The sequence below is a fragment of the Microcaecilia unicolor genome, chromosome 3 (genome assembly GCF_901765095.1).
Source record: "Microcaecilia unicolor chromosome 3, aMicUni1.1, whole genome shotgun sequence".
NCBI lineage: Eukaryota > Metazoa > Chordata > Amphibia > Gymnophiona > Siphonopidae > Microcaecilia > Microcaecilia unicolor.
The window spans coordinates 44,803,341-45,091,698 of record NC_044033.1 but is presented as its reverse complement, the minus strand read 5'-3'; the positions used below and the strand labels follow the sequence as shown (position 1 = coordinate 45,091,698).

Below are 288,358 nucleotides of genomic sequence, written 5' to 3'. Positions count from 1 at the left end.
TTAAAAGATGCATAATCTCCTTGATCAAAATAAACCCCTAACACTCTCATTCTGGCAATTGCAGCCAGAAACCCCCCTCCCAAAGCAAATGCCAGCCCTGGTGGACCCACCCATAAACTCTGACTTTTCTGGAAATTAATCAGTGACCCCGAGGCCCGTGAGTAACTGGAAATCAACTCCTGCAACTTCTCCCCCTCCCTTGGATCCGCCACCCATACTGTGATGTCATCTGCATAGGCTACCACCCTCAAATGACACCCTGTACTCACTTCCACCCCCCGAAATCCCTCCCTCCCTGCTCTAAACGTCTAACAAAGGGATCTATTGCGAAGGTGTACAACAGAGGACTTAGGGGACACCCTTGCCGAACCCGTGCTGTGACCCCAAAACTCTTCCCTTTCCAACCATTTACCAGAGGAAAACAACTGGCCCCGGTGTAAAGTAACCGTAACTGTGCCACCCAATCCCTTGGAAATCCATAATGCTCTAACAACCTCCAAAGAAAAAACCACTGTACCCTATCAAAAGCTTTATCTTGGTCTAAAGCCACCAACAACCTCCCATTCCCCTCCCCCCAGCTGTGCTCTAGACCCTCCCTAACCCATGCAGCCGCCTCCAAAACCCCCCTCCCCTTAACCCCACACTGCTGTGAAACTGCCACCACTTCCTGTACCACTGACTTCATCCTTTTTAAGAGCATGTGTGCAAATATTTTCTTGTCCCCATTCAACAAGGCGATAGGACACCAGTTCAACAGGGACCCAGGATCTTTCCCTTTACTAAGCAAAACTAATACTGCCTCTGTCAGAGATTGGGGCAGAATCCCCTGCTGTCGCGCGGCTTCCCAGACCTGCAACAGAATCGGAGCCAGATGGACCTTAAACGTTTGGTAATATTAAGCCGTCAGGCCATCCGGCCCTGGAGTCGTTCTTTTCCGTAAGGCCCCGATGGCCTCCTCCACTTCCCCCAGTGTCCAGGGATGCGACAGGACCTGGAGATGGGGCCCTCCCTTTCCCACCCCTGGTGTCCCGTCGATATAGTGTCCCATCACCTCCTTATCCAAGTGTCCTCCCGAAAAAAACCGTGCAAAATGTTCTCCTACTACTTTCAAAATCCCCTCCTTCGAAACCTGCAGTACCCTCCTTGCGTCCCTTAACCCTCCCACTACCCTACGCTCCCTCTGCTCCTTACAGCAGACAAATGGATCAGGACTAATCAATTTCCCGAAATCACGTTCATAAAGCAAGGAGGCATATCTATTGTATTGGACCTTCTCTAACTGCGCTTGCAGTTCCAGGATATCCTCCCGCCTACCCCCTGTGGAGAGTAAATAATCCCTGCGTTTCTTAAGTGCCGTTCCTAACCTCGTCCTTTCCCGTCCTTCCCTTCTTGCCTGTTGGGTAAAAAATCTCCTCGTGTGCTTTTTGACTACCTCCCACCATTCTCCAATAGAGGGAAAAATACCCTGGATGGAGAGCTGATCCTCCAAGAAGGTCCGATACTTCTCTTGCATTCTCATATCTGTTACCCATTTAAGGTTGAGCCACCATAAACCCCTTCCTGGCCTATGCCCCGCCCAACCCCCTACCTCAATTAACACCAGCTCATGGTCCGAGAAGTCTACGTCCACTAATCTGGGGCCCCGCCCATATGCCCCTTCCCGAACCAAAAATCTATCTATCCTACTCTTACACTGACCTCGTGAAAAAGTGAAACCCTCTACCTCAGGGGAATGTTCTATGTGTACATCAACCAGCCCTGCCCCTTTCATTATCCCGGCCAAACGTACCCCATCATACCTTACCTGCACTGTCCTCCCCCCACTATTCTGCCTCCTTAAAATAGTATTAAAATCCCCCCCCCCTCCCCAAACCACCTGACGTGCTGTATAGAGATAAGGTTTAACTTTCCCAAACAACGAGGAACGTTCCTTCTTACTTTGAGGCCCGTAAATATTAATAATCCGCAATGCCACCCCGTGCCACAACACATCTACCACCAAACACCTCCCTATACCTAACTCTACCACTTTTTGAATATCTACATTATGTGTTTTAAACAGTGTTGTTTTTCTAGCAAAAAAGGTACTGGTACTCAAATGCTAGGCCACCCTTCAGGAGTGGGGTAATCACGGAGGGACCCACCCCATAAGAGCCAGGCCACCAGCCAACCAATCATAGAATCTATGACAAGACAGAATTGGTGTGTAGAGCCTGAGCTCTTTCATTAAAACTTGGGTTCTTTGGGTCAATTTTAGCAGACAATGGAAAAGGTGCCAGTACTCAGTACCCCCAAGTACCCCCTCAAAAAAAGCCCTGGTTTTAAATAAGATCCCTACCCCCCCATACCTTTCTCCTGCCAAATCCCAAACCGAAGGTCCCCATCTCCAGGCCCGTTGTGCCCGCCTAATCGCTTCTAGTGTTTGTAGCCGTGTTTCCTGAAGTAGAATACAGTCTGCCTGTATCTTAGAGAGGCCATCAAAGGCCAAACATTGCACCCTCTGGGAAGCCACACTCGCCACATTCAACATGGCAAACAAAAAAATTCCTGCCATTACCATCATTGAGTAGAAGGTATCCTCTGCTCACCTCCTTCCTGCATATCTGCCCTCTGCATCAACCCACTACCAACTCTCTGAACCCCTTCTGCAGAATCCCTTCCTTCCTCCGCCCAATCCCGAACACCAAGTTTAAAACCCTTATCCTCCCCTTCCCCCTCCCCCTCCTTTCTTCCTCCCCTTCTTCTTCTTAGAGTCATCTAGACCACCATCTCCCCTCTCACAAAAGAAGGCCCCCACCCCCCTCCCCTACTTGCTCCCTAACTCTGAGCTGCTCCCCTGCCCCCCACCCCCTTACCTCATTCCCATCACCCCTTTTACCCTGTTCCTGTCTAGATCTGATCCTATCAGACCGCCTCTTAATCCCGTCTTCCTCTCCTGTCCCCCTCTTTTCCACTCCCTCTACTTCCAACCCCCCCTCCTTCGTTCCCAACCCCTACCATCCGGACCTTCCCCCCCTTCTTCTTACACCTAACGCCCTCCCCCTGTTCCACCTCTAATTTCCTCTTCCCTTCATCCCCCCCCCCAGAACTCCGCCACCCTCCCCTCCCCCACCTTACTCGATCTCCTCCTCCCTACCTTCCTCTTCCAGAATCTGAAAACGGTTCTCCACCCTACACTCCTGTGATCCAAATCCCGAGCCACCCAACTCCTCCCTACCCTTCCCCTCAGCCCCCCTTTGTTTCTTATGAACTTGAACCTACCCCCTTCTTCCCCCCCCCCCCCATTCCCTCACCTGTTCCTCCCCCCGTACCCCTGATTCACCCTCTGATCCACTACAACAAATGGCTGAGTATGGCTGTTAATGATCCTGAAGCTAAGTAGCAAAAGACGCAACAGAGGGATAACACAATATATTGCTTGGAGACATTCACATTTCTATTTCCCCACCCGCAACAGGTCACCGTAGCAACTCCAATGCCAAACCAACCACATGTCAGAGGAGCATCTTATAAAATATTCAAAGACAAACATTACTCAGACGTTCTTTTGCTCTTAGAATTTGCTGCTCCATCTTAATCCACTTAGTATTTGTTATAATGCAGGGAAATGTGTCTCAGCCAGGACCAGAGCCAGACAATTTGTAGCCTAGCCTGGAAGCTTCTCCTTATTATCTCACTAGCCAGGCAGTATATTGTTTGTTCTCATCGGAAGCTCTTCCTCTTAACTGTAAGGAAAATGTGTTTTACAGAAACACAAATAATTCAATAGATGGTTGACTAGCAATTTCTGTGCAAGCAAAGGGGGAAGGGGAGGGAATATTCGGCCTGCGGTGGTGAGTGGCTTATAAAATGTAGGCTGACCTAAACCCTAATAGTCAATGCCAAGGTATATTCAGACTGGCTCCTGGTTAAGGGAATGCTATCTTTCTGTGGTTTTTGCAACTACATTCAAAGCAGTTTACATAGTATATATACAGGTATTTATTTGTACTAGGGGCAATGGAGGGTTAAGTGACTTGCCCAGAGTCATAGGGGGGCTACAGTGGAGCTATAGTGGGAATCAAACCCAGTTCCCCAGGATCAAAGTCCACTGCACTAACCACTAGGCTACTCCTCCACTAGCAACATTCCATGTAGAAGCCTGCCCTTGCAGATCAGCAATGCGGCCGCGCAGGCTTCTGTTTCTGTGAGTCTGACGTCCTGCACGTACGTGCAGGATGTCAGACTCACAGAAACAGAAGCATGCGCAGCCGCATTGCTGATCTGCAAGGGCAGGCTTCTACATGGAATGTTGCTAGTGGAATAGCAACATTAACATTCCATGTAGAATCTCAAATAGTAGCAACAGAATCTCAATAGTAGCAACATTCCATGTAGAATCTCAAATAGGGAAAGGGAAATGGTACTTGATATACTGCCTTTCTGAGGTTTTTGCATTTACATTCAAAGCAGTTTACATATATTCAGATACTTATTTTGTACTAGGGGCAATGGAGGGTTAAGTGACTTGCCCAGAGTCATAGGGGGGCTACAGTGGAGCTATAGTGGGAATCAAACCCAGTTCCCCAGGATTGAAGTCCACTGCACTAACCACCAGGCTACTCCTCCACTCCTAACTTAGGACAGCAAAACAGCTGTCCTAACTTTATGCACTATGGGGTCCTTTTACTAAGGTGCGCTGAAAAATGGCCTGCGGTAGTGTAGACGCATGTTTTGGGCGGAAGCATAATCATTTTTCAGCGCGCCTGCAAAACATGGCTTTTAAAACTTTTTGCCGAAAATGGATGTTTGGCAAAATGAAAATGGCTGCATGTCCATTTCGGGTCTGAGTAGACCTTACCGCCAGCCATTGACCTAGTGGTAAAATCTCAAACGGTAACCGGGCGGTAATGACCTATGTGCGTCAAATGCCACTTGGCAAGTGCCCAATATGCGCGTCCAAAAATAAAAATTATTTTTCGGACTTGCGTCAAAAATGAAATTACCGTAAGAGCCACGCAGTAGCTGGGCGGTAACTCCATTTTGGCTTGTGTTGGGCACGCGTAGACGCTTACGCAGCTTAGTAAAAGGGCCCCTTTCCTGGTTAGTGAACTGAATATCACTGCTAACCAGTTAAGTTGCCATTCTGCCTTAACTCTGCCCCTAACCTAGCCAGTTAGGGGCAGCTCTGCAGCTCTTCAGTACCTCTCCACTCTCATCTCTCCCTACATTCCTCCCCGGGAACTCCATTCACTGGGTAAATCTCTCTTTGCACCCTTCTCCTCCACTGCTAACTCCAGACTCCATTCCTTTTATCTTGCTGCACCATATGCCTGGAATAGACATCTTGAGCCGGTACGTCAAGCTCCATCTCTGACAGTCTTCAAATCTAAGCTAAAAGCCCACCTTTTTGATGCTGCTTTTAACTCTTAACCCTTGTTCACTTGTTCAGAACCCTTATTTTATCATTTTTTTGGGGGTTTTTTTTGGTTACATTTGTACCCCGCGCTTTCCCACTCATGGCAGGCTCAATGCGGCTTACATGGGGCAATGGAGGGTTAAGTGACTTGCCCAGAGTCACAAGGAGCTGCCTGTGCCTGAAGTGGGAATCAAACTCAGTTCCTCAGTTCCCCATCCTCACTTTAATATTCCCTTATCTCTTGTTTGTCCTGTTGTCTGTCCTAATTAGATTGTAAGCTCTGTCGAGCAGGAACTGTCTCTTCATGTTCAAGTGTACAGCGCTGCGTACGTCTAGCAGCGCTATAGAAATGATAAGTAGTACCCTGTTTCCCCCAAAATAAGACAGTGTCTTATATTAATTTTTGCTCCCAAAGATGCGCTAGGTCTTATTTTCAGGGGATGTCTTATTTTTTCATGAAGAAGAATTCACATTTATTGTTGAACAAAAAAAATGAACATTATATACTGTACAGTAGTTGTCATCACAAACCAGCATAACCAGACAAAACTGTGAATCCTATCAAGAATTTCTTGTTACTACCATTACCATTCAACACCACCTCCAACCAGTCCTGCTTGTTTCGAAGCTCTGCCCATGCCCCTCCCACGGAGTTGCAGTTTCCCCCATCCCTTCGATTTCAACCCCCCCCCCCCCCCCGCGTTACTGACCCCTTGCCCCCGTGAGTTTTTTTTTTTTTGAGCAGCGTGAGGAACTGAGTGACACGGTGCGAGGGGCGGGAGGGTGGAACAGCGTGAGCCCGAGGGCGGGGCTAGCAAGTGAAGGGCTCAGAGGATGGCAGGGCTCCGAGAGTGGGGCTTTGACAGCAAGGGGCAGGAGGGCGGAACAGCGCGAGCAACTTTGTTGTGATCAGCTGTGCTCCGAGGGCGGGGCTAGTGAGTAGAGGGCGGAGCTATTACAAGCCGACGAACACTTCAGGGCTTCAGGCTTCACTGCAATGCCTTCCATTTTGCCTTCCCCATTCCACCTAAATACCTCTCGCCTTCGACGCCTTCGTGGCCACACCTCTCCTACTCTCCTCCGCTCTCTTTTACTCCTTCTCTTACTCTCAGCCGGTGACATCAATCCCAATCCTGGCCCCCCTCACCAACTATTATCCCAACTCTACAGATCTCACCGTGACCTCTCTAACCTCATCTCTATTTCTCTACTCCCCTCCTCTTCTCTGCCCTTCTCTTGCGCCCTATGGAATGCCCGCTCTATCTGTAACAAACTCGCCTATATCCAGGACCTCTTTATCTCGCGTCACCTCCATCTGCTCGCCCTAACAGAAACCTGGCTCTGCCCTGATGACTCTGCTTCAGTCACAGCCCTGTGCCATAGCGGTTATCTATTTTCACATACTCCTCGCCCTGCTGGCCGTGGGGGCGGTGTTGGACTACTTCTCTCTCCCTCCTCCAGATTTCAACCCCTTCTTCCACCTCAATCTCACTGTTTTTCCTCCTTTGAAGTCCACTCTATCCGCCTTTTCTCTCCTCTGCCTCTTCGAATAGCGGTCATTTATCGTCCCCCTGATAAGTCCCTTTCATCCTTTCTCAGTGACTTTGACGCCTGGCTTGCCTTCTTCCATGATCCTTCCTCCCCCTCTCTCATCCTTGGTGACTTTAATATTCCTGCTAATGATCCTTCCAACTCTTATATTTCCAAGTTCCTCGCTTTAATGTCCTCCTTTAATTTCCAACTATGCTCCACCTCCCCCACTCATCAAAATGGTCACTGTCTTGATCTCATCTTCTCCTCCAACTGTTCACCTTCTAGTTTCCTTGCCTCTGATCTTCCCTCCTCTGATCACCATCTTATAACTTTCACACTTAAATCTCCTCCCTCCCAGTCCCGTCCTATCTTATCTAATTTATCTAGGAATCTTCACGATATTGACCCTTCATCTCTATCCTCCCATGTTTCAAACCTCCTCTCTACTGTGGCACCATCCATGTCTGTCAACGAGGCTGTTTCTTCTTACAACAATACTCTATCCTCTGCCTTAGACACTCTTGCACCTTTGATGACCCGCCCTGTAAGGCGTACAAAACCCCAACCTTGGCTGACTTCTAATATCCGCTACCTACGTTCCTGTACCCGCTCCGCCGAACACCTCTGGCGGAAATCTCGGGCCCTTGCTGATTTCTTACACTTTAAGTTCATGCTGACCTCCTTCCAATCTGCTCTCTTACGTGCCAAACAGGATTATTATATCCAACTGACCAACTCTCTTGGCTCTAATCCTCGACTTCTCTTCACCACATTGAACTCTCTCCTCAAGGTGCCCCCTCCCCCAACTCCCCCTTCATTATCTCCTCAGACCCTTGCTGAATTCTTTCACAACAAGGTTCAAAAGATAAACCTTGCTTTCTCTACCTCACCACCTCTCCCTCCACTAGTCCGTTCCCCTCTCTCTCCTTCCCCTCATTCCCTTTCCTCCTTTCCTGAAGTTACTATTGAGGAAACTACACTTCTCCTTTCTTCCTTAAAATGTACCACCTGTTCCTCTGATCCCATTCCCACCCACCTTCTTAATGCCATCTCTCCTGCTCTTATTCCTTTTATCTGTCATATTCTCAACCTCTCACTTTCCACTGTGACTGTCCCTGCTGCCTTTAAACATGCTGTGGTCACACCTCTCCTTAAGAAGCCTTCACTCGACCCTACTTGTCCCTCTAATTATCGACCCATCTCCCTCCTTCCTTTTCTCTCCAAATTACTTGAGCGTGCTGTTCACCGCTGCTGCTTTGATTTTCTCTCCTCACATGCTATTCTTGACCCACTACAATCTGGTTTTTGCCCTCTCCACTCAACCGAAACTGCGCTTACTAAAGTCTCCAATGACCTATTACTGGCTAAATCCAGAGGTCAATATTCCATCCTCATTCTTCTTGATCTTTCCGCTGCTTTTGACAATGTCGATCACAGCATACTTCTCGATACCCTGTCCTTACTTGGATTCCAGGGCTCTGTCCTTTCCTGGTTCTCTTCCTACCTCTCCCTCCGCACCTTTAGTGTTCACTCTGGTGGATCCTCTTCTACTTCTATCCCTCTGCCTGTCGGCGTACCTCAGGGTTCTGTTCTTGGTCCCCTCCTCTTTTCTATCTACACTTCTTCCCTTGGTTCATTAATCTCATCCCATGGCTTTTCCTACCATCTCTATGCTGATGACTCTCAAATCTACCTTTCTACCCCTGATATCTCACCTTGCATCCAAACCAAAGTTTCAGCGTGCTTGTCTGACATTGCTGCCTGGATGTCTCAATGCCACCTGAAATTAAATATGACCAAAACCGAGCTTCTCATTTCCCCCCCCAAACCCACCTCCCCGCTCCCCCCGTTTTCTATTTCTGTTGATGGCTGTCTCATTCTCCCTGTCTCCTCAGCTCAAAACCTTGGGGTCATCTTTGACTCTTCTCTCTCCTTCTCTGCTCATATCCAGCAGATTGCCAAGACCTGTCGTTTATTTACAACATCCGTAAAATCCGCCCCTTTCTTTCCGAGCACTCTACCAAAACCCTCATCCACACCCTTATCACCTCTCATTTAGACTACTGCAATCTGCTTCTTGCTGGCCTCCCACTTAGTCACCTCTCCCCTCTCCAGTCGGTTCAAAACTCTGCTGTCCGTCTCATCTTCCACCAGGGTCGCTTTACTCATACTACCCCTCTCCTCAAGACCCTTCACTGGCTCCCTATCCATTTTCGCATCCTGTTCAAACTTCTTCTACTAACCTATAAATGTACTCACTCTGCTGCTCCCCAGTATCTCTCCACACTCGTCCTTACCTACACCCCTTCCCGTGCACTCCGCTCCATGGATAAATCCTTCTTATCTGTTCCCTTCTCCACTACTGCCAACTCCAGACTTCGCGCCTTCTGTCTCGCTGCACCCTACGCCTGGAATAAACTTCCTGAGCCGCTACGTCTTGCCCCATCCTTGGCCACCTTTAAATCTAGACTGAAAGCCCACCTCTTTAACATTGCTTTTGACTCGTAACCACTTGTAACCACTCACCTCCACCTACCCTCCTCTCTTCCTTCCCCTTCACATTAATTGATTTGATTTGCTTACTTTATTTATTTTTTGTCTATTAGATTGTAAGCTCTTTAAGCAGGGACTTTCTTCTATGTTTGTGCAGCACTGTGTATGCCTTGTAGCGCTATAGAAATGCTAAATAGTAGTAGTAGTAGTAGGATGTGCTTTTTATTAGGTAGGATTATTTCGTCTTTGGGTTCCAGTGAAAAAAAATAAGGTTTCTGTGTCCATGTCCCATCGGGGCCAAACAAAAACTTTGCTAGGTCTTACTTTCGGGGGAGGCCTTATATTTAGCAAATCAGCAAAACCCCTACTAGGTCTTATTTTCAGGGGATGTCTTATTTTCGTGGAAACAGGGTAGTAGGCTAGTTAGCAGTGATATTGAGCAGCTCTACCCAGTTAAGTGCAGCTGAATATTGGCAGCTAGCCAGCTCAGTGCTGTTTAACTGGGCAGTAGCCTCTCCTACTCAGTTAAACCCTTTTGAATATCGACCCCAGAATACCTAAGAATGACAAGGATTCAAATCCACAACCAGGCTCTGCTGTGAGTGAAGAGTAGGGTTACCATATGGCTCCAGAAAAAGGAGGTGGAAAGCAATGGAAGTAAAACCCGGCTGGCTCAATCCGTCCTCCTTTTTCTGGAGCCATATGGTAACCCTAGTGAAGAGCCTTCGGGTTAGAAAAAGAAAGCTTGAGATCCAGCCAGCAGTTCTACCAGTGCAGGCCACTTTTCAGCACACCTTAGTAAAAAGGCCCCTCTCTGCAGTATATCCACGGTAACGGTAACCTGAAAACCGCACCAGTCTATGGCCTCAAAGAGAATAGAATATCACCACATTATTGTGGCGTTCAATAAAGTAGGCCAGCCAGGGCAAGAATCACCCACTGAGGGCCTTAACCAAACAAGCACATTAGGCCTCTTCTCTTCAAAGTATAAATACATTTTAAAACTAGGGTTGCATTTCTGAAGTAGGCTGTGAAAATTGTAAGGTTATTTATAGCTATCCTGTGTGCTGTTTTGGCTTCTTTTTTTTTTTCTTTTCTTTTCTTTTTTTTAGATTCTTTAATATGTAATTTGTCAATTTGTGTTTCTTATCTTTTCATTACTTTTTATTCTTTAATTTTTTTTAGGGCTGCATTTTGCTTAAAATTTGTAATCGTGATTAAACATGCGATTAATCACGCAATTCAAGGTATGTTATTTATTTACTTTTGTTCCCACTGCAGCTCCTTGTGACTCTGGGCAATGGAGGGTTAAGTGACTTGTTCACTTGTTCAGAACCCTTATTTTATCATCCTCACTTTAATATTCCCTTATCTCTTGTTTGTCCTGTTTGTATGTCCTAATTAGATTGCAAGCTCTGTCGAGCAGGGACTGTCTCTTCATGTTCAAGTGTACAGCGCTGTGTACGTCTAGTAGCGCTATAGAAATGATAAGTAGTAGTAGATTTGCCCAGAGTCACAAATAGCTGCAGTAGGAAAAAAGATATATAACATACCTTTAACTGCGATTACAATTTTAATTGAAATGCAGACCTATTTAAAACTCCTACACATGTGGCCCTGTGTGGTTCCTACTTGTTTGTGCAGCGCTGCGTACGCCTTGTAGCGCTATAGAAATGCTAAATAGTAGTAGTAGTAGTAGTAAAAGAAAACAGGCAGAGGAAGAAGCAACAAGTCAGAAGCGCTGCTCATTGACTTCTGTTGACTTAAAGGGGTTGGGAAGACCAGACTGACCTGTGAACGGTGCTGGTTCTTTTCTCTCCAGCCCCACTCTTCTTTCTGCCAGCAGCTGACTTACTAGAGCAAAAATCTGCCTTAGATCCACTAAATTAAATCTGACACATCTCCTCTTAAACAACTGGAGAAATTTAGGAATTCTATTTTTTTTTACATTAAAGGTCTTCAATTGTGGAATGCACTTGTAGGCAAAATTCGATCACTTCGAGATATAAAGGAGTTTAAAACTATGTTAAAGACCCTGTTATTTCAAGAGGCCTATAGCATCAACTCAATTTAATCTGATGACTGTGCTTTCTAGCTTGCTGCAATTACCAGAACTGTAAATCCTGTATAATGTTTATTTCGCTCAGGTAGAGGTCAGACTGTCTTACGTAGTAATGGTGGATAATTGTGTGGTTATTTTGCTTTTGTACTATGTTGTTGTTTTCTTTTATTATTTTATTTGAGGCATGTACTGTTGTAATCCACCTAGAATTGATAACTAAACTGAGTCCAAAGCATATGCTAGTTTGCCTATGCCTTGATCCTGCCCTGAGGCCAGCCCTACTCAGGCCATAGCAATACAGTATAGCAGACTCAGATTTGAGCCTGCTGTCCAGGGTTGGCAGGGCTTCAGTGTGCTATATAAGTGTTCGAGCCCAGTGCTGAAGGAAGGGAAAGATGACTGCTGATACGATGACAGTACTACAGGTCATTCAGTGATAGTGGACAGCCATAAAAGAGATTTACCTCCAGCACTTTCAGCTGTCAGAGTTCAAGAGTTGTCTACACATGTTGTGTCTGGAATGAATATGTAGCTATATCTATATCTATCTATAGATAGATAGATAGATAGATAGATAGATAGATAGATAGATAGATAGATAGGAGGTCCCATTTTCAGTTATAACCAGAAGACCTTGATAGAACACTCTTAATGCGAAATTGAGTTTTCCAGTTATTAACTGATAAACCCTGAAATTCCTGGCATTCTGATGATGACACTCTGACTTCATTTGCAGTCTTGTTTGTGGAGAGAAAAAAAAAATATATCTAAAAAAGCTAAGAATGTCTATAATGCAGATGGCCTGGGCAACATTTCCTACTGTTTGAAGGCAACAGTATTTTTGGTATTATGTTCCAAGATTGCATGTATTTATTTATTTTTAAAATTTCTATACCACCTATAACTAGGTGGTTTACAAGAAAAATACACAGTATTCATATCACAAAGACTAAAAACAAATCAAACCATAATAACAGTTCAAAGTTCATAATTTAAAAAAAAAGCCGAGACAATGTTGTCTTCAACAATTTCTTAAACTGTGGTACACTACTACAGTTCCAAAGCCGGCCTGGCAATGCATTCCACAGTATTATCCCTGCGGGAACAAAAGCCGTAGCTCGTGTTTCTGCATACTGAAGATGCATTCACATCAGTTGATAGTCTCATAGCAGCCTCTGGCCACAATTCGCATCTTGGATGGCAAACAGTCAACATGTGTCTCAAATACAGTGGAGCAGCAACAGAAAGTACCTGATGTATAACCATCAGTACTTTGAATTGAATCCTTTAAGGAACAGGCAGCCAATGTCGTTTTTTAAGCATTGGCGTTACATGGAATACGCTTCAGTTTCCAACAGACATCTTGGCACGATATATAGAATCCCGGGCTAAATGCTGAAATTGGTGTTTAACGTGCATTGCTGCATTATCGTGACTCAGTAAAGAGGCTCCTATATTTGGGTAACCAACATCTGACATAAAGGAATGGAGAGTATCAGAAAAATGGATTAGTAACAGGATTCTTTGAAAGCAGATCCTGATCATTTTAGAGGCAGAATGTGCAAGTCACAATACTTAATGTGATCTTTATGACATGACTGAAATTCTATCCATTGTGTGCTCAGTGTCTTATTTTCAGATGGCATTTGAAATTCCCTTCGTCCCCCATCTCACTGACAGAACTAGTGATTCTGCTGGTATTTTTGGAACCAGCCTGAGCCTATACATGGATCCTACGGTCATGAGGTCATGACCATGAAAGCATGCATGTCTATAGCAAAAAAAAAAGCGAGCTACATCCACAGCTGATTTAAGGAGGTTTAAAGTTATTATCATCAGCTTTCTCATCCCTGTATTGCATAAATTGTCTTCTCTCACTAAAACTGCTGAGCACCTGACAATTATGTATTTAAAATATTTATAATCCGCATATCTAAAAATATATGCAGCTTTAAAAAAAAAAAACATATATAACTAAAAGCATAAAAAAATACACAAAACCCATCCAGGATCATATATTTACATTAAAAAAAAATCTGCTTCTTACCCCAAAAGCTCTGTTATTCATAGCAGGAGGCAAAAGCCTGTTGAAACAAATAAGTTTTCACTTTTTCCAGAATGACATAACCTCACTCAGTCTATGGGGCTCATTTTCAAAGCACTTAGACTTACAAAGTTCCATAGGTTACTATCCACCTTATAATCGAAAGAGAAAAACGCCTAGATTTCAACCTAAATCGGGAGATAGACGTTTATCTCACAAAAACGAATAAATCGGTATAATCGAAAGCCGATTTTGGACGTTTTCAACTGCACTCCGTCGCGGATGCGGACAAAGCTGATGGGGGCGTGTCAGAGGTGTGGCGAAGGTGGAACTGGGGCGTGGTTATTGGCCGAGGAGAGATGTACGCGTTAGGGCGATAATCGAAAAAATAAAGGCGTTTTTAGCGAACATTTAGGACACTTTTGTTGGACCCTTTTTTCACACGAACAGGTCCCAAAAAAGTGCTCTAAATGACCAGATGACCATCGGAGGGAATCGGGGACGACCTCCCCTGACTCCCCCAGTGGTCACTAACCCCCTCCCACCACAAAAAAAATGATGTTTCACAACTTTTTATTTTCACCATCAAATGTCATACCCACCTCCCTGGCAGCAGTATGCAGGTCCCTGGAGCAGTTGTTAGGGGGTGCAGTGGACTTCAGGCAGGTGGACCCAGGCCCATCCCCCCCACCTGTTACAATTGTGCTGCTTAATGCTTATTAGTCGTCCAACCCCCCCAAACCCACTGTACCCACATGTAGGTGCCCCCCTTCACCCCTTAGGGCTATAATAATAGTGTAGACTTGTGGGCAGTGGGTTTTGAGGGGGATTTGGGGGGCTCAACACACAAGGGAAGGGTGCTATGCACCTGGGAGCTCTTTTACCTTTTTTGTTTTTGTAAAAGTGCCCCCTAGGGTGGCCGGTTGGTGTCCTGGCATGTGACGGGGACCAGTGCACTAAGAATCATGGCCCCTCCCACGAACAAATGCCTTGGATTTATTCGTTTTTGAGCTGGGCGCTTTCATTTTCCATTATCGCTGAAAAACAAAAACGCCCAGCTCACAAATTGTCGAATAAAACATGGAAGTCTATTTTTTGCGAAAATACGGTTCGGTCCGCCCCTTCACGGACCCGTTCTTGGAGATAAACGCCCATGGAGATAGACATTTTCGTTCGATTATGCCCCAGTCCATGGGGCTCATTTTTGAAAGATAAAAAAAATGTCCGAAAAGTGTCATAAAGCAGCATTTGGACGGATTTCTTCACAAAACATCCAAATCAGTATTTTTGAAACCTGTTTTACAGATGTTTATGCATTTACTCTCTAGTGCATCTAAATTACAAGGGGCAGTGTTGAGGGCGTTTCGAAGGTGGGAGTAGGGTGTACCTAGCACTTGGACATTTTACAGCCATAATGGAACAAAATCAAAACATCTAGGATGAAAACTTCTAGACCCGTTTTTCTAATGAATAAAGCATGAAAAGGTGCCCTAAATGACCAGGTGATCGTTGGAGGGATTCAGGGTTGACCCCCTCTTACTCCCCCAGTGGTCACTGACCCCCCTCCCACCCCCCAAAATGTGAATAAAAATAGTTCTTACCAGTCTCTATGACAGTCTCAGATGTTGTAGCCAGATCTATTAGAACAGCATGCAGGCCTCTGAAGTAGTTTAGTAGTAGGTGCAGTGCACTGTAGACAGGTGGACCCAGGCCCATACCTCCCCTACCTGTTACACTTGTGGTGGAAACTGTGAGCCCTCTAAACCTCACCAGAAACCCATTGTACCCACATATAGGTTCCCCCTTCACCCATAGAACTATTGTAGTGGTGTACAGTTGGGGGTAATGGGTTTTGGAGGTCTCAGCAGACAAGATAAGGGAGCAACGGTGAAATGTGTACCTGGGAGCATTTATATGAAGTCCACAGTAGTGTCCCATAGGGTGACTCATTGCTCTCCTGAGATGTCTGGGGGATCAGTCTACTAAAAATGCTGGACCCTCCTACATCCCAATGGCTTGATTTTGTGCATTTCCACCCCAAAAATGGCCTAAAAAGATAAACGGACAAAGCACAAACCCTTGTTTGAAATGGTATTTAAAAAAACAAAGCAAAACATTTTTTTCTTTTTTTTTGAAAATAGATATATTTCCTATTCAGATGTGGTACACTTAGCAAAAAACATCTAAAGTCTGACTTAGAAGCACTGTCGAAAATATGCTTCCATGTATAGCTAGTCCATAGAGTTGGACTAGCTATAGAAGACATACAATCCCATATCTTCATTGATCACACTATTTTGAAAGAGGGTTCTTGTAACCCAGGGGCGTAGCCAGACAGCAGATTTTAGGTGGGCCTAGGCAAGAAGTGAGTGGGCACCAAGTGTTCTCCCCACCCCCACCAAAAAAATATCTCAGCTGGTGGGCAAATGCTTCGCTCCACCTTGGCAATCTGCAGCAGGCATGTGCTGAAAACTGAGCATTCGCAGGTGCTACTATCGTGGAAAGCAGCATTTTTGTTACCATCAAGGGGAAGTCTTCAGCTACCGCTAAACGTGTACTACTGTTGGGTGGGCCTGAGCACTAAGTGGATGAGCACTGGCCCACCCAGGTCCACCTGTGGCTACGCCACTGTAATGTAACCTTCCCTGACTCTCCAATTGTAAACTCCTAGAAGGCTGATTAGGCATCAACAGATTTGACATACACCACAGGGGCGTAGCCAGACACCCAATTTTGGGTGGGCCTGGGCCCAAGATGGGTGGGCAGAAGAACCTTGCCCTGTCCCACAGGTGATTTGGTCTCTCCTTCTCTCGCCTGCATGCCATATGGTCTCTCAATCATCCCCCCTCTCCCGTATACCTTTTAAATAGCAGATTTTCACCAGCAGTGAGCAGCAACTAATACACACTGCTCATGTTGGCCCCACATCCTTCTCTCTGATGCAGCTTCCTGTTTCCGCCTAGGCAGAAATGCATCAGAGGGAGGGCTGTGGGGCCGGTGCGACCAATATGTATGCCACTGCTCACTGCAGGCGAAGATCTGCTACTTACAAGGTATGCAGGAGGGACACTTGTTGGGAGTTTTCAGCTGGTGGGGCTGTTCCAGAACAGCTATAGACGTAATCTACTTAGATTTTAGCAAAGCTTTTGACACGGTTCCCCACAGGAGGCTCTTAAATAAACTCGATGGGCTGAAGATAGGTCCCAAAGTGGTGAACTGGATTAGGAACTGGTTGACGGACAGACGACAGAGGGTGGTAGTAAATGGAGTTCGCTCGGAGGAGGGAAAGGTGAGTAGTGGAGTGCCTCAGGGATCGGTGCTGGGGCCGATTCTGTTCAATATATTTGTGAGTGACATTGCCGTAGGGTTAGAAGGTAAAGCTTGCCTATTTGCGGATGATACTAAGATTTGCAACAGAGTGGACACCCGGGAGGGAGTGGAAAGCATGACAAAGGATCTGAGGAAGCTAGAAGAATGGTCTAAGGTTTGGCAATTAAAATTCAATGCGAAGAAATGCAAAGTGATGCACTTAGGGAGTAGAAACCCAAGAGAGACTTATGTGTTAGGCGGTGAGAGTCTGATAGGTACTGAGGGGGAGAGGGATCTTGGGGTGATAGTATCCGAGGATCTGAAGGCGACGAAACAGTGTGACAAGGCGGTGGCTGTAGCGAGAAGGTTGCTAGGCTGTATAGAGAGAGGTGTGATCAGCAGAAGAAAGGAAGTGTTGATGCCCCTGTACAAGTTGTTGGTGAGGCCCCACCTGGAGTATTGTGTTCAGTTTTGGAGGCCGTACCTTGCGAAGGATGTTAAAAAAATGGAAGCGGTGCAAAGAAAAGCTACGAGAATGGTACGGGATTTGCGTACCAAGACATATGAGGAGAGACTTGCTGACCTGAACATGTATACCCTGGAGGAAAGGAGGAACAGGGGTGATATGATACAGACGTTCAAATATTTGAAAGGTATTAATCCACAAACAAATCTTTTCCGGAGATGGGAAGGCGGTAGAATGAGAGGACATGAAATGAGGTTGAAGGGGGGCAGCCTCAGGAAAGATGTCAGGAAGTATTTTTTCACGGAGAGGGTGGGGGATGCTTGGAATGCCCTCCCGCAGGAGGTGGTGGGGATGAAAACGGTAACGGAATTCAAACATGCGTGGGACATGCATAAAGGAATCCTGTGCAGAAGGAATGGATCCTCAGAAGCTTAGCCGAAATTGGGTGGCGGAGCAGGTGGGGGGAAGAGGGGTTGGTGGTTGGGAGGCGAAGATGGTGGAGGGCAGACTTGTACGGTCTGTGCCGGGGCCGGTGGTGGGAGGTGGGACTGGTGGTTGGGAGGCGGGAAGTACTGCTGCGCAGACTTGTACGGTCTGTGCCCTGAACAAGGCAGGTACAAATCAAGGTAAGGTTTACACATATGTTTGTCTTGTTGGGCAGACTGGATGGACCGTGCAGGTCTTTTTCTGCCCTCATCTACTATGTTACTATGTTATAACAGGTTACGACAGCATCAGTGATGAAATACAGTTACTAGATGGCTTCTACATTATTTTGATGAACATTGAAAAGCACAGAGAAGGCTCTGCGAAAATGTCTTTGTCCTAAACTATTTACTAGCAACATAGCTTCCATATTTTCACCATTCATAATGATTTTTTGTCCCAGCATAAAATCCAACTACAGAGAGATGCCGCTACTTCTATTCTGGCAGTCGAGGTTCCTTAGGGTGTACTTTGGAGGACTTTGGGGGTGTTTGATTTGTTTGATTGCTTGGAGCGATTAGTATGGGAGGAATTGATGTGGTGTGTGGTATGGGGCAATATAAAGCTTTAAGTTCTATGACTGGATGTAGGCTTAATTACTACTACTACTTATCATTTCTCTTTTCTTTTAATCATTTATTTATAATTTTTCATTTTACAAGGATCACTTGCAAATAGTAATACAGAGATGATTGCACAATACAATATAAGAAGAAAACAATCCCAACTAGATATATGGATTATATACAATCTTTCTCTTTCTTAGACCGCAAAGTGAAGAAAAATAGGGAGAGTGAAATAAGACAAGGAGATCAATTGAACAGTAAACAGAAAAAGGAAAACATGGTATTAACCCGATTATCCCCAGATATTACTCATCTAATACATTATTCCACATTGATCATCTGGTTGGCTTCCTCAAGACCAAATACGGCGTGTAGTCAATTCATTTAATTGAGAACATACTTATTGTCCAGGTTTTAGTTAGAAATAATAAATCTGATTACATTCTCTCTCTTTTAAAAACCAGAAATACTTATCATTTCTATAGTGCTACTAGACATATGCAGCGCTGTACACTGAACATGAAAGAGACAGTCCCTGCTCGACAGAGTTTATAATGTAACCAAGACAGAGTATCTGGGGAGAACTTCAGGTTTGAGGCAGGTTGAGGTTGTACATGGAAGAATTAGCTTTTAAGGGCGGGGTTGGTGAATGCAAGTTCGGTGCACAGTAAAACTGCTGTGATTTATGACATGTTGAGGCAGAATGATTATGATATCTTACGTGTGACCTGTCTTGGATATTAGAATTGGATTTAGTGGTAGTACAGCAATGTTGTCCATCTGATGGGAACGGGCTTGTAAGAATGATAAGAGGGGGTGGAGTTGTTGTGGTTTTTCTTTCTTTCTTTTTTTTTTTTTTAAAGTTCAAGCTTTAAAGTGTTGTGTGCTGTATCTTCTTGGTTTGGGAGAACTGTTGGTACTTGCAGATAGAAGTTTGATAGCGGGTGTGGTGCATTGTTTGCCAGGTGTGTCACAGATTGATTGTTCTTTATTATTGGAGGCATTATTAGCCCTGCTGGGGAGTTTAGATAAGTCATGGTTGCTAGGGGATTTGAATATTCCGTTTGATTCTCTATCTGCTGAATTTATGGCATGGGATCATGTTTTAGTCAAAGTTTTATTGTTCTGTTCCTTGGAACAGGTAGCGGATACTGCGAACACATAAAGGTGGACCTGTGTTGGATTTAGCTTTTTTTTTTGTCACATGAGTTAAGGGTGATTTTATGTCAGTCTCCGGTTGCAACCCACGTTGGGTGGTCTGACTATTCAATGATCTCCTTTATTTTAAATGTTGGACTGGAGGTGAATGTTGCTGGTGAAGAATTGCCGGCTTTAAAGGTGCGCCGATATTTGAGGTGAAGGATTTGGCCAGAGTGTGGCCTCATTTATTAACTGCTGGAGAGGATTTTTCCTTACATAAAGCTTTGGATGTATGGAATACTACTTTGGAGAAGGCACTGGATAGCTCCTGTGTGTGATGGGTTGGTACGGCAGTGTTATAAGCCCTGTCTGTGGAGGATGTCTGCATTGCAGTAACTGAGGCATGAGTTGAGAAAAAATTAGACAGTTTGAAGGAAAACTGGTGATAATGAGGATTATGAAAGTTATCAAATACAGTTGCAAGAATATCCTATATAATAAAACGCACCTCCAACATTCTGAAGCTGACTGCATGGCTGAGGCCTTCCTGCTCTCCGTATCCATCTCCTGAATTGACATCATGTACTTCCGGGTTCGTCACAAGCAGAAGTGACCAACCACACGAGGTTTCTCGGCTTCAGAATGTTGGAGGTGCATTCTATTAAATAGGATTGGTCAGTTCCTTGAAGCACAGCCAGAGCTCAGCGTCCTGTACAGTAACGCTCAGACACCAGAGAGAGGGAGGGAGGGGAGGGCCTGACACCAGAGAGAGGGAGGGGGGGCCTGACACCAGAGGGGGGGGAGGTATCTCTGTAACACACATACTCTCTCTCTCACACAATGTCTTTCTCTCTCTCACTCTCACACACTGTCTCTCACATACTCTATGTCTCACACTGTATCACATTCACTCTCTATGTGTCACACAGTCACTCACACACTCTCTTGGTCTCATACACTCAGTCTCAAAGAGAGTCTGTGTCTCACACACACTCTCTCTCTCGCACACACTGTATCTGTGTGAAACACACTCTCTCTCACACTGTCTCACTTGCACATACTCTCATTCTCACATACACACACTCTCTCTCTCACAGACACACTCGCACCCAGACTCACTCTCTCTCTCTCTCTCTCTCTCTCTCACACACACACACACTCTCATATACACTCTCTCAAACATACACACTCCGAGCAAAACCTTGCTAGCGCCCGTTTCATTTGTGTCAGAAACAGGCCTTTTTTTTACTAGTAATAAATATTATAGGAGCCATATGCAATATGCACTCAATAGGCCAAAAGAGTTGTTTCAGATAGTTCAGTTCTTGGTGAGTGGGTATAAGGAGTCTAATGGGTGTTTGGGCACAAATACAGATGATTTCATTGATTGTCTGGAGAGTAAGATAGAAGGTTTGGAGAGGTTGTTGGGTACTAAAACTTTGGTCAATGTGCCTGTGGAGGTTGAGTTGGTATGGTAGGAGTGGTCTATGTTTCGTTTGATGACAGCAGTGATATGACAATTGGTAGAGAGGGTGGTACCAGTGTTGATGATGATTGTCAATAAATCTTTGTGTTCAGGATATTTACCAGAATTGTGTAAATGTGCTATGGTGAAACCATTGCTAAAGCATGATAGCTTGATACCTTCATTGTTGGGGAATTACAGGCCTATTTCTATGCTCCGTATAATAGCAAAGGTTATTGAAAAGGTGGTACTGTTCCAGTTGGTGGAATTTGTTGACCGGATCCATATGGTTCTTGTTGGTATCTATAGTGAATACGTTGAGATGGGGTATGGATGAGAGGTGGAATTTTTGTTTTGTGACCTTAGGGTTGAATGGTCAGTATTCTCAATGGAGAAGGGTAGTTAGTGGGGTCCCGCAGGGGTCTGTGTTGGGACCGCTGCTTTTTAACATATTTATAAATGACTTAGAGATGGGAGTAACTAGTGAGGTAATTAAATTCGCAGATGACACAAAATTATTCAGGGTCGTCAAGTCGCAGGAGGAGTGTGAAAGATTACAGGAGGACCTCGCGAGACTGGGGGATTGGGCGTGCAAGTGGCAGATGAAGTTCAATGTTGACAAGTGCAAAGTGATGCATGTGGGTAAGAAGAACCCATATTACAACTATGTCATGCAAGGTTCCACGTTAGGAGTTACAGACCTAGAAAGGGATCTGGGAGTCATTGTTGATAAGACATTAAAAACATCTGCCCAGTGTGCTGCAGCGGCTAAGAAAGTGCACAGAATGTTGAGTATTATTAGGAAAGGGATGGAAAACAAACACAAGGATGTTATAATGCCTTTGTATCGCTCCATGGTGCGACCGCACCTCGAGTATTGTGTCCAATTCTGGTCACCGCATCTCAAAAAGATACAAAGGAATTAGAAAAGGTGCAGAGAAGGGTGACAAAAATGATAAAGGGAATGGAACGACTTCCCTATGAGGAAAGGCTGAGAAGGTTAGGGCTCTTCAGCTTGGAGAAAAGGGGGCTGAGGGGTGATATGATAGAAGTCTACAAGATAATGAGCGGAGTAGAGCGGACAGATGTGAAGCGTTTGTTTACACTTTCAAACAACAACAAAACCAGGGGACACAGGATGAAGCTAGAATATGGTAGATTTAAAACAAATAGGAGAAAGTTTTTCTTTACTCAGCGTGTAGTTAGACTCTGGAACTCATTGCCGGAGAATGTAGTGACAGCAGCTGGCCTTACGGAATTTAAAGGGGGTTTGGACAGATTCCTGAGGGAAAAGTCCATTGAACAGTATTAATTTTTTTTTTTTTTTTTTTTTTTGGGGGGGGGGGGGGGGTTGCTGGGTTCTTGAAGCCTGGATTGGCCGCTATCAGAGACAGGATGCTGGGCTTGGTCTTTTCCCAGTATGGCGGTGCTTATGTACTTATATGTACTTATGACATATTCTCTGCATTTGATACAGTTGATATTGGTTTGCTGATTTCAAAATTATATTGGTGTGGACTGCAGGATAAAGTATATGATTGTTTTTTGTATTTTTTATCAGGTTGGTCTATGCAGGTAAAAAATGGTGGAATGTTATCTCGGATAGTTTCAGTAAAATAAGGTGTTCCTCAAGGATCAGCGTTTTCTGTGCTTCTTTTCAATATTTACATGGTATCATTGGATTTGGTGTTTGAAAAATTAGATGTTCATTATTGTCTTTATGCTAATGGTGTGCTGTTTTTTTCCCCCCCATTGACAAAGGCCTAGATGGTTTGACCACTTGGTTGAATATGTATGGATGGGGTAACTGCCAGGATGAATGTTAATAGATTGGTTTTGAATATCAAGAAGACAGAGATTATTGGTGGTAGGGAAGTATGAGGAGTTTGGTTTGAATGTGTGAAATTTGGTACAGTTGAGTTGCCAGTGAAGCATGTGATTAAATCTTTAGGAGTCATGCTTGATTCTCAGTTGACCGTGTAAGATCAGGTTGTTTAGATCCTTTTTTTGCATTTGCATTTATTGAGTAAGTTGAAGCCTATGCTGTCTGGAAATGATTTCAGGATGGTTGTCCAAAGTTTGTTTTTAGCTAGGGTGGACAATTGCAATGCCCTGGGGAATCACAGTTTCTAGGTGTAGGGCATTGCAAGCCATTCAAAATGCTGCTGAACGAGTGGTTGCAGGTGTATCTATCACCCCTGTGCTGAAACATTTACATTGGCTTCCTGTTTAGTTCAGGGTACAATTTAAAGCATTGTTGTTGCTTCACCAGGCATTGTATGCAGTGGCTCCTTGGTATATATTTCAGGTTTTGGTATTTTACTGCCCACATCCGTAGTTATGATCTGAGACAACTATGCGCTTGGTGATCCAAAGCCTATAAGATGTACATTATGCTGAGACTCAGGATGCTTCATTTTCTGTGGCTGGTCCACGAATGTGGAATGTATTATCTGGGGTTTTACGATTGTGCATGGGTGCCAGCTAGTTTAAGAAATGATTGAAAACACACCTGTTTGCACAGCATATATATCTACCTTTGAGTAACTGAGGGTTGGTGATACTGGATAGCTGATGGATGGGGATTTTATGTGTTGGTTTTAAGGTTTATTGTTAATTTTAAATTATGTATGTTTTTCTTTTTTTGTAGTCTGTCTAGGTGAGGTGGAATAGATATATTTAAAATAATAAATAAATAAGAAATAAGGAGCAAAGTGAACGAATGGGAAAAGACCAAGGGTCCATCGAGCCCAGCATCCTGTCCATGACAGCGGCCAATCCAGGCCAAGGGCACCTGGCAACATACAAACATTCTATACATGTTATTCCTGGAATTGTGGATTTTTCCCAAGTCCATTTAGTAGTGGTTTATGGACTTGTTCTTTAGGAAACCATCTAACTCCTTTTTAAACTCTGCTAAGCTAACCGCCTTAACCACTTTCTCCGGCAACGAATTCCAGAGTTTAATTATGCGTTGGGTGAAGAAACATTTTCTTTGATTTGTTTTAAATTTACTACACTGTAGTTTCATCGCATGCCCCCTAGTCCTAGTATTTTTGGAAAGCGTGAACAGATGCTTCACATCCACCTGTTCCACTCCACTCATTATTTTATATACCTCTATCATGTCTCCCCCCTCAGCCGTCTCTTCTCCAAGCTGAAAAGCCCTAGACTCCTTAGTCTTTCTTCATAGGGAAGTCGTCCCATCCCCGCTGTCATTTTAGTCGCCCTTCGCTGCACCTTTTCCAATTCTACTATATCTTTCTTGAGATGCGGTGACCAGAATTGAACACAATACTCAAGGAGTAGTCGCACCATGGAGTGATACAACGGCATTATAACATCCTCACACCTGTTTTCCATACCTTTCCTAATAATACCCAACATTCTATTTGCTTTCCTAGCCACAGCAGCACACTGAGCAGAAAGTTTAAGTGTATTATCGACGACGACACCAAGATCCATTTCTTGGTCCATAACTCCTAACGTGGAACCTTGCATGACATAGCTATAATTTGGGTTTTTTCCCACATGCATCACCTTGCACTTGCTCACATTAAACATTATCTGCCATTTAGCCGCCCAGTCTCGTAAGGTCCTTCTGTAATTTTTCACAATCCTGTCGCGAGTTAAAGACTTTGAATAACTTTGTGTCATCAGCAAATTTAATTACCTCGCTAGTTACTCCCAAGTGTAGAGATAATAAATGCTATTGATGCTGAAACTTTAGACAAAACAAAATGTATTAGAACTGACATTAATCAGCTTATGATAAAGGTTTTTTTTAAATTATACTCAGATAGTTGATTATACTCAGATAGTTTACAAGTAGAAATTAATACAGCATAATTTACTACTTGCATGTTGTAACATTTATTTGCCCTTATACAAAAGAATAAGGCTCAAGATGACTAACTCTGAACACTTGTGGAGGTGAATTTCACCGGTGGGTTCCTTCCACAACCTGATTAATAATTTCAAATATTGCCTTGTGCACTGACCTCTTTTGTTCTGGGCAAATTGTGTAGTTTAATGTAACTAAGCAGAGTGTATTATTTGTAATACTGAATTTTGGTTAGTAATTAGTGGCAGCATTATTACCATTTGCCCTTGGATTATACTTCCTGTTAATTTTAGTATGTTTGTTGAAATTAGTGTTCAGTATATTATAATCTGTCTTGTTTTTTTGTTGTTGTTTTACCTGATGTAGAGTAATAACTTATGTATGGACTGTCATTCAGACAGAGTTGAAAATCAAGGACCGAATGTAATGGAAGTGAATTTTAAAGATTGTTTTTCATCTCTGTCTTGACCGACCAGTGCACTCGGGGTCTGTATTGTTGATTAGAAGTAATTCTGTTTAAAAATAATTGTTTAACTTTGATCGTGTGAAAATAAGTTGGAATGCAGAAGATAAGACACAGCTCTAACTAATTTGGTATGTGAAGGGGAGGATGGTGCTTGCTTTCCAGCTCCAGCCTGGCCACCTGGAGTTGGAGAGCATGTGACCATGTTCCCACAGTATGGCTTGTTTACCTAAACAAGAAACATTCTATAATTTTCCTTAGAAGCATTCTGTAACTTTCCCTAGTTCTGAACATGAGCTCAGAGCCTAATAAAAAGGAGGGCTTGTCACAGCAGAGTGGGAGCTCATCTGTGAGTAACGTACGTACTGCGCAGAGGATCTGTTCCTGGTCTAAAAAGCTCCTGGCTTTCGCTGTAACAGGCCCCCCCCCCAGCTGATGATAAGAGCCCGGATGATGTAAGGACCAGTGATGATTGTATGTATAGTGTATGTATTGCTTCTTTTCCTGGTCTAAGAACTCTCAGCATTGCTTAGATGTGGAGACCAGTGATGTAATGATTGTTTCTAATCATTGTGTGTATATAGTTAATCATTGTACAGTATATACCTTAATCAATGTAGAATTTAGCTCCTCTAATAAAGGATTCATTTATCTAATACGAATCCAAAAGAATCCACAGTAATTATTAAGTAGTCTGTCAGTGAAGCAGGCTCTAAACTCATAGCAGTTCAACTTCATAAAAAAAACGTCTAAAAAGAGGTTTCAAAAATACTGATTTGGACGTTTTTGTGAGAAAAACGTCCAAATGCAGACTTATGTCACTTTTTAGACATTTTTCTCTTTTGAAAAAGAGCTTTACAGTCTTTTACAGAACAGCTTCAATGCTGGTGAGAGGAACTAGGAGATACCATCTATAGACCATCAGAAAGGAGAATCACAAGAAAGTGTAAAGAAGTACTTTAAGCCCAAAGACATTGATTTTCAGGTACCCTATATATAATCTAGCCCTATATGCATAGTGGTGAAATTTAGCTGCTCTGCATATAGGAGTAAATTCTATAAATGGCACCTACAAAATCAGTGCCAAAAATGCTTAATGCCTAAAGTTCGGCGCACTTTATAGAATACACGCTTAAGTGGAGAGTCATACATAAGTTTAGGTGCAGCCATTTGCACCAATGAAAACGTGGTGCAAATGCCTGCACCTATATTTACACGTGGAGCACCATTCTGTAATTATGCATGTAACTCAAAGCTATGCCCCATTTCTGTCCCGCCCATTTCCACACCCCCTGTTTTGAACTGTGTGTAAATTTTAGGTGTAGCTCCTATGCCTACCTTTATGCATATTAGTACCAATTAAATCTAATTACTGCCAATAATTGCTTGTTAAAAAGCCCCCACACTCTGGAATGCACTGCCTGAAATGCCCCGCTTAACACAAAACTATCTCTACTTCAGGAAGCAGGTGAAAGCTTGGCTCTTCAACCAGACCTTTAATGGAAGTAGTAACTTAAGTTGTTACTCTCACTCACTCACGCACACACACACACACACACACACACACACACACACACAAGGAGTGACTTGGGCTGCACATACTGCAGCAGGACATGTTTATCCACTCCTACCCTAGCTGAGATCATATTTAACCATCTCTCTGACCTCATGTGCAACTTTCTTTAAATCAGTCACCTTACTTTCTAACTCTTCTTACTCTATTACCTATCTATATGTTCCATCTTTGCTTTACCCTTCACTATCAATTAAAATGTTCTATTACGTATTATGTTGACATTGTAAGTAGTATAACATGCCATACTTTGTATTGTTATTTGAATATTTTTACTGCTGTAATTGCCTATTGCTCATGTTTGATATATTCTTTTTTTTTTTGTTTAATTCTTTATTCAATTTAAACATATTTTACAAGAAACATCTTGATTGGAAAAGCATCATAAAGATAAGGTTAATCATATTATAGGGGGAAAAAAAAGGAAAGAATACATTTTTCCTTTAAGTAAATAATGATACTCAAGTCCATAATTTAGGATCCAAGATTTAGGAATTCTGGGAGTAAATCATGTAAATTACAAAGAGAAAAATATAACAAAGGAATATCATACTCTTACTAAGTTGAGTTAATTATAATTTAACGCTCATCCCTTGTCACCGATACTATCAGGGCTGTCACATGTGCTAGTTCTGTAAAGACATATTTCTTCTCAGCAAGTCTTATTATGCACTTGCAGGGGTATCTTAAAAAAAAGGTGCCCCCCAAGTGCAGCACTTCAGACTTAAGGAGCAAAAATTTTTTCCTTCGCCTACGTGTCTCTTTAGAGACATCAGGAAATAATAATACTTTAAAACCCAAAAAGGGTTTATATTTATTTCGGAAAAATAGACAAACGATCCAATTTTTATCGGGTAATAATGCAGTGGTTGCAACCAAGGTCGCAGCCATTGCTAATTCAGTGTCAGACGTCTTAAGCAAACGGGATACATCTAATGAATTTTCCAAAACTTGGTTCGGTTCCTTTCCTGGTATATAATATGCTAAGGTAAATGGAGGCAAATTATGTTCTGGTATATTCAAAATTTCCCACATATATCATTTTAGCATATCAAGAGGAGCAACAGTCATAATCCTGGGAAAATTGACAAATCTTAGATTATGATTTTTAGTATAATTGTCAAACATTTCAGTTTTTCTCCTAAGACTTGTCAAGTCGTTTGTCATCAACGTTTGTACTGATTCCAGTTTCATAACTCTTTGTTCCATTTTTTTCTCCTTTGTCTTCAGTAAGTTTAATCTTTTCCTCTATCTCTTGTATAGCAGTTTCTAGCGAATTTACTTTAGGTATAGTCTCATTAATTTGCTTCAAAAAAGTCTGCCCCAGATTAGAGACCAAATCCCATAAAGCGTCAAGTGTAACCTCTTTTGGCTTGACTACTAACTCGACTGGAATTGCAAACCTTTCAGAAGACTTCACAGGTGGCTTGTCCTGACCCTCAGTTCCTGCCTCCTCAGTTCGTGGTGGTCTCACAGGCTCAAGGCCCTCCATTCCTCTCTCTGTTAAAAGCGAACCTTCAGCTCGGCATTCTTCCTGGTCAATAATACCCTCGCGGGGAGACCCCGTCGAGTCATTGAGAAAGGAGCTCGCTCCAACCGGCTGAGGTGGGGTGCGCATAGCGGGGCTCAGCGTGGTCTCAAAGCCAGGGGAAGTCGATTCTCCCAAAACGCCGACGCTCCCTACTGGCAGCATTCCGCTATCCAAATTAACCCTCTGCGGTCTCAGAAATCTCTCAATAGATCCAGGTAAAGAAGGAGTCAGCGACGAGGCTCTGGCCGCTAGCTTCCCTCTGCGCTTCGGCATTGTTAATCGGAAGTGAGGATCGCAGCAACTTAGTAAGATGCGGCCATCTTGGATCCCAGCACCCCATGTTTGATATATTCTTATGGTACACCACCTTAAATGAATTCCTTCAAGAAGGCAGTAAATAAATCCTAATAAATAAATAAATAAATAAATAATTATTGGCACTAATTGGCTTGTTATTCAATTAAATTGCGTGCACAAATTGAGAACGTGCCTAAATTTGTGTGTGCAATTCTTGGCAACCTTTACAGAATCAGGGAGATAATTTATATGCATATGTTAGGCCGGCAAAACAGTGGGTCTAATTTATAAACAGAAGCAGCAATACAGTTGCCTTTCATTTATATACATATATATTATATATATATATATATTTTTTTTTCAGCTGTGCTGTTTAAACAGCCGGCACCACTCAATATACACATGAATTTAAACTCCAGCTGACACTAATTTATGTGTTACATGGTCTGACTCAATAGCAGGCCCAGAATAATTTTTGTACTGCAGCAAATGTTTGATCTTTAACCTTACTTGTAATCTATATCTGCTTGTCCACTACAATACAGGAATGCTCTCGGGACTGAAGGTACTGTGTATAGTGCACTGAGAGAGTAGTTCAGCTACAAACTAGCAAAAAGAGAGATGTGATCTCTACAACTGTAATTCAAAGTTATGATGTTTCAGGATTCAAAATTGCTACAAAAATATAATTACAAATAGCAACTACTTCTGTTTGAGGAGATTTTCCACTTTGCTGCTGTTGTCACTGAGCAAGTAGTTAAGCAGGTTTAACAGGCTTTTAGTACAGTTTAATCTTTCTTTGATACAGTAAATGTTCCTCCCATAACAAGCCCTTGCATCAGAACTCCACCGGAGACTTGGGGGGAATTTTGTTGGAGATCTGTTTATTTTGATAGAGATTCAGCTTACAGTAGATAAACTCTCAAGGGCAGAAATGCTCTAACACCAATGAACTGGAGGCTTGGAGGTTATGGGGCTCATGTTCAAAACAGAAAAACGTCCAGAAAGTGTCATTGTCATGGTCTTACCATGACTTTGCCCTGATCCCAGTAGAATCCAGCGGCACCGTCCTTGCATCCTCACATGTCCTTGCATCCGCACACGTCCTCTTCCTGGATGGTGCGTACGCCGCAGCTCACCAGACCGGGGCTGATGGCAGGATGTCGGGGAGGGGCACGCCTGGGCATGCCTGGGCGTCATCGGGGCTGAGCATGCTCAAGGAAGCTCAGCCACACTTACAGGACCTTTGCAACAAGCTTTGTTTCTGGTTCCTGCTAAGCGTTGCTCCTGGTTCCTGCCAAACATCGCTCCTGGTTCCTGCAAGCTTTGTTCCTGGTGCCAAGCGTTGCTCCTGGTTCCTGCAAGCTTCATTCCTGTTTCCTGCAAGCTTTGTTCCTGGTGCCAAGCGTTGCTCCTGGTTCCTGCAAGCTTCATTTCTGATTCCTGCAAGCTACATTCCTGGTTCCTGCCAAGCATCACTCCTGGTTCCTGCCAAGTCCTGTTCCTAGTTCCTGCTTGAGCCTTATTCCTGAGTGCCTGCCTTGTCAAGCTCCAGGGTTCCAGCTGTACTAGTTCCCTGCTTTTGCCTCTCTTTGTGGGCCTTGGAGGTGATCTCTCTGCCGCAGTTGGGCCTGCGACTGAAGTCCAAGGGCTCACTACCACAAAACACAACAGTCATAAAGCAGCATTTGGATGAATTTCTTCATAAAAAGTCCAAATTGGCATTTTCAAAACCTATTTTGCAGATATTTATCTATGTAATTCATCTGCAGTACATCCAAATCACAAGGAGGCATGTTGGGGCGGACTTAGGGCATTCCTAACACTTGGACATTTTACAGCCTTAATGGAACAAAACAAAAATGTCTAGGGCTACAACTTCAATGTTTTGGTCTAGACCTGTTTTTAGAATGAATAAGGCATAAAAAAAGGTGCCCTAAATGACCAGATGACCACTGGAGGGAATCAGTAATGATCTCAACCCCCACCCCCAAAGATGTTTGGTGTGTCCCAAGGACTGGGTTGAGAACTTCTGCACTAAGACTCCTGATGCAGGCTACCAGCCTAAACACAGTACTGTGTTGAGTCTTCACCAATAAACTATTTATGTCTCAAAGTGAAAAAAAAATTATCTTGTGCATTTTAAATCCTTCTCCCAACAGGGACTTTTTGTTTCAAAAGCTACATCAGTGGTCTCAATAGATGTTGTACCCATTCCCTGTCGCAGCTTTCGAAGTAAGGATTTCAGGAGAAGGATTTAAGATGCACCTAAGATATGGGTTGTTTTTTTTCACTTTTTGAGACAGTTTTGATTTTATGAACGTTTATTCATTGATATGTCTTATATGTATTAGAGCAGCTAAACATTGTGGATGAAGATTTATTTGAATATCTTTTGAAGCTGAGTGTTGTTTAATATGGAGTCCATTTTGGATTTTTCCCCGGTTGATGCTTTTTTTTTTTTTTTCATTTAAAAGAGATTTTGGGGTCCCAATGATTGTTTTAGTTTGATAAGTTCACCCAGTCAAGTTTGCTAGTAGGTGAATAAACGCCGAGGGACTCTTGACTAAATCTACTTTTGCTATTAACTGTAAGGCATTGTGTCCATATTTACTCATTCATTCACTTTCAAATGTAATATAGCAGTGGTATTGTATATTTTGATTATTTTCACTGCTATCCCATTTCTTGTTTGGTAATTGAAATCACCTTACAGCGTTGCCAACTTTGTTGGCTTTCCTAATTTCTATTAATATTTTATCATGGGAGCCAACTTTTCAAAATGATTTGGGGGTATTAAATCCAATGGAAATTACCCTGCTCTGGACACTGTCAAGGAGTTTGCTCAAGCACCCGCAGAGCTGGCTCCTATGCACTTTATCATGTCTGTTATTCTGCCCATGCAAATGATAGCATCTCCCCAACATAGTTCTCTTTTCTTTAACAGAATTTCTATCCATAAAGATTCCACATTGCAATCTGTTTTCTGCTGACCATTTATTCTGTTTGACACCATGCCCTCTTTCACATATAGCACCACCCATCCTCCTATCATTGCGATATAATTTGTACACTAGTATCACAATGTCCTCCTTCTACTAGATTTCTGAGACGCCTGTTATATTTACCTCTTCATTTACTGCCATATACTCTCTCTCTCTCTCCCATCTTATTTTTTAGGCTTCTATCATTTGTATACAGACATTTCAAAATGTGTCTTTTGTTTGTATCTACAAGCTGCTTAGTAATTCACAGGGATAATTTACAATCTTTTCTCTCTGTCTGCTTTTCCCTTAAAAGCACCTGGCTCACTTTTGCCTTTATTGTAACCACACTGTTGGGAGGTCCTAATTTCCTTGCTTTCATAGTATCCTTCAAATATACCTCACTCTGAACCATGCATTCCTGAGTGACTGTCAGCTTTACCCTGGGTTCTAGTTTAAAAGTAGCTCTATCTGATTTTAAATGTTAGTGCCAGCAGCATGGTTCCATCCTGGATAAGGCAGAGCCCATCTTTTCAGAACAGGCTTCCTTATAATGTTACTTCCCAAAGTAGTAGAACTTTCACCACTCAACTACGAACATTAATCCTAGTCTGAAGTGGTTAAGTATAATAATCCTGTGTAACTCCTCAAATGTATTTATTTATTTATTGCATTTATATCCCACATTTTCCCACCTCTTTGCAGGCTCAATGTGGCTTACAATACATCATGAGTAGTGGAAATATAATAAAAATAGACATTTAGTGTTACAGAAGAATCTTTGGCAATATGATAATGAACAGTCATGATAGTAGTATAACAAGCAGATATTATAAGGCAGTTCTAACTATGTGAGGAGGAGTTATGTATATTCACATTGGTTGATCTTTGTGGTATGCCTTGTTAAAGAGATGGGTCTTCAGTAGTTTGCGGAAGTTCGTTAGTTCGTAAATCGTTTTTAAGTTGCGTGGCAGTGCATTCCATAACTGTGTACTTAAGTAGGTAAAGTTTGACGCATGCATTAGTTTGTATTTTAGACCTTTGCAGTTAGGGAAGTGCAGATTAAGGAATGTGCGGGATGATCTTTTGGCATTCCTGGGTGGTAAGTCTATCAGGTCTGACATGTAAGCTGGTGCATCTCCATGAATGATTTTGTGAACTAGGGAGCAAATTTTGAACGTGATGCGTTCTTTAATTCGGAGCCAGTGTAGTTTTTCTCGTAGTGGCTTAGCACTTTCATATTTTGTTTTGCCGAATATGAGTCTAGCTGAATTATTATCTTGCAAACTAAATCCGTGTGCAAGTTATCTAGAGATGCAATTTTAAAGAGAATGAGATTTTTTCATGGGAAAATGCCTCTGAACGTCAGCAGTCTGAATGTTTTTGTCTTTGAGGAGTTACACAGGCTTATTATACTTAACCACTTTAGATTACGATTAATGTTCCTTATAATGTTGCCTAGTTCTTAACAAGACTAAATTCTCTTCCCTGCACCGTCATCATCTCATTCACGCATTGAATCTCCAGAGCTTTGCTTGCCTCTTGGGTCCTGTGTGTGGAACAGGGAGCATTTCTGAGAATGCTACCCTAGAAGTTCTGGTTTTCAGCTCTTTACCTATGAGTCTTTATTTGGTTTCCACAACCTCCCTCCCACACTTTCCTATGTCATCAGTACTCACATGTAGCAAGATAACCAGCTGCTCCTCAGCACAGTCTAAAAATATTATTTAGGTGACTCATGAGGTCTACCACCTTCACACCAAACAATACTCACACTCACCTGCCACCCAGCTATCTACTTGCCTAGTGTAATGATGGAATATCTAACTAAAGAACCCCTAAAGAGCCAGAAAATAAACATCTACATTTACAAACATATAATAGAAACCCTAATTATAGTCCAGCATGTCTTGTCACCTAAAGCAAAACAAATGGCCTTGCACATGCCTTTGTCTGAATTTTGCACAATTCTAGATTCCCTTCCAGTATGGCTGTTTCTGGAGCACCCTCAGGCTCAAAGAGAGCGAAGAGGCAAGCTTCTAAGGCGTGCTGCAAAATTATATTTAAGAAAACTCATCAAAGGTTGTTCAAGAAAAACAGTCTCCACCTTAACCCTCCCATTAGCTGAAAGTGTTGCTTAAGCATGGGCTCTAACCCACACACTGAGTCATGAACATTCCCTGTTTATACAGGGGCTAATTTTCAAAATAACATTTTGTGATGACTTGGCCAGCAACTGGAGATATAAATTCACAGAAAGTTTAACCTGAGTGCAAAAAGAATAAGGAAAAAAATGAAGATGAAATTAGAAAAGTGAGTGAGAAATAATGGTTTATGTTTATTAATAAACTTGTTATACCAACACTAGTAAAAAAGCCCCGTTTCTGATGCAAATGAAACGGGGGCTAGCAATGTTTTCTTCTGTGTGCATGTGGGAGTGTGTGTGTCCCTGCCCTCTGGCCTCTCTCCCCTCCCCCCTCTGAGTCCTTCACTGTTACAGAGCCAGCGATTTGATTTCGTGCTCTGCTGTTTTCCTTCACTGACTGTGTTACAGAGAGGGCGGGGCAGACACTCATAGGGAAACCGGATATCTCGCCCCCTTCACACTTCCGGCTGGAGGCTTCATAGAACGTTGGTGTTGCTTTTTATATAGAGAGATTACTGATATGGTAGAACACTAACCCCTCTGTTTACTAAACCATGCTAGCGGCTGCCATGCGACAATGCTGACACAGTCCATTCACAGCCCATTCCGCTAGTGTGGCTTAATAAACAGGGGGGTAAAACTCTTTCTCAAAAGCTGCAGATGCTCAAAAATATAAATTGAAAAAAAAAAAAAAAGAGAGATCAGCTTTCTGCATCGGCCCCAGAGTGTTATATGGACAGAATGAGGGGCTGTTAAGGTGGAGAGGTAGTTTATTTAGACGCTACCCTGTGTTATTCTGCCACTCTCAAAATGGTCATGGTTCTCTGTCCACTCCCAGGAGATAAATAGTTTTACATAAAATTTAAATTCATCAAGGCACAAGGATTCATGTTGAACATACTGTATGTCCTTCCCTATGACTGTTAATTTTCATAAAATTGCTTTTGATATAAACAGTTTTTTGCATCAAATTTATTCAGAATTGTTCAAGCAGAAGTATTTAATAAACACATTTATATACCATGCACTATAGCACTACCCAAATGCAAGTTCTCCTTTAATAAATTTAAGTCCAAGCTTAAAGCTCATTATTTTCAACAGGCATTTAGTTATTCTTTCTCTACAACTGGTTAGGGTGGTGTATATTGCAAATGGGGAAGAAGAGCGATGTATGTCTGTGCGAATGATTACTTTCCTATTAAATATGGCATTCTTCTCTGTTTTTAAAAAATATTTATTTTATTGTAATGAGCGAGAACAGAAACAATCAGCCTCATAAACAGCAAAATAGAACAGGAGGAACAAGACCAGCAGATCTGAGAAAAGCAAAAACAAGATCATTCCCTCCAGATACACTCTTTAAGGTACATCGGACACTATTCACTTCTGCCTCCTGCCATTGAACATTTTATTAATATGTAAGTAAACAAAACAAGCATTCCCCATTTCCATATACACAATCCACCCATAGACACACCCACCACCCCATACAAATAGGCACTTACTCATGTCCCGATCACACCCCAATCAAGCCTTCTTTTGTCTTTTTTTTAAGTAATATATTACTTTGTTGTAAACCCCTGTAACGTAGAGGGGCATAATCGAATGGTGCTGGACAAATAGATGGCCAGCCATCTATTTGGCTGGGGCTGCAAAGAGCAGTCCCGAACCGTATTATCAAAAAAGATGGCCGGCCATCTTTCATTTCGATAATACGGTTGGGGCCGGCCAAATGTCAGAGATGGCCGGCATCGGTTTTCGCAGATAATGGAAACCGAGGTCGGCGATCTCAACCCTGGCCAAATCCAAGGCATTTGGTCATGGGAGGAGCCAGCATTTGTAGTGCACTGGTCCCTCTCACATGCCAGGACACCAACCGGGCACTCTAGGGGGCACTGCTACCAGATGCATACCTCCCTTTGGGGTGCTGAGCCCCCCAAATCCCCCCCAAAACCCACTCCCCACAATTGTACACTATTACCATAGCCCTTATGGGTGAAGGGGGGCACCTGCATGTGGGTAAAGTGGGTTTTGGGGGGGGTTGGAGGGCTCCCATTTACCACCACAAGTGTAATAGGTAGGGGGGGGGATAGGCCTGGGTCCACCTGCCTGAAGTGCACTGTACCCAGTAAAAACTGCTCCAGGAACCTGCATACTACTGTCAGGGAGCTGGGTATGACATGAGGCTGGCAAAAAAGTTTTTTGTTTTTTTTGGGTGGGAAGGGGGTTGGTGACCACTGGGGGAGTAAGGGGAGGTCATCCCTGATTCCCTCCAGTAGTCATTTGGTTAGTTGGGGCACCTTTTTGAAGCTTGGACCTGAAAAAAAAGGGACGAAGTGAAGCCGGCGAAATGCTCGTCAAGGCCGGCTTTCTTTTTTCCATTTCGGGCAAAGCTGGCCATCTTGTACCACGCCCCCATCCCACCTTCGCTACCCTACCGACACGCCCTCTTGAAGTTTGGCCGGCTCCACGACGGAAAGGTGTTGGCACCGGCCAAAATCGGCTTTCGATTATACCGATTTGGCCGGGTTCAGGAGATCGCCGGCCATCTCCCGATTTGTGTCGGAAGATGGCCGGCGATCTCCTTCGAAAATGAGCTGGATAGTAACATAGTAGATGATGGCAGACAAAGACCTGTATGGTCCATCCAGTGTGCCCAACAAGATAAACTCATATGTGCTACTTTATGTGTATACCTGACCTTGATTTGTATCTGCCATTTTCAGGGCACAGACTGTAGAAGTCTGCCCAGCACTAGCCCCAACTCCCAACCACTAGCCCCGCCTCTCACCACTGGCTCTGCCACCCAATCTCCGCTAAGCTTCTGAGGATCCATTCCTTCTGAACAGGATTCCTTTATGTTTATCCCACACATTTTTGAATTCTGTTACTGTTTTCATCTCCAGCACCTCCCGCGGGAGGGCATTCCAAGTATCCACCACTCTCTCCGTGAAAAAATACTTCCTGACATTTTTCTTGAGTCTGCCCCCCTTCAATCGCATTTCATGTCCTCTAATTCTACCGTCTTCCCATCTCCGGAAAAGGTTCATTTGCGGATTAATACCTTTCAAATATTTGAACGTCTGTATCATATCACCTGTTTCTAGAATACATTTGGTTCCATTACAGAATTGTTTGTCTAGGGCAGTGGTCGGCAAACAGCGACTCACAAGACACATGCAGCTCTTTGGCCCCTTGAGTGTGGCTCTTCCACAAAATACCACGTGCGGGCGCGCACGTACAGTGCGATTGAAACTTTGTGGCCCATGCACAGAAGTCGGTTTTCGGCCTGGGCGAGTCTATTTTGAAGAAGTGGCGTTAGACGGGGGTGTAGATGAAATTGCCATTCTCTCTCGGGACTCAGACCACATGCACTCGCTGCCACCCGCACCACTTTTGCTGCTTGTGACAATGTCTTTGAAAGTGGGGGGTGGATAATGCTTCAAAGTCAGGCACTTGAGATAATTTTTAACGTGCTGAAGTTCATGCAAAATGAAGCAGTGGAAGGAATATCTATTCCGTTGAAGAGTGTGGAACTGTTTCTCGTGAAGTGTGGAAAAAAGCGTGCGATCGGGCGAAAGAAGAAGAAGATAATTATGTTAATAATGAACTAACAAGGGATCATTTGGAAATCGATTTAATAATAACCCTGAGTTCTGAGTCAGAAATAAGTGAAACAGACGATGATAGTGACAAAGAAATATAAGCTTGTGTAATATAACAAATAAAAATACTTGTAGATATGACTGGTTTTCTTATTTCTATTTTTACATACTTAGTTGTTGTATATGTGTCTTTATCTTTAGGCGAGTGCTCTGAGAAAACATTTCCAGAAAGATAAAATGTCAAAGCGTATCGTCAAGTCTTATCTTTGCATCGTGTTCTACAATGTATTACTTCCGGGCGCGTGTCCCCGCAGGAAAGACTAGAATTGTAGTTAAAATCCGTATCCCTGCGGTTGGCAATTCCACCTGCCTCTGTCTGAAGTGCTTTGCCTCCCCTCCAAGGTTCCCCCACCAGCGGCACTTTCCCCTCCACTCGCTGCCGTTTTGTGCATTTAGGGGCCACGAAGTTTCAATCGGCCTGTACGCGCGGGGGAGGTGCGCGCGATTCATGCACGAGTTGAGTGAGCCAGTCAGTCAGCAATCTCATTGTGCAGTGGTTAGTGCTAGTCACATCCGTAAATCATGCACGGGTGACAAAAGTAGCTACTCGAAGCATAAAGTTACCTGTATTTTTTCAACCAGCTGCAAATCCTACAGGTATTTTTGTCATCAATTTAAGAATTGTAATTATTTTGTGTTGGTGGCTTTATTATTATAAAATGAAACATTTTTTAGGTGCCCTGTTTGACATGGTTACAAAGAAGAAGCATAGAAAAACGGAAGACAAAAACCATGAATTTAAAGTTGAATGGACCGAGACTTCGCGTTTATTCAAAACTTAAATGGCCTTCCGACCTGTCTTATTTGTCAGGAAAAATTGGCACATAACAAGAAATCAAATTTGGAGAGACACTTTACAACTTAACATGTGTCATTTAGTAATAAATATCCTGTTGGTGATGCAAGGAAGAAAGCAATTGAGGAACTTCAGAAGAGTCAAGAAAAATCAAGTTCTGTATTTAATTACTGGATGCAATCTTCCAACAATGTTAATATTGCAAGTTTTGTGGTTAGTCAAGAGATTGCTAAGAGAGGAAAACCATATACAGACGGCGAATACATAAAAAGTTGTTTTATAAATGCATCCGAAGAGCTATTTCGGGATTTTAAGAACAAAGCAGATATTCTAAAAAAAATTAAAGAGTTACTATTGTCTGCTAAAACAGTGAAAGATAGAACAGTCAAAATGTCTTCGAATATAACCAACCAGCAAGTCGAAGATCTTAAATTGGTTTCAGCTTTATTAATAGCAGTTGACGAGTCTTGTGGCATAAATGATACAGCGCAAGTTTCACTTTTTGTACGATTTATTTCATCTACAGGTCCTAAAGAAGAACTTTTAGGATTATTGCCACTCAAAGGTCAAACACGTGGAGAGGATATAGCAAATGCTGTAATTGAGTGCATTGAAAAACATCATATTCCACTCAATAAAATCGTCTCAATTTCAACAGACGGGGCAAAAAGTATGACCGGCATAAGAAATGGGTTTGTTGCTATTTTGAAAGAAAAAATTAATCACGGTCTGTAGTTTCTTTATAAGTTGTTCTTTGCATCCTGCATAGATGCCGTTGCAGTAGTCAATGTGGCTTAGTACCATTGATTGTACCAGGTTGCGAAATGTTTCTCGCGAAAAGAATGGTTTCAGACATTTTAGTTTCCACATTGAATGGAACATTTTCTTTGTTGTAGTTTTCACTTAGTACTCTAGGGTGAGGTTTCGGTCGATTGTCACGCCGAGGATTTTCAGGCTATCTGAGATGGGGAGGGTGTGATCTGGGGTGATTATATTTATGGGTTTGTTCACGTTGTATTGGGATGAGAGGATGAGACAGTGTGTTTTTCTGTATTGAGTTTTAATTGAAATGCGCTTGCCCATGAGTCCATGATGTTCAAACTTAGATTTATTTAATTGGTGATTTCTGTCGGATCATGTGTGTAAGGAATGTATATTGTGACATCGTCGGCATAGATGAAAGAGTTGAGGCCCTGGTTGGCTAAGGATGTGGCTAGTGGCGTCATCATTAAGTTGAAGAGGATTGGTGATAATGGAGATCCTTGAGGTACTCCGCAGTCTGGTTTCCATGGTGAACATATATCTGTGTTTGATTTCACTTGATAGGTTCTGGTGGTTAGGAAACCTTTGATCCAATTTATTATGTTTCCGCTGATCCCGAAGTAATTGAGAAGTCGAATCAATATATTGTGGTCCACCATGTCGAATGCACTAGACATGTCGAATTGGAGGAGGAGTATGCTTTTTCCTGTTGATATTTCCTACTTGAATTTGGCTAGGAGAGTAATTAATACTGTTTTAGTGCTGTGGTGGGGGCGAAATCCTGATTGCGACTCATGTAGTATTGAGAATTTATTTATATAATCAGAGAGTTGTTTGGTTACCATACTTTCCATCAGTTTAACTACCAATGGGATAGATACTACTACTACTTAACATTTATAAAGCGCTACCAGGGTTACGCAGCGCTGTACAATTTAACACAGAGGACAGTCCCTGCTCGAAAGAACTTACAATCTAAAGGACAAAAAAGTGCAGTCAATCAAATTGGGGCAGTCTAGATTTCCTGAATAGATGAATAATGGTTAGGTGTCAAAAGCGACATTGAAGAGGTGGGCTTTGAGCAAGGATTTGAAGATGGGCAGGGAGGGGGCTTGGCGTATGGGCTCAGGGAGTTTATTCCAAGCATAGGGTGAGGCGAGGCAGAAAGGGCGGAGCCTGGAGTTGGCGGTGGTGGAGAAGGGTACAGAGAGGAGGGATTTGTCCTGTGAGCGGAGGTTACGGGTAGGAGCGTAAGGGGAAATGAGGGTAGAGAGGTAAGGAGGGGCTGCAGATTGAGTGCATTTGTAGCTTAATAAGAGAAGCTTGAATTGTATGCGGTACCTGATCGGAAGCCAGTGAAGTGACTTGAGGAGAGGGGTGATATGAGCATATCGGTCTAGGCAGAAGATAAGACGCGCAGCAAAGTTCTGAATGGATTGAAGGGGGGATAGATGGTTAAGTGAGAGGCCAGTGAGGAGTAGGTTGCAGTAGTCAAGGCGAGAGGTAATGAGAGAGTGGATGAGGGTACGGGTGGTGTGCTCAGATAGGAAAGGGCGAATTTTGCTGATGTTATAGAGAAAGAAGCGACAGGTCTTGGCTGTCTGCTGGATATGCACAGAGAAGGAGAGGGAGGAGTTGAAGATGACTCTGAGGTTGTGGGCAGATGAGACGGGGAGGATGAGGGTGTTATCAACTGAAATAGAGAGTGGAGGGAGAGGAAAAGTGGGTTTGGGTGGAAAGACAATGAGTTCGGTCTTGGCCATGTTCAGTTTCAGGTGGCGGTTGGACATCTATGCAGCAATGTCGGATAAGCAGGCCGATACTTTGGCCTGGGTTTCCGCAGTGATGTCAGGTATGGAGAGATAAAGCTGGCTGTCATCAGCGTAAAGATGATATTGGAAACCATGAGATGAGATCAGCGAGCCCAGGGAAGAGGTGTAGATTGAGAAAAGAAGGGGTCCAAGGACAGATCCCTGAGGAACACCAACAGAGAGCGGGATGGGGGTACAGGAAGATCCATGAGAATGTACTCTGAAGGTACGGTGGGAGAGATAAGAGGAGAACCAGGAGAGGACAGAGCCCTGGAACCCAAATGAGGATAGTGCAGCAAGAAGAAAATTATGATTGACAGTGTCCATAGGAGCCAACTTTTCAAAATGATTGGGGGGTGCTGATTTTTTTTGTTTTTTTTACAGGCAGTGTGTCTCTCCCCCCCCTCCCATCTTAAAATTCTGTCTACTGCAGTCTTCACCTGAGCAGTGGCAGCGCCACTCATAGGCTGCCTGCAACCTGCACCAGGACTTCTTCCCTGAACAGTCCCACCCCTCAGTCCCCCTGTACTCTGCAAATATAAAGAGATGCAAATTTCAAAAACTGACATATTTCAATCACTATACTATAGGTTAACAAATAAAACAAAAAATGGAAAATATGATATCATTTTTGTGGACTAAATACATTTTCAATTAGCTTTCAAAGGCCAAAACCTTTTTCCTCAGGTCAGGACAGTATACTGCTGTTATGGTATTCTGTTCTGACACAAGAAAGGAGGGTTTGGTCTCCAAACATTAGTCAAAAATGTATTAAAATTAGTCCAGTAAAGATATCACCTTACTTCCATTTTCTGTATTTATTAACACAGCTACCACACTACTTTATCCTAAACTAAAAATAAAATTCATTTTTTCCTACCTTTGTGGTCTGGCCGTTTACTGTTTCTAATTGTGTTGGTCCCAGTCTCTTGTTTCTTCTTTCCTCGATCTTTAACTTTCCCCACTTTCCATCCAGCGTCTACCCCCTCTCTCCCCCCCCTTTCCTTCCAGCATCTGCCCCCTCTCTTCCCCCTTTCCATCCAACATCTGCCCCCTCTCTTGCTCCTTTCCATCCAGCGTCTGCCCCCTCTCTTCCCTCTTTCCATCCAGCGTCTATTTTCTCTATGTGTAGTTTTTCTCCTCTTTTCCCTTTCCCTCATCTCTGTCAGTATGCATCTCCTTCCTCTTTCTTCACTCCCCTCCATCCATATGCAACTCCTTCCTCTCTCTTCCCTCTCCTCCATCCATGTCCACCATTTTCCTCTCTCTCTGCCCCTACATCCATGTTCATCTCACTTCTTCTCTTCCCTCCCCCTCCCCCTCCATCCATGTCCAGCATTTCTCCTCTCTCCCCGCCATCCATGTGCATTTCCTCCTGTCCTCCTTTCCCTCCATCCATGTCCAGCATTTCTCCTCTCCCCTCCATGTGCATCTACTTCCTGTCTTTCCTCTACTCCACGTCCAGCATTTCTCCTCTCTCCCCTCCCCTCCGTCCATGTGCATCTCCTTCCTGTCTTTCCTCTCCTCCATGTACAGCATTTCTCCTGCCCTCCCCTGCATCCATGTACATTAACTCTCCTCTCTCCCCTGCCCTCTCCCCCATCCATATCCAGTAATTCTCCTCTCTCCCCTGCCTTCCCATCCGTACTACTACTACTTATCATTTCCATAGCGCTACTAGATGTACGCAGCGCTGTACACTTTAACATGAAGAGACAATCCCTGCTCGACAGAGGTTACAAGTCACACTTTGACTTAGCCAGCTTTACTTTCTAGTGTGCTGTGACAATTTCCAGAACTTGTCAATATCAATTAGGAGACAAAATAACTTGCCAGAATTAGAAGTCAGGATTACACTCCAAGGCCCAGATGCATCAACCATACGTAAAAAAATCTAAAACATTAAAGAAGTTACCGAATGTAAAAAAACGAAGAATGCACGAAGGATAGGGAATGCAAATGAGCTGTTCGTTGCAGCTCACTTGCATTCACTAACCCTTCGGTAAAAACGTCCGTAATCGGCCCGTAAGGCTTGCGCAGAGCAGCCAAGCGTTATGCTGGCTGCTCTGCGCATGTCCCAAAACGTCAAAACAAAAACAAAACAAAAAACCCCAAAACACGTGTGTTTCGGGAGGGGGCAAAGGCGCTCATCAGGAGCGTCCTTTATGAGCGTCCTTGCCCCCCCCCCCACCTCCCAAGATCGCCACTGCTCCCCGCTGCTCCCCGCTTGCCAAAAATCCAAAGTTTAAGCTGCCCCGGCTCGCCCCTCCCTTCCTCTCTTCTCTTTCTTCCCAGTTCCGCCTCCCGCTATTCTCCGCCCCGTGCCCCGCCCCCGCCCCCCTCCCTGAAGTCGTTGCCACCGTTCCCCCCCTCCACCGGTGCCCCCTCCTTGTTACCGGGCTGTGCAGCACCTCTCACTTCTGTGTGAGGGCGCTGCACGGGGAAGAACAGCTGATCGTCTCCTCTGCAGTCTCCGACGTCCCTCCTCCCTCCTGGGCCCGAGGATGGAGTAGTGACCTTTGGATTTTGCAAGGAACGGGTCATTACAGACTTTAGTGAGTGCCGTTTCTGTCGAGTGTAGAGGGCGAAAACCGGATTGCACCGGATCGAGGATGGCATGAGAGGAGAGAAAATCAAGGCAGCGGCTGTGAACTGCGCATTCAAGTATCTTGGAGAGGAAGGGTAGGAGGGAGATGGGGCGGTAGTTGGAAGGAGAGGTAGAGTCTAGTGATGGTTTTTTCAGGAGTAGATGCTATCTATCTATCTATATATCTATATATATCTATATCTATATATATCTATAGATCTATATATCTATATAAATATATATATACACACACACACACAATCATTTAGTACTTTTTCAGTGTCTACTTGGCACTTATTGGCTTGTATTCATGAAATGAAGCATCTTTCTCAATGTCTAGCAATAGTCTGCAAGCATTAATGGGCTCCATTTGCCCTGACAGCATTTCTCTATTCCTGCAAAGTCATGGTGAAATTGCTCACCATGCTCATCGCTCACTTCTCCACCATTGGGTGGAAAAAAATCTAGATGAGAGTATAAAAAATGTATTTTAGTGACATACTGCAGCCAAGGCTTTTGTATGCCTTAAGGAGGTTTTCTACCAACTGCTTGTAGTTATTTATTTATTTAAACAAATTTATAACCCACTCATCCAGACATCTGGGCAGAGTACAATAAAACATACATAAAATCATTACACAATACATCCCCCATCCCCAACTGAAATCCAAATTCTTCAAGAATACGCCTTACAAAACAAAAAAAGTCTTTAACTGTTTTTATATAAAGGGAAAGGGAAACGGGACTTGATATACTGCCTTTCTGAGGTTTTTGCAACTATATTGAAAGCGTTTTACATATATTCAGGTACTTATTTTGTACCAGGGGCAATGGAGGGTTAAGTGACTTTCCCAGGGTCATAAGGAGCTGCAGTGGGAATTGAACTCAGTTCCCTAGGATCAAAGTCCACTGCACTAATCATTAGGCTACTCCTCCACTCCAAAGATAACAATGGGGCTTGGCACAATGCAACGGATCGTCTAGAGCTTCTACATAGTAACATAGTAAATGATGGCAGAAAAAGACCTGCATGGTCCATCCAGTCTGCCCAACAAGACAAACTCATATGTGCTACTTTTTGTGTATACCCTACTTTGATTTGTACCTGTTCTCTTCAGGGCACAGGCCGTATGTCTGTCCAGCACTATCCCCGCCTCCCAACCACCAGCCCCGCCTCCCACCACTGGCTCTGGCACAGACCGTATAAGTCTGCCCAGCACTATCCTCACCTCTCACCACCGGCTGGCTCTGCCACCCAATCTCAGCTAAGCTCCTTAGGATCCATTCCTTCTGAATAGGATTCCTTTATGTTTATCCCACGCGTGTTTGAATTCTGTTACCGTTTTCATTTCCACCACCTCCCGCAGGAGGTCATTCCAAGCATCCACTACTCTCTCCGTGAAAAAATACTTCCTGACATTTTTCTTGAATCTGCCCCCCTTCAATCTCATTTCATGTCCTCTTGTTCTACCGCCTTCGCACCTCCGGAAAAGGTTCGTTTGCGGATTAATACTTTTCAAATATTTGAACGTCTGTATCATATCACCCCTGTTTCTCCTTTCTTCCAGAGTATACATGTTCAGGTCATCAAGTCTCTCCTCATACGTCTTGTAACGCAAATCCCTTACCATTCTCGTAGCTTTTCTTTGCACCGCTTCAATTCTTTTTACATCCTTCGCAAGGTACGGCCTCCAAAACTGAACACAATACTCTAGGTGGTGCCTCACCAACGACTTATACAGGGGCATCAACACCTCCTTTCTTCTGCTGGTCACACCTCTCTCTATACAGCCTAACAACCTTCTAGCTACGGCCACCGCCTTGTCACACTGTTTTGTCGCCTTCAGATCCTCAGATACTACCACCCCAAGATTCCTCTCCTCGTCCGTACCTATCAGATTCTCCCCGCCTAACACATACATCTCCCGAGGGTTTCTATTCCCTAAGTGCATCACTTTGCATTTCTTCGCATTGAATTTTAATTGCCAAACCTTAGACCATTCTTCTAGCTTCCTCAGATCCTTTTTCATGTTTTCCACTCCCTCCCGGGTGTCCATTCTGTTGCAGATCTTAGTATCATCCGCAAATAGGCAAACTTTACCTTCTAACCAGGGGCGTATCTGGACTCGGGCGGTAGGGGGGGCCAGAGCCAGAGGGAGGGGGCACATTTTAGCCCCCCCCGGCGCCACCGATCCCCCCCCCGCCATTTCCGGACCCCCTTCTCGCCACAAGACACCCTCCCCCGCTGCTGTCACTTACCTTTGCTGGCGGGGGACCCCAACCCCCCGCCAGCCGAGGTCCTCTCTTCCATGCAGGCTGCGCCGCTGCAAGTTTCAACGCTTCCTGTTCTTCTGAGTCTGACGTCCTGCACGTACAACGCGCAGGACGTCAGACTGAATTCCAAATTCTGAGTCTGACGTCCTGCACGTTGTACGTGCAGGACGTCAGACTCAGAAGAACAGGAAGCGTTGAAACTTGCATCCTGCACGGAAGAGAGGACTTCGGCTGGCGGGGGCTTGGGGTCCCCCGCCAGCAAAGATCGGCGACGGGTTGGTGGCGGGCAGGAGGGGGAGGTGGAGAGGGTCTGTGGTAGGGGGGTCCAGGGCGAAATCTGCGGGGGCCCAGGCCCCTGTGGCCCCACGCAGATACGCCCCTGCTTCTAACCCTTCGGCAATGTCACTCACAAATATATTGAACAGAATCGGTCCCAGCACCGATCCCTGAGGCACACCACTACTCACCTTTCCCTCCTCCGAGCGAATTCCATTCACCACCACCCTCTGGCTTCTGTCCGTCAACCAGTTCCTAATCCAGTTCACCACTTCGGGTCCTATCTTCAGCCCATCCAGTTTATTTAAGAGCCTCCTGTGGGGAACCGTGTCAAAAGCTTTGCTGAAATCTAAGTAGATTACGTCCATAGCTCGTCCCTGATTCAATTCTCCTGTCACCCAATCAAAGAACTCAATGAGATTCGTTTGGCACGATTTCCCTTTGGTAAAACCATGTTGTCTCGGATCTTGCAACTTATTGGCTTCCAGGAAATTCACTATCCTTTCCTTCAGCATCGCTTCCATTATTTTTCCAATAATCGAAGTGAGGCTTACCGGCCTGTAGTTTCCAGCTTCTTCCCTATCACCACTCTTGTGAAGAGGGACCACCTCCGCCGTTCTCTAATCCTTCGGAACCTCTCCCGTCTGCAAGGATATGTTAAACAAATCTTTAAGAGGACCCGCCAGAACCTCTCTGAGCTCCCTCAATATCCTGGGGTGGATCCCATCCGGTCCCATGGCTTTATCCACCTTTAGCTTTTCAAGCTGTTCATACACACTCTCTTCCGTGAACAGTGCTCTATCCACTTCAATCTCATTTATACTTTTTGCAGTCCATCGCGGTCCTTCTCCAGGATTTTCTTCTGTGAAAACAGAACAAAAGTATCTATTTAGCAAATTTGCTTTTTCTTCATCATTATCCACATAGCGGTTCGCAGTATCTTTTAGTCTCACAATTCCCTTTTTAGTCATTCTCCTTTCACTTACTGTATATACCTGAAGAAATTTTTGTCACCCCTCCTTACATTTCTAGCCATTTGTTCTTCCACTTGCGCTTTCGCCAGACGTATCTCTCTCTTGGCTTCTTTCAGTTTCATCCTGTATTCCTCCTCGTGTTCCTTTTCTTTAGTTTTTGTGTATTTCTGGAACGCCAACTCTTTAGCCTTTATTTTCTCATCCACTTGCTTGGAGAACCATATCAGTTTCCTTTTTCTCTTGCTTTTATTTACTTTCCTTACATAAAGGTTCGTGGCCTTATTTATAGCTTCTTTCAGCCTGGACCACTGTCCTTCCACTTCTCGTATTTCCTCCCAGCCCATCATCTCCTTCCTCAGGTATTCCCCCATTTTACTAAAGTCAGCACGCTTGAAATCCAGAACTTTGAGTTTTGAGTGGCCGCTCTCCACTTTAGCTGTAATATCAAACCAAACCGTTTGATGGTCACTGCTGCCCAGGTGGGCACCCACTCGGATATTTGACACGCTATCCCCATTTGTGAGCACCAGATCCAGCGTCGCTCCCTCCCTCGTGGGTTCCGTCACCATTTGTCTGAGCAAACCACTTTGTAAAGCATCCACGATCTCTCTACTTCTTTCCGATTCCGCAGACGGAACCTTCCAATCTACATCCGGCAGATTGAAATCTCCCAGCAACAGCACCTCTCTCGTTTCCCAACTTTTGAATATCTGCGATCAGGTCTTTATCTAGTTCCTCCAATTGTTTTGGAGGTCTGTAGACAACACCCACGTGTATAGGGGTTCTATCCTCTCTTTTTAAGCTTCTAGCAGCTAGTTGCAGCACTGCCCTCTGCTTCAATTCCAGCTACCAGTTCCACTGCATCTTCGGTTTCAGCTTCAGAATGTCTTCAGTTCCAGCTTCCAGCTTCAGTATTCCATCCTCCAGTTCCAATACATATTCAGTTCCAGCTTCAGTAAGTCTTCAGTTCCCGCTTTCAGCTTCCAGATCCAGTACATCTTCATTTCCAGATTCAGTAGTCCAGTCATTATCTTCCAGCTCCAGTATGTCTTTAGTTCCAGCTTCCAGTTTCTAGCTTCAGTATTCCAGCCTCCAGCTTCAGTTCATCTTCAGTTCCAGCTCCAGTACGTCTTCAGTTCCAGTTTCCAGCTTCCATATTCCAATCTCCACCTTCCAGCTCCAGTACATCTTCAGTTCCAGCTTCCAACTCCAGTATATCTTCAGTTCCAGCTTTCAGCTCCAGTATATCTTCAGTTCCAGCTTCCAGTTTCCAGCTTCAGTATTCCAGCTTCCAGCTCCAGTATGTCTTTAGCTCCAGCTTCCAGTTTCCAGCCTCCGGCTTCCAGCTCCAGTACATCTTCAGTTCCAGCTTCCAGCTCCAGTAAGTCTTCAGTTGCAGCTTTAATACGTCTTCAGTTTCAGCTTCAGTATTCCAGCCTGTAGCTTCCAGCTCCAGTACATCTTCAGTTCCATCTTCAGTCCCAGCTTCCAGCTCCAGTACATCTTCAGTTCCAGCTTCCAGTTTCAGTATGGCTTTAGTTCCAGCTCCCTCCAGCTTCAGTACATTTCCAGTTCCAGCTCCAACCAGCCTCCAGCTTCAGCAGGTCCTTCAATTCCAGCTTCCTTCCACCTCCAATGCCTGTATGCCTTCCAGACTCTAGTTTGGCTCCCTCTTGTCTCCAGCTTCAGTACTCCATCCAGCCTTCAGCTCATACTCCCTTCAGTCTATAGTCCCTACACCTCTTCCAGTCTTCTGTCCAATCCCTCTTAGCCAGGGCTCAACTCGCCTGTGGGTTGGGTGGGTGGCATAAATCCGACGGCAGCTCAAGGACTCACCAACCCTGTGGCAAGACTCATAAGGGCTATTGTAGTGGTATACAGTAGGTTTTTGGTGGGTTTTGGAGGACTCATCATATAATATAATGGGGTAACTCTAAGATGTATATCTGGGACCTTTTATTTTCAATGCATTTTGCTGGTTTAATTAATTTTCTTTGGTATTTATTTAAATGTGTCTGCGCTTTGCATTAATGTGTATATAATGTTATATTACAGTAACATTTATTATAGGAGTAACTGTAATAGCGTGCCAGTTTAGCTTACTGTTTTAATGGTGTGTCTTGATATTTATTTAAGGGTCTTCTGCTGATTAGCCCTTTGGGGGGTCCTTTTACTAAGGTGTGCTGAAAAAATGGCCTGTGCTGGTGTAGACGCAGTTATTGGACGTGCTCATAGGTCCATTTTTCAGCGCACCTGCAAAAAGGGCCCTTTTTATTTTGCAGAACATGGACATGTGGCGAAATGAAAATTGGCATGCGTCCATTTTGAGTCTGAGACCTTACTGCCACCCATTGACTTAGTGATAAGGTCTCACACATTAACTGGACGGTAATTGTCAGTGTGTGTACAATGCCGATTACCACCCGGTTAGCGCTACGCGCCAGAAGCAGGTGCACATAAAAAATGAAATCACAGCCCGGGCCACACTGTAGTTCAAAATTGACACACGTAGGTGCACGTACGCGCCTACAAGGCTTAGTAAAAGGGCCCCTGGATGTAAACTTACATCACTCTTTTCTGCAGAAATATCTGCTACCAGTTTAAACCACCTGTTACCTGAGCCACACTAGTGGCTGCTGTGCGCTAATGCCAACACAGCCCATTCATTTTGAATGGGCTGTCAGAATTGTTGTGAGGCTTACATAAGTTCATAAGTATTGCCATACTGGGACAGACCATCAAGTCCAACATCCTGTTTCCAACAGTGGCCAATCCAGATCACAAATACCTGGCAAGATCCCAAAAACCTACAAAACATTTTATGATGCTTATCCCAGAAATAAGCAATGGATTTTCCCTGTCCATTTTAATAATGGTCTATGGACTTTTCTTTAGGAAACCATCCAAACCTTTTATAAACCCCGCTAAGCTAAACGCCTTTACCACATTCTCTGGCAATGAATTCCAGAGTTTAATTATACGTTGAGTGAAGAAACAATTTCTCCAATTCATTTTAAATTTACTACATTATAGCTTCATAGCATGCCCCCTAGTCCTAGTATTTTTGGAAAGAGTAAACAGACGCTTCATCTACCCGTTCCACTCCACTCATTATTTTATAGACCTCTATCATATCTCCCCTCAGCCATCTTTTCTCCAAGCTGAAGAGCCCTAGTCATCCCATCTTCTTTATCATTTTCTTTACCCTTCTCTGCACCTTTTCTAATTCCACTATATCTTTTTTGAGATGCGGTGACCAGAACTAAACACAATATTCATAGTAACATAGTAACATAGTAGATGACGGCAGAAAAAGACCTGCATGGTCCATCCAGTCTGCCCAAGACAAACTCATATGTGTATACCTTACCTTGAATTGAATTTGTACCTGTCCTTTTCAGGGCACAGACCATATAAGTCTGCCCAGCAGTATTTCCTGCCTCCCAACCACCAGTCCCGCCTCCCAGCACCGGCTCTGGTACAGACCGTATAAGTCTGCCCTCCCCTATCCTCGCTTCCCAACCACCACCCCCTCTTTCCCCCACCTGCTCCGCCACCCAATTTCAGCTATTCGAGGTGCGGTTGCACCATGGAGCGATACAAAGGCATTATAACATCCTCATTTTTGTTTTCCATTCCTTTCCTAATAATACCTAACATTCTATTTGCTTTCTTAGCCGACGCAGCACACTGAGCAGAAGTATCATCAACGACAACACCTAGATCCCTTTCTTGGTCAGTGACTTCTAACGTGCAACCTTGCATTACGTAGCTATAATTCGGGTTCCTCTTTCCCACATGCATCACTTTCCACTTGCTCACATTAAACATCATCTGCCATTTAGATGCCCAGTCTCCCAGTCTCATAAGGTAATTTTTCACAATCCTCTTGCAATTTAACAACTTTGAATAACTTTGTGTTGTCAGCAAATTTAATTACCTCACTAGTTACTCCCATCTCCACATCATTTATAAATATGTAAAACGCAGCGGTACCAGCACAGACCCCTGGGGAACCCCACTAACTACCCTTCTCGATTGAGAATACTGACCATTTAACCCTACTCTCTGTTTTCTATCTTTTAGCCAGTTTTTAATCCACAATAGGACACTACCTCTTATCCCATGACTCTCCAATTTCCTCTGGAGTCTTTCATGAGGTACTTTGTCAAATGTTTTTTGAAAATCCAGATACACAATATCAATCGGCTCACCTTTATCCACATGTTTGTTCACCCCTTCAAAGAAATGTACTAGATTGGTGAGGCAAGATTTCCCTTCACTAAATCCATGTTGGCTTTGTGTCATTAATCCATGCTTTTGAATATGCTGTGTAATTTTGTTCTTTATAATAGTCTCAACCATTTTGCCTGGCACTGACGTCAGGCTTACCAGTCTATAATTTCCCGAATCTCCTCTGGAACCTTAAAATCCTCCAATCTTCCGGTAGCACGCTCAATTTTAAAGATAAATTACATATTACTAACAATAGTTCCACAAGTTCCTTTTTCAATTCTATCAGTACTCTTGGATGAATACCATCCAGTCCAGGAGATTTGCTACTCTTCCATTTGTCAAATTGCGCCATTACATCCTCCAGGTTTATAGAGATTTCATTTAGTTTCTCCGACTTGTCAGCTTTGAATACCATTTCTGTCACCGATATCTCTCTCAAATCTTCCTTGGTGAAGACCGAAGCAGAGAATTTATTGAATCTCTCAACTATGGCTTTGTCTTCCCAGATTGCCCCTTTTACCCCTCGGTCATCTAGTGGTCCAACCGATTCTTTTGCCGGCTTCCTGCTTTTAATATACACAATCTTTTTTTCAAAGTCCCTCTTTGCCTTCTTTATCAGCGCTTGCATTTGACTTAACATTCCTTATGCTGTTTCTTATTATTTTCAGTCAGTTCCTTTTTCCATTTTCTGAAGGATTTTCTTTTAGCTCTAATAACTTCCTTCACCTCACTTTTTAACCATGCCAGCTGTATTTGGTCTTTCGTCCTTTTTTAATACACGGAATATATTTGGCCTGGGCTTCCAGGATGGTATTTTTGAACAGCATCTATGTCTGATGTAAATTTTTGACCCTCACAGCCGCTTCTCTACGTTTTTTTTCACCGTTCTTCTCATGTTATCATAGACTCCTTTTTGAAAGTTAAATGCTAATGTATTGGATTTCCTGAGTATACTTACTACAAAACTAATATCAAATCTGATCATATTATGATCACTGTTATTAAGCTGCCCCAGCACCATTATCTCTTGCACCAAATTGTGTGCTCCACTAAGGACTAGGTCTAGAAGTTTTCCTTCTCTCGTTGGCTCCTGTACCAGCTGCTCCATAAAGCAGTCCTTGATTTCTTCAAGGAATTTTACCTGCCTAGCATGCCCTGAAGTTATATTTACCCAGTCAATATCAGGGTAATTGAAATCACCCATTATTGTGTTGCCCAGTTTATAAGCCTCCCTAATTTCCTTTAATATTTCTACATCCGTGTATTCATCCTGGCCAGGCTGACGGTAGTACACTCCTATCACTATCCTTTTCCCCTTTACATATAGAATTTCAATCCATAGGGATTTCAAGATGTTTTGTTTCCTGCAGAATTTTCAATTTATTTGATTCAAGGCCCTCCTTAACATACAATGCTACCCCGCCACCAATTCGATCTACCCTATCACTACGATATAATTTGTACCCCAGTATGACAGTGTCCCACTGGTTATCCTCCTTCCACCAGGTCTCAGAGATGCCTATTATATTTAATTTTTAATTTAGTGCAATATATTCTAAATCTCCCATCTTATTTCTTAGGCTTCTGGCACTCGCATATATAAGTACATAAGTATTTGCCATACTGGGAAAGACCAAAGGTCCATCAAGCCCAGCATCCTGTTTCCAACAGTGGCCAATCCAGATCACAAATACCTGGCAAGATCCCAAAGAGTCCAAAACATTTTATACTGCTTATCACAGAAATAGTGGATTTTCCCCAAGTCCATTTAATAACGGTCTATGGACTTTTCCTTTAGGAAGCCATCCAAACCTTTTTTAAACTCTGCTAAGTTAACCGCCTTTACCACATTCTCTGGCAACGAATTCCCGAGTTTAATTACATGTTAAGTGAAGAAAATTTTTCTCCGATTCGTTTTAAATTTACTACATTGTAGCTTCATCACATGCCCCCTAGTCCTAGTATTTTTGGAAAGCGTGAACAGACGCTTCACATCTACCCGTTCAACTCCACTCATTATTTTACAGACCTCTATCATATCTCCCCTCAGCCGCCTTTTCTCCAAGCTGAAGAGCCCTAGCCGCTTTAGCCTTTCCTCATAGGGAAGTCATCCCATCCCCTTTATCATTTTCGTCTCCCTTCTATGCACCTTTTCTAATTCTACTATATCTTTTTTGAGATACGGCGACCAGAATTGAATATAATATTCGAGGTGAGTTCGCACCATGGACCGATACAAAGGCATTATAACATCCTTATTTTTGTTTTCCATTTCTTTCCTAATAATACCTAACATTCTATTTGCTTTCTTAGCCGCAGCAGCACACTGAGCAGAAGGTTTCAACGTATCATCGACGACAACACCTAGATCCCTTTCTTGGTCCGTGACTCCTAACGTGGAGCCCTGCATGACTTAGCTATAATTCGGGTTCCTCTTTCCCACATGCATCATATAGACATTTCAAACTATGTTTGTTGTTCCTATTTACATCATGCTCGGTACTTGACAGTATTAATTTGCAATCTTTTGTCTGATTTTTATTTAAGGACTAAGCTAGGTCCTGCAGTGCCTGATAGAGGCTATCTGTTAATGCTGTGCTACAAAGTTCAAGATTTAAAATTAGGGGGAAAAGAGTATGGAGATTAGTTGATGTTTGCTTTTTTTAAATAGTTTTATTCTGCCTATCACTAACCCACTATTCCTCCTTTAAACCCCAATCTTTACGTTCCCAAAGCACAAAGCAAAAGAGTGTTCACTTACCAGAGGAATGTCCTCTTCTACCAGAACTTCTCAGAAAGAAAGTAAACAGTGGGGGGAGGGGTTAGTACATTACCAGCAGCAATATACAGAGGAGTGATTAAAAAGGTAAGTTTAAAAAATATATTAATTATAATTTCTTTGGGTCTCTGACCCTTAAAGATCTATCAGATATGTATTTATTTATTCTATCAGTTTGCATTACTTTTATCATTTTATATCTTGTTTAAGCTTGTTTTTGTACCCTATCAATTTCCTCATTTGCATTTATTCTTATAGATTCCACCACTAGTCATGTATATTTTCGTTCTGTTAGATATTATTCCTTTTTTAAAATTTAATTTACACTGTTTATATATATAGATATATTGCAGGTATCCCATGCCAAAACATGGCTCCATGTGAGTCTTTGTCCAATTTGATGCTTGAATAAAGTTTGACCTCTGTTTTTCATCTTTGGAGTCTCTTGGACTTTTTTTTAGAAGGCTAATAATTGGGCAGTTCCAGTCTCTGTCTAGTCTCCTTTTGTTGGTCTTCTCCTAAATCTTTTTCTAAGGTTTCCATTTTTCTTCTGTCTTCTTCCTTCCCTATATCTGTTTCTGACATCAGTCTTTCTCTTTTATCCATTTCCTCCATTTCTTTCTTCTGTGCCTATCTATCCACTCATTGCTAATTTACATACCTTTTATTCCATCTCCATCTTTGAGTCCTCAATCTCCTTTTCATCCCTCACCTACTAATTTTTCATCTTTCACTCTGTCTTCCACCATTAATCCATTTCTTCATTTGCCTCTCACTCCTTCCCAAGCTTTTTTAACTCCTCTGTTTTTTACTCAATCCCTGGAACCCCACTTCCAACCTGCTGAACTCAACCACCTCCCCAGTCCTCATATGCCTTTCTCTTCACCATCCCTAGCTCCTTTTCTGTCATTCATTCCTCCTCCACAACTTCCAGCCCTTTCTGTCTCTTATCCTCTAGCTAGCTTCTCATGCTCCCATTCATCTCTTCGCCAGCTCCTCTATTTCTATCTTCTGTCGACCCTCTCCCTAGCACCTCCACATCCTTCAGTTTTGCACCATCTCTCTACCCCGCTCCACTTTTATATGATTTGTCTCAATCACTCCAGCCTAACACACACCCTGGCACATATCCCCCACTCAGTTGCCTTGCCCTTACTTGGTATAATCCCTAAATCCCTGTTTTATCTCTCAGTACCTGCTCCCACCATACCCGTTTCCATGCACACGTCTCCATGCTCTTGCCTAGCCCCTCGAGTCTCCACCTGATCCCCGAGTTCTCTGTTCTACCTTCATCTCCACCTAATTTGTCTTGAAAGTCATTTTTCAGAGTGGGGGAAGCATTGTCAACACTGGGGTTCCCCTCCAGTTTGATTCCTTCTAAGCTAGGCATATGTATGAACACATTTTCATATGACATTAGGACTGCTATTATTCCTTCTCATCCTTTCCTGCTGTGTGCTACTGCTGTGGCAGGAAAGCTGCAGCGGCTCACAGCTCATCTCTATGCCTGTGTGAGAAGCTTGCCGAGTCCCCACATACTCTAATGCTAACTTTGTTATGGAATGGGTGGGGACACAACAGGCCTCCTGTGCAGGCATCGAAATGAACTCCAAGTTCAGTTGCCCCCCATTGTACTGATGACAAACAGCAGTAAAGGACACTGTATTGACTGCCACAGGGAAAACCGGGGAAGGAAAAGGTGATATCAAGGACTTGGGGGGGGGGGGGGGAGACAGGGGATGCTGGATTATAGTATGGCTTGAGTTAAAAAAACTTGTGGTGGTTGCCGGCAACGACTAGATCAGGCCTTCCTCTGGCCAGCCCTAGGGCCCTTCCCTCTGTTGCAATTTCCTTTTGCCATGTGGCAGGACATGGCAGGGGAACACCTCAAGGTGGCTAGGGGAATATCTGATTTAATCGCTGCCAGCAATCGTAACAAGTTTTTCAACTTGCAGCTCAGGGGAGAGAGGCTGGACCCAAGGGGTGAGGAGGAAGCAGATTAGAGCCACAGGAACTGGGTGGTAAGGAGTAAAAACAGTACCCAGAGAGGGAGAGACACAGCATGTGGAGAGAAGAGAGGGTGAAATTCTGCACAAAAAGTAAAAGATGGGAAGGGGGAATGATGTACATGAAGAGAAAGGATGGGAAGAGGGGAAGAAGGCTGCACATGAAGGGAAAGGATGGGAAGAGGGGAGAAATGCTGCATATTAAGGGAAGGGATGGGAAGGGAAGGGAAGGGGGAAGGCTGCATATGAAGGGAAGGGATGGGAAGAGGGGATAAACGCTGCAATGAGAAAAGAGCGTGAAATGCTCCACATGAAGGGAAAGGATGGAAAGGGGGGTTGATGAACATGAAGGAAAGGGATGGGAAGAGGGGATTGCTGCACCTGAAGGGAAGAGAGGGTGCAATGCTGCAGATGGAGGGGAAGAAAAATGGAAACTATTATAGATTTGAGAAGGATGCAGAAAAATGGAAGAAAGCTAAATGTGACAGATCAGTGCCAAATATAGACATAGAGCAGGAAATGAAGAAGTGAGGTGAGAAAAGAAATAACAAATGGACAGGAGGCCCTGGAAACAAAGTTATGAGGGAATTAGAACCAGATACTGGGAATAAAATAATTAGAAAAATAAAATCACCAGAGAACAAGGGCAGAAAAAATGATTTTATTTTCAGTATAGTGACTGAATTATGTCAATGTTGAGAATTTACACCTGTTGGATTTTGCACTGTACAGGACATACAGTCTGGTATCTCTGGTTTCAGTTTTTGTTTTGCAATTTTTTGTGGCCCTCTATTTGTATCAGGTGAGAGTCATGTTCTGCATCTGCAATACAGGTGAAGGATTCTGCTAGCACGTAGTGTCTGCAGGAACCTGCAACAGTCCAGCTTGTTTCAGCTTCCTAGTAGCAGGTATATTGATGTTCAAGGGTCCAGTGTAATATTTATAGCACTGTCTTTCTGTAGGTGGGTTAGGGCTATTATGGTTTTAGTAAGTTTCCTATATAGAAGCCTTACTAAGGTGCGATAGAGGCATATTTTCAAAGCACTTTGGGAGGCTAAGTTCCATAGGTTTCTATGGAACTTTGGGAGGCTAAGTGCTTTGAAAATGAGCTTGATAGCGTTTTTAGCGTGTGTTAAAAATTAGCATGCGCTAACGCTAGAGACACCCACAGGAATATATTGGTGTCTCTAGTGTTAGAATGTGCTAAAAACGCTAGCAAACCTACAGCGCAACTTAGTAAACAGGGCCCTAGGGTTTGCGTTTTGCAAAGTTTTGTGTTATTTTGCAAAGTATCTGGCCTGTTTGAAAATTAAAAATGCTCAGGACTAGTGATCTCTACATCTGGTAGTCACCAAACTAAAACCCATCTGCTTTAAACAGCATCTAGCAGTGGAGGAGTGTTTGCTGTTCCTGAGGTGATAATCACAATTTGCATATTTTTTTGTGTGGCAATTAGTAAGGTGGAAAGTGTCAGGGAATGTGGAGTTTATAATACAAAAACGATAAAGGGAGTGAAACTTCTCTCATATGAGGAAAGGCTGAAGAAGTTAGGGCTCTTCAGCTTGGAAAAGAGATAGTTGAGGGGGAATATGATTGAGGTCTATAAAATCCTGAGTGGTGTAGAATGGGTAGAAGTGAATCAATTTTTTACTCTTTCAAAAAGTACAAAGACCAGGGACACTCAGTGAAATTACATGGAAATACTTTTAAAATAGGAGGAAATATTTTTTCTCTCAAAGAATAGTTAAGCTCTGCAACTTGTTGCCAGAGGATGTGGTAACAGCAGTTAGCATATCTGGGTTTAAAAAAAACAAGGTTTGGATAAATTCTTGGAGGAAAAGTCCATAGTCTGTTATTGAGATGAACATGGGGGAAGCCACTGATTGCCCCAAGATTGGTAGCATGGAATATTGCTAATTGGGTTTCTGCAGGTACTTGTGACCTGGATTGTCCACTGTTGGAAGGACACTGGACTAGATGGACCACTGGTCTGACCCAGTATGGCTATGCTTATGTTCTTAACTGGAGCTTCAGGGTTTATATTGAGATTCTGACCAATTCCATAGAGAATCTAAACTCCACAACAAATTTGTTCAATGGTGCTATCCATTATAATGGCAGTTTTACTGGGTAGCTGAAACTGGTTTGAAGGGGGGGAGAGAGGAGGGTTTCTTTTATATATAGAAGGCTGTGGTGCTTATTGCTAATTAACAAGTAGGTAAAACTAAAAGGGGGTTATGATACGTAGAAATTTTGCTTTGACTTGCCCCTCCACATGACTAGCTTGCCCTCTTGTTGTCACCCCAAAAATTTCTACTTAGAGACATCACTGTTCAGGGTGGGGAGAAGCAGAATGAAGGTGCAGTTATAGTGATTTCAAGTATTTGTTTCTGCTTTGTGCTCTCCCTAGCAAACGGGTACACATGGTTGTTGAAGAAAGCATGGGCTTGCTGTAGAGGCCAACTGAATTTCAGTTTTGATTTGGAAATCAACCTAAAATTCGGGTTTTGGCCAAAAATGCCTGAGCCTGAGACTGCCTCAGGAAGTTGCGGTCACCATTTTGGAATTGGGAAAGCATAAGCAGGAGCAAGTATCCTACTCATCCATTTTCAATCCCAAATTGGGGCAGTCTTGTGAGGCTGCCGCGGCTGCCATTTTGAACACAGAACCACAGGGGGCAGGAGGTCAGGTGGAGTTGGTGGGCAGTCTAGTGGGGTGGGGGGTCTTGCAGCTGCAAGGGACAGGCTACCTTTTTGTTTTCGGTTCTGGCCAAAACAAAGCTGCAGATTTCAATGGCAGAGTTGGTTTCAGTCGGCCTCTAGTTTGCTGTACATATTAGATTTTTGGTAACACACCGGTTGACAACCATTCTTCTTGGGCTAAGCATAGCTTGTTATCCATAGCGCGCAAGCTGTCCAAGAGAAGGTTTAGGAACAAGAAAAGTTCACCTGGGCCAGCAGCTGCATACAGGATAAGAATGAATAAGGACTGCTGGAATTAATTTACCAAATGCAGTTAATCTTTCCTTTGTCACTTTAGCAAAACCCTGAAATTTCCAGTTTTCTCCTTCTCCAAGCATAAGCCTAAAAATGAAGTTCAAATCCATCTAAATTCAAAAGTACAGTGCTCCTTGTATTTATAGTACTCGCAAGATGATTCATCCTTCTCGCGTCGTATTAACCGGGAATTTTGGAGCAGCTCGAGGAGGCCGACAACGGTGCCCTATTTATAAGGAACGCGTACGCTACGTAAAAAAAACAGAGAACATGCGAATGACTACACGTAAATAGACAAGTACTGTGACTTTTTTTCGAAAAACAATATCAAAGAAGAAAATAAGGTACATCACGAACTGTAACAACAAATCACAAGGAACACGCCTCGCCTAGTTTTTACCGGCATGTCAACTGGTGACTTCCCCCTAATACTTTTAAAGAAGAATTGCTACTACATATACTGAAAAAGGAAAAAAAAGAAAGCGCTAAAGAAACAAAAAGCACCGTCAACAAAGAGAATAAAACCCGATCGCTTTTATTTCATACTCAAACCTCCCTCCTCCTGCGCCACTGCCACCGCCCTGGCCCTGCTGCTACCCCACACTCCGTAGTTACCAAGGCAACCACGCCCGCCCGAGGACTCCACAGCTGGTCGCCGACACACTCCCATTGGTGTACAAAGCGGCGTATCTACCCAGAAACGCCCTGCTTGCCACCTTCCCATTGGTTGTCGGCGCCATCTGTCTGGACGCGTCACGCTCCGAGCAGAATTTGGCGAGGCGGCGCTATACCGTCTAGCAGCACGCAGTCTGCGCGAGTCACTTTGCGGCGTGTCTTTCTTGTCTTGTGCTGCTTAACCGCACCCTTGGTCTCTCTCTCTCACACAGACAGCCGCACCCACCTACTCTCAGCCCGGCCATGGATGCGTACAAGAGTCAATCTCCGGAGATTTCCAGCACCAGCCCGCAGGATCCGCATCGCTACCCGCGGGAGCCCGAGCAGGACGAGGAGGAGGAGGACGAAGAAGAGGAAGAGGAGGAGGAGGAAGACAAGCCGCGCTTCTGGGAGCACGATGATGATGGCGAGGTGCTGGATTTAACTGGTGGCGCTGGGGACTATTCTTCTCACCCGCCCTTCACCGTCTCGTTCCCTTCTCAGCCCAGGGCAGCCGCTGCCGCCCAGTTCCCGGGATCAGAGGGAGGGGAGAAAGTCCCCGACAGGAGCCCACAGCAGGCACCTGAAGTGCCGAGCGTGAAGCCTCCGGAGAGGAGCCCAGAACCGAGCAGAAAGTTTCCCGAGAGGAGTCCAGAGCCGCCGAGCATAAAGCTTCCCGAGAGGAGCCCAGAGCCGCCGAGCATAAAAATCCCCAAGTGGAGCCCAGAGCCCAGCATCAAACCCCCCGTGCCCAGAAGCACCTCGGAGGAGCCTGCCGAGCCGGTCCTGCCTCGCCGTAGGGGCTCATCCGGATCCGCAGGTGAGTGTAGCTCCGGCCCGGTAACGTGATGTTTTGGTTGCCTTTATTAGCAGATGGGTGTTGACAGCCGCTCCTTGTGCAGCAAGTCTTCTGGCAGAAAAATGGGAGGGACAACTGTGGGGGTGCATAGCATGAGGCGGCTCCCAGCCTGTACCACCATCCGCGCCCCCCCCCCCCACCCCAAGTCTGGGGGGATACGCCCATCGTAGGTCGCAATACAGTACATAGCCAGCGCATAGTCCTCCCCCCCCTTACTCCGTTACCGGGAGTCAGGCGGGTGTAGGCGCATTCTTCCGTCATGTCATTGCTGCATGTTCTTCATTCTTGGCAGTAGATGGATTATCGCCTGGAAGTGTAAGGGTTAAATCCCTCTGCGCTTCCTATTGTTCTCGATCTTCGGGAGCTGGTGATTGGCGGGCCTGCTGCTGACTGACAGCTGGTGTGGCCGTACAGGCGGCAGCTTTTTTTCTGGAGCCTCCGTAGCCCCTCCCCCCATATACCTGCTTTACTGTGTACTGGATACCTCGCCCGTCTGTTAAAAAATGTTTTAGTTGCCTGTGTAGGGCTTTCCGCTTTGTAATGCAGAGCTTTTGTTAGCTTATTGGATTGCCTGACAGTTCGCAGTACCTTGTGACTGAATTTTATTTCAGGCTCTGTGGAATCGGATGCTTCTGTGTACTAGTCAGTGCTGAAGCAGAAGAGGCTGAATAAGAAGTGTACCTTTTTAAAGGCATTTGTTAGTCGAGCCATTTCGTTGGATGTGCAGCTAGATTATGAAGTGAACAGTGTATACTTCAGATTAAAGTTCTAGTTTATCAGAAAAGCAGGGGTTGTTAGAATAGTTTAGAGGTCAGAACATTATACTTAAATCAAGTGCCAGAAAGTTATGCATAAAAGTAGATCAGTTATTTCGAGATCTCAGAATTACACTCAGGCTTTGATACAGCTGTTCTAATATAAGTACATAAGTATTACCATACTGGGAAAAACCAAAGGTCCATCAAGCCCAGTATCCTGTTTCCAACAGTGGCCAATCCAGGTCACAAATACTTGGCAATATCCCCCAAATGCCCTTTCTTTCTTTTTTAGTTTAGTGTTTTTATTTTATGCCCAAGCCTTCAAATATTTTTGATGTGAATGTGCTAACGAGCTAAAAGGCGGTGCATATCGTAGTTTGCCACTTTCTTCTGCATGTGTTGCTGTGAGTAATAGGAATTGTTAGAGCACCTCAGGATGGTATATGTACTGGTGGTACTTGCCTTTTAGCAAGTACTGGATACTCTCTACTGCCCACTAAACAGGCAGCTGGCCAAAGCCGTAGAAACACTGTATGGGAGGGGGAAGTACACTTGTAGAACAAGATTGGGAAAGTGTGTGTATCAGTGGCTCATCATTAATCTGTTCATGTGTCTGGTCTGTGATGATCACTTTAAGGCAAGTAATAGCAAAACATTTCTTGCTACAGAGCCCTACTTTAAGAGAAAGATTGCCTTCAACTTGCACCTCACCAGCCTATTTGGTTCAAGCTCTATTTTCTTTTTACTAAATGTGTACATTTTAAATGCTGCTTTTTTTGTTGGGGTGAGGGGTACATAGTGTTCTTATTCAATTTAAGAGCAAGCTTTATTCAGAAAAGCTATTCTTTCAGTGTAGTCATATAGTTTTAAGATTATTAGTATTCAGACCTGGCAGACTGAGGTAATGGAGTTAAAACAGCTAGATTTGGGTTTAAAAAAAAAAAAGCAATTAAGTATTTAGTCGAGTGGAAGAGTAGCCTATTAGTGCAGCAGATTTTGATCCTGTGGAACTGGGTTCAATTCCCACTGCAGCTGCTTGTGACTGGGCAAGTCACTTAAGCCTTGTTGCCCCAGGTACCTGTATATACTATGTAAACCGCTTTAGTTGCAAAAGACACAGAAATGTGGTATATCAAGTCCCATTCCTTTTTCCTAATATTAAACCTTCAGTACAGAGATTGGCAGCAGTGGTACCTCAGGTTTTGTAGATCTGATCATGGGAAAGGAGACTTTCAGGCATATAGTTTTATCCTTTTTATAAAGCTTTGATGAAAATCACCCAAGTATCCAGAGGGGGAGGGCAGAATGTGCTGTCTGACCAAATGTAGTTCAGAAATTAATTTATTTAAAAATGTATATTCCACTTTACCCAAAGTGGGTTATAAAAATGCATACATAATTGAATTAAACATAGTCAAATCATATCATATCTAGTCAGAAAATGACATCTGCAGGACATATGATCTAAAAATCTATAAAATACCCTTCTAAAAATTATCTATGGTAGTCTAGCACTTTAATATTTAAAGGGAAATTCTGAGGTATTCCCACAGGGATTCTAAACTGTGTCTTGCCACAGCCCCAGACTACTTTCTACTCTTAACTTTCTAATACTGATCTGACATGAGAGCCTTCATCATCGGTGTGTGTGTGTATATATATATATAATTTTTTTTTTTTTTTTGTTCCGCCTTGCTGCCTTCTAGGTTTCATTCATCCCTGCATTTCATGCAGTCATTCTTTTAATACTTATGTTCAGCGAATATTCAGAACTGCTGTTATAACACCAAATTTGTTCTTTGTATAAGTTCTTGCTTCACTTCCATATTTTATGATGGAGATAACGTATGCCTGCAGTAGACTTAGGTTTAAATCTAAATTCAGTTCTCAAGGGCCAGTGTCTCCAGATGGCTTAAGTTTGATGCATACAGTGACTAATGAATCTCTAATCTAAGGACAGCATGATGACACTTTTAGATTAAACTAAAAAAAAATCTTGCCTTGTATGCAGGGTACTTTCCATGTAGACTGAAAGTCTCTTTTTGCAAGCTTGGGGCACTAGTTTGCGATCTCTGTTTTTCTAAATGGCTCTTTTTGAAAAGAAAAACAAATGGTGTTTTGCCATGGGACAAAAAATTACACCATTCTGAGGCACTGATTTTATGGACCTGCGTGGAGTAATGGTTAGGGATGCCCTTCATTCTTCGCTTTGAACAGATGACTAATTGTAAGATCTGGTGTTAGAATGGAACATGAGGTTCCTGTCCTGTACTTAGGTAAGGCCTCATCCTTACATGCTCTTCATAGTACTAAGGTTTCTAAGAACTCAGAACACCGTTTTAATTGTTGAGATTGTAGGGTTTAATCTAGTTGTTAAATATTTCTATACTAAAATTTAAGATAGTCTGTATATATGAGGGACACAGTTCCAAAGAAGAGCACATTTAACCAAGGAAACTGCAGGGACAGAACATTGCTTGAGTTGATCCTATAAAAGGGAATGTGTACTAACTGCATTTTCTTTGGAAAAGAGCTCCATTGCAGCGTGCTGGATCTTTGAACCTTCCTAGTTTTGTGCAGTTGATAAACTAAAAATTGTAAAATGTTATCCATCCACCCATCCACAAAAAACTGACCAGTTTAATTTTGCCTGTAACACAATTGAGATCATCATTGGCCTTGCAAATTTAGAATTGTTATCTACAAAATTTAATCTTTAAGCTTTTCTGGCCATTTCAACACAAAATGCAGACAACTCATGTTTCATTCAGCTGTTCACCGTTAGTGGTGTGACTCATGTCTTTGCCTAGGCTCAGAAATGGAGCATGACATGTGGATGCCTACACAAAGCATCCACTGGGGATTTCCCGCAGTGAGGCCATGCCATCTGAATGCGATTCTCAGGAGCTCTTCGTGCTCAGACTGGGAGTCTAAATCTATAAATAATTCAAAAGCAGAAACACTGAGATGTGGATTTATGCTCCCTATCATCCTGCATGTAGTAGACTGGATGAGGATTTCAGCTTTCATATTAAGCATATGGAAGCTGATGTGAGGCGGTTAGTCTACCTAATTTAATCTGCACTGATTAGTACTAGATGTATCAAGGAGGTGGAGGGATTTAGATTTAGCTCAAGCTCACAACATTTTCAGTAGTAACTCAAGGGGAGTTAGGTGCAGTAATTTTCCCTGTATATTGAGGGCTTCTAGTCTATTTGTACATGAGACAATAGATAAAGTAACGACTAAGATCACAAAGAGCAACAGTGGGATTTGAATCCTGCTTTCCCTGGTGTTCTGCCTACTGCTTTAACCTGCTCCTGGGGGAATTCTGTGCAAACGTTTTGAAAATTCCACAAAATTCTGTGCTGTTCGTTTGTAGCAATTTTTTTTGCCCAAAATTTCCTTCCTGTTTCTCTCTTCAAAGCTTCAGCCTCCCCCACCCTTGTCAGTGGCACACTCGCCTTGTGTTGCTTCCCCTCCCACCCTCCTCAGTGGCACATTCACATTTCTGTGCCCCTCCCTCCTTCATTGTAGTCCTGGAAGTGGCTCTCCCACTCCCCCACAGGAGGAGGAAGTGAACTGCTGTATATAGCTTTGCTGCCTTCTCCTTCTGCGTGGTCTCTGCAGGGGGGGGGGGGGGGGCACTGAGCAGAATTGTGCACAATAATTGCAGAATTCTGTATGTTCTGTGGGGCAGGGAAATCTGCATTGCACAGAATTTGCCCAGTAGTACTTAACCATGAAATCCACTGTGCTCAAGGATAGTGCAAGTTGGTGTATAAACAATTGTGAATTGGCAGAATAAGGAATCGTAGAATGAAATTTCTTACTTCCCTTCTTTGTACAGAGACTTTAGTCCATCCTGGAGGTAAAGTACTGATTGTGGTAGTGAGGGCTTGGCCAGGTGAAGAAAGCTCTTCACTAGTACTGGCAGAGTGATCAAAGGGAGGGTCAAAGCTTTAACTCCCACTCTCTTCCCTGGAAAAGGACTGACTGCTAGGGGCAGATCTTTTAGAAGTTTCAAGATTATTTTGATATACTGTCCATTGAGAGTGCCAGCTAAGCCAGTGTTCTTCAGTGCAAGTCCCCATTGTCATTCTGTTTTTTTCTTATTCAAGCCTCTCTACCCAAGCTTGTCAGATGCAAGTTTGATACAGGGAAGAGCCCTATGCTTGAAGGACAAGGCATTTCTCAATAGAGAATACATTTGGAAACACACACCTCCTTGAGGACACACCCAATGACAAGTTTGAAGGTGGGGGGGTTGGAAGGCATGGGTGCCATCGACACTCTGAAAACAAGCAGACAATGGGTCTGCAAAATCCAGACTGGCAAAAAGGTGAGCAGACCAAAACAAATCAGAGAAGTCCCAAGAAGAATTTATTGAGCAACAACACTGGAGGTGTAAAAAAAAAAAAAAACAAACTATGCCTGATACTGAAGGAGAGAGAGAGAGAGATGTGAATCAAACTTGGATCAAGGATTATGGACTTGATATACCGCAGCCGCCTTTCTGTGGTACAACCAAAGCGGTTTACATATTAACTGCAGTTACTTTTTCTGTCCCTATTGGGCTTACAATCTAAGGGGTTTTTTTTGGGAGGGGGGGTACCTTTATTATGACATTTCTACTCCGCATTTTTCCAGGTTCAATGCGTCTTAAGAAACAAATTAAGAAGCATTACAAGAATACAACTATTAAAATCTTTCTTTTCATATTAACAGAACACATATCTAAAGAAGTTGTTTTTAAGTACGTTTCTAAACGTATCGACTGTCTGATATACTTGGGTAATGAATTCCAGCGTTTGGTACTTTTAGTAAGAAAAATTAGCATTATGGATATTTGTTTACAACTTGAGAAATGTAATGTGAGAGATTTTCTCTAGATGATGAGTTTGCATTTTGTGGTTATAACTTAATGAGGTCTGTCAATTAGAGAATGACACGGGGATAAAATGTTTCTGTCCCCAACTCCGTGGGCTCTGTTCTCATCTGCAGAAACCTCGAACACTTATGATTTTCTATTTAAATCTTTATATTAAAATATACAAAAGAACAATATGCTGTGCAACTGTTGGGTATAAATTACAAACAGAAAACAATAACAACAATGAGCAACTATAATAGACCTTCCCACCACAACCCTCTACCCTTCCAACCCTAACAGTAGCTGACTTCTACTACCCCAAGGAATGCCGATCCATCCTGTTAAAATGTCCAGGTTTACAAAATACAACTCATTCTATATGCCCTAGAGGGGAGAAATATGCCCTATAAAGTACTGTTATGATTTTTTAAATCTGTAGTTAACAATCTCAAAATTCAGTCTAGCTCTCCTGTCTTCCACAGTCCCTCCTGCAATAGACGATGTCTTCGTAGAAGATGTGCTGGTAGCAGGATATACACGATCCTCCATGGAAGTTTTGCTAGCTGTGACCAACATTTTTGCTTGTTCCAAAAAAGAAAAATATTGTCCTCTGCATCAATCAAACATAAATAACAGTCCAGCTCATTAACGGGCTTCAAAGTAGAAAGTGACATGGGGTCAAAGTTTGTCCCTATCCCCGCGGTTACCACAGGTCCCCGTGCCATTCTCTCTGTCATATGAGATGGTAAGATACCATGCTTATACTCGCATCTCGGTACTCCCAGCTTACAGGAAGTATCTTCGATTTCGTCTAGGAACGATGCACTTTCAGTACTGTATACTGCCCTTTGGTCTGGCGTCTGCTCCCAGAGTGTTTATGAAGTGCCTGACTGTAGTCGCAGCGTCGCTACGCAGACTGGGAGTGCATATCTTCCCTTATCTCAACGATTGGCTGGTGAAGAGCACATCGGAGGTGGGTGCTCTGCAGTCCATGCGGATGACTATTCAGGTGCTAGAGCTACTGGGATTCGTGCTCAATTATCCCAAGTCCCATCTCACCCCAGTTCAAAAATTGGAGTTCATTGGAGCACTGTTGAACACACAGACAGCTCGAGCTTTTCTCCCCGAGTTGAGGGCAGACAATCTCCTGTCCTTGATGTCTTCGGTTTGAGCGTCTCAACGGATCACGGCTCGGCAGATGTTGAGACTCTTGGGTCACATGGCCTCCACAGGTCACGTAACTCCCATGGCACATCTACACATGAGACCAGCGCAATGGACCCTAGCATCCCAGTGGTGTCAAGCTGCGGGAAATCTAGAGGATGTGATTCAACTGTCCACCGACTTTCAGAATTCCTTGTGGTGGGCGATTCAGACCAATTTGATATTGGGATGTCCATTCCAGATTCCTCGGCCACAAAAAGTGTTGACTATGGATGCATCCCTCCTGGGATGGGGGGCTCATGTAGATGGAATTCACACTCAAGGAGCTTGGTCCTTTCAGGAAAAAGGTCTGCAGATCAACTTCCCGGATTGAGTGATCTGGAACGCTCTAAAGGCTTTCAGAGGTTGGCTGTCCAACCAACTAATCTTAGACAGTTAATCAGGTTGTCATGTACTGCACCGGATTTCGCCCTTTGTGTCAGGAAGCCGTACAGATGTGGCTTTGGGCACGCCGTCACGGCATGTTTCTCCAAGCCACTTATCTGGCAGGTGTAAACAACAGTCTGGCCGACAGGCTGAGCAGGATAATACAACCTCATGAGTGGTCACTGAACATGGATGTAGTCCACAAGATCTTCTGAGCGTGGGGCACCCCCTCGGTGGATCTTTTTGCCACTCAGATCAATCACAAAGTCCCTCAATTCTGTTCCAGGCTTCAGGCCCACGACAGACTAGCGTCAGATGCTTTTCTCCTGCATTGGGGGGACAGGCCTTCTGTATGCATATCCTCCCATACCTCTAGTAGGGAAGACTTTGCTGAAACTCAAGCAAGACTGCGGAGCCATGATCCTGATTGTGCCCTTCTGGCCGCGTCAGATTTGTTTTCCTCTTCTTCTGGAGTTGTCCTTTGAAGAACTGTGGAGATTGGAATGTTTTCCAACCCTCATCACTCAGAACGAGGGGTCACTTCACATCCCAACCTCCAGTCTCTGGCTCTCACCGCCTGGATGTTGAGGGCTTAGAATTTGCCTCCTTGAGTCTTTCAGAGGGTGTCTTCCGAGTCTTCCTTCCAGGAAAGATTCCACTAAGAGGTGTTACTCTTTCAAATGGAGGAGGTTTGCTGTCTGGTGTGACTGCAAGGCCCTAGATCCTCTTTCTTGTCCTACACATACCCTGCTTGAATACCTTGTACACTTGTCAGAGTCTGGTGTCAAGACCAACTCCGTAAGAGTTCACCTTAGTGCGATTAGTGTAGAGGGTAAGCCTATCTCTGGACAGCCTTTAGTTGTTCGCTTCATGAGAGGTTTACTTTTGTCAAAGCCCACGGTCAAACCTCCACCAGTGTCATGGAATCTCAACATTGTTCTCACACAGCTGATGAAAGCACCTTGTGAGCCACTGAATTCCTGCCACCTGAAGTACTTGATCTCGAAGGTGATTTTCTTGGTGGCTGTTACTTCAGCTCGTAGAGTCAGTGAGCTTCAGACCTTGGTAGTTCATGCACCTTATATTAAATTTCATCACAACAGAGTAGTCCTTTGCACGCACGCACCCTAAGTTCCTTCCTAAGGTGGTGTCTGAGTTCCATCTGAACCAGTCAGTTGTCTAACATTTTTTCCCCTTCCTCATACCCGCCCTGGCGAAAGCAGTTTACATACCTTGGACTACAAGAGAGCATTGGCCTTTTACATGGAGCGGACGAAGCCCTTCAGACAGTCCGCCCCGTTGTTTGTTTCTTTCAATCCCAACAGGAGGGGAGTTGACATCGGAAAAAGCACAATCTCCAATTGGCTAGCAGATTGTATTTCTTTCACTTATGCCCAAGTTGGGCTGACCTTACAGGGTCACGTCACGGCTCATAATGTTAGAGCCATGGCTGCGTCAGTGGCCCACGTAGTCGGCCTACATTGAAGAGATATGCAAGGCTGCGACGTGGTCATCAGTCCACACATTCACATCTCACTACTGCCTTCAGCAGGATAACCCGATGCGACAGTTGGTTTGGGCAGGCGGTGCTGCAGAATCTGTTCGGGGTTTAGAATCCAACTCCACCCCCCCTAGGCCCATTTTGATTCTGTTCCAGGCTGCACTCTGTTAGTTCATTTTGGTTTCAGGTCAATCTTTGTTTTGTCCTTGCTGTTGCATGGCCCAATTGACCAATGTTCATTGTTTTGGGTGAGCCTGGATGCTAGGGATACCCCAAGTGTGAGAACAAGCAGCTTGTCCTCGGAGAAAGCTAAGATACATACCTGTAGCTGGTATTCTCCGAGGACAGCAGGCTGAGTTGTTGTTATGGTTTTCTTGTTTTATATGCTTTTTGATTAAACTAAGGAGACACGCTCGTGCGGCGGGCAGGAAGCCGTTCGCGCATGCGCAGTCCTTCCTGCTCGCTCAACGGAACGTTCCTGAAAGTCTTTATTTTTGCTTGAAAATTTTTTTTTACGGTTCTTGGGCCGCTGTGGACAACGACCCAATTGTGAGAACAATCAGCTTGCTGTCCTCGGAGAATACCAGCTACAGGTAAGTATCTTCGCTATATGTAAAATAGGAATTGAACTGTAAGTATGCTTTACCTGTTATACCAATGGTTTGAAGCCTTAAGTAATAAGGAATGGTCCGCCAGGTAAAGGGATGAGAACTCCTTTTTTTTTTTTTTTATCCCGTTCAAGGTGGATATAAATGAATGGGGTGATTTTCTATAAGAGCTGCTTGTGCTATTTATCACAAAACCTTGTTTTATACTGATGTATGAGTAAAGTAATTTCTAAGTCATAGGAACATAAGAATAGCTCTACTGGGTCAGACCAATGGTCTATCTGGCCCAGTATCCTGTTTCCAAGAGTGACCAGTCCAGGTCACAAGTACCTGGCAGAAACCCAAGTAGTAGCAACATTCCATGCTACCAATCCTAGGGCAAGCAGTGGCTTCCCCTGTCTCAATAGCAGACTATGGACTTTTCCTCCTGGAACTTGTCCAAACTTTTTTTTTTAAAACCCAGATTAACTGCTATTACCACATCCTCTGGCCATGAGTTCCAGAGCTTATTAGTTGACAAAAAAAATGTATATACAGTTTATTGGTTTTAAAAGTATTTTCATGTAATCTCATTGAGTGTCCCGTCTTGTACTTTTTGAAAGAGTAAAAAATCTATTCACTCTTACCAGTTATTCAGCATTTTGTACACCTCAATCATATCTCCTGTTAGCCGTCTGTTTTCCAAGCTAAAGAGCCCTAATGTTTTTAGCGTTTTCTCATGTGAGAGGAGTTCATCCTCTTTGTTTTGGTCATTCTTTGAACTTTTTCTAATTCCGCTATGAAAATATTTTGAGATACAGTGACCAGAATTGAATGTAATAGTTGTTGCACCATGGAGCAATACAGAGGCATTCTTGGTTTTATTTACCATCTCTTTCCTAATAATTCCTAGGATCCTGTTTGCTTTTTTTTGGCTGCCGCTGCACATGGGACAAAATATTTCACTGTATTGTCTTCAATAACACCTAGGTCTTTCTTGGCTGTTGACTTTCAAGGAGGACCCTAGCATCGGGCAGTTGCTACTGCAATTGATCTGCGTTTTATTCTCTGTCAGCTTGGATAGAAATGATTAAATTGGCAACTGCACAATAATTGGATACATCTGTTGATCCCATCTTAGCATCCTTAAGCAGTGGTGGATGGACACAGGCTAATTTCCAGCCACTAGGGATGATTCCCAATTTTAGAGATGTAGATACCATGTTCAGTAAATGAGGAAGAGTCAGATTTTCTTAAATCAATTGTGATGGCAGTGAATCGCATTGAGCTGTTGCAGTAGCGTAGCCAAGGGTGGGCTGGGGTGGGCCCAGGCCCACCAAGTAGCAGCACACATATAATGTGGCTGGCAGGGACCCCAAGCCCCACCAGCCAAAAACGCCCAACAACTTTTTGCTGACGGTGAAAATCTGCTATTTAAAAGGTATACGGGGGAGAGGGGATGTTTGAAAGACCATATGGAATGCAGGCAAGAGAGGGAGAAACCAAATCACTTGTAGGACAAAGCGGAGTGCTGCCCACCCACCTTGGGTCCTGGCCCACCCAAACTTGGGTGTCTGGCTACGCCCCTGAGCTGTTGTAGTATTGACAGTCTTTGGAACACTTGTATGACGATAGTACTGGGAGGATTGAATGCAGCTAGTGGTAAACATTAAAGCAATGCAGTTGTCTCAATATTTCAGAAGGCTGAGTAGTCCTGTCTGAATCTTAAAGCATTGAGATAACAGTTGTGTAGCTGATGCTTCCAGTTGTTCCAAGAATGGGATGATGCTAACTGGAGCAGATAAGGCTTTTGACAGCTGAAGTGCTTGTCCTTTAATTGGAAAAAAAAGGAAGCTAGAGAATCTGCTGAAGGTAAAAGACCTCCTTTTTGAAAATTCTGTTAATGACGGTGGAGTGAGGTCTGCTAGAGAGCTGTGCTTGTCCCTTTTGCCCAGTTCACAACAAAACGTCTGTGAAGCAAGGTGTACCATGCCCCACATCTGAGAATACTGCAGTGTCCTTGCAGTACAATTGGTCCTGGTAAAATCTTATTACTGTGCTAACTTTGAAATTAGCATGCATTTTTAACTGCTGATTCGCTTTCAACATACCATACGAAAGCTGATGATTTGCCAACTTCATAGGGCTTGTGTGGATGGTTCTAAAAAAACCTTTTAGCATGGATTTTTGCAATGGCATTGTTCCTCCTCCTACCTCATGTAGGAGGAGTATGTAGCATTCCTTGGTATAACTAACTGAAAAGAGTCTTTCAAAATCTACATTGCATATGGTCTTCAGCCTCAAGGTTATGCAAATCAGCATTACATAAATTTTTTTTTTTTTCCCTTAAAGTGAGAAATGTGCTAAAAGGGAAGTGAAGTAAAGAGTGGTAAACCAGAAGTAATATGCTGACTTCCAAATTAAAACTTAAGTAGTATTTACTTTGCCTTAAGTATTAAAACAAAAGCAGAGTTGAGGGTAGATAATACTTCTGCAGACTTTCCAGTCTGGCATATCTGACCTGCCCCCCCCCCCCCCCCCAACCCAACCCATGGGCAGTAATTCCTGCTTCGAGGGAAGCATCCTCCGTGTAGCCTCTTGAACTAGTGCCACTTTGGAACATTCCAGTTAGCTAATACTGGTTACATTTCTGAACGTTGCTCTTTTTCCAAGATGAGGTTTGAGGACACTTGGGATCCTTCCTTTGGACTAGGAAAGTAGCCTATTGGGGGGGGGGGGGGTACAGAGGCAGGAGCTTAGGGCTTTCTGGCCCAAAGGTTTTTTGATGGGAGGAGGGGAGGTTTGGGTAGCCTGTCCCCAGGGGTTTCTAAGTAAGGCCTATTAGTTTCTGAGGAGCTTAAACTAACCTCCGGAAGTGAAACAAACTTCAGCATTAACAGAAGTTAACATCCCAGAAAACTGTTGGCATAGTGTAGTTATGGGAAATAATTCTGTGTGAAGTTTACTAACTTGCATTTCCATGCTGACTGTACTAAGATCAGCACAGTAGTTTAGTTTATAGAGGCTGACCAAGTTTTGGTTTTGGCACCAAAAGCAGCCCAAAATCCATATTCAGTCTTGTTTCAGCTCAAACTTTCAAATGTCTCCTTGGGCCCCCCAAAGCCTTTATCTTAACTGACTAGTGGCTAGTTGTGGCAGGAGTGATCCCCGATCGCTCCTGCCCATCCTGTATCATCAGTCAAAATGGCTGGAAGTTACAGCAGCCATTTTGACTGAGGATACTGGATGGGCAGGTAAGATAGACCTCAAGGGGGGTATAGGATGATATTGTGGTGAATCTGTTACTGGGGATGAAACAATATGATCATGTGATACTACTTTTACAGGTGGAACATTAGTTCTCCGAGGACAAGCAGGCTGCTTGTTCTCACTGATGGGTTGACGTCCTCGGCAGCCCCCTCCATCGGAAAGTTTACTAGCAAAGGCCTTTGCTAGTCCTTGCGCGCCCATGCGCACCGCGCATGCGCGGCCGTCTTCCCGCCCGAAACCGGCTCGAGCCGGCCAGTCTTCTTTCGTCCGCGCTCGGTACGGTCGTGTTACGCTGTTCGTGCCCCAGAGAGTCGACCTCGCGCGTCCTTTTCGACGTGTTTTTTCCTTGTTTTCTTTTAAAAAGTTCGGGAAGCGCTCTGGAAGTGTTCCGGAAGACCCTTTCGGGTTTTCTGCCCTTCCCGTAATTTTCACAGCTTTTGCCCTGTAAGTTTTCTTTCGTTGTCGGGGTAGGCCTAGTTTGGCCTCGGTCGAGATTTTTCTCCCTTTAAATTTTGGTGCTTCAATTTTCGCGACTGCATCGAGGCATCGGACCTCTGCATCGGCGCCAAGGCATCGGGCGACTGCATCGACGTCGGTGGTACCGAGACTTCGTCTGCTGATGTCGTTGGACGGAGGTGCATCGTCAGGAGTGCAGGTGAGGGCTGTCCATTCCCCTGCTGGTGGCGGTGAGCCTTCGGGTGGGTCTCCTCCTACCCTGAGGGCTCCTGCGGTACAGCCCCCCCGGGATCGACCCTCTTCGGTCTCGGCCCCGAGGAAGCGACGGATGGATTCTACGTCCTCCTCGTCGGTGCCGGGGAGCTCCGGTGACATGCTTCGGAAGAAGTCGAAGAAGCATCGACACCGGTCTCCTCCCCGTGTCGGCACCGAGAGCTCTGGGTCGCCGAGGGATTCGGCACCCAGCAGGCATCGGCACCGAGAGGACCGCTCACCCTCTGTTCAGGAGGTGTCGATGCGCTCCACTCTGGACAGCCCGGAACAGCCTCCTCGCCCGGAACAGGTTCTGACGTCGACGCCTGCATCGACCTCTCAGCCTTTTTCTGCAGCCACTCTGAACGACAGCCTCCGGGCCGTTCTCCCAGAGATTCTGGGAGAGCTGTTGCGCCCTACCCCTCCGGTACCGGCGGTGCTTGCACCTCCGGTAACGTCGAGCGTGGCGCCGGCTGGTCCATCGCCCAGGTTGAGGTCCCCGACGTCGGTACCGCGTGCGGTGCCGACCGCGGCCACCTCCCAGGAAGGCTCCCCGACTACGTCGGCGGAGGGAGCTTCGCCGATGCGGGCGAGGGAGTCTACCTCTCGACGCCCCCATCGTGGACGTGGCTCCACGGAGTCGAGCCGGGCGAGGTTGCAGACACAGGTCCGTGAACTTGTGTCTGACACCGAGGGTGAGGCCTCGTGGGAGGACGAAGAAGACCCCAGATATTTCTCTGACGAGGAGTCTGAGGGTCTTCCTTCTGATCCCACTCCCTCTTCTGAAAGGCAGCTTTCTCCTCCTGAGAGTCTGTCTTTCGCTTCCTTTGTCCGGGAGATGTCTACGGCCATCCCCTTCCCGGTGGTTGTGGAGGACGAGCCCAGGGCTGAAATGTTTGAGCTCCTGGACTATCCTTCTCCACCTAAGGAAGCGTCCACTGTTCCCTTGCATCATGTCCTGAAAAAGACATTGCTTGCGAACTGGACCAAGCCATTAAGTAATCCCTACATTCCCAAGAAGATCGAGTCCCAGTACCGGATCCATGGGGACCCAGAGCTGATGCGCACTCAGTTGCCTCACGACTCTGGAGTTGTGGATTTGGCCCTAAAGAAGGCTAAGAGTTCTAGGGAGCATGCTTCGGCGCCCCCGGGCAAAGACCCTAGAACCTTAGACTCCTTTGGGAGGAAGGCCTACAATTCTTCTATGCTCGTGGCCAAGATCCAGTCTTACCAGCTCTACACGAGCATACACATGCGGAACAATGTGCGGCAGTTGGCGGGCTTGGTTGATGCTCTTCCCCCTGAGCAAGCCAAGCCTTTTCAGGAGGTGGTCAGGCAGCTGAAGGCGTGCAGAAAATTCCTGGCCAGAGGAGTTTATGACACTTTTGATGTTGCGTCCAGGGCCGCTGCTCAAGGTGTGGTGATGCGCAGGCTCTCATGGCTGCGTGCCGCCGACCTGGAGAATAGAATCCAGCAGCGGATTGCGGACTCGCCTTGCCGTGCGGACAACATTTTTGGGGAAAAAGTCGAGCAGGTGGTAGAGTCTCTCCACCAGCGGGACACCGCATTTGACAAGTTCTCCCGCCGGCAGCCTTCAGCATCTACCTCTACAGGTAGAAGATTTTTCGGGGGAAGGAAGACTGGTCCCTATGCTTCTGGTAAGCGTAGGTACAATCCTCCTTCCCGACAGCCTGCGGCCCAGGCTAAGCCCCAGCGCGCTCGCTCTCGTCAGCAGCGTGCGCCTCAGCAAGGCCCCGCGGCTCCCCAGCAAAAGCAAGGGGCGAGCTTTTGACTGGCTCCAGCAGAGCATAGCCGACATCCAAGTGTCAGTGCCGGGCGACCTGCCAGTCGGAGGGAGGTTGAAAGCTTTTCACCAAAGGTGGCCTCTCATAACCTCCGATCAGTGGGTTCTGCAAATAGTCCGGCAAGGATACACCCTCAATTTGGCCTCAAAACCTCCAAATTGTCCACCGGGAGCTCAGTCTTACAGCTTCCAGCACAAGCAGGTACTTGCAGAGGAACTCTCCGCCCTTCTCAGCGCCAATGCGGTCGAGCCCGTGCCATCCGGGCAGGAAGGGCTGGGATTCTATTCCAGGTACTTCCTTGTGGAAAAGAAGACAGGGGGGATGCGTCCCATCCTAGACCTAAGGGCCCTGAACAAATATCTCGTAAAAGAAAAGTTCAGGATGCTTTCCCTGGGCACCCTCCTCCCCATGATTCAGCAAAACGATTGGCTATGCTCTCTGGACTTGAAGGATGCCTACACTCACATCCCGATACTGCCAGCTCACAGACAGTATCTGCGATTTCAGCTGGGCACACGCCACTTCCAGTACTGTGTGCTACCCTTTGGGCTCGCCTCTGCGCCCAGGGTGTTCACAAAGTGCTTGGCTGTAGTAGCAGCGGCACTTCGCAGGCTGGGGGTGCACGTGTTCCCATATCTCGACGATTGGCTGGTGAAGAACACATCCGAGGCAGGAGCCCTGCAGTCCATGCAGATGACTATTCGCCTCCTGGAGCTACTGGGGTTTGTGATAAATTATCCAAAGTCCCATCTTCTCCCAGTGCAGAAACTCGAATTCATAGGAGCTCTGCTGGATTCTCGGACGGCTCGCGCCTATCTCCCAGAGACGAGGGCCAACAACTTGTTGTCCCTCGTCTCGCGGGTGCGAGCGTCCCAGCAGATCACAGCTCGGCAGATGTTGAGATTGCTGGGCCACATGGCCTCCACAGTTCATGTGACTCCCATGGCCCGCCTTCACATGAGATCTGCTCAATGGACCCTAGCCTCCCAGTGGTATCAGGCCGCCGGGGGTCTAGAGGACGTGATCCACCTGTCCACGAGTTTTCTCAAGTCCCTATATTGGTGGACGATTTGCTCCAATTTGACTCTGGGACGTCCCTTCCAAATTCCTCAGCCACAAAAGGTGCTGACCACGGATGCGTCCCTCCTGGGATGGGGAGCTCATGTCGATGGGCTTCACACCCAAGGAAGCTGGTCCCTCCAGGAACGCGATCTGCAGATCAATCTTCTGGAGTTACGAGCGATCTGGAACGCTCTGAAGGCTTTCAGAGATCGGCTGTCCCACCAAATTATCCAAATTCAGACAGACAACCAGGTTGCCATGTACTATGTCAACAAGCAGGGGGGCACCGGATCTCGCCCCCTGTGTCAGGAAGCCGTCAGCATGTGGCTCTGGGCTCGCCGTCACGGCATGGGGCTCCAAGCCACATATCTGGCAGGCGTAAACAACAGTCTGGCCGACAGGTTGAGCAGGATTATGCAACCTCACGAGTGGTCGCTCAATTCCCGTGTGGTACGACAGATCTTCCAGGTGTGGGGCACCCCCTTGGTAGATCTCTTCGCATCTCGAGTGAACCACAAAGTCCCTCAGTTCTGTTCAAGGCTTCATGCCTTCCTCCTGGACTGGGGGGAGGGTCTGCTGTATGCTTATCCTCCCATACCTCTGGTGGGGAAGACTTTGTTGAAACTCAAGCAAGACCGAGGCACCATGATTCTGATTGCTCCTTTTTGGCCGCGTCAGATCTGGTTCCCTCTTCTTTTGGAGTTGTCCTCCGAAGAACCGTGGAGATTGGAGTGTTTTCCGACTCTCATCACACAGGACGAAGGGGCACTTCTGCATCCCAGCCTCCAGTCGCTGGCTCTTACGGCCTGGATGTTGAGGGCGTAGACTTTGCCTCTTTGGGTCTGTCAGAGGGTGTCTCCCGCATCTTGCTTGCTTCCAGGAAAGATTCCACTAAGAGAAGTTACTTCTTCCATTGGAGGAGGTTTGCCGTCTGGTGTGACAGCAAGGCCCTAGATCCTCGCTCTTGTCCTACACAGACCCTGCTTGAATACCTTCTGCACTTGTCTGAGTCTGGTCTCAAGACCAACTCTGTAAGGGTTCACCTTAGTGCAATCAGTGCTTACCATTACCATGTGGAAGGTAAGCCGATCTCAGGACAGCCTTTAGTTGTTCGCTTCATGAGAGGCTTGCTGTTGTCAAAGCCCCCTGTCAAGCCTCCTACAGTGTCATGGGATCTCAATGTCGTTCTCACCCAGCTGATGAAACCTCCTTTCGAGCCACTGAATTCCTGCCATCTGAAGTACTTGACTTGGAAGGTCATTTTCTTGGTGGCAGTTACTTCAGCTCGTAGAGTCAGTGAGCTTCAGGCCCTGGTAGCCCAGGCCCCTTACACCAAATTTCATCATAACAGAGTAGTCCTCCGCACTCACCCTAAGTTCTTGCCAAAGGTCGTGTCGGAGTTCCATCTAAACCAGTCAATTGTCTTGCCAACATTCTTTCCCCGTCCTCATTCCTGCCCTGCTGAACGTCAGCTGCACACATTGGACTGCAAGAGAGCATTGGCCTTCTACCTGGAGCGGACACAGCCCCACAGACAGTCCGCCCAATTGTTTGTTTCTTTTGATCCCAATAGGAGGGGAGTGGCTGTAGGGAAATGCACCATATCCAATTGGCTAGCAGATTGCATTTCCTTCACTTACTCCCAGGCGGGGCTGGCTCTTGAGGGTCATGTCACGGCTCATAATGTTAGAGCCATGGCTGCGTCGGTAGCCCACTTGAAGTCAGCCTCTATTGAAGAAATTTGCAAAGCTGCGACGTGGTCATCTGTCCACACATTCACATCTCATTACTGCCTGCAGCAGGATACCCGACGCGACAGTCGGTTCGGGCAGTCAGTTCTTCAGAACCTGTTTGGGCTTTAGGATCCAACTCCACCCCCCGAGGGCCCTGTTTGTTCTGTTCCAGGCTGCACTCTCAGTTAGTTGGTAAATTTTTTAGGTCAATTTCAGTTATGTCCTCGCCGTTGTGAGGCCAAATTGACCATGGTTGTTGTTTTGAGTGAGCCTGGGGGCTAGGGATACCCCATCAGTGAGAACAAGCAGCCTGCTTGTCCTCGGAGAAAGCGAATGCTACATACCTGTAGAAGGTATTCTCCGAGGACAGCAGGCTGATTGTTCTCACAAACCCGCCCGCCTCCCCTTTGGAGTTGAGTCTTCCCTTGAAGTGTATTGTCTTGCTACATACTGGACTGGCCGGCTCGAGCCGGTTTCGGGCGGGAAGACGGCCGCGCATGGGCGCGCGAGGACTAGCAAAGGCCTTTGCTAGTAAACTTTCCGATGGAGGGGGCTGCCGAGGACGTCAACCCATCAGTGAGAACAATCAGCCTGCTGTCCTCGGAGAATACCTTCTACAGGTATGTAGCATTCGCTTTACCAGTTAATTTTCGCTTTTGGTGCATGGACTCCCACAATTGCTAAGTATCTGGTTCCCTGTGTTATACCATGTTTGCTTCGCTCGCCTCAACAGCATATGCTATCGGTGCCAACCTTCCACCAAGCCTTTGACAACCTATAGGAATTCAGTGTTTAACATGGAGAGTTCAGAGCTTTTGGAACCAGCTTCCAATATTTTTGCATTCTGAAACATCCTTGACTACTTTTAAGAAGTTACTTAAGACTCAGTTTTTTTTTTCCAGGAAGCTTTTTCTGCTGATCCATATTTATAAATGACCTGGAGATGGGAGTATCTCGTGAGGTAATTAAATTTGCTGACGACACAGTGATTCAAAGTAGTTAAATTGCGGGAGGATTGTGAAAAATTACAAGAGGACCTTACGAGACTGGGTGTCTAAACGGCAGATGACGTTTAATGTGAGCAAGTGCAAAGTGATGGATGTGGGAAAGAGGAACCCGAATTATAGCTATGTTATACAAGGTTCCACATTAGGAGTCACCGACCAAGAAAGGGATCTAGGTCTCGTCGTTGATAACGCTGAAACCTTCTGCTGTGTGCTGCAGTGGCTAAGAAAGTAAATAGAATGTTAGGTATTATTAGGAAAGGAATGGAAAACAAAAATGAGGATGTTATAATGCCTTTATATCACTCCATGGTGTGACCGCACCTCAAATATTGTGTTCAGTTCTGGTCGCCGCATCTCAAAAAAGATATATAATGGAATTAGAAAAGGTGCAGAGAAGGGTGACAAAAATGATAAAGGGGATGGGACGACTTCTCTATAAGGAAAGGCTAAAGTGGCTAGGGCTTTTCAGCGTGGAGAAAAGGCGGCTGAGGGGAGGTATGATAGAGGTCTATAAAATAACGAGTAGAGTTGAATGGGTAGACGTGAACAGTCTGTTTATACTTTCCAAAAATACAAGGACTAGGGGGCATGCGATGAAGCTACAATGTAGTAAATTTAAAACAATTTGGAGAAACGTTTTCTTCACTCGCATGTAATTCAACTCTGGAATTTGATACCAGAAAATGTGGTAGACAGTTAGCTTAGCAGAGTTTAAAAAAGGTTTGGATGGCTTCCTAAAGGAAAAGTTCATAGACCATTATTAAATTGGACTTTGGGAAAATCCAGTATTTCTGGGATAAGCATCATAAAATGTTTTGTACTTTTTTGGGTATCTTGCCAGGTATTTGTGACCTGGATTGGCCACTGTTGGAAACAGGATGCTGGCCTTGATGAACCCTTGGTCTGTCCCAGTATGGCAATACTTATGTATGTACTTATGGGTTAAACTGGGTTGGCTGTTGGTGGGGCTATGGGCTGGGACCTGGAGCTGTGCTAGCACTTTTTTTTTTTTTCTTCTTCTTCTATGCTAGCATGATGTTGGAGTTCTTCTCAGTTATGTATTTTTTTATTGTATGTAACTACTACACAAATCATTTCTATAGCCCCACCTTGATGGACTTTGCTTCCTTGGGCAATCAGAAGTAATAAACCTGAGTGGTGATGAAGTTGGAGGGTCAGAGTAGGAAGCTGCTCCCAGTTTGGGGGGGGGGGGGGTGTAGGCAGAAACCAAGTGGAGAATTTAGGCCACAGGTTTTGTATTCAGTTGCCCTCTAGTGGTCTATCTGGTTTAGTCATGTCTTTTTTTACGTTAGCCAATTCTGATAGTACAGAAAATAGCACCAAATTGGAAGTAAATTACTGTTAGAAAACAAACTACAGTGTATGTTTAAAGAGATTTTAGTCTAGCAGTTTTCTGAGTACACTGTCAATTTTATTTTTCCCCCTTATACATGGTTTCAGATTAGAACTGTTTCCATATAAACCAGGCCTAAATTAATTTTTATTAAAGTTGAGAGAACGGCTGAGACTTCTCGTTTCAACTCCCCCCCCCCCCACCCCTCCAGCACTGTCTGCAGTGAACTGTGGGGTTTTTTTTTTTTTGGGGGGGGGGGGGGGGGGGAAGGAGGGGGTAGGAATCTGCTCCCAGATCAGCAGTAGCTATTTTTAATAAGTAATTTACCAAGGCTTTCTTTCTATTTTGTCTGTGGACAAATTAAACTTTAGTAAATCAGTCCATTAAGATGCCTCTGGATATCACTGACAGAAGCTAGTTGTCTCCCTTCCCAAAGCAGGCTGTCAAATATGTGACAACACCCCCTCAATAGGTAAAGCAGAGAGGCAATTGCCTGTTTCACATATTTAGAAACTAAATACAATTAAGTAAATTTGCTCTAGTATTTGCTCCAACTTGGAACATACAGAAGATTTAAAAAAATTAACAAAAAGAAACCTCCTTAACCGCCTGGGTGCCCAAGACAACGGCTAACCCCCAATAACGGCTACTATCACTGGTTTCAAAAAATCCTCTGAACCCAACTGCGAGGAAAACTCACAAGGAGAAAAAAACCCCATGCAGCTAAAAAAAGAGGACCAATCAAATCTTCAAACACGTAATGTCATGAGTAAGAGTCAATATATTACTAGAAAGATCTAGTATCAAAAACTGCAAAACTACACAGAATGAAAACAGTCAAAAACTTAACTTAGCCACCCGGGTGGTAGTCGCCATATCTGAACTCTTCAGGCATCCAGCCGGGGCTCACTTCAAGGTTTTTGCTGTAACGCAGTACAATATCCAGTTATAGTAGCCGTTATTGGGGGTTAGCCATTGTCTTGGGCATCCCAGGCAGTTAAGGTTTCTTTTTGCTAATTTTTTTGGATCTTCTATATGTTCTGAGTTGGAGCCAATACTAGAGCAAATTTACTTGATTGTATTTAGTTTCTAGATATATTTTGCTCTCCAGCTTTTCTAGATTTTTGCTATTTCACATATTGCCATGCCCTGGGTGTCTTCCCCGCCCCCCCACCCCCAACCAATCCTTCACTCAGTCTTTCTCTCATATTTTTTTTTGGGGGGGGAGGAGAGACGGAGGGGTTTCCTTTTCATACCCCCCCCCCCCCCCAGCCTCCACCCACTTTCATATGTCACTCCCAGGAACTGAATGCGCTTGGGAGTCTGCCACCTATTGGTCTTACTTTGTCATTCTCAGAGCTGCGTCTCCAACTCTGCACTGTGATTCTATACTCAAACTTGAGCTGTGTTCAGGAAGTCTTGTGATTTCAAGTCCTACAAGATTTCCTAAACTTCAGCTTTGTATAAACTTGAACCACACAATGCAGAATTGTGGTGCAGAGATGGGAGACAGTTTGTGAGGTGGCTCTGCAATAAGGAAAACCATTCAGGGGCATGAAATCCTGGGCATTGGAGTGCAGTTTCTAGGCGTCCTGATGACCTGTCTCCCAGGGTTTGTTGAACCCCGAGTAAAACTGACTTTGAATGCTTAGGCCTTGTATATCAGTATGATTCAAAGTTATACTGTGATGGCTAGTCCTAGCTCTGATGGCTTCAATAGTATGTAGGTCTTGCTGCTTCTTCAGGTGTTACTAATGGTATGGAATGTGGCTGCTTAGTTACTGTCAGGAAAGTGAGCGTTACCAGTTTTATACGCTTTATGTTACTTGCCTAATTTGGTGTATTTGAATCTGAGATTGCCTATCCTCTACTTCTTGTAGTAGAATTGTCATGTATCAGCCAATATAATCATTGATCACAGGACCAAGAGCTTTTGAGCATCCCCATGCTGAGATGTGCGTAGATTAGGAACACATGGTCCTTTTCAGTGTCATGTCAGACTTCATGGAATATGCTATGCTTGGTGAAATAAGTAGGACTATCTTAAGACACAGGCAGCTAGAAAATTGTGTTATATTGTTTCCAGTGTCATTTATAGAAATCCTAATTTTTGCAGGTTTGCTCCTGTAATGTGGCGAAAATGTTAGTAAGAGGGCACACTCTTTCGCAATCAAACATGCCGCTGTTGGGCATGTGATAACGTGTGGGTTTTTTCCTGCTTTTTTTTTTTTTTTTTCATTTAACACGTAAGGACATGGGATGTCTGACACGTCCCATTTGTAGTCACTTAGACTGTAAATACTCAGAGCTAAAATCAAAATCTTAGCATATTACACCAACAGCTTCTGATAAGTGTATTGCAATATATAGTGGAGTGTTTAGGACTAGTGATGGTCACAGGTCTTTTGTTATTGACCGGATATTTTGTACTGTTGGCCTAAGGAAGAGTGGTGTATCAAATGGAATAAACCATAAACCACTGTGGTCCTTGTTCTCCACTCAATAGTGTGGTTTGTATGATTTAGAATAAATCAGGGGAATTGAATTTGCAGTTTGGCATCATAGCGAGGTTTTATATAAACAATGACAGCCCATACTTAGTAAAATATAGGTCTAGTCATCAATTTGGCAGCATTAAACTCTTTTCTAGGATGCGTCTTTTAGTTTAGGTTTTAGAATGTTTTTAAGTGGTATTTGGCCTACGTTTGTAACTGTTGACCTATTTGTTAATATTTATGTAATATTTTGTTTTTATATTTATTGGATCTTCCTAGAGCTGATAGTGATTGTGGGCTAGAAATATTTAAAATAAGTTTTTGGTGATCATTGTTAGGTTATATAATAAGCCAGAGCTGCCATTTGTTTGGTGGCCAGAGAACAGGCTTGCATGTGAAAGCTGTGATGCTGCTGAAAATGAGATGCGATCCTTACATCTGTCACTTGTACAGCTTATTTCCATTTTGTTACTCCAGTGTGTCTAAACAAAGCTCTGTAAGATTCCTGTCTATATTCTGAAAGGGAAAACTGTAGACTGTACTAATTCTATAGCGCTACTTTTCCTTTAGCCATTGAAGTGGTTTGCATGCTGTATTTTCAGTGTCATTAGTAAACGTATGCAGATACTGAAGAATTTTTAATTTTTCTTGATGCATTTGTCCTCAAGGAAAACTGAACAGGGAAAATTGTTCACAAATCCATTTGGCAAATTGATGTCTCCTTAAACTTTTGTGAAACTTTCCTAACTTTTAAGTGAAAATATGGAGTATATAAACAGACATCTGGAAACCCAGAGTTAACATGCACTTCTTGGAAACTGCCCAGCCTTGCTCGCTGCCATTAACATTGGGGTGTGGGAAGGGGCCCTGCATATGCAGTTAGCTGGGATTTTACTTCCATCTGAATTGTCATAACAGCAGTCTTCAGAAGGGCATGGACTGTGGTTTCCCCTGGGTACTGTGTCAAACGTTCTACTCTGTGGATGCAGAAAGGGGATTCTACAGCAATCCAGAGTTTGCGCTGTGCCATGGACTAAGGAAGGAAGAAAGAGAATATAATATATTCCCTGTGTAGCTGTGAATTAGTGTCATGGTTCTGAATCCTAGCACTAGGTGGCAGCACACAAAAACCTCATCTTCATAAATAGGCCAGTATTTGATTTTTGATTATAGAAAATTTGTATTTTAGTGTACAGTTAGGGCACTAGCAAGCTACTGCAAAGGAGGGGGTTGAAGTTAGGTGCTTTAAGTTTTATAGAATAGGATTGTAAGTCACATTAGTGCCCATTAGTGCTTGTTAAAGCACAAATGGAGGAGTGGCCTAATGGTTAGCGCAGTGGGTTGCGGACCTGGAGAACTGGGTTCAATTTCCACTGTTGCCGCCTAATGGTCAGCAGTGGGTTGAGATCCTGGGGAACCAGGTTCAAGTTCTCTGCAGCTTAACCCTCCATTGCCTCAGGTACAACAGTAGTACAATGTACTACTTAGATTGTGAACCTACTAGGGACAGACCCAGTACCTGTAATATGAAACTGTAAAGCGCTTAAGTCTAAGCAGTATATAAAAATTGAATTGAATGAATTTAGCCCCAGTTAACTAAGTTCTGTGCATAACTTGGTGCCCGATTGCAAGCCTTTGTGTGCCCCGTGTTGGGGGTAATGTGCATTAACAGTATCGACATTCTCTAATACAATATAGCCTTCATTTCATAGCAGGACTGGAGCTTTGGAAGGATGGGAGGGAACTGGGCCTGGGTAAATATGGTGTGGTGCTGCTGACAGACAGAAGCCCTGGGTTCGGGCAAGAGAAGGTAGGAAAAACTACTGCAGGCTAGGAATGGACAAGAAGCAGCTGGAAGGAAAGGGGGGGGGGGGGAGAAACATTTGTACCCCAGCTTGTGTGTGGACCAGTATTTTTTTTTCTTTTCACTCACATTCCAGAGATCCTCCTTTCTGTCTCTATAGTGTTCCTTTCTCTCCTGCCCAGCCTTGTAAATTCTTTTGAGCATCAAAAATACAAAACCAGATCCCAGCCTGACCTGGTGCATCCCAAAGGGTTTCCATTACTTTAAAGGATCTTTTGGCTTCTCCAGTACTGTGGTGTTTTTGTTTTATTTTTTTCCTCTTTCCTCAGACTTTTGATTTTGAGAGTAGTGGAGTGTAGAATCTCTTGACAGCCAGCTATTGTTGTGACTGTCAGCTGTCTAGCTGTTTTTGGATTGTCTGGTGTCTGGCTGCTGTTTCAAGCATGTGTTGAATAGACCTAATTTCAAATGCTATTCTTAAAGTTCCCAGATTTCTGTTTCTAGAAATCAGTGCCATGTTTAATGCCTTGCCTAGAAAGTGCACGAGCCTGATTTTTGACATGTGATTCACCAGAAAATGCACAGATTGTTCTTGAATTTTTTTGTTTTTTGATTTGCTAGACATGAATTATGCTTCCCGCCCCCCTCCCAAAAAAATACTTGTATCCTTAAGCATTTTACAGTATACAGCAGAAACATGGCGCCTGGTTCATTTGTACATACTGTTAAGGTTGCTTCTGGTAGTCCCGTACTATCCTCTGGATCAGGATGCTGCTCTTTTTGGTTCCTGCTATTGGCACTCTAGCTTCACTGTTCTAAATCCAGTTGATATTCTGCTTCTGATAACATTTTTGCCCTCTTTGCTCAGTTGTCTCAAGGGCTGGAGACACACCCTCTGCACTACTGGTAAAAGCGGCTTCTGTAGCACAGTCCTTCCCTTTGCTTAAATGATGCTACACCTATGATATATTTATTTATTACATTTGTACCCCGCGCTTTCCCACACACAGCAGGTTCAATGCGGCTTAAATAGTAAAAAAAACAAACAAACAAACAAACAAAAAAAAAACATTACAAAGTCCTGTAAGAATATTACAAACTGTAATAAACATAATAATAGGGTTTTAAGAATATATGAATTGGATATGGGAAGGTAAGGATAGGACTGGCCTATCCTATATAAGGGCCTGACTGTTCTCTGCAAACATTTGAGCCTTGATCCCTTGTGTTGCTGTAAGGTGGAGTCCTCCTGAAATTTTGAGCTGTTGACCTGATGGTTGAGTTGCAGTTTTTCACGTTGCCATGCAGAATTGCCAGGACAAGATTATTTACCCCCTATGCTAGTTGGGCATGCTATGGAGACGTGTTCAGCTTCAGGGTCAGGGGGGTTAATCGTCATTTATTCTAAATCTGTCCACTAAACACCATTGTTGCACAACAGGTTTCCAGAAGGGACCTTGATGCATGGCCACAAGCTGAAGACTAAACTGAGAGAAGAGAAAATAGTGAAGAAATCATTCCTTGGGTACTTGATTTTTCTCTCTCATGATACTGAATCCTAGTCCTGGTTCAGATTTAGCTGGAAGTCCAAATGAGTTACTGCATGATTCTTTTTGTCTTCTGGCATCTAACAGCTTCTTAATTTCAAGGATTAAACCAGGCTGGAGCATTTCTTTCCAGACACCAATTATGTACCACCTGCAATGTTATCTCTAAAAACAAAAGGAAAGTGACAAGGGCAGATTTGACTTTGAGATCCATTTAAATCACTAGTCAGTAAGATTCAGCTTCAATAAAACTGAAACTAAAAAAGTGTCTTTTTTTTTTTTTTTTTAATTGAAAATGTATTTTGGCTCGGATGTAGGATTTCAGAAGCCCACCTCAAAGCTATGACCGGGGAAGACGGCAGTCCTTGAGTATCAATAAGTGTAATACAGTATTTTTCTTATCTGACAACTGTGGGCTCAATAGGGTTTAACTGGGCAGCAGAGGTTCCTACCTGGTTAAAACTACACTGAGCAGGCCAGCTGCCAATATTCAGCAGCACTGGCAGTGCCACCTGGGTTTTCATATTCTGAACGTGTAAAGAATGTTCTAGAGCACAGTTGGTTAAGTGATATTTTCACCATTTATTAAAGTTTGAACATTTGTGTGTCTGTTTTTAAGATGGAAGGTTTTTTTTATGCCATTGGTGAGGTGTTTTTTTTTTTTTTTTTTTTTTTTTTTTTTAAGCTCTGTAGGCTATAAAATTTGGAGCTCTTTAAGGCTTTGCCTACCAGTTGTTTTACATATCCTATTCACACTTGTGCATCCTTTCTAAAATGCCATTATGTTCACTAAGGGGAAACAGTGCAAAATGTTATGCATTCAGTCTCCTTGATCATTAATCATGTTATCCTGCCTGGAAGAGGAATTCTTTCTTTCCTCCTGCTCTCAGCAGCAGCCACCATCACAGATACTGCAGTCTCACGTTTGGTGCAGATATATCTTTATTCCACTGCTGCTTCAAACTTGGTATGGCAGCATCTGTATCTGCCCAACTGTGGAGGAGGGAATAGGCTGGCCCTGCTCTGAGGGCATCCTGCCATGACAGAAGTAGATGGCATCTGGAGTACAGAAAAGTAGGGCAACTTTTTCAATTTATAACCAGTAACCCCCATCTCCCCATCAGGATGTTCCCCCCCCCCCCCCTCCATAGAATCAAAGCCTGAAATGTAATTAGAAACTACAGTTACTGCTCTTATCCATAACTTAGGTTAATTATCTTACCAGATGTTTAAATCTGCTTTATTTTTATTCATCTTGAAAATAACTCATTGAAATACCAAATTTCTTGTACTTTGTGTAGCAGTTAAGGCTATCCTTCCAAGTTGCATTTTGTGAGCAAAGAATCTGTTAGCTTCATTGTTTGGCACAAAACACTGGAAAGAACCACAGGCTGAATTTTTATGCCAATGTAATCTTGTTAGCATATGCTAATAAATAGCTAGAATCCTGTTTCAGGCAATTTGTCATCAGACTTGTCTCATTGTTAAAATGATGTACTTTTTCCTGTGGAGGGAGATATTAGCTCGGTTAGATACAGGACTTGAGCCATGTATCTGTGTAAGGGGATGGTATGGCCTATACAGGAGGGTCTAACTAAACTCCTTAGGTGCTGCAAGCTGGTCTCATTGTTTTAGGATATCCTTAACATGCATAAAACATTTATAAACATAGCAACAGAGAAAATATTAGTACTCGTCCCAGGCTTTTTTGAATTCAGATAGTTGGTCTCCACCACCTCCACAAGGAGGCTGTTCTACAAATCCACCACCCTTTCTGTGAAGAAGTATTAACTAACTAGGCCTGAAGTGCCTAGGTTTATAATATCATTAACTCCTAAAACTTAGGAGCATAAAAAATGGGTGGCAGTGAAGTCAGATTTAGGATTTTTCAGTACTAGACTTAGAAATTAGGCTCATGAAACTAAGTAAATAATGATGGGCCAAAATTTAAGCATAACTTAAGTTCCTAAATTCCAGCTGAAAATTCATCTTAAGCTCATAAGTTTAGGCTTCTAAATTTGTACCCTCTTTCTGAGAAGTTCTTGTAGGACATTTCTCTGGGTGAGTGAACATTTTGCTCTGTGCTTTGGTTTATAGATTGGGAATACATTTTAAGTTTATTGATAGTTTGAAGTAAAAAAATAGCAGACTTTTTAATGGATTAATTTCCATAGTGTAAAACTTCTTCACCCAATTTTAAACTTGAACTTTCTGCCACTGCCTACAGCATTAACAGATTGGCTTCTAGAAGGCACAGCAGGGCCTAGTTCAGTCTTCATTCCCACCCACCCCCTAGCACATCTCTTCATTTATAGTGTTAATTCCTAGTCAGTTATTCTAATTAGGATAACAAGGGAAGTTTTCATGAGTTTATATTTCATTACTTTCTGAGAAGCAAACACTAAATCACACAATATACTATATAATCTTGAGGCTCCTTTATAGTAGTCTAATATCCCTAGTACCTTAAGTTAATAAAACAGCTCAGTAATACTAGGATGCATACAGCAGTCTAGCAATGAGATGGGTGCTCTCCAGTCTCTTGCATTGAGTGTCGCATGTATGATAACCTCTTGCCAACTGGGAGATAATGTGTATGTGCTCAATGCAAAGAGCGCCTAGTTCTCAGAGAATGCATTAGTTCTTTTGAGGCAAGAATAGCAGACTTGAAGGGGCTAAGGAAGACAGCGGTACACAGAGGAGACCTACAGGGACATTGTAGAAAAGTAGAAAAAAATTACACAAAATGCAGTATAAACCAGAGTCTGCGACTTGTAGTATAATACCAAAATGTACAAAGACTCTAGAAAATGAAACTTCTAAAGAAGTGCTCTTAAGTGGAGAAAAACCCTCCAAAACCTTAGGCTTACTGACACTGAAAGTAACCTGCGCCCAGTTCTATCACTAGGCATGTAGATAGCTGGATGGCTGGTCACTTGCCTGCCTGATGTGAAGGTGGTGGACCTCATCCATCACCGAAATAGGATTTTAGATAGTTTTGGGGAGGAGCTGGTTTCTTGGTAAGTGTGGGTACCAGTGACATAGGAAGATGTGGGAGGGAAGTTCTGTAGGCCAAATTTAGGCCCTTGGGTAGTAAGCTGAAATCCAGATCCTTCAGAGTAGCATTTTCAGAAGTCTGTGTGTGGTTTGCTATGATGGTGCAGGGATGAGGGATTTAGATTTATTAAGAACTGGGCAACATTCTGGGAAAGGAAGAGCCTATTCTGAAAGGATAGACTCTACCTTAACTGGAATAGAACCAGGCTGCTGGCACTAACAGAGAGAGCGAGCAATTTTTAAATTAAAATGGGGTGGGGGGAGATGACAAGCACTCAGGGGCACATGGTTAGGTGTGGCGTATCTTGAAGGATACTGTTGAACCAAAGACACTTAGGGAATCCCAATAGAGGGGTTTTGACAATGGTGACAGTCAGGAGAGTTTAAGGGGAGGGCAGGGGAAGGATGCACATTATCTCTGTCAACTTCTAAGCAGCTTGTAGATACAAGGAAAAAGCACAATTTGAAGTGTCTGTATACAGATACTAGAAGTCTAAAAAAAATAAGATGGAAGAGCTGGAATATATAGCACTAAATGAAGAGGTAGAAGATGTAGGCATTTGAGTCCTGGTGGAAGGAGGACATCAATGGGACACTGTTAATGGGGTTCAAATTATATCTCATTGATAGTGGATCAAATTGGTGGTGGTGGGGGGGGGGGGGTTAAGCTATATGTTAAAGAGGGAGTCGAGTCAAACAAAATAAACATTCTACATGAAACTTGATAGCAGTGTAAAATTGTTATGGATAGAAATTCCATGTGTGAAGGGACGGAGTCTTGTAGGGCTGTACTACTGTCTGCCAGGACAGAACGGACACATACGAAAAAATGTTTTACAGAAATTTAGAAAAGCTGGCAAATTAGGCATAATAATGGGTGATTTCAATTACCGTTAATTCCCACAGGGATAGTAGAATAATATCAAAATATATAACCCACAAATTCCACTATTCCACTTTGGAAATAGATGAAGACTGGACAGTTCTAAGAACATTTAAGTTAAGTAGTTTTTCTTTCACCGAATGTTTTGGATTAGTTGCCTTCACCTTTGAGTATTGTGTTAGGTGTATGTGCACGCAGTATATGAATAAGAAGAGTGGAGTTTTTTTTGTGAAGACTAGTGATTGAAGAAGTGGGGTGCTCCACAGATATATGGTGGTTTCCACACAGGAGCATTCTCTAGGATTTCTGAAGTCTTTTTTTTCTCCACATTTCATATATGTTAGCGATCACACACCTCCAATACCCAGGTATATAATAGTGGAATTTGTGGGTTATATATTTTGATTTCAATTACCCCAATATTGACTGGATAAATGTTTATCATCAAGGAGTGCTAGTGAAGTAAAATTCCTAGATATAATAAACGATAGCTTCCCCTCTTGTCTGTTCCTAGACCAGTTGCTCCAAGAAGCAATTTTAGATCTTCTTGGAATATAGGGCATAGTATGAGAGGGAACATAGTAGATGACGGCAGAAAAAGACCTGCATGGTCCATCATAATGTGATCAAATCTGAACTAATATCTGGAGTGAAGGTACAAAGGAAATGACTGTAGCAGCATTTAATTTTCAAAAGGGTGACTATGATAAAATGAGGAAAATGGTTAAAAAAAAAAAAAAAAAGCAGCTAAAAGGATCAGCTGCAAAGGTTAGAACGAGGCATGGAGGTTGTTTTAAAATACTATCTTGGAAGCCTAGACAAGATGCGTTTCACATATATTTACAAAGGTGGAAAGAAGAGCACACGACAGCCAGCGTGGTTAAAAGGTGACGTGAAAGTGATTATTAAGAGCCAAAAGATCATCCTTTTAAAAAAAAAAAAAAAAAAAAAAAAGGACCTGAATGAAGAAAAATAAGAAGCAACATAAGTACCGGCAAATTAGATGTACAGGCATTGTTAAAGAAGGCTAAAAGAATATGAAGAGAAACTCAAGGTAACAGCTTTTTCAGGTACATCAGACTTAGAAAGCCTGTGAGGGAATGCGTGGGACCCTTAGATCAGAGAGGAACAAAGGGGGTGCTCAAGGAGGACACGGCCATAGCGAAGAGACTGAACTAATTCTTTGCTTTGGTCTTTATGGAAGAATGTAAGAGATCTATTTAGTTTTTTTTTCCCTTAAGATTCTAAGAAATGTTAGAGGAAAGAATGCAAAATTATGGTGGAGTCCTACAGAGCATTTCCCTATGCCCTTCAGCAGCATCTGTCAGCTGGTGCTTCCTTAAATCCCAAGCAGGTCTCCGTGTGGTATACCCAAGTGCACTGGGAATAAGGTGTCTAATCCTTTATGGCCTACATTATCTTTTTGCAAGTGCTCACATTAAATTTTATCTGCCATTTGGATGCCCAGTCTTCCAATCTCATAAAGTTCTCTTGTGATTTAATAACTTTTGAATAATAATAATCTGTCATCGGCAAATTTGATCACTCTGGGCAAGTCACTTAACCCTCCAATGCCCCAGGTACAAATAAGTACCTGTATACAATATGTAAGCCGCATTGAGCCTGCCATGAGTGGGAAAGTGCGGGGTACAAATGTAACAACAACAGCACCATTAACAAGGTGAAAAATCTGCATATTCTGAATAGGTCACCCTGAAAACCTGGTGTAGCCCCTACTTCCATAAGTAATGTTCTGTATCCCAGCCAGGCTTCATCCTGACTCCCACTATTTCTAGTCCAAATGTTTCTCATTTGCAGTACTTCAGTCTAACAAAGCTTTTCTCATGCCGAATATAGAAGTAAACACTTCATCAAGCAGTTCACCAGCACAACAAAGTGCTGCCAATATACCACGGCAAACCAATTCTGCTCCCCACAAACTGTGGCTTCCTTGGGGTGTAGAGGAAATTGCTCCCTGTTTCCCATATAGGTAAACACCTGAGGGACAGACCAACATTTGCAGCAGAGAAGTATCAAGTATCTTGTTAAACCACTAATGAAGGAGTTTATCAAAGTAGTATACAAGAATAAAATTTAAGTAAAAACAAGCTGGGAATTAATGGGTAAAAGGACAGATAACCAGGTATCTTGTGACTGTGGGCAAGTCACTTAACTTTCCATTGCCCCAACGACACCCCCCTCTTCCCCCCCCCCCCAAAAAGTTTTTGATTGTGAGCATACCGGACAGAGAGAGTACTTGTATATAACAAATGTAAGCCACTTTTGTTGTTCCACAGAAAGGTTTATACCACGGTCTCCCTTAAACTCATAGATTAAGATTTGGTGCCATGTCATTGGAAAATAAACAAGTTGAGCATGTGGAACATCTTCTTCCCATCTTCTGAGAATTGTGGGCCTCCCATGACTACAAGTTTCTGAACTGTGCTCTTGAAGCCAAAACAATACGTACTGCACTCTTAATAGATTTACTCCATTGCATTGTCCTGTGTCTTCTCCATTTCAATAAACTGCATGTTTTTTTTTCTTCTTCCAGGGGAAACCCCGGGCTCCTGAGTTCCTTTCTCTCTTCCCCCGCCCCGCTCTCAATTATACATTGGAGCTCCTTTTCCTAGCCTCTTTGGCTTTATCACATTGTTTGGTTAACCAGGGCAACTGAGCGTCATCCTTTGACCAGCACACTTCTGCTTGTTCTGAGCCTGGCAGGATATTGTAAACTTCTTCCAATGGACAGCCCAGCTTTTCTTTATTCTGGGGGGAGGGGGGGTCTAAACCTGTTCTGCCTACGACTACAGGATTTTCTATTTAGGGGTGTGGTATTGAAAGGGAATTAGTGTGGCCTTATTGCATATATACTTTCCTTTTCTCTCTGTTCATCTTGGTGTGCTTTTCTGGAACCCTGTGATTATGGATCCTTTAATTGAGCCCATAGGTGTGACTGTCCCTTCCCTTTCCTTCCCCTCCCTATGCCTACCAGGAATTGAACACTACTTGTACAGCATCCCCAGACATTGACAGGCCTGGGAACATAAGATCTGAGCTGGGAGTTGAATCTAGGTCATTCCACATTCATGACTGAGCCTATCCATGGGTGGTCTTTGTTTGAAGTTCCTTTTTTAATAGATCTCACCAAGACAAGCCATCCTGGTTTAGTAGAACCTGGCCTATGTAAACTTATAATGAGGAGTGGCTGAGACGAATTCCCTCAGGGGCTATGTAGCAACCCGAGTTTTGAAATTGAACCTTGGTATGACACACTGCTTGCTGCTAAGCTAATGGGCTGGCCCTTTATGCACAAAAAGCACTTGAATGTTTATCACCCGTTCTAAAATTGAAGAATCTTACTAGAAGTTCAACAGTGCATTGTGCAGTTTTTTTGCTTGCACAATATTTTATTGATTAAAAATTATATCCGGAAGGGGGGGGGGGGGGGAAGGTGCACAACCTTGTGTGGAATGGACTTTCAAGCTTTTATGCAGTATTTTTATCTGACACACTTTGTCCAGCGATAATAGGGCATGTTTACTGTAATGTGGTCCTTTCTCTTGCCCCATTGATAGTGCCAGATGGCATCTGAAGTTTAAAAGGGGTAGCTGTGTTTCAGTTTTGTTATAGCAGACTGCGACAGGTAGTACCTTTTTATAAACTAACCAATTTTGAGGCATGAGCTTTGGAGGACCAGAGTCCACTTCAGGTGTGCTCATGGGAGTTGGGACTGCCCCAGTGTTTTCTCCTTAAACGTTTTATCATGCATCTGATGTGTACTCTGGTCCTTGAAAGCTTGCGTGAATTGAACCTCTTTGACCAATGCTATAGGTGCACACTAAATACCTATGGGCCTTCTTAGCATTTAGCGTGTGCTAAGCTTTAGTAAAAGGATCCCTTAGTGATCAAGGTACCTGTATTTCTCCGAGGACAAGCAGGCTGGACATCATCACACATGGGTCGTCATCCGCGACAGCCCAGGAGACCGGAAGTCTAAACGCATTGTGATTGGCTAAGAGAGACCTGGAGGGGCATAATCAAAAGGGACGTCCAAATAGTTTTGATTTGGACATCTTCGCATGTCCTGATCCCCAATTCTCTCTGGCAGTGGTCATTTTGGGCACCTTAGTCGTAAGAAAAACATGACTCTTTTTTTTTTTATTTTTTTATTTGAGTGAAGGACGTCCCTGATGAGCACTTGACGTTTTTTTCCTTCTGATTTTGTGATGGGTGTCCTCCTCTTCCCACTGGTCTCCCTTTGCATGGGTCCCGCTCACAGCAGCCCCAGCCAGGCATTAACGAGAGGTACAGACCTTCCGTTAGGTTTTCCACGGTGCATGGGGTCGGAAAACGGCTGTGCATCTGCCTTGCATGCACATTATAATACTAATTAGCTCATTATAATAACTTTTAGATCATTTGCATTCCGTTTTTGTTAGCTGCTACCGTGACAGTAAAATGGCTCGGAGAACCCTTTTGTGCATGTCTTGTTTTACTACTTGCTCGCTAGACTGGCTAGAACTGGTTTAAAAACCACGTTGCTGGCTAGTTTAAGTTTAGTGCATCTGGCTCTTAGTTGTTTACTTATTGGTAATAAATAATTGGAAGTCAAGAAAAGTGAGTCTTTCTGTTGCTTTGGTTTAGCCAACTGTTTAATGCATGGAATACGTCATGAGAACAGCATAGCTGGTCTAGATTAGCCCAAGATTTCTCAACCTAATCCCTGGGACCCATCTGGCCATTCAGCTTTTCAATATTTTCATAATGAACATGCATGAGATGGCATACAGTGCCCCTCACCTGTTTGCATATCATGCATTTTCATTGTGGAGATCCTGAAAGACTGGCTACATGTTCCAGGATCTGGGTTGAGGACCTGTGGCCTAGGGTTTTAGCCAAAATGATTGTAGGGGCTTTTTCATAGCAAAACCATAATGGTATTCAAGAGACTCTTGCATCAGTAAACTGTTCTGATAGGAGGTATACTTATTATTGGTAGGATTCATTCACTTTTTGACTCTCTTTAGCCTTGGTACTAGATGAGCAGACTTCAGACTGTAAATGACATCTGTTCCTCCCTTGTAAATGTGAAATATCATTGGTTGTATTATTCTTGATTAAGACTATATTTACAGGGATACATGGCTTTGTGTGTATGGCTTAGAACCATTAGCAGGGGAGATGCTGTAAACGTGTATGTCATACTGAATGTTTTTTTTATTATTTATTTACCACCTTTTTCAAGGACTTTACTCAAGATGGTGTACAGTAAGAATAAATCAAACATAAGCAATAGACAATTGCAGTAAAAATATTCAAATAGTCACAGCATGCTACTTACAATGTCAACACAATACAGAATACATTTTAATAGTGTAGGGTATAAGCAAAGAATTGGTGAGCTACATCTGACTTGGTGCCTGAGGGAAGGTACTGATGAGGCATCTAATCTTAAGAAATGTTGAACCAAGAGATACTGATTAGCTGTCCTGTTATGTAATAAGTGGATCAAAATAGAACGGAGGCTGCTTAGAATATAACACCATCTACTGGTAGTATGTGTAATTTGTGAAACATTGAGCTTTTGTTCAGTGATTTAATGTAACATGCATTTTTCTTCATCCTCTTGTCAGCTAGAATAAAATGCTAGAACAATCACAAAAAAAAAGAAAAAAATGCTTTAAAGGCCATGACCTGAGAAATGGCCCCTTCCAGGCCATGATATTGACAACCTGTATAATGTAGGGCTTAAAACCTATCCTTCCTATCACCTAACCCCACCTGAAGGCATAAAACTGTTTGGAGTGTGGCCAGATTAGTAATTTCATATGAAAGATGCAAACGTTTAATTAGACCTAGTCATCTTATTTACTGCTCTCATTTTGCATATGGTCTGGATTGCAAACCAATGGCAAGACATGACTGAGAGAACAAATGAATTGAATTGGACTTTCTGGCCTCATCTGTGAGAAGGGAAGGGCACATGAGACCTGAGATGGGCATCACTGGACATTCTTGTATGAATATAGTTGAATACGCTGGTGCTCGGGAGGGGACAGGCAGATTAGAGAATGACACGGCGACAAAATTTGTCTCCATCCCCGCCCCATCCCAATGGGCTCTGTCCTCATCTGCAGAAGCCTCGAACAATTATTTTTATTTATTTATTTTATTTATGCATTCTTGTATCCCACTGTTATCCAAAAACAAGTTTCGGTTCGAAGTGGCTTACAATTTACATTTTAGGTGAGAATTACAATAGTGCTTTACCATTATTCTGTGGCAAGGACATAGTCTGTATTTATCTGTTGTATTTGTGTAGAATTTTAGAGAAGTAGTCTGTGTATTTATCTGTAGACTTTTCAGAGAGAGAGTTTTGGAGAGGTAGGATGTTAATTTGAGTAGTTGTCTGAATTATGATTTTATATCTAAATCTTTTTATTAAAGTATAAAAAGGAACAATGTGTCGTGCAACTATCTACTATAATAAAAAGCACCTCCTACGTTCTGAAGCTTAACTCAAGGGTTCGTGGGTTCTTAACGGTGTAGACATCTCTCTCTGCCCTGCCCTCGCATCTAAACGTGATGATGTCGAGGGTGGGTAATCAGATGCCAGGAGTCAACGAACCCTTCAGTGAAGCCATGGAGTCAGCTTCAGAACATTGCAGATGCTTTTTATTATAGTACAGATGTGTTAAAAGTTTGGCAAAGGTATGAGGAACTTATCGCTGGGTGGCTGGAGGGGGGGGGGCAGGGGAGAGACCAGAATTGCTGGGTGCCTGGAGGGGGGGGGGGCAGGGGAGAGAGCAGAATCGCTGGGTGGCTGAAGGGGGGGCAGGGGAGAGAGCACAAACGCTGGGTGGCTGGAGGGGGTCAGGGGAGACGAGAATCGCTGGGTGGCTGGAGGGGGGCAGGCGACAGAGGACAATCACACATACTCTCTCTTTCTCACAGACACACTCGCATCCAGTCTCACTCTGTCACACACGCAAACACACTCGCATGGTGCTGCCAACCACGCAGAGGGGGGGAGAGGCAGGGAGTCCTCAGACCTCAGAGGGGAGGAGGGGATCCTGAGACCACAGAGGGAGGAGGGAGGTATATCTGTCACTCACACACACACACACTCTCTCACAGTCAGTGTCTTTCTCTCACGCACTCGGTCTCATACACTCTCTCGATCTCACAGAGAGTCTGTGTATCGCACACATTCATATTCTCTCTCTCTTTCTCACTCGCACACTATCTCAAACACACACTCCCAGGAAAACCTTGCTAGCGCCCGTTTCATTTGTGTCAAAAGCGGGCCTTATTTACTAGTTTTGTATAAGTTACAAAATAGAAAACAATAATAACCCTCCTCACCACCACCCCCTACCCTTCTAACCCCAAGGAATCCTAGCCATCCTGTTAAAATGTCCAGGGGTACAAAATACAACCTGTTCTGCATGCCCTAGAGGGGAGAAATATGTCCCAATGAAGCACTGTAATGATTTGTTAATCTCAGGATTCAGTCTAGCTCTCCTGTCTTCCACAGTCCTTCTTACAATAGAAGATGCCTTCTTAGAAGATGTGCTGGTACAGGATGTGCAGGATCCCCCATGCAAATTTTGCTAGGTGTGGCCAGCATGTTTGCTTGCTTTTCCAAAAAATCAAAATATCGTCTGCATCACTCAAACATAAATAACAGTCCAGTTCATTAACAGGCTTCAAAGTAGAAAATGACACAGGGTCAAAGTTTGTCCCTGTGGACTCTGTCCTCATCCCTGTGGTTACTTAGGGTCCCCGTCCCCATGTCATTGTCTAAGGCAGACTAGCCTCTGTATAGGAGTCTAGGAGAAAAACAAGCTGCGTTAGTTATGGGCCCAGTGGATCCTGGGGAACTGAGTTTGATTCCCACTGCAGCTCCTTGTGACTCTGGGCAAGTCACTTAACCCTCCATTGCCCCTGGTACAAAATAAGCACCTGAATTGTAAACCGCTTTGAATGTAGTTGCAAAAACCTTAGGCGGTATATCAAGTCCCATTTCCCTTTCCTGTAGATGTAAAATGGGAAGTTTTTGTTTTTTTTTATTACACCAGGCCCTCTGTTAAGTGTGTTTGTTCCATTGAAACACATTGAAGATGCAGTATGGGAAGGGGGGAGGGGATTTGCTATTACCATGATGGTGATGGGGTTCCTACAGGTCTGTTATGAAAGTCACCTTTATTTCAGCTGCTTTGAAAATGTGGTGCTCGGCTATTTCAACTCGCATTGGTCCCACTGTTCAGTCCTTCAACGTCAAAATATCAAAACTAGGTTCCAGGGTTTGCTTTTATTGAGGAAAAGTGGTTGAACTGTTTTGTGACAACTAAAACCAGTATATGCTGTACATTTTAAAGGGAATTAGCTTCAAGTTGGTCAGCAAATCAGTAATTCATTTAAACCGGTTCAGAAATGCTCACCAGAGGATATCTGTAATAAAACAAATGTCACATTTGGCTGATGTGGGCATTGCATGTAGGATGTGATCATAGTTTCCTAGTAAACCTCTTAAAGCCTAATACATGTGGAAGAGGACCAATTTGGAGCAAGCTGAAAAATCTCAAGTGTTCACTCTTTGGGGCGGCAAGGACAGAGTACTAATTGACTGTTTTCAAAGGAAAGTAAAAAATCTCTCGTGGTACCTTATGCCTGGATAGTCTTCCTGGACCATACGTCTAGCTCCATCTCACCTGTTTTCAAATCCATGCAGAAAACCCACCTTTTCACTGCTGTTTTTGGCTCTTAGCCTCTATTCATTTGTCCTCCCCTTGCTCCTTCCTTCCTTCTCACCCAGTACTTCCTTCACCCTTGTCTGTCTGTATTATTTAGATTGTAAGCTCTTTTGAGCAGGGACTCTCTCTTTGTGTCAGGTGTTCAGCGCTGCATGCGTCTGGTAGCAGTATACAAATGCTAATAATAATAATGTACTTGTCACATCTATTACTTGCTGTGATGCACTCTTCATGTACAGTTTTTGCAAGCGCTCCATGCAAATTCAAGCCTATTTCAAACTACATATCTCTCTGAGTCTTAAAACACGCAGCTCCACACTTAAAAATAAAAATCAAGATGCCATCTGACAAGCTAATTTAAGGATGTGTAATATTCTTATTTTAATATCTGCCTCAAGGAGATTTATCATTGTATAATTTTACTTTGAGCTGTTTCTCCTATCTGCACTCACTATTAGATAAAAGGTGTGAAAATGATGTCGTTTTAACATTTGCGGAGATTTTGATCTAGACTTAAGAACAAAAAAAAAATGTAAATTCAAGGATGTTCAATTTCTAAGTTTTTAAAACTCAGGAAACTCTTTTTTTTTTACTGCAGGTAATATATTCCCAGTTACAATGTGTGGTGTATATGCTAAGTCTAATCCCAGAAGATTAATTAGATCCTATCCAAATAAAAATGAACATGTACAGTCTAGTCGAGTGAGCAGAAGCTGCTCAGTGTGGTAGTTTTTTTTTTTTTTTTTTTTTTAAATTCAAAACTGAAGAAAAGAATTGATCATTCATTTATAAAGATGAATTGCTAGTCATTTCAACATAGTTTAAACAATTTTGCACCCAAATCCTGTAAGTTACTAGAAAGGTAATAAGTACATAAGTATTGCCATACTGGGACAGACCAAATGTCCATCAAGCCTAGCTTCCTTGTCATCAAGCAGATGAATCCAATACGAATGGGTTGTGTCCATCAACCAGCAGGGGGAGATAGCACTGAAAAACCATAGTGCCTAATGGCCAGCTAGCTCCACCTGCCTCTTCAGTATTCTCTATCTCCCCAGCAGGGTGGTCGCAGCTTATTCAGCTCCTTCAAAAAAATCTGCCTGGGGTGGCTCCTGTGCTTTGGCCAGTGGTAGCAGGGGTGTTGGGGGCTATTGCAGCTCCACTTTGAAGGCACATAGGTTCGCCCTTTCCCCTGTCTTACCTGGCCCCAATGTGGATGTAGACACATAGCTTTGCCCTGTCCCTGTCTTTTCCCACACTCTCCTTTGTGGATGCAGGCACATTGGTTGGTCCTTTCCCTGCCTTTCCCACTCTACTGATCCTCTGGAGTTGGAAATTTGCCTCTATTGCTGTTGCTTCTAACTTTCCTCAGAGCGTTAAAAAAAAAAAAAAGTTGCGTCACGCTTTGGCGCTGCGATTTCCAGAAAAGAGGTTTTCTTCTGATTGTGCAGTGTGACCGGAGCTCTGTGGACTCGATCTGGTGAGGTAAGAGCATTTTGTAGCTCCTCCGGGGAGGGCCCGCGATCTGGACGATTTTGGTGCGAATCGGCCATTTTGAATTTTCCGCCGTTTTCGGCGATGGCTGCAGAGGTTGTTAAGCGCTGTTCCCGTTGTGGCAAGCGCAGATCCACAGCAGGGCCCTGTAAATCGTGCTCTTCAGACGTCAGGGCCGGCATGAGCATGGCGAGCGATGTTTCTTCCCGCTTAGTGGAGCTGGCAGCAGGCGCCATTTTGGATGTGCTGCATGGCGCGACCCCCGCAGAAGCGGAGGGGTTTGAATTTGGAGGGGAGCCTCGTGTGGAGGCTAATAAGGGAGCTTCTATCCCCGGACTGGAACTGGGAGGCCAGGGTGAGCCCTTCTCCCCTGAATTTGTGTTGCTGCTGCATAAAGCATTCATGTTAAAAAGAGCTCTCCCGCAGGGGTCTCATTCTGGCCTGGTATCTGTTCTCCCTCCAGTGGAGCCCGGCCTTGGATTGCTGTCAGGCGAGTTTTCCCCTGACAGCTGGCCGCAAGACAAGCACAGAAGGGTTAATTCCCCTCCAGAGAGTGGTGCACCCCCTTTCTCCCCTCCGTGGTCGGGATGTGAGGAGTCCGAGGGGTCTGGCAGGCCCTCATGGTCTGAAGAGCCAGAGGAAGGTGCAAGTTTGCCACCGGATCCAGATGATCCTTCCGTGGTGAGGATTTTCCACTGCGATGAGCTGCCAGCGCTTATTTCTGATATCTTGCAGGTCCTTTCTATTGAAGATCCTGGGAGTGGCGAAGCCTCCTCTGGTAATCCGAGGATGGCAAGTACTAAGAAGCTTGCCCGAGCCTTTCCTTTGCATGACTCCATCCAAGAGCTTATTTCGGATCAATGGGCTGACCCCAAGGGGCCTTTGAAAGTCGCCAGGGCAATGGGCCAATTATACCCTCTAAGTGAGGAGCATTTGGTGCGCCTAGCTGTGCCTAAAGTGGATGCCCTAGTCCCGGCTGTGACAAAGAGGACTACCTTCCCAGTTGAAGGAGGATTCGCCCTAAAGGACATGCAGGACTGACACCTGGAATCAGCTCTGAAACGGTCCTTTGAAATTTCAGGCCTATCCTTACCGGCGTCTGCATGCAGCTGTTATGCTGCCTGAGCCTGCTTCGCTTGGTTGCAACAGGCAGTGGAACAGCCCGGGGATGGAGCGGAGCCCCTTACTGAGGTGGCACCACGGATGGAGTCGGCCTTGTCTTTCTTGGCTGATGCCCTTTATGATCTGGTCAGAGCTTTGGCTAAACAGATGACTGTGGCGGTGGCGGCTCGCCGCCTTTTATGGCTACGGCACTGGGCGGTTGACATGGCCTCTAAACAAAGGTTGGTGAAGTTGACCTTCCAAGGCCTTCTATTTGGTGAGGAGTTGGAGAAAATTGTTAGAGGCCTGGGGGATGCTAAACCCCAGCACTTAACCCGAGGATAGGCCGAGGCCTCTCTCCAAGGGTCAGGCGGTTCCCTCTTACAGACCTCGCTTCCATGAAGCTAGAAGGTACCGCCCGAGGCGTTCTGCTGGGTTCACTTCTCGTGCCCGCTTTCAGCAGAGGAACTCCTTTCGTTTGGACAAGCGTTCCGCAGCGACCAGCTCAAGGCCTGGAGTTCAAGGACAACCCTCTCAATGATGGTGCGCTGGTCCTCTCCTCGATTCCTGCAATAGGAGGATGGCTTTCCCTCTTTCTCGAGGAGTGGGTCAAAATTTCCTCAGATCAGTGGGTTTTGGACCTGATCAGAGATGGCTACAGAATAGAATTCAATGCCCCGGTGAGAGACATGTTTGTGGAGTCCCGATGCGGTTCTGCCATCAAACAGGCGGCGGTAGAGGAGTCCTTGCAAGGCTTGATTCACCTAGGGGCCATCCTCGACTTAAAAGAAGTCAACAAGTCTCTAAAGGTGAGGCATTTTCACATGGAAACCCTGCGCTCCGTTATTAGGCGGTACAGCCAGGAGAGTTTCTCAAGTCTCTGGACCTGAAAGAAGCTTACTTGCACATTCCTATTTGGCCCCCGCACCAAAGGTTTCTTCGGTTTGCGGTGATGGGAAAACATTTCCAGTTTCGGGCCTTGCCTTTTGGCCTCACCACAGCTCCCTGAACCTTTTCCAAGGTAATGGTGGTAGTAGCTTCTTTTCTCAGGCAAGAGGGTATTCGGGTTCACCCGTACCTAGACGATTGGCTCATCAGAGCGGATTCGACAGAGGAGAGTCATCAGGTAACAGCCAGAGTGATCTCAGTACTTCAATCTCTGGGCTGGGTCGTCAATATGGCCAAAAGTCACCCGACCCCCTCTCAATCTCTAGAATATTTGGAGGTCTGGTTCGACACAGCTTCGGGGTTTGTTTTTCTTCCCAAGCAAAGGCGGTGCAAGCTTCAGAACCAGGTCCGTCTGCTCCTGAGGATGCCTCGCCCCCGTGCTTGGGACATTGTCCAGCTATTAGGGTCGATGATGGCCACCTTGGAAGTGGTGCCCTGGGCGAGAGCGCACCTGAGACCTCTGCAGCGCTCCCTGCTTCAACGATGGTCTCCAGTGTCTCAGGATTATCAGTGCAGACTCATGTGGCTCCCTGCGGCCCGGCTCAGTATGGAGTGGTGGCTCTCAGACAGCATGCTGTGGCGAGGAATGCTGCTAGCGCTCCCCGATTGGTGCCTGGTGGTAACAGATGCCAGCTTGAAAGGCTGGGGTACACATTGCCGGGGAGTCGGAGTGGTCCATCAATCGCTTGGAGTTGAAAGCGATTTTCCAGGCTCTTCTGGCTTTTCACTCGACCCTGAAAGGGTTGGCTGTCAGAGTTCTGTTGGACAACACGACAGCAGTGGCCTACATAAATCGACAAGGCGGCACTCAGTGCACAGCACTGGCTGCGCAGGCCGCGCAAATTTGCCACTGGGCCGAGCTATATCTGTAGTTTCTGTCGGCAGCTCACATTGCAGGTCAGAGCAACGTGCAAGCCGATTATCTAAGCAGGCATCAAATCGACCCAGCGGTTTGGGAACTGGCAGACGGAAGTGTTTCTTCAGATCTGTGCCAAGTGGGGGATGCCCGTAGCGGATCTTATGGCCTCAAGCGCAAATGCCAAAGTCCTGTGCTTTTACAGCAGACAGAGATCCTCGCTCGGTGGGGGTTGAATGCCTTGGCTCAACACTGGCCTCAGGGCCTCCTGTATGTTTTCCCTCCGTGGCCCTTGATAGGGCGAGTACTCCTGCGGATTCGGCTACATCAAGGAGAGGTGGTTCTCATTGGCCCAGGAGGCCGTGGTATGCAGACCTCCGGCGGATGCTGGTAGAGGCTCCCCTTTCATTGCTTCTGGTACCGAATGTGTTGTCACAGGGACCGGTGACCATGGAGGACGCCTGCCGCTTTGGTCTTACGGCATGGCTATTGAGAGGGCGCAATTGAGAGACCAGGGTTATTCCAGTAAAGTCATTTCCACTCTTCTACAGGCCCGCAAGCGTTCCACTTCTGTGGCTTATGCCAGGATTTGGCGCCAATTTGAGGCTTGGTGTGTTAAAGCGATTACACCTATGTGGGCTTCTGTCTCGCTGATACTTGACTTTTTGCAGGATGGTTTACAAAAAGGCCTTGCCTATAATTCCCTGCATGTTCAAGTGGCAGCCTTAGCATGTTTTTGAGGGAAGGTCGCTGGCCTCTCCCTGGCTGCTTATCTGGATGTGGCACAGTTTCTTAGAGGGGTGCTTCGGCTCCGTCCTTCCGTGCGGGCTCTGTGTCCGGCCTGGAACCTGGGGTTAGTTTTGAAGGCCCTTCAGTGTTCGCCCTTCAAGCCGCTAAGGCGAGCTTCAGAGAAGGATGTGACCCTAAAGACTGTCTTTTTGGTGGCCAATACTTCGGTGAGACGGGTGTCTGAGCTCCAGGCACTGTCCTGTCGAGACTCTTTTCTGCAATTTTCAGAGTCCGGAGTTATGGTACGTACGGTGCTTTCCTTCCTGCCTAAGGTGGTTTCAGCATTTCACCTAAACCAGCCTATTTTCCTGCCTTCCTTTTCCAGAGAGGAGTTTCCGGAAGCCTTTGGGCAATTACACCTCCTAGATGTGCGAAGGGCTCTGTTGCAGTATCTGCGCATGTCAAATGCTTTTATGACCTGATCATCTTTTTGTCCTGTTATCAGGTCCGCGCAGAGGGTCTCCAGCGTCTAAAGCCACTATGGCCCGTTGGCTCAAGGAGGCTATTTTTTCAGCCTATCTGCTGTCTGGCCGGCCTCCGCCTGAAGCCTTCAAGGCACATTCCATGAGAGTGATTTCCTCTTCTTGGGCTGAAACTGGAGCACTCTCTCTTCAAGAGATATGCAGTGCAGCGACATGGGTTTCTAAGCTCTCTGTTGCCCGACATTACAGGCTGGATGTGGCTGCCAGGAGAGACGCGCATTTTGGAGCACAAGTGCTGGCGTGTGGTGTGGCTTGTTCCTACCCTTTCTAGGGATTGCTTTGATACATCCCATTCGTAATGGATTCATCTGCTTGATGACAAGGCAGGGAAAATTAGGTTCTTACCTTGGTAATTTTCTTTCCTTTAGTCATAGCAGATGAATCCATGAGCCCTCCCTCAGTGATTCATTGTGTGTTTGATGTTGTTTTATGTTCAGTTTTCCCTGTAGATATGTTCCCTCATTGGGAGAAGTTGGAAAACGGTCACCTTTTTTTTTTTTTTTTTTAACCCCCTTTAAGCTAACTGCCTTTACCACATTCTCTGGCAACGAATTCCAGAGTTTAATTACGTGTTGAGTATAGAAACATTTTCTCAGATTAGTTTGTTTCAACAATTTTTATTGATGACAGAGGACAAACATGCGACTGTACATTATAATTGTATAGAATAGTATCAGTACTTAATTATACAAACATGTACAAAAAAGGGAAAACCTGTTCTTTGTAGCTTCGTCACTTGCCCCCTAGTCCTATTATTTTTGGAAGGAGTAAACGGATGCTTCACGTCTACCCGTTCCACTCCACTCATTATTTTATAGACCTCTATCATATCTCCCCTCAGCCATCTTTTCTCCAAGCTGAAGAGCCCTAGCCGCTTTAGCCTTTCCTCATAGGGAAGTCTGTCTTTAATCCCAGGACTGTGGAGTTGGAGTCAAATGTGCTGACTCCAACTGCACTTCAAAATAAAAATTTACAGCTATATTCTGTTTTGGATATAAAGTACTGATAAATTTTGAATATATCAAAACAAAATTTAAATCCTAATGTCGATAGGAGTCGGAGCTCAAAGGGTTGGGTGTATTGACTCCCTAGCCCTGCTTAATCCAAATCCTGTGTGGCTCTCCAGACATTGAACATCCCACTGGCTGTCCATCTATTTTCTGCTTACTTGACTTTGCTTGGAGACTTGATCCCTATTTTTGCTCTCAAGAGACTCTGATTTCAGATTTGGCTTTAGGAAGTTGAGATTCTCATTACGATGGCATTCACTCCATTATTTGTGTAACTTCTTTCTTCTCCCCACCCCCCAGGTAAGATGCACATTCATTAAAGGAGACATAGGTGCCAATGTATTAACATATTAAAGCTATTGCAAGACTTAACAGATGACAAAAACAGCAATGCAAGCTAATTAATGTAATAGCTTTGTGAAATGTATGCTAGTAAGATTGTAAAACTATAGACAACTTCTGCTAAGCTATCTGTTTTGACACAAGTCCTGCTGTTTGGGGTATGCCAAGAGGATGTTGGCTCTGAGGCACTAAGGAAACAAGCGTATCTGCCTACATTACCAAAGATCAGGAGATAGTCGAGCAGACTTGACAACAGACTAGATGTTGAAAGGCAGTACACTAGAAAATACTTATTGGGTGGCCATTTGTTTGAGAATAAATTTGCTGTCTATGCTTAAGTCATGGAGGCAGCTGTGCCAGATAGTATAAAGGGCAGATTATGGCTGGCTGGCTGCCTCCCACCCAGCCAAGGGAAAGCTTTTCTTCAAACCATTTTGTTCAAAGGAAGGCTTTAATTTGATAAACCTAGTTGTCTTTCTCAGAGGACAAGCAGGCCTTCTCACATATGGGCGATGTCATTCGATGGAGCCCAGTGTGGACGCTTACTAGCGAGTAATGTAGACGCTTCTAGCAGCGTCCCACTGCACATGCGCTGGTGCCTACCTACCCAACAGGCTGCCTGTTCCCCAGCTCCCATGCCTTTGCTAATATCCACCTTTGATCAGTTCTGGAACATGCTGTGCAAGGAGCTGGCGCAGTTCTGTGGCTTAATCAGTTCCAGTGCACAGATCTTTGGCGGTTGGTTACTGAAGTAACTTTTTTTTTTTGTATTTTCCACTGTATTTATGCATTTGTCACTTTGTTTTCCTTGTTTGCTGATCTAATTATTTAAAAAAAAAAAAAAAAAAAAAAAAAGGTTTGTTTCACAAGTCTTGTTTGCTTCTTTCCTATGTGCACTAGTAGGTTCTTACTCCTTCCTTGTTGGTATGCTTACCTAAGCTTGATGCAGATGGACTATGGACATTCATACTTAAGCATTTTTTTTGTGTTTTCACAATATTTAGAGGCCTACAAAACTATACAGGAATTGCTGACTCATCAATGGCTTATATTTTATTCTGTGATGATGAAGCACTTTAACTGTTGATTTTGTATCTCCTGTAATATACCTAAGGCCCCTGGTACTCCCCAGCAAAAGCAAGGGACGGGCTTTTGACTGGCTCCAGTTCAGCATAGCCTCAGTAAAAGTGTCCGTACCGGATGACTTGTTGGTAGGGGGGAGGTTGATGTTTTTTCACCAATGGTGGCCTCTCATAACCTCCGACCGGTGGGTTCTTCAAATAGTCCGGTTAGGATACACCCTCAATCTGGAATCCAAACCTCCAAATTGCCCACCAGGAGCTCATTCTTACAGCTCCCAGCACAAGCAGGCACTTGCAGAGGAACTCTCTGCCCTTCTAAAGGCCAGTGTGGTCGAACCTGTTCCACCAGGTAAAGAAGGGCTGGGATTCTATTCCAGGTACTTCCTGGTGCAAAAGAAAACGGGGGGATGCGTCCCATCCTAGACCTAAGGGCCCTGAACAAATTTCTAGTCCGAGAAATGTTCAGGATGGTTTCTCTGGGCACCCTTCTTCCCATGATTCAAGAGAATGATTGGCTATGCTCTCAGGACTTAAAGGATGCTTGCACACACATCTCGATACTTGGAAATAGCTTTGATTTCGGCTGGGAACACAGCACTATCAGTACCGTGTACTGCCCTTTGGTCTAGCGTTTCGCCCAGAGTGTTCACAAAGTGCCTGGCAGTAGTCGCAGCATCACTACGCAGACTGGGAGTGCATGTGTTCCCTTATCACGACGATTGGCTGGTGAAGAGCACCTTGGAGGCAGGTGCTCTGCAGTCCATGTGAATGACTATTTAGGTGCTAGAGCTACTGGGGTTCGTGATAAATGATTCCAAGTCCCATCTCACCCCAGTTCAGAAATTGGAATTCATTGGAGCTCTGTTGAACACAAAGACAGCTTGTGCTTATCTTCCCGAGGCAAGGGCAGACAACCTCCTGTCCCTAGTGTCCATAGTGTGAGCGTCTCAACAGATCACGGCTCGGCAGATGTTGAGACTCTTGGGTCACATGGCCTCCACAGTTCATGTAACTCCCATGGCACGTCTACACATGAGACCAACTCAATGGACCCTAGCTTCCCAGTGGTGTCAAGCTGCAGGGAATCTAGAGGATGTGATCCAACTGTCCACTGACTTTCAAAGTTCCCTTCAGTGGTGGACGATTTGATCCAATTTGACTTTGGGACGCCCATTCTAAATTCCCAGCCACAAAAAGTGCTGACGACGAATGCATCCTTCCTGGGATGGGGGGGCTCATGTACATGGGCTTCACATGCAAGGAGCTTGGTCCTTTCAGGAAAAAGGTCTTCAGATCAACCTCCTGGAATTAAGAGCGATCTGGAACGCTCTAAAGGCTTTCAAAGATCTGCTGTCCAACCAAATCATTTTGATTCAGACAATCAGGTTGCCATGTATTACACCAACAAGCAGGGGGGCACCGGATCTCGCCCTCTGTGTCAGGAAGCCGTCCAGATGTGGCTTTGGGCATGCCGTTACGGCATGTTTTTCTCCAAGCCATTTATCTGGCAGGCATAAACAGTCTGGTCGACAGGTTGAGCAGGATAATGCAACCTCACGAGTGGTCACTGAACATGGGCGTTGTCCTCCAAGATCTTCCGAGCATGGAGCACCCCTCGGTGGATCTTTTTGCCACTCGGATCAATCACAAGGTCCCTTAGTTCTGTTCCAGGCTTCAGGCCCACGACAGACTAGCGTCAGATGCTTTTCTCTTACGTTGGGGGACAGGCCTTCTGTATGCGTATCCTCCCATACCTCTAGTAGGGAAGACTTTGCTGAAACTCAAGCAAGACTGCGGAACCAGGATCCTGATTGCACCCTTCTGGCCGTGTCAGATTTGGTTCCCTCTTCTTCTGGAGTTGTCCTCCGAAGAACCGTGGAGATTGGAATGTTTTCCAACCCTCAACACTCAGAATGAGGGGTCGCTTCTACATCCCAACCTCCAGTCTCTGGCTCTCACAGTCTGGATGTTGAGAGCTTAGAATTCGCCTCCTTGGGTCTCTCAGAGGGTGTCTCCCGAGTCTTGCTTCTAGAAAAGATTCCACAAAGAGGTGTTACTCTTTCAAATGGAGGAAGTTTGCCATCTGGTGTGACAGCAAGGCCCTAGATCCTCTTTCTTGTCCTTCACAGACCCTGTGTCAGTCTCAGGCTCAAAACAAACAGTCACGGACTCTGGAACAACATGAGCCCATGGCCTACTATTGACGAGCGGCAGCAGGAGGCAAACCTAACCAGGACTGGACTGACAAGGATGGAGCTGGATGCTGGAACGGACTTGGCGTGGCCGGAACCGGATGCTGGAATGGATTTGGCTTGGCAGGCAGTGCTGGAACAGACAGGACTGGAGCTGAAGCCTTAGGCAGATAATGCTGGAAAAACAGGATTCAGGATACTCATGCAGGATTCAGGATGCTCAAACAGGCTTGGCGGAACAGGATTCAGGATGCTCAAGCAGGATTCAGGATGCTCAAACAGGCTTGGAGGAGCAGGATTCAGGATGCTCAAACAGGCTTGGCTGGAACAGGATTCAGGATTCTCAAACTGGGCGGACACAAGCAGGGTCAGAACTAAAGCTGAAGGCTTGCAGGGCAGACACAAGCAGGATGGGAACTGAAGCTAAAGACAAACAGGGCAGACACAAAGCTGACTCACATAGACAAACAGAACTGAGGCTGAAGCTGAAGGTAGAGGGGACTAGAGCAAGCAAGGCAGACTAGGCAGGACACAAAGCTGACCCACACAGACAGACAAAGAAGAAAAGAAGCAGAAGTGCAGACAGACACCCTAAACCAGAAATCAAGACAGATGTGCACACGGGCACACAGATTAGAACAAGGCAGAAGTGCTACACTGCACACGGACTAACCTGCAGACCTTTGGCATTGCAAAGGCCCTGAATGAAAGTCCACCACTTCCTTATAAACAGGACAGAGGCAGGAAACGCACAACACCAAAGTGAGGCTTGAAACACACAGGAAGTGGAAACCCTACAGGACAGAGGCAGGAAACACACAACACCAAAGTGAGGCTTGAAACACACAGGAAAGAACCAACAATGCAGACAGGAGCTAGCTCAGAAGCTGACCATGGGGGACATAAGGTGAGTCAAAGAGGGATCACAACCACAGTCGTTACACCCTGCTTGAATACCTTCTACACTTATCTGAGTCTGGCCTCAAAACCAACTCAGTAAGTGTTCATCTTAGTGCGATTAGTGCCTATCATCGCCATGTAGAGGGTATCTCTGGACAGCCTTTAGTTGTTTGCTTCATGAGAGGTTTGCTTTTGTCAAAGCCCCCTGTAAAACCTCCAACAGTATCATGGGATCTCAGTCATTTTCACTCAGCTGATGAAAGCTCCTTTTGAGTCACTGAATTCCTGCCACCTGAAGTACTTGACCTGGAAGGTCACTTTCTTGGTGGCTGTTAATTTAGCTCGTAGGGTCAGTGAGCTTCAGGCCCTGGTAGTGCATGCACCTTATCAAGTTTCATCACAACAGAGTAGTCCTCCGCACACATCCTAAATTCTGCCAAAGGTGGTGTCTGAGTTCCATCTGAACCAGTCTATTGTCTTGTCAGCATTCTTTCTCCGTCCTCATACCTGCCCTGGCGAAAGCAGTTTGCATACCTTGGACTACAAGAGAGCATTGGCCTTTTACGTGGAGTGGACGAAGCCCTTCAGACCGCCCAGTTGTTTCTCTCTTGATCCCAACAGGAGGGGAGTTGCCTTCAGAAAACGCACAATCGCCAATTGGCTAGCAGATTGCATTTCCTTTACTTATGCTGAAGCTGGGCTGACTCTTTGAGGGCCATGTCACTGCTCATAATGTTAGAGCCATAGCTGCATCAGTGGCTCATTTGAAGTCTGCTTCCATTGAAGAGAATTGCAAGGCTGCAACGTTGTCATCTGTCCACACAATCACATCTCACTACTGCCTTCAACAGGGATACTGACGCGATAGTCGGTTTGGGCAGGCGGTGCTGCAGAATCTGTTTAGGGTTTAGAATCCAACTCCACCCCCCCCAGACCCAATTTTGTTAGTTGTTTATGGTTTCAGGTCAATCTATGTTATGTCCTTGCCGTTGTGAGGTCCTATTGACCAGGGTTTATTGTTTTGGGTGAGCCTGGATGCTAGGGATACCCCACTTGTGAGAACAAGCAGCCTGCTTGTCCTCTGAGAAAGGGAAGATACTTACCTGTAGCAGGTATTCTCCGAGGGCAGCAGGCTGATTGTTCTCACAAACCCGCCCTCCTCCCCTTTGGAGTTATTTATTTCTTTATATGCTTTTTGATTTAACTGACGAGACGTGCTCACGCAACAGGCGGGAAGTCTGGCCGTGCATGTGCGGTGCGCGCTGCACGTGCACCAGAAGACTCTGGCAAAACTTTGTTTTTAATTTGCTTGCAAAATGCCGATTCGTGGGCCGACGCAGACATCAACCCACTTGTGAGAACAATCGGCCTGCTGTCCTCGGAGAATACCTGCTACAGGTAAGTATCTTCACTTTCCCTTCCCTTTAAAAAAACTTTTAAAGTGCTTTGGGTTCACATCCTTTATGAAGGAAGATTTTATGCAAATATTTACATTGAATAATGAAGGAAACTGCCAAGCTAGTCTTCACAATTACCAGTCCTTTTATTGGTACCTTTGAATCTAAACAAAATAACATAGCCAGTCCACCATCCCTGCCCTTGTCCTAAAAAACAAAACAAATCCTGTCTCTGACTCTTCAGCATGTGAGTGAAATAGTTCTTGTGTTTGACACTTGCTGTAATGTAGATTTGGGTGTCTGCTTGCTTTTTCCCTTTGCAGCTGCACAGCTTTATTTCTGCTGAGGTCACATTGTATTTCTTTTTCAGATGAGGCCCTTTTTGCTCTTCCTGCTACATCTGCACCTCTGTATTCCTCTGCAGGCAAGTCTTCTTTTTTTTTTTTTTTTTTTTCTGCTAGCCTTTTCTACTACACTGTTTTGACTTTGTATCTTGTGTTTCTTTTAATTTCCATGCCCGTAATTCCATTTTTTTCTAGAGTATAAGTTGGGCCTAAAAATCTCTAGATCTTATCTGATCAAGATGCCAGCTTTTAAAATTAATACAGTCTGGCAGTATGTAGTAAACCTAAAGCAGATGGACACCTCTTTGGTTAATACAGGCTCTAGAAAATGGTGTCTGTCTTCAACAGTGAGTCATGTCCAGTTTGGACTTCAAATAACCTGTAAAGTGAATGGTAAGGAAGGATCTGTTGCGTAATTAATACATACAGGGTAGCCAGATGTCTAAAGAACTCCAGTAACCTTCGTTTTATATAAATTGTCCAGCCATTAAAGTGTCGGCTGCAGTACCACTGCATAGGCAAAACTTCTTGTAAAAGATCCTTTAATACAAAACCTGTTGTGCAAACTTATTGACATCTCTTTAGATGTTTGTATATATCATTAAAATTAATTACAAAATTTACATTTATTCTTATAAGTGTACAGAGCTACACAATAACGATAGTAGTTTGTGTTTCAATGGTTTAACTTTTGCAGTGTGGATTAATGGTTAAAGCCTCATCTCGCAGCGTAATTTTCTTGCCCACACTTATGTTCAATAGCTGTATAAGCTCTGTATTTGTTTTAAAGCTAGAATTAAGATTGGCAGTGCCCTGATGATAGGAGGAAGTGCTTATTTTCTGTCCTAAAATATTTGCATTACACAATGTTGCTACTTTTACTGCTTTCTTTAAAAAATGTATTTATTTTATTTGTGTGTGTGTGTGGTTGGTGGTAGCTTTTCCTGCTTGCTAGGACTTTTTTTGTAATAACCTCCTGTTATGTTTGGCTGGCTGTTCCTTGATGGATGTTGGGTTGAAATGTAACTCTTGGAACATGTCTTGCAGTTTAACTTGTGTTCTAACTTTCCTTTCTGTTCATGGTCACAGACAAAATTCTGGACTTACAGGATCAGCCATGCGCGTCATCTGACCAAGAGGATAGTCCGTCTATGCTGCTTGAAACTGCTGCTTCTCTTCCTTCTCTGCCTTCTCTCTCTACTGCACCTTTTAAAGAACACGTGTTCTCTGATAAATCTCCACCTGAGCTGCCTATAAGAGCAGAGCAAGAGCACCTAACGAAGATGGATATAGATATTGCAGAGAGTGCTGAAACTTTGTCTTTATTTGGGAATACAGATAGTAGAAGAGCTGTAGAGGTGGGTCTTTCAGAGATGGAATTGCAGTTTATTTTGCCTTCTAAATTGGAGGCATCCACTGTAGATGACACAAAGGAAGAAATGGAGACTCCTGAGAAAAGAGGTGTCTTACATAAGCAAGAAATTCCTCCTGAAGTTCACAGCCCTCACTTAGTTTACTACGCTAGAGAGACTTTTACAGAGAGAGTGACATCTGATGGTTGTCCTAGTGAATATGCCCTTCAGGGAGCTGTTAAAGAGGATAGCCCTTTGGGAGAAGACTATGTAGATTTCAATCCATTTGAGCCAGTAAAGATGGTTGGCCATGAAACTAGAGAATCTATTGTAGGCAATTCAAATATTGCAAACAAGAACATAGAAGTGGGTAGTAAACAGACGGTACAAAAGGATGAATATGAATTTGGACAGGATAATGTAGACTCTTCCTCTTTTGCTTCAGAAGTTCTACAGGCAATACCAGAAACATACAGTACTGCTACATTTTATACAGATGCAGCATATGACAGGATGATTCATCCTGTTACTAGAGCAGAGGGTCAGGCTTCAGAAATGAAAACTGATGAAAAAAGAGCAGAAATTGAAGCTGAGTCTAGCAAAGTGCATAGTGATGTTAGTATTGCTGCAGCAAACCCATTCTTTGAATCTGAGAGTCACAAGCTGGATTATGTTAACACAGATAATTTGCCAGCAAGTCTAACTGTCGCAAGTATGCCTGATGGTCTGACGCCTGACTTGGTACAAGAAGCATATGAAAGTGAAATGTACGATGGAACATGTGCAAAACCTTACGAATCCAAAATGGATCTAGTCCAAATGACATCAGAATTGCTAAAAGAGCCTCCAAGTCCTGTAACACAGCTCTCCTCTTTTGAAGGATGTGGCGATCTATCGTCACCACTTTTGCCAGATATTGTCATGGAAGCTCCATTAGGTTCTGCTGCCACCAGCATAGAAAGTACTAATATACAACTAGATGCCACTTCATTAGAGGAGATTGCACCACCCCTTGTAAATGAGGAGAAGATAAAGCTAGAGTCTGAAAAGCCACCATCCTATGAAGAGGCTGTGAAGGTGCCATTATCAGATGTACAGAAAGATCTGGTTGATGTAAAATTGAAAATAATGGAAGATAATAAGGATGCAGCTTTTGAAGAAGTAGAAACTCCTTATATATCCATTGCATGTGATCTGATTAAAGAAACGAAGGGGTCAGATGTTTATGTACCATCAGCCTTCCTTGCATCAAAATCTGTGACTAAAGAATTTCCTTCTCAGCCAGAGTCTGATCTCGCACATCAGTTTGAGATGTCGTCCTCTGAATCTGATGAGGCCGACTCAATTGATACAGCCTGGCAGCCCAAAATTGCACCACATGAAATGAAACCCAACATGAGAGAGAGTCCTGTAGAATCTTCCAGTGCCCCATTAATAGAGCACGAAAGCAAGGATATAGTTGATTTACAATCTGCTTCTCAAAAAACTTGGGAATCTTTCCTACTGGATGAGACCCCTATCGCAAAACCTAAGACAGAAGAGAAGCCTCATGAAACAGAGGACTTAGGTAAGGTGGCTTTTTCTGCCACCGCATTGTCTGATACAAAGGAACCAAAAGCAGAAGATGATAAAGATGCTCGTAAATTAACAGAAGATCCGGGGACAGCACCAGTTCTATACAGAGTTGCTACTCCTACTAAACTGGGACTGAGTGTGACTGATAATAAAACGAAGCAGTCGTTTTGCCCGGAGCATCCTTCTGTGAAAATTAGTGCACCCTTGGGAAAGTCCTCTACTATAGTCCAAGACGTGCCTGAAGTATGCAGTGCTCCATTAGTCCCTAAAGTTGGCTCTTTTGAGGAAAAGTTAGAGAGTGCAATAAAGCCTCCAGGTCTTCTGAAAAAAGTAGATGACGTTTCTTCTAGCAAAGTAAAAAGTGACAAAGAGAGAGAGACTCCTCTGGCTGCTTCTAGCCTTTCAGCAGCGCTGAACAAGGCTTCAGGTAATCTGGCCATACTGTTTAATTCCTATTGTGATCTTTTTGTCGTTCAGCATTCTGCATTTCCTGTTAACATTCACTTTTCATTTCATGGCATTCTGCTTAATACCACCACATAGTGTTTGTGACATAACTGTGCAGGCCTTTTCTTTGTTTTTTCTTTATTGGATTAACCTTGTCTGCTTTTGAATGGCTCTCCCCTGCTTTGTCATTTGGCCATGCCTGTCCTCTTGTGGAGTCTTGGTACAACCTCAAAATGGTGAACTTTTTTTTTTCTTTTTTTCTTTTAAAGCTCTCCATCTGTAGTCCTTGTAAAATAGGCAGTAGGGTGCCCTGAATCCAGTTCAAGTACATCTTATCTCTAATGGTTTCCTGATGTAAGGAATGCATCTATAGTGAGTTTTCCTTGTGAAATCAGGCCGCCTGCAACAGCGCAGTTGTATATCGCAAGGCGCGTATTTTTACATTGACATGAAGTTTCAGAAAGTTAATATAGCACAAATCTTTATTTTGACAACCTGTAGCTGGACATCGGTCCATTCCAGCACCACTGTGTGTTGCAGATGGCCTGGTTTAATTCCTCCTGCCAGTTGTCTCAAGTTGACTTTCACCTCTGTGTATGTGAAAACATCTCTTCAGATGTTTGTATAAATCAGTCAAGTCAGTTGCCCCCTTGAATTTGAAACATCAGAAGGAGATCAAGTTAAAGCACCATGCCATGGTTTTCAAATCATCCACTTAAGGAGATTTGTTTTTTTTATTCCAAATAGTACCTCAAGATTTTAGATCAACTCCCTCCCCCCACACCACAAAAAAACCCAAAACAAAACAGTGGAGAACACCTATGGTTTAATTAAATCCTTAGAGCTCAGGTTTTTAATATTATTAGCGTGTTCTCTCTGATGCCAAAGTCACAGATTGCAATTGCAGAGGAAAGTCTGGTTTACCTTTATCACTGCTGGGACAGTTTTTATAGAACCAGAATATCCCCCTTTAGATTAAAGAAGGAAGGTATAATTCAGACAAACATAAGCCAACCTGCAAACCACCCAACCTGATTTTAGTACTAATGGAAATGAACTTTTGAAACTGGCCATTAACTTGGGCAATGGAAGTTATGATAAGCAGCTGTGCACCAGTTGATTTGGTTACCTGGCAGTCTTCTGCTGCTGTTTATTTCCAGCTTGGTTGGGACTGAGATCTGGTGCTATGTAACATTTGCAACTACCTCAGGGGGATGTGCCTTTTTTTTTTAAAATTAAAAAAAAATGTTTTAAATGCCTCCTGCCAAAATGTATGAGCCAGTCTAAACACCTCTGCTAGTATAACAGTGCACATGGTGCCCAGTAAAACTGGCCTCAACTCCAGAAAAACTTGAAAGTGGGTATTAGCAGAATGGAAACATTTCAGTTACTTCAGAAAGAGGAGTTGTATCACATCTCAGCAGCAGTCAAAATAAAAAGGAATGTGTTGGGCACTTCTTTTGAAAGACTGTATGTGCCTGTTAATATCCGACACTGGATAATGACTGACTTTAAAAGAGACTGTAGCAATTATCAAAATGTAACAGACCAGATCACCATTGGTTAAATTTCCCTCACCCTCCCCTGCCCCAAGCAAAATTTTAAGGGTGTGTAAAAAAAAAAGAAAAGTGCCTTAGAATCCATAAGTGTACTATTTCAGTTGTAGCTCAAGATGCGTTACATCCAGATATGGTAGGTATTCCTGTGTCTCTAGAAAGCTCATTATCTGTGAAGCAATGGAGAGTTAAGTGCCTTGCTCAAGATCACAAGGAGCTACAGTGGGATTTGAACCTTGCCTCCGTACTGTTCTATTAGGCTACTTCTTCATCCTTTAGTTGTTCTGAAACAGTGGTTCCTTCCTAGCCTGTTCCTTTAGTTGTTCTGAAACAGTGGTTCCTTCCTAGCCTGTTCCTTTAGTTGTTCTGAAACAGTGGTTCCTTCCTAGCCTGTAGTCTGAGGTTGCACCAGTGGCCCACAGGAAAAAGAAACAAATCAGCCTGTGCATGGGCATAGCTTCTCGGCAGTAAGTGTGCTGAAGGGAATATAGCAGTCGGGCAGCTCAAAGTACTAGGAACAAGGTAAAAAGCCTGTGAGCTGTTTGCCCTGCTGGAAGGAGCAGGGGTGGTGGAAACAATGATAGCAATGTGACTTGAAAAGCAGACTGACCAAAACGGAGGAAATCTCTTGCAATCAGAAGCAGCAGCAAACAGGGTGAAGGAGACAAAAGATCACACAGGATACTCAGAGGGAGAGTTCTTTGTTCACATCCACAGACTCAGCATGAGCCTGTGTTTCGGCCAAAGGGTCTGCCTCAGGAGTCTTTCAGACATAAGGGTAGTGTATAATGTTTGTCGTCTGTAATTAATTATATGTAGTTTTTGTCAATTTATGACAACACGGAACTAAAAGCTTCACAAAATATGCAGTCTCCAACTGTACTGGCAATATTTTCCTTGCAGCTGCAAGTACAAAGCCTCCACTGTTTTGAGAGTTACATCTGATAAGAGACTCCTGAGATGGGTCGTTTGGACAAAACACAGGCCTGTGTTGAGTCTGGTTGTGAACAGAGAACTCTAACTTTGAGTATTGTCTGTGCGATCTTTGTCTCCTTCACTGTTTGTGAGCTGCTGCTTGAAAAGCAGAACTGTAGAGGCTCTGGGGAATACATAGCTCAATTAGAAGATCAGTGGTGGCAGCATGGACTCGGGGCAGGAAGCAGCAGGAGAGGAGGGGTGAGGATAAGTGGGGAAAAGACTGGGTAGTGGAAGGTGTAAGACCACAGTGAGGGTTGGTTAGGAGAAGAGAATTGGTGGAAAGGGTGACAGCCCGATAGTGGATGGATGATCCACACAGGCATAAAGGTTTGGAGGCACCTTGTTTCCCAGCTCCTGCATCTGAATTTGCTGCAAACAATTTCAGCAGGTATGGTACTTTTATTGCCTCTAACAGCAAGAAATTGTTAAAAACATGGGTGGGTTGGTGTGTTGATCTAATGTTGAAAATAACTTATAATGCTGGCAGGTGAGGAGCAGTGTACTGGTTGGACTGTGCTAGTGTGGGCACGTGCCAGGCAGGAGGGTTGCTGCCAACCCCTTCTCTATATAGCAGGGGTTCTCAATGCAGTCCTTAGGACACACCAAGCCAGTCTGATATTCAAGATATCCACAGTGAATATGCATATGAGAGAGCGCATACCATGGAGGCAGTGCTGTATAGCCTTTTTGAGAACAGTTAGATCGAAATTGTGTGTTCTCCAGAAGAAATTCTCTGCCTTTGTTTCCTGGACTGCCCCATGCAGCATTTCTCCAATCATGCTTCACACTTGTCTTTTTTTTTTTTTTTTTTTTCCAATCATCATATTCTGGAACGCTGATGCTCTCTCTCTTAACTGTGGAACTGGGCACACTCATGCAGCAGCCTCAGCCCAGGGAAGACCCAGAACTTATTTTTTTTTTTTGGACTGTGGTAGGTAAACCACCTCTGTGTCCTCCACCACTAATATAGAATATTTTGCATTAAAGCTGAGGTTCTAATAAAGGATTCTAGTTTTATATTTTGTTTGATTTTTAGTCGTTTTTTTTGGGGGGGGAGGGGGGGGAGAGGGTTACTGATCTGGTCTTCAGGTTAATACATTCAGTCTTCATTAGTGGGATGATGATCAGAAGCAAGCACAGGCACTAGAGGCTGTTGGCTCCATACTAGCGCCTGTGTTTGTTACCGCCCCATGATCAGAGCCCCCGAGCGCATGAAACAATGCACTCGCAAGCTCTGAATACAACTAGCATGCAAAACAGGGCTCTTTTCGCAAGTAGCATGCAAATGCATGCTAAACCTATTCCTCCCCAATGATAGCAATCAGTGTGCCAGACATTGGTCCGCTGGCCACAGCAAACCCTACGCTAGCTCAGAGCTAGCAGGCCCTGCGGTCCCCTCCCCCCCCCCACAGGAACCGGGACCCCTAACTCCAGCAGACCTCCAGTCCCCCCCAACTCACCCCAACACAGGGTCAATGGGAGCTGGAGAACCAGTGGGTCTCCAGCCCCCCCCCCCCCCCCCTAACCTCTCCAGGCATCCCCTCCCATGAATGGAGCCCTGGTGACCCAGTGGACTGCAATTCCCTTCCCACCCCATCCCTGGTGGTCTTAGTAGCCCTTTCCCACCTATCTTCGGTGGAGGAGGGAGGTGCCCTCCCATCGGCGCTGCCTCGAAAACGGCGGCGCCCTGCCCAGTACTGGGCTGCTTTTGTGCTTTCCACTCTTCACTGCATGCCTGAGTGGGAAGTAAAAGGTGTTTGGTGTGACTCACTCAGTGTATTGAACGCATTAAACTATGTGTAACTGGAGATGATTTATCTAATAATAACTTTATTTTCAAATATTGTCATGACTAAATTCTTTTTTTGTTTTTTTTTTCCTTTTAGAGCTTGCAACAATTGTCGCTTTTTCAGTTTGCAGATAGGACATGTAGCTTATTTAACAAGTTTCATATAGTTTCTGACTTAATACCAGGTATTCATTCAAATGGTTTCCAGTCTTGTGACCTGGATTTGCCACTGTTGGAAGCAGAAAACTGGGCTAGAGGGACCATTGGTCTGATTCAGTATGGCTTTTATGTTCCAAGACAGAAAATCAGATATACAAGCAATCCTTCATGTCTCAATAGTCATCACAGCTAATTTTACCATCCTTTTTGGATAATTACTGTATGTTTGTGAGTAAAGTATGAACCACAGGGAAAAGAAATGTCTTCAGATTCTAAGAAATGAGATTAATCTAATCTTAGATTTATTGGTAGGCTGTTCAGTTTATTGAACCACCATACTAAAAGCCTTTGCACGCCAGAAAGCTTTGTCATATTGTAGCTTGGTAGTACCACTAAGCATCCATGTTGTGATTGCAAAGTTCAGTTTATTATAAATAGAGCAAGTCTTTCTTGGGTTCAGTATTGTCTGTTTAGAACCTTAAATATCGTTCCAAAAAGGGTAACCAGTGTAGCTGCTGTGATAGAGCACTGGCACTATCTTATCTATTACCTCCAGAACACAGTAGCTAGGCTGCTATTGAACAGTTTTGTGGGGTTTTTTTTTCCCAGTGTTTGGCTGAGGTCTGCATATAGAACAGTACAATAGACTATACTTGAACCTAGAATCAAAGATTGTACTACAATATGAGTGGAAGAGTGGCCTAGTGGTTAGGGTGGTGGACTTTGGTCCTGGGGAACTGAGGAACTGAGTTCGATTCCTGGCACAGGCAGCTCCTTGTGACTCTGGGCAAGTCACTTAACCCTCCATTGCCCGCCGCATAGAGCCTGCCATGAGTGGGAAAAGCGCGGGGTACAAATGTAACAAAAAAAAAAAAAAAAAAAACACCTGATTTTCTGTATCATCTTCACAATAATCATAACATGTTCTTTATTCTGCCATTTGGGGCAAACATTATAGCTGATGGTTTTTACTCCTTGAACCCAAGAAATTGATGAAATCAAAGTTTGCTCACTAGCACCCATCCATAAACTGATTACCAACCCACCAGCCCAGTGGTTTCCAAACCTGGTCTTGGAGGCACCCCAGCCAGTCTGGTTTTCAGGATATCCACAATGAAAATTCATGAGAGATTTGCATGCACTGCCTCCACTGCATGCAAATCTCTCTCTTGAATATTCATTGTGGATATCTTGAAAACCTGACTGGTAGGGGTGCCTCCAAGACCAGGTTTGGGAACCACTGCACTAGCTAGCCTGAAGTCAATTTTTACTGCCTCCAAACATAAGTTGTCTGCCTACTGCCAAATCCTTCTTCATCTAAAGGCAGCATAAGTTGTATGTGTATGTATGTATATATATATATATATATATATATATATATATATATATATCCTCTCAAGTATTGCAGGCAAATGTTAAAGAGCAGGGGTGAAAAAGGGATAGCCCCTTGATATTTATCAAGTACAATAATTAGTTGAGTTAAGAATCTTCTCCTTAAAAGAGATGGAGATTTTAAATTAACACTGTAGCTCTTATCCCTAATGATTTGTCATCTTTCAAGCAGTACATCTGCTGCTGAGAGATCTAGAGATAACAACAGCAAGGATAGACTTGATCCAATAAAGAAGCTATTATTTTGCCACAACCTGGCCAGAAACCTGTCTGGGCAGGGTCCAGCAAACCATTATCCTCCAAATAGCCTTCAAGTTGGACAACTACTTTCTCTATCAATTTAATCAAAAATGGCAAATTTTAAAATAGGTCTGAAGTTAGCATAAACTACATCTATCCCTTTCCCAAGATGGAGTTATAACTACTTCCTTTAGATGAGTGGGAATAATACTTTGATCAAGGATGCATTTTGTAATGCTTGCCACCAATTCACATACCTGAGCAAGACTTTATCAAGGATATCAGGATAGGGTCTAACATACAACAGTATAGTAATGTATAATTTTTAAAGCCAGGCCCTCAAATGTTTCCTGCTGTAGCCTATTTTAAGGGTGTACCTTGTTACTTCTGTGTCCTGTATCATATTCCCGCTTCCTTTAAACAACATCTGGATTTCTAGTCGTAATTGTCAACAGTGGTGAATGGGAGTTCTAACCTTATCTGTTCAGAAATTCCAATAAAGTGGAGAAGTAATTCTGATCGGACCACTGCTGTATTGAATCAGGATTACACTACCCCTTTTTTTCAATTACTAGAACTTAAGGTCAGTTAAAGGCTGCTATGCAAAATTGTATTTAGACTGCTCCTGCTATGGAAAGCCTTCTTCCAGCACTGTCCATTTGACAATTTTTATTTTCCTTTTGGTGCCAGCAGTTTTACACTACTGTTTCCAGCTTGATCAAAATCCACTTCTAAATGGTAATGGCATCACAAGCCTTTGAAACTACCTTTGTTTCCCTCAAAAACAGAATGCAGTCATTAGAGAGAGTTCTACATCTGGGGCTGTAAACTGGCCCTAGAGCAAATAAGAAAAGGAGGCTCCCTCCTGACGAGCTGATGAGCCACTACACCTTTTAGCAACTCCTTTGACCACTAAGCATTTCCATTTCGCATTGAAAAACTGAGGCTTCCTTCTTCCAGAGGGCTGTAAACATTGCCTCTGCAGCATCTCCAGCCAGCCTGAAAACCAGATTTACGTTCATTCCCACTATTCCAGGATGAGTGAGTACTTACGTCGATCGACCAGCAGGTGGAGATGGAGCATACAGAATTGAGAACCAGTACATTGCCTCTTGCTATCTGCCCACTTCCTCAGTATCTTCTGTCTCCAGCAGGTGGATGGACAGACTTTCCTGTCTTTTGTCCTGAGGCCCTTGCTCCTGGTCCAGTTGGTCAGCTGGTCCCCAGTTGAGTGTGGTGGTCAGTGCATCTGCAAACATACCTGGTGGTGCTGGGTCACTGTTGTGAAATTTGTGGGGGTGCTGTTTGCCTTCCTGTGTTCTCCTAGAGCCAGTTCAGCTGAAAACAAAATGTAATCTTGAGCTTGGTAAGCCGCCCTTCACAGCAGTGCTTGGAACTGCTGGTTTCTGTTGTTGAGACAAGCTGGAGTGAGCATCACTTCAGTAAATTCCCCCCCCCCCCCCCCCCCCAGGGTTCGAGTCTCGGGGCGGTGTGGTGCAGGTGTCTGATGTAGGCCGTGTGGGCGCATTCAGGAGTTCGGCAGTACAGTGCTCTCTTGTTGCCCGCAGTTTTCTTGTTTTTTTTTTTCTTGCTTCTAATTGGCTGTCTGACAGTGTTCCCATGGTAGGGGATGAGAAACTGATCTTTCCCAGAGATATCACCAGTAGAAAGGGGCTGTGCTCAGTAGAAATCTTTCTTGACTTCAGTAGATGGCAAGCTGTTCAGGCTGGTGTTCTATTCCCTGGTCTAGCTTCCAGCAGAGCAGACAAGTTTTGTATAGCTTGGTCGAACCAAGTGGCAGGTTCCCAGATGTAAGGGCATAAAGCTACTTAAGCTGCAGCCTCCTTTTAAAGCAACTTTTAAAACACAGCACACTCTGAGGAGCTAGACATGGAAGGTGATCGTTGGTATCCCAAACCGTGGTCAACCCAGAGAGTGCTGCAGGCAGTGCGGCCGGGCATGCTGGCCGGCCAACACTGCAAAGCCTTCAGGAGTTCTGTTTTCTTCCATCTCTTGTAGTAGAGGAGTGTGGTAGCCGTGTTAGTCCACTTAAGGTTATCAATAGAAATCAAACAAAATAAAACATGGAAAAGAAAATAAGATGATACCTTTTTTATTGGACATAACTTAATACATTTCTTGATTAGCTTTCGAAGGTTGCCCTTCTTCGTCAGATCGGAAATAAGCAAATGTGCTAGCTGACAGTGTATATAAGTGAAAAACATTCAAGCATTGCTATGACAGTCTGACAGGGTGGGAGGATGGGGGTGGGTAGGAAGTATGCATGGGGACATCAAAGTATATCATTGGTATTCTAACAGGGTGGGTGTGGACAGGTGAGGGGAGGGTGATCAACTTTAAAACCATACAAGAACGTAAGACCTTTGAGGTCAGAATGATTGAATATTTTAACACCCAACAGAAAGGACTTAACAAGGACCTGGGGTTCCTAGCCCATTATAAACCATAAAGCTGTATGTCTCTGTTGATCACCCTCCCCTCACCTGTCCACACCCACCCTGTTAGAATACCAATGATATGCTTTGATGTCCCCATGCATACTTCCTACCCACCCCCATCCTCCCACCCTGTCAGACTGTCATAGCAATGCTTGAATGTTTTTCACTTATATACACTGTCAGCTAGCACATTTGCTTATTTCCGATCTGACGAAGAAGGGCAACCTTCGAAAGCTAATCAAGAAATGTATTAAGTTATGTCCAATAAAAAAGGTATCATCTTATTTTCTTTTCCATGTTTTATTTTGTTTGATTTCTATTGACTTCCATCTCTTGAAAGGGGTTTAAATAAGTGTCTTTCTTTCTCACCTCGAGACAGAAGAACCCTGCAGTTTTTATTCAAAGCGACTAGACCAAGGCACCAGTCTTTTCTGCCAGCTCAGTCCACATACCTGAGGTGACATTCTGGGTACATTCTGAATGGAAGCCTCGGTGGAGGAGGTATACTTCTGGAGGCCTTGAAAGAAGGGGATAACTGAGTTGGTGATTGTCATTCTCTCTCCCCCCCCCCCCCCCCCAATCAGCCAAAGGCAAGGCTGGAGAAGTTCCCCAGATTGATTTGAGCTGTGGCCTGTATGGTATATGAGGAGTATGATCTTCACAATTCACTGTTTGTCCTACTTTCATTCATTTGTTGGTAATAGCTTTGAGTCACATATTACTTCAGGCAGTTCCATACCTTAGTGTTGTTAATTTCTTATGGTTCTGAATCCTCATAAACACTTAATTTTTGCATCATTTTCAAGTTACTTTAACAGATTTCATAAGGTTTTCAATACCAGCGGATGTATTTTCTTTATTGAATCGTCATCAGCATTTCATTGAATTTAGAAATAAAAGTACTTTAGGCAAGCAAGAAAGTAAGTGCTTATTTTCTGACAACTCACTTTTTAAAGGATTTTATAGTGTTTATATAAAACTTTCTTTAGCCATTTATTGTTACTATTACAAATTATTTTTTAAAAGAATTTTGGGAGCTGATTATAGTAGGCCCCCCCCCCCCGGCCACTTTTAACAACTGGCTCCCAAAATGTGGGCTTGGGTCCCCTTCTTAATTCTTTGACTTTGCTGGTGGGGATGCTGAGCCCTGCCAGCCAAGTAAATACTGGTGCTCTCTGCTCCTTGTTTTCAGCTCTGAGTAGCAGGCTAGGACTTTTCGTGCATGTGTGAGAAGTCCCAACATGATGCTCAGGGCCAGAAAAGAGCAGCAGGGAGTGGTGCCAGACCATTTTGACTGGTGGAGCTTGGCATCCCTGCCAGCAAAGGTATGCCTAGCATGCTGCATAAGTGGGTGGGAGAGGCATGCATTGCCCCTGCCAGTCCACCCCTGCCCCCCCCCCCCCAAAAAAAAAAAAAAATATTGCAGGGCTAAGTGAGGCCGTTGTTAGTTTATCAGCACACCCCTGAGTATGGTGCTATTTATTGTCTGTTTTTATGTGAGATTACTACTACTCATCATTTCTATAGTGCTACTAGATGTATGCAACACTGGACATAAAGCACTGTACACTGGACATAAAGAGGCAGTCCCTGCTCGAAAGAGCTTACAATCTAACTAGGACAGACAGACAGGACAAATAAGGGAGTTACAAAGGTGGGAATGATAAAGGTGGGTGCTGAACAACTGAGTAAGGGTTAGGAGTTAAAAGCGACATCAAAAAGGTGGGCTGTTAGCTTAGATTTGAAGACAGCCAGAGATGGAGCTTGATGTACAGGCTCAGGAAGTTTATTCCAGGCATATGGTGCAGCAAGAAGGAATGGAGTCTGGAGTTAGCGGTGGAGGAGAAGGGTGCAGATAAGAGATTTACCCGGTGAACGAGTTCCCGGGGAGGAGTGTAGGAGAGAGAAGGGTGGAGAGGTCCTGAGGAGCTGCAGAGTGAATGCACTTATAAGTCAGTAAGAGGAGTTCGAACTGTATGCAGAAATGGATAGGGAGCCAATGAAGTGACTTCAGGAGAGGGCTAATATGAGCATAGCGACACTGGCGGAATATAAGTTGTGCAGCTGAATTTTGAACAGATTGAAGGGGAGAGAGATGGCTTAGTGGGAGACCTGTGAGAAGCAAGTTCCCAATAATCTAAGCAAGAGGTGATAAAAGTGTGGATAAGGGTTCTGGTAGTGTGCTCAGAAAGGAAAGGACAAATTTTGGTGATAGAGAGAAAGCAATGACAGGTTTTAGCAGTCTGTTGAATACGTGCAGAGAAGGAGAGAGAGGAGTCGAAGATGACCCCAAGGTTATGAGCTGATGAGATGGGAGGATGAGACTTATCCACAGAAATGGAGAATGGGGAAAGAGGAGAGGTTGGTTTAGGGGGAAAGATGATAAGCTTGGTCATGTTTCGTTTCAGATGGTGGTGAGACATCCAGGCAACAATGTCAGACAGGCAGACTGATACTTTGGCCTGGATTCCTGCTGAGATGTCTGGTGTGGAGAGGTATATCTGAGAGTCATCAGTGTAAAGGTGACACTGAAAACCATGGGATGAGATCAGAGTACCAAGGGAAGAAGTATAGATGGAGAAAAGAAGAGGTCTCAGGACAGATCCCTGAGGTACACCAACTGATAGTGGGATAGAAGTGAAGGAGGATCCACCAAAGTATACACTAAAAGTATGATGGGAGAGAGAGGAAGAAAGCCAGGAAAGAACAGCCATGAAGTCCAAGCGAGAACAGCGTATCAAGGAGTAGGCAGTGATCAATAGTGTCAAAAGCAGCAGATCAAGAAGGATAAGGATAGAATAGAGACCAGACCTTTGGATCTGGCCAGGAACAGGTCATTGGAGACTTTAGCAAGCACTGTTTTAGTTGAATGAAGAAGGGTGAAAGCCAGATTGAAGTGGATCAAGAATAGCTTGAGATGAAAGTCAAGACAACGGCGGTGAACATGTTCAAGTATCTTGGATAGGAAAGGGAGAGGCAAATGAGGTGGTAGTTGGAAGGACAGGTAGAGTCCAATGAAGGGTTTTTGAGGAATGTTTGAAGACATCGGGAACAGTCGCAGTGAAAAGTGAAAGATTGTGGATATAACAGATAAAAGGGATGACAGTAGGAGAGAGAGTGATAAGTAGATGGGTTGGGAATAGGATCAGAAGAACAGCTAGTTAGTTTGAGGAGTAAAGAAAATGTGCAGTTTCTTCTTCAGTGATTTTCAGAAAAGGAAGAAAAGGAGGCGGTGGTTGAAGGAGGGTTGAGAGAATAGTCTAAGGGAAAGAGAGATGGAGGTGACTTGGTTGAGAATTCAAGTTTAATCTTGTGAAACTTATCATGAAAGTACTCATCCAGAGTCTGGGGAGAAAGTGAAGGGGGAGTTGGAGGTGAAGGCAGTTTGAGGAGAGAGTTCAGTATGGCAAAGGGACGTCGAGGGTTTGAGCCAAGAGAATTTGTCAACTGGATGTAGTAGTCCTGTTTGACAAGTGAAAGAGCAGACTGGAAGGCGGTCAGCAAGAATGTATGAAGTCTGCATGGGATTTCAGCCCAAGGTGTTCGGCAAAGTGGGTACAGGAACATAGGTAGCGGATTCTAGAGGTCAGCCAAGGCTGGGGTGTGGCACGCCTTACAGAATGGGGAATGGGAGGAGCGAGAGTATCCAGAGAAGAGAGTATAGGAAGAGACATCTTCATGGGCAGATTTGAATAACATGGTGGTTGAGAAGAGATTTGAAACATAGGAGGACAGAGTAGAAGGGTCAATAGCCTGAAGATTCCTAAATGTATTGGTTGAGATTGGATGGGACTAGGGGGTAGGATGTTTGTGTTAGTTATCAGATGATGGTCAGAGAGGGGAAGGACTGCGGCGCAGAAATGGGGGAGAGAGCAATTTGAGAAGAAGATAAAATCAAGCCAGTGGCCGTTCTGTTGAGTGGGGGTAGTGGAGCACAGTTGAAGATTGAAAGAGGGTGTTAAATTAAGAAACTGAGAATCATAAGAGTCAGAGGGATTATTAACATGAATGTTAAAATCCCCAAGAATGAGGGAAGGAGATGAAGGTTCAAGAAAGAAGGAAAGCCAAGTGTCAGTTGGTGAGAAAGCAAGAAAGAGACTTATCAGGGGGTCGATAAATGACTGCTACTTGGAGAGGCAGAGGAGTGAACAGACTGATGGAATGGACTTCAATGGAAGAAAAGCAGTGAGAATGAGGTGGAAGAAGAGGTTGAAATCTACAGGAGGGTGAATGCAGTAGCCTGACACCACCTCTACGGCCAACCGAGCGAGGAGTATGGGAGAAATGGTAACCTCTGTGACACAGGGCTGTGGCTGAAGCAGAGTCTTCAGGGCAAAGCCAAGCCTCAGGCCAAGCAGATGGAGAATTTGAGAGAGAAAGAGGTTATGGATGTAGGAAAGTTTGTTACAGACAGAGCGGGCATTCCACAAAGCACATGGGAGTCAGGGAAGCAGGGGGGAGGAGAGGAACAGAAATTAGTTCAGAGAAATGTATTGGTGATGAAGTCATACTTTTTTGTTTATACATCCTGCAGTTTTTTTAATCATTAAATTTTTGACTGACTCTACAGTTTTACAAGCACGATATCTCCAATTCACATTCTTAATAGAGCCTCTTCAGAGGCAGTAAAAGCACAGTGCTTTTTATTGCTTTGTTAGTATTTTTTAATCTATTGGTTTATTTCATTTTAAAGAATATTGCATTTTCCCCATTTCAGTTGTACATTTGAGTTTTTCAAATGTGCATTTTTCACTTCCCTTTAGCTGTAGTGCTCTAGCTTACAAAATTGGATCTGTATATTAATTATAAACCTTAAGGAAGTGGTCATATAGAATCTCTTCACATTGAATGGCATTTGAAAACTATATTTAGTCACTTGTATTCATACCTTTTGGATAAATTACATTACAGTAGTCCTATTTTTTTTTTTTGTATTTCTTTTCCACTGCCTTTCCAATAAAACTTTGTTAATATCGTTCAGATCATTAATTATGTGCAATCATTTTTATATGTTCTGTGCAGACCCTTGATGCAGGCAATTCACCGAAACATGGACATCGTCAGGTCTTCAGTAGAATTTGCTTACTCTACTCATTCTTCTGGCCAACTTAATCTTTTTATGTGCTGTTGAGTTGTCGTTTTATTCTCTGTTTCATGTTTTCTTTTCATTACAAAATGTCTTGATTATTCTTGTTGCGTCTCTAGAAAGCTCGGCTTTCAGAGGAGTCTGGTTATATCTAAAGTTCTCCTAGATTTCTGGTTCCTCTTGTTCCTTTGCCCCTAACAAATGATGTGAATTGCAGAGCCAGGAGTGCAGTGGATAACTTCATGTTTTTAGCTGCCGTTAGATGTATTATTCTGTATTAAATTGAGTATTAAGGGGTATCGCACAGAAAAATGATACATCTTAAAAATTTTGGAGAAAATTATAAATCCCAGTACAGGCCCTAAGAATTTCATCTGAATATTCTGTGGCGCGAACTTCTGAGAGTTCTGTCCTACCCTAGCTTTATATTCCAAATCTGCTTTACCTCTAATCGGTGAAACTATCTTGACAAACAGGATGAACTTTATAGTGGAAAGGCTCTGAAGAGCACATAAAAACAACAAAAAGAGTCCAAAATGTCCCGCAAAAAACAACAAAACGAGTGGAAGATATCCAGAAGGACCAGACTGAAGCCATTTGTGGCTTCAGTCTGGTCCTTCTGGATATCTTCCGCTCATTTTGTTGTTCTCTGAAGAGCACATAACATTCATTTCTGCTTTTTTGTCAGATTAATCTTTTCCTGTCAGATGAGGTGCTGATTGTGCAGTCGTACATACTGGAGAAACCTAGATCACATTCTGCTGTGGAATGTGATCAGCAGCCCTTTGGTGTCTTGAGAACTACAATTCCTGCACTGTTACACACAGGTTTCTGTGATGTCTAATATAATATTTTAAAGTTTTATAGTTGAAGGCCTGACATCCAGCTTTTACTGATACACTTTTGTTGATCATCCTGCACTTCTGCAAATAGTTCTTTCTGTAAGTAAATTGTTTTATTGTCCCTTTTAGTTCCCTAACCATCACTGTGTGTGATGTGACTTCAAGGTTTTCAAATTTATTTTTCACATATAGGGTTGTGAATACTGGCACAGTATGGTTTCAGGTAGTGTCACTTGTAAGCTCTAGCTTTCAAACCGCTTTGGTTGTACCACAGAAAAGTATATTGGGAAGCTAACAAATGAGGGCAATCTTAATTTTCATATAGTAATGCCTATCTGATGCTGGAACTTAGCATTTAGGAATTATTTTGTAAAGCTGACAAGCTGAATACTGTAGTTATCTAAAAGGTTTGCTTTCATATATTGAAAGCTCAAGCTGCTGTTTTTATGCAGCCATCTGTTCAGATGTACGTTCCATTATGCGCATCTTTGGGGAAGTTTCAGCAGCGCAGCGAACAGCATCCTCTCTAACTCCCTGGGAGTCCAGCAGAGAGGTGTTCACTGTCTTGAATTTACGGCACAGCCTATTGGTATGTGAAGGTAAACTGAAAATGAGGTGGATGTTTACAGCTCATTTCATGTTTCAAAATATAAGTAATATGACTTATGTTTTGCAAACTAAATGTTGCAGGGTACATGATTGAATTAAATGGCTATTATCTAGTTGTTGCATTTCATGGTACTGTACTGGATGCTCATGCACTGATAGAGGTTCAATTGGCATTTTATTTGTAGAATGTTTATGCGTGCGCAGTACCTTCACACACACACACACACACACATTCTTCACATTCTGCAGTCTAAAAAATGCATTAAGTAGGAGCTTGAAAATGTAGAATATACTGGTCAGTGAAATGTGCAAATTGTAGAAATATTAAAAAAAAAAAAAAAAAATCAGTCCTAACTGTGTAAGTCCTCAGGGTCGTGTTGGTGACAAAACTATTTCTACTTCGCAATGATGGGCCTGATGTCTCTTTGAAATAAGGAAAACTGCCTTAGTCAAAAAGTACAGATTGGGGGAAGGGTATAACTGAGTTTCCAGTAGCTCTGTTAGATATGTGTTTAGACCATTTCTCAAACATTTTTGAGCTGCTATCTCCTGACCCACAGAGATGCATTAGAATGATGCACTTGTGTAGTTGTGGATGGGTTGCAACCCCAAACGCAGCATGCCTGACCCAGTTTGGGTCACGACTTCCAGTTTGGGAAGCACTGGCTTAGACCTTTGCTTTGATACTTTATCCAGGAGTATTTGCGTCAGTTCAGCTACTGTGGCTGAACCCAAGTGGCCTCTATTGAATTTATAGGCCATGCTAAGGCAGTTGAAGAACTTAATTTGGGTTTGCTATGACAAAATGATGTCAATAGTCCAATACTGATTAGTTAACTGCTTTTTAAAAAATATTTCTATAGTTTCGTCAGGCATGAATTTGCTAAATCGAGGATGCTAGGTGGATCAATACAGCACATTTAAACATAAAAATCTTACAAACATAAATGCATAAATCCCAGTCTCCTTGCAGTATATCCAAGGGTAACACTATATAAAAAAAAAAATCTCAGTAAAACATCTTGGTAATAAGAAATGAAAGATTCAGCTGATTCTAGACTTAAGAGCTTGTGGTAAGGCATTCTATAACGTGGGCCTGCCACAGAAAAGTCCCAAGTATGGAAAGACACCAGCCTTAGATTTGAAAACACAGATGTCTGCCTGAAGAATGCAACAGATTATTACAAATCAAAATGCTTACAGTGTATGTTTAGAGAATATGGAAACTACAAGGGTGTGAAGACTTTTTTTTTTTTATATATATATATATATATATATATATATATATATATATATATATTTTTTTTTTTTTTTTTTACAAGGTATTGGTTGGTTTGATCAGGCTGCATCTCTGCCGGCATCTAAACATATATGGTGCTCTCGGAAGCTTCTTTCCCCCTCATAAAATAGATACAAATAAAATCCTGTGAAAGTAGAACTTCAAAGAGAGGTCATTATCACAAATTCAGAATAAGGTCGTTTTATGCAGACATGTTTTTTTTCATTCATTCTCAGCAATGTAATGACATATGCCTTCAATGTTTTATGCCCTTTGGCCTCATTATATGAAGCCCAGTCAAATGTTCATAGGTTTCTGCTTTTAAGTCGTCATATGGAGGACTTAAGTTGGTTAAACAGCATCAGTATAAAACTTGCCCCCAAGACTGACGTATGTTTAGATGCAGGCAGAGATGCAGCCTGATCAAACCAACCAATACCTTGTAAAAAAAAAAAATATATATATATATATATTTTAAAAAAAAAGTTTTCACACCCTTGTAGTTTCCATATTCTCTAAACATACACTGTAAGCATTTTGATTTGTAATAATCTGTTGCATTCTTCAGGCAGACATCTGTGTTTTCAAATCTAAGGCTGGTGTCTTTCCATACTTGGGACTTTTCTGTGGCAGGCCCACATTATAGAATGCCTTACCACAAGCTCTTAAGTCTAGAATCGGCTGAATCTTTCATTTCTTATTACCAAGATGTTTTACTGAGATTTTTTTTTTTATATAGTGTTACCCTTGGATATACTGCAAGGAGACTGGGATTTATGCTTCCTCCCTATGAAGATCATCGTATTGATATGGGGGGGGAGGGGTCCCCTGAAATTATTAGTAGAGTAGGTGGATGAGCCAGGATCCAGGTTTTATTTTTTGGTGGGGAGGAAGGGGGCTGTTCTCTAAAGTTGTTTTATTTTGTTTTAAATGATTTTTTTTTTCAGTGCACATCCCTATGAAAAACACATTCCCATACTTAAACCAGCACAGGTATCCTCCCCAACCCTCGAGCTAATCTCTTGACCCTGTTCCACCACTCCCTTCGTCTTAAGCATGCTCATTGATGCTTAACATTGCCCACCCTGTGCAGGTTAGTGATCCTTAAAAGCCTAGTGCAAATGTAACATGTGCATTTTGTCTTTTGTGGCCTCATAAAAATTGATATGTAGACTTTCTAGTCATTTGTGCTTGAACTCCAAGCTAGGCCTCTGGCTTGCTGATTTAAATAGTAAATATGTATTCTTTATGTATGTATGTATGTATGTATCTCAGACCATTCAGCTTCTTACATGTCTAGCTTTAAATATTAAGCCCCACTTAATTTTGAAAAAAAGTAGCCAGGGCAAATCTTTGTAACAAAGGCCTAATGTGGCTTCTCAAACAGGCATCTACAACTAGTTGTGCAGCAGAGTTCTCCATAGCCTGGATGGAACTTAAATGTTTGAGGCAAGTGTTGCAGTAAGCAGCAGAAATGTTAGGCAAAGACTCCTGCAACTAAATCTGAATTGGAAAATGGATGCAGCAGACATCCAAATATGAACATGTTTTGTAATAGTTGGAGTCTGACGTTCCAAAGACAGAATGCTATCAGTTCCTGGACTTTTCACACCATTAAGTTGCTCTGATAATGGCATCGGACATTTTTTTTGCACCCCGAGACTGCACTAAAATTAAACCTAAATGCTATAACTGTTGAAATATTTAATTTCCCCACTGCAGCTTACTGATTTTGGGATAGTGGGAGTTGGAACTGGATATCTTTTATACATATTTTATATGTGCAGAGTTCAGGTTCAATATATTTTGGTACATTGCAAATCAAGACAATGTCTAAGTGCTTTACAGAGTATTTGAGGGGTAGCTCAAAAAGAGGATTAGAGCAAAATCACCAACACAAAAAACATAGGAAGGTTAAATGGTTATAATTTTATATAACCGACAAAGGGAGGAGGATAAAACATAAGGAGTTGTGCTTCAGCCAGCCAATAGAGCACAGTCTTGGCTGAAGATAATCCAATTTGTGGAAAGGCCTGAGTAAAGAAGTCTGCTTTTAGGGTATTTTTTGCATTTGTGGTAGGAGAGTTCAGCCCTAAGGGGAGAGTGAGAGATTCTTCCAGAGTGTTTGGTGATGAAATTGAAGCAAGAGTTTCCAATATCAGTGCTTTAAGCTTTGTAGCAATTTTCTGAGACTGTGTAAGAGATAGTGGAGTCCCTCAGAGGTCTTCACTAATCTGAACCAAAAGAGATGAATGAAAGCCTAAGCACATTTTCTGAGAATTTAGTAAAATGTGAAGAGTAACAGTTTCCTGCTACTTCCCACCCTATTTGAAAAAGGCCAAATAAAACATGATCCAAAAAAATATAACACGGGCATAGCCCCTCCATCTATCAAACACTCTTCTTTATCAATAAAATATTCTTTATCAATACAAAATTTCTGGGTTAAGCAGTATAAAATGTTTTGTACATTTTTGGGATCTTGCCGGGTATTTGTGACCTGGATTGGCCACTGTTGGAAACAGGATGCTGGGCTCGATGGACCTTTGGTCTTTCCCAGTATGGAAATACTTAAATACTTATGAGATGGGCATCAATTCTCCAACGTATTAATAATTTAATGAGGCTGTAACACAGTGGGCCCTCCAACATGTGAAGGACTTCCCAGGAAAGGACAGCTGCTTGGCGGACAGACTGAACAGAGTTTTGAAATCACATGAATGGTTTCTCAATTTGGGCATAGCCAATAAGATCTTCCGAGAGCGGGGCACCCCCCTTGGTGACTCTTTTTGCTACTCATCTCAACAACAAACTCCCCAGTTTTGCTCCATGCTGAGTTCATATAGCAGACTAGCATCAAATGCCTTTCTCCTGCATTGGAGGAAGGGTCTCCTGTATGCGTATCCATTTATAGAGAAGACTTTGCTGAAACTCAAGTAGGATCAGGGAACTATGATCCTAATTGCGCCCTACTAGCTGAGACAGATATGGTTCCCTCTTCTGGAGTTATCCTCCAAAGATATCTGGATTGTTATTCTGTGAAACCCTCATCTCGCAGAATGAGTGGGTCTCGTTTGCATACCAACCTCCAATCCCTGGCCCTCATGCCTTGGAGGTTGAGAGTGTAGAATTTAAAACCTTGGGCTTGCCAAAGGGTGTCTCCCACATCTTGATGGCTTCCAGAAACAAAATTCTACTAGGTGTTAACAAGTGGAGGATGTTTGCTGTCTGGTGTGAGGGCAAGTTATTAGATCCCTTACTTGTCCTATACAAAAACTACTTGAATACCTCCTTCACCTCTCCAAGTCTGTTTTGAAAACCCAGCTCTGTAAGGACTCATTTCAGTCCAATTAGCCCATCTCTGTACAGCCTGTAGTTCACTTCATGAGAGGTTTGCTTTTGACAAAACATCCAGTCAGACTTCCATATTGTCCCATAGATCAATCCAGAGACTTGTGGATTATGTTCTTCTACCAGCAGGTGGTGCTAGAACTTCAGATGACTTATGTGGTCATGTGCAGCCAGCTCAACCTCGGTATTCTGTCTAGCAGGTGGAGGGTCAGGTGTTCAGCTCTGGATTGATCCGGCTCCTGGCATGTCATTCTGGCCTACTTGAGCCTGGATAGGAATTGAGGTTCCCTGGTTTGGGATATTGGTGTACACCTGGTGGTGCCAGGTCCCTCCCTCCCACGTTCCCTCCATCCTCCTTGGGATTGTTGCCCTAGTCTGTTTGGGTCCAGCAGTCTCTCTCCTGCCTCTACAAAAAAAAAAAAAAAAGGCATTTAAAGAGAGTGGCTCTGCTAAGGTAAGCTTGCAGGGTAAAGTTTTTATAAAAAAAAAAAAAGCCAGACGGAGGAGCGCCATGCAGTGCTAGCAGCTCGGCACGGCAGCTTGTTCAGGCAGCACCTGCCTGCTTCATGTCAGCTCTGTTGGAAGCCACAAAATGCTGCTCCCGGTATGGGAGCTGGAGAGCAGCGTCCGGGGAATGTGAGTTTTGTGTGCGGCAGGGCGCTCTGTAGAAACAACTTGCTCCAGGTACTATTCATTTGGGGCACAGTAATGAAAGGCCGAGTCCTGTTTTGGTGGGAGTCTCGGGACAGAGTGTGCAGTGTGCCGGCAGGTGCCATCTTTGCTGTCCTGCTGCATTCATCCCCGCACATGGTGCCGGTGCAGCTTCCAGCAGAGCAGACCAGCTATTTCAGACCCCAGCTGGAGAGAGGATACCTTGGGGGGGGGGGGGGGTTCTGGGGCTGAGGCTACTCCTTTCTCCCCGGCCCCAGAATTTGTGCTTCTCATGCACAAAGCCTTCCTTTTAAAACAAGCAGGGGGGCCTCAGGGTGCTGATTCTGTACCCTCCCCCCCCCGATCCTTCTTTCTTTTCTCAGTCTCTCATGCCCATATGCCCTTGGGTGGAAGGTTTGGACCTTGATGACATGTCAGACATGGAGGATGCCCTCTTTCCTAGAGGCTCTCCAATAGGGTCTGCGGAGTTTACAGAAGAAGGTGACATGCCACCCGAGGAGGGGGATGACCCCACCATGGCACGTACCCAAAAAGGGTGGCTCTCTCCGTCCTGTTCTGGACCTCAAGTACTTCAAGAAGGCTTTGTGGATTTGCCATTTTCACATAGAAACTTTGCATTCCGTGATTGCTGCAATGCAGCCAAGAGTTTTTGACTGTCTTTGATAAAAGAAGCATATCTACACATTCCTATTTGTCTCCTCATCAGCGTTTTCTTCATTTTGTTGTGCTTGGTCAACATTTTCAATTCTAGTCTATGCCCTTCAGCCTTGCTGCTATACCACGGACTTTCTCCAAGGTGTTGGTAGTAGTTGCAGCTTTCCTCCAGAAGGAAGGGGTACAGGTACATCCCTACTTGGACAATTGGCTCATTCAGGCATTGTCTCACAAGGGGAGTCTTCGGGCGATTAGACCGGATGGTCAACCTTGTTAGTCGCTTGGATGGGTGATCATTTTTCCCAAATGCCACCGCCATCCTTCATAGTCTCTGGAGTTACCTGGGCGTCTTATTCAATACTCGCGTGGGGATGGCTACAGATCTAGTTAAGCAGTTTGCTGTAGAGTCTGGTGCTACGGACCTGGGACTTTGTTCAGGTGTTGGGATCAATGTACCCTGAATGTGGTCGTGTGGGCCAGAAGTCATATGCGGCTACTTCAGCTGTACCTGCTCAGTCAGTGGTCTCCCCTCTCAGAGGAGTACATGGTCAGAGTGGCGTGGACTTGCGCCTCAAGGCAGCGATACGCTAGTGGCTCATCCAGGACAACCTACACAAGTGCGTTCACTAGTGACTCCATACTGGATGGTTGTGACAACGGATGCATTCCTGTCAGGTTGGGGGGCTCATTGCCTCAGATGGCCCAGGGGACCTGTTCCCCAGTGGAAGCAACCTGGTCCATCAACCGGCTGGCATTGCGGGCTATTCAATTGGCACTCCGGGAGTTTCTAGTTCTTCTGCGGAGTCATCCGGTGCGTGTTCTGTCAGACAGACAGTGCAATAGCGGTAGCATCTGTGAACAGGCAAGGGGGCACCAAGAGTGTGCTGCTTGCACGGGAGGCATCTCTACTCTTTCTCTAGACGCATCTGTTACTACTCTTGGCGTCGCACATTGCAGGGTCACAGAACATTCAGGCAGACTTTCTCAGTCGCCACATGTTGGATCCAGGGAAATGGGAGCTCTCGCCTCTGCCTTTTGAGCAGATAACATCTCTTTGGGGGCTTTCCGTGATGGATCTCATGGCGAACAGGCACAGTGCGAACGTTTTCCCGCTTCTTCAGCAAGGGCAGGGAGTTTGGGTCAGAAGGGATCAATACCCTTCTCCAAAGTTGGCCCTCGGGTCTGCTCTACGTTTTTCCACTGTGACCCATGGTGGGAAGAGTGATAGGCTGCATAGCCAGACATCCCGGTCAGGTGATTCTAGTCAACCCATATTGGCCACGGCATCCCGTGGTATGCAGATGTCATCCGGCTCTTGTTCGATTGCCCCCTCCGGCTGTCCACTCCAGGCGGTCTGCTGGTTCAGGGTCCCGTCTCCATGGAGGATCCCTCCCCCTTTGGTCTTATGGCCTGGTCCTTGAAAGGGTGTGCTTAAGGCGTAAAGGATATCCGGACCCAGTTATTTCCACCATGCTACAGGCAAGAAAGCAATCTACTTCTGCACCGTATGCTAAAGTATGGCGCACTTTTGAGTCTTCGTGCTCTGAGTCAGGGTTTTGGCGGCTTCAGTCTCGGTGACTGTTAGCCTCACTTTCTGCAGGATGGTCTGGAGAAGTCCCTCTGAAGGTTCAGGTGGCGACCTTGGCTTGTTTCAGGGGCCGTCTTCATGGCGTTTCTCTCGCGGCTCACCCGGATGTGGTTAATTTTCTGAGAGGTGTGAACCATCTACGATCACCGCGTTTGCTGGTGGTACCGAGCTGGGGAGGTATCCTTCCTTACCGATAAGAGCACATTCAACAAGACCACAAGCAACTTCTAATGCAGAATCGCTCTTGGTTTCTTTGGAAGACATTTGCAGAGCTGCCACATGGGCATCGGTCCATACATTTCCTAAGCATTATAGAGTTGTCACAACGGAAAGATGCTGTGTTTGGTGCATTGGTTCTCGCAGCTGGGTTGGGTTTGTCCTGCCTTGAGGACTGCTTTGGTACATCCTAAGAGTCTCTGGATTGATCTATGGGACACTATCGAAGGAAAAATTAGTTCTCACCTGATAATTTTCTTTCCATTAGTCCCAACAGATCAATCCAGAGTCCTGCCCTTTGTCTGTTGCTCCTGTTGTCTGTTATTTTCAGACTGTTGCTGCTTTTCGTGCTGTGTGGTTCCTTCATTTTGGTTTATTGAAAAAAAAAAGCAAAGTAAAATAGTACAGACAAAGCTTTGTTGATGTAGTTCCTGCTATGGCGGTTGAGATATCTAATTGCGTTTCATAGAGGCAGGAGAATGTTTGGAATTTTTCTTCCATTGCTTTGGTATTGACCATACTGAGGTTGGGCTGGCTGCACATGACCACATATAGCAAACCTCTGAAGTTCTTTCTATCGTCACCTGTTGGTAGAGGGACATAACCCACAAGTCTCTGGATTGATCTCTTGGGGCTAATGGAAAGAAAATTGTGTGGAAATTATTAATTTTTCCTTCCATGTCATGGGATCTAATGTAGTCCTCACCCAGCTGATGAAATCTAGCTATTGCCTTTTTGAAAGAATTCACTGAAGGCTTGTACGGTAAGAATAGATCAAATATGAGCAATAGGGAATTACAGCAGTAAAAATATTCAAGTAATACAAAGTATGGCATAGTATACTACTTACAATGTCAGCACAATACGTAACGGAACATTTTCATTGATAGTGAAGGGTAAAAGCAAAGATGGAACATATCTATATAAATAAAATCCCCCTCAGACATTCTGAATCCCCCTCAGACGTTCTGAAGCTCACCTCACTCCAACTGTGGCTCCTGACCTAGGCTATTTGGACTCCCGCACTCAGCCACGCCCATCTGCGCCCTAGGCCACGCCCCATCTGGACATAAAAACCACTCTCAACGTTCCATTGACCACTGACGTCAATGAAGCCAGTTCGTTTGTTCGAAGCTCTGTAGCACAGTCTGTGGGCCCCGCCCTCGCGTCAAACGTAATGACGTTGAGGGCGGAGCACATTCAAGGAGCCAATCAGTAGCCAAAAGCAGGAGAGAGGGCGAAACGACGAAGAGGAGGCGGGTTCGAAGCTCTGTAGCACACTCTGTGGGCCCCGCCCTCGCGTCAAACGTCATGACGTTGAGGGCGGAGCACATTCAAGGAGCCAATCAGTAGCCGAAAGCAGGAGAGAGGGCGGAACGACGAAGAGGAGGCGGGAGAGAGGGCGCAATGTGGAAGAGGAGGCGGCCCGGCAGCGCTTCTACACACTACGAGGAAAACCTGGCTAGCGCCCGTTTCATTTCTTTCCGAAACGGGCCTTTTTTTACTAGTAGATAGATAAAAGAGTAAGAAGAGTAAGAAAGTAAGGTCACTAGTTTAAAGAAAGTTGCACATGAGGTCAGAGAGATGGTTAAATATTATCTCAGCTAGGGTAGGAGCGGATAAACCTGTCCTGCTGCAGTATGTGCAGCCCATGCCACTTGTGTGTGTGTGAGTGAGACTAAGTTAGTTACTTCTTCATTAAAGGCCTGTTTGAAGAGCTAAGCTTTCACCTGCTTCCTGAAGTAGAGTCTTGTGTTAAGGCTCACTTGCAGGTATCAATTTGTGTAATGTCTTTTGGAGAGGGTGTGGTTGGTGATAGTCCTTGAGAGGATCTTTGTGCCCTTGGCGGTGTGTAGAGGATCATCCTATTCCTCAGGTACTCTGGGCCATTTCCTTTAAGGGCCTTGAAGATCAGAGCTAAGAATTTTAAATTTAGCCCTGTATTGTACTGGTAGGCAATGAAGTTTTTGCAAAAATGGTGTGATGTGATGTCATGTCGCTTGCAACCTTCTGCGAGTCTTGCTGCAGCATTCTGAATCAATTGGAGCTGGTGCAGGCCCTTTGTAGTCAGACTGTTGTATAGTGCATTGCGGTAATAGTCTTGATGTTTGTCATGGCATGTACAACTGGGATACGATTTACCTTCTCGAATGTAATGAGAGGCAGCGTAGCTGTCGGAAATAGTAGAAGCAGCTGTTGAAGGTTGCTTGGATTTGGGGAATCAGAATAAGTGTTGAATATAACTGTATTCCAAGGTTCCTGACTTTTGATTTGAGGGGGAGCCGTACTTCCCAAAAGAGATTTTGATATCAGGTATGTATGCACTTCTGTTAGGGACCCAGAGAACCTCGGTTTTACTTGGGTTCAGGCAAAGTTTGTTGTGTTTATGCCATTCTTGAATTGATGTTAGACAGGTAATCAGTTTATTCAAGGCTGTAGGTAAGTCAAGTTCAATGGGTATGAGCTGCATATAATCTGTGTAGATGTACAACTGAATGTCCATAGACCAAATCAGCTCAGCTAGTAGCTTGAGGTAGATATTGAGTAGAATAGGTGACAGTATTGATCCTTGTGGTATCCCACAGGTCAGTGCCCATGGTGGTGATGAGCTGCTGCCAAACATTATGGATTGTTTCCCTTCTGATAGACAGGATCTGAACCAGGCAAGTACTGTTCCATTGATACTTGTTTCTGTCAGTCGTGCTAGCATGATACCATCCACAGTGTCAAAAATTCCCGAGAAATCTAGCAGTACTAACACCAAAGCAAATCCTGTCTCGGTTTCTGTGAAGATCTAGTAGGGATACGAGGTCTGTTTCTGTTCCATAACCAGGTTCAAATCCAGATTGACATGGATCTAGCCAGTTTCTCTCTTCTAGCCAAATATTAAGTTGTACATGGACTGTTCTATAAGGTTCCCTAGAAACGGGATATTGGATACTGGCTGGTAACTTTTAAGTTTGTCCTGGTCAAGGTAGTTTTTCTTTAGCAAAGGGTGAACCACTGCTGTTTTTCATGGTGTTTGAGCCACTTGGTTCCTGTCATCTGAAGTATTTGTCCTAGAAAGTTGTGTTGCTGGTGATGGTCACTTCAGCTTTCAGGGTCAGTGAGCTTCAAGCCTTGTTTACCTTAAACTAAATTTCCACAACAGCATAGTTCTCTGCAGTCACCCTGACTGCCTTCTTAAGGTAGTGTTGGAGTTCCATCTTAATCAGTCAATCGTTTTACCAACATTTTTCCCAAAATCATTTCCACATCCTGGCAAGAGTGTACTGCATGTTTTGGACTTCAAGTAGCCTTCTATCTGGAGTGAACTAAAGCCCATACTCAGCTTTTTGTTTCTTTTGACCCAAATAGGATGGGGTAGCCATCTGCGGAAACACAGTTTCCAGTTGGCTATCAGATTGCATCTCCTTTACTTATGCCCAGGCTGGGCTGACTGGAGAGTCATGTCAAGGCTCATAATATCAGAGCCATGGCTGCATTGGTAGCCTACTTGGTCAACCTCCACAGAGGAGACTTGCAAAGCAGGATATGTGACACCTGGTTTGGTGAGATAGTCTTGCAGAATTTATTTGGTGTCTAGATCCATCTCCATCCTCCTAGACCCAGTTTTGTTCCAGGCTGCACCTCCACAACTCGTCCACAAATTACTTCAGGTTGATTGAGTACAGGCCTTGACATTTCGAGTCCCTGTTGTCCTAGCATGTCCTCCGAGAAAGCAAAGTTACTCACCTATAGCAGGTGTTTTCCAAGGACAGCAGGCCAAGTATTCTCACATACCCTCCCACTTCCCTTTGAGTTAATTTCTGTAGCCTTTTACAATTACTGAGGGGCCTGGCCTCAGCGCATGTGCAGTGGGACGCTACTAGAAATTCCTTTCAACATGTTAGCATCCACATTGGTCTCTATCGGATGACATCACCCACATGTGAGAATACTTGGCCTGCTGTTAGAGAACACCTGCTGGGAGTAACTTTGTTTTTTATTGTCAGAACATCTGCTTGGGGGAGTGGGGGGGGAGGAAGAGACAGAATTCATTCACAATTGAAAATGCAAACTGACCTACTTAGGCCAGGTAGGAGCCCACCTTGAGGGGAGGAGGGATTGGTATGCTGCTTGTTTTTAAAACTTTTAATGGCTTTTCAGAAGAACACTTATGCATGTTTAGCACCCAACCCACCTCAGTCAGTAGTATATACCCATTTGAAGGAGGCTTTGGGTAACCTGTTATGTAATCGCAGCTGGGGCGGGGCTAGTAGGTTCCCCCCCCCCCCCCCCCCCCCCTTGACAAGTAAAAACTGCGCGAGGCGCACTTTTTTTTTTTTTTCCCTGCCATTAGCTGTGAGGCGTCAGGGGAGTTCCCGCCCCCTCTCCCGCTGTTCACGTGATCCGAGCCTGCCGCAGCCGCGCGCAGCGTGCTCTGCTCTCCCGACTCAGTGCTGGGTCATGTTGCACAAGTGACGGCTGCAGCTGGAGGTGTTGGGCGCGCGAGTAGCGATGGACGGGCGGCAGAGCACTTGGAAGGAGAAGGGTAATGTTTAAATAGAGAAAAGTCTTGAGGCGTTGTGATCAAGGTTATCAATAGAAATCAAAATAAAACAGCAGATCTCAGGTAAACTGTTAGAAGCAGTGCCACCTTCTCGGGGCATTCATTGTTGTGATCAATTAACCCAGTTTATAAAGGACGCATGATCAGTTTCAAACCGCTATGAAATCTTAACTGGTACCGGGTGACTGTTGTAGTACTGCAAATACATTTTTTAAGTAATACGCTGAGCTTCGGAAAGGCTACAATTTACGTATAGGAACCGACCTTTCAAAATGACTTGGGGTGCACACAACAAATTAACCGTTTCTGGATATAGTCGAGGAGTATTCTCAATATTGGTGGTGCTCAGAGCTGGTGCCTATGATTTTCAAGTAGTATAAATCTGATTAGATCCTTGGATCCGGTTCGATTCTTTTGAGCTCGAATTCGTGTTGCCGCAAAGCCCAGTCTTTGACAGATAGCACTGGAGGTTTGATGAATGCCCCGAGAAGGTGGCACCGCTTGTAACAGTTTACCTGAGATCTGCTGTTTGGGGGATGGGACGGGAGAGAGAGCTTCTCTAAGCAAAGGAAGATGTGCCATGCTTCTTAATGCAGTATCATATTTAACAGGATTGCAGTAATTTTGTAAGCACAAAGTGCAACGACTTGGACACTGCTCGTCTGTGACCTTTGTTTCTGCTAGCTCTTGCTCATTAGGTGGCCTGATTAATCCCATCTTAAGCTTATTAATCTCTCGATCAACAGAGATACTCAGAGAATGTAAACTGTGTTTATGAATTATCACTTGGTTGTGCAGTAACTCCCCCCCCCCCCCCATTTGTTTTGAACGTCTCAAAAAGAGTTTTTATGATTTGAGTACCCTTAAGTAACTTTTTATTATATAATGTCCACATAAGAACAAGAAAATGTACAGTATTTATACAGTTTAGTTTTAAAAAGGTCTCTTTTCTTTGTTACGTTGTGTTTCTTGTGTGTTGTGGCTTTTTGGATTTGCTCCATTTGATCTTCCCGCTCTGCCGTGGTCTGGTATCTGTTGCCACTTAAAGTGAAGTTTGATGTATATAATAAGGTGGTTTGCCAAAGGTTTATTCATAAGCCTTAATACTTAAGCGCTTCTCTTTCTCTTAGAAGATAATCTTAAATTCTTTGTGGCTCCATATTAGCACAATACAGTTCACAGCACTTTTAACCTCCTGCAACAAGTGACTACTTTTTTTATTTTTTCCAAATGACCAGTTCACCCTTCAATGCACCTTTGGGTGGGTGGTTAGGAGGCACTCTAGGCAGTCACAAATGTGACACACAGCCCCATTTTGCCACCTTCACCTAGTTCACCTGACTTTGTGCCCTGCTGATCCTGCTGCCTGTTTGAATATGGATTTAAATGTTATCCCTGTACTTGTTGCTATTGCTGGACACCACTTGCAGGCCCCCACATGCACCCGGGGGAGAGGGGTATGCCCTTCAGTTATGTTAATATTGACTGCAGAAGATGCTCAGCCTCCTCCCTTTTTTTTCTTAATTGTAAGGATTTTTGTTAGTAGGGCTGGGCCATCACACTTTTAACTCATCTGTGCAAGGTGGCTTTCCTGAATTTTACCCATTACAGAACACTTTTTTTCTGTTTTTCATTTATACCCTAGATCTTGCAATGGCATATTCTGACTGAGAGCAGGATGCAGCTCCTGCAAGAGCAATTTTTAAAATGACTTAACAGGCTACAAGGTAACAGTACGTGCATTCTTCCCTACAACTTAGGGTGTGCCTGAAGGAGAGGCTGTGCTGAGAATGGCTCCCCTGATGGCCTTGTTTCAAGTGCTGCCATTATTCTGGAAGTCTTGCTAGAGCTATTCTCCTCCAGCCTGTGACTGAGCTAAAAGAACCAGCTAATGGTTCCTTAGCTGCTGTGAGGATCACTTCTGCTTCTCAGATTACCTGTAAGAGGGTGATTTCAAGGACATCTCCACCCCCCCCCCCCCCCCAGCATATTGAATCATATTTGTAGGTGGGTGTCTTGAGCTTTATCCTGCCCACATCATCCCTCAGAGTTTGGCTCATCACCAGTTTTTTTTTTTTTTTTAGGAGGGGGGGGGGGGCAGATAGTGTTTGGCCCCTACAGGTTCATGCTAGGTCTTTTCCACTCAACTACTACTACTATTTAGCATTTCTATAGCGCTACAAGGCATACGCAGCGCTGCACAAACATAGAAGAAAGACAGTCCCTGCTCAAAGAGCTTACAATCTAATATCACGAGCTCAAGAGCTCCAAAAGGTGGGATTTACATAAGCATCGCCATACTGGGACAGACCAAAGGTCCATCAAGCCCAGCATCCTGTTTCCAACAATGGCCAGCCCAGGTCGCAAGTACCTGGCAAGGTCCCAAAACAGTACAATTACATTTTATGCTGCTTATTCTAGAAATAAGCAGTGGATTTTCCCCATCCATTTTAATATTGGTGTATGGACGTTTCCTTTAGGAAGCCATCCAAACTTTTTTTTAAACCCCGCTAAGCTAACTGCTTTTAACTAACCAGGCTGTGAAACAGCTGGTACGAGGGCTTTTGTCTGGTTTCTACCCAGGAGTGTGAATTCAGACCGGAACAGTGCTGCCTTGGCGTGCACCTAGCCAGGACTACCACAATGACTATGCAAGAGATTAAGATTGGCGTATATTGCAGACCTGTTACATGTAAATCTGTCTTGCACATTCATTGTGGTAGTCCTGAAAAGCCAGCTGGCTAGGTGAGTGTGCTGGTGAAGTATGATCATTGCATGATCATTATGAACTTTGACCACATCTAAACTGAGTGCTGCCTCTTGCTGAATCTTCATAATAATTTGAGAAGACAGAATATGTAGGGGGAGAGATTTTGCATATCTACTGCTTCTACTGGATGCAAATCTCTCATACATATTAGCCTGAATACCTAACAGGTTTGCAGCCCTTGAGGACCGGAGTTTGGGACCTCAGTGCTGAATGATCAGGTTGAGTAAGGAGCCAAAGAAGGACCGGTGTGTTAAAGATCTGACCGTAGATTTGATTTAAAGGTCTCTGACGTCAGAGAACTCTTCCCATGTATCCAGTGTCACTGAGGGAAACTTTCCCTACAATGTCTGAGCAGAGTCCCAGGTGACGTGATCCCTGACTTGATGGAAAGAGGTCGGGTTTCTAGACTGCAGCAAAGTATGGCTGTGCCCTGGATTTCACGACAGCTGCGCTCCAGGTGGTTGTCTTGGCAAGGCTCACATGAGTGCTGCAACATGAGAGCACTATAGCAGTGGAAACTACACAGAGAAGTGCTTCAGGGCATCTAGTAATCTCAGGGTGGGGAAGGGGCTAACTGCTGCTACTGTCTTTACCAATGCAGTGTGAGGGGTGTGTTTTTTGGGTAACTAGATGCAAAAGCTGGTCTTTCATGTCTAAGGGCAGTTCACATAGCCTTGGTGTCCTTTCATCCTCAGATTTTCCACTGGCATACCCTACCAGGCAGGCCAGTTCCTAGTTTGATCCCGCTCCTAGGTCAGCTGGGCATGCTGCCAGGGGTAGCATTCAGTTTCAGGAGGGGGGGAGTAGTGTGATCTCCACTTAAGTGTTGCCCAGTAGGTGGATTCAGGAGTCTGGCAGGATCTCTGGTGCATGGATCCCTTGTCCCAGGCTGTTCCTCAATGACTGGACTAAATTAGGTTGGGAGGGGAATCTAAAACAGGGAGAGAAAATCGGGTAGTTCTGTTTCTCCTATTTGAATTCATGTAAACTGCCTTGAGGATACCCAAGAGACAGTATAGCAGGTTTTTTTTTTTTTGTGCAGATCCCAGCTGAGCTGGCCTCTTAAAGAAGCAGGAAGAAACTGCTAGGTCTAGAAGTGGACAGCGCTGAATTTCTATATCCATAGAATGACGGCATATAGACACCAAAATCTCTCCTGACTGTGCATTTTTCCTTGCCTGTTCCAGTGCTGAAGTACTGCCTTCTTGACTTGGGCTTTTCATGGTCTTGGCATTTGAGAAGGCTGTAATTGTTATGCTTTTGTTATAAAGAAATATTTCCTAAAATTAGCTCGTAAGCCTTGTATCTTCACTCGGTCCTAGAAATTGGCTTGTGTACTGTTAACATCAGCACTTCCCAAACACAGGGCCACATCCCCAATGGGATTGTAAAATCCACATCTGCAGTCAGGACCGTGGCAGGAAAAAAAACCCAAACCCTATGTCTGCTTGCCGAGACCATCTGCAGGCTTGACAGTAGGTAGTGGAACTTGGGCAGTGTTGCAGCTGATGCTTCATATGAGTCTGGAGTAGCAGCAAGGTAAGGCTAAGGTCATATTCTTTGCTTGCTAAAATGGGGTTGTACTAAAGGAAGAACCAATTTTAAACCCAATCATTGTGGCTGTCTGGATTGTCGTGTCCACAGCACAGTGTCTGGAATGTCAGTTTCACTTACCTGGCCAGCCACAGAAGCCTATGAGCATGTGATTTTACACCTTTGAGGGCTTGACTGTTTTTCCTATCCCCTCTCTGTAAAATTATCCATATTTAGGTCCTGAAGTCTTTATTTACAGAGTTTATGGTGCAGAGACTATTTTGATATAATACTAGTTGGTTTTCAATGCACATTGAACTTTTCAGTACAGTCAGTTGACGTGTGTGTTAAGTCTGCATGCACTAAACATTTTAAAGACACACTGAAGTATGCTTTTTTTTTTTCCTCCCCCCCCCCCCCCCCCCCCCCCCCCCCCCCCCCCCCCGCTTTTGGAGATTAACCTTCTGAATTTCACCCAGATGTCCTTTGGAACAGATTTGTACCAAAGTATCAGTTCAGTCTTTTCTTCTTTATCACTCCATCATTGTGGTAGTCTACAGCATTGGTCACCCCAAGATTAACAGTGTGTTGTGTGCGTTGACAAATTCTTAACCGCTTCTTTTAGGCTTTCTTAAATCCCCATGCCACATAAAGTGTGACCTGTTTTGCAGACTGTATACCAGAATCTGCTGACATCTCTATCTACCCTTCAAAATATCACAATGTTTGGTAATTTAAACAGAACCGGACCAAAGGCATCCCTGAGGCACTCCATTGATGACCACTTCTTTCTTTAGAGCAAACCGTTTGCCACGTAATCACTCATGGGCTGATGATTCTGAAGAACTCCAGCGCTATAAGGAAGAGCGTAGAAAAAAAAACTTACAATTTTTAGAATAGCACACAAAATATATGCACACTGCTAGTATTGAGCCAGGGGAAGTTGAGGAGGAGGAACGTGCCTGGTCCATGCATACGAGCTATGCGGTATGCACAGCTCTTGTGCACATGCCCAGTCAAACTGGGGAGCAGAGAGGCTGTTTTGTTTTCAGGTTAAACAAGGACTTAACTGTACAACACAAGAGTCAGGATGCTTGCGCTCTTCTCCATCCTATGACCCTGTATTGATCACCCCAGTTTGTGCTGGTCTATATTGTTTTTCATATTATGGATTTTGCATTGGATACAAGGGGGGATATAAATAAACATAAACACGAAACATGTATAAAGAGGGAAGGGTGGTTCAGTCCATGGTTCTTGTGACATCCCATCCCTCCCCCTGCTTCACACAGAATTGTGAGACCAGTACTGGGACCTTTTGTTTAATCTCTTCAGACTCCCTTAAACCAGCTCTGAGCAGACATTTTAATGCTACTTTCAGCCATCTTTGGTACATGTGTAGTCCACAGCGTTGATGCCCTCTGAACATTCTGCGTACACCAACGCCAGTGCTGTTCTGGCACTTATCGCCTCTAGCACTGGCATTAGGTTCTGAACATTGGCCCATTGGTAAACTACATTAACAACTTAGGCTTTGCCGCTAAACTGCTGGATCCAAGTCTCCTGTACCGAGCGGTGTCAAATGATCCTCGGTACTTCTTGCAAATTGACCTTTTCTCCGTAGATGAGGTGTTACTGATTATAGGTGATCGTATTTTTATGCTATGCGTGGGACTGAACGTGTGGGTTCAGTCTGTGCTTGCTCAATCCCCTCCTATTAGAGATTTTCCATAGGAGGAGGGGCAGTTCTTTTCTTTTCTTACATTTGTACCCCGCGCTTTCCCACTCATCGCAGGCTCAATGCGGCTTACATATTGTATACAGGTACTTATTTGTACCTGGGGCAATGGAGGGTTAAGTGACTTGGCCAGAGTCACAAGGAGCTGCCTGTGCCTGCAGTGGGAATCGAACCCAGTTCCCCAGGACCAAAGTCCACCACGGGGAACATTTTTTGGCTAGCTTTGACTTTTGACATTTTCTCCTGTTTTCTGTCTGCTTGTACACCTTTTTTTTTTTTTTTTTTAAATGCACATTGAATTTTTCATTACATGCATATAATTTTGCATGTGTTTAATTTACATTCACAAAACCTTTTAAGGCATAATAACAAATGCACGTCTGTGCTGTTTGTTGCAATTGGCATTTGAATAGAAAAAAGCACTAGCGAGCGTGAGGCCAAGGGAGGCCATAAAGAGCTTGGGTAAGCTTGCTGTGCACCTCTTAGGAGTTGGTCTTCACATCCTAATGACAACCCTGGGCTGGTCTGGTTTTTAATCTACTTGAGGGAAGTGGCTAGCTCTTAAAGGTATAGATTTGATACACTTCCTGCAGATTACGTATATTATATACAGGTACTTTTCTCTGTCCCTAGTGGGCTCACAATCTTAAGCTTTTCTACCTGGGGCAATGGACGGTTAAGTGACGTTGCCCAGGATCACAAGAAGCTGCAGTGGGAATTGAACCCAGTTTCCCAGGTTCTCAGCCTATGTGCACTAACCACTTACTTCTTGTGTTAATATTTGTGACCCAGCTTTCCAGGGCTGGAGTAATCAGATACAAGGTTGCCAGAGTGTCTGAATGTTGGGCTCTGGTGTATATGGAAAAGCCAGTGATATGCTATAAATGTTATACCTGGGTGTTCTGAAGAAAGGTAACCAAAGGGGGGAGTGTGTACTTCCTTAGTAGTTGATCATTTTTGGAGAGCAGCAGCTGTTCAAAATGTTATGACCACTTTAGGAAGAAAGCTTTGCTCAATAGTAAAGTGGAACATTTTTTCCCCTCACATTTGTACATTGCACATTTGGTAATAGCCCAAATGTAGGTACTCCTTTTTCATAAGGAGTCATCCCTAGTTGAAAATCACAGTGCCTGCCTTTTTTTCACCCTGCCCTCTGGCTTTTGGAAGAGGCTGGCTGAAGGCTGCAGTCCTTGTGCTTGAGTAGAGCAGTGTGACATGCGTATTTTGGGGTGACCTCTGCTTGCTCTAGCAGGAAGTAAAAATGCTGAGCTTGTCAGCTGTGCTAGGTCTGGGTGCATGAAGCAGGCTCAAGATGGATGCCAGAATCGGTTAGTCCTTTGTTCTCCTCGTATTTGCATGCAGATTGAGTTTCCAGGTGATATAAGGACTGATTCTTAATGTGGCTTGTGGTTTCATGTCTGTGTTTATCTTTTTTTTTGTGTGTTGCAAAAATAAGAAAAAAACGGCAATGACTATTTTAAAACTAATAAAGGTATTAAGGTCGACTAGGGTATACATGTCATCTGTTTACTGACAAAGCTGCTCTTTATGCTTAAAGAGCATCGATGATAACTTGAGAAATATTCAGTACAGCAAGTGCCTTGAGAGAGTCAGATTAAAAGGGAGCAGTAATTACGTGAGTTGTGCATGTAAGGCAAAGATGTGGTGGGTTATTTATAGCTGTGACAGATTCCAGTTTGTACTTTACCAAATGCAGGCAGCTGCACTTTGCTTTACTTACAAGCTAAGATGTTTCTTTTCAAATTGTCTTGAGCTAGGGGATTCATTTTTATATTAATGCGTTAAAAGCAACCTATTCAAGTACAGTTTCTGTCCACAGGCATGTCAGGTGCTCCTTGGAATAAGAAAATGATTTTTTTAGGAGCTTGGGGTTGATGCAAAAAGCCATGAGCAGCACATAGTTTCTACCACGTGCTTAGCAAAAATAATCTGCAGCACTGCAGTAAACTAGTAAAATACAAATTTCAAAGCATGCAGAACTTGCACGCTAATCGGCAAAAGTCTGCTGGATGCATGTTTACAGACCTTCTGCAGTAGGAGCGCTTTAACCGTGTGCATGTCCAAAAACAAATATCCCAGCACATGTCTGTTTGGAAACTGGAGTGTTCTGACAAATATTAGCCTCAAAAATTCCCGGCACATAAAATTTTTCTGAGGCTAAATATTTATGCACAGAACATGTGCAGATGTGTGCAGTTACTTTTCACAGTTAAGCCACTGTTACCTCAGTGTACAGCTGCTTCTTCTGTCTTTTATGATTGGAGGTATATGGTTACAGTAATTCCCAGTAAATCCTCTCAACTAACCCTTCTAGGCTGTCAGACCTGGGGGTGAATTTCTCATGTTATGCATGCAGTAAACTCCCTACTGCTGTCCATTGCCGCCAGTGACCTCCATTACCATTCATTTCAATATACTGCGTGCCCATTTTAGTTAATTGCCGTGGTGAACCTCTTTGTGCATAGTGCGGCCAGTAACGTGAGCATATGCCTTGTAGTAACTGCACTTCTACTTGTGGCTTTCTGCTTTGGTCCCTTTGTTAGCAGTTCTCATCTTCTGGAAGTATTTATTGTACCAAAATTGGAATTTTAGCTTGCTTTCTCTAGGAAGAAATGTAGACTTGGGTAGGTTTGGGAGAGAGATGGACAGTGATCCATTTGTTAATTCAGTCTATGGCATGTTTTCAGAACATGTTGGGTGGGGAGAGGGATAGGATACTGCCCAGGTATTTGACATCCACATATAGTTAAGGCCAAAAGATTGTGACCGTGCAGTTTTCAGCAATTGAGCCTTGTTACTTTATTGTGCTTTAGGCTGTGGTTGGGCTGTAATCTTGTATTTGTATAGTCCACTCTGTTTTTTTTTTTTTTTTTTTTGTTCGTTTTTGCAGCAGTCTTCTTGTCTCTCTTTAAAAATAGATGCATTTGCGGCACATGTAGTGCAATTTATATAATTAGGCAAAATAGAAATCTTGTGATGCAGCAAGAATGTTCTTTGACCTTGCTCCTGAGCACCCTGACCTCATCCTTTGTTATTCGGCTCTGCTTTGGGGTCTTTTCGTCTTTTCTTACCCTTTACTAGTTTATGGACATCTCTTTGGATGTCGGCATGATGGTCAAGTCCATCCACGCATTGCGACTGTTAAGATCCACAATTCTCACAAGATGGCCCTGCGTAGGAGTTAAAAATCTAAATGTGAGACTGTGCTACGAAGGTGCCAAGTACAAATTTTTCAGGACTAGCTGCTTGGTGGAGAAGAGGCATGCTTTTACATATCTGGGTGCCAAACTAGTGGAAAAGAGCAAGCATTTTATGTTGCTCTATCCTGCTATCTTGCAGGTTTTTCATAGAGGCCATTGGATCACTTTGGATACAATTGCCGTGGCTCAATTGACAACCTGGGAGATGGAGATGCTCTAGCAAACTTTGGACTGTTTTCATGGAGGTTACGATGCTAGTTTCAGCCATGGCTATCCTTTGCAACACAGTCTGATGTCTAGTAGTATTTGCTTATATAATATTTGATCCTTGAGTTTGCAGTGTCTTTCCCCTTTTGCTGTTTTCATGCTGGGGTGGCTATTGGTGCATATTTTCTATTCTTTTTTGGAGCCATTTCTATTCATTTAGCCTGGGTCAGGGGGGCTCTTCAATGTTCTCTGAGCGGCTCCTTCCTTTTCTAAGGGGATAGGTGCATTATTTTAGATGGGGTTTAGGTTCTGGGTGGGTGGAGGGAGGTGTGGTTGGAGTTGTGTGTGTTGTGGCAAGGGGATTTCAAGTGGTGTGTGTAGGAATTTTCAGGAGGGTGGGTTGGGAGGAGGATTCTGTGTTCTTTTTTTGCTTTCTGATTGGGGCTTTCTGTGGCTGCTGTTAATGGTTTTCACCAGTGGGCCTTGTACTCGTAACCCAAAAAAGCAGAAGTCAGAAAAAGTTAAGAGGAGAGATCTCTGATAGATGCTGGTCTCCCATGGGCTCTTTTTCTGTGTACCTTTTTTTCTTTTGTCTTTCTCCTGAGTACTTTAAGTAATAGACTGATATCTTGGAATTTGGAGGTATTACTTCCCCTGTAAAGTGGACTAAAATTTCCATAGCATGTCTTTAGGAGATGCGCTTAAGTGGTGCAGAGCATCTTAAGCTTCATTGTCAGTGGGTGGGTGAGGTGTGCTATTCTTTTGGGTTAGACATGTTGGGGTCACGATCCTCATACATAAATCTCTCCAGTGTTTTGCAGTTGTCCTGGCCAAATCTACTACTGGTAGATAACCCTTTTTAAAGTTAATGTTGCAAGGTAAAGATTAGTTACTGGTGGTGTATGGGCCAAATCAACCTGATCCTCTGGCTTTTAACTCACCTGACTCAGCTTTGCTCCCCCTACCTTGTTCAACCTATGACTGTTTTGGGATATTTTAACATGGCTATGGATCCTTTAATTGACAGGTCTACCACCACTGCAGTTCTCCCCGCAGCAGGGTAAGTCTTTTGCTCTCCTTTTGTAAGACCTGTGGCATCTTACATCCTCAGCTACACAATTATACCAGCTTATAATGAGCTTGTGGCTGTTTTTCTGGGCTGGACTACATCCTGTCTGCCCAAAGGTTTTCTGATGTGTTGCAAATGGAGATTGGTCCGGTGGAAATATTGGATCATTCTGTGATTTGGGTGGACCTCCAGATGGAATCCTTTTATCAACAAGCTAGGCTATGGCTGTTTCTCGCTTACCCCTACAAGGACACTGATTTTCAGACATTTTTCAATAAATGGGAAACATTGTCAGATCAATGGCCAGCATGCTACGGACACTTCTGTTTTGGGAGACTGCTAAAACTGTCTTGTGTGGCGACATTTTGGCCTACACTAGTGCCTGAAACAAACATATCAGGGCATTATTACCTTAGAACGACCCTTGCATAAGGCTAAGGAGGCGTACATCCATGCCTCTGCTAACAAGGAACATTTTTTGGCTACCCCAGTGGCTTTGAATTCTTTTACACAAGGGTTCAGAAGTATTTGCTTTATCGGAAATTCAAATTTCATAGCTTTGGGAAGCTGTTAGTGGAAGTCACCAGGGTCTGGCAAAAGACACCAAATTTTGGCCATGAAATCTAGGGATGGGGTCACCCACATCCATGTTGAGGAGATAGTGGTGGTCTTACAGGATTATTTTCAGGATATTTATCGGACAGGGTGGATTCTTCCTTCAGTCAGTTTTCCAATTTTACTTTCAAGCCTCTGGTACGCCACGCTTTTCCCGAGGCTCTAGACTTTTTTTTTTTTTTTTTTAATATAGTCCTCTTCAGGTAACGAGCTCCAGCGGGTGATTGTGGACCCAGGCCCATAAATCATCTGGCCCTGATGGTTTTTCAGATGAATTTTATAAGACATTGGGAGCGTAATAGTACTTATTGGCGTATTATAACCAGGCTTTGTCCCAGGGTACACTGCCTTGATACACGAATGAAGCTTTGGTGACTTTGTTGCTGAAGCCAGGCAAACTGAGCGACTCTCCGAAATCTTATCTGCCCATATCTCTAATCAATGTAACCTAGTAAGTGGTGGCAGATAAAAGACCTGAACGGTCCATCCAGTCTGTCCAACAGTCACGTTCGTTATCAATTCATGATTAAATCAACAATGAACGTGATATTATATACTTGACCATGGTCTTCTGTGATGTGTCTAGGACATAGACCGTAGAAGTCAGCCCAGGTCTGTCCTTATGCTCCAACTACTGGAGTTGCTGTCAAAGCCCACTCCAGCCTATCCAAATCCTTCTTGTCATTTGTGGGACACAGACCATAAAGTCTGCCCAGCACTGTCCTCGCATACCAAAATACCGGAGTTATCACCATCTAAGCACCGCTTTACATGCAAACACATATGCAACCATTTAAGCTTTTTGATTAAAAAATTTTTTTAAATACCATTCACTTTCTAATTGGAGATCCTCTGTATCCCACACCTTTTTGAATTCTGCCACCATTTTTTTTCTCCACCACCTCCCTCTGGAGGGCATTCCAGGCATCAGCTACTCTCTCTGTGAAAAAGAATTTCTTAATATTACTCTACCACCTTACAACCTCAGATCATGTTCTATAGTTTTACAGTTTTCCCGTCTCTGGAAAATATTTTTCTATATTAATACCTTTCAGGTATTACATGTCTGTATCATCTCCCCTGTCCCTCCTTTCCTCTAGGGCATACTATTCAGGCCTTCCAGTCTCTTCTCGTATGTCTTTAGCCATAAGCCCCATACTATTTTTTTTTTTGTTGTTGTTGCTTTCTTCTGGACCACTCCCAAGTCTTCTTACATCCTTAGCAAGATACGACCTCCAAAACTGAACACCATGCTCACTGGTGCCTCATCAACACCTCCTTTCTTCTGCAGGTTGCACCTCTATACAGCCTAGCATCCTTCTGGCTATAGCCACTGCCTTGTCACACTGTTTCTTTGCCTTCAGATCCTCAGATAGGATCACCTCAAGGTCCCTCTCTCCCTGTCTAGGCACATCTCTCACCGCCTAACACATATGGCTTCCTTGTATTTCTGCTCCCTAACAGACTTATTTTCGAAAGAGAAGGGCCCCCATCTTTCGACACAAATCGGGAGATGGGCGTCCTTCTCCCTGGGTCGGCCAAATCGGCATAATAGAAAGCCGATTTTGGGTGTCCTCAACTGCTTTCCATCGCGGGGACGACCAAAGTTCACGGGGGCGTGTCAAAAGCATAGTGAAGGCGGGACTGGGGCGTGCCTAACACACGGGCGTCCTTGACCGATAATGGAAAAAAGAAGGACGTCCCTGACGAGCACTTGGGCAACTTGGTCCATTGTTTTCTTACGACCAAGCCTCAAAAAAGTGTCCGAACTGACCAGATGACCACTGGAGGGAATCGGGGATCACCTCCCCTTACTCCCCCAGTGGTCACTAACCCCATCCCACCCTAAAAAAAAAACTTTTTAAATATTATTTTGCCAGCCTCAAGTGTCATACCCAGCTCCCTGACAGCAGTATGCAGGTCCCTGGATCAGTTTTAGTGGGTGCAGTGCACTTCAGGCAGGCGGACTCAGGCCCATCCCTCCCCCCTACCTACTTGTGGTGGTAAATGTGAGCCCTTCAAAACCCACCAGAAACCCACTGTACCCACATGTTGGTGTCCTGGCATGTGAGGGGGACCAGTGCACTACGAATGCTGGCTCCTCCCACAACCAAATGGCTTGGATTTGGTCATTTCTGAGATGGGTGTCCATGGTCGTCCCCGACCATATTATCGAAACGAAAGATGGACGCCCATCTTGTTTCAATAATACATGTTCCCCCGTCCCTTCGCCGGGATGTCCTACGAGGACGTCCTCAGGAAAACTTGGGCGCCCCTTTCGATTATGCCCCTCAAAGTGCATCACACTGCATTTCTCTGCACTTAAATGAACATTTAAAACTATTTTCCCATATTTTGCCCGAGAGGCTTTCTCAACATGCATGTCAAAAACCCCTGTGTTAAAACTGCGTTGTTGCAGAATACTCAATGGCTTCAGTAATCATTTTAATACACTGTGTGGCCATGTATTCCATAACATCCATGTACACACTGAGGAATTGTGCAACACATGTTCAACCCACGCTAAGAATGTGGGTTAGGCCTGTAGTAGTTTTCTGCATCGGCCCCTCAACTTTAAAATCTCACGCTTGAGTTGTGAAGGGCTGACCACTAAACATCTGGCATTGAACTTGCAGTACTTCCCAAAGGTTATGAGCAGACCTGTGGAAAGGTAGAACACAAGTTAACTGTTCATTAGATTCATTGCAATTTTGAAATGATTTGATTAGACTGAGCATTAGTAGAGTGGTTGTATGCCTCTGAATTGCAATATTCAGTGGGTTGGGATAAGCTGGGCACAGTCCTTCCGATCAAAGTTCTAGGGAGCATTACTGGAAGATGAAATGGGGCGTTTTCTGGCAGTCAAAGTTAATCATTGAGATTCATAAGATTTTATTGTTCCCAGTGTTGAGTAGATACTTGGTATACAAATGTTGTCAGGGAAGAAGCTGCCCTGTATGTGCTGCCCTTTAAAGCCTGAACAGATGCTGAGCTGTCCTGTGGAACCAGCCAGGGAGGTAGCTGGGTCCAGTCTATAGCACAGTTTGTGCTGTCTCAGTTGAGGTCACTTTATTCTTCGTATTCAACATTGCCCTTCTCCAAGCTAGCGAGAGTTTGTTTTGCAGCAAATCTTAATTTTACCTAGGAGAGAGGGGCCAGGGAAAATGCAGTTTAACCCACCACTTCTATTGCTTTCTGCTGAGATTTCAACAGTCTCTTCTTTCTAGTGTATTAAGTGTTGTCCCAAGTAGAGAATGACAGGAACAAAGTTTGTCCCAATCCCCGCCCCATCCCCAAGGGCTCTGTCCTCATCTGCAGAAACCTCAAGCAATTATGTTTTTATATTTAAATCTTATTAAAGTATAAAAAGGAACAATATGTAATTTATACACAGTGTGCAACTATTGTGTATAAATTACAAATAGAAAACAATAACAGCGAGCAGCTATAATAACCCTCCTCACCACCACCCTCTACCCTTCCAACCCCAACAATAACTGATTTCTACTACCCCAAGAAATCCTAATCCACCCTGTTAAAATGTCTAGGGTTACAAAATACAACCCATTCTGTGTGCCCTAGAGGGTAGAAATATGCCTATGAAGCACTGTTATGATTTTTGTTTTTAAATCTGTGATTGTCATCAACAGTTTCAGGGTTCAGTCTAGCTCTCCTGTTTTCTACAGTCCTTCCGGCAATAGAAGTTGTCTTCTTAGAAGATGTGCTGGTAGCAGGATGTACAGGATCCCCCATGGAAATTTTGCTAGTTGTGGCCAGCATGTTTGCTGGGTTTAAAAAAAAAAAAAAAAAAAAAATCAAAATTATTGTTGTCTGCATCACTCAAACATAAGTAACAGTCCAGTTCATTAACGGACTTCAAAGTAGAAAATGACACGGGGACAAAGTTTGACCCCCGTCCCCATGAGCTCTGTCCCCATCCCCGCAGTTAGTGCGGGTCCCTGTCCCTGTGTCATTCTCTAGTCCCAAGTTATCCCTGCAGCTGCTCGATGTGTTTCTTAATTGGCAACCCTTTTAGAGCAGAGAATTGTGGAAGTGATGGGTTAACAATCTTTTAGGTGATATCACTTTTTATTGGACTAACTCGATCTTTGATACTCTAGAGTTATCCTGTCAGGACACTGACCTGATGAACAGAGGATAACCCCTGAAAGCTAATCGGATAACATTGTTAGCCCTTTTAGGGAAACACTTGATTACAATTTTTATCATTCACCCTCAGTCTACTGCAATGCAGCACAAGGAAGGTAAATAGTATGATTTGTCTTCCTGTCTTTGAACACTGAGTTTTTTGGGCATCTCTTGCACTAAACTCTTGTCTATTGCAGTGATTTCCCAACCTGTCCTGGGAGAACCCTAGCCAGTCAGCTTTTCAGGATATCCACAATGAATATTCATGAGTTAGGACAGATTCAGGCCCAGATGCATTAAAGACATTGGTAATTCCCGTTCCCTCCCGATTCCATAGCGAATCGGTAGGGAACGGGAATGCATCAACGATAGAGAATGCAAATGAGCTACTCGTTGTAGCTCACTTGCATTCTCTAGTCCTTCGGTACCTGAGTCGGAGAATCGGGACGTCCCTTTAGATTAGGCTCCTCTTCCTGGTCTCTTCAGCCAATCAAAGCGAGCTTAGCTGGCTGTTGTCAGCGAAACGCGCTCTGATTGGCTGAAGAGACCAGGAAGAGGAGCCTAATCTAAAGGGACGTCCCGATTCTCCGGCAACCAGGAAAACATAAAAGTTTTGCTGTGGAGGGGCGGCGAAGACAAAATAGAAGGGGGGAAAAAACACCAGCGCCGGCAGAGCTAAAAAAAAAATGCGAAAAAAAAGACGTCTCTCAGAAGCGCAGGGAAAGTATGTCCTTAAAGGACGCCCCTCAAATGCGCTCCCTGCTTTTTTTTTTTTTTCTTTTTTACCTTTTTTGAGGGCCCTTTTCCTTTCCGATTCCCTCACAGGAGCCCTAACAAGAGGTCAGACATCTCGTTAGGGTTCCTACGATAAGGGAATCGGAAAAACGGTAGTGCATCTCATTATAATAGCTTTTCAATCATTTTGCATTCCGTTTTCATTGCCTGCTACCGTGGCAGGGAAAATGCCCTTAGTGCATGCCCGGGGTGAACTACTTGCGTTTTAAACTGGCTGGAACCAGTTTAAAACGCAAGTTGTGGGCTCGTTAGGTTTTGTGCATCTGGGCCTCAGTACAGGTTTGGGAATCACTAGTGTTTGTCTTGCCTGTCATCCATCCATATGCTTGGCAGCACAGTTGCATGACTGCTGCGCGGTTGGGATTTCAGTGCCTAGCTAGCAGAAACTAAAGGTGGATGTGGACCTGCAGAGGTACTAGTGAGGTGTGAAGAGAGAGGAACAGAATGAGAGGGTTTGGTCTGGCTCCTCCCCAGCACACACAACCAAATGCACTTTTGCACAATGGTTAGAGCTTGCAGTTTTCAACTATGAGCTGAATTTGAATAGCCAGTGATTAATTTCTAAATTGTATCATTTATAAAACCAGGGCACTGCTTGGTGCTATGGCCTTTGCACTTTCTAATACCGAGAATCGCTGTTGAAAGTTATGCTAAATATAGCATCACAGGTCCTCATTTTAATGGTCAGCTCCACGTTCCATGCTGTTTGTACTCATTTTAAGGAGAGAAACCTCAGTCCTAGTGCTGTCAAGACATTTTATATAGATATATAGATTTGGGGGAGGGACTCAACATTTTTTAGATCACTTCCTATAGAATTTCTGGCACCCATCATGACTCTTGAAGGCTTCACACCTCACCCTGGGCCAGGTCCCCTACCAGTCTCTCACCTCCCTCCTCCTAACAAGTCAGCCACCTCCTAGGCATCCTCTCAGCCAGAAATCAAATGATTTTGCTGTTGCCACTGCCACACGCATCTACCTTTCATCCACCACAGCTCTCATTTAGGTTTGAGCTGCGCAATGCACAAACTCCAGAGTAAGGCTCACATGAGTTACACTGGACATTCTACACAGCTTAAACCTGATGAGAGCCAAGGTACATGTGGCATTTCTTTTTGAGTCTGCATGAAATCCCAAGTGCCATGATGCCTAGGATTTGTTGAGTCTTGCATATGATCTTAAAAAGCATGGCTGTTTTGTGACTTGCTAAAGAATGTGTATAAAGAGCAGATTACGTGATGAACTTTAGTCTAAGTATGCTTTTTTTGATAGAGGTCATTAACACACAAAGTTTTCTCATAAATCTTAGTGGCTTATTCAGCTATTGTTGGTCGTGTTATAGCAATCCTAAAATTATCCCTGTTTAGTAAGATTTTTGGGGTCAATATTTGGTGTAGTTTAATCAGGCAAGAGAGGCTCAGCATTCCAGCTGCCAATATTCAGCGGCACTGCCTAGTTAGTGTGGGGGCAGTCCATGAGTTGAGTCAGGGAGGAGCAAACAGTAACGCAAGCACTGGCTTTATCCAGTACCATTTGGCTAAGTAGATAGGACTCTGCATTTTGTGTGGTCCTATTTTTACTCGGTTAGCTATGCAGGTGCCAATACTGAATATTAGCTAGCAACTGCATAACTTCTAGGGTTGCGGATGGCCTGGCATTGAATATCCGGTCTTAATTCTGCCCGCAGCTGTCAGTAGACTGAATATTGGGGTGGGTTTTGGTTTGGGCTGTCTGCACACCTAATCTACCTAATTTTCAGGTAGCTGCAATGAATACCATGAAAGATGTACCCACATTGGAGAGGCAGGTTGTGTGTATGTGTATATAGGCAACAGAACAGATGGGCCAAGTTAAGGAAGGTGTCCGCTACTATGGTTCCTGTTGGCATAAGCGTTGAACTAAAGAGTAGTCTCTCTTTGTCTAATCCTTGATAAGGATTGGAAATGGCATCTGAAGTTAGTGCCTCAAAACAAGGACCTGGGGAGAAGGCATACCAGGGTATGTTTATGGAATTATTTCCGAACCCTGTGTGTCTGACCTGAAGCAGTATCCAAACTTTCATTAGAAAGAATAAAATGAAACCAAAGTGGCGATGCATCAAATGTTAGGTATAACTGGCAACAGATTTCAGAAGGTGCTAATGAGCTGCATGGTTTAGTCACCAGGTGTCAACTATTGCAGCTATCAAGAAAGCAATACCGTTGTCACTAGATTTCACAGAAGAATTTATAAAAAAGAAAATGCACATCTGAATTGCTATGAGCCAGGTCAGTAGAGATAGGTGTGTGGCACTAGGGAGGGGGAGGATCCTGTACTTAAATTTACACATGTAAATTTTAATTAAATAAGCACCAATAAAGAAGTCGGTTGCTGCTAATTTGGCTCATTCAATTATGCAATTTTTAGCAACTTTACAGTTTTAAGGGATAGTGTTTAACTTTACATAGAGAATAGCATTCCAGCATCTGTGCAGATGTGTTCATGCATCTCCAGGTGCTGATAGCTTTTTGTCTGTGTTGTGTGCAAGCTGTGACTACCATTAGCACTGAATTGTGTGCTCTCAGGTTAGCAGAACGTACTTCCTTTACTGCATTGGGTGCAAATATGTGGGAAACCATTCTCTAAGCTGTTGGTGCACAACTTGTAACACAAGCTTATTAGCAAGGAAATTGAAAGCTTATGTAGTAAAGTTCACCAAGTCTACTGCACCTTTTGTGAGGTAAACTTATGATTTAATAAGTAGACTTTGTGTATGCTTTTACTGTAACCTGCCTAATATAGTGTAGGCAATAAAATTTTAATTACAACACCCAGTGAGCACCCAAAGATAATTTCCAGCAATAAAGTCATGAATTAAGAGTGCAGGGCCTTAACATACCTCCTGTCACTTAAAATGGGATTTAACTTCTGGGTCAAAGTTGGAATATAGTTAACTCGTGTTTCCAGGGCTAATGTTAGTTTATGGTGCTCTGCCAGCATGGTTGCAGACATGGAGTCCCTGGGTGTGGGTTTCCTGGGAGTTGGCCCACCCCAGAATCGCAGCTCGCACAGCACCATAGACTGACTTTAGCCCCAGAAAGGAGTTTTTATTCCATCTCTGATTTTGGGCATTAAGAAGATAATTTTATAAGCCACTTAGTTTATAAAGTGAAGAATTATGTAGGTAAATAGGAATCTTATAAAATGAGATCACATCATGGTGCCAGCTAGCATGCACTTGTACAGTTGATGTACTCGGGTGGACACTGGATGCAGCCATGATTTTAGCTCACTTTATAAAATGTAAGCACACATGGACAATACATGTGATCACATCTGGTGTATTGTCCACACCTTCTGTCTAGATGTGATTTCAGCATGGTTTATTCTGGTAAGATGTATAGGCATTTATGTGCCTTTGTAAACTAGGGAGCAGCAAGGTTGGGCAGAGCTGATGTGTATATAGAGAGAGCACTAGTGAACATACAGCTCAACTGAGGTTTGCCACTGGGTACTGGGATAGGAAGTCTGCCCAACCTTTGTGGTAGCAGTAGAAGTAGTCTCAGCAAGGTGGACCAGCACAGTATGGCCCAGAGCAAACTGGCTTCTTTCTGGTGAAGGCTGGCTAGTTGGTGGGACTGGAGTAGGGCTGGAGTGCCCAGATCAGCTGCTCAAGTGGAACAGAGCTATGGGTTGGTGGTTGCAGAGTCTGTGGAAGGCACAGAAGGGCCCTGATTGGGTGGCTGCCATGGTGCTGCTGCCACACATCTGTAGAGGCCTCAAGGAGAACCAGGCTGCAGCACCAAGAACTTCCAATAGGCTACAGTTAAGTCTTACATAGTAACATAGTAGATGACGGCAGAAAAAGACCTGCACAGTCCAACCAGTCTGCCCAACAAGACAAACTCATATGTGCTACTTTTTGTGTATATCTTACCTTGATTTGTAACTGTCATTTTCAGGGCACAGACTGTACAAGTCTGCCCAGCACAGCTGGCCTGATAATTGTGTTACAACCATGGGACAGCACATTTATTTATCTATTGCATTTGTACCCCACATTTTCCCACCTATTTGCAGGCTCAATGTGGCTTATATAGTACCGTCAAAGGCATTTGCCCAGTCGGTGGGTAACAAATACAAAGTTGTATAGTGATCGTATGAGGTATAAGTGGAGGGTCGGAATGCATGAAGATTGCGTAATGTCCTGTTCGATCATAGTCATGCTGTGTAGGTGAAGAGGGTTACGTGGGGTCGTTGGGGTAGGCCTTTTTGAAGAGGTAGATTTTTAGTGATTTCCTGAATTTCAAGTGGTCGTGAATTGTTTTCACAGCTTTTGGGAGCCCATTCCATAGTTGTGCACATCCCTTTTAGAATCTGTTTTTACTATATGCTTTTCTGAGCTATACTCCTGTTGAAGTTAAAATCTGACAAAAGAGCGAAGTGACCTGAGAACTAGAACTCTGCATTTTGTTCCTGGCATACTCCTGGGCCCTTTGCTGCAATAATGAAGGAGGTGAACAAAAGATCTATGCCAGCCATGTGGGCAGCTGAGCTGTTTGATTTCACTGTGGCTATTTTCCCCATTTTGTCCCAGAAAACTTCTAGAGGTGTCAAGCAGTTCATGGACTGTTCTAGGATCATGTCTGACTGACCCCACAAGACATGTGCCTAACCTGTCTTGGGGCCTGACCATAAATCCTCTCATTAAACCCCAGAAAAGTCAGGAGGCTCTGCATAAAACATTTTGGCATACAAAGTCCTACTCAACACCAGCATCAACAGCATTGGTCTCTATGGCTTCAGTAGCTGCACCAGACACTGGAGACTCAATTAACAAGGAGATCTGTCCCTGTCTTGATAGGCACTGGTAGCGCCTGCTTGGGACAAGCTTCATCTAACCCAGCATCGAGAATTCCGCATAGCCCTTATTGACACTGAGGGATACCAGTGTTGTACATCGAGTGAAAATGACGAACCACTAGCATCAGTTCTCATTGAAGCATGATGCCAGGAGCTCAGGGACATGAGTTGCCGGTACCTGAGAAGCATCTGTGCCATAATGGTCCCCCTCCATGGAAATGGCGCTAATGCGCCAGTCTCCCTGAATCAGGGACCCTGCCTCTGATCAGCTTCTACATCTCAGGCTGTCTCCGCGCCAGCCCTGCTTTTACTGATGCCCACACTGTGACAGGAGGAGCTGGGGTTCATCCTAGCTTGTTGTGACACTGAGACATCAAGGGTGCCAGTGCCAACTATAGGTGCCACTCCAGCTCATTCTGGAGAACCATGCCCTGTCAGGTATTTGCTGGTGTCTCTTCAAGCATCGGAGCTGGCACCAACCAATTTGGTTCTCCTTTCTAGTCTGAGGGAGGAAGGGACCCATACTTTGGCAGTCTTGCCTGGAGCCTGGTTGCACATCCACTCATCAGAGGCAGATGCAAACAGACATCACATGAAGAATATTTTGCCAGGTTATATTCCAACTTCTCCGGGGGGGGGGGGGGGGGCAGATGTAAAGCCGGAGGACCTTTTGAGGAGGGATCCCTTGGCCCACGTTCAGACCCCTCTCAGCCACAGGAAAGGTGTCTTCCCCAGTGGAGCTCTTCTTTTTTTTTTTTTTTTTTTTTCTTCTTTTTTTCTTTTAATTTTTTGAGGGAGTTGAGGCCATCCCATTTAAGTTGAAAATAGAGGATGAAACGTTGGCTGTCCTTGGACTCCCCTCCTAAGAAAGCTGTGACAGTGCCCATACACAACATCCTTAAGATTGCTCAGGTGAAGAATTGAGAGATCCCACTCACTGTGCAAGTTGTTTCAAAAAAGGTGGATTTGAGAAGCTGCAGTTTCTGCAACAACCATGATGATCGAGTCTTCTCTCCAAAGAACCAGAAGTTTCCGCTCCCTGAGGTAGTGTTTCAGGGCTTGATGCTCATTTCCCACATCCAGTCTTACCAGCTCTACACGAGCATCTACTTGGTGCACAGTATGCTGGAGTTTGCGAACACTCTGCTTTTAGAGAAGGCTGTGGAATTCCACCTGCTTGCAGCTGAGCAGAAAGCGTGTTGAAAGCACACAGCCCAGACAACTTTTGATGCTTTTGACGTGGTGTCTAGACTTCTACCATAAGTTATTGGCATATGCAGACTCTCGTGGGTGCATGGTTCAGAGCTGGAACTAGCTGTTAAAAAGTCACCTTGGCATGGAATGCCCGCCATCTTTTGGGGACAGTGTGGAAGGTGTCACCAGCCTCCTTAAGAAAAGGTCCAACATTATGAAGTCCCTATCTCAGCCCACTCCTTCTGCGGCCTCCACTTCTTGAAGGTTTTCAGGTGCAAGTCAAAGGGTTTCTACTACTCTCAAAAGTGTAGGTTTACTCCCTTGACTCACCCTCTGCAACAGTGAGCCCAGAAATCCTTCTAGCTAGCTCGTAAGCCTAAGCAAGGGTTGAGCTTTTGACTGTCTCCAGCAGAGTATAGCTGAAATAAAAGTATGTATCCCTGACCAACCAGTCAGGCTTATTTTTATTTTTTCCAAGAAATGCCGTCCTTTTTAACCTTGGACCGGTGGGTTCTTCAGATAGTCTAGGTGGGTTACATCCTTAATTGGTATCAACCTCCAATTCCAAGGCGTCCCACAGATCAATACAGAGACTTGTGGGTTGTGTCCCTCTACCAGCAGGTGGAGATAGAGAACCTCTGAGGTTTGCTATATGTGGACCTGTGTAGCCAACTGAACCTCAGTATTCTCTCTATCTAGCAGGTGGAGGGGCATCTCTGTGCAGCTCTGGTTTGATCTGGCTATTGGTGTCGTTTGGGTCTAGTTTAGCACAGACAGGGGTTGAGTGACTGTTTGCAGCTTGTGGTGTACACCTGGTGGTGCCAGGTCCCTCTCGGTTTCCCCCTAGCTTTCCTCCGTCGCCCGGGGCTGTTGGCCTGATTGGGTGTTTCCTTTCTCTCCTGACTAAAAAAAAAAAAAAAAAAAAAAAGATTTTGTTTTTATTTAATCATACGAAGAAACTAGACATTCTACCAAGTGTTTTGGGGAAGGCGTTTGTGGAGCATGTTTGTGCCTTCTGAGGTGGCTAAGCGCTGCTCCCGATGTGGGGGCTGGAGAGCAGCATCAGGGGAGTGTGAGTCTGCTGCCGTCATCCTGCAGCAAGTGTTCAGCGCGATGGGGGTTCCCCTCAGGTGTCTGGTGAGTCGGAAGCGCAGGGGATAGTTTCAGCAGTTTCCTCAGGGCAGTTACTGCAGCATGTGTTGGCGGGCGCCATTTTTTCTTCTCGGGCATGAACCGCTCCGCACATGGCTATTGATAGACAAGAGGCGCAGCACGCTTCTGTGGCACAGGCTCCGATGGAGGGAAGCAATGTACACGGAGCAGGGGAGTCCCTTGCAGTTCCTTTTTCCCTGGATTTTGTTTATTAATGCCCAATTCCTTTCTTTTGAAGAAGTCAGGAGCTTCTCTTCAGGCAGCCCCATCTCTTCCTCAGCAAACTTCGGTTGCTGCAGCCTCTGTCTTTCCTGCCAAAACGTCCCCGGGTGACACAGATGGCCCAGTTTTGTCTCCGGGCTCTCCCTCAGATTCTTTGGATTTGGCAGTTGAGGTCACCCTGCCCTCTGAGGAGGGGGATGATCCGAAGGCTGCCCGCATTTTTTCGCAGGGAAGAGCTTCCCTCCCTGATTGTTAGGGCTTTTGAGGTTTTGGCCATTTCCCCCCTGAATCGTCAGGGGGAACAGGTCCGGTGCCCTCTATTATGTCTGGCATGAAATGCCCACCTCGTTCCTTTCATGTGCATGAGACCATGAAGATCCTTATTTGGCACAGTGGGCTTAAGGTTGCTTAGAGCTATGTCGCATCTTTGTGCGCTACCTGCTCCTGACTTAGACTTGCTGAAGGTCCCTACGGTGAATTCCTTAATCACAGCGGTCACTAAGAAAACCACTCTCCCTGTGGAGGGGGGCACAGCGCGCAAGGACCCTCAAGATTGTAAGTTGGAGACTGTCCTTTGAAGTAGCAGCCCTTTCCCTGCAGGCCTCAGTTTATGGCTCCTATGCGGCGCGGGCATGCTTATCGTGGGTACAGAAAGCCTCCTCTCCGGAAGAGCTCGTGGCTGTTTTGCCAGCCTTGTAGCCTTCCTTTCAGATCTTCTTTATGATCTTTTGAAGGCTTTGGCGAAGGAGCTTTCCTTAGCTGTCACCGCACATCGCTGGCTGTGGTTGCAGCATTGGGCTGCAGACATGGCCTCTTAAGTCACGTTTAGCAAGTCTTCCTTTTAGGGGAAAGCTTTTGTTTGGGTCAGACTTAGTACAGATTGTGAAGGACCTCGGTGACTCTCTAAGGGCCAGCGCCTCCCGGGGGACAGGTTCAAGTTTGTACAACCGTGTGACCTAGACCTAAGTTTAGGGATACACGGCGTTACTGTCCAGGTCGCGGGGCCTCTTTTCAGAGAGCACGGTCTTCTCGGAGGCCTCGGCCCTTTTGAGGTGACAGGCGGGCGGGCCTTCCTTTCCGGTAACAGAAACCAGCCCGCAGCCAGGTCTGCCCAGTGATGGGGCCCTGGTTCATATCCATCCGGTTATTGGGGGCAGACTGTCCCTATTCCTGGTGGAGTGTACCAGGGTAACATCCGACGAATGGGTCTTGGAGGTTATCAGAGATGGCTACAAGTTAGAATTGGCTCGTCCGATAGTAGACTCTTTTTTCTTTTTTTCTGGAATCTCCTTGCAAATGTCCCACCAAGATGCGGGCCGTTCGACACACCCTCCTCAACTTACAACGGCTGTGTGCAGTTCAGCCTGTACCCCTAGCAGAAAGAGGGTGCGGTCGATACTCCATTTATTTTGTGGTGCCAAAAAAAGGGCGGTTCTTGGCGACCCGTCTTAGCTCTCAAGTGTGTCAACAGGTCCTTACGAATTCTGCTTTTCCGCATGGAAAACCCTCTAATCGGTGATTGCAGTGGTACAGCCAGGGGCGTTTTTGACCTTTCTCGATCTGAGGCCTATTTACACATTCCAATCTGGCCTCCCCACAGGCGCTTTCTTCGCTTTGCAATGATCGGTCGTCATTTTCAATTCAAAGCGATGCCCTTCGACCTAGCCACAGCGCCTCGGACCTCTTCCAAGGTCCTGGTAGTAGTGGCGGCCTATCTCAGGAAGGAAGGGATTCAGGTCTATCCCTATCTAGACAACTGGCTTGTGCGGACGTCTTCTTTTGAGGAGAGTTGGCGGGCAGCCGACAAAGTGGTCGGGTTGCTTCAATCGCTTGGTTGGGTGATCCAACTTCCTGAAGTGCAGCCTAATGCCTTCCCACACGCTGGAATACTTGGGGGTGTGCTTTGATGCCCGAACAGGGATAGTTTCTCTTCCTTCAACTCGAGCACAGCGGTTAAAGGCTCGGTTACAAGCGCTGTTTCAAACTCCGAACCCGAGGGCTTGGGACTATGTACTAGGTTCCATGGCCTCCACCTTGGACGTAGTAAAGTGAGCCAGAGCTCACATGCGCCCCCTCCAGTAGCACCTTCTGAACTGTTGGTCTCTGCTCTCGGAGGATTACGAGGTTCGGGTGTCATGTTCGGCCCATCTTCACACAATCATGCACTGGTGGTTCATTCAAAAGAATCTGGTGTCTGGCATTCCTCTGGCAACCATGGATGTGTCACTGGCAGGCTGGGGGGCTCATTGCCTGCAACAGACGGCCCAGGGCGTTTGGACTTTGACGGAGGCGTCATGGTCCATCAACTGTTTGGAGTTACGGGCGATTTGTCTGGCCCTTCGGGAGTCTCTGTCTCTTCTCCACAGTTGCCCAGTTCGAGTTCTTTCGGACAATGCGACGGCAGTCGCCTACGTAAACCATCAGATAGGCACCAGGAGTGCACCCCTAGCACGCGAGGCGGCTCTGATCTGCCATTGGGCAGAGACTCATCTCTTGTTCTTGACAGCGGCTCATATAGTGGGGTCACAGAATGTACAAGCGGACTTTCTCAGTCGCCACCAGTTGGAGCTGGGGGAGTGGACGCTCTCCCCTCTAGCCTTCGATCAGATAACTGCCCATTGGTGGATGCCAGAGATGGACTTAATGGCCACCGCATTCAATGCGAAGGTTCCCCGTTTCTTCAGCAGGGGATGAGAACTGGGCTCGGAAGGCATCGATGCCCTTCTTCAACCTTGGCCCAGGGGCCTGCTCTATGCCTTTCCCTTGTAGCCAATGATTGGCAGGTTACTGACTCGCATTGCCAGTCATCTCGGTTGAGTGATCCTAGTGGCCCCGGATTAGCCCAGACCCTGGTACGCAGGTGTGATCAGGCTTCTGTTCGATCGTCCTTTTCTGCTGCCGGTACAGGGCAGTCTCCTGCTGCAGGGGTCAGTCACGATGGAGAATCCCTCCCCCTTTGGTCATAAGGCCTGGCCCTTGAAAGGGCGAGGTTGAGAAGAAAAGGGTATTCGGACGCGGTTATTGCTACGATGCTGTAGGCTCGGAAAAGATCGACCTCAATAGCTTATGCTAGGGTGTGGCGTACCTTTGATTTGTGGTGTGTGAGTTCGGGATTGTCAGCAGCTTCGGCTTCAGTATCGGTTATCCTCGCGTTTCTTCAGGAGGCTGTACAAAAATCACTCTGAGCTCTCCTAAGGTGCAGGTGGCAGCTCTGGCATGTTTTAGAGGCCGGCTTCAGGGGGCGTCCATCGCCTCCCACCCAGATGCGGTTCTTGAGGGGCATAAATCATTTGTGCCCGCCTCACGTGCCAGTTCTGCCATCCTGGAACCTTAATCTAGTTCTCAAAGTGCTTCAGAGTCCTCCTTTCAAACCCTTATCGGGGATTACGATTAAGGATCTCATCTTGAAGGCAATTTTCCTAGTAGCCACTACTTCCGCTCGGAGAATTTCAGACTTGTAGGCCATTTCTTGCAGAGACCCCTTCCTGCGTTTTATGGAGACGGGGTATCGATTAGGACAGTTCCTGCGTTTTTGCCCAAGGTGGTTTCTCGTTTCCACTTGGGGCAGTCCCTGCATTTGCCAGCTTTTTGCTGGGAAGATTACCCTGAGCAATTCCGGGCTCTTCGCTGCCTCGCCGTGAGACGGGCTCTTCGCAGGTATTTGGAGGTGACAAATGAATTTCGTTTTTCTGACCATCTCTTCGTCCTTTTTGGAGGCAGTAAGAAGGGTCATATGGTGTCCAAGGACACCATAGCCCGTTGGTTGCGGGAGGCCTTCTCTTCGGCATATGTGGCATTGGGCAAGCAAGCCCCTTTGCAAGTTCGTACTCATTCTACACGAGCTCAAGCTTCCTCCTATGCAGAGTCCCGTTTGGTTTCTCTGGAAGATATCTGCAGGGCAGCTACATGGGCTTTGGTCCATACATTCACTCGTCATTATGGGGTGGATGTGGCAGCTTGTCAAGATGCACTGTTTGGCTTGTCGGTGATTTCTGCCAGGTTGGGGGTATCCCGCCCTACTTGAGGACTGCTTGGGTACATCCCACAAGTCTCTGGATTGATCTGTGGGATGCCGTGGAAGGAAAAAATCTTACCTGATAATTTTCTTTCCAAATAGATCAATCCAGAGGCCCTCCCTGGGTTTACTGTCTGCTGTTTTTGTTGCGGGTGGTTAGTTTTTTTTCGGGTTCCGTTGTTCTGAATGTTTGTTTGATTAAATAAATAAATAAATATAGCAGTGGTGGAAGTATGTTGGGCAATTGGTCTGACAATGTCAGGAGAGTTTTCTATTGTTTCCATTCCACTGCTTTGGTATTATTCATACTGAGGTTCAGTTGGCTACACAGGTCCACATATAGCAAACCTCGGAGGTTCTCTCTATCTCCACCTGCTGGTAGAGGGACACAACCCACAAGTCTCTGGATTGATCTGTTGGGACTAATGAAAAGACCATTAATCAGGTAAGAATTGATTTTTCCATTCCCACCAAGAGCTTCAAAACTCAGCTCTAAGCATCAGGAAGTGCTCATAGAGGAACTTTTTTTTTTCTTTCTCTTTTAAAGGCCCATGCTGCCGAACCATTCCACCAGTGAAGAAGGGAAGATGTTCTATTCCATGTACTTCCTTGTGCCCAAAAAGATGTTTTTTTTTTTTTTGGGGGGGGGGGGGGGGGGGGTCATCCCATCCCATCCCATCCCATCCCATCCCAACTTGCATATGAACCCACAACATGAAAAATCAGCCAATCTCAAAATAACATTTTGGATCCACTACTTTTTAGTCACCTTTCCCCAGAGATAGTTGCGTGTCCTGCTGTCCTCGGAGAACATCTGCTAAAGGCGAGACTAACTTTGCTTTATCCTGTATACTATAAAATTACCCTCTAACCTGCAAATTCTATACAGTGCAGCTAGTTACGTGCACAAATCTGGGCGTATTCTGATTTGCGGGTACAACTCAACTGGTCTCGCTGGGGGGGTAAAGCGGGCAGGCTGTTGGCTAACTTGGTTAGGCCTTCTCGGAAGACACAAATTATTTCAGCTATCAAGGATGACAAGGGAGGGGTGTATAATACAGATGCACAGATTAGACAGCAATTTGTCAAATTTTATAGTTCACTATATCAGGCTAGAGAGTATGATAATGACAAGAATGAAGCTTTTTTCCAGCAATTGCAGATGCCAAAGCTTACAGCAGAACAGGTGATACAACTGAATGCGCCTATCCTAGAGACAGAAGTTAGGCTGGGGATCAAGGATATGAAGTTGACGAAGGCACCAGGCCCTGATGGATTTGGGCCAGAGTATTATCGTATGATACCGGACCTGGTGGTGTCACCATTGACGACATGGTTCAATGACCTGGTGGGGGGGGGAGAACACATGCACTCTAACTTGGCACATATAGTACTATTGCCAAAACCGGGCAAGGATAACAGTCAGGTAGGAGCGTACCGCCCTATCTCCCTGCTGAATCAAGATATTAAGTTATTAGCAGTTATCTTGGCGAAGCGTTTAAATCGGGTTATTCAGACTTTGGTCCATGAAGACCAGGTGGGCTTTGTTCCAGGGAGATACGCATCGATGAACATCATGCAGGCGTTAATGGCCATACATGAACGAAAAGGGAAGGGAGGATTGGAAGCTATTGTGGGTCTTGACATGGAAAAGGCCTTTGACAGCATCTCCTGGCCATATTTATTTGGGACACTGGAAAGGTTTGGAATTACAGGGACCTATGTGTCTTGGATACGGGCCCTCTACACAAACCCGTCGGCCAGGTTGCTAGTTAATGGGAAACTGACTGACAGCTTTTCAATTCAAAGGGGGACTAGGCAGGGCTGCCCACTATCGCCACTTTTGTTTTTATTAGCGATTGAACCGCTGGCTTTAAAGATTCGAGCCAGTGAGGAATTTCAAGGTATAAGGGTGGGCAGTAAAGAACTTCGGGTAAATTTATATGCAGATGACATTTTACTATATGTGGCTAATGCATCCAGAGACCTGTCTGGGGTTCTGGACATAGTGAGAGATTTTGGAGAACTGTCAGGGCTGAAAGTGAACTATGATAAATCGGAACTATTGCCGCTCTCTGGGATAAGGGGGGACCCTGGGATGGGGGGGCTCCCTATAAGACCGGTAGAGGGGGCTATGAAATACTTGGGGATTTTCCTGAGTACTAATGCCTCAGTATTTTATAAACGTAATGTGGTGGAAGTATTGGATAAAATAAAAAGGCTGTGTGAGAAATGGAAGGAATTGCCACTATCGTTAATGGGAAGGATAGCCCTTACGAAGATGGTCTTTTTACCAAAAATTTTATACCCATTACAGGTAGCTCCGATATGGGTTCTCAGGAGAGAAGAACGTTTGTTTAGGTCCTATGTGGGCAAGTTTATTTGGCGGGGCAAAGGGGCACGTATAGGGTACGCAAAGTTATCTCTATCTAAGGCTAAGGGAGGTCTGGGGCTGCCGGATTTAAGGAGATACAATGTGGCAGCAATGATACGGCTTATTTATGAGGGAGTTGGGGGATGCTCACGATTCCTTCCTAGAGAGGGGTTTGAGGACTGGAGTTATCCATGGAATTTTCTTAACTTATTGCATTTAAGCTCCAGTGGGGTACCTCGGATATCCCATAGGTTGGATTTTTTGAGACCGTTAAGGAGAGCTTGGATATGGTGGAGGCGGCAACAACAGCGTTCCCCAGATGCTTCCCCGTACCTCAGTATGACGGGTAATGTAGCATTCCCGGCGGGTATGGGACACTCGATGTTCTCTAGATGGGAGGATAAGGGATGTAGGATACTGGGTCAACTTGTGGATGAAGAACAGTCGGTATTCTTTACATTTGAACAGGTAAAGGAGAATTGGGCGGTTCCAAATAGTAATCTGTTACAGTATATGCAAGTTCGGCATTATTGGTCATCAATAAAGGATCAATACGGGGATGGCTGGACTTGGGGGCCGTTAGATAAAATCTTATTGCAGATGCCCAGCAAAGCCAACAGCTTGTCCACTTGGTATAAGGTATTAACATTGAAAGGGCCTACGGGTGGTATGGAAAAATTGGTGAACCGTTGGAATGAGGATTTAGGGACTACATACACGAGACAGGGTTTTGAAAAACTTTTCTCTACATTACATAATATGGTTAAAGCAGTGGATCTACAAGAGACACAATACAAGATTTTGCACAGAGCGTACATCTCTAAAGCTAAAGGGGTCATTATGGGACTCTGGGACAAGGATGGATGCAGTAAATGTAACAAGGAAGGGGGAGACCTTGTCCATTCTTTCCTGGAGTGTCCGGCCTTGGTGGTTTGGAACGAAGCATTTCAACTTCTAAATAATATATTATGTACAGTTGTGGAGTGGGACTATGCAACCCTCTTGTTGGGGGATCAATCCTTGTTGGTGAGCCAGGGACTTAGACCACCACAACAGCGATTTCTGTACGTCTCGTTACTGTTGGTCAGGAAGACTATATTGCACTGCTGGACCTCCTCGGGGTCGGTATCGGGAGAACTGTGGAAAACACGTATGCGAGAGGTGGGGAAATACGAGATTCAGGTCTACCGCAGCTCTCCCAGACTGAAAAATAGACAATATGCTTATCTGTGGGCCTCCTGCTTAAATGCGATGGGGTAGGGGGGGGAGGGGAATATAGAAGGGGAGAGTGTATGGGGGTGTATGTTGTGATATGATACATAAGGTTTGAAAGGTGGTTAGAGTATGAATGATGGATAGGGATAAGACAAAAATGCAATGCAGGGTGTTGGGGATGGACCTTTGTATTGGGTGTTACAATGTATAAAGTTCATGCATGTTAAATATGGACCCGCAGAGATTTCTGTACAAATTAGATACATTTGTTTATTTTCATCTGGAAATTGGCACTGTGTATTGCAATAAAAACAATATTATAAAAAAAAACAACTCAACTGGTCAACAAGCCAATCAGATCTGATAATTAGATGTCGAGCAATTATCGGCACTAATTAGAATTTACACACAGTACTCACTAAGCATATTCTATGAAGTAGTATCTGGGTTTAAAAAAGGTTTGGACAAATTCCTGGAGGAAAAGTCCACAGTCTGATATTGAGACAGACATGGGAAGCAACTGCTTGCTCTGGGATTTGTAGTATGGAGTGTTGCCACGATTTGGGTTTCTGCCAGGTACTTGTGACCTGGCTTTGGCCACTGTTTGGAAAACAGTATACTGGGCTAGATGGACCATTGGTCTGACCCAGTATGGCTACTCTTATGTTCTATGTTCTAAATTCTACTGCATGGATCTCAAAAGTGGGTGTGGCCATGGGAGGAGTATGGGTGGGTTGTGGGCATTCCTAAAGTTTACGAGCAGTGTTATAGAACAACCCGTTCTGCGCCTAAAGTTAGACATGGGTACTTACACCAGATTTTTACTGGTATAAATGGGTGCTCATAAATTTTAGTCATGTGGACAATGCTACGTGTGTTCTATAAATCGCAAGGTGCACTTTATAGAATACACACAGGCTTGCTTTCCATCCGTGCTAAATTTTTTTTTGGTGCCAAATATAGAATCTGGCCCTAAATGTGCAACTCCCTGGCTATCCCAAGCCATTTTCAATCTGTTCTCCTACTTCCCCTATACCTAATCATTAACTGGATTAATGAATACATAAGAACATGAGTAGCCATACTGGGTCAAATCAGTGGTCCATGTAGCCCAGTATCCTGTTTTCTAAACAGTGGCCAGGCCAGGTCACAAGTACCTGGCAGAAACCCACATCGTTGCAACACTCCATACTACAGTTCCTAGGGCAAGCAGTTGCTTCCCATGTCTGTCTCAATAGTAGATTATGGACGTTTCCTCTAGGAATTTGTCCAAACCTTTTTTAAACACAGATACGTGAACAGCTGTTACTACCTTCTCCAACAAAGAGTTCCAGAGCTTAACTATTAGTTGAGTGAAAAAATATTTCCTCCTATTTGTTTTAAAAGTATTTCCATGTAACTTCCTCGAGTATCCCCTAGTCTTTGTACTTCCGGAATGAGTAAAAAATCAATTTACTTCTACTCGTTCTACACCACTCAGGATTTTGTAGACCTCGATCATATCTCCTCATTCATCTCTCTTCCAAACTGAAGAGCCCTAACCTCTTTAGCCTTTTCCTCATATGAGAGGAGTTCCATCCCCTTTTAGCATTTGGTCGCTCTTCTGTGAACCTTTTCTAATTCCGCTATATCTTTTTTTGAAATACGGTGACCAGAACTGAACACAATACTCAAGGTGCGGCTGCACCATGGAGCGGTGCAAAGTCATTGTAGTATTTTCGGTCTTATTCACCATCCCTTTCCAAATAATTCCCAGCATCCTGTTTGCTTTTTTTGTCACTGCCATACACTGAGCAGAAGATTTCTGTGTGTTATCTATGACACCCAGATCTTTTTCTTGAGTTCTGACCCCCCAAGGTGGACCCTATCATCAGGTAACTGTGATTCGGATTCTTTCCAATGTGGGTGACTTAGTGAAGTGAATGAGTGGGAGCCTTACTAGGTGGAAGAGTGTCCAAGGCAGTCGGTCTGAGAAGCCAGATTAATGAACTATTGCAAAATTTTAGTGTATGTTTAATTTGTGCAGTATTTGCATCATGAGTAAAAGTACCATCAAACTGTGCGAAAATATTATAATAGTGCTGAGTGTAGTGTATGCTGCTTTAACATCAGAAGGTAAGCTAAAAATGGTGGTAAAAGTTGCTAGCTTAATTTTTCTGTTGTGTTTTGTCTGTGCTTAGAGGTAGAAGTTGTCCAGAAACTGGAGGACCCCCCCCCCCCCCAAACAGAGGATTCTGTCCAGGGAACTCCCACTCAACCTGCTACTAATTGTTTGATGGGTAATCTAGGTGAAGTTGGAGTCTGATTTTATTCTTAGAAATTTAATTTGTGGGACAAGAGGCGTAAAGTAACACTAGCTCCAGAAATGAGTGAATCTTAACTGCAGATCCCTTCATTCAAATGGGATTTGATTGGAGGTTACATGTGTAAAGTTTTGAACTCTGAAAAAAATTGTGCAGACATTAGAGAGACACTACTTGCATCAGCCTGTCAGTGAGTAGCAGTAAAGCCAAATGTGACAGATCAGCAAGAAGAGTTGTATGATTTGGGGAAGGAAGGGTTCTTATTTAAGAAATTTCTAAATTGGAATAAAAGGCTCTAAGTGCATCGCCTTATTTGGTGTTGCTAAATATTCTCTTTAATGTTAATAGTGCTGGTAGAATTTCGATAGTATTTTTACATGCTACAGAATAAAGTAGACATGCATAGGCAAGGAGCCCAGACCATATCCAATGTAAAAAGCAACTTTAGAAAACCTGAAAGACCAGGACATAAGCCAAATATGCTTAACTTGAGTGAGTTTGAAGATATCCAGTTGCCTTCCTCCCTTCCTGCTTTTTCTTCTTTCCAAAGTGTTTAAACTGCTGAAACCTTGACCCCTGGCTGCATTCAATTTGTAATGCCTCTCTCTGCTTTCCTTGTAGTTGTTGACCTGCTGTATTGGCGAGACATAAAGAAGACGGGTGTAGTGTTTGGGGCCAGCCTCTTCTTGCTGCTTTCCCTGACTGTGTTCAGCATTGTGAGCGTGTCTGCCTACATTGCCCTGGCTCTGCTCTCCGTCAGCATCAGCTTTAGGATATACAAAGGCGTTCTACAAGCAGTCCAGAAATCAGATGAAGGCCATCCATTTAGGTGAGAAGATTTTACCCTGATCATCGTTCAAGAAAAGAACTGTTTAAATGTATTTATTTTTAGGCAAATTTTTATCAACTGTAGAATATTAAATACAAATCTATGACAACAGAAATAACATCAGATGATGATTAAATGTTAAAGTAATCTTACTATATAAATGAAGAGTGACAGACGGGGCCGCGCATGCGCAGAACAGCGCAGCTGTTTTGCGCGTCACGTCACACATCTCTTCCTACGTGCCACGCATCCTGGGCAGGGACTCAGCCATCGCACCAACTAGCCTCTCCTAACAGCCGGTAGTCGTTTGTTGGTTTTCGCCGAATGAGCGAAGAACTCGGCACACAAGAAAGGCGACGTGGCGGAGAAAGCTAAATTCCCCCCCCCCCCCACACACACACATTAGCAGCAACCCCCCTCCCCTTCCCGAAACAGCGTGGTCAGATGGGGTCACATTTTTCGTTACTGAAAGGTAGGGACGTTGAAGCTCCGGGGGCGTGCAGGGGGAACAGCTGCGGCTTTGCACAGCTCTCTTCTCCCAGGTTGCAGTTGGCAAATGTGTGCAGCCTGCTGCTTTCCTCTCACCGACGTACGGGGGTGGCAGTGGCTTAGGTTTTTTTTTTTATTTTTTCCCCCCTGGTGCTTACAGTGGAACAGCTTCCCACTCCCAGAACTAACCACTGGATCCGGTGCAAGAGTGGAGAGGCTGTAGGCAGCAGCAGTGGTTCTCTCTCCTTACACTTGCTCCTGTCAGCCCTCCGATTTTTGCCTTTAGCTCTGCAGCTATGAAGGCATGCTGTTCCTTTCAGCATGCCTGCAGGCTGCAGCACTAAAGACGAAGTCAGAGGGCTGAGAGGAGCAGGTATAAGAAGAGAGAGAACGTGGACGGGGGGGGGGGGGGGGGGGGGGGAGGAGTGAGGGTTCAGGAGTGAACAGGGAGAGAGAAAGGGGACCACGGGGAGGAGTAGGGATTCAGGAGAGTAGGAAAAATTGCTGAGAGGAGGGCAGAGAGAGATGTTTGAGAGGGACAGATGCTGGAAATAGGAGATGAAAAACACAAGGGAGACTGTGGTCATGGAGTGGCAGGGAGAAATGGTGCCCATGGAGGGCAGGGGAGAGCTGGTGCCTATGGAGGGGGAAGTAAAGGGAAAAGAGAAGAAAACAGGAGGAGACTGTGATTGGGAAGGGAAGAAATGATACCCATGGAGGGGAAGAGAGCCAGGAGAACAACAGAAATTTTGCCCATTGTAACGGGCTTTACGGCTTGTATAATATAGAAGATAAAGCTGCACACAATCTGAATGCTCAAAGCAGTTTATGCAAAATTATACTGAAACCAATGGAAATTAAGAAGTTACTTTCACTGTTCCAAAACCAAGGAGCTGATACAGAAAGCTATCGTGAACTGCAGCTCAGTTTACCTGCTTGTTAATCAGCACTGTGTGTCTTTATGTAAATCTTTTATTAAGCAATTAGAGTAGTAAATTCAGCATATATTAACAATAGCTGTTAACATGAATATAAATCAAGAAATCCAGACTGTTCATCACAAAAGCCAAACTAAGCTTTCTTCTCTGATTGTTTCTGCCCCACCCTTTCCCACCCTCCCTCCCTACCTAGCTTCACCCTCAGTTTAATTCAAAACATTTTGTTGAAAATCCCAAAGAATTGTACAAGACAAGAGAATAGCAAAAGATAGCTGCTAAACAAAATATACCCTACCCATTTCCCCATTGTCCCCCTTGAGATCAATAATGAAAATCTTCAGAGTTTGCTGTTGTATGTGGGCATTTATATCGGAATGAAAATTGACCAATATCTCGTAAACTAAAAGACACTTGATACCCTCACCATGCTGGAAAAATCAAAAATAGCTGGGAACTCCACTCAACCACTTTTTAGTTGTCTTTCTTTCCCCCAAATAAAAGGAAAATACACTTTGAACCTCTCCTTTCCTAATGTTGCTAAAGTAAATTAAAAACCCTACTTCAGGCTCCAGATGACTGTATATATAGACCTCTCAAATAGATGAAAAAATGTCCTGCGCTTAAAGGATAACTTAGCCCCATTTCTTTCCATTAGCATTAAATTATGAAATTTATTACACCAGTTCCAAAAGGAAGGTGAATCTGCTCTCATCTACACTCTTAAAATTACTTTTTTGCTAACTAGCCCTGCCTTTCGAATAAACTGACTACCTCCCCTGCCCTACTACTACTACTATTTAGCATTTCTATAGCGCTACAAAGCATACGCAGCGCTGCACAAACATAGAAGAAAGACAGTCCCTGCTCAAAGAGCTTACAATCTAGTAGACAAAAAATAAAGCATACAAATCAATTAATGTGTAGAGGAAAGAGGAGAGGAGGGTAGGTGGAGGCGAGTGGATACAAGTGGTTACGAGTCAAAAGCAATGTTAAAGAGGTGGGCTTTCAATCTAGATTTAAAGATGGTCAAGGATGGGGCAAGACGCTCAGGAAGTTTATTCCAGGCATAGGGTGCAGCAAGACAGAAGGAGGCCCTGAGAACTGTAATTTTTTTATTCTTTATTTTAATGCCCAAGGGAAGAGGAGACTAATCAATCTTTTATAACTACCTCAAACTATTACTAATTTTAATTCTAAATCAATAAGTGCTTTACATTAGGCTATAAAAGCAATATTTAGGGATTTCATGCCAGCTCACAGTAAGAGTACACATCAAGGTAAAGACTGACCAAATTTGTTTTGGTGCTGAAACTGGCCTGAAATTTGTATTAGACCTTTTTTTTGGCTGTGTCCTGTCACTCTCTTCTCTGAATAGGAGCAGCTCCCCTCTGGGCCTACCATACAACCTCTGATCTAGTAGGTAGTCAGGGCAGGAATGATCCCCAGTCACTCTTGACCATGCTGTCTCCACTGTCAAAGTGGCTGACTACATGTTGGGAGGATGGGGGACTGTCCTTTTGGGAGCCAGGCTGGGCCCTAGTGGCCAGTTTGGATTTGGTTTCAGCTAAAACTAAGGAGTGAATTTTTGTACTGCAAATTTGGATTCTGCCGCCCCCTATACAGAGGTAAATTTTGGCCTGCAAAACAAGAGACCATCTGGAGACAGAAGTGTAAACGTGCATTTTTAAATCTGTATGAAAAAAATTTAGTTCTTTTCAAGATGTCTGATCTGTACGTTTATCTTGAATACAAGTTTGCAACTTTAATCTTGTTTAAAATGTTCAGCCTATATGGGTTAAGAAAAGAAATACGTGGAAACCATAGAATGTGGCAGCAGGTAGCCATGCAGTCTCTGTCCACACCAGCTGCTCAGATTCTCCAATCTGTTCTTCCTTAAATCCTCTGCTATTCCCATTCTGCTTTGAATTCTGATACTGTCCTCAGTTCTACTGGGATGAAATCTGAACCTGGGTTTGGGAAAACTTCTGTTCCCTTAGAGCATTGCAGTGTTGCATGTTTTTTTTCTTCCAAATTAGTCTGGAAAAGCTGTTGCATGTAGCTTATATTGGGGATGGGCAACCAGACCTTTCCCCCGTTCTAAACAAATGTTAAGTGTACCTCTTCACATAGTGCACACTTCATTATCACCAGAAATTTGTTTGTGTGCCCTCTTCCGCTCACTATCCTATTGGGAAATAAACTGCCATCCCTAGTTTGTATTGCCTTTCTGAATATTGTAATCCCACATCTTGAGACCATGACTCTTCTGATCTAGTGATTTGTGCTACACTGGATCTTTTGTGGAGTTGTGTTTTTTCGCGCACATTTTTTGTTGTAGTGGATATTTGAGTGAAGATTGGAGCACAGATTTTAAATTTTCATTAGCTACATTCCGGGGGGGGGGGGGGGGGGGGGGGAGAGGGAAGGAATTGGCTAAAGTTTCAGAAATGGGATTTTTAAACATGCTAGGCTCATTTTAAGTGTATTCTAGTTAGACTTATGGAGTTGAGTGGTCCCTCTGTTTTGGCAACACTTATATATCCTGATTATCGTGACCTAGCTCTGTTTGAGTGGTGGTGTTGCTGTCCTCTGGATCCTACAGTTGGATTAATTACTCTATCCAGGCTCTGAGATCCACAGACTGGGCAATGTTACTCCTGCAGCCCTTCCACTACAGTAGGTGCATCACAATATGCATTTGGAATACCTGAGTGGCTGGAGGCCTCCTTACTGGAGCAAGCATTCTGACAGGCACTATACTCAAAACCTAGTATCATTTACTTGCTGCTGATATTGTAGGCTGATCCGTCTTCCCTGCTAACTGCACAAAGAGTGGGTTTGGGGATTTTGTGTTAATCCTTGCAGTGCCAGTACAGTGACTATGTTAAAGCAGTCAGCAGTGACAATACACACTCATGCCGCTGCTTCTGCCACTGAGCTAGTTGGAATGTGGCTGCAGGCCAATATGGATCATGGTTTGGGGGTAGAGACTGTGGAGTGTTTTGGGGTTTGTTTGTTTTTTTGTTTTTTTTTTGATACGTGTCCCTTTCTGTGCAGGTTAAGCCCTCAAAAATACTTAATGATTTTTCTCTTCCTGCAGGGCTTACTTAGACTCCAATATTGGTATTTCTGAAGAGTTGGTCCAGAAGTACAGCAATGTTGTTCAGGGCCACGTTAACTGTACTGCTAAAGAACTCAGACGTCTCTTTCTGGTAGAAGACTTGGTTGACTCTCTGAAGGTAAGTCATAAGATTAGTTTTTGCATGTCTTTTGAAAATTTTCTCCCCATGTTGATGTACTGGGTCATGTGACAAGTCACCTTTGTCACACAGGTTTAAAAGCTGACACTAATTTTTTTTAGCTGCTAAGAATAGCTTCTCCATTAACAATATTTATTCCAGCTTTGCCTTGAAGTTTCCTTACAACTCGTCTAGAAACATTTGCTGCACTATATCCTGGATCTCACAAATGCATGCTTTATAGTTTACTGCAACTGAATCTTCTTTAGTCTCCAGTCCAGACAAGGAGGTTGTGCTCCCCAACCAACAAATTTTGAGGCCTGTGGTCATAGGCTTTCCCAGGGGGCCCCGGCTATTTTTTTTTTTAATTTCTGGGTTAAGGCCATGAGTGCAGGAGAAAGCCCAGAGGCACTTCTGGAAGTTCACTTGCCTAAGGTGGATGAGGAAGGTTGGGAGCTTCTCACCAGAGGAGTGGAAGCTGTCTTTGAAGGGGATAAGTCCCAGGTGGGAGAAGCTGTCCTCCCTTGTAGGTACTCTTCCATCAACACTTCTGCTACCTTCAGGGAAGAGTTGGACTGACTTGATCCTAGAGGGCTTGAGGAAGCTGGTGAGATCCTTCCTGTTCCATGTGGCCTCACACAGGATGATCTTTGAAGAGTTGGGAGGCCCTGGAGGTAATTGCTGAGAGGCACCAAGATTATGGGAAGGCTTCACCCTCTGCCTTGAAGATCCGAGGCAGCTCCTTAGAGTGGATGCTGTTGTGATGGTGACAAAACTACTATCCCTATGGAAGGCAGAGTGGTTCTGAAGGATCTGGGGTACAGTAATTGAAGTGCTGCTGAAGCAAGTTTTCGAATCTTCAGCTATGGTGGTCCAGACCGCAATAAATGGGGACTTGGTGGCCAAAGCAGTCCTCCTGTGGACTTAACACAGCCGCAGTCTCCTAATACAGCATGACTGGAGTCCAGAGCAGCAATAAAGTGTTACAGTAATCCAGTAATCTAATCTGGATGTAATAAAAGCATGCATCATGATGTGCTTTGATCTAATAGTGATCTTTACCATCTAATTGAATTGTAAACTAGCAAAGGATGCCTGGACTGCTGCCATTTTTGTGAAAACTCTGTAACAGTTCTACCACCTTTTAGAACATGGTACAAACAACAAAAACAAGATACACAATGTCACTTTGCAATAGATTACTAATATATAAGGGATACCCTCTTCTCCCCCCACCCCCCCAATATTCAGTTCAGTAATCCAATACTTCATCTTGTGCATCCAGCCCAAATACACAGAAAATATCAATCTAAGCAATACATTAAAGTAGAGCCGATTTGCAGAGTAAGGGTGCCAGATTTTTTTCTAACAAGGGAAATAAAACCCCAAAGACATGAGACTCAGCTGAATGAGTGCTCTGGTCCATTTTTCTTCAAACTGTTTTTCATCCTTTTAGGGCTGCAGCAATTTTTGTCTACCTTTTTAAGTTCAGCACGTATGTCCCTCCAAGGACTTGGAGAAGGGACCTGTCATATCTTTCCATGTTCTCACCAAGGCCAGTTTAGCAGTAAGTTTCAAGTTTATTAAATTTGATATACTACATATAAAACATATCTACATAGTGTAGAGTCCATAAAATCTGTAAGGCATGGAATGCCATACCATGCACACTGCAGCTCTGACATTACACCGCTACACAAATGCCAAAATTCAGGCTGTATCAATTGGTCTGAAAAGTTTTTGGGTTTGTTTGGTTTTTTTCTTCACAGAAAGTACATCTTGAGGCCCTTTTTTAAATGTTCAACCTGGCATGTAGGGGACAACAAGCGTGAAAAAAAAATCATATAAACCAGAGAAGATTTTAAAATGAATCTGCACCACTAACAGGAGCCAATGTTAGAATTGCAAAAGAGGGGTTTGCATGGTCACACAGGCCTGTTCCAGTAAGCATCTTAACGGCCATATTTATTTTGTTTGGTATATCTCCTTTCAAAAGATCATATCAAGGCATCTTTTGATACAGTGTTATAACTGAACATAAAACAAAGTTTACAGACAAAATATAAGCTTTCTTTTTTTTTTTTTCTTTAAAGATGAAGAAATACACGCATGGAAGAAGCAAAGGGTTGGGGATGGTAATTATACAACAATTTTCCAATGAGCAAATCAGTACACAAGGGATAATGTCTTAAAACAGAACAAATGAAAAATAACAGGTTCCTAGAAACTTCATAAAAAAGGAAACCGTAATTACATTCAGCCTATTTGAAAAGCTTGTGTTATAAAGATTTAGAAACAGGGCTACCTTTTCTTTTTTTAAGAGGACTCTAATCGTAGTTCTAGCAGAAGAAAATTCCTTAATAAGGGGGCAGTATGGCTAAATGCTGTTTGGCTTGATGAATCTAGACAAAGCTTGGTATGATGGACACTAATAAATTCTGATGAGATGAGCGTAAACATCTAGAGGTTTCATAAGGAAAGAGAAGCGCATGTAGGTATTAGTTGCAGTCTCTTTATTTCTGTATGAAAAGCCCCGAGAAGAGGGAATTATAATAATGTAGATGGCTCAAAACTGAGTGAAGAATTATACAAAGTGCCTTACCGTCAAAGTATGACCTAACTGGGTAGATCAGCTTCAGCCTGAAAAAATGACATTGCATAATAGATGACAGAGAAAAATACTTGGTGCCATTTTTGACAAGCTGACTTTTTAAAGGAAGAAACAAAAACCTGAGAACCATCCAGCAGCAAGGTGGGCAGTTATGCCTGCTTCCCTTCACAAGATCATAGCTTGTGTTTTGTGAGGATTCAGCTTGTGTGAGTGTGAAATCGTTGAGCTATGGATGTCAACTTCTTATTCACTGCCTGGATCGCACTAGACCTGAGATTCACTATACAAAGGAGATGGATGTCATCTACATGAATGACCACCACAGTTACCAATGAATAAATCAAGGCAGCTGAAGGTCCAGGAATGGAAGCCCCATGGGTCACCAAACATATGAGAGAATGGCATAGAAAGCTTATTATTCTAAATCACTCTGAAAGAGGATTTAAACCAAGTTAGAGCTACACCTCAATGTCCATCCATTGGGTCTAATGCAGAAGAAAGATCAAAATAAAACAATGCTACTGATTCTGTAGATCTAAATTTCATTGAACAAAAGGCATCACCCCTATCAGCGCCATCTCTGTAGAGTAATCCTTTTAGAAGCCAGTCTGGTAAGGATGAAAAATCTTCTGATCAAAAAAAAAAACTCAAAAGCTGATCAGCAACTATAGATTATGCCAATTTAGATGCAAAAGGCTAATTAGCCACAGGATAATGATTTGACGCTTCCAATGTGCCCTTCTTAGGGCCCATTGTCTTAGGACATACATATGGCAGTTTCCAAGACTGAGGTACAGTACCTTAGGTTAAGGAGGAGGAATTAAGATCATACAAATAAGGCAATAGCAGTGAGCAAAATTGCTTTACCAACATAGATATCAGATTGTGAGCTGCAGTAGTTGGTTTCTAAGCTTTTAGAAATTTAGTACCCTGTTGGTTTTCTCTTCAGGTGCCCTCGTCTGCCATGGCTTCTAAAAGGCAAGGAACCAATAGGTGCCACTTTTGATGCACATTCCAGTAGGCTTTGAGTATCCTTGAGGCAAGGCCTCGAAAACAAGCCATCAGATGGAGCAACCTGGGTGTCTAATTGAACAGTAGCAGGAAAAATTGCAGCAGCTGCACTCAGAATCCAGACATCAGTTAGCACTCCAAACAAAGAGTGCATGTTCTTTACCTTGTCATTGAAATACAAGTCCAAGTCATTAGCTGAAAGTGAGCTGTCAAGCTCTTTTAATTTTACTGTCAAAGAGCAAAGAATCCGAAAGCGTTGAATTTGTTGCAGCACTGATGCTTGCTGAAAAATATTTTTCATCTGTCAGCTTAACTTTATACAACGAGGTAGAGTGTTTTATAAGCCATCAGTGTTGCTGATGTACGATTCTTCCACCACTTCCTCTCTACATGATTTAATTATTTTCTCAGTAATCTGAGTTTCAGTATATACCACCTCTCATGTTTTCTAGGGTCATTGGGCTGTATTTTAAGTGTGGACATGGCATTCAACACTAGTGTTAACAGTAGCTGGTCAACCAACGTGGTGGGAGCACTGGGCAGGACTCCCAACAAACAAATCTCAAGGGCCAAGTTATTACACACCATTGTTGAATTTGGCTCCAGACTGCTTGCCAAAATACCTGGCTAGTACCACAATCCTACTGTAGGTGTTTATAGCTACATGGAGCTTCACATCCCTTCCAAGAGGAATGGCTGCTGCTACCCCATTCCTACTCAGCTTTATTTTATCTGAGCTCCGGTATAACCTCATTGCCAGCATGTATTATTGTGTCTACTGATGACTATGGAGCAGGATGAATATAACCATAAATCTGCTTCTAAGTATGCTTCTAGAGCCTTCCACTGTTCCCATGGCTTTTCATGCTGTTGCAGTAGGGGACTTTGCAATCACAGCTGATCTTTGTTTATGTACCAGTCAAAAAAAACAAAACCTGCTTGCATGTATTTGCGGAAACGAGGTAGTAGACTCTCACTAAATTAGCTCTAGCCTCTTTTCTATGAAACAAATCTCTTATCTGAAAATATTGATAAAAGTGAATCCTACTTCCCAACCAGGTCTTGCATCTGATGCAAGGATATTATGTTCTCCAATGAGTACAAATCCTTACAATGATTCAAGCCTAGACTTTCTAAAACACATAATGGGTTAAGGTAGCTTGTAGAGAAGGGCATATAGTTCCTTAATTGGCTAAGAAGGTGTAGATTACAGAGTTGTACAGGAACAGAAATCTTACCCGTCCCTACAAGAATTTAACCTTTCCCCACCCAGTCCTGCAAGAATTTAATGGTACATTAAAAAAAAAAATTCCAGTTGGCTCTCTGTCTTTGGGTTTGAGCCGCAAGCTGGAACTTGGGAAACACTGGTGCACACATGTAAGACTTGTCTCCTATTCACTGGCACTGTATGCTGAGAGGTTGCCACATGCATGTGCCAATAGGTCAAGTGACATCTGATGCTTGTGCCTGTGTCAGAACTGAGGTCTGCGCATCAGCCCGGGAGCAGAGAGGATTAATAGTAACATAGTAAGTGACGACAGATAAACCTGAACAGTTAATCCAGTCTGCCCACTAGTCACACTCATTATCAATTCATGATTAAATTAACAATGAACGCGATTTGGTTATGGTCTTTTCTTTGGCGTTTCTGGGACATAGACAGTAGAAGTTCCCTGGCCCTATCCTTATGTTCCAACTGCTGCAGTTGCTGTCAAAGCCCATTCCAGCTTATTCGTCTTCTCATTTGTGGGACACAGACCGTAAAAGTCTGTCCAGCACAGCACTGTCCTCATGTTCCAGCCACTGAAGGTGCTGTCTAAGCCCTTCCCAGTCAATCCTAAACCAGATCGCCATACATGAGACATAGACCATACAAGTCTGTCCTGGTTCATCACAGCCAGAGTCGCCATCTAAGCATCACTCGACACATCCACACACATTCGTCCCATGCCTTTTTCAATTACATCACCATTTGTGTGTCTACCACATCCTTAATGGAAGACTTTCTGCATCTGCGCTGTTAAAGCGAGGAGGAGGAGACAGCACTCAAAGAACTTGCTACTCTGTAGGTGAGAGGCTGGTGCGGCTTACACTTCCATGGAAGCCCTGCAGGAATTATTTCAGTTTCCATGGGAACCCTGCAGGAACTTCTTCCATCCCTGCGGGATGTAGATGTCTCGAAATACCCAACTGTCAGTTTATTTTAGCCCAATGACGTTTAAGGAGACTCAAAAATGGGTGCCGCTTTCCATCTTTGGAATATCCTGCTGTGCTGGAATAGTGTTTCGTACTCATTTCAAACTCGGAAAACAGGGCAAGGTATTCCCTCTGTACCTAGTGTTTGTCCTGAGGTTGATTGTGATCTTTAATTGCTTTTATGATGGCAGCTCAATAACACCAGAGATTTGGGCGCCCCATTCCTCCCTTCTCCTTCAGTAACAGCCTAACCAAACTTATTTTTGGATATTTTTCTCCCCCATATAAAGGTCCTTAGTTTCATATCACTTTTTTAATTTACTTCTCTGATTTTTTTTTTTTTTAATATTTATATTTTTTATTAGTATTTCAAAACAACAAATTCCATCAAATGTGATGGCATACAATAAGTGAACCCCTCCCTCCTTCTGAAGAGCCTACTTCTCGAGATTTTAATAGGCAGCTGGGAGAAGAGGAAAAGAAATCTGTGAAGAATCATTATTTTTACTATCGCTATTCTACTGCTCTAGGTAAGGGTCAGCTGTTTCCAGTTGCTTAGGGAGTTTCTAATAGATTGAGTTGGACATAATTTAGCTTAATCTTTCACTTGACTGGAGATCTTTACCCCCAAATATCTAAACCTTTGCATATTTACCTGCAAGGGAAAGCCACACAACCCCTCTGCTAGATTAGTATTAAATAAAAAGGGCCTTTATTTTGTCTGTCTTATAGCCTGAATATGTACACACATTGGCCCAGTTCTTCCAGCAGGGGAACAAGAGTCCTTAGTGTCTTTACAGATGGTAGATTAGTATTTGTCATAAAGCAGTATTTTGTGGTCTTCCTTCCAAGGACAACTGGGTGGATAGAGGTATGCTGCCTAAGCCTCTTTTGCTAAGGGCTCCAGATCCAAAGCGAAGGGTAGTGGGGACATTGCCGCACCTCAGTACAGCAGTACGAGTCTAATACCCGTTCACCTTGAAATTTGACTATTGGTCACCGAATATAGAACATATCCACCTCACCAAATTTCCGCCTAACCCAGGTTTTTCTGAAGTCCACTCTACTCAAAGGCCTTTTCATCATCAATTGCCACACATAGCTTTAAGGGTTTTTTGCTGAACTAGGTCTATAAGGTCTATAGCTTATGTTGTCCCAATAATTTACAAGCCTGTCTGGTCGCAATGAAAAATTTTTGGTAGATGTCCAAGTCTAGTTGCTGATATTTTAACAGATTTTCATGTTTGTATTGAGAAGCACAGTGGGCCTGTAATTGGCACATTTAGTGGGATCCTTTTCTGGCTTTGAGAGAACCACCGCATGAGCCTTTTCCTAGGGGAATGCATGCCAAAGATTAGGTATTACACCATTGAAGAGCTGGGCTAGGAAGAGAGCTACCTGCTTCCCACCCCATCCCCCCTACATTTTTTTTAAAACTTGAATTTCCCTATAGAGCCATTGATGCTCTTCTAAAATAGATAGGAGTCCCCACCTTGTCCAGATATTGGTCCATAGCCTCTATGGAGGAGTGTCTAAAAATAGTTTGCAGATATATTTTTGTTAGATCCTGTCAACTGTCCCTTAGAAATGTGTACTTTTTTTTTTTTGTTACATTTGTACCCCGCGCTTTCCCACTCATGCAGACTCAATGCGGCTTACATGGGGCAATGGAGGGTTAAGTGACTTGCCCAGAGTCACAAGGAGCTGCCTGTGCCTGAAGTGAGAATTGAACTCAGTTCCTCAGGACCAAAGTTTACCACCCTAACCACTAGGCCACTCTTCTGCTACTTGTCTTATCCAGTTGGAAGATTTTTTGTTTGTTTGCCAGCCCCGTTCCATAAAGTTTTTCTTGGTATATATGAAAAAGAAATTGTATATGCCCAGTTTTTCCCTGGGCTGCTGGAGAAGTTTAGGTGTAGGGAGTGCAACTAATCTCAGCTATTGGGGTGACTTTTTGTTTGTACCACTCTCATTCCTCCTTGGCCCCTCTGTATAAACAGCTCCCTTAAATACACTTTCCCTGGTTCCCAAGTGGTGTATAGAGATGTCTCCTCAGTATCATTACATGTCAAAGGCAAGCCATTCCTGTCACAGCCACTGCTGGATCTCAGGTTCTGATAAGATTGTTCTTGTTTACTTAAATCTAGCTACTAATGATCCCTGCACCACTGTATATAACAGCATTAAAAACACAAACAAACCTCAAAGCTCCATGATGTAAGTATATCACATTTACCATCTTTAGTGAAGGACCAGTATTATCACAGGTTTCAGCCTGAAAAAAAGGAACTCTGGCTTTAACATTGCACTTCAAGGGAGAAAACACATTGTTCCCCCCCCAAAAAAACAGACACAAACAATTACAAAAGGTGCAGGGAACATTAGAGCCAACCAGAATCTAAAAAAGTGTCGCAAAAGAAACTTGAGAGAACCTGCATCCCAGATTCTTTAGAGTTTTGTACAGTTGCAAACTTGATTTTGCTCTGAATCTAATAATAAAAAAAAATTCAAGCAAAAAAAACCCTCCGTCTGTGCACATCAAATCGGAAAACTTATCTCCGTCCTGAAATCACTCCAGAGTTGTAGCAGAGCATGCCATATTTTCAGAAGTAGTCCAGGAAACCATGATGGTGACAGTTTTCCAAGGTCCCCTCTCTCTCATGGTATAAAGTTCAAAATTCAGAAAAAAGCTGCATAGAAAACCTTGACGAGGACTCCTTGTTTTGCCTTAGCTCATCAGGAGGTGGAACTTTATAAGCTGAGAGGCACTAAGATGGTGTAAGATAGTTAATTATTGTAGTCTGTCATCCTGATGAAAGCAAACTGCATGCAAAGCAGTGAGAATTTAAAATCAAAGGCACCTTTGTTAATGCTGTGGCTTTGGAACACCTCCACTTTTTTTGCATTCTCTTGATCTGTGAAAGCAACCTTTTGTATACAACAATCTGCTGGCAAAGATTTTTTATTAGAAAAACAAAGTTCGATGTAAGATCTTTTTTTTTTTTTCTGACTTACAAGGCTCTCAACAAGGAAAACCCCCCTCTATTTAGCCTCTGGTTACCCCATACACACCATCCAGAATGCTCAAATCCTTGTACAAACATCTAGTGGTTCTTGATGTGGGCCACGCCAGGCTAGAATCCACTAGACACTGTGATTTTTCTCATCATAGCATCAACCCTATGGAATACCCTTTCTCTGAATCTCCAAGTTGAAACCAGGTATAGGAAATCAGGGCAATACTGAATTTATTTGAGCTTGCCAACGGTATAGGAAATCTAGGAAAGCTCATTTATTTAAACCTGCCCATGGTAGTTTGGCTGAGGACCTACCACCTACCTGCTAGCTGGGGTGTAGTCACTTGGAAGATTGACTTCCCCCTCTTGGCTATAACCATGTGGGTGATTAGCATACTTTTCTGTTAAATGGATTTCTTTGCCTCCTTTTGAGTTGTTGTACACAGCTTTGACATTCTGAGCCTGGCTGCCTGTGTCCGTAACTTTGGGCTCCGAAGCCCCACTGATGTCACTGGACGCATTACGCAGAAAACTCAGTGGACGTGATCAAGTTGGAATCTGTGTGCGTGCGTCAGATGCACGAGCACAAACTCTTCCCAACTTGATCACGTCATTCTTCCACGCCGCGCGGCCAAGAAGAGGAGACTTCGGCTGGCGTGGGTTGGGGTCCCTCGCCAGCACGGGTAGGTTTAGAGGCGGGAAGGGGGGCTTGAGAGGGTTGCGACGGGGGTTCAGGGGTCAGGAACTCCTGACGGGGGGGGGGGGGGATCTACAAATCGGAAGGCAGGGAGGTGGGCTCTGTAAATCGGAAGGCAGGGAGGTGGGGTCTGGAACTTGGAGAGCGGGAGGGAGGGAGGGAGGGGTGTCTGGAACTGGGGGGAGAGAGGGAGGGAAACCTTGCTAGCGCCCGTTTCATTTGTGCCTGAAATGGGCCTTTTCTACTAGTATACCATAAACCTCGTCTTTATTTTTATCTTCACCTTCTCACGCCCCCTGCTGATTTTGTGCAGTTAACGCTTGTGCAATTACAAGTAGTCACATTTTTAGTAAGGTTTATGGAAGAGATCAAAGTAATTACAATAACACAGCTCCTCTAGTTGATCTGTGGGAAAACTGTTTAGCTCAGTTTATCTAAAACATGGTGGATCCCACATCCTATCAAGATGGCGAGATTGGTAATTGTGCACTTTGTTCATGGCTTGGGAAGGTTTGCATTGTACAAAAGTCTTCTAGCCAGAGGACGATGATGCAGCTTAATGTGCGAGAGTACTTTCTAGGGATAGAACAATCCTTAAGAATTCCACCTAAATCCTACTAGCCATGGCCTAAGCTTGACTCCATTTGCACATTAAGCTTTCTAAATAAACCTGATTTTGAATCTTGAGTCTGGACATCTCGTAACCCACATGGAAAGAACTCCAAGATCAGGTCCTCATGCAGAATAGTCTGACTCCTGTGGAATCCCTGCAGGAGCTGCTGGGAGGAAGCAAGGCAACAACTGGCCAGCAGCATGTAGCTTTTACAGTTCCCCCTTCACTGGTTGATTTTTCCTCTTAAATGTTAATTGGATGATCGGCATTAATTTGTGCCACAACCTTGTCATCCTGACACCAGGGGCCCATTTCTGCTTTAAAAGACACAGAACTGCAGGTGCCCTACTCAATTCAAAGGACTAGTTGAGCCGTAGATGAGAGGACAACACAAGCCAAGGTGTGGCTTACTACTATCTACCGCTGTCCAGCCTGCATGGAAGAGGAAAAGATGAATGGGAATTGGGGTGCCCCTGTTGGTATTTGTGGTATTCAAATAGGGCACCTGAGATGAGGAGGAAGAAACTGTAAGAAGCAGGGCTGGAGCCAGTGGAGGAGTGCCTTCTTTTTTTCTTGTCTGATCTCATCAAGTTCTGGAACTTGTCTCCCTTCTTTCTCTTGTATCAGATTTTCCTGCCTCTGGATTCTTTTGTCTTCATCTCTGATCAGGGTAGATTTTGATTTACATCAGTAGCCAGGATGATTCTGTACAGATAAGTGAAACAGTAAAGGTTTAATTATATACACTGTTTATTTTTGCTCATACCTGAGAGTTGCTGAAGAACCTATGGCCAGGTGGGACAGGAAGAAAGTTGGTATATCATAAGAATTGACTGGCTAAAAGACCTACATGTACAGACACGCGGCTTTCAATATCTTCAAAGCAAGAGCACATATCATAATGCTGTTGAACAGTCATGCCTTGCATCTTTCATGCAGTTTGCATTTTGTACCCATACCTGCGTTGTACACATGTACAGGAACTTCATTAACATATGCCTAAAGAGTCTTGCATCCTGTTGCTTTGGTAGGTTTTTTTTTATTTTAGTTCCCTTGGTAAGTCTCCAATTAATGGAGGGTAGGTTCTTTTCTATAGTCCTCTAAAGTAGGATTCTGTTCTGCTCACTCTGTATCACTTTCTCTTCCTTTTCCTCATTTGTAGCTAGACAGTTTGCCCAGATTCTAGTCTGTCCTTCCATGGACTTTGTCTTTGTACTTCAGAGGCATAAGATTGCTTGTCTGTTTAACATCTCATCTCCAATACTGTTTTTAGGAAGCATGTTTGTAGAGAGGTACTGATTTCATGATAAACGGAGCAAGGTTCACTAAAATAATTTAAAGCCAATAAAAACATTACTGTCAATCATTGATCTCCCTTACCCATAAAACTTTTAAAAACATTTTATGCTGGTGCACAGTAAGGTTGGAAAACTATTTATTTATTACATTTGTACCCCACATTTTCCCACCTATTTGCAGGCTCAATGTGGCTTACATAGTACCATGAGGCGTTAGCCACCTCCAGTGATGAAACAAATACAGAGTGATGTTATTGTCGAATGAGATTCATGTGTTACAGACACATTAGGGTATCGTGGAGAAGAAGAGTTGTGTAGTGTTCATTACGAGCTTTGGTTTCGATGTGTTGCTGGGTTCAGAAACCTAAGTTGGGTCAGTAGGGTATGCCTTTTCGAACAGGTTGGTCTTTACTGATTTCCAGAAGTTAAGGTGGCTGTACTTTGTTTTTATGGCTTTCGGTAATGCATTCCACAGTTGCGTGCTTATATAGGAGAAGCTGGATCCGTAAATTGATTTGTACTTGAGTCCTTTGCAGCTAGGGTAGTGAAGATTTAGGTAAGTTCGATTGTGTTTCTGTTTGGCAGGTCTGTGAGGTCGATCATATATTCAGGGGCTTCGCCATAGATAATTTTGTGGACCAGGGTGCAGATTTTGAAAGTAATACGTTCTTTGATTGGGAGCCAATGCAGTTTTTCTTGGAGGGCTTTTGAATCGTGATTTTCCAAATATAAGCCTGGCTGTGGTGTTTTGAGTGGTCTGTAGTTTCTTTGAGTTGCTCTTTGCATCCTGCATAAATTCCATTGCAGTAGTCTGCATGGCTTAGAATTTAATATATAACATGTTAATGTGCCAGAATTGCTACAGAATTTTTTTTAACTCTTAACCATAGAATGTACCTGTGCATTATTGCAGGAAACTAGCGATTGTTTATGCTATCTATGCTAGATTGTGCTTTGAAAATTTGAACTCTGCTGCAGTCCCCGGTCTCACCTTCCCCCCCACCTCCTCCGTCTGCCATCAGGCCCCCTGCATTCAAATCACAGCGCCTCACCTCCGTGTGAAAGCCCAGCAGCGGCAGATCTCATCCCTTCGGACCTTCCCTCCCTTTGTCCCACCCTCGTCTGATGTTGTTCCCACGAGGGCGGGACACAGGAGGGGGAAAGGCCCGAAGGGAGAGAAGAAGAGGACCTCGGCTGGCGGGGGTTGGGGTCCCCCGCCAGCAAAAGTAGGCGACGGAGAGTTGGCGGCGGCAGGGGGGGGGTCGATTTACTCCTAGCAGGGTCGTCTGCAGGGGGAGGGGGGTCAAAGGTGGTGGTGGCAGCGGGGGTGGGGGGCTCTAGACCCCCCTCCCGCTGAAGTCTGGCTACGCCCCTGGCCAACACAGTCTGTAACATTTATTTTTATTTTATTTATTGCATTTGTATCCCACATTATCCCACCTATTTGCAGGCTCAATGTGGCTTACATAGTTTTGTTAGCATAGTCATTGCAGGTTCAATGTGGTTTACATAGTTTTGTTGACAGTCATTGCAGGATGACATATATTTGATATTGTGCCGAGATTAAGTGAGGGTAGAAGGACGAAGGAAAGGGGCGATTAAGGTAGTTATAGTAGGTGAGCTATCTTGGCTGAGTGGGTTGTCGGGTGGATTAGTGTGGCCGTTAGTTCTCATTGTATGCCTTGTTGAAGAGATATGTTTTCAGGGATCTGCGAAAGATAGTTGTTTCGTTGATTGTTCTCAGGTCTGTGGGCAGTGCATTCCACAGTTTTGTGCCCAGGTACGAGAATGTAGTATCGTGCATCTGCTTGTACTTTAGTCCTTTACAATTGGGGAAGTGTAGGTCGAGGAATTTGCGGGATGCTCTTGTGTTTCTTGGAGGTAGGTCTACGAGATTTAGCATGTAGATTGGGGCATCTGCGTGAATGATTTTGTGTACAATTGTGCAGATCTTGAACGTAATGCGCTCCCTAAGTGGGAGCTAGTGGAGCTTCTCTCTTAAGGGTTTTGCATTTTCATATTTAGTTTTTCCAAATATGAGTCTGGCGGCAGTATTCTGGGCAGTTTGTAGTTTTTTGATAGTTTGTTCTTTGCATCCAGCATATAGTGCGTTGCAGTAGTCCAGATGACTTATTACCATTGACTGTACCAGGGTGCGGAATACGTACCTCGGGAAGAAAGGTTTTACTCTTTTAAGCTTCCACATGGAGTGGAACATCTTTTTCGTTGTATTCTTCACGTGGTCATCAAGGGTGAGGTTTCGATCAATGGTGACTCCAAGAATTTTCAAGTTTTTTGAGATAAGGAGAGAACAGTATGATGTGGTTATGGTAGAGAAGTGTTTTGTGTTATGTTGTGAGGTGAGTACAAGACATTGTGTTTTTTTCTGCATTGTGTTTAGTTGGAATGCATCTGCTCAGGTGTGCATTATTTGGAGGCTTCGGTTGATCTCGTTGGTGATTTCATTTAGATCTTGTTTGAACGGGATGTAGATTGTGACGTCATCTGCATATATGTAGGGGTTGAGGTTTTGATTAGCCAGCAGTTTGGCTAAAGGTATCATCAGGTTGAATAAGGTTGGTGAGAGGGGGAATCCCTGGGGAACTCCACACTCGGGTGTCCATGGGGGTGATCTTTCCGCGTTCGTTGTTACTTGGTAAGATCTTGTGATCAGGAATCCTTTGAACCATTTGAAGACTACCTCCTATTCTGAAGTATTCTAGTATATGTAACAGTATTTCATGGTTAACCATGTCAAAGGCACTGGACATGTCAAATTGTAGAAGGAGTATGTTGTTACCAGTTGCGATTGTTTGTTGAAATGAGTTCATTGCTGACACTAGAACTGTTTCGGTGCTGTGATTTGATCGAAATCCTGATTGAGAATCGTGCAAGATTGGTTATTTAGGTATTCAGTAAGTTGTTTCGTCACTATACCCTCCATGAGTTTAGCTGTAAGTGGAATAGATGCTACTGGGCATCTATTGGTTAGGTCCATTGAGCTTTCCTTAGCATCTTTTGGTAGCAGCGTAAGTAGGATGTTTCCTTTGTCCATGGGGAAGAGCCCATTTTGTAGCCTGTGATTTACGTGGTTCGTGATTTCTGTTTTGAAGTGTTTGGGTGCTGATCTTATTAGATTATTAGGGCAGATGTCTAGTTTGCATTGTGATTTGGCGTATTTTCTGAGCCAATGTGAGAGAGCATTTGATGAGATCGTGTCAAAATGGTCCATGATCGGTCTGGTGGGCATTCCTCGGGTTTTGGGTCTAGACATTCAAGGATATTTATGTAATCTGTTGCATTAGTAGGTATCGTGAGTCGGAGCTTTATGATTTTTTCCTTGAAGTGATTTGCAAGGTTGGTTGCTGATGGGGTATCTGAGTTGTTGGATGTAACCGTGGTAGTTTTTAGAAGATTATTTGAGTGAGAAGAGTTTGTGTGTGTCCTTGTAATTTGGTCCTATTTTGGTTTTGTAATGCGTCCTTTTCGTTTGTCTGATGGAGTACTTGTATTTTCTTTGTAGTTGTTTCCAGTTTTTAAGTGTGTTTTCGTCTTTTTTTTCTTGCTCCACGCTCTTTCTAGTCTTCTGAGCTGTGTTTAGTACTTTCATGAGTGTCCCCTTGCATTCCGTAGATTGCCAAACTAAAATTTCTAGAAAAGACATCCTTTAGCTGTGAAGTGCTTCTGGAGGAATTCCTGTGGCAGAAATTGCACTTTTTACTGTACTCAAGGTTTGTTTTTCTGTTTTGTTTTGTTTTTTTACTTGCTAGTACTCAATGCAAGTGATCAAATTTTAAAATTGTGCAAAATACATTTTGACCTATATTATGTACAGATGTCTTCAGGAGTAATGAGGAAAATGATAGAGATCACCTTTCAGAGTGGGAGGGGTTTGTTTTAAAGGGAAGGTTACTGAATGCTGGCCTCCTGTGCTTCTGTAGCCTGCAGAAGATGGGAGTCTTGCAAATATATTTAGGCAAATTAGGGCAGATTAACCTTTCAGGTTCCCTTTTGCCCCCCCCCCTCCCCCACTCACCTCTCAGCAGCAGCTACACTTCAAAAGATTTGTGAGCCCAGCAGGGACAAAGTACCTGTATGTCATATTTCTAAACTGCTTTGGTTGTACCTCAGAAGAGCAGTATATCAAACGTATGACTCACTATTTTTTCTTAAGTCATCGTCCACTTAGAGGCTGTACTTTGTACAGTGCACTGTCCCTTGCTCAGTAAGTCATGGACTCCCAAAGAGCATAACACATCCTGAAACTTGTGCTTTTGGATGCTCTTCTCCTTAATTTATCATGTAGAAATAGTTGTAGAACACATCCCGTTTTGTAGATAATTTAAGCTGACTGTGCGTTTAGTCTGGCAGTACTGGAACCTGCAGAAGCTCACAATGGGAAGAAATTTTAGTAGTGGCTAGACAGTTGTAAGAACTGTCAGGAGCCCATTTATTTAGTCATTACATCATACCTTTTACATTAGTAGTTGAAGGTGAGTTACAATCAGGCACTGTTAGGTATTCATCCTTGTAGCTGTGGTTAGTAGTACACCTCCATCTGTACAAAAAAAAAACAACCCAATAGAGTACAGAATCTGTACAATAGAGCCTGACTGAAACTAACATTGAAAAGTCAAGTTTGGTAGCATGAATGTGAACCAGTCTGCATCTTACATGGTCATTTTCAGCCAAAACCGAAAACGTGGGCAAAAATTAAAATAACTTTTAACCGAAACCAAAACAGGCAGAAAGGATTTTGGCTCAGTTTTAACACCAAAACCAAAATTCAATCAGTCTGTACTGTGCAATCATCGCCAGTTCATTCCCTGGTCACAGTTTCTTTGGGAAGTGATCACGCTGCTCGTGGTTGAAAATTGCCTCCTGTCTGCATCAGTGCCATGTTTGTGGGTCTCTTTTATCCAGGCTTTGTGCATGATTTGGCACAGATTTGCTCTGGGTTCAAAATGCTTGTGTACTTTGCAGCTGCTGCTTGTATGAGTAGATTTCTTAGGAAAATGTGTATTTTTTTTATATGCAGCCCAGACTGACTACATTCCTTGCCCAAGGCACAAAGTAAACATGCACTTCGAGCTATCTTAAGGAACTAGTTTACCTGTGCAAATTGCTATTGACATCCTGTAAATAGTCCTTATTATGGGTTTGCCTACATTTCTTTTGGATTCCCCTTGGTAACAGTCCCTGCCTGTACAGATATCCAGTTTGTCTGGTTTATAAAACAGGAGGGGTAGCTGCCTATTGGTTAGAGTAGTAGGCTGAGAACTAGGGAAGCCAGGGTTCAAATCCCATTGACACGTTATGAACCTGGGCAAGGCACTTCACCCTCTATTGCCTCAGGTATGAACTCTGGGGACAGGAACGTCCCCACTGTACCTGAATGTAACTCATCTTGAGGTATTACTGAAAGGTGTGAGCTAAAATAAAAACAAACAAACAAAAAAGCTAATGTAGTTTTAAATGCAGATGCTTAATATCACTAGACATCAATATTAGCCAACAGAATGTAGACTACTACTACTACTACTAGTTATAATTTCTATAGCGCTACAAGGCATACGCAGCGCTGTACACCATACACAAAAAGACAGTCCCTGCGCAAAGAGCTTACAATCTAGATAAGACAGGCAGATAGAACAATTAAGGGTAAGGGAATAAAGAGGTGAGGATAAAAGGACAGGGCAAGTGAGCAGTGGTAAAGAGGTGGGCTTTAACTTTGGACTTGAAAATGGCCAAAGAGGGGGCTAGACGCACAGTCACAAGTACATGCTGTTGACAGCCTGTGCTGCAAGTCTGAAGGCGCTCTACTACTTTTACTACCCTTGATGCAGCCTTTGGGTGAAACGTCGCCATGACAGGTCACTGTGTCAATAAAGCTGTGGTGTGTAACTTGTGATCCATCTTGTTTAGGGTATACATATCTGTAATACTTGATTTCCTGTGGACAGAAGAGCCCTCAAATACTCTGTGACAGACCACTAGCAGCCATAATATTGATAAAAGTCACTGATGCTACAACAGCTGTCTGGCTGAATCAGCAGATATTTATGGTTCTCTTGACATAAATATATATATATATATATATAAATAAAGATTCAATGTCTTTAAAAACTGCATGTGACTCTGGAGGGATAGAAAATCTTTAAATGATCCTTCTGTGTGGCATTGTTCCTTCTGCTGCTTTGGATGCTGAAATGAACTTAGTAATGTGATAGGTAGCAGCAGGCAAAGCCTAAAATGATCTGTACGTCATAGAGGTGGTGTTTTCCTATTATAAAGAATTCAGCTACAGTCTCGGCAGTTGTAACGGTTCCAGTGTTCATCTCCGGAATGATCTTTGGGGTTCACTTTTGCAGTTTCTGCCACATTTGAGAATCAGCTATTTGTCACCTTCTTCACAGATGTAGGAGCTAACACGATTCAGTTGTTCTTCCAGCTGCTGAGCAAGTAAACCAAGATGGTGGACAAATCAAAGGGCAATTTATCATGCTAGTTCTTTGTTTTGATTTTGTTCATTTAATATGTTGGACAATTACTATTACCCTTCTAAAGCTCGTGCTTTAGTCTTTGCTCCATGTACTTATGAGCCCAAGTAGTGCTCACATCCCTCTGGCTCTGCTCACTGCACTTAGACTGAACACACAGCACACAGGTAATAAATACTGTCTTATGCTGGCCTTATTGTTCCTGTACTTATGTCCTTAAAGTCACATACAATTTATTTTTTATATAGTTAGTATTCATTAGTGTTCCTCAAATTCAAGTGATCCTTGAGTAACTCATTCCTCAGGAGCCAACTTTCCAAAATAATGTGTTAAACCCAGTGAAAATGGCCACTCCCTGGATAGTCAGTTTGTTTAATATTGGGGGTGCTCAAGCATCTACAGAGCCAACTCCTTTGACTCATTCTGTTTCTGGAGCCACTGATTGGTACCTAACTCTCCAAAGAGCATCACTGTCCAGTTGTTAAAAGAAATTGTACGATGTGATACCCACCAGCAAGCCTTCTCAGGAGTAGCCCCCACACTCTGGAACTCGCTCCAAGAGGGGTTGTGTTTAACTCATGACTACCTCTGTTTCAGGAAAGTGAAAGCCTGGCTCTTCTCTCAAACCTTTAATACAAGTAGTGATTGACTATATATCACTTTGCACCTGGACTAGCTTGCTACACACACTATAACTCAGACCAGTTCCTTATCTTGTTTTACTGTACAAAGAACTTGCCTTTAGTTTAGTCTCCCATGTATTTATCCCAACTTTGTACCACCCATCTTGTCCCCATCTGTATATCTTAACTTGGCCCCTCGGCTAACATGGTAAGCTGTATTGTAGAAAAGCATTAGCAGCATATCCTGTTGTTTGAATCTTCTAATGCATGCTTCGTTAGTATTATGCTGACATCGTATTATATCTGTGTTTGAATTTGTGTTGTTCAACGTGTATATGTTTGATGCCGTTAGTCCTATTAGGTTTTAATTTGCTGTTTTCAAGTTTACCTCATTTATTGTATTTGTTTATATTTGGTCATTTTATTATGCTATTAAAATTGTTTGTTAAACTGTACTTGATTTACACTGCTTTGGGTGAATCTCTTCATAAAGGCGGTTGTTAAATCCCAATAGATAAAGTATGTGTGAAATACATTCTGAGATCAGTAAAAATAATCAACAAATACATTTGAATTTATTCGCATTTATCTTTCACATATGCCTCAGGAGTACTTAACTGACAGTTTTTTGACTTGTTCCCCCTGCTTTCAGAAGATCATTTTAAATCTCATGTGAACAAGTACCAAGCTGGTTGGTTCATTTGTGCAGAACCAGTTAAGGACTCTTAGCATTATCCCAGAATACAAGTTGAACCCAATCTGGAACCAAAATGGAAAAAATGTAGTGGTTTGAGTTAATAAACCATTATTAGCTGATATAGCTGGGAAATACGTGGTGGTCAGAGTGATGTGTAAAGAATGGTCACCTCTTAAAATGGAGACTGCAGAATTGCAGTGTGCATTCCTTACTCTTGAAATTATACTGTCTTATAGCAGTATTCTGCTTCTGGAAGAATAACTGGGCTTGTACAAATCTGAATTGTGCTAGTTTGCACTACATTGTACAAATTAAATGAGCAAAAGCCTTTATCTACAGGAGTACTCGGCATGGTCCACGTCGGATGATATCTAGCAGCATAGTCCTTATGTACTAGATGTGTTTACGATGAGGGGGGGGGGCTCTTATTTTGTCTTCGTATTCTAATGCACTGAACCTGGAAACCTTTACTGTTCTGACTGAACCTTGTGTGCACCCTTGGGATTTTTCAACACTCGGGGGCCTTAGTTTTATTAACAGTGATGACTGAGGTCAGAGAATAATGTATTTTCTTTTCCTTCTAGTTTGCAGTGTTGATGTGGATCATGACGTATGTTGGTGCCTTGTTCAATGGTCTGACATTAATGATTTTGGGTAAGTCTTCAAAAGCTTTAACTGAAACTTGTCATAAAATTCACTTGGGTTAGGTCTGACTCAAGTATGACATAGAGTTCATTGGTTTTAATTTGAGGTTTGTATATATGAGAAAAATCAATATCAAAAACACCAAATCCCAGTTGGAGAGACAATAAAGCTAAGTCAAAGAGTCAATCCCTAATATAATAAAGTAACAGATGCCTAAAGGATACGCTTATACTCTGCAAAATCTACTATAATAAAACTCACCCTCAACGTTCTGAGGACACTGACGTCAGTGAAGCCAAGCCCTGACTTCCTTCAAAAAGGTTCCAAGGTTCGTGGTGGTGAAGCCACCAAAATCGCTCCGGGCCCCGCCCTCGAGGGCGGAGCAATGGCAGAACAACGAACGGGTTGGCAGGGAGGGAGGCGGAGGGGGGTGGGACATTGCTCCGGGCCCCGCCCTCGTGTCAAACGTCATGACGGGGGCGGAGCAATGGCAGAACAACGAAGGGGTTGGCCAGGGAGGGGAGGGGGTGTTGGCGACGAAAACCTTGCTAGCGCCCGTTTCATTTGCTCTGAAACAGGCCTCTTTTACTAGTTATATCGTAAAAGAAAGGTGTATAATTTGAAGGGGGCAAAGAGTTTAGTATAGTCTGACCTTTCAGCCGAGCTCAATTTAAATGAGACTAGCCGAACTGTGTGGTATTGTACTGGTTTATAGAACTGCTGGAAGGAGAAGTCAAGATGACTTTGAAGTCCTTTAGTAATTGTTTTATTAAGTAACTAATAAAAGCTGTTTTGAGATGTGGAAAGAATTGCCTTGAGCTGGAAAGAATAGCTTGATTCTTTGGCGGTAGAGAGTAGCAGGTATGCTGCGTTTGATATTTTGCCAGCTAATGAGAATAAAACATCCTCTGGCAATTCTCCTGATCTCTGGTGTCGTCTTATATGACACATACAAACAACCCCCACCCCCCACACAGAAAATCAGCAGAGGGCCATAAGACCCACTAATGGTTTGTAACAAAAGGTGGAAGAAATATATAGAATACAAACCACTGGACTCCATTAAGATGGAAACAGCCTACATGTTCAGTGGATGCCTTCAGCTGCTTATGTGAGGCTGTTCTGTGGGGAATGCAGATTTAGCTTCTGTGGTGGTCTGACAGAGGCAGCATTCATATCTGCCATTGTTGCTCAGAGGTTGCTTACTGGCCATGGTACTCATTTACTGGATTCAAGAGGATTCTGGATGAATGACTGCAGGCCAACAATACTATAGCCAGTAGAAGTAGATTGCAGTTGTGCTAGAATCTCAAATGAGCAGAAACCAAAATGCTGGCGCAAGGGAGGCCAAAAATGGCTGGAAATATTTGTAGACTGGAAGCAAAGGACAAATTTAATCTTTGTATAATGCAACCAGGCATACATAGTGCTGTACAGACACATGAGACAGGCCCTGCTTTTTGGAACTTGGTTTAGTTAAAATGGATAAACTGCAAGGTAAGTGAGGTCATTATTGGGATGCTTAGAGGTGGGATTAAGTGAGGTCAAAGTAACTTGAGCTGCAAGGAGGAAGGCACTGTGAAGGGTCTGTATAAGAAACTAGACAGATGGGTCTCAAGCCCTTTTGAAAATGTTGGAGCAATATTATATCCTGACATGACTGCAGACCTACCAGCACTTCAAGCTGGCTTTTTAGTTTTAAACAGTCCCAAGTGGGGTTCTGCAGCTGAGGACAAGCCAGGAATGTCAATGGATTCTGTGCCTTGCGTAATCAAATATTTTAGATAATGTAAGTTTGGGATTTGTGTTGGAAATGGAATGCCATATACAAATGTTACAACAGACATCTGTAAATTAGGTTTTGATACATTGAAAACTACATACAACTTTTTTTTGTTTGTTTCCTTAGCTCTGATTTCACTTTTCAGTATTCCAGTTATTTATGAAAGACACCAGGTAAGAAATTTTAAAAACTGGGTTAATGTGATGTATTTAAATTCCCAAATATAAGTAACCCTTTGAGGTGTTCTGCCCAGACTTTTCTGTGGTTTGGCAAAAGAGTTGGAACTTCTGTGTACAAGGGTTCACCTACAGATGAGACTTTGCATTTTTCTTATAATTAGAAGAAATACAGCGCTAAGGGTTTGTGAACCTCTTAGAACGGTCTGCATTTTGTAGTTTGTACTAAAGACATGATTACATCCTAACCTGAACCCCCATTGTGTCCTTGTGTGGAAAAAGTATGTGAACCCTTTGTTCAGTAGCTAGTGATACTTTGAGCAGCAATAACTTCAACTAACCTTTTTCTGTAACCCTTGTTCAGTTTCTTATATTGTTCTTGGAATTTCGGCCATACAGAACTGGTTCAATTCAGCTTTTCTCAACACTATTTCCAAAACCATTTTTGGGACCCTATGTCCATTTCACGGAGAGGGCCACATTTCTTTCCAAATGCTGTACTGTTTTGTAGCTAAAGATTTTGATAACTAGACTATCTGGTAGTTTATGGACAGTAAGGAATTGCTTATTACAGAGCTCCTATACTGGGCTGGTTTTAGAGACCCATTTTGGTAATGACTTCACAGGACACTGAACTCAAATTTTTGCCTTGTTTTCACTTAATAAAGTAAGTTTGTACAACTCCAAAGCTTCTCATTTGTTCTGGGTTTTGATTGTTTTCAGTAAACCAGGGGCGTAGCCAGACTTCGGTGGGAGGGGGGTCCAGAGCCCAAGTTGAGGGGGCACATTTTAGCCCCCCCCCCCCACTCCCGCCGCCAGCCCTCCGCCGCCGTCGCCTACCTTTGCTGGCGGGAGACCCCAACCCCCACAAGCCGAGGTCCTCTTCTTCCTTCGTTCTGTTTCTGAGTCTGACGTCCTGTACGTACAACGTGCAGGACGTCAGACTCAGAAACAGAACGAAGGAAGAAGACCTTGGCTGGCGGGGGTTGGGGTCCCCCGCCAGCAAAGGTAGGCGATGGCGGTTTGATGGTGGGAGGGGGGTTGAGAGGGTCGTCAGCAAGGGGGTCCAGGGCCAAATCTATGGGGGCCTAGTCCCCCGTAGCCCCACATAGCTATGCCTCTGCAGTAAACCCTCACTTAGGATTATTCTTGGGAATAGCATCGCTCCTTGTTATATAGACAACTTTGATTTCTTAAGGCAAAAGAGTGAACACTTTCACAGTGAGACCTTGGTGCACTTTGCTATTTAAAGGTGGTCACATTGGTGTCTGAAGACAATGCTGAGAGAAATCTGAGCAGCCTTTGCAGTAATAAGAGCCAGATTAAGACCTGGAATTTTCAGGTCCATGTGAATTCCAGACACCCTTGTTCACTGCTAGTACTTAACTGTGCACTTTTGGGTTCAAAAGATCATAAGTGATGTGCTGTAGTTTTCATGTATTGTATTGTATTGTAAATTGTTTATCCCTATATGACATAGCAATGGAATAAATATAGAGCATTTCCATTCATAGTACAACTTTAAAACAATTTAAGTGTGAAGTTTAAAAAAAAAATAGAAAATGGCATGTGGGGAGGGTGGTAGACTTGTACCAGTCATCAGTTACACCTAAAGACAAAGGTTGGGGGAGGGAGTTAACCTGTATGTAGTCACAGCAACAACCCTGGCTGCCTTGATGGGCTGTGCTGGCCTTTATCTGCTGTCATTTGCTATGTTATTGAGGGGCCCTTTTACGAAGCAGCAGTAAGCCCAACGTGCGCTTTACCACCCGCTAAAAGGGAAGTACCGCCAGGCTACCGCAGTAGTTCCCTCCCCCAGCATGTACCAGTTCCGCACGCTGCCAGGTTAGCGCCGGAGCCCTTGGCGGTAAGTGCTCTCCCCCCCCCCCCACCCCCAATGGCCATGCGGCAAGTGGTTCACTTGCTGCACGGCCATTTCTTTAGGAAAAGAGAAACCTGCTTTTTACCCATTGCAGTAAAAGGGGGCCTCTGCGTGTGTCAAAAACACACGCCAGCAGAGGCCCCCTTTTGCCACAGCTTCGTAAAAGGACCCCTGTGTATTTGGTATAGTGGTCTGACTTTTAACTGTTTGTTTCCTAGGCACAAATTGATCACTACTTAGAACTTGTAAACAAGAATATTAAAAATGGTATTGCCAAGTAAGTATTCCACATTTCTGTTTTATACAATTTTTGTATTGCTTACCTGAAAAGTACATATAAGTGGGTGGTGCCACTGAATTGCTCACTTTTGGTCATCTGTGACTAAAACTTGTCTTTTTCTTACCATTCTAACCATCTAGTCCACTGTATCCCAGAACTAATGGTGAGAATTTTTTCTTTGACAATCCATTCTGAATGAGCACAAGTCGTTTTTTTATAACCGATTTTATAACATGTTGGTTATACAGCAAGCGTACATGGGGTTTGCGATTAAAATGTGCTGGACAGAAACAAGATTTTGCCTTGGTTCTGTCTTCCTCCCGGGATCCACACTGTTGTCCCTCCTGTCTTCTGATGTGCAGATCTAGGATGTTTATGCTGTGGGCCTGTTTCTTTTTTTTTAAATTATCTATTTATTGATTTTTCATTACATTTATATCATAAACATAAATGGCATTACAAAAGTCTAATTTTCATAGACATATATCAGAAGAGGAAAAGGAAAAAACAATATATTATATTAGACCACAAATTATTGATCCAAGATATAGGTACATATATAAACACCAAAAATGAAGTGGTAACCCACCTCAATCTACCAAAATACAAATAAATCTTAATCAGGAAAGGGCAAGGACTCAAGTCAGGGCAGCCGATAAATACAATTCAAGTTAACGCCAGATTACTCCTTACTAGCTATAAATATTTTAAGTTTTTTTTTCCAGGTTCGAAAAAAATATAATTAGTGGATTGTAAGGAAATATAACATTTACATGGAAACTTAAGATTAAAGGTCCCACCTAATTGTAGGACTCTTGCTTTTAATAGTAGAAAATCTTTCCTTTTTCTTTGTGTCTCTCGAGAGAGATCAGGAAAAACCTGAATTTTCGAACCCAGAAAAGGTGTGGAGATATGAGTGTGGGCCTGTTTTACCTGCAGTTGGTAACAAAAGAACATGCAGTTGGGCCAGTGGTCCTTGCACTGCTGAAGCCTATCCAAAATGATGTTTCATGAGCCTGACAGAAGACCACATTGGCTCTTGAAAGAGTCTGTAGAATACTATAGTAAAAATTGCAGAACTTGTTGGGAATACTGGAAGATTGTTTGCTGAGGTGCATTTCTTCCCTGCTGGGTGTAAACCCTTCTCCACCCCCTATGAAACACTCAACGGTAATATTGCCTACCCTGCCCTGGTGCAGTCGTCACTTGCCTCCCGTCTCCCTCGCTGCTGCAGCTTACTATATTCTGCCTCCAGTTCTATTCTATTCTATATACAATTTATATTCTGCTATATCTCCACTGGATTCATTGCAGATTACAATAAAAAAAGAAATATTTCAACCAAACAGAATTACAAAATAACTCATTAAAATAGAATAAACTAAATTAAACTTATTCTACGTCTGAAAATAATTCTTTAGCCGTTTCCTAAATAAAACAAACAGGACTAAATAGATCTAATATGATAAGGAATTTTATTCCAAACTTTTTCTTCTAAAAATTGGAACAAATTACTCAACTTTTAAACCTAACTCCTCGAAAATTTGGAAACAGTAAGGTATTAGAATGTATAAAACGAGAAGCGCACTACACAGACAATATAATCAAATATTTAGATAAACAAGCTGAATTTTGACCTATTAACTTCAAATTGGCTTACATGGTTTTTGAAACTAACACGCAAATGAACTCTGAAGCCAGTGCAGTTTTTTAAAAAGAGGAGTCACTCTCTCAGATCTATTAACTCTAAATCAATCTGACAGCCATATTCTGAAGAAGTTGCAGTCTTCATAAAGCTTAAATGTAAGCCCCCCCCCCCCCCTCCCTATAGGGAGTTACAATAATCAAGGTATGGTAAAAGGACAGCCTGGGCTAGACTCTTAAAACTTTCCATGCTCAGACTTGACTGAATTGCTGTAAGTTGGCGCAAACTAAAATTAAAATATTTTTACAAGAGCAGTAATGTGATCTTGAAAAGATCATCTCCAAGTCCAATATTACACTCAAAACCTTGGACTTTTTCGTAAAGTATCATATTCAGTATCAAAATTCTGCCTAATTTTCTCTACTTTAGTCTGAAAAAATGAGGCCAAATTGTCTGCAGACAGTTGTACAACCTGAGATGAGGAAGTTACAGTATTCACATTAGTTAATGTATTAAACATTCAGAATAGTTCTTTAGAGGAGTTACCTGCTGCTGTACTTGTAAATCAAACAAAAAAAAAATAAATTTAGCTAAAGAGACTGCAGTCTTACAATCTTTGGCATGTGAATATTAACTATAATGAAGCTTATCCCTAGTCTTCCTCCATCATCTTTGTAATCCTCTACAAGTTTTCTTCTGAAGGGCTAAAGATTCATTATAGCAATCTTAACAGATTTTAATTTCCTTAGTGTCTGCAGCAGATGAATCCAGGAACTGGTGGGTTGTATCAGTGTACCAGCAGGTGGAGGTAGCCAAACTGAAGGCAGTGATACCAAGCTCCAGGATTTGTTGGCCCTTGGGGGTCTCCTGGGCTTGTTTGCCAATTGAGACTGGGTATTTGGCTGGTGCCATCTTTGGGGGCATACCTGGGAGTCCAGGTCCCTTCCTCACCCCCACTTTACCCCTTCTCCCAGTGTCTGGCAGGCTTTTCTGTAGTTGTGCTTCCTTCCTAACAAAAAGAAGCGCTAGTTCAGTGTAAAAGAAAAGAAAAGACGGCAGTGAAGAGCTCTGGTAGCCATATGTTGCAGCCAAAGTAACAGCCAGCATCCCATATCACATGCTTTACCTTCTCTACTTGTAAATAGAGGAATCTGGTCCATTGTGTCTCTCCCTTATCATCCCCTCTGAGTTTAAAATTTGGAAGACTGGGGGCTTCAGTGTTTCCTTAGTGGTTCATTTGGCCATGAGTCCTCTGACCACACTGTCTGGTTTGCAGAGGTTGGAGTGCCATGCAGGCTTTTTTTTTTTTTTTTTTTAATAATGTAGGTGTGCCTTGGGCTTAAAGGTTGAGAACTGCTGTTCTGGTTCAATCTGCTTGGCTGAGGACTCTCACTGCAATGGTCAGATTAAGTGCAGTGGGTCAAGGGCGGGAGAAGAGTTCTATATGAGTGTGGGGGGGGGGGGGGGGGAGGGATGACAGTTTGCTGGGTGGCTGTGAATTAGGGTACTTATGGTGCTAGCTCCCAACACTTGTTTCTGACAAGTGGAAGACCAGAGGAATAGAAAAAAACATCTTGGGTTAAAAAAAAAAAGCCTGCAAAACTCCTGTAAATGTAATGTAATTAGATCTTCTCTTATATCCGTCAAGTGCAGATAAACCCCCATTTGGACAGCTTTTAGTAGACAAACAGCTTGGTGTGTCTTCTTTACCAAATTACCAATATCCCTTTTGAGAGTGGTTACCAAATACTTCCATGAGTCCAGGTGACTCATTTTATATGCCAGTGTGGACAGCAGAAGTGCAAAATGTCAGTTCCCGACACTGCATAAAGGTTTTGGCAAGGCAGGGTGCTATGATTGTAATTCTTATTTTCCTGGATCTCTTAAGAACTGCTAAATAATGATCTCAGATTTTATGTTTAAATTATTTTTATTAAACAAGTCACATACATGTACACCCTTCACTTGCATTTGTTTGCATCGATTCATTACACATAAACCCCCCCATGTTTCTCAGTGAAGTTTACAACAATATTTTAAAGTGTTTCTCCCCTTTTCCACCCCTCCCTCCTCCTATTATACCTCCCTCCAAACCCTATCTCAGATTTTAAAATTCACTTTTTTTGTTTCCATTAGGATTCAAGCTAAAATTCCTGGACTAAAGCGCAAAGCTGAATAAAACGCCTGCAATATAGTCTCTCCATCGGGAGCGCAGGATTACAGCAGGAGCATTCATTCGTGTTACTGGGGAGGGTCAGGGGAAACCAAACCTTGACGTTGCAGTGCAGTTTCACAGATCCTTATTTTTTAGCAATGCAGTGACTGAGAGGGAAAAATCTGTTTTGACTGCCATCTGTTTTTCATCATCTTAAAAGCATTGTAAGCTGCTATGTATGGATTTAAAACTAATTTTTGTTTGTCCTGTGTGAAGCACTGGTAAATGCGAAAGGTTTTTGAGCGCTGTACATTAATGCTTCATCCGAGGGGGTAGTCTTTACTGCATTTTTTAAAAGAGAAATTGTAGACCAGGAGGCAGTGAGGATAATTCTCAGTTTTGTGCACTGTGTATGTGGTCTGTGAGCAGAGATTTGATGCAGATTTTGATATGAAATGTTTAGAAGATTGTACCGTTCAAGCAAGAGTGAAAAAAGACCTTGTTTTTGTTTGGTATGAGTGTAGCTGTATTGTGATTTTACTGTGTTATCAATTGCCAATATTATATAGTGTTTCACAAAGCTTGGATCCTTTCAGCTGCTCCACAGTGCTTGATGTCATACAATTGACAGGTTTTATGAATAGCAATGTAGCACACAAGCTTGAAAATGGGAAAAAAAATCTATTTCTAAAAACACTAGTATCTGTTGAAAACAATGTAAACTCTGCAACCTACACTTCATTGCACACAGTTGATTACTTCACCTTTTGATAATCTGTGGACAGAATATCTAATACTGCAAATGTTTGGAAATTTCCAAAATTGTAATGCAAGAAATTTGAAGTAAAAATACACCTGCAGTTAAAGCTATGCTGAACTAAGCCTGAAATGCATTGTGAAAGTAAACATTCAATATCAATAAAGCTTATAGACCTAACAGATTTTGGTATGTGTGGTTTGTGGGGGGGGGGGATGGGAGAGGGATATCAGTGAATCTAACAATTGAATTCATTAGTACAATGATTGTCAAGCCAGTCAAGTTTTCAGAATATCCAGAATGAATATGCATGAGAGAGTTTGCATGCACTGCCTCTTTGGTGTGCATATTCCTTGCAGATATTTTAAAAACTCAAATGGCTTGGGGTGTCTTGAGGACTGGGTCGCGAGCCACTGCATTAGACATAGAAACATACTTATCGAATATGTAGTGCAACATGGTGTATACAGAATGATCATGGTTTCCTTATTGTAGCAGCAGATGAATCCAGAAACTGATGGGTTGTGTCCATCTACCAGCAGGTGCAGATAGAGATGACTGAACTGAACTCAGCCTTATAGGACAGCCAGCATCTCCCTCATTTAGTATATCTCTATCTCCAGCAGGTGGTGGATAGATTCACACCAGCTCCTGGATTCTTCTGCTTGGGGAGCTCCTGTCCTAGCTTGGCTAGCTCAGTTGAGCCAAGGGGTGATTAGTTGAGTGGTGTGATCTTTGAGGGGTATGTCTGGTGGTCTCGGGTACCTAGCCCACCTGTGTTCCCCTTCCCTCAGTGTCCATTGCCTATTTTGTACCTGACCCTCATAGGTTACCAAAATACTACTGGTACATCGATGACATTTTTATGATTTGGACTGAGGGGGAAGAAACTCTGAAACAATTTTACAATTCCTTCAATACATACCACCCTACAATCGGATTCAAAATTGACTACTCCCCAGAAAAAGTCAATTTTTTGGACACCACAGTCTCGATCAGTGATGGATATATACAAACATCCATATACAAGAAACTCACAGACAAATGCAGCTACCTCCACAACTCCAGCTTCCACCCTTCACATACAAAAAGATCCATTATTTACTGCCAAGCCACAAGATACCACCGTATCTGCTCTGACCCAGGGGACAGAGACAGACACCTTGAAATCCTGACTGCATCCTTCGAACAGAGAGGCTACAACCACAAAATAGTCTCCAAGAATATTGCCTCCTCCCTCAAAACACCCATGGAAAATCTGTTACAGTACAAAGAAAAAAAAAGCCACAGACAGAATCCCCCTTATAGTGACATACAACCCAGAGCTGGAAAAATTAAGAAAAAATCATAAAAGATCTGCAGCCTCTGCTCCAGGAGAATGAATTACTGAAAGATATTTCCATCTCTACCAGTGCTGGCCTTCCGACAGCCACCCAACTTAAAACACAAGCTAATTAGAAGTAAGCTCCCAACACAGACTCAAAAAGAAAAGAATGGCACACACCCTTGCAATATATCCAGCTGCAAACTATGCCAAAACATTTCACAGGACCCCACGGTCATTGACAAAGGAAAAATATTCAGCATTAAGGAATCTTTCACGTGCTCATCTTCTAATGTAGTATATATCATTCAGTGTAAAAAATGCAACGAAGGCTGCTATATTGGAGAAACAAGTCAGATGCTAAAGAGATTTAATTTACATAGACATCACATGAAAAATGCCAGTGCCAGCCAGGATTCCACTCCTGTAGGGCAGCACTTTACAAAACCAGAACACTGTACCAGTGATTTCATGGTAAGAAGCCTAAAAGGGAACTTTAAAACAATACAGGAATGTAAGACCTTTGAACTCAGAATGATTAAATATTTTGACACCCACCAGACAGGACTTAACAAAGATCTGGGTTTTCTAGCCCATTATAAACCATAAAATTGTACTGCTTTGTCACCCTCCTGTCTCCATGCATGTCTCCCTGTCCCTCATCCACTGGACTCTTCCTGTCTCACCTATCCACCCCCATCCTGTTAGACTGTCACTGGAATGCTTTGATGTTTCACTTATATATACTGTCATCTACCAACATTTGCTTATTTCCAATCTGACGAAGAAGGGCAACCTTCGAAAGCTAATCAAGAAATGTATTATGTCCAAATAAAAAAGGTATCATCTTATTTTCTTTTCCATGTTTTGTTTTATTTCTATTGATTACCAAATTGGAGCAGCTTGATGCTTTGTTGGGGGCATCTGGGCCTGGGAGGACAACTTGAGGCTTCCCTGGAGCAGACCCTTAGTTGGGATAGACTGGGGCATTGTCGCTGTGGATGAGTTTTGGGGTGCATGCCCCTTTTAATTTACTAGTGCTGTTGGATCACAGCTGCAGTTTAGAATGGCAGCAGAAGCAGTAAAAAGATGCTCCTGCTGTGGAAAACAGTGATTGGCTGCCAGTTTTTGCCTGGCTGGTTGCTCTAACGTGGGGTAGCAGGAGGCCTCTCTCCCCCGCTGGCCGGGCTGTTTCTTGCATGGCACATTTGATGTGTTTTGATCTTCCCACTGACGTGTCAGCTGTGTAGGCTCTTCAGGGGGGGAGGAGGTGCCTTGGCCTTAGGCGCCTGTGAGCCCTTCTCTCCAGACTTTGTTCTGTTGATACATCAGGCCTATTTATTAAAGTGGTCTTGTCCCCAGTTTGTGTCTTTCACAGTTCCCCGTTATGGGGGAAACCAGGGGGTCTGGATCCTTCAGGGACGCCACTTTCCACAGACCTAGTGCAGAAGCAATAATCTCTGGTGGCCACAACTGAAGTAGGGGTTGGAGGGCCCCCATCCCCCCCACTTGTTCGGAGGGACTGTCTGTGGCGTTCCTGCATCTGTCTCGGTTGGAAGAGGGGGAACTGGTACCAAAGGAGCTTGATGACCTGTCCATGGTTCACATTTTTCATCAGGAGTTGTACTCCCTGATTTCTAGGGCCCTGGAGGTCCTCAATATTACAAGATCTGGAGGTCTTGGTGTCTCCTGTGGTGAACCTGAAGATGGCTAGAACCCATAAGCTGTCTAGGGCCTTTACTGTTAGGAGTCCATTCAGGAGCTCATTGCGGCTCAGTTGACTACCCCGGACACAGGGCTCAAGATGGCTAAGGTGGGTCTGTATCCTGTGCCAGCGGACACTCTGAAGAAGTTTGCCTTACCAGGGTAGATGCCTTGCTGGCAGCTGTCACCAAGAAGACCACTCTATGGAGGATGGTGTGGCCGTTAAGGACATACAGGATAGGAAGTTGGAGGCTTCGCTGAAACACTCCTTCTGAGGTCTTCGCTTTGGCACTCCATGCCTCAATTTGTAGTCCTATTCGCTTGGGCGTGCCTTAGCTGGGTGCAGTAGGCGGCAGAACAGGATCTGGAGGTGCTACCGACTTTGTCCTCTCTGAACTTGCATCTTTGGCAGACATACTTTGATTTGGTGTGTGCCTTGGCCAAGCAGATGACGTTGGTAGTCACTTCTCGTCGTTTGTTGTGGCTTCACCACTGGGCAGCAGATGCCTCTAGCTCACCGGACTGCCCTTTCAGGTTAAGCTCTTCTTTGGGGAGGATTTGGAGAAGCTGGTGAAAGATCTGGAGGGACACCAGGTTGCATCAGCTCCCAGAGGGCAAGCTCTAAGTTGGGGGCAACGAGGTCATGCCTCCAGGATAGGTGGCAGTATTGACCAGGTAGATCCTTGACCGCTTTTCAGCGATCCAGGCTTCAGCAGCGATCCAGGCTGCTGAGGCCTCCCCCACTCTGCCCAATGATGGAGTGCCGATCCACTCCATACTTGGAATAGGGGGTCAGCTGCGCTTACCAGGAGTGGGCCAATATCACCACAGATTAGTGGAACCTGGATATTTATCAGAAACAGAAGTTAGAATCTGATGGGACTGGAGAACTTTCTTGGAGTCCCTGTGCCATGCTTCTTCAAAGCATTAGGTGGTCGAGGCCACTCTGTGATCCTTGTTGGATCTGGGGGTGGTGGTCCCGGTGCCCTCCCACAAGAGGGGCCGGTATTCTATTTCGTGAGGCCCAAGAAGTGCAGCTCTTAATGGCCAATGCTGGACTTGAAAGGGTTGAATCGATTCCTGAGCTTCCAGCATTTCCACCTGGAAATGCTAAGGTCAGTGATGCAACTTGGGGGAGTTTCTAGCCCTGTATGGCCATAGCACCAGAGGTTCCTTCTATTTGCAGTCTTGGTCCACCAATTTCAATTTCAAGCCCCTCCATTTGGTCGTGCAACATCTCCCTTGCAACATCTCAATGGTCATGATGGTAGTGGCAGCATTTCTAAGGAACGAGGGGATGAGGGTGCATCCCTACCTCAACGATTGGTTGATATGGGTGGTGTCAGAACAGTTTGCATATTAATACCTTTTAAGTATTTAAGCATCTGTATTATATCCCCCCCCCTATCTTTTCTTTAGGGCATACATGTTGAGGCTTCAAGTCTCTTCTCATACATCTTTTGCCACAAGCTCCATATTGTTTTTGTTACCTTCCTCTGAACCGCCTCAAGTCTTTTGATGTCCTTGGCAAAATATGACCTCCAAAACTGAACACAATTCTCCAAATTGGGCCTCACCAATTATATAGAGGAATTAACACCTACTTTCTTCTACTAGATATGCCTAACTGACTTTGTTGTAGAAGATAAAGTCTGAATGTCATTGAACAGCCAGCATGTATAAAATTGAATCAAGGCTTACAGCCTGGTAAAAAAATCTTAAGCATAAGATCTCTGGTATCCACTATTGAGAAATGTTAGTGTGATGCACATTTTGCCTCTGTTCGTTATCTTTGTGAGTGCTCTATATGTCAGCAGTTGTGCAATCACAGTTTATTTGGCAGTGGATTGATGAGATCTTTTTGGTGTGAAAATCTGCTGCTCTTAGCTGTACAAGATTTAAAGGCCAACACACTTGTGATGCTATTGCATCTGTTCTTGAACAGAAACATGTAACATTTGGAATTAATGACAGTCCTGATGACCATGACAGACAATGGCTCCAACTTTGTAAAACCACTAACCCAGGCAACAATTAGGTACACTGTAGTGTAAACAGTATCTGCTCAGTCATATAGCTGCAATTCATTCACTAGTTCAGTATAAATAATAGGGACCTCAGCGATGGAACTTAATGGAATATATTCAAACCCTCAAGATTTATCCACCAACGTCTTCGTATAATGTTTTCAAAATGTTAAGTCACTTATCTGAAAGTTGTTGGCCGGGGGGAATAATACACTGGCATGAATCATGCTTTGCTGAATGCTTTATCAAGAAACCCCCTGTGAATAAACATTAACAGTCAATGTTGGTGCTTAAAATTTCTCCAAAAGCTTAAACTTAAGTTTTAAAGCTGCCTACCATTTAAACTGTCAGATCCATCCTGCCGATGCTATTGCACTTTCTTGCCAAGAGGGTGCTGAAATCTAGCTAACTCAATTTAAATAATCAGCTGCCATCACCCACCAATCACAGTGCTTGTCAGATTAATGATGGCTGTTCAATTTTGGCGTGAAGACATCCTGGAGTTATGGAAAGATCCAGTGTTGTTCTTTATAGTTTCTTATCATAATTGCCATCCACCCTTTTCTCACAGAATCACACACTCTCCACTGTGTATCTTGATCAATCCAGTGGAGCACCAATGTTGCTTGCATATTGGCTGTGGTAATTCTTGATTTGTGTTTGTTCAGTCTGACACGTACTGATCTACTACTCCGTCCAACATATATCATCTTGCAAGGACACTCAAATAGACTACATTACTACTGTTACAAGATGTGATAGAGTGCACTGTTATTGTATGACTCGTTTGTGTGTCTGTCCACTGACATCCTGTGATGGCTGTATCACAGCATTGCCATTGGCCACATGTTCTATGATCATATCTTTGGAAAGTAATTCACCCATAGTCCTCCCCCATGTATATGCAGTCACAGGGAATTCATCTCGAGAAACAGGTATATTCTAATGCAGACAAGAATTTTTCATCATGTCTTAATACAGTGGTTATGATGAAATTCTGGCCACAATTGATGTGATGGATAGTTTAGAAGTTGAAGAGCACCTCCTCACTAAAGCTAAGTTTGCTTTTGAGTATGTATTTTTGTCTCTTTACGTTACATGTTGTGGTCCCTACATCATGGGTGTTCCACTGTGCAGAAATGAGTTCCTGCATAGCCTCATGCATATGTGAGAGTTTTGGGGAGGCATTTTGGTTCCCAATATCATGGGATCTGAGGTAGCAGTAGATGACTGGGGAACTAGAGAATAAATGTTAATATACAAAGCCTTGGTTATTAAGGCAGGGAGCATCCTTGCAGAAGAGATGGGAGCAAGAAGGATCATCTCTCTCCTCACTGGGGCGTTTCCCTTCCTCTAAAGGGTCCCTTATCTGCTGAGTGGTCCGAAAGTGGAGACTGAAGGAGAATCGGAGGCCATGGCTTCAGCATCTCAGAAGAGGGTTGCACTCTCCCTCGTTTGGAAGCTGTCATCCTGGGCAGGAGGAGAAGAAGAGAGCTGTGACTGAAGAGAAGGCTGTCAGAACTTCAGGGGAAAAGCCTCAGGCAATAGCAGAACAAAATGAGGCGAGAGAACGGGTGGTGCCAGAGGCTCCACCAAAGCTGAGGAAAACAGAGGCTGGGGTGACTTCGTGCCGGCTGGGGGAGAACAAGAAACAGGGTGCCTCAATGCTATTTTTTTTTTTATTGCAGTACAGTGAGAACAGCGTTTAACAGCACAACCACCCCCTGACTGAATTGCTGAAGAGATTCTTTTCTGAAAGGATGCCAAGAAGCTAAAGCTGCTGTCTCTCTGGTCAGTTTTTTTTTTTCTATTGTTGAGGAAGGTGACCAAGACAACTAGGTTAGTGGGGTGGGGGAGGGATCCGGTACTACTAGGCTACCACCCCTGCCTACACCCCAGCTCAACTGGTAAAGGGCCACAGCACCAGAAGCAGGTGTGTCAGCATCAGTCCAGGAGCTGCTCAGATATACATCTTTCACCTGCAGGGAGATATAAGAATACTGAATTGGAGGAGCTGTTCACTGCCTATTAGGGCATAACTACTACTACTACTTAACACAGTTCTAAGTCTTCTGTCACCATGTACTGGTAGACAGGCATATACCCCACCAGTCCTGGATTTATCTATTACAGACACTAAGGAAAAAATAGTGTTGCAGATTAAAATGGAAGAAGAAATTAACCCTATCTGTAGTGGCATATCATTCCAAATTTTAGCTCCTTGATAACTGAATCATACAGTTGCCCTCTTGGTTGCTATGTGCCCTGCCAATTCATAGCTGTTGTCATGGGCAGGGTCAGATTAAGGCAGAGCTTCCCAAACTGTGGGTTGGGACCCCAAATGGGGGGGGGGGGGGGTCACAAAACCCAGGTCACAACCTGGGTGGGCTCTCTGTAAGTGCATCATTATTATGCACCACCTAGGTGTTACACAATTTGATTTGGCTCATTTCATGGTGGTGGGGGGTGATTGCCAAAAAAAAGATTGACAAGCACTGGATTAAGACATTGGCAAACTATGCCCATACTTTGGGTCCAAATGTTTGGTAGGGAGGGGCTCTTGTACGATATACTCAGGACTCAGAACAACTGTTTGACTGGATCCTTCCAACAGCTTCTGCAGCTAGTTGAATCCTGAAAATGGCCAATGGCAGAGCACTGGTGTAGAGCATTAGAAAGCAGGTCTAGTCATCAGAAGAGAGGGGGGTGCGTTGGCAGAGACATGACCCCCCCCCCCCTTGAAAAAAATGCCTAACACAGTTCTATGGGAGAACTTGTTCCATCAGTTGTCACACACATAACCTGATTCACTGTAACTTAGTGATTAAGGAAATGTACTTTTCAAACTGCCTGCAGCATTTACATTTATATATTCTGATATACTCATGATATTCAGCACTGGCTTGGCACTGAATAAGGCACAGGCTGGAAGTTATCCCTCTACCTCTGTTATTCAGCGTTTGTACCTAGTAACTTCCAGCTTGACACTATGCAGACAGTACCAAGGTGATCAGTAAAGATTCTCACTGGTATGATCCAGATAATGCTTCTGAAAACAAGTGGCTGGGCCTGGAGAGTGTCGCTTATCTGAGAATAAGCCACTCCTACCCATTAAGTGCTACTGATTTACTAGCCCCTTCATTTTAACATATTTTGTTTTTTGTTCCCAGTTTCATTACTTTACATATACAAAGTCTTATTCCAGTATGCAGCGAACTAAAATAAATACACCCCCCCCACCAAAGAGGGACAATGCAAAGTAAAAATTCTCTGCTACTGTAGGTATACAGTACATTTCCAAATGTATGATAGGCAGGAGGTTTAATATTTAAAGTTTTACTCAAAGGGGGGGGGGGGGAGTTAGCAATGTGGGCTACTGTTAAGATGTGTTAATTTACCATTAACTTGTGCTATTCTAGCACAGGTCCCCATTTTAGGCAGTGAGATAGTTTCTGCTAACTGGGGTTAACAATAAAATAACGTCTTAACAGTAGCCCATGTTGGGGAAAAGTTACCAAAGACTGTCTTCTCTAGGTCTTATTTATTTTGTGGAGCAGGAAAAACACCCCTGTTGTCATTTTCAATGTATAATTATATATTTTTCTGATGTGGCATTTCTTTGTTTGAATTGTGTTAAATGTTGCTGTTCTGAGGGCATGGTATCACCAATGTGCTTCAAGATGTCGCTGATTACAATACAAATGAGTTGGTATGTGGAATACTAAGGTATAATAGCGTGGTCCATGAAAAGATAAAAGCTCTTGACTGAAAGATCCACTAGTGCAAGGCATGAACATGTCAGGCAGATTTCCCTGAGGCCACACTCTGATGCATTACAATTCTCTTCAAGATCCAACTTCCTGACCCTCTACCATGCCAATTCAGGAGGTAGTGAGAAACGCACAAATGTAATGAAGGATTCAGCATATTCGTGAAAAAGACTTACCTGCATTTGCTGAAATCCATAGGCAGAAAGCAGCTCCAGCCCAGAGCCCACATGGTTTCGCTTTTCCTAAAAGATACCTTATAAGAAAGCAATGTTTGCCAATGTGTAAGTATAATTTAACCAGTGAAACCTCTCCAATAGGCCAACTTGCCCAGGTGAATGCAGCGGTCCTATCTGAAAAATGGACACTCCCAAAAAAACCCAGCTCAAAAGAAATAAGCAGTGAATGGGAGAAAGTTCTTGGTCAAGAAAGGAGAGAAACCGATGGCTAGTGATAAACTGCTGCCACATGAAAAAGTCTGGATCAATAAGCATGAAACTTTTTCAAGACAACATGAGACAGATAATGTGATGTCACTGGTGTAAGTCCTATGGGAATATCTTTGGAAAAAATTCAGTAATGTTTCAGTCTCTCTGATGCTGTATTGTGAATGAAAGAGGCAGTATTTCTTATGTTAACTCATTATTACAAAACTTTTAAAAGAAGTTGTAACGTGTCTATGAATGTTGTCAAATACGGTTCTTGAAACATTCATGATGAAGTACAAAAACAGAGCCAAACCATAAAACTCATTACCAAATTTATTTGCTGCACTAATAATGTTAAAATCAGAAAACTTTGACAGCTACAGAAAAATAAAGTTCATGCAATAAAAGTTTAATTTACAGTATATTAGATCTTGGAATATACATAAAATGAAAATATAAATGTACAAGTTTTTCATTCACATATAGATACTATATTGCTCTTTAGCATAATTATTGACAAATCACTATATTGTATTGATATTTTTTTTTAATTTCATTGTTTCAACAGTAATTGTTTTTTTTGTTTACAATCAATATAAAGGCCAACATTACAACACAAGTACAAAATAGGTGATCACCCAAATGAAAACCTACTAATACAAGAAGGGATGACAGTAAGACTGCATAGAGAACATTATTGTGTTTTGACAGCTTCACTATCTGCAGTTTAATATAAGGCATTGATGCTAAATTCAATACATTTTTACATCTATATCTATATATGTGATTAATTCACTGACTATGCTGAAGCACTTTTGGGGTAAATATTCATTAATCTCTATTTTAGAAACGCTTTCCACTTTGATTCATCTAAATTTGGGGTGGGGGAGTTATCAACATGGACTACCATTAAGATGTGTTATTTTACCACTAACTCATTTAGCACAGGTCCCAACTTATGCAATGAGACTTAGCTACTGGGGTTGATGGCAAAATAACAAAGTGAAGCTGTTTACCTACAACAGTGGTTTTCTGCAGAGTTTAGGATAAATCAGACACACAAGTATGTGAGGTCAGTCTTGTGCATTGGTGTCCCTGTGCTAATACCGCAGTTGGTAAGTAGCGTTGATCCAACACTCAGGAAGGCAGGTAGCTGGTCTGTGCCTGTTATCCTACTGTCTATAGAGAACCCCTATTACAAGTAAGCAACTTTGCTATCTTCCTCAATAAGCAGGATGAATCAACCACACAAGTGAGAACTCCTCAGCTGATGGCTGGTTTAGGATCACATCATTTTATTTACTAGGATTTACCACCTTTTTGAAAGAATTTACTACTCTACAAGTGAAAAAACTGCACTGCATAGGGTTTATATGAATATGTAATTCTTAGAAGTACGTTTGCTCACCCTTCTTTTTTTTAGGATGGGGGGGGGGGGTGAGAGTTGAAGTCCTTATATAGACAGATTTTTTTGACACTGCTTAAACAAAGGCACTGTCGCTTCTGGATGTATGACCCAGGCAGGTGTGCAAAAAAGAAGAGTCAGTGCTTGCAGATTTCCTCGAGGAAGGCTTATTGTAAAAGATCCATCAATGCTGCCACTATTCTGATCTGAGGGGTGCCTTTTATATTATCATGGATTGAAAGGCCTGCTTGATCATAGCAAAACTGAATCAGCCATTTTTCTCACACAAAAGGTGAGTTGCAGCCAGCTCAGGCTGGCTTGTAGTGTTTCTCTGTTTTCTTTAGATAGAATACAGGGGCTCTTTTGTTACTACAGTGCCTTGAAGTAGAAAGCTGTGCATTAATACATACATAGTTGCAAACAAAAATGTGTGTAAAAATGGGAGTGCAATGAAAGAATGTTCACACAGTTCTGCGCTAGCAATTACTTAACTGGCATTCAGAATTGCATGTGTATATGTATTTACCTCTGCTGGAATGCTATTCTGCTCATAAATATTGATATTGGAAAACTTGCATCATTGCATAGACTTGCTTATGCATACATAATGCCTATGTGTTGGAATGCTGTTTCATGCATAAACATTATTGTATTATAATGTGAGCTGTCCATCAGTTTATTTGTTCCAGTACATTGCCTCCTTGGGTCCTCATCAACTGCAGTGTTTTATTTATTTAATTTGGCCCATCCCCTTCAACAAAACAAAAAGAAAGTTGTGCGTTCTTCATGCTTGCAGTAAAGAGAAGAAACAGGAATTAAATCCTCAAGAAAACTTGGCAGAAGAATGAGCTAACTTTTTACTCTTCTTCAGAACTGAAATTAAAGCCTTGGCATTAGAAAACTTTGAATGCTGCCTTCAGGTCGTCTACGCACAACTTTGCATCTGTGTTTAATAACTAATACCTTCATTACCATGGAGTTGAAATGAGTTGTGTACTGTCTACTAGAGTTCTTGCACAAAACTTGTTTAAACAAAGGACAAAAAAAATTCATCAAATTGTGCACAGAAGCCTCGAGTACTTTATTACTGTTTGCCTGCAAGGTGTGATGAGCCTTATCGCCTGTGTATTCATGCTGGCTAGGGGTTTCTGAGTACTGCTCCACTTGAAAACAAAATTGTGTATGATACCAGTGCTTGTAACTCACTGACTTTTCCAACTGAAAAAAAACACCTATCAAAAACCAGCTACTTTCAATGAGAGATGTTTTGATGCCGACTTTCTTCCATATATTCAAAGGCTTCATCAGTTATACAAGGACTATAGTTGAAGCCGATTATATTTGTGGCTTCTGAACTGGTGGTTTTACATGAAGAAAAATGTTAATAAGTTTTGAAACTATTGGGAAGAAGGAAACGGGAAGTACTGATCATGTTATTGTAAGTTCATATGGCACTGAGGTTCCCTATAACGGAAGATGTTTTAAGTCTTTCCTAACACAGTTGAAACACATATTTCAAGAGCATACTAGGAGGACTTTTAAGAGGGCTTGATCTCAATTTGCGTATCTTAAGGAGAACCTTTCTATTTAAAGCCATAAGATTTTCTTTTAGAAGGCTTTTGTTCCTGGGATGAATACTGGCTGTATTTGAAATGGAAAGTTAAGCAAAGTTACTTGCCTATATGTGTAGATGGAGTTTCGCTGTGGACAATTCCTCACTAGTGGGTGATTTTATTCAATGGCGCCCAGATAAGGGAGGTACTTTAAAGCTCTATAATGTTCTATAATTTTCCAGAGTGGTCTACTATACATGTGTGTTGGTTCTCGCTCTGGCCATTTTTGGAAATAATAAAAATAGGCCCTTGAGTAAATGGAGTTGGAGTCTAAACTTCAAAGATGTTCATCAAGACAGACTGACCAAACCTACTGTCATACTGGAAATCCCTCTCCAAATCATAGAGATGTGAACATCCATCTCACAGCCTTGTGATGATATTAAGAATATCTATGAGAACGGTGCCTTCCCGGCCCAAAAGGGAGTATTGAGGGACTGTCCTTCTTTGTTAAACTGTACAGCGCTGCATAACCCTAGTAGCGCTCTAGAAATGTTAAGTACTAGTAGTAAGTAGTAGAATAGGATAGAAAATTGAACAAATGCTTTCTTGCTGAAACAAACATTTTAAGCCTGCTTTGTAATTAATGTACTGTCAGATGCTGGAAGTTGTCACTAAGGGTAAGTATGTCTTGTAAAAGAACAGTGAACAAAGAATGATAGACATCCTTAACCTAAATATATCTTTGACCTCTGAGCATGCAGATGTATTCTGAAAAAAAAATGTGTGCTAGCTACAGAGACAGTGCCTTATTCTAATATAGTTGGATTCTTTACTGGAATTGCTTACTGTTGTTTAACTTTGCCCTGAAGTCCCAGTGACCTGCTGATGGTAGCAGCATATAATCTGAACCAATTATTATCCATAGCTTGTGTCTTATGATTTATGATATAAAACTATTGACGTGCCTGAGTGGGATGAGCCAGTCTGCAGTAAATCCAATGATTAAGTGAACTCTGGCTCTCTCCGCAAAGGCCTTTGCTATATAAACTATAACCTTGTCTGCAACTTTCTTTCCCTTGACCTCTCCCAGAGACAGAAAAAGGCTGGGTAGGGAATCTGCTCAGGTAGGGGTCTCAAGCAAACACTTGTAGATCACTTCCATGAACACTGAACTTAGGTGGGCCACTGATGCTGTCATGGCTCTGACATTGTAATAAGGTCAAGCCCACCTGGGCAAAAATGAAAGATAAAAGAGATGCTATCTACTAGCCAATAAAGCAGTTACTCACCTGTAGCAGATGTTCTCTGGGGACAGCAGGCCGAGTATTCTCACATTTGAGTGATGTCATTCGATGAAGCCAGTGCGGACACTGCCCAGTGTATACAGCTATTAGAAAATTCTACTAGCATCCCACCTGCAAGCACAGGTTCCTCAGGATAACATAGTTGAAGGAATACAACTCCTAAGAGAGGTGGGAAGGTATGTGAGAATACTTGGTTTGCTGTCCTCGGAGAATATCTGCTACAGGTGAGTAACTTCGCTTTCTCCAAGGACATGCATGCCATCGGTATTTTCATATCTGGGAACTCCTAGTCACCAGGCTCACTGAAAACGACAATGTGAGGACAATAGGGACTGAAAACATCAAGGCCTCAAAGTCAATCAACCTTAAGCTATATATAAATTAGTTGTGAAGGTGCCAACTGGAACAGAACAAAACTTGGCCTAGGAGCCACCAAACAAGTTCTGCAAAACTGTCTGACCAAACTGGATGTCATGTCGGGTATCCTGCTCAAGGCAGTAGCAAGATGAGAATGTGTAGACAGAAAACCATGGCTCTGACATTGAGTCTTGACATGACCCTAGAGTTAGTCCAACTTAGGCATAAAGTGAAGGAGATGAAATCTGCTAGCCAACTGGAAAGAGTGTTTTGCCAATGGCTACTCCCATCCTGTTTGGGTCAAAAGAAACAAAAAGCTGGGTGGACTGTCTATGGGCTTTAGTCCACTCCAGATAGAAGGCTAAGACTTGTTTGCAGTCTAGGTATGTAGTACACTTTCACTAGGATGGGCATGTGGTTTTGGGAAAAATGTTGGGAGAATAATTGGTTAGGATGGAACTCCGACACTACCTTAGGAAGGAACTTCAGGTGTGTGCAAAGAACTACTCTGTTGTGAGGAAAATTCATATAAGGTGGATCAGCTACTAGGGCCTGAAGCTCACTGACTCTGTGAGCTGAATTGACTGCCATCAAAAATACAACTTTCCAGGTCAAGTACTTCAGATGACAGGAGTCAAGTAGCTCAAAAGGAGCTTTCCGCAGGGGCTTTGTCAACAGCAAAGCTCTTATGAACTGAAAAACTAGAGGCTGCACAGAGATGGGATTACCCCCATACGAAAATGGTAGCATTGATTGCACTGAGATGTATCCTTACAGAGTTGGTTTTCAAACCAGAATTGGAGAGCTCAAGGAGGTATTCAAGCATTTTTGAGTAGGGTAAGAGAGATGGCAAACCTTCTCCAGTTAAAAGAATAACACCTATTAGTGGAATCTTTTCTGGAAGCAAGCAAGATTTTGGAGACACTTTCAGACAAATTCGAGGACTGAAACTCTATGATTTCAATGTCCAGGCCATGAGGGCTAGGGACTGGAGGTTGTTCTGCATTATGAGGTCTGGAAAACACTCCGATGTCCACAGATCTTCAGAGGACAACTCCAGAAGAAGAGGGGGCCAGAACTGAGTGATTAGGATCATTGTGCCCTGATGTTGTCTGAGTTTCAACAAAGTTTTCTGTATGAGATGTACTGGAGGATATACATAGAGAAGACCTTCCCCCCAAAGTAGGAGAAAGGCATCTGACACTAATCTGCCATGTGATCTGAGCTTGGAGTAGAACTGAGGGACCTTGTTGATGAGGTGAGTAGTGAAAAGATCCACTGGGAAGTCAGAGTCCATTGGGCACCACTCAAATGGAAGTGAGCCAGAGGAGGGACATACACTGTGGAAACCAGATGGCCTAACAATCTCAACATCTGCTGAGCTGTGACCTGCTTGCTGCTTCGGACCTGCAAGGTGAGAGCTATCAAGGTTTCTGGTGACACTAGGGGCAGAAAGGCCTGAGCTTGCACCATATCGAGTAGGACTCCTATGTATTCCAACTGTTGAGTTGGGAGCAGATGGGAATTGGGTTTATGACCAATCCTAGGAGTTCCAGCACCTGAATAGTTCTTCACATTAAGTCTTGCATTCCTTCCTGCAATGTGATCTTGACCAGCCAATTATCAAAACACAAATTCCCATTCTGTGTAGCGATGCTGTAACTACTGCTAAACATTTGGTGAAGACCCTGGGAGTTGATGCAAGGCCAGAAGGCAGAATGTGATACTGGTAGTTTCTCTACTCAAAATCTGAGATACTTCCTGTGGCTGGGAACTATTTAAATGTGGGTATAGGCAATTTTTAAGTCCAGAGAGCATAGACAATCTTGTTTCTGAATCATGGGAAGAAGGTGCCCAGGGAAATTATTCTGAACTTTTCTTTGACCAGGAATTTGTTCAGGGCCCTTAGTTCTAAGATGGAATGAAATCCTTCTGTCTTTTTGGACACAAGGAAGTACCTAGAATAGAATCCCTTCCCCTCTTCCTTGGGTGGCACAGATTTGATTGCATTGGCCTGTAGAAGGGCAGAGATGTCCTCTATGAGTACCTGCTTGTGTTGAGAGCTGATGTAAGATGCGCTCGGTGGGCAATTTGGTGGTTTCTGATGCCAATAAAGTGCATAACCAAGAAGGACTATTTGAAGCACCCACTGCAATTTATACATTGTATATGTTTATAAGTTCTTTTATCTAAATGTGTTATAAAACGATTGTCATTTATACAATAGTTTGTATATAAGCACTTATAGACCATTTTTGCATTTCCAATCCCGATAATAAATGCAATTTTTGGATATTGTTATGTAAAAGATATTGCAGAGGTCAGTTCATACTTTCATGTCCACTTATGCTTTGTCATCTTTTTAATATTATATTTTTACCTATAAATCACACCCATTATTGTATAAGTTTAACCTTTTATGTAATTACCATTATACAAAGCTTGATTAATACATTTTATCATCTGTTTGTCAAATTTTTAATTTTAATTATCTTTATTTTTGTCACTATTGTTTATCATTTTATTATTGATTTTGTCTTATGTATGTTTTCTTTAGACTCCTGAGGCAGACCTGTGGCCAAAACACTGTACTGTGTCAAGTCTTCTTACAATAAACATTTTTTAGAATATCCAAAGTCTCATTGAGTATCTCTGGTTTGCATGGTCCATTTCCCATTCCTTGTTTGCTTTCATTAAGCACAGTTGTACATAAGTTGTCCGAGATGTGGTTAAAGTTATTGCTGAGTGGAGTGTGTCGAGTGGTATGTTGTACCAAAATTCTTCTACGTTAATTTTCTATTGAAGGTGGATTTTTTTTTTTTTTTAGATTATATTCCAGTTATTCTCTTTCCAATTAAGTGTGAAGTTTAATTTCAAATGGTCTGACCAAGGTGTTGGTAGCCATGAAACTTCAGATATCTTAAATCTTAAAGTTGGTGGATTCTGTGAATCTGTGAGCTAGTAGGTCAAGTTGATGACCTTTGTTATATGCATGGGAATTTGTAAGAGAATAAGGAATGTAAAAATTCCCAGTATCAAGAAAATTTAAGAAGCTTTTGGCATTGGGATCGTCCTGTTTTTCCACGTGTACATTAACGTCTCCCACAAGCACGACTGTCTGAATTAGCACATCTATTGGATATGAATTCAGTTATATCCTTTTCCGCTTTATTCCAGTTTTCTGGTGGATCGTATAGTACAATTAAATTGATATGTTTAGTGATTCATCTGAATTGTTACATGAGATTGCTTTTAGAGTGGGAGATTGCAATCTTAGGATTGGATTTGAAGAAGGACTTGTAGATAATGGCTATTCCGCCTCCTTTTTTGTTGTTTCTAGAGAGATGTTGAATTTTGTAGCCTGGAGGGCAGATACTGTGAAGAGTCAAGTCATCTTGAGAGTGCAACCATGTCTCAGTTATTAAGGCTAAGCCAAATTGTGACTCTTCTATCCAGTCTCCAATGATGTCAGCCTATAAACAACCGACCTTGAATTTATGTATCTGAGTGGTATCGGTTGGTAGGAGCCTAGATTTTTATGGAAAGTTGCGATATTTATTAGGTGCCATCTGTGACGTGTCATTTTCTAAGATACTGTGTGGGTACCATGAGGTGCTGGGCTAGTATTGTGGAAGAAATTGAGTATGGTTGTTGGGTTGTGAGAGTAGGTTTTTGCTCTGCCTGGGATCCAGTTGCTATGTTGTCTGGAGTTGAAGAATATTGGGATGTTATAGAATAGTTCATAGGCTTCAGATGTAATACCATTCAGCCAAACTGCCACAATAATAAGTGGTAACCAGTGGTTCATTGTGAAAGTTTGCTTAGTGTATAAGTGAGTTTGTTTTGTAGTTAGAGGTTGTTATCTGTTTGGCAATACTGATAGTTCTGAGAATGTCTGCAAATAATTGGATTGCAAATCAGATGAAGAAGAACAAATGGAAATGCAGATTACTTAACAATTGAGAGTCATGACAGTTAGTGACTTAAAGTTTGTTAGAAGCAGTAGTATGGGTATCTTTTATAGGATAGGGTTGTTAGATGTTATTATCTTTGGAGTGGGTAGTACTGGTGAATAAGATTAAGTGCAAAACATTATTCATGAAGTTTCTCATGAAGGGGCGTGCCAAAGGGGGCCACTTCGGCACAATGTCTCTGCTGACTGCAGCAGTTTGAAAGCAGTGGGAGATGATGTCAGTACTTGTCCTGCAGTGTTATTGGGTTACTGCGTGGAGTGGTAATAATCAGGACAGAAGCCTACCGGGTGGACTGGGGCTCTACTCTTGTACGGCAGATTCGCTCTGGTGTTCTTTTGATGATTAAGCAATGCCTTCACTGAGTGCAGCAGCTTGAAAGCAGCTGGAGAAGATGTCAGTACTTGTCCCTCTATGCTATTGGGTTACTGGTAGAGTGGTTTCCAATCAGGAGAGGAGCATACCAGGTGGACTGGGGTTCTACTCTTGTATGGAAGATTCATTCCGGTGTTCTTTTGATGATTAAGCAATACCTCCGCTGACTCCGCTATATTGCATGTACTCCAATTGGTTCAAAATGTTGTTGCATGCCTGTTAACTAACTGTAAGATTAGGGAGCACACAACATCAAAATTGAGAGCTCTACATTGACTATTAGTTGCATGGAGAACCAAATTTAAGACCATGATGTTTGTGTAGAGGGCACTGAAAGAGGAAGATCCAGCTTATTCACTATCTGGAATAAGACTGTTGTTAGTACCCCATCCCTAAAGAGGTCCACCTTCTGGAAACCTTCTGGGCTTACTTGGTGGCAGAACCTATCTTGTGGAATGCCCTTCCACCTGAGTTCCATGAAGCAGCTCATTTTTTGATATTTAGATAGGTTAAATAATTTCTTTTTCTATAGACATTTGAACAATGTTTAGCATTACAATATGGTTTTTAATACTAAACATTGCTATAGCATCGTGATCTATCCTGTTTTTGGCTGGTCTGCTGGAACAAAAGAGGAGTATTTTTTTTGTTTAATTTCAAAGCAAAAAGGTCCATCTGGGGAATATCAGATTAGATTGTATTGTATTGTATTATACAATTTATATTCTAACTTTAACCTTAAGGATACAAGGTGGATTACAAATAAAACTTCACACACATTCGAAGGCATTTACAACAGTCTTCCTCATCAAAATGACAAATAAAATTTACAATCACTGCTTTAAAAATAAGTTTTAAGTGTTTTTTTCAAAAGGCACTTAAAACATTTTAAGGCAAGTATTTTTTATTGCAATTCAAGCTCTTAATAATGATACAACAGTTGCAACTGCAAATACATCAAAAAGAGAAAAAAACAAATGCAAAATTAAATGAATCAAAAAATTTATTTCTAAATCAATGACTGTAAATTTTATTTGGCATTTTGATAAGGAAGGCCATTGTAAATTCTTTCGAATGAGAAGCTCTTTTTTATTTGTAATTCGCCTTGCATCCTTAGGCGGAATATAAATTACACAATACAATACAATCTGTGATGTTCTCCATTTTAAAAATAATAAGGGGTATTTTACTAAGCCAGGTAGCGTTTTTAGCTCAACTGCTACCACTAGATATTCTGCAAGTCTATTTCTCTGACTCCTTTGAGCACTTGGAGATGTCCTATCATAATCATAACAGTTCTGATTGTGTGCAGGATCTAGACAACGGGCAAATATTTTGTGACCATCAGGCAGGCCTATCTTGCTGCCACAGAATGAGTATTTGTGAAAGCCTTGCTTTCCTCAGGACACTGCAAAATTTTAAAAAGGTTAATCACACAGTTTTCTCTTCTTTTTACTTATATTTTTAAATACAACGAAAAGAAAGACAAAAAAAAATTAAGAAAACGTGAAAATATGTTGAGAAAAAAATTTAACTGTTACAGTGAGAGAGCTAAACCAACATATCTGGTCAGCTAAGTGGAAAAAAAGAAAACCAATATGAGGGATCAACCACACATGCTCTGAAACACTGTCTAGTTAAATTTGAGCTCTTGGTGATGTAGGATGATATTATCCACTTGTGTGTGGCTGATTCATCCTACTTGTTGACAGATAATGCCATAAGAAACTTGATACTGCCTTCTTTGAGGTTTAAGTGCTAGTCTTATTATTGAGTAAGCATGGGGTGTATAAATGTCTAGGAAAACTAGGCTTAGTTCTTTCTACTGTTTACTGTTTGATTTTTAGCCACTCCATTTAACCTTTCTGTATTCAAATGCTAGAAAGGATTATTTTGGGATTTTTTTTAACACAGACCCTGTAATCATGTGATTCTATCTTGTAGAAACTGTCTTCACTCACAGCAGTAAAAAAAACAAACGTAAGAGCAGTAGTACTCTATAGTTAAACCTATCCAAAGGCACAGTGCTTTTGGTCTGTAAAAGTCTGAAATATGTGATGCTTTTTCACGTAAAGGTAAAACACATTTAGGTGCTCATTTTCAAAGAACACAGACTTACAAAATTACGTGGTGTAACTTTGTAAGTCTATGTGCTTTGAAAATGAGTCTCTTAATGTATCTGCATGGCAATTTTATTTAAAAAAAGGTTCAGCTTTCTAAACTGAATTGGAAAATTCTTATCCACCTGACAAAAAGGTGATAATTTAATGTAGATATGAGCTTCTTTTTTTCATGTCAGACTTGCTGCCTACCACCTCTCCCCTCCCCCTTAAACATGTATCAAGGCCAGAGCTAATATAACTCCTGCTGCAAAATCTGAAAGGAGTTCCCGTTATGACTTTCAGCCCATAATTACTTTAAAGGTCATACTGAATTTGCACTGGTCAGGCATTGTATAACCTGTTCCCCTTAGGAAATGCAAGGCCCAGAAAGAGCCCCTAGTGAATAAATTTCTAGATTATATTCTTTATCTGAATATTCCTAATAGTAATTTTTTCTAAAATAGAATCACATTTCCTCTCTTGAATTATGTATGGTGAGAAAACTTTACTTTATTTCTGTCAGTTTGGTTGATACCAGAATAGCTAAAAAAATAGCAAAATCCTACCGTGGTCAGTAAAGTGAGCAACGATGAACTTAAAGAAACACTAATTAGTATCATGGGGTGAGCTTCTAGCATTGGTTGACTACGTATATAAAAGAATAAAATTTCTAGTTGAATTTTTACAGAAATTAAATCTGTTAAAAGAGGGTTACATATCTGAAAACTAGTTTAGTTATGAAGTCATAGCACCATATGTTAAAAGCAGAGAGTGGTGGGACATGAGACCCATGCCACTGGAGATTCTGTCAAGGCACTTCATGATTAAAAAAGTCACAAACTAGCTTAACTAAAGTGCACTAACATACATTAATATGTGTTATTTACTTTAGGCCACATTTTAAGCAATGGTACCTATTCACTAATAATGAGTGGTGATGTGAGGGTGCACTTTAGTAAATCTAGCTCTAGATGCCCATAAGAAAGAAAATCAAGACATTTTATATTTTCATTATTTCTAACATGGCTTGTATGAAAACTAAAATGCAAAAATAGCATGATTGTTACAAGATGTGCAATTTCCTTGTTAAAGATGCATCAAACTTATCATTAAACAACAAGAATAATTGTTTTAAAAATTAATTCTCTTGATAGAAATAGCTATGATTTTTAAACGTGTTAAGATATAAAAAATGTAAATTAAAGGGTACAGTAAGAACAAGAAATTGAGTATGCTAGGCATTTAGATTTTTTTTTGAAGCTATTTGCTGGAAATGTACAATTTGGCTATCTCACTTATTCCAATAAAGTTGATGTACAGCTTCATAGTGGGCTAGCAAGGCTTAAACAGTTTATGATGCAACGTCTTTTCCCCTCCCCCCCCCCCCAATTTACTAAGCAGCACGGCAATGCCGACACAGCTCATTCAAAGTGAATGGGCTGTGTTGGAGCTAGCAAGACTTAGTAAACAGGGGGGTTGTTTTTTTAAGCCGGCTTCCCTATTAGGGCTCTTTGTTTTATTTCATGTAAGATTTCAGTAGCTGTTAAATACATTCACACTATAAATTTTAGAAAATGGTGAATTCATGCAGCCTAGAGTTGGTGAAGGATTCACAACTTGTCCATCTTCTTCAGCCATGCAATAGTAATTTTCTGTCAAAGACATCTCCAAACAAATACACTGGAAAAAATGATCAGATGAAATATATTTCTTAACCTTGTATTGAAACTATTATTTTCAATCAAAAACTGTGACAATTATATGCTGCCAAGTGTTTGAAGTAGTTATGAAAGGTAAATGTATGAATTCCACTTCATTAAATTAAATTACATATTTGGATTCTACCTTTACATGATCAAATCAAGTTCAGAAAGGTAACAATTATCTAACCCCAAACAATACATGAGGAATTAAAAACATGGAGGGGCATTTTTGATATGATGTCTAAATCTGATTTTGGATGTTTTGCGAAAAACATCTAAAAATCCAGCAGTGAACATGGCCAATTTCAAACCAGAAAAACATCCAACTTACATTTTTGTGCTCAGTATGTCTATCTTTTAGGACCACTTTTGGGAAAACAAAAGTCCAAAGGAAAAACACACAAAAACAGCACCGATTACTAGGCTATTCCAGGGACCTGCTTGCTGCTCTAATAGGACTGGCTATAACATCTGAAGCTGTCATAGAGGCTGATAGTTACTGTTTGTTTCACATCTTTGGGGGGTGGGAGTGGAGGCAGTGACCACTGGGATAGTAAGGGGGGTTATGCCTTAATCCCTCCAGTGGTCATTTAGGACACTTTTTGCTCACTTAGTCGTGATTGAAACAAGTCTAGCAAAAAGTCTTAATTTTGGCCCTAGACGTTTTCATTTTGTTCCATTATTACAGAAAAACATCTATCTTTCAGTGCCGCCCATATCCCACCTAAAACACGCTCCCTTGAAATCTGGACAAACTGTGGAGAAACTATCTAAAATTGGGGTGTCAAAAATTGCAACTTAGACATTTATGGCATTTTTTGGATGTTTTTTGTTTTGAAAATGAGCCCCAAAGTTTCTAATACATACCAGATAAAATAAGAAAATATATCCCTTATTTAATCATCTGTCTTTTCTGTGCAGACTCATCTTCTCAATCTAGGGAGAGCCTAGTCCAAAATTTAGCAAACACAGCCAATCCTAATTATTCATATGATACTGAACCTATCTAGGTCAGTCACCCAATCTTGAGAGAGCATTTTACCTTACTAAAACACTGATACTTTCCTTGTTGATAAAAGGGTATAACAAAAAATTATAAGTATTTTAAATATTACACTTTTATAAATGGAATAATTATATACTCTAGAGTGTTTTACCTGCAGTCATCTCCTCCTGTACTTATAACATACTTGTCATCATGTGAAAATCGTACATTGGTCACATGAGCAGAATGACCAAAGTAGCGTTTGTGTTTGGCCTATTGGAAAAATGTACAAGATTGAAGACAAATTAGTGTTGCACTAAATGTGTTCAACTGCATATGAAATAATGCTAAAGTATATTTTTTGCTATTTTAATTTAATGTAGTATACACACACACTAAAATATGATGCATATGGCCTAATGTATCAAAGGATCTAATCTAATATTAAGCTTATATACTGTATTCTTGGTCCATCATAAAACCATCAATGTAGTTTACAACAGCTTAAAAACTACACAATTTAAAAATATGTACTACATAATCGAATACTTCCTAAAATATATGATACAATAAATTTAATATACTATAAATAGGCATATTTTCAAAGCACTTAGACTTTCAGTTACACAGTAACCTATGGAATTTTGTAAGTCTAAGTACTTTGAAAATGAGCCCCAAAGTGTGTTCGATATATATTTCAAAATACAAATTTTAAATACAGTTCATAAACATTAGTTAAATACTGATCAGAAACGGGGTCATTTACTAACAGTAACCATGACTTCTTAATAATAATCCATCATGACTTCTACCTCCTAGTATCACCCATTATCCTTTCCTTAATGTTTTTAGTCTCGTGCATTACACCAATGGTCTCTAATGTTTCTCATACCTCACACTAACACTATTTGCTTTTGTGTCACCTAGAATGTTAACCGCACTGAACCCTGGAAAGGGGATATTAGCGGTATACAAGAATTGATTGTGCTAATATTCTTAATATGCGTTATTTGCCACAGGGCTCATTTTGTGCAAGGGGCCCTATGGCAAATATGCTTTATTTGCATTACTGTGCACTGTTAGTAAATGATTCTTAAAATATCCATTCTGTGCTCTCCCAACAGAACATAAGAACATGTGTTGCCATACCAGCATTTCTCTCTCCCATTGTCCAGCATCTCTCTATCACTTCCTTCTGCTCCTGGATCCAACATCTCCCTCTTTATACCCTCTCCACCTCCTGTGTATCTCTCCCCCCTTGCCCAACATCCCTTCCTCTCTCCTATTGTCGTCCATCTCTCTCTCCCTTCCTTGTGCCCTGGGTCCAACATCTCTCCCTTCCTCCCCTCCACCATCATGCCCAATATTTTTCCCTCTCTCCCCCATGCACCATCTCTCCCTCCCCTCCACCCCTATGTCCAACATTTCTCCCTCTCTCGCCCCTCTCCCTGCAGTATCTATCCCTCCCTTTCTCACCCCTCTCCACCCCTTTGCTGCATCTCTCCCTTCCTCCCCTCCACCCTATATTCCAACAGTTCTTCCTCTCACTTCCCCATTGTCCATCATCTCCCTCTCTCTCTCTCTCCCTCCCTTGTTTCCCGGGTCCAACATTTCTCCCTTCCTCCCCCTCCATTATCGTGCCCAATATCTCTTCCTCCCCTCCAACCCTATGTCCATTTTTCCCTCTCTTGCCCCTCTCCCCTTTCCATGCAGTATCTCTATTTCCCCTTCGCCTTTGCTGCATCTCTACTTTCTTCCCATCCTCCCCCTCCACCCCATATCCAACAATTCTCCCTCTCCCACTCTACATATCTCTCCTTCGTTCCTCCCCTCACCCCACCACGCTCCCTTTGACCCTCTTCAATGGGTCTCAGGTAGCGGCAGCAATTCCCACACGTTGCCTGCCACTAATCTGAGAGTCCCTCTGTTGCGTCTCACCACCCAGGCACAGAAACAGGAAATTGTGACAAAAGAGGGTGGGATGCAGCAGAGGAGAGGCTTCCGCGTTAGCGGCAGGCAGCATGAAGGAATCACTGCCGCTATATGGGACCCATTTAATACAGGGATGCAGGACCGTGGGAGCCTAGCCTGTTCCCTCCACATCACACTGACAAGGTGTATCTGCTGCTGAGTGGGCCTGAGCCCAAACTGGGTCGGCCCAGGCCCACATGGGCCCACCAATGGCTATGCTCACCTTGTATGCAGTGCTCCTCACTTTGAGAAGGCTTAACAAGAGAGGAGAAGCCTTCTCAAAGTGAGGAGCACTGCATACAACAATTTCATTGGCTTCCCATAAACACCAGAATCACCTTTAAAATATGCACGACTGTTTACCAAATCATATATGGTTTATCATCCTCCTACATGTAACAACTAATTGATTTACCTTCTTGTAATACAGTAAAAGCAGTGGTTCCCAAACTTTTTCAGTTCACAGCACCCTTCGTGTCTCAGCAATTTTTCACAGCGCCCTCCCGATCTTCCCCCCCCCCCCCCCCCCCCCCCCCCCACCCCCCGGGCACATAGGTCTCCATCTTTTTCTCTGCACAAATATAACAGTGCTAGGATGTTCCTATAACCAGCCCCTCAAAATGACACACTGATTAAGATTTATAACAAATTACTACTCTACCTATGAAAAGTTATTCCATTATTATACTTCCTCTTTGTACATCTGTATGTATGCTACTAATAAAGAATGAAAACAGTGCATAGTTTGGGAAATGCTGATCTAGAGAATACCTCATACTCCATTACACAAACTGCAAAGGTCCTTTCTTCCAAATCAATCCTTGTCACAATATTCACAGATCAGAATACCAAACTTTGGAATTATCTACCCAAGCAATTAAGGTAAAGAAGATTATCTGAGATTCTGTAAATTACTAAAGTATTAAATACATATCTTATCAAAAGACAATAATGTTGTGGTCTCTCTTATATGTTTCAATGTAACTAATACTCTAGCCTTCATGACAAACACACAATTATTCCTCATATGTTAAAATGTAATAATTATCTGAGTACATCATATTTTGGATGTTTTTCTTGAATGTAAGTAAACACCACAATATCCAAAAAGTGCTGGGTAAACCTATTCCAATATAGCTATAGGATTTTCTTAAAATATATTTATTATTTGTTACATTTGTATCCCACATTTTCCCACCTTTTTGCAGGCTCAATGTGGCTTACATATAACCGTTAACGGTGTTAGCCAATTCCGGTCTGAACAAATACATAGTATGAATGAATACAAAGTGATATTGTGGTAGAATGAGGTACATGTATGGTAGGTACAATTGGGGGGAACTTAGGGAGGGAAAGGGGGAAGAAGAGTCGGGTAATGTCCGTTACGGTCTTTCGTTACATTGTGTCGCAATGTAAGTCCTTTGCAGCTTGGGTAGTGCAGATTTAGATAAGATCGTGTTGATTCGGATGTATTTCTAATTGGTAAGTCGATCAAGTCTGTCATGTCATGTAACTCAGGGCTTCTCCGTAGATGATTTTGTGAACCAGGGTGCAGATTTTGAAGACGATGCGTTCTTTGATTGGGAGCCAGTGTAGTTTTTCGCTGAGGGGTTTTGCGCTTTCAAATCGCGTTTCACCAAATATTGTATTGTATTGTAACATTTATAACCCGCGCTTTCCCACTTGTCAGCAGGCTCAATGCGGCTTACATAATATAGCTAATTTACAAATATAAGCCTAGCTGCCGTGTTTGAGCCTCCAGATGTCTACTACTTCCAATTCCTTAGAAATGAAATTCATCCCCCGCTCTTCATGATATTTACCTGGCTGTTTTGGAGGTCGACAATCTATCAAAGTGTCACTAGTGATGTTAAAATCGCCCCCTAAGATTAATGGATATTCATCAAAAGTCACCAGTTTAGCTTCAAGGAGAGTAAAAAAAATGTATTTAGTTGTTAGGTGCATATAAACTGCACAAAGCCACCTTGACCCCCTGCAGGAGCCCCGCAACAATCACATAGTGGCCTTCTGGATCTTGATAAAGCCTATGCATCTCAAACGCTAATGACTTCTTTATTAATAAAGCCACTCCCTGCTGCCTGCTATTTATAAGTAGAGGGTTCTCACGGAGTTCCACTAAAACTACCTCGCGTCAACTAGGGAAGAGTCCCACATAGTCACCACGGCCGGCCTCATCCCACCCACTCGGCGAACCTCTGCCCGTGTGTATTTCAATCACAGAGGTCACATGCCTTGTTTGCTAAATATCATCTAAGAACGGCATTTTCACATGCAAGAAATTTGAAAGAAATATTGAGCCCAGCACAGTTACCAGAAGCTGAGAGTGGCACTCCAGCAATAACGTTGGGTCATTACAAATGCAATAGAGCACACTGTAAGACTTGTGATTTGACACTAGAGGCGACAAGTTTCACACACGATGGTAGGGTATACAAGCTAAGGCATCACACTACATGTCAGACTCTGGGTATTATATATTATATATGCAGTCCATGTGACAAGGTCTATATAGGGAAATCCACTAGATTGTTATACGCATGTATGACTAGCTCCGCTAGTCCAACACTGTGTGTCAAAAGGTCACACCTTCTTTCCTCCTCGAAATGCACCACCTGTTCCTCTGATCCCATCCCCACCAACTTACTAAACACCATCTCTCCTACTGTCACCCCCCCCATCTGTCATATCCTCACTAGTCATATATCTCATTAGTCACAACTATGTGCAATTACAATTTTTTAAAATTAATTTTCGAATCATAACATACATAAAAATGTATCCAACTACTTACATACCACTACTCAAACAGCCGTGGTTCACTATTTGAACCTCTATCTCAGTTTGTAGATTTTCACTTATGTCCTTGTTTAACACAAATAGCATCATATGTGAAGGACTCGGGTCATCTTCTTCAATTATTAGATCAGGTTCAAGATGTCAGAGCATTATATTATATATGAACATACCCCAGCAAGCAGCTGTGGAAATGTTGGATCAATTGTTTAATACCTTGGCATTATCTGCCAATAAGCTATCTCTACTGCTGGACATGGCCAAATTAGTGATTTATAACAACTTCTTTGTTTTTGGGCAACAGTTTTATCACCAAATTAAGGGGGTCGCCATGGGGGCCACAGTTGCCCCCACGGTGGCATGTCTATACATGGCCCAATTTGAAAAGATGTATGTATACCCCTCAATCTTTTTTTCTAATGTGGTGGGTTGGTACAGATACATAGATGATGATCTTCTTATTTGGAAGGGCACCAGGACAGATTTGAGTCATTCTTTTTGAATATTTAAATCTGAGAGATAACAATATACAGTTTGAACATCACATAGGAGGTACTGAGGTCAATTTTCTTTATATTAACATCTGTTACTCTGGAGGTCAGTTTACTACCAGATCTTTTCGGAAGGAGACTGATTGAAATTCCATTTTACACTATCGGAGCCATCATCCACAGAATCTAAAAAATAGTATCCCGAATAGTCAGCTTTTATGGGTGCGCAGATTATGCAGTTCGTGCTGGATTTATCAACATCAGGTGGAATCAATGCCGACCTGATTCAAGCAGAGAGGGTATCCATCCAAAATCTTGCGAAAAGCGGCTAAACGAACATTCAATGCACAACCAGAATGGTTTGGGCAACCATCTGCTAAGTCCCCTTTCCCGTCTCACCTGTGTGTTACCATACACACTTGTATCGACTTCTATTGTACAAATTGTTAAAAAACATTGGGCAACTTTGACTATACACCCACAATTTCAGCAATCCCCCATGTTTGCCTTCACAAATTGTTAAAAAACATTGGGCAACTTTGACTATACACCCACAATTTCAGCAATCACCCATGTTTGCCTTCACTAGAGGGCGTAATTTAGGGGAAGGTTTGATGTCCCAGGGGTGTACTGGTAAATTGTTAACAGGGGGCTCTCTCTCGCCAGCAAAGTAAAAGAGAATTCAGGAGGGGCCCAAGCCCACATTTTGGGATCCATTTGTTAAAGTAGCCATGGAGAACTGGCTCCCAAAATTCTTAAAAACTTAACAAACGGCTCTCGAGAGCCTGTGAGAGCCTGCTCCAGCACACCACTGGATGTCCCACATTAGGGATCTTAATCCACATGGACGAGATATTCAAGATACGAGGGGTCATTATAGATGTGAACGATGTATTTATTGCGAATATGTTTTTCAAACTAAGGATGTGATCATCCCTCATACGCAGGGATGGGTGTTCCAGTTGAATGATTGGACTGATTGCAATTTGACCAAATGTGTTTATGGGATCACCTGCCCCTGTGGTTTATGGTACATAGGCCATATGGCACACAAGATCAAAATTCGTATTGCGGAGCATTTAAGCAACATCCGGTTGCGGCGTATTGAGGCTCCACTCATGTCTCACTGGCATCATATAGGTCATCAGCTACAAGAATTGAAGTTTGTAGTGTTGCAGATGGTGTCTGCACCCAGGGGAGGCAATGTTCCATTGATATTAGTGAGAAAGGAACAATGCGTGATATTTCAGTGGAAATCTATGGCCCCCTATGGGTTAAATATAGAAATAGAATGGACAGTCATGTGACAGGTAGGGTATTTAAATGGATTTTTCCCACCACGCAGTTATGCGCATGTGTGGGCATTTTTTGAGCGCTTAGCACGTCAATGGATGCTGGTTTGGATTCCTGGACACTCGTGTAGGTCAGTAATATTTTTCAAATATGAAGGTTTAGTTATTTAAGGCATTTAAAGTTGTGTATGAATATGGCGGGTGGTGATTGATGCAACAATTGTATTTTGAATTACACAGACACCTGAAGACGCTCTCTTTGAGCGAAACATGGCATCATGTAGGGTCCTCGATGAGTGATATGGGATATTAAAAACATCTGAAGAAATGCACGACCTTCTGAATGCTATTATAACTCACGTGTAGACAAGACACTGGCAGCTACAGAAACCCTCCAGTAGGGAGATGGATTTGTACAGCCCTTTAAGAGAGACACAGTGTATGCGGTTGGTGTTACCGACATTGGGATTGCTTTGCTGCTTACAAGAATACAGACATATACAAAGGAAGCGGTAACACATTGAAAAGAGAGTATACATCTCTATGAACTAACTCTTGTAAGCAGAAACAATCCTGGACAGATTGATTTTATTATAACACAAGTTTTCTGCAGTCTCTACCAGTAGTGCCTCTAATGAGATGAGCAATTCTAAATTATGTTATAGCATTTGTCGATTACACTTGATCTTATATTTTTGTAAGGTTGAACAATGATGTGTGAGTGGTGAGACTGGAGTATGTTTGAGTAGTGGTATGTAAGTAGTTGGATACATTTTTATGTATGCTATGATAAGAAAATTAATAAAAAAATTGTGTAATTGCACATAGTTGTGTCTAGTGAGAGATATTTATTGAATGTAAGCCACATTGAACCTAATCTTGATCGGGATAATGTGGGATATAAATTCCATAAATAAATTATAGCCAATAGTTGGATATTAAGACTCAGTCTTGGGGTTGAGTGTTTAATCTGTTCATAAATAATACTGCAGAGAAGAGAAAAACACGCTTCTCTTTTGTACAAATGACACTAAAATCTGTAAAAAAAATGGACATTCTTGGACGGAAGTGACGTCACGGAGTCGGATGGCCGCCTGAGTCCTTAGCTCCGTACTTCCCTGCTTCTAATTTGCTTTAATAGCGGTACCTTGGTCTTGTTTCTGTCCCGGAACGGCTCCTGGAGATTAGCAGCGACTCAGGGAGCAAGATGAGCAAAATATCTGCGTCCCAGACGCGTGAGGGTGAGCGGAGCTCGACGAGACAGTCGACGAAGAATCGATCGAGACACGTGTCACCGGCCCCGGACCACTCATCAGGATCCGAGTCGGCTGCGTCGAGTGCTGGTGTGCGGAGAGCTTCCCCGAAAGCGACCCTGTCTAAAGAATTGGCTAAATGCTTGAAGGAAATCAGGGCAGAGATCGCGGCGTCTAAGCAAGAAATTCTTGAGCACGTGGACGCCATCAGCATTGACCTCCGCGAGCTGGGGGGTAGAGTTGAAACTCTGGAGGAACGGATGGACGAAAATGCTTAAAGATCGGAGGCAGTGGAGATCCGTTTTGTGCAGCTAAAGGATCAGACAGAGGAACTCCAATATAAAATTGATGATTTGGAAAATCGCGGAAGGCGACAAAATCTCAGATTTCGGGGAGTTCCTGAAAATGGAAACATGGAAGATGTGCCTGCAATTGTGAAATCCTTGTGTGAGACAATTTTGGGAGAACCCATGGAGTCTGCTGTTATTCTGTTTGATCGGGCTCACAGAGCACTTGGTAAGCCTAAAGACAATAAACCCAGAGACATAACTGTAAAATTTTCCTCCTATGCGCTCAAGGAAAAGGTTTGGCTAAAAGCGCGCCAAACTCCATCTGTGGAATACAAGAAGGAGCGAGTGTATGTGTACCAAGACCTATCACTATTTACATTAGCGCAGAGGCGTGTGATGAGACCTGCGGTAGAAATCCTGAGGAAGGAGAAGATCCCCTATAGGTGGATTTTCCCCTTTGCGCTGAGCTTTGAGTTTAAGGGTAAGCAGCTTCGCTTCCGCAGGCTTGCGGAGGTATGGAAGTTTCTGCAGGAGGCCGGCTTGACAACAATGGCGAGCCCTGGGGGAGACCTGGCTCCCTCTACTCGAGAAAAATTGCAGCAGTGGAAGAGAGTCTCCCAGAAAACTAAAAAGCAAGGCCTCAAGACGTGACTTTGACTGAGATTCTGTTTGATATCCTTTTGGTTCTGATGTCTGCCACTGGGGTGACAATCTACTTCTTTGACTCTGTGTGTTTATCTGTTCTTTGTTATTGGGACTTTGTGGAGCCTATTTTAAAGGGCAAAAGGTTTGAGTTTTGATGGTTGGATGGAGAGACTGGGTGGAAGTACTAAAAAAAAAAAAAAAAAAAAAGAAGGGGTAGGGGGGTGCGGGGCTGTGCACAAGGATTCGGGGGGACTGTTTGTTCTTCTGTAGGGCACTTCAGAGGGGATGTTCCCAGTCCGGGCCCTGGGACCCGGATTGGTGGGGGTTATGTTTGTGAAGGATGTTTGGGAGTTATGGGGAGGGAAGGGTGGGCGGGGAGGTAGGGGAGGGAAGGGTTCTTGGAATAACTGGGGTTTTATCAATAATTCCTTCAGAAGATTAACATTGTTGCAACTAACTGAGGAGGCTCTAAAAGAGGGAGTGCACTGCGAGCAAGGTAATGGTAACAGGAAAAATATCTACATGTAGATATGAGTGCTGATCTGAAAGTAATATCATACAATGTAAGGGGGCTAAACATGCCTCAGAAAAGACAGAGGTTTTATAGAGAACTGCAGAGGCTCAAACCACACGTGGTCCTGCTTCAGGAAACACACCTGAGGCGTAAGTATGAGCGACTCCTCTCCTGTCCGGGCTATACTGGGGCGTACTTTGCCTCTGCGGAGAGCTCCAAAAAACGAGGGGTGGCGATATTGCTGCGTTCTTCTGTGGCGGCACAGGTTGAGCAGGTCAGAAGGGATCCAGGGGGGCGCTACATATTTATACACATGATAGTGGACCAGGTGGCCTTAACAGTGGCCTCGATTTACGCCCCAAACAGTGGTCAGGCAGAATTTTTTGCGAGGGTCCGGAACACCTTGGCAACATTTGTTAAGGGGTCCCTGATAATGGGAGGGGACTTCAATGCGGTGATGCATACTCGCCTAGACCGCTCGGGAGTCCCCAGGGCGGAAGGCAACAAGGAATCACAGGCTCTGGCATCCTTGGCTGCATCACTGGGCACACTGGACTTGTGGAGACTGACACACGGGACAGATAGGGACTATACGTTTTACTCCCCAGTTCATAAGACATATTCGCGCATTGACTACATTTTCCTGGACACAAACTTGGTGGAGAGGGGACCTGAGGCTGGCATTGAAAGTGTGACATTATCAGATCATGCCCCAGTATGGGTCTCCCTCTCCACCATCAGGGCGGAATTGAAGGAAAAGAGATGGGTGTTAAATACTAGTCTACTACAGGAAGGGGAGGTGGTGGAAGGGTACAGGAATATGCTTAAGGAGTACCTTGAATTTAACTCTGGCAAGGGAACTGGGATGCCCATGGTATGGGATGCTATGAAGGCAGTGTCTAGAGGATATTTCTTACAATTAGCTAGCAGGCGCGCTAGGATACGTAGGGCGCAGATAGCAGCGTGTATGGAGAAAATCCATCAGCTAGAGGGGCAACACAAGAAAAATAGGTCACCACAGGCTTGGCAGGAACTGAGGAGGGAGAGGCTGCTTTTAGACTCTATATACTTAGAACAACTTAGTCTGATGCAAGCAAAATACAAGGTGGGAACTTATGAGTTTGCGAACAAAGCTGGACGTCTTCTTGCTACTAAATTACGTAGGCAAAAAGTTGATCGTATGATTAAACAGGTTCGTAATGGAAAGGGAGAAATGTTAGGAAAATCTGAACAAATACGTGAATGCTTTGGGAAATTCTACCAGACATTATACGCAAAGGAGATTAACCCCTCCCCAGAGGATATTGGGCAATATTTAGATGAAAGTGACCTTTCCTCCTTAACCAGCCAGCAAAGGGCATTGTTGGACTCACCAGTAACTCCATAGAAATTCAGAAGGCTATTACTGGCATGCCTTCTTACAAGTCTCCCGGATTGGATGGGCTCCCTAGTGAATTCTACAGGCGATTCGCGCCCGAATTGGCGCCACTGCTTGCAGACCTGTTTAACCAGGTGGGAGCGGGGGGGACGCTGCCTCCATCTATGATGGAGGCCTGGATTGCAGTCATTCCCAAGCCAGGTAAGGATCCTACTGAATGTGGGTCTTATAGACCAATATCGGTCTTAAATGCTGACGTTAAAATCCTAGCTAAAGTGCTGGCAAGTCGCCTGGCGCCCTTGCTTCCGGTCCTGATACATCCAGACCAGGTGGGCTTTGTGTCCCATCGTAAGTCGATGGACAATATTAGGCGTACGCTAGACCTTATGTACCTTGCAAAGAGAAATCAAAAGCCACTCTGTCTGCTCAGTTTGGACGCTGAAAAAGCTTTTGATAGGGTCCACTGGTCCTACATGTATCGGGTACTGGAGGTCATGGGATTTGGGGTGACTTTTTCGGAGTTGGATACAGGCGTTTTATAACTCTCCACGAGCATGTGTACGGGTCAATGACAGTAATTCGGAGTTGTTTTCACTCCACAGAGGCACCCGACAGGGCTGCCCTTTATCTCCCCTCTTATTCGCAATGGTCATGGAACCTTTCGCCTCTCGGATACGTCTGGATCCGGAGATGTCGGGGGCTTGGATGGAGGGTAGAATGCACAAAATGGCCCTTTTTGCGGACGACGTCCTGTTGTATGTGACCCGCCCACTTACCACGTTTCCCAGACTTAATTGTATTATAGATGAGTACGCAGCGGTCTCGGGATTCAAGGTGAACATGACAAAGTCTGAAGCTTTAAATGTAACGCTTCCTGAAGAGCTGGTGGTGACTTTAAAAGCGTCGTACTCCTTTAAGTGGGCTAATCGTCATATTACTTATTTGGGAGTGAAGTTGACCCCCAAACTTTCAGACTTGTTTCAGGCTAATTATAAAGATCTGGTTCGAGACATTGCAGTTGACCTGGAGAGATGGGGGGAATTAGGGGTTTCTTGGTTCGGCAGAATTGCGATTATTAAAATGAACATTCTACCGCGCCTGTTATATTTATTTCAGGTGCTGCCTGTGATGATGCCCAGGCGATTTATAGCTTCCATGCAGGATCGTATAGTGAGGTTCGTCTGGGCGGGTAAGCGGCCTAGGCTCTCGCGCACGCTCCTTTACCAGAGTAGGAGGAGGGGTGGGCTTGGTGTCCCTAATCTCATTTGGTACTATAGGGCGGCACAGGGAAAAGCTGCGGTTGAATGGTTTCAAGATTATCCAGACAGGCAGTGGGTGCAACTAGAACAGTACTCTATTGGCACAGTACCACTAGCAGCGCTTATGTGGCTTCCGCGGTCGTTTCGGGCGAAGGACGAAGAGTCCTGTCCGTCAGTAGGAGTTACACTGCATTACTGGGATAGTCTGTTCCCCAATCATCAATGCGTTCTGTCGCGGTTCTCTCCAATAGCATACAATCCTCTCTTCCTGCCAGGGAACACAGAGGGGGTCTTCACTAGGTGGTATAAGGAGGGGGTCAAAACCTGGGGTCAAGTATTTGAAGAGGGTTCTCTGATATCACTAGATGAACTGCAGGCAAGGTATCTGGGTATGCGGGTAGATGACTTTGGGTATACTCAATTATCTCATTTCTTTAGAACAAAGGCAGTTAGACTAGTTATGCAAAGGGATAAGTTACCACTGGAAGACATTTGTGAAAAACTCCATACCTCCCGAGGACTGATTGGGTGTTTGTATCGAAGTGTTGGTGCCCAGGTCCAGTGTTATAGTCGTCACAGGAAAAGCTGGAACGATGAGCTGGGTGTTAATCTTGGGGAGATGGAATGGGGGAAGATAGAAAGGGCGGTGGCAAAGGTGTCCACTCATGTGCTGTCGCAGGAGAATGCAGTGAAGGTCCTGTACCGTTGGTATCTCACCCCGGACAGATTGCAGAAGATTTACCCGTCTTCGTCGGGATTGTGTTGGAGGGGATGCGGGCATCGGGGAACAATGGGCCACGTGTGGTGGAATTGCCTCAAAGCCAGAGCCTACTGGAAAGCGATACATAGTAGAATGCAGACCTGGCTGGGATGCCGACTTCAGTGGGCCCCTGAGATTTTTCTCTTCTCTGTAAGGGCGGTGGGCCTAAATTCCTATCAGCAGGAGTTGGTGCGTCATGCTGTTGGGGCAGCGAGAGTGGTACTTGCATCTCAGTGGAAACAGAGGGGAGTCCCTTCTGTAACAAGGTGGTGCAATAGACTACGGTATGTGTGCCAGATGGAGCGACTCCGAGCGGAGCGAACACATCAGATAAGTAGATGGCACCTGACTTGGAACCCTTTTCTCGCAGCTACCAAAAGTGGTTTAGAGTAGCAGCAGTGACTGTATAGATGTGGGAATTGAGAGCATCCTTGGGGATTGGTTGGAAGGGGGAACTGATAAAGGGGGGGATGGGGAGGGGGCAATTCAATATCTACATACTCTTTCAAGGGGGGGGGAAAAAAAAATCATGAAGTTTAATGCGAAGTAAATCTGGATGACTTCAGAAAAGCAATGTGCGAGACTCTGGTGCTTTGTTTGGCATTATATTTTTGTACATGTACACTGTAGAACTGATTTCTGAGTTCACTGTATTTTATTACTGTTTAATAAAGACTTCATTTAAATTTAAAAAAAAAAAATGGACATTCTTGATGAAGAGTGAGCTAGGAAAATCTGAAGTGTCTGACAGGTGATTAAATGCAAAAAGCTATAGAATTCTACTTTGAGGTTGCAGAAATCCAAGGGAGCAATGCATGATTGGGGGGAGGAGAGGACGATACTAATATGCACTAACCAAGAGAGATCTCATTACAGCTTATATTCTCAAGCTTGAAAACAGTTTGATAAAGCAGTGGTCAAAGTCAGAAGAATTCTTGGGTGCATAAAGAGAGGTGGAAGCAGTAGAAAGCAGGAGATGGTAACTTATGGTGACAGAAGATACTCCTCTTCTAGGAGTAAAAGTCAACAGTGGTGAGGCTCCACTTGGAGTACTATGTTCAGTTTTGGAGGCCGTATCTTGCTTAAGACGTAGAAAGACTGGAAGTGGTGCAAAGAAAGCTACAAAAATGATATTGGATTTGCATTGCAAACCGTACGAGGAGAGACTTGCCCGACCTGAACACGTATACCTTGAGATAAGGAGAAACAGGGGTGACATGATATAGATGTTCAAATATTTGAAAGGTATTAATCCGCAAACAAACCTTTTCTGGAGACAGAAAGGCAGTAGAACTAGAGGACATGAATTGAGATAGAAGGGAGGCAGACTCAGGAGTAATGTCAGGAAGTATTTTTTCACAGAAAGGGTGGTGGATCTATGGTATGTCCTCCCGCGGGAGGTGGTGGAGATGAAAGAGAAACATGGGTAGGATAAACATAAAGCAATCCTGTTTAGAAGGAATGGATCTACGGAATCTTAGCGAAGACTGGGTGGCAACACCAGTAATTGGGAAGCAAAACCAGTGCTGGGCAGACTTCTATGCCTATGCCCTGATTGTGACTGAATAGATATGGATGGGCTGGGAGTGTACATTTTAAGGGACTTTGATTTAAACCAGAAATTTTAGTGCCAGAACAGTGCTGGGCAGACTTCTACAGTCTGTGCCCTGAAAATGGCAAGGAGAAATCAAACTCAGGTATACATATAAAGTATCACATACCATGTATAATGAGTTTATCTTGTTGGGCAGATTGGATGGACCGTCATTTACTATGTTACTATATCTGATTGTGCCCAGTTCTGGAAGTTGTGCTTTCAAAAGGACACAGACTGAAGGGTTGTTAAATGGTGAATACTATCATGTGCACCAAAAGCCTAACTACATATATCTTGAATGAAAGAGAGGGAGGATATGATAGAAACATTCAAATATGTCAAAGGTGTAAATAGTGCATAAGAAGCAAATACTTTTTTAGTGGAAAGAAAATTCTAGAAGAGGAAATCATGAAATGAGGCTGTAAAGGGGTAGACTTAAGAATAACAATAGAAAAGATTGCTCCACATCATCACATTTACATCCTATATGACTGGGAAACTTAGGGGAGCAGGCCCTTAAAAACTGTAAATAAAGCGAAGTTACTCACTTGTAGAAGGTGTTCTCCAAGGACAGCAGGACATATATTACTACATATGGGTGACATCATCCAATGGAGCTTGGCATGAACACTACCCAGTATTCTATTTCTACAAGCTTTTGGTAGCTTCCAAAGACGCACGCATGCGTGTCCACCCGCCTTGTTTGCACGGGACCAGTAGTTGACTTGAAAAGCTTGGAGAATACAACTCCGAGGGGAGGTGGGAGGGAATGTGGTAATATATGTCCTGCTGTCCTTGGAGAACACCTGCTACAGGTGACTAACCTTGCCGTCCCTGAGAACAAGCAGGACATATAACCATATATCCTCCTCCTTACCTACAAATGCACTCAGTCTGCGGCTCCTCACTACCTCTCCACCCTCATCTCCCCCTATGTTCCCGCCCGTAACCTCCGCTCACAGGACAAAGCTCTTCTCTCAGTACCCTTCTCCACCACTGCCAACTCCAGGCTCCGCTCATTCTGCCTTGCCTCACCCTATGCCTGGAACAATCTTCCTTTACCCATACGCCATGCCCCCTCCCTACCCATCTTCAAATCTCTGCTTAAAACTCACCTCTTCAATGCTGCCTTCGGCGCCTAACCGCTTGAGAAATATAGAATGCCCCAGTCTATCCACCCTATCAGATTAACTGTTCACTTGTCCTCTAGATTGTACACTTGTCTTTAGATTGTTCTCTTGTCTTTTAGATTGTAAGCTCTTTGAGCAGGGACTGTCCTTCTATGTTTAAATTGTACAGCGCTGCGTAACCCTAGTAGCGCTTTAGAAATGTTAGTAGTAGTAGTAGAATCCCTAGCTATCAGGCTAACAAAAAATAACATTGGACAATAGGGACTTGCAACAGGCAAGGCTAATCCAAAACCAATTAACAAAACTTATGTAAAACTAGTAAAAAAGGCCCGTTTCTGACATAAATGAAACGGGCGCTAGCAAGGTTTTCCTCGGCTCCCCTGCAGCCACCCATGTGCAGCGACCCTCCTCTCCCCCTGCAGCCGCCCATGTCCAGCCACCCTCCCCTCCCCCTGTGCCCACTGCAGCCACCCATGTCCAGCGAACCTCCTCTCTCCCCTGCCCCCTCCTGCCACCCATGTCCAGCGACCCCCTGCCCCCCCTGCAGCCACCCATGTCCAGTGACCCTCCTCTCTCCCCTGCCCCCCTCCAGCCACCCATGTCCGGCGACCCTCCTCTCTCCCCTGCCCCCCCTCCAGCCACCCATGTCCAGCGATGCTCCTCTGGACATGGATCAGTTGTGAGGCATGTTTTTTTTTCCCCGGGTTCTGAAGTTGACATCATAATGGCTACGGTGATGTCAGCCTGATCTAAGGAGCCTAGCAGACTAACTCGGAATGAGCAATGGTGCCAGGCAAGTCAGAACGTTGGAGGTGAGAATTATTATATAGGATGCTTCATAATGGGTCTAGTGACATCAGCTAGGGCTTTGGAGCCCATCTGTGAAGAAAGTTACGGACACAGGCAGGCAGACGCATAGAATGTTGGAGGCAAGAATTATTATATAGGATGAAAGCAGGGCCTGGAACAAAAGAAAATAGGCTCAGGAGGGTAGAGTTGGATTCTAGACTCCAAAGAAATTTTGCAGGACTGTCTGACCAAACCGACTGTTGCATCAGGAATCCTGCTCAAGGCAGTAGTGAGATGTGACCGTGTAAACTGAAGCCCATGTTGCAGCTTTACATATCTCCTCAATGGAGGTTGACCTCAACTGTGTTAGCGACGCAGCCATGGCTCTGAGATTGTGAGCTGTGACATGATCTTCCAGAGTTAGCCTATCCTGTGCATAAGTATAGGAGATGCAGTCTGCTAGCCAACTGGATAAAGTGCATTTTCTGGTGGTTGCCTCCATCTTGTTAGGGTCAAAAGAAACAAAAAGCTGGGTGGACCGTCTATGGGCTTTAGTCTGCTAAGGCTTACTTACAGTCGAAGGTGTGCAGTGAGCTTTTGCCAGGATGAGCATGAGGTTTTGGGAAGAATGTTGGTAGAACTTCAAGTGTCAAGTGGCCCTAAAAAAGCTTTCATCAGCTGGGTGAAAACGATGTTGAGGTCCCATAACACTATTGGAGGTTTGATTGGCAGCTTTGTCAAAAGCAAACCTCTCATAAATTAACAACTAAAGGCACTACAGAGATGGGCATACCTTCACACAATGATGGTAAGTGCCAGTTGCACTGAGGTGAACCCTTACAGAGTTGGTTTTGAGACCAGACTTGGAAATGTACTGTCGGTATTCAAGCAGTTTTCATGTAGGAGAGGGGAAAGGGTCTAGGGCTTTGATTTCACACCAGATGGCAAATCTCTTCCATTTAAAACTATAATGACCTCTTAGTGGAATCTTTTCTGGAAGTGAGTAGGACATGGACGACACCTTCATACACTTGAAGGGATGCAAGTTCTAAGCCCTCAACATCCAAGATGTGAGAGCTATGGATTGGAGGTTGGGGTGCAGAAGAGATCCCTCGTTCTGCGTGTTGAGGGTTGGAAAACAGTCCAGTCTCTATGGATCTTTGGAGGATAACTCCAGAAGTGGAAAGAACCATATCTGCCTGGGACAGTAGGTAGTGTGATGAGGATCATGGTCTCTCGGTCCCACTGGAGTTTCAGCAAAGTTTTCTCCATAAGAGGTATGGGAGGATACACATACAGAAGACCTTTTCCCCAATCAAGTAGAAAGGCATCCTATGCTACTCTGCTGTATGATCCCAGTGTGGAACAGAACTGAGGGACTTTGTTTTTGAGATGAGTGGCCAAGTGATCCGCCAAGGGGGTGCCCCATGCTCGGAAGATCTTCCGGACAACACCCATTTGAGAGACCACTCATGCGGTTACATTATCCTGTTCAGCTGTCTGCCACCAGGTATGTGGTCCTGAGCACCATGCCTTAACCGGATGCCCAGTGCCACATTCCATCTGCTTCCTGCCATAAGAGGTACAATTCCGTGCTTCCCTGCTTGTTAACATAGTGCAATGTAACCATATTATTTGTTTGAATGAAGATAAATGTGTTGTATTAGCTGATCTCTGAAAGCCTTCAAAGAATTCCAAATGGCCCAAAGCTCCAGGAGGTTGGGGTACAGTCAAGCCTCCTGATCAGGTCCAGAGGCCTTGAGTGTGGTGCCCATCTACATGAGCCCCCCAGCACAGGCAGGGTGCATCTGACATCAGCATCTTGTAAGGAGAAGAAATTTGGAATGGGAGTCCCAGGATCAAATAGAGCTGAATGCTCTACTACAGGAGTGATTTCACTAAATCTGGAGTGACAGAGATGACATCTGTCAGGTTCCTTGTGGTCTGACGCCAGAGAAGCCAGGGTCCACTGGCCCTGCCTTAAACTGAAGCATGCCATGGGTGTGACAAGCACAGTAGATGCCATATGGCCTAGCGGACTCAATATCTGCTGAGCTGACAGCTGCTGGCTCTGGTGAATCTTCTGAGTAATGGTTATTAAAGCATTGGCACTGAGGGCTGGAAAGAAGGCTTGTGCTCTGAGTCATGTCTAGCAGGGCTCCAATGAATTCCAATTGTTGAACTGGAAGTAGATGGGACTTGAGGTAATTTAAAATAAACCCTAGTAGCTCCAGCACCTGAATGCTTCTCTGCTTTCTGAGCTCCTTCCTGTGATGTGCTCTTCACCAAACAATTGCTTAGGTAGGGAAACACATGACCCAGTCTGTGTAGCGATACCGTGACTACAGCAAGGCACTTTGTGAAGACTCTGGGAGTGGAGGCGAGACAAGGCAGGATGCAATACTAGTAATGGTGTTGCCCTACTCAAAATCTGAGATTTATCCTGTGACTGGAATGTATCTGTATGTGGGTATAGGCATACTTTAAGTCCTGACATCATAGTCAATCGTTTTCCTGAATCATGGGAAGGAGAGCGCTCAGGGAAACTATGCTAAATTTTTCTCTGACCAGATATTTGTTCAGGACCCTTGGGTCTAGAATAGCAGAGAATGACCCTGTCCCATCCCTGTGAGCACTGTTCCTGTCCCCATCACTGCCCCATTGAACAGTTATGATTTTATATTTAAATCATTTTATTAAAGTATATAAAGAAACAATATTCTGTACAAACAATACAGAACAAGGATCAACAAAACCCCCTCCCACTATCAGGAAAACTGAACAAGCCAGATTACTACAGAATGCTACATAGAAAATTCATGCTAACAGAATATCTCGGTCACACACACAAAACACAAATGCCAAATACATAATAGCTGATCAACAATGATAATCAGAAATTAAACCAAAATCCCAAGAAGCCACATCTTGCATGTAGTACAACACCAAACAAATAAAAAGAGATGAATTTCCTCCTAAACTGTGCAAAATATAAAGATCACACATGCCAGGGATGGTATTAGGGGAGTGCAATTAGGGCAACTGCCCCGAGAGAGCCCTATGCCTGCTGGAAGCTGAAGAAGGCACGGCCTGGTAGTGGACTTTGGGGTCCCCTCCCAAATTTATGCCTTGGGCCCCAACCATATCTAACACCAGCTCTGGCAGGATACACAAAATAAATAATAAAATTATTTGTCTACCTTTTGTTGTCTGGTCATTTTATTTTTCAAATCATGTTGATCCCAGGTTCTGGTTTCTGTTTCCCTCTGTCTTCGTTTAACTCACTCGCCAGGGTGTCCTATTTGACATTTCTTCTTTTTCTATGCTCACCATCCATCTTCCATCTCAGTGTGCCTACCTTTTCCCAAGTTAAGCATCTCCCTTCTCTGTGTCCCCTAATACTTCCCTGTCCAGCATCTTTCCTGTGTCCATCTCTACCACTCTATTCCTATCCCCTCCGCCTTTGTCCAATATCACTCCTCTGTGTCCCTATGCCCCCCACTCCAGCATCTCCCTTCTGTGTTCCTATTCTCCCCCATGTCTATCATCTTCCCTCTGTGTCCATATACTCCCTCCCATGTCAGGCATTGCCCCTTTGTGTCCATCCACATGCATTTCCCCTTTGTGTTCCTGTTCCTGTCCCTATGCTCCCCTCCATACCCATCATTTTCCCTCTGTTTCTGAATATCTCCCTGTGTCCAGCTTCTCCCCTGTCTTCCTCTCCTACACCAATGTGTCTCTCTCCCTCTTTCTTCCCTTCCTCCCTCCGCTGTGTGTTCAGTATTTCACTCCCTCTTCCTTCATTCCATTGGTTTGGCATCTCTCTTTCCCTTCCCTTCCCTCCCCCCTGCAGGTCCAGCACCTCTCTCCCTTCCCTCCAGCAGCCCCCCATGGGTCCAGTGCCTCTCTCCCTTCCCTCTAGCCCCCCGTGGGTTGAGCGCCTCACTCTCTTCCCTCTAGCCACCCTCCCCCATGGGTCCAGTGCGTTTCTCGCTTCCCTCCAGATCTCCAGCCCTAGTCCTAGCCCTCCTGTGGTCCAGCACCTCTCTCTCTTCCCTTCAATTCCCCTCTGTGGTCCAGCACCTCTCTCCCTTCTCTTCAGGACCTCCTCTTCCCTTGAGCTCCAATCCCCCCACCCCATGGCTACATTACCTCTCTCCCATCCCTATCTCCCTCTGAGTCCAGCATCTTTGTGTCTTCCTCCCTCCCTCCCCCTACCTTTGTACCTCTACCATATGAAGCGTCAACAGCGTTCCCCACAGGTCTGCTCTGGGGCTTTCCCTCTGATGGTCCCGCCTTCTGATGCAACTTCCCATTTTAGCAAAACAGGAGGCTGCATCAGGAAGGTGGGACCAGCAGAGGGAAGGTCCCAAAGCAGGCCTATGGGGATCGCTGTTGGCGCTCCATAAGGTAGAAGTACGAGGGAGGGAGAAGACACAGAGGTGCTGGACCTGCAGGAGAGGTAATCAAAGTTTTTTTTTTTTAAACTGCAGGAGCAAAGTTTTTTTACTGTTCCCCTTGGGGCAGTAAAAAGTTTTGCTTTTGCCCCTGCAGTAAATAGCCCAACCTTTTTTCTGTTACCAGTTTACCATGAGTTTCCATCCCTGTGTCATTCTTTATAATATATGTAGCCTACTTTAATTGATCATTTAACAATAAAATGTCCATTTCAAAACCTCTGCTGCTCAGAATTGGGGTACTTGGTTGAAATTTGTAGATACAAATATTTACTCACAAATTTTTCAGTGCATGGGAAGTCAAATAGTTTTACTAAGCCAAAATCATCTCCTGTAACTATATTCAAACCAGCATGGGACACACATGCACAGTTCACATCTGCTTTATCAGCATTTCGTGGCCAGATTCCAATTACTTCATCTCCTAGAATACTGTTTAAAAATAATAATTAAAAAAACATATTAGCAACTCATACCAAATCTGCTGTGTCAGCACATGCTAATTCTTTATGAACTATTTCTACACATTATAATGGTGCAAACCACAATTTTTTAAACTAAAAAACATGTCTTCTTCTCTGCTTTGGTTCGGTATAGTAGCTCTTTTAGATGAGTTTAGGTTTTTTTTGGGTTTTTTGAGTTTCTCAAACTTCATTGAAAACACAGACATCATAAAGTATATAAACCAAAAATAATACAGATACAGAGAGTATAACACAGAACTCACCAATCCCATGATTTTAGTTCTTATGTTACACACAGGAAACACAAGAGGCCTGGAACTGCATACAAGGCAACTCTATAATTGGGTAGGTGCAATTATGCACACCTTGCAAGTGTAAATGCACCAATTAACGCTACATATTCTATAAGGTAGCATATTAAGTGCTATAGCATGTAAGTGCGAGGGGGGTGTACACATGGGTGGACCATGGGCCTGGTGCCATCTTATATATGTAACTTATAGAATACTAACAGTTATGCGCACTGAATGGCAAACTTAGGTACACCAACTTACAGACATGGTGTAAGTGGTTGCATCTAAACGTAGGCGTGTCAATGCCAACTTGTGTTAGTATTACCCCAGGTCCAAAATAAGTACCTGTATATAATATGTGAACTGCTTTGATTGTAACCACAGAAAGGCAGTATATCAAGTCCCATCCCTATTCTATAACAAAAAATTGGCACCAAAATGTTGTTACTGAATTGTTTCACATATGCCCCTAGAAACAGATATTTTTGTTTAAATTGCTGGCTGATTCTTCACTGTCAGAATAAAACAAGATCAATAGGAATAAATAAGTTAATAGAAATCGTTTACTAAAATGATAACAAAACTACTGTAGCTAGGTATAATGTTATGGAATAAACCTTTAAAAGCTCACCATAGCAGTGAATATAATATAAATTAAAAAAAACAACTTAACTGATGCAGGCTTCATGCTGAAGCATGTCAGGCATCTGATTAATTCATGGACAGTCATTCTCTTTTTAAAGACTTTGAAGCTGATATTCAGATTGCGGGAGGGATTCCGGCTAACTCCCACGGCTGGCGGTCAGCCCGGATATTCAATGCCAGGCCGTTTCCAGTCACAGGCATTGAATATCTGGTTTATTTTTAGCCGGTTTAAAGTTAACCGGCTAAGTCCATATTCGAAGATGGCCAGTTAACTTTAAACTGGCTAAAGATATACTAACTATTTAAGTGGCCCAATATGCCCATTTACAGTAGCCAGATATGAATATTCGTAGGCATCCGGCTATATCGCGTGATATAACCGGTTATTTCTCCTAGGCAATAACTGGGAACATTCAATGGGGGATAACCGGCTATCCCCTGCTGAATATCACTGGATAAGTGTCATTTAACTGGCCAGGTGCCGATTCTGGCTAAATGGGTTTGAATGGGGGGGGTGTTGATATTCTGGTAAATACTACAATTTATTTTGGTTCTCCTCAGTAACACTTTCCTTTAGATATGCTGAAGAGGAAGGGGAAAATCAGACCACCCCATATAGTCTTAAGAGGGAGGATATGATAGAAACATTCAAATATGTCAAAGCTGTAAATAATGCATAAGAAGCTATTTTTTTAGCAGAACAAAAATTCTAGAAAAGGAAATCATGAAATGAGGCTGTAAAGGGGTAGACTTAAGAGTAACACTAGAAAAGACTGCTCCACATCATGGCATTTGCATCCTATATGATTAAGAAACTTAGGGGAGCAGACCCTTAAAAACTGTAGATAAAGTGAAGTTACTCAGTTGTAGCAGATGTTCTCCATGGACAGCAGGGCATATATTACTACATATGGGTGACATTATCCAATGTAGCTCGGCATAAACACTACCCAGTGTTCTATTTCTATCTCCTCGCTGATTCAGCGGACCAGGTCCCGGGTGGAATTGGGTGTTCCTGCTAGAGAGAGAACAGCTTCTCTTTGGGCAGTGATTTCTCACTGAGCCTGTCTCCTAATCTACCGCTGGTGATCTGGGAGCAGAGAATGCTGAGTCAGGAATGGTGAGAGCAGCATTGGATCCTATGGCTGAAAGGGAGTCCTCTCGAGCACTGTCAGCGGCTACAGCAGTTCTGAGAGCAACTCAGAACTCCAGGGGAGGATCCACCGTGGAGGGTGAGATTGGCAGTGGTGAAGAGTCTTTTGCCGCCTTGCTGACTGCACCTCCCCAGGTAAGACCAGCAGAAGTTACCCTGGATGAATTTTGGTTGGTGATAGCATCCATGCATAAGGTCTGTTTAACCTTTGCCTTAATTGCTTCAAAATATTTTCCTAAGTCCCAAGCTGTGAAGTTGGGGACTTCCAGGAATAAGCAAGAGAAAGAAAGACTTGAACAGGAAATTAAAGTGATTAAAAAAAACCCCAGATGGCATCTTTGGCACAAGATACAACTGTAGCACGTATGAAATGAGAAAATATGGAGAATTCAGCTAGAACTTTTAAACGTCATTTAATGAATTTTTCTCAGGTCTACTCAGTTTCATCAAAAGGCTCATTTTATAGATATCTGAACGAAGTGTTGAAGTTTCCAAATAATATTTTATCACATTTGAACACTGCTGAAAATTCAATTTAAAGAGCAGAGAGGGGGGATCTGTGGGTGTTAATAAATCAACTTTGGATATCACTGGACTATTAGAAACTTCCAAATACTTTATTACTAGAAGAACAACATTGATTGTATCTTATGTATTCCTGCAAGATAAAAACTCAGCCATGTGCTGTTATTTCCGCTTTCAGGAGCTGATTTTCTTGGTTCCAAAATTCAAAATTTTCCTTATGTTTGTGAAAAAAACCCAAAAGCCCAGGAACAGAGGAAACAATTCTTGTCCATGAGACAACAAGTGATCTCCTTGGAAGGAAAGTTCTTTCTTCATTTCCTTTGTAAGTGCATAACACAGCTGCGGGACGAGTCCTTTGTTTTTTAATGAACCTTCCCAGTTGCGTACTTTTTTGCAGACCACATCTTAGGGACCTTAGCTACGAATTATATATCACTTTTCTAGCTAAATTAGGATTTAAATAAGATACCCGGCTGTGACTGTTCTTTTTCTTCTTTGTATTTTTATAAGATAATTATCCATTTTAGAGTCCATTTATTCTTAGATCCTCTCATATGTGGTATAAGATCTCCAAGTGTGATCTTTAGAATGAGTGTTATTATTTCTTTTCTTTGGGATTACCTGTAGTTTGGAAAATTTCTGTTTAAGAACATAATTCTCTTGATAAATGTTTAACCTGAATAAAGATAAAATTTAAAAAAAGAGACTTTTTTGATGCTACATTGTTCATGGTTTATCTTTTATTTGTTCTTATGTAGTCAAATTATAATCCATATTGTGGTGAACTTTCAAAGGTTTATTCAATAAAATTGTTACTTAGCTAGTTTTGATATCATTTATAACTGGTTTCTTTTAACTTATTAATTACCATTGCTCTGGGTTTATATGTATTTATTTTGTATGGAGTGGGTAGTGGCTTTTCTTTTCTCCAATGTCCCACTATAGATTCAGTCCTGAATTTAGAGTTATTTCCCTAATGTTGGAGCCTTAGAATCAACATCTCTTTTCCCATGGGTCCCAATCACCAGCTCTGGTAGGAAAATAAAACAAAGTTGTTTACTTGTACTAGGTGTTCTTTGAAGAGAGCAGTTTAGAAGTCACACACATGGGTGATGACATCCTAACAATGCCAATATAAACACATTTTTCAGAGCTGCCCAGGAATTTCTTAAAGATCTCTCTGGACAACAACAGCAATTTCTACACACCTCAACTCCAAAAAGAGAGGAATTGTGTGACTGGTGAACTTCAGATAGCACCTGTTACAGGTGAGCAACTTTGCTTTCTCTGGAGACAAGCAATGCACTATAATATCACACATGGGAAAAAATACCACACACAATAGTACAGCATAACTATCTTTGGTGTGTTACAAGAAGAAACATTAAGACAACCAGAAGTAATAAAGATGTGTCCTCAGATGGCTGGAGTTGAGCTCCTATCTTTAAGAAGACCCTGAAGAATGAACTTCCCAAATCTACTGTCATAATGGGAGCTCATGTCTAAACGATAATGGAGTATAAACTCCATGTCATAGTTTTGTACATCTCTTCTATATGGGTTGGACCTCTAAGACAGATATAATTTTATGTATATGCCAGAAACAAAAGACACAAACGTGCATAGTTTCTAAAGTACAGGCATAAATGCCAATCCCACCCCATTCCTCCTATTCTCCACCCCTGGAATGCCTATGCTGCTTAGAAGTAAGCACAGTTGTGGTTAATTCTATAACATAGGGTGCTTACATTTATATACCAGTTAAGCATGTAAATAGTTAGAATAATGGCATTTAGGTGTATATGTTCCATTGAATATTGGCTCTAACCTCCCAAAGGGAATCCAAGCAGTGGATGGACAGAGTTGAGGAGCAGCCAGATAGGACTGCAGAAAAGTTGCTCTAACTTTGGTTGCTTAGCTACGCAGTTGCTGGCACTGAATATATGCTGACACCAGTATAACTTTCAGGTCATGGCCACCAGGTTCCAATCCAATTCTTTGATGCTCTCCCCCAACTCAGCACTTCCCAACACTTGCTCTCCAACTCAGCACTGCACTGACATTCCTCCACCCCCCCCAACTCTGATCCACTCTGACCCCCCACAAGAACCCACAGGACTTACCCTAGTGGTGTAGTGGGAGGGGGCCCCATCTGGTACGAAATGGTGTTCACGGACTCCTGGCAGTACTCATGGTACTACCTCTAGGGGGTCAGCCTTCCATATAAGGGCAAATTGCCCTTACATGGAAGGTTGAACTCCCCCCCCCCCCCCCCCAGCAGTAGCACATTCTTTGCCAGACTGGTTTTCAGGATATCAACAATGAAGTGTCAATGCATGCAGACCTATATCTTATTCATATTCATTGTGATTATCCTGAAATCCAGATTGGCAGGACTGGAGAAACCCTGATCATGATACTGAAACAGAGATTTTTCTGCAAGCTGACTCTTCAGCTAAGAAAATGGCTGAAAGTAGGCCCAGAGAGTTATTCTCTGTAGTAAGACAACTACCAACTATTCCAAGTAAAGCATCCTTCTCATATTTTGGTAACAATTTGCAATTAGTTTACCCAGTTCTTTGGGGGGAAAACTGAGACTTATTTATGAAGCAATAGATGAAGGTTGCCAAATTTTGCCTGAGACTGGGTCTAGGGCTGATGGTTTGGAAACAGTCTGGGATTCTTCTGTACCTATTGACAGTGACCAAATGCACAGTTTGACTAAACATGGTAGAGAAAGTAATTGACATTTGGACTGGTATTTTTCTTGGAATCCAGGCAGTTACTGATCTTGATTTTTGGTCTTGCTTAGTAGCTTTTTACAAAACTAGCAACAATCCTAGATATGAAGTCAGCATACACTGAGTAGTCCTGCAGTATTCCTGCACTTGCACCTCTATAACAGAAACAGCTGAATAGCTATTTGAGGTAAAACCACTCTTTGCAATTACCTCGTCCAGGTGGCCCATGTTATCTTCTCTATTAGTGCAAGCTCTGTCAACTGTTTTCCTGATGGCACCTCGTGAACTTGACGTTTATAGGCACCAGTTGATACCTAAAGGTGAAACGTTTTTACAAATATTGTATTTATAAAATCTAAATATACTGCTTCAACCCACATATAAAATATACATTAAAAACCAAATATGCAGTCTGTTGAGCTGTTTCACCTGGTTCATTTTCCAACAAATTCTCTTTCCATGGTTTACTCTTAGCTACCCTACAAGAAACACACTACTGGATGTATCTCTTTCCTGATTATGGTGGCTCAGTTGTCAGATGCCCAAGCCAGTGCAATATTGTTGACCACCTTGATAAGTTATTATATTGGATTGATCATTAAACTTACATTGAAAACAAAAATGCAATTATTTTCAATTTGAGAGCTACAAAAAGATGAAGCAACTATTCTTGTGGGTTTATGTTTAAAACTCTTAGGGCCAAAATCAAATCTCTGAACTAATAGAGACTAGGAAGGAGTGCAATGTTGGCTCTTCATACCAAATGCAATTTATACCTACTACACAGGAGCAGCACAGAGGATATTCCCTTTTCTATAGCTCTGTATCAGGGGCGTAGCTACGGGTAGGCCTGGATGGGCCCAGGCCCACCCAGTTTTGTCTCAGGCCCATCCTCACCTTCTTCCACCCCCGCCGTAGCGCTGCCTCCTTTCCTGCACTTCACGGTCTCTGTCTCCCATCCTTGCGGCAGCGCTTGCAATTTGCTATCGGTGCTGCCTGCCTGACAGCTGACAGACGCGGCGCGACGACGTCCTGCTCCGGGGCCTTCCCTCTGCCGCGTTGATTCAACTTCCTGTTTATGCAGGGCGGAATGCACGCGGCAGAGGAAAGGTCCCGGAGCAGGACGTTGTCACGCCGCGTCTGTCAGCTGTCAGGCAGGCAGCGCCGATAGCAAATTGAGGCAAAGATGAACATGCTCTCAATCGCCTTGATTCTTTCGGGTATTTTTTTTTCCCGGGAGCTAGATTAAGACCTAGATAATCGCATCAGTCTATACAGTTTACCAAGGTGCTAGCAACTACACGACCAGCCCGCTGGGACTAGTTCTGCGGTCTGTTACAAAAAAAAAAAAATCAACCTCTTAAGCTGCCGCGGGGGTGGGAGACGGAGACCATGAAGTGCAGGAGAGGAGGCAGCGCCACGGTGGGGGTGGGAGGTGAGTGGAGGCAGCGCCGATAACTTTAAATGTGCTGGACAGACGTGTGTGTGTGTGGGATGTGGGGGTTGTAGTGCCCACCCATCCAACCCGTTGGCCCACCCAAAAATTGCTTTCTGGCTACGCCACTGCTCTGTATAGACTGAAAAGGGGCCATAGTCCTATGTGGCTTTTGTTATGATCCAAGCTCTGGTGTCATACAGCAATGCTCTGATTCTTTACACATGTAGGAGTCAGCTTTAGGGATGACACCACCTCTGCCACACCACTTTTGCAGGAAACAAAAAGGTTTTATAAACCAGAAAAACCATCTTAATGTCATTTTCATCATTAATACAAGAAACATTCATGTTTTATGCTTGTATTAGACATTGAAAGGGCATTCTATGACTGTGTGCCTGCATTTATATACCTGTTGCACACACAAAATGACAGAATGCTACCATGTGCATAAGCATATAAGCATTACTGTGTAAGGGTGTGTTTAAGTAGTGTGTAAATGCAAGGGAGGTGTACTCATGGGTGCAGCATTGGTGGGCAATGGGCTGGGCTACCACATGCATGTGTAACTTGCATGTGTAAATTTCTAGACAGAAATTTTTGATGTAGCAACAAGGGGGCAAGCAAGATATGAAAAGAGGCAAGCCACTGAAGAGACAGCAGTAGCTTGCGGCAACGATCACCAGAGTTAATGGGCATGATCGAAGATGGTGGTTCAAAAGGACCTCCTCCACCACACCAACCGTCGGGGTCCTCCTAGACAAGGGTATCCGCCACTGCTCCTCCAACAGACCGGCAGGAGGAAGAGCCGGCAGAATCAGCAGGGGAGCGACTCCAACACACCTGCCTGAAGATCACTTGGGCCAAGGGTGCGAAGGCAGCAGACTTCCCGACAGAAAGGAGGAAGAACGAGGGAGAGGCAGTCACAGCAGACAAGCAGTGAACTACAGCGCCCCGGGCCAAAACAGGCTTAAGAGTGGCGAGGAGGAGGTGATCAACGGACAAGCACCAACGGATCACCCGAGGGATCACGCGAAAAACTTGATATGATCTTTTCTTTAAAGAAAACTGCAAACCAGTCCAACACAAGGCCAGCGATGCCATAGTGTGTTAACAGGTTCAGTACAATGTTACGTTCAACAAGATCAAATGCAACAGACATATCAAACTGCATAAGGACTCTATGGCCCATACTGATTTCTCGCCTAGCCTCTGAACATAGGGATGTTATCAATGTCTCAGTACTAAAGTAATTTCTGTATCCTTATAATGGAGGGGGAAGTGTATTATGAAGTTCAATATAATCTGTCAACTGACTTGCCACTACTCCCTCCATAACCTTGGTGAGACATGGCATAGATGCTATTGATCGATAATTTATAACCTCTGTGGGACTTAATTTGGCATTCTTTGGTATAGGCATGAAGAGAATTCTTCCTGCCTCGATGGCAAAAATAGATGTAATATAGGCATACATATAATTCTTAAAGTACAGAGAACTGTAATGTAATACTGAATTAGAACAATGGTCTAGAGCACAGTATGAGGAGGAATACTTTCTCATAAATGACTCAAAGAAAATTCAGGGATTTTGAATGTACTCCAATTCCTCTCAGCTATAATCCCTTCCTGTAAACTGGCATTATAGTCTAAAAATTCAGGTTCGCTACTAACATCCTGTTTTAAGATAGTGTCTAATTTTTTTCAATTTTCGATTAAAAAAATGAGCCAATTCATCTGTTGATAACATCAAGTTACTAGTTAATAAATGCTGCAACGGAGTTAATAGTTAATTTTCTAAGTGCTACCAATGAGTGAACTAAAGTGTAGTTGTTTTAGTTTCTTTAGTTGGAATTTATAGATTCCTATTAATTTCCCCCATGGGATGGGCAAGAGCAACTGAGGACCACTCCTGCCCCAACTTGCTACTAGCCAACCAAGACAGTAAGGTAGACCTAGGGTCAGCGGCCTACATGTGTATGGGCCCAGGAGGGAAGCTTCTTATGCTCGGGGGGGGGGGGGGGGGGGGGTGGCAGCAGCAGCAGCAGCAGAGGGACGAGAGTGGGGGATGTTCCCAGTCAAGAGGCTGGGCCAGTTTCCACTGAAACCATGCGGTGAATTTTGGCAGTAAATGAAAATAAAACTCCCCCACAAAACAAGCGAATGACGCCCTTTACCTCCAGTACCATAAAAGCATGCAATGCTTGTGGCACACAACTGCATGTCTGAAGGGGCTGGTCAAGCCCCCTTTGGATAACCTGAAGGACAGCGGGGGAGTGTCCGCTGGAAGTAGTCTGCGTAGTGATGCTACGACTACTGCTGGACACTTGGTAAAGACCCTGGGAGTTGAAGAGAGGCCAAAAAGGCAACACGTGGTACTGAAAGTGATATGTTCCCAGCCAAAATCAAAGATAATTACGGTGGGCTGGGAGTATCAAGATGTGTCCAGAGAGCACAGCCAATCTTTTTCCTGAATCATGCGAAGAAGGATGCCCAGGGAAACCATCCTGAACTTTTCACGGACTAGGAATTGTTCAGGGCCCTTAGGTCTAGGATGGGACGCATCTCCCCTGTCTTTTTCTGCACAAGGAAGTACTGAATAGAATCCCTGCCCTTCTTCCCCTGGTGGAACAGGTTAATCACATGGCCTTGAGAAGGGCAGAGAGTTCCTCTGCAAGCAACTGCCTGTGCTGAGAGCTTAAAGGAGTGGGCTCTTGGTGGATAATTTGGAGGTCTGGAAATCAAAATTGAGGATGTATGCAAGACAGACTATTTGAAGAGGTTATGAGAGGTCACTTTTGGTGAAAAAACTTTAACCTCCCCTGGACCGGCAAGTCATCTGGGATAGACACTTTTGACTGTGGTTATGCTCTGCTGGAGCCAGTCAAAAGCTTGCCCCTTGCTTTTTCTGGGGAGCAGCAGGGGCCTTAGGCACACGCTGTTGACGAGAACGAGCATGCTGGGGCTGAGCCTGAGCAGGCTGGTGAGATCGGTGATGGTGCTTCTTGACCTTTGTCTGATGCACATTACCCATGCTCCTCCATGCCGACAAGGATGACATTGAATCCTCCCGTCGCCTCGGGGTTGGGTCCGACGATGGGACGGGCCCCAGGGGTCTGCATAGCAGAAGGCCTCGAGACAGATGGAGACCCACTCGATGTCACACTGCTCCAATGTCACAGGGTCTTGAGCAGCCATCCCTACTGTGACTCCCGATGTCAGTGCGACACTCGGCATCGATGCCTCTGACCTCGATGCCAATGTTGAGGAACCGGACCTGGCACCATCATTTTTGCACGTTGAGCCTCCTGGGAAACCTGGGTCCTCTTTTTTATACGAAGACAGAGGACACAGTTGGCAGGACTATGGTTGGGCCCAAGGAACTGAACACACAAAGAACAGGTGTCTTTCCCTGAGATGGTCTGGTTGCACCTGGTACAACACTTGAAGCCACTGGGAGTCTTCGTGGACATGGAAGGAAAAATTGCTCCGGCTAAATGAAAAGACGCTAGGTGCCTGAAAAAAGGAGAAAGGCACAAAAAGAAGAAACCCGACCGGGCAGACCTGAAGTGGCCTGCATTGAAAAGAAAGGAAACTTAGACGCGGGGCAAACTAACTAAAAAATAAAGGTCTCTCTTTTTTTCTTTTTTTTTTTGAAAGGGCAAAACAAAGCAGGTAGAAACCCGCCGAAAGGCACACGAAAAGTGAGAAGAAATGTTGTAACCAGGTGTGTAAGGTGCCACCACAAAAAGCAGCTGCTCCTCACATGGAAAATGAAAACTAAGGCAGGCGTCATACTGCAGGCGGAAAGGCACTCGCGCATGCACACTAGAGCGCAGTTCGCGCTCCTTAAAGCTCTAGTGTTTTCTATGGCCGGGCAATCTGAATCGGCGTCTACCCACTTATGAGAATAAGCATGTTTGCTTGTCCTCGGAGAAATCAAATTACAATAATCGAGTTTAGATAGAAGGATACACTGGACTAGAGTCTAAAATGTACAGTATCAAAATACTTGCGATTGTATGCAATTTTCTCATCAACAAGAAAGACTGTAAAAGACTGCCTCTTGTCATCCTTTTCTGAAATCACTGAAGAGGAAACTGCACATCTTCTTTCCTCCCTCAAAATTAACTACCTGTTCCTCTGATCCTATTCCCACCCATCTACTTAGCACTATCTCTCCTACTGTCATCCCTTTTATCTGTCATATCCTCAATCTTTCACTTTCCACTGCGACTGTTCCTGATGCCTTCAAACATGCCATAGTAAGCACTCCTTAAAAAACCTTCATTGGACCCTACCTGTCCTTCCAACTACCGCCCCATCTCCCTCTCCCTTTCCTATCTAAGATACTTGAACATGCTGTCCACCGCTGTTGTCTTTACTTTCTTTCATCTCAAGCTATTCTTGATCCACTTCAATCTGGATTTCACCCTCTTCATTCAACTAAAACAGCACTTGCTAAAGTCTCCAATGACCTGTTCCTGGCCAGATCCAAAGGTCTCTATTCTATCTTTATCCTTCTTGATCTATCTGCTGCTTTTGACACTGTTGATCACAGCCTACTCCTTGATACGCTGTCTTCACTTGGATTTCAGGGCTCTGTTCTTTCCTGGTTTTCTTCTTATCTCTCCCATCATACTTTTAGTGTATACTCTTGAGGATCCTCCTCCACTTCTATCCCACTATCAGTTGGTGTACCTCAGGGATCTGTCCTGGGACCTCTTCTTTTCTCCATCTATACTTCTTCCCTTGGTGCTCTGATCTCATCCCATGGTTATCAACATCACCTTTATACTGATGACTCCCAGATCTACCTCTACAGAAATTTCAGCAGGAATCCAGGCCCAAGTATCAGCCTACCTGTCTGACATTACTGCCTGGATATCTCACCACCATCTAAAACTAAACATGACCAAGACTGATCCTCTATCTCTGTGGATAACACTCTCATCCTCCCTGTCTCATCAGCTCATTGCCTTGGGGTAATCTTCAACTCCTCTCTCTCCTCCTCTGCACATATTCAGCAGACTGCTAAAACCTGTAGGTTCTCTCTCTATAATACCACCAAAATTTGCCCTTTCCAAGCACACTACCAGAACCCTTATCCACACTCTTATCACCTCTCGCTTAGACTAATGCACTTGCTTCTCACAGGTCTACCCACTTTGCCATCTCTCACCTCTTCTCTTCAATTTGTTCAAAATTCTGCTGCATGACTTATATTCCTCCAGTGTTGCTATGCTCATATTAGCCCTCTCCACAAAGTCACTTCACTGGCTCCCTATCCATTTCCGCACACAGTTCAAACTCCTCTTACTGACTTACAAGTGCATTTACTCTGCAGCTCCTCAGTGCCTCTCCACTCTTATCTCTCCTAAAACTCCTCCCTGGGAACTCCGTTCACTGGGTAAATCTCTCTTATCTGTACCCTTCTCCTCCACTGCTAACTCCAGACTCTGTTCCTTTTATCTTACTGCACTATATGCCTGGAATAAACTTCCCGGTACAACAAGCTCCATCTCGGGCTGTCTTCAAATTTAGGCTAAAATCCCACCTTTTTGATGCTGCTTTTAACTCCTAACCCTTACTCACTTGTTCAGTACCCATATTTTATTATTCCCACCTTAGTAATTCCCTTATCTCTTATTTGTCCTGTTTGTCTGTCCTAATTAGATTCTAAGCTCTGTCAAGCAGGGACTGTCTCTTCATGTTCAAGTGTACAGTGCTGCGTACGTCTAGTAGCACTATAGAAATGATAAGTAGTAGTAGTAGTAATAGAATTAATCTGTATGTACAGAGATAAGGACCGATCAATCATTATTTCTAAAATCCTAACTGAGGATGAAAGAGCATATTTAGAATTATTTAGGGTAAGAGAAGTGTCGAAAGTTGGAACTTCATTTTTAATAATTAGCATAAATTTTGTTTTATCATCATTTAATTTCAACCTGTGTTGTACCATCCAATCACGGATTAATTGCATTCCTATATTTATAGTCTCTCTTGTTTCATCAAATGTCTCCTGAACATGGACCAACACTATAATGCCATCTGCATATGTAAAAGTTCAGAACCCTGCTTTCTCTAGAACAAATCCTAAGGAGAAAATAAACACATTAAACATGATAGGGGAGCGCATATTCAAATTGTGATGCCAACTTAGGAACAGCACACACTCCTTCCATTGCCAGATGTTTTGAAAAATAATACAAGACCCTTCAAAAAGACACTCAACTTACATAGCAAATTTACAACATCAAAATAGCCTTATCAGGACTGAAACTGCAGCAACACTACAAATGAAAAGTCAGCACTGTAAATATTACACAAGGCTTGGGGCACCAGTACACCTACTACAGGTAAATTAAAACAATCTGGACTGTTACAGATTCGTACATTGACATTACATGTTAGCTGAATCCACTTCTGTTACAACACGGAAAAACCTTCACCTAATACAGAATAGGGGACCACAAATTAAAAGCAGAAATATGCAGGCAAAAACTGAAATGGAAATATCCAAGAAAATCAGACTCTATAAGCAGTACAATACAAGAATGAAACAGAAATGCAAAAATACAAAAACAGAAAATGTGCAAATTTCCAAAAGCTGATACATCCCATGTCCAAAAATTTTTAAATATTTCTTCTTTTTATCTTTGTCTTAACATTTTTTCTATTTGGGTTGGTTCCAGTCTCTTTTCCACTTTCCTTATGTTATTCTCCTAAATCCTTTTACCAGTATCTCCTATTTCTTCTCTCTCCTCCTGTTTTCCTTTCTTTCTCTACATCTGTCTGACAGTTAACTCCCTCTTCTGCTTCTCTATTCATAGGCAGACTATTTCTCATTGCCTTCTCAGTCCTCACTCTTTTCACCTTTCACCTACTTAAGGGCCCTGTTTACTAAGCCCCAAACATTTGTGCGCCTACAGCAAACCTTAGTAAACAGGACCCTCAAAAACTTTCAGTCTCTCACTTTTATTCCTTTCCCAATCCTCCCACTGCGTTTTTTCTCTCTCTCTTTCTCCTTTCCTGGCCTATTTTCTCTTTTTCACTCACTCTCTAGTCCTCCATTTCTACCTTTAGTATTGACCATCTCCAAGCCCTTATCTATCTACAATTGACTCTTATTCTATCACAAGCCCAACTCCTTCTCTGTAACTCAATCCCTCCAGACACCTGAGTAGAGGTTAAGGGAAAGAATAAAGAGCCTACAGTAGCATTCCACTCCTCCTTGTTCAACTTCTCTCGTCCCACATTCTTTATGCCCTTCCTCAGTCCTGCCTCTTTATACTATTTCTCAACCACCAGATCTTTCACACCATCTCTCTCTAAATAGTAACAAATCACCTGGACTGGATGGTATAAATCCCAAGTACTGACAGAACTGAAAAATGAACTTCCAGCTATAAGATTGCTAGGCTGTATAGAGAGAGGTGTGACCAGCAGAAGAAAGAGGTTTTAATACCCCTGTATAAGACGTTGGTGAGGCCCCACCTTGAGTATTGTGTTCAATTTTGGAGGCCGTATCTTACGAAGGATGTTAAAAAAATGGAAGCGTGCAAAGAAAGCTAACGAAATGGTATGGGATTTGCGTTGCAAGACGTATGAGGAGAGACTTGTTGACCTGACATGTATACCCTGGAGGAAAGGAGAAACAGGGGTGATATGATACAGACCGTTCAAATATTAGAAAGGTATTAATCTGCAAACGAAACCTTTTCTGGAGATGGGAAAGGCGTAGAACTAGAGGACATGAAATGAGATGAAGGGGGGCAGACTCAAGAAAAATGTCAGGAAGTATTTTTCACGGAGAGAGTGGTGGATGCTTGGAATGCCCTCCCGCGGGAGGTGGTGGAGAGGAAAACGGTAACGGAATTCAAACATGCGTGGGATAAACATAAAGGAATCCTGCTCAGAAGGAAGGGATCCCCAGAAGCTTAGCCGGTGGTGGGAGGCAGGGCTGGTGGTTGGGAGGTGGGGATAGTGCTGGGCAGACTTATACGGTCTGTGCCAGAGCCGGTGTTGGGAGGTGGGGCTGGGTGGTTGGGAGGCGGGGATAGTGCTGGGCAGACTTATAGGGTCTGTGCCAGAGCCGGTGGTGGGAGGCGGGGCGGGTGGTTGGGGGGCGGGGATAGTGCTGGGCAGACTTATACGGTCTGTGCCCTGAAAAAGACAGGTACAAATCAAGGTAAGGTATACACAAAAAATGACACATGTTAAATCTTTAAAATGAAGCATGGAACCAGAAGATTGGAGTTTGGCCAATGTAATGCCAATTTTTAAAAAGGCTTCTAGAGGTAACCTGTGAAATTATAGACTGGTAAATCTGACATCGGTGCCAGGCAAAATGGTCATGCAGCTTCCTCTCATCATGAGCACATTAAGCATCAAAAAGACGCAATTTCCTATTGCCATGGGTCCACTCTAGTGTTAAGAGCTAAAAGAAATTGCAAGGAGTGGATCCATAGCAGCAGGAGATGACATCTTTTTGATGCTGCTTCTGTTGTCGATGTGGGCCAGGGTTGATGTGATATGCTGCAACTTCAGAGCCTAGGGAATGCAGCAATAACAGGGCAGTGAGCCACTGGATCAGGTAGGGTTTTGAGTTTCCCCAGCCCGATCAAATGGCTGAAACTGGGGTGGCATAGGGATGGAAAGAAATTGTTTTGGGGTGGCACTTGCCACCCTGTAGTGACACCTATGTCACAGAATACTGTATGTTACTCACATCTTTGCTATATTTACATAACCGCAGTTAAGCCTGGTTTATGGCTCTGGGCTCATAAAAGTAAGGTGCATAAATACTTGGTTACACAGGTATTCTATAATGTAATTTGGGTGCCCAGATGCTGTTATAGAACTCACCATGTGGCATCAGGACACCTACTTTTGTGTATACCCTACTTTGATTTGTACCTGTGCTCTTCAGGGCACAGACCGTATAAGTCTGCCTAGCACTAGCCCCGCCTCCCAACCACCGGCTCTGGCATAGACCGTATAAGTCTGCCCAGCACTATCCCGCCTCCCAAAACCAGCTCTAGCACAGACCGTATAAGTCTGCCCCGCACTATCCCCGCCTCCCAATCTCCAGCCCCGCCTCCCACTACCGGCTCTGCTATCCAATCTCGGTTAAGCTCCTGAGGATCCTTTCCTTCTGAATAGGATTCCTTTATGTTTATCCCATTCAAACATGCGTTTATGTTCCCTTAATACTGTTTTATCGCCCCTCAACTCCCCATTGTTTTATTCCATTGTTCTATTCCCAAATGATATCCTGACTTTACTCTGTCTTCCCACAACTCTTCACAATGTAACCCATAAGCGTACTGTAACAAATTGTATTTCCATCACTCATAATGTATTGTAAGCCACACTGAGCCCGCAAATAGGTGGGAAAATGTGGGATACAAATGCAAATAAATAAATAAATAAATGGAAGTGCCCAGTTATAGAACTGCCCCCTCACAGGGTAATTTTATTAGGTTATGTGAGCAGGACGGTGCCTATTTTGGTAATATTATATAAAGACAAATAGCTGCCTATGTGACTTTATAAAACACTAGCACAAATCTAGCAGCAGTAGCACCTAGATTGAAGGTGAGGATATTATGCCTGCTCAAGAGCAGGTGTAAATGTTAGCACGTAGCTTATGAAATACATGTGTAAATCAGAACTCCATCCCCACTCCTCCTCTGAGGATGCCTACTGTAAAAGTACATGCTGATTTGACCTAATTTTATAACAGCCCATTTAAGTGCATAAAATAGTGTTTAGGAATGAAAATGGTTTATAAAATTATCCTCTCAAGTTGTGTTGCCTTTAGTTTCAATTTGAAACACTGAACATTGTCATTTTAGCTCTTAGTATGGCATATTTGACCCCTAATGTTGTTTTCCTACTTTGGAGAGCAGTTTGCCACACTTATACTTAACTTATCTACCTTTGATGGTACTATGCCATCTTCAGCACATTCTCCTTTAAACGTAAACTATACCTGAATATATTTACTGTTGGATGAAAAATCCATCTGAATAACAAAACTTGGAATGTCTTTGCAGTAGCCTATGCGGTTTAACGTTGGACCTTGGCTAAGGTCATAAAAATCAACTGTATTTTCAGCTGAACCCACTGCCAAAAATGTATTATCTGGGCTGATTCTGAAAAACAAAATCAAAAGAGTTAACAAAATTAACAAGAACCAATCATCCTGGAAATACATGGGTCAAAATTTAAATACCCTAGTCAGCATTAATATAGTCTGGATATTGTCTTGTGGAGCTCTTGGTCTTGCTGCACCTCATATAAACATGCTGGTTATGACAATCTGAATATCACTACACACTGCTTGCTGATTTGAAAGATACTCCTAATGAAGACAGTGTTTGTCAAACCACAGTCCATGTTGGGTCATTTTATCAGCATTTACTTTGGAGGATAAACTTTGGTCATCCTGAACATTTTGGATGGCTTCCTCCACTTTTTTGGTTCGGGGTTCTATTCAGCTCTGCTACCATGCTACTGGCTAATGATGAGTATCTGGATACAGTGGTCAGTCCCAGCATTATCCAGATACCATAAGACAGAATGGAAGAACATTCAAATAACATAGATATGATACGATTTCAACATAATACCAATGAAACAATTAGGCACGCATTATCATTTATCATTATCTTATATCATTTTGGTTACCCATTTCTGAACCATTTCTAGTTCTATCATTTTTGAGATCAGGCAATCAGAACTTCACAGAAGACTCAAGGTGTAGTCATACTATGGATTTGCACAATGTGCAATTTAACTGAATAACGCTGAAAACTGGGCCCTAACAATTATTGGCATTAATTGAAATTTAAGTGTGCATTTTTAGGCACCAGGATCCATGCATAACAAAGGGGGCATGGCCATGGGAGGGTCAGGGGCATTTCTCCGATTTATGTGCGCTGTTATATAGAATAAGGGGGGCTTTGCACCTAATTTAGGCACAAGAATTTACACTACAGGCACAAATCCTGGCACTAAACACTATTCTAGAAAAGACACTTAACACTGAGTGCCATTTATAAAATAGCACTTAGCTCATTTTTCTTTCATTGCCAATTTTTCAGCGCCATTTATAGAAGTTGATCTATGATTATCCATATGAAATTTTCACATACATATTTCTCCTTTCTATAGTAGGCTGGCCCCACGCAGTGCATCACAGAATGCACCATGCGGGGCAGGGCACTGCCATTTTACATTACTTTATTAAAATTTGCAATATCGCTTTACCCAAAAAGATGAACCAAGCAATTTACGGGCTAAGTTCAATAAAGATTAGGAAAGGAGCTACAATTCACGTGACAGGACAGTAACGCATTCATACCCAAGTGGGTTAGGAAGTAGCAAGATGAAGAAGGGCATACAGGGCAATAGGGAGAAATGACAGTGTAAGGGGGATAGGACAATAAAGGAGACAATCATGGAACCTCTTCTAGTGACGACCTGGAAAGGCCCTTTCAAAAGGCCAAGATTTGATGGCTGATTTGAAGATAATGGTGCTCGAGCAACAGTATGTGGGCAATGCTCTGCCTTGGAAAAGGGGTCAAGGGGGTGCCACTACACATCAGGGAGGTTCCTTTTACAGCCAGGTGGGGGAAGGAAGAATGCACACTAGACCACCAGGGATTTAGATGTGTTGATGTTGGGGGCAGGGGGGATTGGAATACAATAAAAATCTCTGTGAGGCAATTACAGTCTTTTACCCTGAAATGAGTGAAAAATCATCTACCACAAGAAATGTCCAACCAAAACTGATCTGAAATGATATCCAACTTTTCAAATAATTCTTGTACACTCTCTCTCAATCATCCAGTTATAATTATGTTCCACAATACCTGATATCCTGGATCACTGATTTTCGGTCCCTCTTCTTGCCCCAAACTTTAAGAGACACTACAAGAAAGATGACAAATTCTCCATTTTTCATACCAATAGTGACCATCTCACCATTAGGGCTGTAGGCAGCACAGCATGCAGCATGCCCTAAACTGACTTTGTTCAGCAGTTTCTGTAAAATAAAATAAATAAATAAAAATATATATATATTTATTAACATTTGAGACAACTGTATTATGTAAAATTATCTCCTTAATTGAACAAAACTGTTGCTAGCTGTTGAAAGAGGGGCTTGTGGCTTGCTAGCACTGCTGCCAGCCATTCAGATTCAGGCAGGGAAGGACTTCTCAATCAGAAAAGTAGGCAACTGCCTATGAGCGGCTGCCTTAGGAGTGTGGGGCTGCTCTCAGATGGTTAAATCTGACCCTGCAGCTGTGACCACTTAAGTGCAATTGTGATTTTGAGGAGCTGGCTACAACTTCAAAGAGTGGCCCTTGGAGATGAGCCACAATTTTGGGAAGGGAGGGATCACTAAATGTCCATACCTAAAAGCAACCAGAGGTATACGCCTGCTACTGGGTTCAAGTCTTCTATTCATTAGGCCACTGGAAAATTGTACTTCACCTGCTGAGCAGTTCAAGAATCTGAAGCAATTCTGAGATTTAAAGTGATTAGTGCTGTGCTCAGGAAGCTTAACCATTTAGTGATGTTTTGAGTAGGGCCACATATAATACTACTAAGCACTGGCCAGGCTTCAGAAAAATATGTGAACAAAAAATCATCTGCCTCTCAGTGTTGTGAGATTTTGTTAGATTTTAGTGCAGCATTTTATATACTAAACTACAAAAATTGTTTTGGAAAAATACTCATGAACTACTTACAAGATACAGGTCTGAAAATTTTACCACAAGATGTATATTGTTGAGGTCCCTCCAGTTTCAGCTTTTTTCATTCCATTAGCATATTGATCAGTGCATAATACAAAAATGAAGGCTTACTATTAGTAAATATAGAGGGGGAGTCATCTAGTGAAGTAGGAATCTGAAAATTGAAATTAAAATTCCACTTCTACTACTACTACTACTTAACATTTCTAGAGCGCTACTAGGGTTACGCAGCGCTGTACAGTTTAACAAAGAAGGACAGTCCCTGCTCAAAGGAGCTTACAATCTAAAGGACGAAATGTCAAGTTGGGGTAGTCTAGATTTCCTCAATGGAGGTATAATGGTTATGTGCCGAAGGCGACATTGAAGAGGTGGGCTTTGAGTAAGGATTTGAAGATGGGCAGGGAGGGGGCTTGACATATGGGCTCAGGGAGTTTATTCCAAGCATAGGGTGAGGCGTGGCAGAAAGGGCGTTCACTGTGACTTTGACTTTAGGTAGATCAATCAATTTATCTCCCATTGTCTCAAGTTGTCCACTTAATTGTAAGCTCTTTTGGGAAGGGATTCATTATACTTGTATATAATTTGTTGTATGGTGCTTTGGTTTAGGGTGCCATATAATTAAGAAAGCAAAAAAAATAATATTTTCATTAGTACAGTATATTTGGCCCTTTTTGACAAGGAAATTCCAATACATGGTCACACATTGCACCATAAAGGAAAATATTTTGTTGGTTATGTGTATGAAATCTAGATGTTGTAAATAAACATGTATCTTTTATAAACGTGTGAATATCCTTTTGTTGATAGTATAAGCCATTACATAACTCACAGATGCATGCCCATTCTGCCTATTGTTTATTAGAGCAAAGAACGCGTATAACAAAATCTTGCATTTTGACAATGGAAAAGTTCTGTGGGGATGATGCAGGGTGTGGAAGGTCCCATGGCTGATGTTACCATGGAGATCCCTGGCGGAAGGTATTTTATATTTATTCTGTGATTTGTATGATAAATGTTTCTGGTTTCAACTTGTAAGGAAATGGAAGGATGCTTGACTTACACTTTTTCTTCTTGTTTAGTTGTGCATACTTTATGTCCTCCTTTTCCCTTGGCATCTGTTAAATTTCTGCTATTCTTGGTGGAACAGCTTAAAGAATCACAAAAATAACTGAACCCTCCCCCCAACCATTTTGGATTTGGACAGAGGGCAATTTTCAAAGTGATTTGCACAACTTAAAAACATTTCACTCACATTAAGGGGGAAAGTTATCAAAGTGTAGTAAAAGATCACCTTTACCACATTTTGATTTCCTGTGGGATTCAGCAACCTGTGGCAGCTGAATCCCATTTAAAGGAATGCTGCCACTTGTGAGCTACCTCCACTGGTAGGCTGGTAAATGTTTAACAGGCTCTCTCCCCGGTCCACCTCTGCACCCCCCCCCCCCCCCCGTCCACCTCTGTGTCCCCCCCCCCCCCCCACATTGCAGAGCTGGCTATAGCCGGGGAGTGGGCCTGGGGGGAGGGGCAATGCACTACTCCAGGAAAAAAAAATTAAAATGATCCCAGGTTCCAATCTAATTCATGTTTAAAGTGGGATAAAATGCCATAAATAAGTAAATAAATAAATATAAACTTTTAATGTTGAGCACCTGATTCTCAAAGTGGACATATTCCAAACACTGTAATGAAAATAAAATGATTTTTTTTCTAGCTTTGTTTTTCCTGATCATGCTGGCCCAGTATCTGATTCTGCTGCTATCTGTCCTCTTAACTCCGTTTCCAGGGCTTCCTTTCCATTTATTTCTTTACTTTCCACCTTTCTTCTTCATTTCTTGCCCTACATCCGTTAAGTAAAAGCTGGGTCCTCCGCAGACTTGACTGTCCAGTGGATCCAGTTTTTGCCTTTCTTCATCCATGTGCAGTTTTTCTCCTCTCTTCCTTTTCCCTCATTTCATCTCCTTCCTCACTCTTCCCTCCCCTCCATCCATGTCCAGCATTTCTTCTCTCTCCCTTTCCTTTCCTCCATTCATGTCCAGCAACCTTCCTCTCCCCTGCCCTCCCCTCCATCCACTCATGTCCAGCAACCCTCCTCTTCCCCCTGCCCTCCCCTCCATCCATCCACCCATGTCCAGCAACCCTCCTCTCCCCCCGCCCTCCCTTCCATCCACCCATGTCCAGCAACTCTCCTCTCCCCTGCCCACCACCCACCCATGTCCAGCAACCCTCTCTCCCCCCTGCCCTCCCCTCCATCCACCCATGTTAACCATCTCCTTCCAGCCTCCCCCCCAGCAGCCCATGTCAACCATCTCCCTTCTAGCCCCTCCCCTATTCAACGCCAGACATTTCCTGCCTTCTTCCAGCCTCCCCCCCGATTCCCAATCCCCCATTCACCCATCATCTCCTGTCTGCCCTCAGCTCCCCGATAGCCCTCGTTTCCTTCCTGCCACCGCCCTGCCTTTAAATATTGTATTTTCCCTCGAGTCGCGGCACCGGCATTGAAAGCAGCAGGCTCGGCTCAGCTCCAGCCTTCCCTCACATGGTTCCGCCCTCTTCTGATGTATTTCCTGTTTCTGCAAGGGCGGAACCATGCAAGGGAAGGCTGGAGCCGAGCCCGGCCTGCTGCTTTCAATGCTGGCGCCGCGACTCGAGGGAAAATACAATATTAAAGGCAGGGTGGTGGCAATTCTTATGTACTCTCACATTCATGACTCCTATTCACGTATTGATCACATTTTTCTGGATACTAAGTTGGCTGAGATGGGTCCGGAGGTGGGTATTGGTAGTATAACCATATCAGACCATGTGCCGGCGTGGGCCTCCTTGCCGTCTATTAGGCTGTAGGTCCAGGACAAAAGATGGACCATGAATGTGGGCGTCCTGCAGGATATGGAGGTGGTAGAAGGTAATACAAATGTGCTAAAAGAATACCTGGAAATTAATATTAATTCAGGCCCCTCTTTAAATGTAGTATGGGATGCCATGAAAGCGGTATCTAGAGGATATTTCCTACAAGTAGCCAGTAGGCAGGCTCGTCACCAGAGAGTGCGGCTGGCAAAGTGTTTGGATATAATTAAATGTCTAGAAGCAAGTCATAAGGCAAAACAGTCTCCCCAAATAATGCAAGAGCTGCGTGATTTGCGGCTTCAGCTGGATGCTATTTACTCAGAACAATTGAGCATGCTGCAAGCTAGACAGAAGGTATGCGCATTTGAATTTACCAATAAAGATGGGCGTACTCTTCCCATAAGGTTGCATAAACAAAAGGTGGACCGCACAATTGTGCAAGTTCGGGATGGTAAGGGGGGCCTACTTAATACAACCTCTCAGATACGTAGGCAGTTTAAACAATTCTATCAAACACTATACTTGCAGGAGATTTGTCCAACACCAGAAGCTATCAATGAATATTTGACAGCTAGTAATCTGCCAACACTTAACCCAGTCTAGGTAGCTGAATTGGATAAAATGATAATGCCAATAGAGATTCAAAAAGTTATTAAGGGACTACCCTCTCACAAATCACCTGGTCTTGACGGACTTCCTAATGAGTTCTATAAGAAATTTGCTTTAGAATTTGTGCCACTGCATAAAGATTTACTTAATCAAATTAGAACTAGAGGGCTACTATCCCTTCGATGGTGGCGGCCTGGATTGCTGTATTACCAAAACCAGACAAAGATCATACTGAATGTGCCTCATATCGCCCTATATCCATTTTGACTGCTGATGTTAAACTTTTAGCAAACGTTTTAGCAAATCGTTTATCAGCTATCTTACCAACTCTTATACACCCAGACCAGTTGGGTTTTGTGCCTTAGAGGCAAGCCATGGACAATATTAGACGAGTAGTGGACTTAATGTATCTGACCAGAAGAGACCGGGTGTCGATGTGCCTACTAGGTCTGGATGCAGAGAAGGCTCTTGATAGGGTGCATTGGCCTTTCCTGTATCGGGTTTTGGAAGAGTTTGGGATAGCGCCTTTGTTCTGTGGGTGGATTAGGGCTTTTTATAGCTCTCCTAAGGCCTGTGTGCAAATCAATGGGGGGAATTCTGAGATGTTTACATTACTCACCAGGGATGCTCGCTGTCCCCACTGCTTTTTGCAGTGGTAATGGAGCCCTTTGTGGCAAATGTACGTGCAAACCCAGATATATCAGGTGTTAATATAGGGGAGAGAGAGCGCAAAATGGCACTCTTTGCCGACGATGTGTTGTTAACTGTAACGCGTCCGATTACCTAATTCCCAAATCTCTTGTGCACTGTAGATGACTATTCAGTGGTATCTGGATTCAAAATTAACATGACTAAGTCAGCGGCCCTTAATGTCACTTTGCCATCAAGGTTAGTGGGTACACTACAGGACTCATTTTCATTTCATTGGGCAGCAAAAAGAATCCGTTACTTGGGAGTCATGTTGCCCCGCGTTTCTCAGATTTGTATTCCGCAAATCAGGTGTGCTTAGAGCACTAGTCCAGGACCTGGAGAGATGGGGTGGGGGTGGGGGATCTGACCTTGTCCTGGTTGGTAGAATAGCCACGATTAAAATGAACATATTACCCCGTCTCCTGTACTTGTTCCAGGTACTCCCACTGCAGACACCAAGGAGGACTCTTTCTACTCTGCAAGACCGCATAATTTATTATTTTATTTTTTAGTATTTATTTACCACCTTTTTAAAGGAATTCACTCAAGGCGGTGTACAGTAAGAACAGATCAAACATGAGCAATAGGCAATTACAGCAGTAAAAATACTCAAGTAACAATACAAAGTATGGCATGGTATACTACTTGCAATGACTACACAATACGTAATAGAACATTATAATTGGTAGTGAAGGGTAAGGCAAAGTTGTAACATATACAGTGGGGGAAATAAGTATTTGATCCCTTGCTGATTTTGTAAGTTTGCCCACTGACAAAGACATGAGCAGCCCATAATTGAAGGGTAGGTTATTGGTAACAGTGAGAGATAGCACATCACAAATTAAATCCGGAAAATCACATTGTGGAAAGTATATGAATTTATTTGCATTCTGCAGAGGGAAATAAGTATTTAATCCCTCTGGCAAACAAGACCTAATACTTGGTGGCAAAACCCTTGTTGGCAAGCACAGCGGTCAGACGTCTTCTGTAGTTGATGATGAGGTTTGCACACATGTCAGGAGGAATTTTGGTCCACTCCTCTTTGCAGATCATCTCTAAATCATTAAGAGTTCTGGCTGTCGCTTGGCAACTCGCAGCTTCAGCTCCCTCCATAAGTTTTCAATGGGATTAAGGTCTGGTGACTGGCTAGGCCACTCCATGACCCTAATGTGCTTCTTCCTGAGCCACTCCTTTGTTGCCTTGGCTGTATGTTTTGGGTCATTGTCGTGCTGGAAGACCCAGCCACGACCCATTTTTAAGGCCCTGGCGGAGGGAAGGAGGTTGTCACTCAGAATTGTACGGTACATGGCCCCATCCATTCTCCCATTGATGCGGTGAAGTAGTCCTGTGCCCTTAGCAGAGAAACACCCCCAAAACATAACATTTCCGCCTCCATGCTTGATAGTGGGGACGGTGTTCTTTGGGTCATAGGCAGCATTTCTCTTCCTCCAAACACGGCGAGTTGAGTTCATGCCAAAGAGCTCAATTTTTGTCTCATCTGACCACAGCACCTTCTCCCAATCACTCTCGGCATCATCCAGGTGTTCACTGGCAAACTTCAGACGGGCCGTCACATGTGCCTTCCGGAGCAGGGGGACCTTGCGGGCACTGCAGGATTGCAATCCGTTATGTCGTAATGTGTTACCAATGGTTTTCGTGGTGACAGTGGTCCCAGCTGCCTTGAGATCATTGACAAGTTCCCCCCTTGTAGTTGTAGGCTGATTTCTAACCTTCCCTCATGATCAAGGATACCCCACGAGGTGAGATTTTGCGTGGAGCCCCAGATCTTTGTCGATTGACAGTCATTTTGTACTTCTTCCATTTTCTTACTATGGCACCAACAGTTGTCTCCTTCTCGCCCAGCGTCTTACTGATGGTTTTGTAGCCCATTCCAGCCTTGTGCAGGTGTATGATCTTGTCCCTGACATCCTTAGACAGCTCCTTGCTCTTGGCCATTTTGTAGAGGTTAGAGTCTGACTGATTCACTGAGTCTGTGGACAGGTGTCTTTCATACAGGTGACCATTGCCGACAGCTGTCTGTCATGCAGGTAACGAGTTGATTTGGAGCATCTACCTGGTCTGTAGGGGCCAGATCTCTTACTGGTTGGTGGGGGATCAAATACTTATTTCCCTCTGCAGAATGCAAATAAATTCATATACTTTCCACAATGTGATTTTCCGGATTTAATTTGTGATGTGCTATCTCTCACTGTTACCAATAACCTACCCTTCAATTATGGGCTGCTCATGTCTTTGTCAGTGGGCAAACTTACAAAATCAGCAAGGGATCAAATACTTATTTCCCCCACTGTAGGTGAGTAAGAAAGTAGGAAGAATTAGAAAGTAAGGTGATTGATTTGAAGAAAGTTGCACATGAGGTCAGAGAGATGGTTAAATATCATCTCAGCTACAGTAGGAGTGGATAAACATGTCCCTCTGCAGTATGTGTAGTCCGAGTTAATCTTTGTGTGTGTGTATGCAGGGCCGGTCTTAGCAAGTGCGGGGCCCTGTGCAGACCAATTTGATGGGGCCCCACCCCAACTCCACCCCCACCCTAGCTCCAGGGCCGGCCATCCCCTCCGAGCTCCAGGACCATCCCCCCTCCCTCCGAGCTCCAGGGCCCCCCTCCCTCCTTCCCAGCTCCAGGTCCCCCCTCCCTTCTTAGCTCCAAGTCCTCCCTCCCTGCCAGCTCCAAGGCCTCCCTCCCTCCCTGCCAGCTCCAAGGCCTCCCTTCCTCCCTCCCTGCCAGCTCCAAGGCCTCCCTTCCTCCCTGCCAGCTCCAAGGCCCCCCTCCCAGCTCCCCACCTTCCGAGGCCTCCCTCTCCTCCCTTTGAAATGAATTTTAAAAGTTACCTCGTCGGGTTACAGGCAGCGGCAGGAGAGAAAAGCGTGCAAGCTGCTCGGCGCTTCAGGAGCCTTCCTTTCCCTCTCTCAGCTCTGGTACCGCCCTCATTTCCTGTTTCCACGAGGGCAGAGCTGAGAAAGGGAAAGGAAGGCTCCTGAAGCGCCAAGCAGCTTGCACGCTTTTCTCTCCTGCCGCTGCCTGTAACCCGACGAGGTAACTTTTAAAATTCATTTCAAAGGGAGGAGAGGGAGGCCTCGGAAGGTGGGGAGCTGGGAGGGGGGCCTTGGAGCTGGCAGGGAGGGGGACTGGAACTCGGGCGGTCGGGGGCGGGGCAGAGGCATGCTGCGCGGGGCCCCCTTGAGCGCGAGGCCCTATGCGGTCGCCTCGCCCTAAGACCGGCCCTGTATGTGTGAGACTAACAAGTTAGTTACTTCTTCCATTAAAGGCTTGGTTGAAGAGTCAAGCTTTCACCTGCTTCCTGAAGTACAGATAGTCTTGTGTTAAGCGGAGCCTTTCAGGCAATGCATTCCAGAGTGTGGGGGCTAGGCTCGCTTGTGGGTAGCACATTGTGTAATGTCTTTTGGAGAGGGTGTAGTTAGTGAAAGTCCTTGGGAGGACCTTAGTGTCCTTAGCAGTGTGTGGAGGATCATCCTATTCTTCAGATACTCGGGGCCATTTCCTTTCAGGGCCTTGAATAACAGACAGAGAGTTTTAAATTTAGCCCTGTATTGTACGGGTAGCCAATGAAGTTTTTGCAAAAATGGTGTGATGTGGTCACGTCGCTTGCAACCTTCTATGAGTCTTGCTGCTGCATTCTGAATCAACTGGAGCTAGTGCAGGCCCTTTGTAGTCAGACCATTGTATAGTGCATTGCAGTAATCCAGTCTTGATGTTACCGTGGCATGCACAACTGGGATAAGATTTACCTTCTCGATGTAAGGAGAGAGGCAGCGTAGCTGTCGCAAATAGTAGAAGCAGCTCTTGAAGGTTGCTTGGATTTGGGGAATCAGAGTAAGTGTTGAATCTAACTGTATTCCAAGGTTCCTGACTTGTGATTTGAGGGGGAGTTCATACTTCCCAAAAGGGATTTTGATGTCAGGTATGTATCCACGTGTTAGGGACCCAGAGAAGCTCAGTTTTTCTTGGGTTCAGGCAAAGTTTGTTGTGTTTAGCCCATTCTTGAATTGATGTTAAGTAAGTAATCAATTTATTCAAGGCTGTAGGTAAGTCAGGTTCAATGGGTATGAGTAGCTGCACATCATCCGCATAGATGTAGAACTGAGTGTCCATTGACCTAATCAGCTTAGCTAGTGGCTTGAGGTAGATATTGAACATAATAGGTGACAGTATCGATCCTTGTGGTACCCCGCAGTTCAGTGTCCATGGTGGTGATGAGTTGCTGCCAAACATTATGGATTGTTGCCTGTCTGATAGATAGGATCTGAACCAGGCAAGTACTGTTCCATTGATACCTGTTCCTGTCAGTCGTGCTAGCAAGATATCATGATCCACAGTGTCAAAAGCTGCTGAGAAATCTAGCAGTACTAACATCGAGGCGAATCCCTTGTCTTGGTTTCTGTGAAGATCATCTAGCAGGGATATGAGGACCATTTCTGTTCCATAACTGGGTCTGAATCCAGATTGACATGGATCTAGCCAGTTACTCTTTTCTAGCCATTCATTAAGTTGAACACAGACTGTTTGTTCTATGAGTTTCCCTAGAAACAGGATGTTGGATACTGGCCTGTAACTTTCAAGTTTGTCCTGGTCAAGGTTGTTTTTCTTCAGCAGAGGGTGAACCACTGTCCTTTTTAATGCTGTTGGTAGTTGCCCATTAGAAAGAGAGGTGTTCACAATTTTTGTGGCGCCTTCTATAAGGCACATACTTGCCTGCTTTACAATCTTTGATGGGTAGGGATCGAGGGAGCAGGTAGTTGGTCGAAGGTCTCTTAGGATTTTGTCAAGGCTCTCCTCTGTCATTAGCTTAAAAGTGTTCCATCTGTCTCTGTTAGAAGGGGGCGAGTTTGTGCACCCCTGGTTGACTGGTTGGGCACTGGGTGGGATTGCCTGTAAATCCTGGTGGAGACTTTTAATTTTGTTGGCAAAGTATGCAGCAAAATCATTGCAGTTCAGTTTATACTGGGCAGGCTGGATTTGTTGTGGGGGTTGCAGTAGGCTGTTTACTATACTGAACAGCTGCTTGGCTGAATTGGCAGCCTGTGCAATGCATTGAGAGAAATACTGTTTTTTGGTTGCTGTTAAGGCTTTGCGGTACTTTGCCATGTGCTTCCTACAGTTCAGTCTGTCTTCATCCAGGTAAGATTTGCGCCATCTCCTTTCCAGTTTTCATCCTTTGCGTTTAAGGATCTGAAGTTCTAGAGAAAACCAAGGTGAGCGTTTGTGAGTGGGGCATAAGTCCTTTTTTAGTGGTGCTGTTTTCTCTAAGGTCTTGGCTAAGTGTGTACTCCAGATGTCAGCTTGTTCTGACACTGTTGTCTTTTCATCTACATGTGGATAGTCTAAGGCCTCTAGGAAATTCTCAGCGGTCAGCTTTTTTTTTGTCTCTGATCTCCTTCCAAACTCTGGGAGATGCCATTTGTTTCAGGTGGGTGGCTTCTCTAGGATTACTGCTTCCCATGATACAACTCAACGACTAGCTTTGCTTGCCAGATCAGTGTACTGCTATGCAACATGCACAGCACTGATAGGAATTTGCTTTCCTCCTTAGTGAAATTGTGCTTTCTCTTTGCAGACATATCACAGGTGAAATGAGACCACATATAGGGGGAACTGTGTTGTACATCCTGGAACCTGTATGTCAAAGCTCTGCACAGTGCTTTCCGGTGGACGTACAATATTGGAATCGAGCTAGGATATATGTTAGATTCATAAATGCTCATCTTTAGTTCATCCTTTTTTTCCTTTGTATGGTGATGTTTACAAGCAATTTTACATTGCTTTTGGACATCGGCAACCCAGTATCTGTAATCTAACTGCCGGCTTGCATGTCTCTATTTGGACATTTATTTTGGTGCCGTTCTAAATGTACTAACAAAGAAGCTACCAAAACCTTACCTTCTTTAAGAAAGCCAGATGGAATAGGATCCAACATATATGATGCTGTTTCGACATCTTTCAGGGGGTCTTTTACTAAAGATTAGCTTGAGTTATCTGCAACACGGCCCATTTATTCCTATGGACCTTAATGCAGATAGCTCGTGCTAATCTTTATTAAAAGACCCCCTCAACATCTATTCCAATTCTACTGTTATCTGTCCCCGCCATTTTTTATGTGGGTACTTAAACAGCAGTAAGGTGGGAAGGGGGACAATAATTGAACTTAATTATTGATGAATGGAATACTCTAAGGGGGCAAAAATCAAATGTTTTTACACTGGTAGACATGTTTACCCATACAAAAATGAAGTTTAATATGTTTACCAGTGTAAAAACATTTGATCATTGCCCCCCTTAGAGTATTACCATTCATCAACGGTTTGCTTTTAAATCTCTCAGAAACTAGCATGTATTATTATATTACATGAGGACGTTTGTACCCCACACTTGCCTTGAGAGTTCAGTGTGGCCTACAGAAATAAAGAGAATGAGCACTAGCCAGGAAATACACTACTTAAAATCACAACAACATGACTACAGATCACAATCATCTTTAAAAAATCATTAAAACACATTCTTTTTCTTTCAAAGAAAAGTTTCAACCTCTAGAAAAAGTACTATTGAGATTTCATAAATTCAATTCAAAAACTAGATTTTGATGTGATTTATGATCAAATATGAATAAACAGATTATTAATAATAAAATTAGAGAAGCTTGAAAGAAATATCAGTGCAAGTTCTGCAAAAGGTCCCGAGCTGCTAAAATGTTTAAATATTGAAAGACATGCATCCCATAGCATTTATTCCATGCTACAAAAGAAAATAGAAAAAATATACAAAATTTGAGTCTGCTCAAGGGATATTTCAGTTGCAGATATTTCTACCTGTACTTAGTAGTATGGAAGTCATCACAACTGATTCCAGATTGTACTCACTTTAGCTGCCAGGTCCCATATTACTGCTGTACCATCATGACTTGCTGTAATAAATACATCTTTTGAAGGATGTGTTGCTAGACCCCATATTTCACCTTCCATATGGCCATTAATCAGAATATTTGAAGCAGCATTTTTCTCACCAACTTCAATTATTTCCCCTTCTTTGGTTCCCACTAAAATTTTGCCCTGTAAAAGACAAAGTGTGATTTAGAAAATCTCAGTGATGACCATAATAAAATGCACTAAAATTAAAATATATGGGACTGGAGACTCATTTGAGAAAATCGACTATGATTTTTGGCGTTGTAATAGATAAGTGCCTCACTTTTCAGGCACAGATATCTTCCTCGGTTAAAAAGTCATTCTTCTTACTACATCAAATTCATGTGGCTAATTCGTTCTTTGACAATAATTCTCTCCATTTACTACTCCATTCCTTAGTATTATCTTACTCCTCACCGGCCTCCCACTTAGCCATCTATCCCCCCTTCAATCTGTTCAGAACTCTGCTGCACGTCTTATATTCCGCCAGAACCGATATACTCATATCACCCCTCTCCTCAGGTCACTTCACTGGCTTCCAATCAGATACCGCATTCAATTCAAGCTTCTCCTTCTTACCTACAAATGCACTCAGTCTGCTGCCCCTCACTACCTTTCTACCCTCATCTCCCCTTACGTTCCCGCCCGAAACCTCCGCTCACAGGACAAATCCCTCCTCTCAGTACCCTTCTCCACCACCGCCAACTCCAGGCTCCGCTCATTCTGCCTCGCCTCACCCTATGCTTGGAACAACCTTTCTGGGCCCGTACGCCAAGCCCCCTCCCTGCCCATCTTCAAGTCTTTGCTTAAAACCCACCTCTTCAATGCTGCGTTCGGCACCTAACTCTTACCGTTCAGTAAATCCAGACTGCCCCAATTTGACTGCCCCTATCAGACTGACCGTTCACTTGTCTTTTAGATTGTAAGCTCTTTGAGCAGGGACTGTCCCTCTGTGTTAAATTGTACAGTGCTGCGTAACCCTAGTAGTACTTTAGAAATGTTAAGTAGTAGTAGTAGTAGTATCTTGGCTAAATTACTGTAATTCTCTGCTTCATGGAATACCACAATACGAACTTAGAAGACTTTAACTTACTCAAAACATGGCAGTCAAATTGATTCATGGAGCCAGTGGAGTACCACGGGCAGGGCGGTCTGCCCCAAATGCAGTCATTAAGGAGGTGCATTGACCAGTCACGAAGCCACAGTCTACAGGTGTGCAGCTGTTGACTATGTTTGGCTCTGGCAGTTCCCTGCCCCCTCTGATGCCAACTTCCTGTTCTAGGGCAGGGGACCAGCAGACCTGACAGCCATGTGCCTGTAGACTGCGGCTTTGCTACTCCTCAATGCACCCTCTTACTGTTTGGAGGAGGGAGGTCAGGGGGGTGATACAACTGGAGGAGGGGGGGTGCTGTGCCCCGGGTGGCAACCAAACTAGGCACGCCACTGCAATGAGCAAAAAAAAAAAACTGACTTCACCACCCCTCTTTTAATTACAAAACACTGGTTACCCATTCCATATTATTTAATGTTCAAAATACCATGGTTCTAGCTTTTCATATTTTTCACTCTGGTCTGCCTTTATTTCCCTATAAATCCCTCATTTTGTACACACCAACCATGACTCTTCGTTATTCACAACAACGGTTACTTGTAATTCCATCACATTTACAAGTCCATTCGATATGGCTAAGACATCTACCTTTACAGTTCTTGCTCCCACTCTCTGGAACACTTATATTTAAATTCCACACTGAACTCTCACTTACCCCCTCCTCCTTTTAAAAAGACACGCGCAGGGCCGTGCCTAGGGTCTCTGCCGCCCCCCCTGGATACCTAGTGATACCTAGATGTGGTCTATTTTATATAAAACGTTGAGGAGACCACGTGCTGCATTGAGGGAGTAAGATGTGTTGACATTCTCTCTGAGGTTTCCACTCCCGCATAAACCTTACTTTTAATTATCATCCCGAAAATTGATTCAATGATACAATGAGACCTTCCTTAATGGACAAATATATCACCACAGTGACAGGAGATATGGTCAGCAAAGGTACTAAAAGAGAAAAAGAAAAAGTCCGTTCACCGGCGGTCAAGATGGACGGCTCAAAGCTGCATAGCAACCAGTCCTTTTCCACTGAACAACTGATGCAATTGACCGCCGCGGTGGAAAATGCGATAGAGCCTAAGCTGGACAATCTTTCTAAGCAGATAACCAGTTTTGAGAAAACTCTAACAGATGTTGGTGCAAGACTGGGTGAGTTTGAACAACGTGTATCAGCACTGGAGGAAGCCGCCACGCTGGTAGAGGCAGCGGCGATAAAACTACAAAACACAGTACAAGAACTCATGGAGAAGATAGAGGACCAAGAAAATTGATCGAGGAGCGATAATGCACTGTCTTCAGTGCTGGAAAAATGGCTTACCTCACAGTTTGCAATATCAGATCGCAATGGGCCATTATGTTTGGAGCGAGCACATCGAGTAGGCCACCAACAAGATGGTCGACAGATGCCACGTGCAATTATAATGAAAATCCATAACTACACACATAAAATGGAGATTTTACATGGCTACAGATTGAAAGGAGGCAAAGTGCACTATGATCATTACTGTATTGCAAATATAAATTTCAAAAGTTTGGAGCGAAATCCGGGTGCATGCTAGTAAATATAATGAAAAATTAAAAAACGCGCTATATATCAACGCTAAGGGATCAGACCGGGGTAATAACGACCCAACAAAAGAAAATTGCAGAGTTATTTAAATAGCATTTTAGCACTCTGTATGCATCAGAGGGAGGGATCATGCCATCCAGAGAGATAATACAGAATTGCCTTTGTAAGGCAGGGATGCCCAGGCTTCCGGCAGAGACAGCAGATTCTCTTAATCTGCCACTCTCAGCACAAAAGGTGCAAAAAACTATTAGGAAACTGAAATTATATTCAGCACTGGGAGCAGATGGCTATTCGAGTGAATTCTATAAAATGTTGCAGGTGCAATTAGTGGGACCATTACTCGACTTTTATGAGGCAGTGATAGAGAATAACACCTTCCCACCGTATGCTAATACAGCGCTGATCAGCCTGATACCAAAACAG

General features: G+C 43.5%; 2 protein-coding genes across 6 annotated transcripts in view; one reads left to right on the top strand and one right to left on the bottom strand.

The window, feature by feature from the left end:
- Window positions 1-59,729: 59,729 nt before the first annotated feature.
- Window positions 59,730-210,678, top strand: RTN4 (reticulon 4). Of its 5 annotated transcripts, XM_030195851.1 has the most exons (10): window positions 59,730-60,239; window positions 60,276-60,436; window positions 112,232-112,285; window positions 113,295-115,559; window positions 177,039-177,246; window positions 181,774-181,912; window positions 201,760-201,829; window positions 203,730-203,776; window positions 205,880-205,938; window positions 209,723-210,678. In XM_030195851.1, the coding sequence occupies exons 1-10, from the start codon at window positions 59,881-59,883 to the stop codon at window positions 209,763-209,765; spliced, it is 3,405 nt and encodes a 1,134-aa protein (XP_030051711.1). In that variant the 5' UTR covers window positions 59,730-59,880; the 3' UTR covers window positions 209,766-210,678. The 5 variants fall into 5 exon arrangements, with proteins under 5 accessions (XP_030051711.1, XP_030051710.1, XP_030051712.1 ...); XM_030195850.1 differs by having other exon boundaries at window positions 59,731-60,436; XM_030195852.1 differs by lacking the exons at window positions 112,232-112,285; window positions 113,295-115,559 and having other exon boundaries at window positions 59,746-60,436.
- A 21,653-nt stretch (window positions 210,679-232,331) lies between these two features.
- The window catches only part of EML6 (EMAP like 6), a 744,128-nt gene continuing 688,101 nt past the window's right edge, over window positions 232,332-288,358 (bottom strand). The window contains 7 exon segments of the mRNA XM_030195849.1: window positions 232,332-232,498; window positions 233,679-233,779; window positions 254,425-254,578; window positions 260,178-260,281; window positions 271,403-271,565; window positions 273,288-273,460; window positions 285,216-285,404. Of these exon segments, the coding sequence (XP_030051709.1) occupies window positions 232,474-232,498; window positions 233,679-233,779; window positions 254,425-254,578; window positions 260,178-260,281; window positions 271,403-271,565; window positions 273,288-273,460; window positions 285,216-285,404 (909 nt within the window). The 3' untranslated portion in view covers window positions 232,332-232,473.

Coding starts and splice junctions, on each gene's coding strand:
- RTN4 (XM_030195850.1), top strand. CDS start 59,881: ATGGATGCGTACAAGAGTCAATCTCCGGAGATTTCCAGCACCAGCCCG. Junction 115,560..177,038: donor AGCGCTGAACAAGGCTTCAG/GTAATCTGGCCA, acceptor CTTTCCTTGTAG/TTGTTGACCTGCTGTATTGG. Junction 177,247..181,773: donor GATGAAGGCCATCCATTTAG/GTGAGAAGATTT, acceptor CTCTTCCTGCAG/GGCTTACTTAGACTCCAATA.